Source organism: Acomys russatus, chromosome 29 (assembly GCF_903995435.1).
Source record: "Acomys russatus chromosome 29, mAcoRus1.1, whole genome shotgun sequence".
Taxonomy (NCBI): domain Eukaryota; kingdom Metazoa; phylum Chordata; class Mammalia; order Rodentia; family Muridae; genus Acomys; species Acomys russatus.
The window spans coordinates 10,373,236-10,661,593 of record NC_067165.1 but is presented as its reverse complement, the minus strand read 5'-3'; the positions used below and the strand labels follow the sequence as shown (position 1 = coordinate 10,661,593).

The window sequence follows — 288,358 nt, the reverse complement described above, 5'->3', positions numbered from 1 at the left end:
AAGGTCAGGTGTGATCATTGATAGACCTAGCGGCCCCTGCAGCACTAGCCCTTGACTTCAACAGGTAGACAGGTGACATTGTCCTGGTCCCAGAGAACCTGCCAAAGATGTCAGACACTCTACTGCCATGTTCTTCCTGGAAGCTTCCTTCCCCAACACCCAACTTTCCTTCTGCCATTACTCCTCATTGATATTCCAGTCTTGTCTCCTTCATGGCCCGAGTCCCTTTCTTTTTTGTTTTTTTTTTTTGTTTGTTTGTTTTGTTTTGTTTTGTTTTGTTTTTCGAGACAGGGTTTCTCTGTGTAGCCTTGGCCATCCTGGATTCACTTTGTAGACCAGGCTGGCCTCGAACTCACAGCGATCCGCCTGCCTCTGCCTCCCGAGTGCTGGGATTAAAGGCGTGCGCCACCACGCCCGGCCTCCAAGTCCCTTTCTAAGCAGCACCAGGAAGGTGGCTATGGCTCTTCCCACAGGCTCTCCAGCCCAGAATCAAACACTTTCTAACTGTAAGTGTTCAGTAGACTCTTGGGAGAGTGAACAGGTGAACAAAGAGGTAAGTTACTAGAGATGTCCACACAAAGTGTTGATTCTCAAATGCCTAAACAGTTCTCTTACACATTTCTTTACCCATCAAATGTTTCTGAACTACCTTCTAGAAGGTATAGTAGCAGGAGCTAGGGTCAACTGGAAAGCAAACACTAACATAACAGCTTTCCAACAGGCCCTTTGGAACCACTTAACCAGTCTTCACTCACTTTCAACCTGTAGAACTAGGTTGAGATCTCATGCCTCCTTCACTCAGCAATTTGCTTTCTTTTCTTTTTTATGTTGTAGAAGAGTTTCTTAAATGAGCATGGAGGAGAAGGAAAGGAAGGAGGGATACCCCAGAGAGAGAGAGATCAAGACAGAGACAGAGACAGGAAGAGAGAAGAAGAGAGATGAGATAGATAGATAGATAGATAGATAGATAGATAGATATGAGAGAGAGAAAGAGAGAGAGAGAGAGAGAGACCATGAGGAGGGTCTATTCTTTTATATGGCCCTGAGCAGGGTCACGCATCCATGGCAGGTAAGCAATGACATCACAGGTAGGCAGACTGAAGCATAGCCCTAACATTCCTATCTTTTCCTATAATTAAAAAATAAGGAACATTGGATTTTTTTTATATAACGTAAGTTAAAGTATGTAAACGTAGATAAGGGAGAAAAAAGATAGAAAAAAGCAATAGCAGCAAATGTCCAGATTATATGGTGAAGAGGAAGGAAAAGTTCTGCTGTGAAAGTTTAAAGTGGAGGGCAGGCTATGTCAACCATGTCCTGCAGCAGATAGGGACCAAGGAGGACTTGGGGAACCTGGAGCTGTTTGTCCCGGGTCTGGAGCACACCATTCAGCCACTCAGCAATTTTCAATGCCCCCCGCAACTGCCTACTAGAAAAAATATCACCCAGTTTTTGGAGCTGGCATTGAAGACCCTCTGATAACTAGCTGAAATCTATGCTCTCACCACCCCATGCCCCCATTTCCTGTTTCCACCACAGCCTACTTATGGTCTACCCCTTGGTTGAGACATACTAGTCAGCTTTGGGTAAAATCAGGCCAAGACTGACTGAGAGCAATAGTTATTTGTTCTCACCTATGCGTCAGTGGGGCCTGCACTCAAACAGAGCTCTAACCGGCCTGAGCTTCTCCAGGTAGGTTAGGCTCAGACCTTCTGTATTCATTCTGGGATTCGGGCTGAAGAGGCAGAAGCCAAGAAATAGGATGAGAGGGTGAGCCCGACTGAGCATGTACAGTCCATCTAAGGCTCTGTTATGTTTGGCCAAAGCAAGTCACATGGCCAAGGCCAAAGGCAAGGAACAAGGGAACACATTCTATTTACCAAAGTAATGAAACAAGTCACATGGTCAAAGCTCACATCCTTAGATGCTGGGAGTGAATATTTGTGAACAATGACATCATCTAATTCTAGTGGTTTTTCAACCTTCCTAATGCCGTGACACCTTTAATAACAGTTGCTCACGTTGTGACTCCCAACCATAAAATTATTATTTCATTGTTACTTCGTAACTGTAACTTGGCTACTTTATGAATTGTAATATAAATATCTGACATGCAACCTCAAAAGGGTTGCAACCCACAGGTTGATAACCACTGAATTCTAATACACTATTTCAGTAAAAGTAGAATAAATTTTCAGTCTTGAAAATGGAAAGGCTGGTTTGCGTCATGGCTATATATCCTAGTGGCTGAGGGGCCTGAACACAGTGTACTCTCCGAAACCTTCAGTGCATGCTCTAAGAATCTATGTGTAAAAGTACGCTAGACCCTAGGCCGGACTACTGAATAATGAGGCTGCAGTGTGTCCGTCCTCCTGGTCATACGAATAAACTCTTAATCATACAAGTGTCATTTTTTCCCAGCCCAAGTTGGAGAACCAAACAAGCAACGTGAGAAAACTCACGGGAAGGTGGCCTTGAGTTAAGTCCAGGGTCACCCTGGAAATGATCTGTCACCATTTCTAGCCCTTAAGACAATGAGTCTCCATGTAATGCAAGATGGAGACAGCCAATTAGGGGCTCTACTTTGTACCACATAGGCCTGCCCAGCCTAAACTCCCAGCTGCCTTACAGACACTGCTTTCTCAGCAGGAAAGAAGAGATGGGCGTGTGTTTTTGATGTCTCTGAAAGAACCCAACCCAGTGTCACACCAACCTAGGTGCTCTGGACCAAGACTCCAGACGTCTATCACTGTTTCCCTTACTTTCCTGGAAACAGTCTCAAATGCTGAGGTTCCCACCAAAGCCTTCCCATTCACCCAGAGAGAAAAATGCAGCTAATCAAAGCAATCTGGACTTTCCTTTCCATTCCCACTACCCCACCCACCCCCACCCCACAGCAGAAACTTCCCTAAGTAGTTAAATGTTATAATAGGGATTTAGCATATTTACCTTGTCAAAGATTGTGTTTTTGTGGTATCCTGTGGAGCACATACAGACCCAAGAGCCAACAGTGAAATGGACTATCAGGAGAGACCAGCGAGCGAAGAAAACAACAGAATCTCAAGACAAATCAACAGCCTCGAATCACACACAGACGGGCCAAGCACGCAGCTAACCAGGCCTTTCCGGCAAAAATAACACCAATTAAGTAGTTATAAAATTTTTGTTATTATTAGCAGAATCAGTATTATTATAATAAATTAACTGCTGGCTAGAGACCCAAACACTGTTCTTCAGGATCTGGTTACCACCACCAGTTCATCTCTGCACTGGTTGTATCCAGTGGTGGATCCCCTCGGCTCACGGAAACCACTGATATGGACTCTTGCATTGCAGGCCCTCCTGGCACTGGCAGAAATGTATTTTTCAATCACTCAGCTGTTCAACAACCAGTTTTCCAGCACTGTTATGGTTGGAGTATGTATGGCTTATACTTATGTATTGAGGTCCCACCTCCTGACGAGATGGCATTAGGAGGAGGGCCTTGGAGAGGGGAGTAAGTCATGAGGGTAAAACTCTTAGGAATGATTAGAATCCTTATAAAATGGCTCCAGAGAGCTAACTAGCTCTGCTCTATAACACGTAAAGGTATGAGCAGACAACAGTCTACAAGTCAGAAAGAGTCCTGACACCTTGATTGTGAACTCCCAGTCTCCAAGATTGTCATGCTGCCTAGTTTTATGTCAACTTGACACAAGCTAAAATCGTCTGAGAGGATGGAACCTCAATCAAGAAAATGCTTCCAAAAGATGGGGCTGTAGGCAAACCTGTAGGGCATTTTCTTAATTAGTGATTGATGGGGGAGGGCCCAGCCCATTGTGGGTGGTGCCATCCCTGGGCTGGTGTTCCTGGGTCCTATAAGAAAGCAGGTTGAACAAGCCAGTAAGCAGCATCCCTCCACGGCCTCTGCATCGGCTCCTGCCTCCTTATCCCTGTCTTGTTTGGCTTCTTGTCTTGATTTCCTTCCATGACGAAGAGTGATGTGGAAGTGTAAGCCAAATAAACTCTTTCCTCCCCAAGTTGCTTTTGGTCATGATATTTCGTCACAGAAATAAAGACCCTAACTAAGGCAACTGTGTAATATAAACATGTATTGCTGCTAACCCACCTGATCCCTGGTACTTTATTCTAGGAGCTCAGACGATCACAGGCTACTGGATAAGCCACCTGTTTTCATTCCCAAGATGCCTTCTCTCCAATTCCCTAAACATTCCCAAACTCTGGCCACATATTCCTAGTCCCTTTGCTACCCTTCAAGCTGACAGTTCTTTCTCATCCCATCTGGGAGCTGATCTCTGAAGAAAGACACAGGCTTCCTGTCCAGAAGCTAACTGCTCTTCTACGGCTATGCACACTTTCCCGGACACGCTGCACATGCTTTCTGTCCTTTCACATCCTTGATGTCTTATGTACCCAGCCAAAAAAGGGGCCCATGTCTAAAAAAGCACAATACTGCAGTTGGTGGTCAGTAAATATTTGATGATGGAACTTACTGGAAACATGCACCAAAACAAACCAGTATGCTTACTAAAAAGAAATCCCTGTGTGCTAGCCTTTGGGAGAGGCCAGAAATTGTCATGCCCAAGGCCAGGTCCCTGGTGCCTGGTATGCTTTTTTACCAAGATAAATGATCATCCCACATTTGCATCCCATGCTTCATTTAGGCCACCAAGAGAGAAGGCATATGAGTCAACACAGGAGCCATGCTAGTCCCTCCAGGCACGTGATATAAGTTAGAGTGCTGCAAGTGATGCCGTGTTACCCAGAAAAGGGGTTCAGGCGGACTTTCTCTAAGGAATCACACCACCAGATACAAACTTTTCTAATTTTACTCCTCTCCCACCTCCCATATTTTAGCCAGTGGCACCACTGTGGGCCTAAACACGGCAGCGCTGTACCAGTTTGTTAATCTCTCTGTAAGTGATCCACCAGGTATACTATCAGCTCCACCTCCAAAACAAAGCCAATTCCACTGACTTGCTGCCCACATCTAAGGCGCCGCCAGCCCTCGCCTAGACAACTCTAATGGCATCCATGCTGATCTTCTAGCTTCTCCACTTTGATTCCCAATGTCCCCTGCCGCAGAGTGCATTCAGTGTTTTTAAAAATAAATGATGATAATAATAATGATAGTAATAATAAGAGTAATAGTAAACACTAAGAACAAGAACAACAAAAACAACAACAATAATAATATCTTCCATGCCTCAGGCCAGTGGCTTCCACCATTGGAATAGAAGCCCAGTTCCTCTTCTGTTGCGCAGCTGGCCCAGCAAGGTCCCATGACTGTCCCCTCTACTCCACATCTTGACACTACCCTTGTGCACATGTGGTTCCACTTCTGTGCTTTTTGTTTCATAAATAAGCCTAAGGAGCTTAGCCTTCATTATTCCTGTCCGAGAGCCATTTGGACAGGCATTATTAAACCCTTACTAAAAGAAAGCTCCATAGAGAGGAAGACTCTTGCTCTGTCCCTGCATCCTTGTGCCTGGCATACAGTGAGGATTCAGATCACACTCGCTGAGGTAGTATAACTCTCCTCTCTCCTCAGGAATGGACTGCTTGCAGCAAACTCTTTCCTGAGTACATAGTGTGGAAAGATGGGGCGGGGTGGGGGCGCAACTACCTCAGGCAGGAGACCAAAGACAACATCCATTCCCTGTGTGTACCCTGCTGTTATGGTGAGAGCAGCAGTCTACCTCTGTGGCCTTCCTCCCCTAAAAACACAACGATCTCAGTCTAACTGAGAGAAGAAAAACACATAAACATGATATCAACCCCAGCTGGGGGACAAGCATCAGACCAATATTTGAGACTACCAAGGTCATTTTCATACTCTCAAAAAGAGTCCAAGAAAGTATCAGTGCCAACTAGAATTTAAGAAGATGTGACAGGGATGGCCTGTGGAACCCACAGCAAGCTGTGGAAACAAAAGAAAAAAAAAAAAAAGAAAGAAAAAAGAAATCGCAGGTGCAGTGTGGCATTTAGATAACCACAGTCCATCAATACTGGTTTATTAAATGTGACAAATGTACCCTATTAACATAAGATGCTAACGATAGGAAACGTGGATGTGAGGAACTCTCAGTGCCACCCTCATAGTAACACCGCAAATAAAAGCTGCTCTCCAGTCAAGGGGTCATTTCCAAAACACAGTTGTTCAGTAGCAATAAATGCTGCACAGACATTTTCGTGTGCTTTATGAGAATTTTTTTTTTTTTTTGAGCAAACAGTCCAGCTTCTGAAGTCTGTTAAACACTGTCTGCAGCAGATTGTTTGCATGATCTTTTTGTTAGCAACGCACTTGAACCTCAGTCAAGGCAGCCTGAGCCTACCCCCCGCACCCCCCCTTGCCCCCCCCCCCGAGCTGAACCACCAGTGGCTAAATGAGAGTTTGGGTCAACGACAAAAACAACAAAGTCTGCCTGCCCTCTTTGATGATGAGTCACTGCCTCCCCTGCTCTCTAGCCCATCCGCCACAAGCATGCTGCCAAAGCCCCACCATGCACCTGAGCCCAGGCGGGGCTCCTCAGCGAGACTCCTGGGGTCAAATGATACAGCACAGACGACAGATAGCTCAGATGCTTAGACTGAGGGAGCTGGCGCAGTCAAGGAAGTCTTTCTGTAGGAAGAACAGGCTGGGGAAAAGGACCGGTGGAGGGAGTGTGAGGACACTCCAGGAAGCCAGAGTTCAGGCTGCAGAGAGGAGTGGTCTAATTAATGCTGTGGGGTCACCCAGATGGGCAGGGGAGGAGGAAGCTGGTAAATGAGGTTCAGACCACTGGGGCTTTCAGATCTCAAAACGTGTCTTCATTCTTCCTTTCCGTATGCAGCTCATGGCCCTGTCCCCTCTTCTACTGACCAGCAAGATGCTGTCTGCCCCGTTTTACCACAGAGCTCGGTACACAGCAAGAGCTCAAAGCTAGTGGATGAAGACAAGAGGACATTTGATAAACTTAGTAAGTGCTGGGACCTTAGCCTTCACACAGCAGGGAGGCCTACCGGGCTTGCAGAAACACCGACAGTCAATCTCGCAACCTTGCCTCTGGTTCGCTTTCTTCATTTACCTTCCCAGACTCCTTACTAGTCATTTGTGTACTTGGTCCCTGTCTGTCACCTCTCGGTCACCTGGCAAACATTAGCTTATTACCTGCTATGTGCCCGGTATGTACTAGGTGCTAAGGATATGACAACAGGCACAGCAATCTCTGTATTCATGGAGTTGATAGGGAGGGAAGCCGTGTGCAGGTAAAATACACAGGCTGCCAGCAGGTGAAGGGTGCTGTCAGAAAAGGGGAGGACAGACGTACAAGAGGATGACTTGTCGTTTATCAAGGGAAGATCATCTCGGAGTACCTGTAGGAGATGGAGGTGAGCATGTTTTCATTTGTGCTCACTAACAGTTCCTGGCAACATGCAGCAGCCACAAAAGAATGGATGAAGGTGGGTGTTGGAAAGGTTAATCCATTCCCCTTTCTTCTCCTTCCTTCCTTCCTCCCTCACTTCCTCCTTCCTTCCTTTCTTCCTTCCTCACTTCCTCCTTCCTTCCTTCCTCACTTCCTCCTTCCTTCCTTCCTCTCTCACTTCCTCCCTTCTTCCTGTCTTCCTTCCTCCCTCACTTCCTCCTTCCTTCCTTTCTTCCTTCCTCACTTCCTCCTTCCTTCCTTCCTTCCTCGCTTCCTCCTTCCTTCCTTTCTTCCTTCCTCTCTCACTTCCTCCCTTCTTCCTGTCTTCCTTCCTCCCTCACTTCCTCCTTCCTTCCTTTTTCTTTCTTTTTCAGTGGTAGAGATAAAACATAGGACGTTGATATGTTGCGGGTACTTGATAGGCCCCATCACCAGCTCTAATTCATTTATTTTAATTAAAAATTTCAAGTTAAGCTAATAATAAGTTTATTTAGAGTTAGAAGAAATAATGCCCTTTATTCAATTTTTTTTCCCCAGTGGTGACACTTAACACACTGTGACACAATCTCAAAACCAGGAAGTAGACACCTTGTAATGCACTGATAAGGTTCAGGCTTCATCAGTTTTGTGGACCTTACTAAGTATTTGAATGAGTATGCCTGACCCACTCTGTTCTAGGCGGTTTTAATGGGCACTTTCTCCTCAATGTCCAAGTTAAGGGGTCATTGGAAGGGTTGAGAGATGGATACAAAGCAGGGTGAAACAAGCATGGTGGTCAGCCTGCCTGAGCATCACTTAGCCAGGCTGCTGTCTTGAGAAGGTAGCCACACTCATCTCCAGCTTACATATGTGAAAAACACACTACAAACTCTTGGGCAGTACCCACAGCTTGTGGGCAGAGCAACCCACATCCAACCTGACTTTCCTTTCTGTGAGCTTTTTTTTTTTTTTTAAGCCAAGAATGTGCAGGATGGAAAAGAAAAACTGCACAGGACTTAGCAAACAAGGAGAAAAAACAGGTTCCAGGAGACAGGATTGAGGAAAATGAGGAAGGGGAATCTAAAGATTCTTCTGGGGTTCTGAGTCAGTAGCCACAGGGAACTTAAAGAAAATTACAGGGGTCTAAAGAAGAAAAAGGGGCGCAGCCCTAGTTCAGCTGTAACTCTACACACAGTCTTGGACAAACAGTAGCCCTGACTTCATAGTTCTCATGTGAATTGTCCTCCTCATCCCACCCCCTGCTCTCATGTCAATATCTCTATGCCTTGCCCCAAAATTTGTTGTTGTTGTTGTTGGTTTTTTTTTTTTTTTTTTTTTGGTTTTTCGAGACAGGGTTTCTCTGTGTAGCCTTGGCCATCCTGGACTCACTTTGTAGACCAGGCTGGCCTTGAACTCACAGCGATCCGCCTGCCTCTGCCTCCCGAGTGCTGGGATTAAAGGCGTGCGCCACCATGCCCGGCTTCAAAATTTGTATGTTGAAATTAATCAGCAGGATCTTAGAGGGCAGAGTATGTAGGTGGGCATAGTGATGGAGTTAGGGCCCGTATGAAGGACTGAAGAGACCCGAGTTCAAGAGTTAGGGCCCGTATGAAGGACTGAAGAGACCCGAGTTCACCTTCTACCGTGTGAGCACACCTTGGAAAGCTGCCATCTCTGAACCGGGAAGCCACTCCTCAGCAGGCTCGGCAGATGCCGACACCTTGATCCTGGACTTCCCAGGCGCCAGAAGAGAAAGAAACAAGTTTCTGTTGTTTCTGAGCTATCCATCCCAGGCCATTCTGTTAAAGCAGCACAAACGGACTTAAACAAACACACAGGACTGCGCCGCACAGCAAGGAAAAGGAGGAGGGCTTTACAAAGCACAAACGCTACACCAATTGCCAAAACCAGATAGAAGGAACCCAACCCGGCGGCCCAGCCTGTCTGCAGTCTATGACTAGGATGCCTGGATGGCTTGCCTGGGATTGAAAACACAGAATTTAGGTCAGCACACATAGAGGCTCTGGTTCTGTTTATAGGAAACAGAGAGTGTGTGTTCCTATTAAACGCCTTTGAATCCCAGTGAGAGTGGGAGACCCAGGGCTGTTTACGGCTTTGGATATTTACTTTTCTCATATACAAATCAGCTCGGGTGCCGTCAGAGCTGACGCCACCTCACACTGTGGCCCTCTGACGTCCTGGCTCCTCCCAAAGCCTCACACATGGTTTGAATTTATTGGTTTTAGCAGATTTCATTTATATTGTGTGAGGATTGTGGAGTGACCAGCAAACAGAAGCTCTGATCCATGCCCTGGAAAAAAAAATCAGAAGCGTGAAGAAGGCGGCTGTCAGGGAGAGCTGGGAGGATCCCTTCCATGCAAGCAGCAGCTCCCACTTACAGGATGAGCTACTGTGGAAACAAGGTGTCAGTATGATGTCACTGTCTGCTTGGGCCCGCCTGGAGATGGTGAGAGCCTGCCAAGGGGAGAAGGCTGTCAATGGCTAGAGCCATTCAAAGCCCAAACACCTGGCGCTACAGTAGAGCATGCAGGTGACTGCTGAGTTTCTTGGATTCCAAAGCTAAATATCTGGATCATCAGTGGTGATGACGGGGGTCAAGGTGGGAAGTTGGGGGCTTTCTGCTTTTGCACCCCCATACTCAGGAGATGATATGGAGATGTGGCTGCTAATTTTACACATAACCCCTGAGTATGTATGTGCTTGCAGTCAAGTCCTGAGGGAAGCCAAGGTCATCACCTGAGGTTCCTATCCATAAAGAGCTTAAGTCCACTGGAGAAGTCAGAACATAAATACATAACCGACAAAATGCCACTCTCCAGTGGGGTCAGAGCCAACTACGGAAGTGGCTATGTAGGAGTGGGGTGGTTTTGGGTTTTCCAATCTCACTCCACTAAAGAGGTCTCAGCTAAGAGAAAGCCTGCCCTGGTACACACCATCCAATCCAATCCATAACTAGTGTGCTTGCTCTGTGTGGGTGGCAGGCCCTCCCATGTCTCATCTCTGCTCAGGCAGCACTCAAGTAACAAGGCTCGGTACACTCCTACTGCGATCACCTGACATTCCCCTCAACCTGCTATCAAATCCTGTGAAACTCGGGGATTGTGTGGCCCCTTGCACGGCCTTCCCCAAAGGCCCTGTAATGTATAAAGTTATCTGGACTCATTCAGACACCAGCCTATTGCACCATCTAAGGGCAAACTTTACAGAGAGTTCCAGAAGCTGGGATCCGCACTGTAGGACAGCAGTGGGCACATCCTGGACCCAATAGGTCAAGTGATCCTCACAGTACAGAGGCCTTCTCAGGCAAAAGGGCTTGGGAATGCACAGGCAAGCCTGGGTGAGGTGTTCCAGTCTGAGGCCCATGAATAAATGAACCGGTGAGCCAGTCATTAACCAGAGGAAGTTCTGAACTGCAGACCACAATAGTGGGGGTAGTACTCCTGCCAATGCATCCTAAGCCTAAGCCCCAAACTTCTTAGCATGATTGCCAGGGCTCCGCAATGTGGCCACGTGTGTCTTTAGATATGTCTCGCTGTGGCTTCCACCAGTGCTTTCTCCATGGTGAGTAATGACAGTCCCTCACTCCAGATTAGCATTACCACCATCGCCTCACCCCATATCTGCAGCTGTTTCTGAACTTGGAGATTGCCACTGGTCCTCCAGTGTTAAGCTTAGGTGGTCTCAGACTAAAGCTCAGCCAAGTGTTCACGAGAGGGGGGTTGCTGTTTGCTATGTTCAGTGGAGCGACTGCAACCACCAAAAAAAAAAAAAAAAAAAAAAAAAAATCTCCTAGATATCAAGGATGCAGGCCCAGCCCGTTTAGAAGCAGACATAGGACCTCTAGATGACCTAAGCTCTGGTCAAGCCCCTGCCATCTGCAGGTGGTACTTAACAGTGGTAGACAGACAGGAAGTAGCATCTGTGTAGCTACTTTGGCAGAACTCATTGGGAGTCCTTGGAGTGACGCTGCCGCAGCCCCTGACTCGTGTGCCACACAGTGCCTCAGGGCAACATCCTAGCCATACACAATGGTTGCCATGGATGCAGGCCATCCTTTGCTTGTGAGGCTCAGCTTCTGTTCTTAGTCCCAAATTCTAATCTCCTCACCCAGTTGCTGCTCTCTCCTTGTCAGAGCTGCAGCCTTCCTCAGGACAGAACTCGGGAGTCTCTCAACCCTCTGTCACTGCTTGCTTGTCACACTCTGTGCTTCAGAAGAGCCGCCCCCTACTCTCCTCTGCGGCTCATTCAGTCCTCCCATGGGGTGTAGAGAGGAGGAAGGCGCAGGCTCCACAACCTGACTTGTGAGACTTTAATTCCAGACCCTCCACTTTTTTGCTGTGTGAACCACCTCTCCGAGCCTTCTTCATGACCCATGAAGTGGGGTTAAGCCTACCTGGAACCTACTTTGAGGATGAAGTGGGGCAGTGTATATAAAGTACTCAAGATTATTCCTTGTGGCTCTATCGTCACAGCAACTCCTCCCCTCTTCACTAGCCCCACAGTCATCTTGAACCCCCAGAACCTGGAATTGAGTCTGGTATAGGGCAAATCCTCCAGAGCACTTGCCAAGCAAGAGTGAAAAAAACAAATGGATAGATGAAGCGTCTAACTAAGTATTTCCAGGGTACTTCTCTTTAGGAAAACAAACAAACTAACAAACAAACAAACAAACAAAGCTATACATGGATGAGCAGTGCTAAGAGCAGAGAGCGCTTGTTATTAAAATCCCATCAGGACTTTACCCCTGTGCTCCCAGGAACTCCAACTTGATGCTGTTTACTCACACCCACTTGCCTAAGCAATGGGGGTAAAGGGTGATTAGACAAGAAAGAGTTCCCCTCCCCCATCACCATCAGAGCCCGTGACACAACTGAGTCTCCAGCCTGAACTTCTCAAGACCTCCTTTTAGCCTGTCTCTGTCCTAAGGAGCAACTGGAGAGCAGGCAAGGCTGAGCCAGAATGGATCGGGTCAGATCTTGCATACCATAGATGATCATAGCCAGGGTGGTCAGACCACAGAGTTCCCATCACGCTGACTGAGCAAACACCGTGTGAGCATGGGAGACCAAGCGAGGCGACAGAGAACCGTCTCCAGTTTAGGGTGGGCTTCCCAACCTCAGAACACAGGCTGCCTGACAGCAGACCACTGGACCACCACAGCTAGCAGTCTCGGCTCAGAGGCATCACTGGGCCCCCACAGCAACCTCAGTGGGGATCATGCGAGCCTCGTAGTTTTCACCCAGTCAGAGCAGGGAGCTCCAGTTCAGTTTCTTGATTAAGGCATCAAAACATTTAAGCCTAGTTCTAGGTGTGTGTCCTTATTTGTATACAAGTACTTCTCAATTTTCTTAAAATTAGGGAAATAATACCTCCCAGGTCCGTTATAGGAATTTAAGGCCTAGCACATAATACAGAGTAAATCAGAGTAGCCAGCTTGAAAGCTGGAGAGAAAAGGCAAAGATAAAGCAAGGGGGTGGGGGTGGGGAAGATTTTGTGTGTCTGCTTTCTACATTTTCCCATGCTGGCACCTTCTTCCTGGACTACCCTTTCCAGCCCATTTCTAACAGCACTTCAAAGCCACTTCCACCAAGAGGCTGGCATTCTTTTCTCGCCACCCTCCCAGCAAAACTACTCTGATGGAAGCCAAGTACATAAAATTACCTCCAAAGCCAGCAGCTGGCCTCAGCGTGAGGACTCTACTGCCGGGTCAACTAAACATCCCAGTCGAGATCAAGCGCAATGAGCGAGTGTTGTGACTGGAGGTGTCCCAAAGTATATCAGTTTATGCAACCCATGACCAACCCAGAGGCCCTCGAGCTGCAAATAGAGCCCGCTGCTGTCCTACGTAACCGCCGTCTCGTGATGCCACGGCTACACGGCTGGAGATCAGGGGACACACTCCAAGTGCCACCACCCGGTCTGAGCGACTAGCAAACAAACCCGATGGCGGTATCTGAGCTCAGTGGGGGAGGCGGGGTGTGAAAGGTGAAGCAGCAAGAGTAGGGGACTGGGGCGATGTCCTATCTGTCCTAAGACAAGAGAAAAAGCTCTAGAGACTGCAAGCAACTGGAACATAGTTAGAGAAAAAAAAAAAAAAAAAAAAACATTGACAAGTAGACTTTTGTCACTTCTCAGACTTAAGGCCAATCAGCTTAAGAAAGGAACCTTATGGGAAATGAGGTTTTTTAAAAAAATGAGCCGGCATGCTGATAGACCTTTCTCCACTGTACCTGTCTTATTAAATGTGTCTTTCAGATGGGACCAAACTTCATTTACCAAGAGCTTCACAGGCCCATTAAGTCCTCGGAGATAACACACAGCAGAACACTGTAAATACCCCCGATAGAGTGGAAGGAGGGAAGGACTGGATAGGGTTGTGGGGTGCTGTCCTTTATCTTTGCACCAGGGATGTGGGGCAGGGCTGTACTCTCTCTCTCTCTCTTCCTGTGGAAAGAATCTCAGAGGTGCTTCCTGGCTCCCGGAAGGGAAGTGTTCTGCAGTCAGGAGTGAGGGGGCTGATGCAGTGCATAATGTGATCCCAAGCTTTCTGCCTTCTCTCTGCCTGGAAAAGGGGGCACTCACACACACACATACATAGGCACACATACATGTGGCTGTTCTTCATGCCCACCTCTAGCACATTATCAGGTGGATAGTATGAGCTGGAAACATGTTTGGAAAAAAAACTGTACACCGGTTGTAATTTTGTAAATGAAAACTGAAATACTATAGTACAGCTCTTTAGTCAAATTGGTCCTCAGAGCATCCATGAAGTTGACAGGTGAGGAAAGAAAAACAAAGACAGGTTGTGTAACTTGCCTGGGGTTATCTGTGGTCCTAGTATGCACCTAGAAGTCTTCCCAATAAAGGGGGTTCCTGAACTGAGTCTGTCCCGCGGTGTGTCAGTAACTCTAAGATAGGGTTCTGAAGATCAAATCTAGTGAGGCTGCTGCTGAGATGAGGGAGAACCAGGGAGCCATATGCAAAGAGCACAAGTTCCTAGGTCACAGCAAATGAAAAGGAAACTCTCACTTCTTCTTCCTGCTCTTCTTGACATGTTGGGTAGGAAAGAGAGGAGCTTAGGAACAAAAGGTGAGCAGCAAGCCTGGGGACTAGGGACACAGAGATAAACATGTGCCCTGGTGGCAGGACAGGGTATGCTGGTGAGGTGCTGGGAGGTTCCTCCCAGGACAGTAAGGAAAAACACAGCTCCGGCAACAGGTACAGAGTACACACATGCCAAGGCCGAGGCTGTCCTGCAGAGATGGCCCTGGGGCCCCGACATTTATGGGTCTCCTCTAATGACTTCCTGGCTCTCTTTAAGGGTAGCCAGGCATTCAGAGTGGAGCAGGTACATTCTATGCATCAGTCCTTTCAAAACACAGTGCTTTTCGCCAGCCACATTGTTGTACCTGAACTCAAACTACTAAACTGTCAGATCGTGTTATTCCATAACCCAGGCACCAAGGATAAGTCTTCTATGAAGTAGCATTTGCTTGAAAAGTGCAGGCTTTTTAACAAGGGTAGTCCATTCGGGTGAGAAGCAGCTAGCCAGTCAATAAAAACTGGGAAGGAGCCTTAAGTAGCAGGGAAAGGATAAGATGATGTGTAAAGCCACGTCCAAGGACTGTAGTGAAGGGAAGGGACAGAAAGCCTGTACAGCTCAGCGCCCCTGGAGCCCTGAAACAAGAGGATCATGGAAGGTCAAAATTCAATACTTGGACATGAAAAGACACTGTGGAGGGATGAGCCTGGAGATGCTCTGGCACTTCCAGCATGGAGGAGGAGGGTGTTTTGATTATAAATGGCAAATAAGAGAGAGAAAAATGACAGCATGTAATAGGAATAGAGAGTAAGGAGTCTAAGAGGGATTCATGGATGCCCGAGGCAGTGCTGAGGGCACTGGACACATTTCAGGTAGGAAGTCTAAGACACAGAGGCTAGGATAGCCTCACCTTCTAGCTAGTTAGTGTAGGCAACAACCAGCCCAGGCTACCCCCAGAGATGTGGGCTTCTGACCTGGAACATACTCAGCTCAATTTTGCAATCGCTTGTGAGTACATGTTGGACTAGGTTAGAATCAGGAAAGAAAGTCTGCCCAAGTAATAAAGTCAAATATAGAAGTGCTGAAAGAATGTCATAAAATTCCATAAAGAATTCCACAGAGGGAAACACTACATGTGGCATGGCCATAAAAGAAATCTCTGGGCCAAGTCTTCACCAGTTCAGACCTGACGGCATTCCAGGAAGGCTTCCTGGAAGAGGTACAGCTTTGAGCTGAGCCTTAAATATCGAAAAATTGGGGGGGGGGGGCACGGAGGGGTTTCAGAAGCAGAAGAGAAAAGGAGGAAATTCCTGGCGAGGGAGGGGTCCCAGCAGAAGCTTGAGGCAGGATATACTGCATAGATTTAAAAGCCTGCAGATCCTGGAGAAGCAGCCTGGCGAGACGGCTTGGCAGCCGCGAAGCAAAGCTGAAGGCTGGGCCACCGGCTGCCTGTGGATTAAGTGGGTGGACAGAGAACCAGTGATGGGAGATAAAAGGGAGCGAAGTGGGTAATACTTAGAAGCCAATTCAAGGCGGGTTGTGTGTGGGGGTGGGGGTGGGGGGGAGAACGTCAGCCTGGCAGCTGTGGCGCTTGCCAGCATTCTTCAGTTTCCTCTCTAGAAAAGCTGCTTTACCAGGCAACCTCTTCCTGGCTCCGAGAGGAGTCCAAATGGGAGCTATTAACAAAGGCACGCGCACAGCTTTATCTCCATCAGAAAGTGCTTTGGCGGTAAGGAGGGCTTTCTCTCCGCCAGCCCTGTAGAGTGGAGTGGAGGGAGAGCGGCTTGGGGAGGGGAGGAGATCAGACGACGGGCTTGCAGATGGGGCTTCTTGGAATTCTTGGGAAATGGCCCCTTCCAACTCTTAAGATTTTAGAAGTCTGTGTTGATGAGCTGAAAATGCTTCAAAGCTAAGAGGCTAGGATTTCATGACGTGAAGATTCTTCCGGTCCAAAAATGTCTCGGAGCCGAAGGTTCTAAGATTTCACCGTTCTTTGGTTCTCTGAGCCTCCGAGTTTGAGCTTCTGGGTGGAGAAGTCCAGAGCCTGCAAGTTTTACTGTGAGTTTCTGATCCAAGCTTCATCCACCTCCAGCTTTGGCGGCGGCTCATTGTCCTTTGATGGTGGTGCCTAACTGTCCTGAGTTTCCACTTCTTCGCCTGCCATCTGACTACCCGGATAGACAAGGTCACAGATACCAAACAGGCCAAGCCTGCAGTGCCATTAGGACCCTCTTTTTTGTAAATTGCCACCTGGACCCAGAAGCCATCGGTGTGTGTATGTGAATGAAGCAGCATTACCAGAGGGATGGCTTCACTGTGTGACACACTTTCCCAGGATAGTTCCTGGTCACAGGGCTGTGGGTGGGATACCTGGGAAAGGGTGGTGGGCTGAAGTGTAGCAAACCCTGTTTTCTAGAGCTACAATGAGCCATCTGGGGGCAGCCTGTGCTAAATGCACTCCCTGACCAAGTATTTCAGAGAGTAAAACGTTCACACGCTCTGAGGTCCACCCAGAAAATCCAGCTTCCATGGCTGGTTTTTGCTCCCTCCACCCTAAGGAGAAGACTCAGGTCTCACAGAGGGCCAGCTGAGGGGCCCAACAAAGTGAACTGGAGGGTTACCTGGCTCAGAAGCTCAGAGAGGGCCCCAGCCCTCAGAAATAGGCATTCTTGGGGGAATCTGGGAATTAGTGACTGGTTCTGAAAGCTTTGGACACGTGACAAGGAAGGAAGAGCGGGCTCTCATGATGAAGGGCAAAGAGGAAGGACATGGGAGCCACTAAGATTCAGATACTGTGGGGCTGAGTTTCTACTCTGTAAAACAGGACTAGTCACACCCACGTCTCAGGGTACAAAAGCAATGCATACTCTTAGGTAACGAGTTCTTATCACGCAAGCATCTATGCCGTTCACTCCCAGATCTGTGGCCCAGATCCTGCACTGCACTGCACTGCACTTCGACTGCTCTGGTTAATGAGTGAAAAAGTGAAGGAAGCAGGGGAGCCTTAATGAAGGAGGCCTGGGCAGGGCTCAAGCAGGCTATGCCACAACAGGCCAAGTGGCCATCTCTGCTCTGCAGACCAACAGGATGATCCCCCGACCCCACCCCCAGGAACCAACAAGCTTCCTGACAGGTAAGGGTCGGCCAAGGACAAAGCTGCTAAAGACAGTTAAGTCAGGCTTCATGTTGTGATGTGGGTTGGCTTAGACCCTCTAAGGTTTGGGATCAGACAAGAGAGTTATAGAAGGCAGAACAGAGTTGCTACTCGAAATATTGTCATGGAAGAAAAGAGACAGTTTGAGCTGGCTTACAGAAGGGGCTAACAGATGAATGTCATAGCTGCTGGCCGTCAGTCATCATTCATTCTGCAAATATTTATAATGCACTTCCTGTCTGTTGATGAACCAGACACAGATCCAGAAGCTCTGACCATACGTAAAGTCAGAGGAGCTTCCTATATTCAGCTGTGCAGGTTAAACCTAGATTAGGGGGCTATCTTCACAGTAGGGCGTGGGAAGCTGGAGATGAACTTCAGGGAGATGGTACCCAGAGCACATTGGAGGTACCTTAAGATTCAAATTTTAAAGCAAGAGGAAAAGAGCTTCAGTACTTTTAAATGATGTTTTTCTTTGTGTATTTTATATCTTACTTTATCAATAATGATATACCATACATATACACCTATACTTGCATACACACACACACACACACACACACACACACACACACACACACACACAAATTTACCAAATAAAGTCATGAACTATGAAAAACCAAAATCAATCCACCGTTTAGATGCCTAAAGAGCATAGGTTTTAGCTATGGGACATTCCTGAACCACTGGGCCTGTCAATGTAACTACAGCCAATGACCCAACTCTTTCAAGTGTCAACTTACTGCCTTTTCAATAAGTATGACAATAAAGCGTTTAGCATTTCCCTGAGAACTGGAGTTAATAACTTCTGAGGTCCAATGTTGCCGGCCCCTAGCCCAGAGTTCAGCAATTGATTCTGTGATTTCTAGCTCCCCTGAGGAGGAGACTGAAGACTTCTATGACTATGCTGTGCACTTTCAGCAGGCGTTCTCTATCGCTAAGGTTCTCAGACCCTGGATAGCACTGGTGCACAGTGGTAAAAGACAGCAATGGACAGAACAGCATGTTCCTTTGTTCTCTTACCAAACTTGGGAAGACCATCTAGCTCAGTGTTCTCAACCAGGCCCTCCACCATATAGTGTGAGTGGGCAGAAACGGGAGAAGACCTGAGAGGCCTGCAGTGGTTCTCAACCTTCCTAACGCTGCGACCCTTTAATACTGTTCCTCATGTTGTGGTGACTCCAACTATAAAACTACGTTTGTTGCTACTTCATAACTGTAATTTCTCTATTGTTATGAGCCATAACATAAATTTTTATTTTGAGGGCACAGGTTGGCCAAAGGGGTCACCGCCCCTTTGAGAACCACTGCCCCAGAGAGAGTAGTGGCAACCAGTATCAGTCCTTGCAAGCAACAAGCAGAGCTGATAAGGCTCTCCAGGTCCTAAGACTGTCATAAGATCTGGCCTCGAGGCTTAAACTTCCCAGGCTACCAAAAGCAGGGGCTTGCCACCATCACATTTTCTGTAGTGCTAGAGGTTGAATCTCGTGCCTAGCGCTTGATACGTAGTAAGAACCTATCACTGAGCTATACCCCTAGCTCTCTTTTGACTTTGCATTTTGAGACAGGGTCTCACCAAGTTGCCTGGGCTAGCTATGAACTCACACTGCAGCCCAAGTAGGCTTGAACCTGTGATCTCCTGCCTCTGCCTCCTAAAGAACTGCAATTATGGGATTGCGTCAACAGGCCTGGCCCTCCCCTACCCTTTTCCTAGCCCACCTTCATGTTGTTCAGCTGAGGTTGGACAATGGCTATGGTTGCTGGAAGAAGGGCAAGCCCACTTTTCATCTTGCTCTCCTTTCCCCTGCTCTGGAGCCCACTAACACTCCCTGCCAAACACAGAAACCACATATAAAAAGGTCTTCAGCCACTTAGAGGTCTGCAGAATGGCTCTGTTCCTTATTAGCCATGTGGCCTTGGGCAAGTCATTCAACCTTTTTTGGTGCCCACCTTAGTAAGCCAAAGGGTTACAAGGAGAAGTCAATGAAATGGAAACGCGCACGGAGCTTCCTGCTGGGTGCCTGGCACGTGCAATCGATTAGAATGGTCCTATGGAATGTCAGGGCTGGAAGGGGCATGAAAGATGACCTAATTCTGGTGTCTGATTTCACAGGCAGAGTGAACTGAGCCCAAGGAAAGGAACTGACTTGCCCAAGGTCACATGGTAAAATCTTGGGGATACTGAATCTAGCACCTTGAGTTTATTTTTGAAATCAAAGGTCAAAACCTGTCACCAGACCTGCTTGCTCTTCCTGCAAGAGGGGCAGTTGCCAGTTTTCCAAGCTTCCCCTGTCTGCCTGCCCCGTAAGTTTGATTTAAACTTTATTCTCTGCTTAGGAAGAAAAATGCATATTTCTACCCAGAAAAAAATTACATAAAATACTTGAAAACATCAAAATTAAAACTAAAATCTCAGGCCTTAGTATAAAAAGCAGTCTTCCTCGGTCATTGCCCACCCCTGATTTTGCAATAACAGTAATGCTTCGAGGAAAGAAAAAATAAAAATCTGATACACATAGCAGATATTTCAGTACAATAACGCATCACAGATGTTCCCATCAAACTGCACGCACGCACGCACGCACGCACGCACGCACACACTTTTACTGAGAAGGCAGCTGCCTTTCTGACTTTCAGGTTGGGGATCCCTAATGACCCCATCTGCCCAGGTTCTGCACCCTCACTCTCCTCGGCTAGCCCTCCTCGGCTGCCCAAGAGGATGAAGGAGAGGTTTCATCACCTCCTTCCAAAATGCTAGGAGGACAAATTGGTGTGTCAGGCTCTCAGGCAGGTGGTGAAGGGTGTACAGATAAGGAAAGGAGAGGGCTCCTGCTTTCTCTTGCCTGAGCCTTGTTAGCTGCAGCCCTTTCAAGGGGCTGGACCCAAGAACAATTCGAAGGAAGAGCGGGCCCAGGCTGGTGGTGGGGTGGGAGTGTTTTTGCAACAGTAACTGGAGTCTGTTTGATCTTCAAACATGGGCTTTGGAGACTGTCAGCGGGCTCCTTGCTGGCCGGAGAACGGCTCTCAGTAACTTTTCCTAAAACACAAGCTCACACACTTCGCAGCGAATGTTTTCAACCCACCAGAGCTGTCATTTGGTTGAGCGGCAGTGTTTCCAGACTCCAGAAGAAAGATAGTTTTGTTGTTTTAAGAGAGACAGATTAAAGCCAGGGACTGTTTAACCAGAGAGCTCCAATGCTCCCTTCAGCCCCTGTCAGGTTCCTCTGTGGTTGGTACAAAGAGGGTGTTGAGAGTGACAGTGGATCCCCCACCTCCCAAACCTAAAATGGATATCTCTGGAGGCCAGGCATGAAGGCTATGGGCAGAGAGGCCTCCCACAAAACTGCCTCCAAAATGAGATGGGCAGTGAGTGCTGCCCGCCCCCCCAGATAATATCAGCTCATGAGGCTGGCAAGGGGAAAGTCACTTCAGAAGCAGAGAGCCGCTCTGTTCAGAGGGGCTCGGCGCTGGGGCAGAGAATACACAGGATTTTCCCCGTGGTGATGGAGGCAGGCGTAGTCAGAACCCTGCGGGGCGTGACTAACTGCCCCAATATTCCTGCCACCGGGCCCTCTGGGTAAGGACTCCACAATTATGGGAGAGCCAGCAGGAGAACTCACAAACCCGCCTTTCATTTGGCCGGCAAATCAATCTGGCTTCTTACCTCCCTGGGGACAATATTGCATTTCCCCTGGAAAAACAAAGGCCAGAGATCTCAGAAGGGGGATCAACTTCAGCAGCAGTTTCCCTGGTGAGGTGCTTGCAACATCTCTGAAGCAATCGGGTCTGATTCCGGGGACAGAGCCTGGGGTCCAGGCATTTTTATGAGTCTATCTCCTTGATGATGAGCACCAACCCAGACCCTGGACTGGGGCCTCCTTGTACGAGCCATAAGGCAGGAGCTCCCACCATGGGTTGACAGCCCTGTTCTCGAGGCACAGATGTGAACGCATTGTTCCGGGAGCCTCAGAGTTGAGTTTGGGACCAGTGAGTTGTGAATGACCTCTGCCCATAGAGGCAGGCTTTTAGTGACATTTTGCTGGATAAGGTCTCTTGACAGCCAGAAACTTTAGCCCTCTTAAGCCCCTCCCTTCTCCCTTACTCCCTAGGTTCAGAAATCATATCTGCCCAACTTAAAAAAAAAAAAACCAACACATTTCTCTGGAATTATTACCCCCCCCCAAAAAAAAACCCTCTCCTTGTTGATTAGAATTTCCCCCAGGCTTAGGGAGACAGCCCCAGAGTTATGGAGCTTAGCAAAGGCCTGGGGGATTATGCAGAACCTCTGCGTTAACCAGCAAAGCAGTGCTGGTAGAGGCCTTGTCCGTAAAAATCTTCCCTGACAGCACAGCCTAGGCAAGATGCCCTCTACTTAGACACACCCGCAGGTGTGCATCCAAACAGCCTCAGGATAGGCTTTGTGCTCCAAAGTCTCCCGGGCCCGGGTAAGCCTGCTGCAAATGGGCAACTCCCTCTTTCTGTTTCGAATCACTCTGATGCTCCCAGGGAAATTCTTTCTGCTCAGGCAAGCACAGCAGGTGGAGAGTGGATATCCCCAACAGGGCACCACTGAAATGGAAAGAAACACCCAAACTTTGGCACGTAGTAGTTTCCCCTGACCCCAACAAAGCAGCCCAGTGCTGCTCTGGGGCCAGAGAGACGCTTTGGCTTGGGGCAGCGGGGAGGGGGAGAGGGGGGATGGGACCTGGCTCTGGCTGTCTGCTGGAACATGACAAAGATCAGAGACCAAGACCAAGACACCGTGGGGCTGCCCGGCTGGAGCAGCCGGCACGTGGGTTCCTACCTGGGAGAAGTTGAGCCCATTGAGGGGATGGCACTGCTCCTCCACCCGCTCCACAGCCCCAGTGCTCTTCTTCATCTTCTCAGCCTGCTGGGCCAGGTAGAGGTCCAGCACAGGCACGCCTCTGGAGCGCACATCTGTCTCTGTGAGCGAGTTCACCATGAGCATCACCCACACCGGCCTCTTGCGCTCCCAGTTGCCAGCGATGGCATTGAACAGGTAGTCAGCATACAACCCTTTGCCTCGCTGCGCTGGCGTCATCCAGGAGGGCATCATCAGCTTCACGTAGTCCAGGTGGCGCTTCAGGCGCCAGTAGAGCTCCCTGGGCAGCACATCCTGCAGGTTCTCCCCATGGGGCAGCAGCTGGCAGCTGGCCAGTGCCGAGATGGTGTAGGGATCTGTCAGATCCAGCTCGAAGTAGACACGGGTGCTGGCCTGGAAGGCTGCTTTGGAATTAGCAGGGATGAAGTCCCAGACCCGGGTGTAGGGAACGTGGATGGTGCCAAACAAGTACGCTGGGGGGTGGCGCCGAATAGTCCACAGGAACGAGTTCAGGTCCCTTTGCTACCGGGAGAAAGGAAAGGAGAGGTAGATCAGTGAGGCCAAAGGCAGCAGAGCACAGCCAGGGTTGGCACAGGCAGGGTGGATAGGGCCAGAAGGCAGCGCCCCACTGGCAAAGGCTTTGCAAGCTAAAAGCTCCACATTCAAATGCTGGGGCCTTGCCCTATCCTGGTTGAATAACCGGCAGTACATCATCCCCCCTCCCACGGACTCAGTTTCCTCTTCAGTAAAATGGGGGTTGAGAACGGGAGTTACTGGTAGGATTGAAATCCACAGAGCAAACGTATCTGAAGCCCTCAGAGTGGTGCCAGGCCTGGAGGAAGCGGGCAGTGAAGGGAGGTTCTCTTTATGACTAGCTTGCACTGTGAAAGCCAAGGACTGCCACACAACCTGAGAACACTCATGCTTGGCCAAGCCAAACCTTCACCAGTGATGTTTCATGTGGAGGGTGGGGAGAGGCATGGGGTGCGCGGGGGTGGGAGTGGGGGACCAAGAGTTCTCTCTGGCAAGAAGAGAGGAAGTCATATAACTTTTAAATACAGCCATTAGAAGACACATGCCAAGTGCACTCTGAAAGCAGAACACCTATTAAAAATAGCACACCTATTTCCACAGCTACTTCTCATTCATCCGGGTGGGTGAGGTTTTCCTCCTGGAGGGGCAGGTCAGGGGTGTTAGGTACTTTCCTCCACTCGCTGAGACCATAGATGAGAAAGTGTGTTTAAAAAAAAAAAAAAAAAAAAAAAAAACTTGCAAAGCCAAATCAACTCTCACTTTCTGGTTGGGAGGAGATGATTCCCTAGAATTAACCCCAAGAAATGTACATATTCTGGGTGCTTTCCAGACTTCCCCACCAAAAAAGTGTGCCTGGTTCTCTATCCCCAAGTCTATCTTTTTCTGTGACTTAGGCACACACTAGGGTTGTGTGCCTCGAGCAGAGCACAAATACCAGAGCTTTTTAAAAGTTTTTTTTCTTTCAGTACCAACTAGGATTTAGAAAGAAATAGAAGTGGGAGGCTATCATTGCTCTCAGCAAAAGCCATTTTCCATCTAGAAAAGTCCTTGGGGTAACCACTGACCACTTACAAACTTTACGTCAACTCATAACACATTCCTACTTGATTCTGGTACAAATGAAAATTATTGTGTGTGGCAGAAACAGCACCTTATTTTACCTGAAAAAAAAATGTAAATCTGAATGCACACAAGAGAGACTGAGTGTCTACCAGAGACAGTTGGTTTCTTCTGCAGGAGGCAGGCTGTACACCTAGCCTAAGGCCCACCTACGGCCTGCTAATAGGACAGCACAGGAGGAACCTGTAACAGTGTTCCGGCCTCCTGGTCTCCAGTTCAGGGTGACTGACAATGCATTAAACTATATTTAAAGAGAAGGGCACTGAGGGAAAAATCAAGAGATTCCAGGGTTGGGGAGGAAAATTGGAAGAAGCAGTAATTACTTGACCCCCTCAGGGAAATATTGGACAAGGAAGTTCATTCTGTCATTTCCGTTTCTCTCCTCTGGACTCTTAACTCCTTTTCAGGAAACAAGGGCATTTGGGACAATAGGTGCTGGGTGGGATCTGGGGTACAGAGGGAGGAGGAAGTAAAAAGCAGCCCCAGGGGTGGGAGAGCCAGCCTTAGGTCAGAAAAAAGGGCAGGGAGAGGAAAAGCTGGACTGAGGCACTGTGTGAATGAAACCGAGTTGGTTGGTAGTCAGGTTGTGGAGAAGAGCAAAGGGTATTGGGAAAAGGAGGTCAGAAGGCAGAAAGAGACCAAAGGGTAAAGACGGGATAAAGAGACAGTAAAGTCAGAAGCGGGCACGGAGAGGGGAAATGTCCAAGCAAGACCAAAAGCCTAGAGGAAACTGTCCTCCAGTGGAGAAGGAACCATCTGGACTGGGCTCAGAGTTGGAGCCCCTGAGGACAGATGCTACAGAAGGGAGCCCGGGCTGTGCCCAGAGGGCAGAGGTGGAGCGAGTGGGCTGAAGAAGGCAGGTCCCAAACCATCACCCCTCAGGCTGGAGTGCCCAGGCAGGAGGAGGGAGAGTGGCAGGGCTGGCGCTCGCTCACCGATCCGGGCTGCCGGCACTGTCCTCCGTCCGGGGGTTGCGGGCGGGCTCGGGCGGTGGCGAGGAGGGCGGCAAGCAGCGGCCCCGCCAGGGCGGCGTGCATCCTGCCCGGGCCCGCCGGGCGCGGGGGACCCTCCTGGGCAGCGCCCCCTCAGCAGGGCGGTGAGCCCCCAGCTGGGCACCGAGAATCTTCTGGAGCACAGGGCTCCAGGCGAGAGATGCTGGGAGCCCGCTGGGGCGTGGCTGGATGTCCCTGTCGGACCTGGGGGTCCCTCTGGGGCGGGGCTCCGTCTGTTGGAAGAGGGGGATCCTCTGGGGCGGGGCGGGCCCCCCCCCCTCACCAGGGCGCGCAGCCGGGTTGGCTGAGCCCCGGAATTCTGCGAGCGCGCTGGGGTCCTGGAGCGCGTGGGGGTCGCGGAGCCGCGTCAGGGTCCAGGGGTACGCGGGGTTCCTGGGACAGTCCCGAGATCCCAGGGTGCGCGGGGATTCTGGGGTTATGCTGGGCACCCGGGGCGCGCAAGGGTCCCAGGGGTGCGCAGCGCTCCAGGGGGCGCGCAGTGGACAAGTGCGGCGGAGGGCGCGGTGGGGCGGGGGTCGGCTCTGAGGTGCCGGGCTGCCCCCAGCCCGCCTCAGAGGGGCGGCGGGCGGGCGCGCGGCCGCTGCCCGGGCTCCGCCATGCTGCTCCGCGGCCGGGAGGGAGGGAGAGAGGAGGGCGGGAGAGCGGCGCGGAGCCGGGCCGGGCGGGGGGCTGGGGCCGCCGGGCGGGGGATGGGAGGACCCGGCGCGGGGGGCGGGGGGCCGGGGCCTCGGCGGGTCGGGCCGGGCCGGGCCGGGGCTGTGCCGCAAGGAGATAGAGTGAGCTCCGCGCCCGGGCGCGGCGAGGCGGGGTCTGGCGGGCATGGCAGGCGCTCGCTGGCTCGGCGCTCGCTCTCTCGCTAGTTCCCTCGCACGCGCGCGGAGGGAGGCGAAGCCCGCAGCAGCCACTTCCCAACTTTCCAAACTTCCCAGCGCAACTTTTTCCTCTCCTCCCCTGCCTGCGCCTCCTCCCTCCTCCTTCTCCTTTCCCCTCGCCAGCTCTGCGCCGGCCGTAACTCTAGAGTGCCACCGCCAGAGGGCGTCCGGCCTGATGCTCTGCTCTGTGGACCTCAGGCTAAGAGGTGGAAGCCTAATGGTCAGGCTGCGACAAATTTAGCGCCATGGGCCAGCTTCGTCAAGCACATCCGCGAGTCCTGGCAAGAATAAGCAGGCAGCAGGACAGGATTTGGGTAGGCACTTCGAGGTCTATCACTGGGGATCCAGGGAAGGTGGTATTTTGCTTACAGTGTTGTCTTTCTGGTGTGCCTAACACTGGCATATGTGTTCTTTAGGCACTCTGCAAATACTACATTTAAATAAAGCATGTCTAAAGAAATAAAATAACTATCACCCGAATTCCATGGACGCTTTTCTTTAGCCAGTCATTCTCCTGTCTGTTTCTCTAGGTCCATACAGAATCCCTGAGTGTGACTGTGGAAGGGTGAGAATTAATGTCCATTTCTAAGACTAGAAGAATCGAAAGTCTTTAACATTAAACCTCTTCTGTTTCTGGGAGACGATTAAAAAAAAAAAAAAACCTTCTGTCTCTTCACAGCAAATGGAGAAAGAGAGCCTCGGTGTGTGGACAAGAACACACCACAGTTTAAAAACAGGATTTACTAAGTACTGCATCCTGGAGCAGGTGGTTAAAAGGATGAATTAAGTGATATTATCAGAAGTCTACAGAGAACAGACGAGGTCAGATGTGCAAATAGGCAACGAAACTACACTCATGGCAGAACACCAAGGAAAGGTAGGCAGAGGAAGGGCTCCTAAGACAGCTGGGGCCAGGGCAGGCCCCTAGGAAGCGATCTTGAGGAACAAGTCAGCGGTAGCTAACAGACGGAAGTGAAGCAGATGGGACACCCGGTGCCAAGGGGTACACGTGAAAAGCGGGTGGCAGGGGCTGGAGAGATGTCTCAGAGGTTAAGAGCACTGACTGCTCTTCCAAAGGTCATGAGTTCAATTCCCAGTAACCACATGGTGGCTCACAACCATCAATATCCGGTGCTCTCTTCTGATGTGCAAGCAGAATGCTATATAGATAATAAATAAATAAATCTTTAAAAAAAAAAAAAAAAGCGGGTGGCAGGAGCCGAAGCTGCATCTTCATGCCAGGCCTGGGGCACACCTTCGCTTGTACACAGTCATGAGGAGTTACTCCAAGACTTGAAGGTGAAAGCTCTAGAGCACATCTGGACTGACAGGGTGCGTGGATCGAGGGGACAAACCGGAGGCAGGGCTGCTAGTGGGAGCCAAGGCCTCTTGACCCCCCCCCCCCCAGCTAAGGGCTCTTCTCCCCTTTCTCTCCACTCATGCCTCAGGGCACGTTGAGCTCCCGGAGAGAGGAATGCTCAAGGTTTGAGTGAGGGAGAACGGCTCACGTCTCTGAACCTAAAATGTGAGTAACTAAGAGGCAGACCAGAGGGCAGGAAGGAAGTACCAGAGTGGCCAGGTCGAATCCCACTAGTCACGTGAAATTCCCACACTGAATAGATGTTGGCAGTTACCTACAGTTCAAACGACTAGGTATCTGGAGCAACTTGTTCTGCTCGACCTCTTAGCCACGTACCTTTGAGGTGATAGATGCTGAGCAGGCCAGAGTGCCTAGAAAATAGGGTGTCGGGACATAGGATAGTAGTAGCTCTGTCTCCTTCACGTAGAGCTTTGAGATGGGCAGCTGTGACAGAAGAGAAGTCCTTGAAAGATACTGCCTGACTCAGCACCCCTCCCCACCGACTCCCTGCAAAGTCACCCATCCCTGCAAAGTCACCCATCTCTTTGGTAAGAACAGACTGAGTTGGTTAGAGTGTGAGTCTGATTCCACCAAGAAGTGGGAATGTGGTCTTTACGGGGGAACTAGAGGACGGCAGATGGGCAATGTAAAGGGACCAGTTCAAATGTAAAGTGATGGCATGTGTGGCTAGGTGTGGCTAGGTGTGGGTAGTTTTTATCATCTCTCTTCCCCCACCTCCCCCCGCTCCCTCATTATTTCAAATAAATGGCCTCTGGTATCACAGTGTTTCCCCTAAAATGATAAAGGTTTCGGCAGCCAGTTGTCGGAAGTGGCTGCTGTAACTTCCTCCTTTGAGGCCTCATGAAGGGCAGTGAGCAAGACTAGAACGCAGCCCCTCAGACTTGACCTTTCTCTGGCCCTCTTTCTGGACTCACGTATTTTCAGTGAATCAGTGTGTGTGATAAGGACTTAGGCTCTTCACCCGAATTGTACTGGTGCTGTTAATGAGGCACAAGGCAGTTTGTCGATCCAAGAGGACTGAAAACATATACCAGCATAAATCTCAGTCTAACGGAAATGTTCTTCACAATAGCCAGAAGGTGGAAACAACCCAACTAACTGTCTCTTAGCTAGAGAGTGAATGGAGAGCCAATGGTGGCATGTCAAGGCATCAGGCTACACACCTTAAAGACATACAATTCTTTTTTTAAAAAGGCATGTGCAAGATAGAATATTGCTTGACTTCAAAAGGGACTAAAGTGAGCACATGTACAGAAGCAGGAAGAGGGATGGCGATCACCCAGAACAGGGCTGAAACAAGGCTGAATGACTAAGGGACCATACCAAAGGGATGTTAGGTTTCTTTGGGAGGGTGGTAAAAACAAAATCTCAAAGGATGATGGCTGCACAACTCTAGACATAATAAGAGAAAAAGCACTTTAAATAGGCGCATGGTATGTGAATTATATTTCCTGAAGGTGTTATCCAAAACAATAAGCAAGAATGAGTTTTTTTTTAAGATACTATTTTTATTTATGTGTGAATATCTGTGTGTCTTCCACATGTGTGTGGATGCTCATGGAAGCCACAAGAGGGTGTTGGATCCCCTGGAGCTGGAGTCTCAGGTGATTAAGAACCACCTGAAGTGGATGCTAGAACTGAATTCAAGTCCTCCACAAATGGTGTCTCTTGGCCATTGAACCATGTCTCCAGCTCAGCTTCAGTAAGTTAAAGCATTTCCCCCTCCCATTTGGTTTTGTGAGATAAGCCCTGGGCTGTACTAAATTCTAAATCCGAGAGGCTAGGGCACTTAGACATTCTCTCTGGACATGACAGTGAACTGAGGTGACCCACCACCAGCATAAACAAGCTGGTGGAGTGACTGTCCTTTAAGGGCCTCTGCACCCAACACTAAAGCTTTTCCTTTAAGGCCCATTACCAGTTTAGGGCCTTTAGGTAGGGTGAGAAAGGGCTCCAGGCTCAAGAGGGGGCAGTGGCTGTAGATTCTAGACTTCTCTGCCTAGGGGCACATCCGGACCACTTTTCTTTTATTGCATCTTAATTAAGTTGTTCAATCAGATTAGTACCAGGAATCTGTAAGCTGTAACAGCAGGGGCAGGAGCAGAAGCCTTGTAGCGTAACTAAACCAACAAAGTTGGCCTCATGAGCCCTGCTCTGTTGAAGGGTGTCCCTACCAGGATGAGAGATGAGGGACTTAGCCTATGGCTCAAAGGAAGAGCATTGCTCTGGGCCATGGGCCACTGGCCACCCCAATATTCTGACTTCAACCCCTGATTCCTATAGTCAGCATGCATCCTCTGCCCCCAAATTCTGTGTTCTCTACTCTCATCCTTGCTTGGAAGTTAATCTTTGATGAAAGAACAGGGTTGCTTCTGGGAGTGCGGAGAGAGGAAGAGGACTGAAGAATTGAGCAGAGACAGGCAATGCTGAAAACAATCTAGAGTGAGAGAAAGCACTTGAAAAAATGCAGACACTGAGATGATTGGGCAAAAGGCATTCTTTTGCTCAAGTGGAAAAAGAAGCTCGTGGTCACAGAAGTGTAGTAAGAGAGCAGAGCTGCTAAGTAGGATGGCATTCATTAAAAGTAATGCTACTGTGGCACAGCCTAGTAGGGAAATCTTGGGTACAGTGGAATCAACCCCAGATTTAGCCCTCAGGGAGCTTGCCGCCCAGGAGAGAGGACAAAGCTACAAACAAATGGAGCTTGGGGAGACAAATAGAACATCACAACAGTAAAGATCTTTGACAAAAAGGTGATGTTGGGGTAAAACACCTCCCTCTCAATTCCACGTTTGTTGTTGTTGTTTTTAGACCTACTGAGTCCAACTAGTGTTGCCCATAAGGCTCACTTAAGAGTGAGTTGGTGGAAATCAATCTTTAAAGAATGAGTGAGCCAGAAGCTGGGTGTGGTGGTGCATGCCTGCAGTCTCAGCACTTTCATGGTGGAGGTAGGAGAATCGGGGACTCACAATTAGCTTCAGCCTCATGGTGAATTCAAGAGGCGCTGCTCAAGAAAGGAAGAAGGAAGGAAGGGAGGAAGGAAGGAAGGAAGGAAGGAAAGAAGGGAGGGAGGGAGGAAGGAAGGAAGAAAGGAAGGAACAGAAAAACGGGAAAAAAGCAGGAAGCTGGAATTTATAACCTCTGGAACCTCAACACTTGGAAGCAGAAGCAGGAGGATGAAGAGTTTGAGAACAGCCTAGGCCACATAGAACTGTCCCCCACCCCCAAAATTGCCATCAACAAAAGAATACACAGGAGTTGCTCAGGAAGAACGAAGAAAGAGAAGACACTGAGGGCCGTGTGAATTGCACATTGTGTTTGGGTTTGGTGCATTAGGAGAACTGCAAAGGATGATGGGAGAGAATTAGAATTAGACAGGGTCAGAATCCATGGGTGCCTGCAAGGACTACGCAGTAACTCAGACAGTCTTTTACCCTCCCACTAGAGGAGACGACCTTAGCGTGCTCAGCACTGGAGAAACTGGCTTGGCTGCCCCCAGAGGGTGGCTGACAGGCCCAGTTCCAGGTGGGAGGTGTGCTCCCACTAACTGGCTGTGTGTAGCCCTAGGGGTTAGCAATGGTTCAGTTCTCATGTACTGTCTCCATATGTTCTGTGGTATAACTGAGCTGCCCTCCGCCAGCTACTTGTGACTTTTGAACAAGAAACACCTGTAGACGTTGAGTTGAAAGACATTTCAGTGAGTGCTGTTGCAATGCACTGGAGGGTGAGATCTTTTTGAGTTGCCGATTTCATTTGTTTTGGATGTGCATTCCGAAGTGAGATTTGCTACATTGTTATAAACAAACAAAGAAACAAACAAGCCTCCAAGCTGTTTTATTTTTGTTATTGTTATTGTTGTTGCTGTTTATAATGGATTTACTGACTTAACATTTCTAGCAACAGGTGCAAGGATTGGGCAAAAGGACAAAGTTTCAGTTACAAGGTATATTCTGTCGTCAATATTATGTAGCATCTATATGTTTTAAAATCATCACTTTGAACATATACAATATTTCAAGTAAATATTTCAGGATGAATAAAAAGAAATTAAAAAAAAAGAAAAAATCATATAACTATCAGGTGATGGTGCACTGTCATAAAAATCATAATAAAGACCAGGTGGTGCACTGTCATAAAAATCCAGGCATAGTGAGAACCAGGGGCCCTAGGACACTTTTCTGGAGGAGACATTATTTGAATTGGTCTAGGAAGGAAAAACAGGTTCCGTGGAAGCAAAGACTTTTTTTTTCGTTCTAGGTAAGGGGAATAACGACAGCAATGAGACGGAGGAGAAGCAAGGAGAGAGCATTCTGGCTAGGGACAGAGAGGGAGTGCCAAATGAGGAGAGCACTGAGGGGCCAGCAGGCCCCAGAGACCTTCCTGTCTCAGAGGGGCCTCCCCAGTGCTGGGATTAGAGGGGCCTCTCCACTGTTGGGATTACAGGTTACGCTATTGTACCCAGCTTCTATGTGCATGCTGGGGGAATTGAAACTCAGGACCTCGTGCTTGTGTAGTGAATACGTTACCAACCGTGCGCCATTTCCCCAGCTGTGTTTGTCCTCGTTTTAAAGATGAGGGCGTGTCTCAGAGGAGAACCATGACACTCTCAAGCCGTCCATCTCATTGTTAGAAAATCATCTGTCTAAACCTTTGCTAAAAACCTTCACTCCCTCCAAATTCAGATGGGGGAAAGTATGCAGGTAGCAGGGCAGACGAGGGTGTGGCTTGTGAACACACTTCTGCACACACACACAGTCACTAGGGAGTGTATCCACACCACATCTGGCAGCTCTGGGCTCTGTCTGTCTTCCAACCTAATTAAGATAGAGGGTAATTGTCATTTAGGACTTGCCTGTCACTCTAGCCCAAGCTGTGCGAGGCTCCATTCCTCTGTTTAGGACCCTACTGAAGTATGGAAAGGGAAAAAGGAAATGTGATGCTTGAAACAAAATACCCCATCGAGCTGACCACTAAATGGTACTTAGACCCCAAATATACACACAGCTGCTTTATGTAATGAAGGCTGTGGACCATGTTCCTGGATATAAAATAACAAACCACATATAAAGTTTTACGTTGCTGTGTAATTAGCACGGATCTGCAAATGTGCTAGACTGTTAGGGTGAGGGCAGAGGAGCTTGGGCCACAAGTACAGAGAGGGTTGGAAAAGAGCAAAGAGCACGCCCCAGGAATGGGAAAAGTGGATTTTCAATCCTGCCATCTTCCTCATTTCTCTTGGCCTTGGGGAAGTTATTCAGATGCTGTGGACTTCCAGTTTGGTATCTGTACCAGTGGGCAATGGTACCTGCTTTCTCAATAGTGCTATTAACTTTCTTTCTGCCTAAAGGACAGTTGGCAGTTTGTAGAGACATATTTGGTTGTTGTAACTGGCGTCCTCTAGCTGGGGCGAGGATGATGCTAAGTACCTTTCAGCACATGGAACATCCTTATTTAGAAGTATCACACCACCAATGCCCATCCTGTTGGTGCCGAGAAAGCCTGCCCCTTAGAGTAGTGTGTGACACTGTGACCATTCTTAACTTTCATTGGGCACTTTCTGTGTGCTGAGTACTTCCAATCACTATGTCAATGGGATAACTCTCGTCTGCTTATAATAAGTCTGTGAGGGAACTGCTACCCTTATTCTCACCCTGCACTGCCATTATCCATCCATCCATCCATAGGTAAGGAAATTGAAATCCTGGTAGTAAACTTGCCCAAACTCACAAAGCCCCTGAGTAGTGGAGCAAAGGGGTATTTGGAAAAGGCCTGAAGCTCCAGGTGTACCACATGTGGACTTGAACTCACATTTTATTTGCCTGTAGCTTCAGTGCCTGGGACACAACAGGCAACGTGGTCTCTGTGGAGAGATCAGAGCACCCACTCATTCATGAAGGCCACATGCAAGCATCCAGTGTTTGGCAAATGGGACAGTGAGAATGCCTGTTCACACTCAGGTCTCTTTCCAGAATAAAGATAACAAACAGGCAATTAAATAAAAGTGGAGAGAGAGAGAGTTTGAGGGATAGACACTGTGTTATTAGCGGAGAGTTCTGGCAGAAGAAGGTGTGAGGGAAGGGTATCATGAGCCGAGTAAACAGCCTTGGCAAAGGGAGGCACACTCCTGTGTCCAAGAAACAGGGAAATCAGAGCTAGGCGATGAGAGATAGAATTCTTAGAAATGTAGCAGAGAGGAGGGGCCACATGACGAGTGACTGTGAGTTGAGGTAAGAAACTTGAATTCTGTCTTCACGTAGGAGTTACAGAGGTTTTTAAAGAACATTGTGACCTAATTTGCTTCATGAAAGTCCATTCAAAGCTCAGCGTAAAGGATGATGAGGTAGCAGAAGAGGGATTCAAGAGACTGGGCAGGATCCCAGCTGGGACCAGGTGGGGAACGTAGGGTCTTATTCACATGGGTGCAGTGGGGCTGGAGGAAAGGGGACAGGTCTGGTCCACAGTGGAGAGCCAGTAACTAGCATTTCATAATAGATATGATTGGTGGAGGGTTTTATTTTTGAGCAACTTCTTCATTCATTGAGACAGCTTGAGAAAAGTACAGAATTTTTTTTTTGTGAGAGTGGAGAAAAGGCAGGAAGAGTTCTATTTGAGGTCATGCTAATCATGTGCTGCCCACCAAGTGGACATCGTAGGAAGCAGCTTAGAAATATCCTGCCTTTCAGGAGAATGAGCAAGACTGTGGACACATTTAGGATTCATTACACAGATGTGGAGATATAACACTAGGCCCATTAGAGATGATGATGATGACAGAAGATAAACACACAGACAGACGGGCAGACAGACAATAGACCAGGGTCAGGTAGGTAGAGCTGAAAGCAGCCTAGGTCTAATGCCAGTAAGCACTTGCATTTCAACTTTGAAAGAGAACATTCATTAAAAGAGATAAGGGATCTGATACCCTCTTCTGGCCTCCCTGGGCACTGCATGCACCTTGTGCACAGACAGATAGACAGGCAAAACATCCATACACATAAAATATGAAACTTAAAGAGAGAGAGTTACAGGAGCCGGATAGTGTGGTGGTCCATATCTGTCATCTCAGCACTCAGAAGGCTCAGTCAGAAAGGTTACTGCGAATCCAAGGCCAGTTTGAGCCATATAGTGAGTACCAGACAATCCACATCAATACCACATAGCAAGACCTTGTGCTATCTCACAGAGGTCAAGGGAGAGGGAGAGAGGGAGGGAGAAGAGGGAGAGGAGGAGATGAAGAAAACAAAGATGACGAGGACGACGGGTGTGAGAATAAATGGAAAGTCAATGAAGTAGAAGTAGCCATTGTGAGGACTCTCTCCAGATTTGTGTCAGAGTCAAGCTGGAGCGGCTGAAGAACATGGGCCAATGGATAGACGCCGTTTGCAGTGAGCTTTCGCTTGGTGATGGCTATAGCACAAAGGGAGAAACTCTGCAGCCACTGGTCTTGGGGAGTGCATCACCTGACAGACTGGGGAGATGTCCTAGAGAAAGGAGAGAGGCAGCTTCTAGAAACTGCATGTAGCTAAGCCTTGTTAGCAGGGAAGGTAGTGGTCAGGTTGGTGGGTGAGGACGCTCCGCAGGAAATGTCCTGTTCCTCACAGAGGGGACCTGAGCCCTCACCTACACCCCTGCTGGACCTCATTGAACCTGACACTGACACAGTCTGAGCCTTACTCTTGGCCCTACCCAGAGCCCAGACCCAAAAGTTAAATTGCTCAATTCTGCTAAGCCACCTCCCTTCGTCCTGAGCAACACCCCGGGGGGGGGGGGGGGCGGGCACAGAGGGCTAGGCACAACAGGTCTCCACAGTGAGAAAGACCGTTGGAAGCAGCATGAAGCTTAGAAGTGCCCAGAGCTGGGTATTCCCTTCCTAACACCAGTGGGAAAGGGGGTCCCAGGACCTCTCAGGGTGGTGTAGAGAAAACACGTTAGTGGAGAAGAATCATAGCAGAAGAGGAACAAATGCGCGAGGCTCCCCAAAAAAGTTGATGGGTTTTTGTTTTTGTTTTGTCTTGTTTTTTGTTTTGTTTTGTTTTGTTTTTTAAGGAAAGGCCCCCAACAGAGCAGGAGTGAAAACTCACTGAGGCTAGCAATCGGTTCAGACAAATGAAACTGAGAGCAGCCTAAGTGGGCCAGGGGTGGTTTTGGTGTTTCATCTCAGTAGGAGAGCTCAGGGCCTTTCAGTTTTTGCCCCTTACTATGGATCCTCACAAGGCTAAATGCATTTGTACATTCATATGGTGATCAAAGTTTATAGGTGTTAAACAAACAAACAAATAAACAAAAAACCAACAACTCTGCTGACAATTCCTGGTCAGCATCACCTTCCGGGCATCACAACCTGGTAGCGGAAAGTGAGGACACTTAACTTCCTTTATCTGCAAAGTCACAACAATAGTAAAGTGTGGTTTGCAGGTCTATTATGGGATGGAGTAGGATGATGACTGGGTACACTCTGTGTATTATGAAGAGCTGTGGTACGGCTTTTTAGGGTACTTATTAGTGAGAAGCAGAAGCAGAAGAGGATGAAGAAGAGGAAGAGAAGGAGGAGGAAGTGTAGGAAGAAGAGGAAGAGAAGGAGGAAGTGTAGGAAGAAGAGGAAGAGAAGGATTCAGCCTCAAAGTATCTTCTGTCCTAGGAGAAACACTTGGTTGTTTCACAGGCTAGGAAGAGGACATGTGGACACCTTAGAGCTAGAAGCTTCTGTGGAGGCTCTGCATCAGAGCAGAACCCAGGCCGGCTGATTGAATTGGGCATGATGCACCTTGCCTGGGGATGCTCTGATGATTAGCTGAATGGGTGGCAAAGGCCAGAAAGCGCTGTTCCTACCAATGCTGCACAGGTGGCAGGCATGGTATCTGTGACTCTCACAATGCCCACTGGCATGCTGTCTAGCTGTTTACATTTGCTTGGCCATTGCTCACCAAGTCAGTGGTGAGGAGTCTGACGCGTCTGTGTCTGGCCTCTGTTGTTTTCACGGCAAATTTCAGTCTATACCTGCAACTTGGACTCTACTATGCAAAGCCCCATTTCACCATCCGGCTCATCACGTCCAACCAGATATACACCTTTATTTTTCTCAGTTCAGACTCTCAACTGCCTTTGTTTAGAATCACCTTTTCACCAATCTTTTCATGTAAGTATCTGGACACTGCTGAAGACACTTAGCTATGGGAAACCCGTTATCTCCTGAGGCAGCCTCTGCGACTCTTGCAGATAGATGCTCTTAGCACTGCTGACTCACGTAAACCACCGGCACCCGACCTGTAGCCTATCCTCACCAGTCCCTGCTGTTCGCCACCCTCGCAGCTGCACGGTGCAGATTCCAATTCCATTTTTTCTTCACGCCATTCATGCATAGATTTGGGTGCAGTGACCACTTACCCCTGGGACTTTTTGTTCACTCTCCTATTCCTTACTAAGAATGCTTTGTTTCTTCTCACATTTTGATGACTCTGTTTTATGGCTCCTTGTGTCTAGAAATGGTACAAGCACTCCGCAGATTTTCTCCCACCCACTGATGTACCAACTCTCCTGGCATCTCTAGGCCCGGAGATCTGAGATGGTGACTGTTGGAGTGATTTGTCCAGAGACTTCCACTTCTAAGTTTTTCTGTGACTAGATCCTTTCTGTTTCCCCATTCAACAGTCACCTTGCACAGAGCATAGACTTAGAACCTAGGTAGCATCTATGCTGACAGAAGCTTTCTAACTGCCTAACTTTTGTCCGAAAGATGTGTGTGTGTGTGTGTGTGTGTGTGTGTGTGTGTGTGTGTGTGTGTGTGAATTGTGAGAGTGCATGTGAGTGTATGTGTGAGTATATAAGTGCTTGTGTGAGCATATGAGTGTGTGTGTGTGTGTGTGTGTGTGTGTGTGTGTGTGTATGTGTGTGTTTGGCTTTCCTTTTTGTCTCTAGGCTTTTTCTTTGTCTGTCTACAATTTTCAGAATTACCATCTTTCCCCTGTTCTCAAACTAGCAGTCGCCAGTGTAATCTGTTTTATGTTCATCATATCTTCAGAGACCCTTTTCCCCAAGACTTTCTGAACATAATACAGCAAGATTGGCCACCATTTCCAGCTATAACACACAGCAATTAGCCCAGGACCAAAGGCACAAGTCTTTTAGAGGATGATTCAAAGAAGGGAGGGGAAAGAGCCTGGTTAGACAAGCTTCATGACAGTTATGGCCATTCCAGGTTTCTCCATTTCACATGGTTTATAGTTCACATTTATAATCACGGTGGCTGCTCACTGCTATGACTAATTGACAATATATTGGAGTACTTGTTATATTTCAGACATTTAACAGTATATGAGAATCCTAATTGTTTACCACCTCATAAAACCCTTGGCCTCGCCAGCTCTTTTAATTACAGCCATTAGGTTGGGTGTGAAGTGGTGTCTCATTGTGCTTTTAATTTACATTTCTCTAATGACTAATGGTGTTGAGTATCTTTTCATGTGCTTACTTGTCATGCTTCCTTAATGTAGCCCTTGTTCCAGCCTTTTGCTCGTTAACATTGTGCTGCTTGACTTTTTTTTCTGTTGAGCTGTGATTGTTCATTTTTGTTCTAAGTCCTTCATCAAGTACAGTTTTATAAACATCCCAGCATTTGGCTTATACTTTCATTTTCTTAATCGTGTCCTTCGAAGAGCAAATGTTTTAGTTTGGAGCAAATCCAATTTATCAATTTTCAAATTATGATTCATTCTTTTTATGTCTTGCTTAAGAAATCTTTACCTAACTCATGATCACTAACATGTTCTACAACAACTTCAACAACTCTTCTTCTTCCTCTTCTTCCTCTTCTTCTTCCTCTTCTTCATCCTCTTCTTCTTCCTCCTCTCCTTCTTTTCTCCTCCTCTTCCTTTTCCTTCTCCTCCTTCTTCTTCCTCTTTCTCCTCTTCCTCTCCTTCTCCTCCCCTGCTCCTTTACTCCTCCCTTTTCTTTCCCTCTCCTCCTGCTTCTTTTGTAGAGGATTTTCAGCTCTGTGTTTTATGCTTAAGGCAAGTATAAACTGCTCCAGAGTGTCTGAGATAAGAACTTTAAAAGAAGAAATGTTTCCTTACCTTTAGCTCATGGACTCATATGTCTCTGTCCGTGATCACTTCCTCCTATCACTGTGGGTGTGGGGCATGGTTGCTGGGAAGCAAAGAGGGAGTTTACTTTCACACCACAGTCTTAACCTTGATGCCCACTAAGCTACAACTCTCACAAATGGATTCATCCATTACTGAGATCAGAGCCCTCACGATCCAATCACCTCCAAACCAGCCCAGCTCTGGGGTGTTGGGAACCAAGACCTCAACTTATAAGCTTTGAGTAGACTTTACAGAGCCAAGCATAATAAGCAATGATCCTTTTTAAATTAAGTTTTGAAAGTGTTTAAGATATGCATCAAGGAATGCAAGCTTTTCTGCCTCTTCCTCTGTCCTTTCCTTATCTCCTTTCACCTTTTTCCATCTTCTCAGTCCACGCTCATCTTTTCTTTCCTCTTTCTCCTTTTTTATAAAAACAGTGTATGTTGTTCCAATAGAGGCTGCTGTCAGACGCCCTTTTCACGTAGTGCTATTCCACCAAGTTCGTCAGCAGTTAGCTGGTTGCTCCTGCGTGGGTTTATCTGGAGACTTTCTCTCATTGGCACACACCTACATGTATAAAAACATCAGTCATTATTGCTATAGCTTTGTGCTTAGTTGTGACATTAGGTGATATACGTCTTCCAATTTTGTTCTTCTGTTTCAATTTTTTTTTTTTTTTTTTTTTTTTTAGCTACCAAATCAATTGAATTTTCACTCAGAATTTAAAATCAACCCATCAGTTTTTGTAAAAATAAAAGAAAGTCACTCAGGATTTTGGTTGAAACTGCAAGCTATATCTTGAATAATGTGAAAAGAATATGCATCTTGACACCACAGTGTCTCAGAATCCATAAACGCCATTTATCCTACCAAAGAGATTCTTGAAGTGCTTGGCAGTCTTTTTGCAATGCAAATCTGCATACCTTTTACACAAAGTCTCTTGAAATAGCTCATGGTTTTGATGGTCTTAAAATAATGTTTTAAAATTATCCCTTTATTATTGTTCTCCAAAAGAATGTAAAATACAATTGATTTTTTCCAAATTGTTATTCTTTCTTGCAGACTTTACTGTCTCCACCTCAGGGGGATGTATACCCTCTTTCATCCTTTTTTTTTTTTTTTTTTTAAGTTTTTGTTTCCTGACCAGAACAGTTAGAAGTTCATCACTTTTATTGGTCTTCTCAAGTAACCAGCTTAATGACATTTTCCATAATTTCTGTTTTTTATTTTATTTTGTACATTTTTGTTTGTTTTGTTTTTGAGACAGAGTTTCTCTGTGTAGCCTTGGCTGTCCTGGACTCACTTTAATGACCCCACATGCAACTCCACCGAGCTGCACTCCGAGGCCATTGTTATAGTTTCTTAAAATGTGAAAACTTAGGGCCTTCATTTTTCTGACTTGGACATTTATTCTATATAATTTTGTTTTATCTGCATTTTACTAATTAAGCTATGTTGTGTTTTTATTTCCATTTGGTTAAAAAGTTAATAATAGTTTGCCATGTGATTCTTATAATTGGCTGACTTAGAAATACTGCTTCAATTTTGAATTATTGACTATTTCCAAGATATACTTCTGTTATCGGTGCTGCTTTAATTCTTTTCTGGCCAGAGAACATTATTTTCACAATTTCAGTTCTTTTCAATGTATTCAGATGTGTCTTATGACAGAGGATAGGATTTATCTTTAAAACTTCCATGGGGTCCTTGAGAAGGATATTTGTTGTCATCGGATGGAAGCATCTTCAAATGTGAGTTACACGAAGGAGGTCACAAAGTTATCAAACCCTCATCATCTTTGCTTCTGCTTCTACTCTATTGAAACTTTCAAGTGTAGTTTTGAAGTTGCCTGGTTCTTCTTTCATCTTGTCCCCGTTTCTATCTGTAGAAACTCTGACTTGATGATGATGTGCTGTGGTCAGATCTCCTTGGGTTATGAACCAGTTTATCATAATGGAAGACCCCTTTGTTTATGGCAGTCTTTGCTGCTCTGAAGTTTTCCTCGTGTGGTATTAACAAACCCACTCCCACTGCCTTTAGATTAGTGTTAATGTAGCTCATCTTTCCCCATGCTTTGTTTTCAACCTATTTGTGTCTTTGTTTTCAAAATGAATTTCTAGAAGGCACATAAAGTAGTAGTTGGATTTGCTTTTTTTGTTCCACTATGACTGACTCTCCTTGCCCCCTCCCCCATGTGATTATGGGTCTGATGTGTTCAAATCTACTATTTTGCTCCCTGTTTCTGTCCTATTTATCACAACCATATTTGGATTAATCTACTACTTTGTATTATTTCTTTTTTTTTTTAAATCTCATTATCAACTTTCATTTCTCCTGTTACTGTTCCTCCTCTTTTGCTTTCAAAATAATTGGTTTCTTTATGACATGTAGTTTAAGTGACAGTGTTAGTGGTAGATTATCTATCTATCTATCTATCTATCTATCTATCTATCTATCTATCTATCTATCTATCTATCTATCTATCTATCTATCTATCTATTATCTATCTATTATCTATCTATCTATCTATCTATCTATCTATCTATTATCTATCTATCTATCTATTATCTATCTATCTATCTATTATCTATCTATCTATTATCTATCTATCTATCTATCTATCTATCTATCTATTATCTATCTACAATCTGTTTATTTTCCTCACCTGTGTTTTAAGGATTGACACTAGGGCCTTGAGCATGCTAGGAAAATGCTTTGTCACTGAACCATAACCTTTGCCCTATTTTTAGTTTTTATTATGTAACAAAATCTCACTAAGTTACTCAGACTGACCTTACTTACGGTACTCTTCCTCAGCCTTCTGTGTGTCAGAGATGACAGGTGTTTGCCACCAATTCCAACCCATCTTTTCAAAATTATTTTATCCTTACACTTCATTAATTTGCCATTAATCTATAAGCAGCAGCTGCAGTATGTTCATATAAAGTGTTTGTTTCTACATATTGTTCTTTACAAGTGCATTTTTAATTTATGTAAATTATTTTCTATTGCTTATCAGGCAGAGATACTCTCAAAACCAATTTTTGTTTCTTCTGAGTTTTACAAAACACCCAGTGGTAGTATCCTACACATTTTTACTTGTTTAGTCTCTGAGTGATGGTTTTCCAGAGGGCCTGAAATTCCCTCACTCCACAAATAGTGCTGCAATGGACATCTTGTGTGTGCATTCTCATACAAACGGGGGTAAGTGTTTTTGGAGAATGCACACCCAGGAGCCCCACAGCTGAATTATAGAGTATGTACGTACGTCATTTGACTAAATGGCAAGAAATTCTCTCTATGCTCCTATCGATCACCATCCTATGTCTTTCCATATCACTACAGGTTATGCCATCACCCAGCTCTCTAGTTGGCCATACACTTCACTAAGTGACCTCTCAGTGTTGTTTAACTCATTCTCTGATTACTAATGACCTTGAGCATTTTCCTCTAGTGTTTTTCTCCTTGGAGAATTTCTCCTTCTTAAAACTGTCTGTGTATCACTCTTCTTTGTTCTTGCTGATTTGCAGGTGTTCTAGCATCTTCTAGAAATAAGAACATAAAATTAATCATAACATAAAAAAAATTGAGACACTGTGATTATGAATTTTGTCTCCTGAGTGATCCCCACTGATTATAAATCTTTTCATAATTGAATCCAATTCATCTTTTTTATCTTAATATCACACATGAGAACTTCTCCCTATCAAAGCTCTAAAGATTTTCTTCTACATCCTCCTAACTTCAACCTTTCTTAGTCTTTTGGTAACTATTAATATTTTTTCTTCCACATGTACATTTTAATCAATATTGACCTACATTTTCTTATGACAGAGTGCTAAGGGATCAAGTTTTACACTTCTATATATAATGGGCTACATAATGTAATTAGCACTCTATCAGTAATGAGTTGGTTTATCACATTGTGTTGACTGTACTTTAAGTTCTTTTATACATGTGTCTGTAAAGGAAATAGACTACAAGCCCCAATGGACTAACAGAGGGGGGTTTTATGAGGAAATGCCAGATTACAGACAGGAGTGCAGGGCACAAACTACCAACAGTAGGGAAGCTGTCAACATGGGCCCCCTGGCCTCACAGATTCTACTGTGCAAAGGCAGACACAGCACATACAAATAGATGATCACGTGATCACACATTGGCATGAGTGCTCCAAAGGAAAAATGCACCTTTGCAGCCTGGCCATGTGCCTTCTCTGGGTTACTCTTCAGGGTTCTGTGTTGCTGATCTTACAGAGGTCCCTCCCAGATGTTAGGAGACAGTGATTCTAGTCAGGCCAGTTTGTGTATGTTCAGAAAGAATGTTGAACAAGACAATCTTCTGGGGCTCTCCAGCACCACGCATCTTTCTTCACTCCCTAGTTCGGTTTCCTTTTCTCCTTCCCTACCTTCCTTTTTTGTTTTGTTTTGTTTTATTTTGTTTCCCCTTATTTCATTTCCTTCCCTTATTCTTGAGAGTAAAAGAAAAGACATTGTTCCCCAGGGAGGGAAACAGCTCTGTCTGACTAGTGACCGATGTTGGGACACACACAGCAGAGTGTGCAGCTGTGGGCCTTGGGAGAAGAATACACCCTGGAAGTGTGTGGCTGAAATATTGCTTAAGGTCAGAGTGTGAATGAGATCACTGGGAAAAGCTCTAAAATCAAATAGGGGCATTATGAATAGAACCAGAGGGACAGAGGCATTCCTGGGAAGAGAGGGAACCATCTTTTGGGGGGAGCCTGCCACTAGGCTAGAGTTATAAGGCAGTTGGTTTAAACATCCCATAAAGTTGCTTTGGGAGGACATGTAATAAATGACTCACATCCATCCTTTAGAAGTTTTTTGTTATGTTTTGTTTTAGCATCATCCTTCTTCCTACGATGACCTCCTATGACCTCAAAAGTGTAACTCTGACTATTAATACTTTAACTAATAAAATATTGGAGAAAGCCATTAGCATATCCTTGGTTACCTCAGTTTACCATCTATAAAATAGTTGTAACAATAGTGGCTGTGATGGTGACTCTAAGTTCTGGGAAATTAAGAAATGTCTGTTTTTAAACTGGTGTGTGTGTGTGTGTGTGTGTGTGTGTGTGTGTGTGTGTGTGTGTGTGCTCGTACACACATTCACATGCCACAGGTCACCTGTGAGAGACACAGAACAAGTTTGTGTAGTTTTTCCTTCAACATTTACACGAGTTCCAGGAAACAAATTCAGGTTATCAGCTTTTGTAGTGAGCATCTTTGCCTGCTGAGCCATCTCATTGTCTTGAAGGAGACATTTCTACAGAATTAGGAAATCATAGTATTATTCTTGAAAATACCAAGATTTAAATTTGTCTCTCGTCTTTGGCTTTTTTCTTCCCACTCAGTGACCAACTTTCTGTAAATGAGTGCTCATCCCAACTTAACATATCGCTTCCTTCTGTCCCAGTTTCTGTGGACTCCCCACGCCCAGCAGTTGGGAGATCAGAAAGATACCATCTGCTGACTAATAAACAGACATGATTCCTTTATAAGTTGCTTGGATCATGGTGTCTCAATGTCCTTGCTCTGGATGTTCACACATTCCATCACATACTTATTGGAGGTCACACCCCGAGGCTCTGTGACTAGGATGAATCACATCTGAGCCAGCTATCCTTTCTGGAATCCATGTGCTGAAAACACATGTGAGTTTAGCCACAGTGGACACCTACAACCTCCTCAGTTCAGGGCTTGTTCCTGGCGATTGAATCATTATGGTGTCTCTATGAGGCCACTGATGAGTGAGAGCTGGTGCCTGGGTAGGAGGTCTACTGAGGACCCTCTGCATGGTTAGCGCTAGGGTAGAGGGGTGTGTATAAGAGACTCTACATGAATCAAAAGAGTAACTGGATCCCATCTTGTCAGAAAGAAAGAGAACAGCAGTGGATGGTGGCACTTTGGGGTAAAAATGTAAAGCATTTCACAGGCAGATATTTATTTATCTAGTCCAGATTTGGCATCTAGAAGCCACGCATTCCCCAAGATGAATTAATACTTTGTCTTAAATAGCCCAAAAGCTCTTAAGCCCCGCCAAGCATATTAGCTTTGCTCGGCTCCTTCCTCACCCTGGAGTATGTTTGTTTCTCTGGGAGTTGTAGCCTCTCCTGTTCACAGAGCTTGGCATGGGCCTTGGTCTGCCCTCCCCCAAGTGGGGATGAAGAACCACACACTTAGCTGGGTTCCATGTCCCTGGATTCTTCATCCCCTTGCTGGGTGTCCAAAGAGAAATTGTTTGCTTTGTGTTTTCCCCTTTTAAAAGAGATGTTGAAGAAACAGAGCCAAGAGGAGTCAGTTTTCTCACTGCCAAGAGTTTATAAAAGCAAAAATGTCTTGTGTGGACACCCATACTGAAGGGCTTTCATGGCACTTCCATTTTCCCAAAGATACACTCAGAACCCTAAAATTGAAGTGCTTGACAAATTAGAAATCAGTGACTAGCTTGAGATGAAACCCCCTGTGCTCTTTCTCCCTATCTTAGCCTCATTTTGTCCAGCAGGGGGGTATTTAGGGGCAGACTGATAGGAGCCAGTGTGGCCTGAGCATGCTGCTAGTGAACACATGATCGGATCCTGGAGTCTGAGCTCTTCTCTTTGGCCTGCACATGACTCCCAGAGCCATAGATCCACCTTTCCTTGCTTTCTGTTTTAGTTTTTGGTCTCTTCTCCTGAACGTCTGGGCTTTGCAGAAGTGCCGGCATCAATGTAACATGGCTATGAGTCGGATAACAGTGGGGGATTGGCTTCTGTGTGTCTGGTCTCTCCAGGCCAGCTTCCGGTTACATATCCATTACTACTGGGTAGTGCCAAGATCCTGACATCTTAGAATGTGGACTTCAGGGTCAGAGAGACTGAAGCACAGGACCAAGATCCACTAAGTTTGCCTAATACTAACAGGCTTTTATTATCCATGCCATATGAAAATGGCGTATTGGAAAAACCAAAGGTCAGATAGAGGACTCACCACATCCCTGTAATGCTGATCATAAAAAGGGATAGATTAGGATGGAGGTAGCTCTCATTCCATACAGGCACTGTGTATCTTCACACAAACTCTTCCCATAAACCCAGGAAGGTCATGCTTTCCCCTTTTACAGATGAGAAAACGGAGGTCTTCCCATACCTTCTTATGTGCTTCCCAAGGCAGGGGAGGAAATCCTCCCCACTGTATAGGGAGATATAGAGATGGAGAAAAGAAGATGGACCCTTTAATGGGGTCATGTAGAAGAAGGTGGGGGTGGGGCTGGTGTCAGTCCAGATCTCTTGGCCTTCAGCTCAGAGCTCTCTGACTGCCTGAACTTGCTAGGCCCAGCCCAGCCCAGGGAGGGCATGCTGCCCTGGGGCAGTGCTCTCCTGGACCAACCTCCCCCCCTTGCCAAGGAAGCACAGTCCCTTCCTCTGCCAGGCAGCTCTGTTGCCCAATTTATGGGCAAAAGCCAACACTGGCAGCCTAGGGTGGGCATCCAAGTTGAGTTGCGCTTTCCTGGGCCGAGTTAACACACAGCATGGCTTCATCATCCAAATATGTCCTGCCAGACAGGCCTCAGCTGTTGGCCAGCGGGGCACTTGGCGGCCCAAGAGAGCTTAAAGCTAATTGGGCCCAGCCAACATAAATCATGGTTCTTGTTAAGAGGAAGTCCAGCAGTCCCCTGGCAGGCAAGGGGTGAGAGGTGGGGAAGAGGCAAGCCTTCTGTCCTTCTGTCCTTCTGAAGTGCAAAGAGGCTGACTTCAGTGATCTGACCGATGATCATTTGGGCCACACTCCAGGAGTGCCCTGTTGCTTTTGGTGCATGTGCATGTGCACAAGTGCATGCTGTGCACACGTGAGTGTGTGTGTGTGTATGTGTGTGTGAGAGAGAGAGACAGAGACAGAGAGAAAGACAGAGACAGAGAAACAGAGAGACAGAGAAAGAGAGAGACAGAGAGACAGACAGAGAGCCAGAGAAAGAAAGAGACAGAGAGAGAGAGAGAGAGAGAGAGGCTCATCAGAGACAGGCTTCGCTGTATTAGCAATGGGCTGTTGCCTGACTTGGCAGAGGTCAAAAAGAAGTGTTCCACATTACCAAGGGCTGCCGAGAAGCCTAAGAAATGGAAACCAAAAGCTTGAATTCCCTTGAGAGAACAAACCCTCAAGGAGGAAAGGGCTGATTCCTACATAGGCAGATGGGTAAGAGGAAGGCTGTCAGGGCTTACCCTGCCCTAGGAACAGATTTAAGCATGGACATTGATCAGATGAAATTGGAAAATGCTGAGTTAAGTTGCTTAAGACTGACCCCAGGCTTACAACCTCTGGCTGTAATAGGCACTCATCCACCTCACCACTCCTGTACTGACCAGGGCATTCACTCACTCACTCACTCACTCACTCACTTGTTCACTCACTCACACAGTCAGCATTATGGAAACTCAGGCTTGTGCCAAGCACTGTGGAATCAGAGTTCTGTGGCTAAGTTGTATGGAGGTAGGTGTGTGGAGTGAGGAAAACACAAGATTTGTGTCCCCTGGAACCTCATTATGTTAAAAAAAAAAAAAAAAAAGAGCTACAGGCCACTGTTACCCTTCCCCGTACCGAATACACCCATGCTGGCTCCAAATGTGACAGGAACCGTGATGTGATGCCAGGTGGTCATGGAGGAAGGTGGCCATAGGTCTAGGTAGACAGGGCAGAGAAGCAGTTTAATGATGCTAACAGACACAGCAGGAAGGACTTGTCTCTAAGGAAACAGAACAAGTGCCTGACTGACCTGGAGCTTGAACAGGTATCTGTGGGTGGGAGAGTCAATGTGAGTTTGGAGTTAGAGAGTCCTAGGTTTTAAACCTGGCTCAGTATTGACATTTAGGGCCAGTGTGAGACTCATGTCTTTACATCTTTGACTCTTTCTGATTTCAACTTCCCTATGGTTTGTGAGGGGTTAATCTGTACTCTGACTATTAACTAAGCAAATTAATGAGGTAATATGTGGTCATGTGTCTAGCAGCCCAGGGTTTGGCACACAGAATGTGCTGGAGAAGTGAGTTTCATAGCCCCCTCGGTGCAGCCTGGTCCAGTTTCCTTCCGTATACATCACCACTTCCTGCCCTTATGGAGGTCATTATGGGAAGGTGCCACATAACAGTTGCCCATGGGTCAATGTGGCCCATATCTCAGCTTTGCCTGAAGATGGTGTCATTGTTATCACTCCATTTCATGGGAGAGGACATATGGAGGGGGCAGTATGATCATGAGGGAGCCAGAGTTGCTCTGTTTTCGCTGCTTCACTATGGTGACCTTTTCACTTAGGTCAAGGCCATATAGACAGACCTCTAAGGACCCTCACATACCAGGGGCACCTGTGAGCTCTGAGTAGGTCTGTACCTGGAGAAGCTCCTCTGACAGCATCCCTGTAGAGGGGACCAGGGTAGTTGTAGTCATTTGTTTCTCTCCCTTCTGCCCTGTGAGTGTTCGCAGGATCATTACCTTTGTGCTACCGTCAGCCTTTTTTTCCACGCATGGCCTATTTGCTAATCTCAGGGAGGCTTTCTAGTCTGGTTGAGGTTGCTGGGGTATGTGGGCTCACACACAGGGTTTTCTACCAAGGAAAAACATAACCTACTTAGGTTATTTGGTTGGCTGGTAGGCTGCACGATCTTTGCTTTTTTTGCATCATTTGTTGCTTCCACAAGCCCTCCCGTCGGCCTCTGTGGCACTGTTCCCTGGGGAGAGGGGTTAGGGGTCAGGGTAGACTTAGTTCTTGTCCTGTATGTGCTCATCAGCTCTGGGAGAAAGAAATAGAGACTAGGAGAAAGGGAAGAAGCCCTGAGGGATGCTGAGATGAAGAGGAGCCCAACAGCTGCTTCTGTTTCCAGGGAGACTGAGCATGCTCATACGTTTCCTCCTCCACTGGCATGCACTTGTCCCTGCTGCCCCCTGTGGGCCCTGGGAAGCCAGGTAGCTCAGACTGATTTTACTTATTTATATTTAGAATTTCAGAGCTGGTAGTGGGGGGAGATGTCCATGGTCAACAATCAACTCTGAAAAAAATCCATGAGGAAGAGGCTGGCAGGGAACTGAATAGTAAGGTCATTGCAGAGAAGAGAAGGTTGGAGATGCAGCCTTTGAAGAAAGAACAGTTTCAGCTACACAAAGCTAACGATGAGGGCTGCCAGGGACCTGGATAGACTATGCACTTTATGTTCAAACTACCTGAGTCTTATTTCAACTACTAAACCAATTACGGACTGATTTTTCTATTTATTTTATCTCATATCATTTTAAGGGAAGGTGATACGTGCTTCATCAAACTTTTCAGGGCAAGAAACTGATGAAATAAAAAGGGGCCATTTGCAGGGCAGTCATCTTGATTTCTGATGAAGAAATTCCATCTGTGTTTATATCCACATAGTGGAGCCCAAGTTTGACCCCTTCACCTAGCCTCACTGTGCCCTCAGACAAGATTCTCTCTGTAGTAACCCTTTTCAAAGAGGGTCGCATGTGGCTGTGGGTGGTAGTGGAGGAGGGTAAGGGTAAAGAAGGAGAAGTGGTTGGTAGGCAGTCTTGCCACATGGAGGGCCACAGCAAATTGCTTTCCTCATCTTGATGTAATCTGGGCCCCAAGAAAACAGGGTCAAGAATGAGATTGAGACTTGGCCACATTAATAGCAGAATTTGATTCATTGCTCAGATGTATGCAAGTTTCTAAGTTACCTACTAAGAGCACTCTGAGAGCCTTCCTGTAAGGCCTTGGGCCCTGTGTCTGGCTCTTAGGCCATTTTGGAGAAAGGGGCCTGATGAAATAGCTCTAGTTAGACTTTGGGGACCAGAACTTCCAAGGCCTCTGAGATCTGCAGCCTCCAGGACTGCTACCCAGCATCCCTCGCCATGTCCAGTTCACACTCCCCTGAGCAGGTGAAATCAGGCTGGAAGCTGAACTACTCAAAGTCACAATAACAGGAGTAATGAAGGAATCAGCCTCAGGGCTGCTCCTGTGGGAATCGGAGCTTAGCTCCTATCCCATGACACTCCAAGGCCAGTAGCACCTCCTTGGCCACTTTAGAAAAGACCCCGGCACTCTGCTTCCAGCCCAGGGGCTCTGCCCCTTTAAGTGGCCCCTTCTCATCTTCACTCTGCCCGATTCTATCCATTACCTCTCAATGGAAATTGAAGCTTAATTTTTCTTGCTTGGAGCCATTAACACTCCTGGCCTTGACAGGAAACATGGCTCAGCTTTAATTAGCCACAGCATGCCCCCTGCATGAGCTCCAGCTCAGCCCCTGGACTTCAAAGATAAAGGCTTCTCCTTTCTCACTAATCACAGCTATTAATGAGCCAATTAAGGCCTTCTCTAGGCCAAGGCAGGCAGCTCTCTCAGTAACTTGGACACGACCCTCAGTCCTGCTCTAGGAGGCTCCTCCCCCTGCCCAGATGGACCGTCCACGGGTACAGAAGAGTTGCCACTTGGAATCCCAGCTGAGTTGGCCTCCAGCTGCGAGACTTACCTGTTGTGAGTTCTAGGACCCAGCAAATGTCCTCTCTGAGGTGTTTTCTGTAGCAAGGAATAATAACGCTATTTCTTGCAAGCAGTATTCCAGGAATACAAGCCAGTAGATCACCAACCTTCACAGGCTTCAGACTCTCCCTAACGCCTTATTAAAATTCTTAGCTGAGCTTCACTTTGAGGCTCTTACGCAGCTGCTCTGGCAAGCTAAAGTATAAGAATTTGTATTTCTACCTTGTCCTCAGGTGACGCAGACACTGCTGGCCCAGAGACTGCACTGAAAAACATTGCTCCAGACTCCACAAGGAGCAGTACACCGTGGTGAGAGCTATTGCTTGAAGATGCTGATTTTGTCACCAATCAATGTCTTATCCTGACTCTTTCCTTTTCCTGTGTCTCACAGAACAATTTTCAGGAGCTTTTCATCTGACTGTGAACAGTTGGATACACCAGCATCTGTCCCCTTGAAGAGAGTTTCTGACAGTGCCTAATAATCTATGGGTGCTCAATGCTGGGCAGAATTCAACAGGACTTTTTTTTTTTTTTTTTTTTTTTGCCTAATATTGGTGTCAGTATTTCAAGTCTGGATGTTGGCATCTTGTCTCCAGCATCTTCTATGCAAGAAGAAACAGACTTGGAGGTTCTGAAATGAAGGAGAAGAAAGCATGGAGTTGTCAGATGCCATCCTGACAGGGCCTGGAGATGTAGTCCGGTTCATCGAGTGCTTGCCTAATATGCACAAAATTACTTTTTTACTTTTTTTAAAGAGACACTGCAACCCAGAAAACTTATAAAAGAAAGTATTTAATTCAGGGGCTCATTGTTCCAGGTTTCAGAGGGTTAGAGTCCATGATCACTGTAGTTGGAAGCATGGCACCAGGCAGGTAGGCATGGCTTGGAGCAGTAGGTAAGGGCTTACATCTGATCCACAGAAATAAGATAGAGATAGAGATAGAAATAGAGAGGTAAAGAGAGAGAGAGGGGTAGAGAGTTAGAGATAGAGAGAGATGATAGATAGATAGATAGATAGATAGATAGATAGATAGAGTTAACTGGGAATGGTGTAGGCTTTTGAAATCTCAAAGCCTACAACCAATGACACACTTCCTCCAACAAGGCCACACCTCCTAATCCTTCCCAACTGTTCCACAAACTTTGGACCAAGCATTCAAAAATGAGCATATGAGGTCATTTTCGTTGAAACCACCATATCTAGTGTGCAAAAGGTCTTGGATTAGATTCTCCAACACATATTGACTGGGTGTGTGGTGGCACATGCTTGTAATTCTAGCACTTGACAAGTGGAGATCAAAGGCTCAAGGTTGTCCTTGGCTATATAGTGAATTCAAGGTCAGCAGAGGTTACATTTAAAAAAGAAAAGGAAAAGGAAGAAGAAAGAAGTCTCTTGACAAATGAGCCCATATAGCAGAGTTTGGGGACATGAAGACATTAAGGGAGTAAGAGCTGGAGACATGGCTCTGCAGGTGGAGTCCCCTATTGCTCATTGCTCATCTAGTGAACCCAAGTTCAGTTCCCTTCACCCACACCAGATGGCTTACAATGTTCTGTTCCTTCATCTTCAGGAGACCAAACATCTCCAGCCTCCTTGGGCACAGGCACTCATGTGCACATACTCCTAATCAATCAATCAATCTCTCTCTCTCTCTCTCTCTCTCTCTCTCTCTCTCTCTCTCTCTCTCTCTCCTTTTTTCTTCTCTTCTTCTTCTTCTTCTTCTTCTTCTTCTTCTTCTTCCTTTCTCTGTCTCTGTCTGTCTGTCTGTCTGTCTGTCTGTCTGTCTCTCTCTCTCTCTCTCTCTCTCTCTCTCTCTCAATTTATATTTGAAAAAAGAAGAGGTAGAGGTAGAGGTAGAGGTGGGTCCAGAAGTGGTAAGATGTTGCCTGATTAAGGGGGCCACTGGTTAGTCTTCATTGATGCCCAAGTAAATTTTAACTGAAGATTTACACTATACTCTGCCTGCTTTCCAGGCCACAGGGACACCTCCTCGTATTCATTTCAGCTACTGCATCCTGTTTGCAACTCTGAGAAGCATGACTCAGAGTCATACTTTGCTTCTGGCCACAAAGACAAGCTTCTGTGGTCAGAAGAGATGTTAACAGCTCATGTTGGGTTGCAGCTGGGGCTGTTGCCTCCTTGTTTGAGCCTTCTCATGCCGTACTCACTCCCAATCTCCCAGTCTCCTTCCCTGACCCATCACCTCACTTGCCCTTCTGGCTCTCCTTCCTAGCCACCAAATTCCTCCAGTACAGCATAGCTGAATTGTCTCAGAGCGCTAGTCCCTAAATACTGCCATTTTGGTTTTTTTGTCGTCGTCGTTGTTGTTGTTTTGTTTTGTTTTTTGGGGTTTTTGTTGTTGTTGTTTTGGTTTGGTTGGGTTTGGGTTTGGGTTTTTTGAGACAGAGTTTCTCCATGTTAGCCTTGGCTGTCCTGGACTTGCTTTGTAGACCAGGCTGGCCTTGAACTGACAGCCGATCTGCGTGCCTCTGCCTCCTGAGTGCTAGGATTAAAAGCATGTGCCACCACTGCCTGGCTACTGACATTTTGGTATCCTTTTCTTCAGAGATGGCATGTCTCAAAGTGGGTAGCTGTGGACTTTGAGGAATGCTACAAACTGCCGTGTGCTTGGATTCCAGCCAATACCCTGAGCTATGAAAAATAAGTTCAGTATCCTCTCTGCATGGCCATTCAAAGCCTTGAATACACTGCTTGGAGACACAGGAGAGATTCTTAACAGCAGACCTCCCTGAATGTACTACAGTCCTTTTCTTCTCACAGAGAAACTTGCACTAACACACAAAATTGGGGACATGAAGGACACTTGACATTAGAAAACCTCAGAGTAGCAGGCTTGGGCTTTGGCTCTAGGATTTATGGCCATTTAGCCTCTCATTGTCGATAGAGACAATACGATGCCCTTACCTTGGAGGGCAGCTGCAAGATTTACGTGAGAGGACATATAAGAAGTATTTAGCTCAGGGGGAGGTGTACAGGAGTAAGCCAACAAATGGAGAATTTACTTCTTTTGCCTTTCCTGGTAGAAACTTACAACCAAAATAATCAAACCAAAGTTGTAGAAAGTGGGCTGCTATGAGCATGAGGGCACACTCAAGGCCTGGGGGTGTTACGGCTAATAGAGCTAGCGGCATTCAAGCAGGCTGCCTGGAGGAGGCAAGTTTCGGTTGGGCCTGACTCAGAAGCTCCGTTCTCCAACCAAAGCCTGAGATGGGGGAAGGGAGGCTTTGAGGAGTGTATATTTGTATGAGCAAGCTTCAGCAAGAATCTTTGTCTTTATTTTTGTTTTCCACCCTGGAGGCCCATTTCCCCCACCAAATCCAGCCAACGCAGCACTTGCCTTCCCCTCCCACAGCCTGAACTTGGCCAACATCTCTAGTTCCCTTAGGTGTGAGGCTCTGAGTGGGGCCCTCCGGGCTTGTGGAAATTCACTGGGCTCAGCCTCTTTGGCTGCCCAAGAAAGTCTGCCATACGAATGCCCTGAGGAGACTGAGCAGACAGGCCATTGGGTACTAAATGGGATGGGGTCCTGCTTATCCTAATCCTTGCTCAGGGGTGAGAGGTGGGCAGGAAGTTTTCTAGCCCACGTTTATGTCATCTCCTCCCACCACCAAAATTAACACCCTTTGAGCATTTCAGGGGGGTGTTTTAAAACAGCCAAAAGTTGTCCCTACCTCATCTCACCTTCCCTACAACCCTAGAACTAGTTTTGTGGACCCCACATCACAGACAGAGTCCTTCCTCACCAGGAAACAGAGGCCCAGGGAGAGAGAGCCTGACAGCACACCTGGTCTGCTGCCCCAGCTGTCTGTCCTGACATCATGAAGCCACCTAGTCCCCTTTGTATTTTTCCTGAAACCACAGTGTTGGCTCCCTGGAGTCTGGAATTCTGGGAAATGACTGGATGAATGCCCTGTCACTCTGTCCCTTGTACTCTTGGGGAGGTGTGCACACATTAATCTCAATGGAGAAACGGAACATAGGAGCGTCACTTTTGAGACCACATGGCCATATATTGAATCATTTGCCTCCCTGTCACTCAGCCTCTCAGTTGTCTGCAATTCTTTGCCCCGCCCTCTTAACCACGCTGGATGCTTCTAGCATAGGGCTAGCCTAACCTCAGAGCTGACTTGACTTCCCAAAGCATCATGGGCTTATCTTTCTGCGACTCAGTTAGTTTGCCGGGTTTCAACAGGACCGCCCCCTAAATATTCCTAAGCAGAGCTCCGTGGCTGGACACCTAGGGGTTCTGTAAGATCTCACCGCGAAAGAGCTTCGCCCAGCACATGCGCATCAGACCCGGAACTTGCCGCAGCGCCTGCTGAAACTGCTTCAATGATTAGCGAAGGTGCCAGGGAAATTATGAAAACCATGTGACAGGTAAATGGCTGTTTCTGCTACTTTCTTAAGTTTCAAAGAGAGGACGGCTTGCTCCAGAGCGTGGGCTGGGAATGTGGGCTCTGCTCGCGCTTTCCAGAGCACACAGGGCAAAGCAGAGCGCAGTCGGGTTATGCTGCCCTAGTCAGAGGATTCAGAGTGGGCCTCTCTGCTTGTGGGACTGAGGCCCGGTGCAGAACCGGCTCCATCCAGACACTGCGGCTTTGTTCTCTCCACGAGGAGCAGATGTACAAGGGGTTCTGAGTGGAAACAGAGCTCTGTAAACAGGCCAGAGAGTTTCAGAGCAGGAAGACACTATAGGTCGCTAAGTCCAATCTTCTCCCCCCTCCGAGAGGGAAACTGAGTCCAGAACAAAATGTCGAACAGCTCTAATCATGGCTAGGTTGAGCATTTGAGGCTCTCTGTCAAGCCTTAGAGGAGCTGAAGTGATAGGATAGGTGTTTCGTCTTATTGGCTGGTCAGACTGGGTTAGCTCCATGTGTGGAGAAAGCTTGGTGTGGCTTGGAAAGGGAAGTAAAATGATGGCTTGCCATTCCCTAGACACCTGGCTCTGTCCCTCAGGGATCTGAATACCCAGAGAACTGATAGGCAGAAATTACCTCAGAAGAGCTCAAGCCAGAAACCAACCTGCTTTGACACAGGGAAGGAGAATCTACACTTGCCAAATATCAGGCAGTTTCTACAAAGGCCCCATGACGTGCTTTGATAGGTCTTCCACACCTCCACGCTGAGGCCCTCTGGGTAAACATCGACTTGAGGAAATGTCGCATTCTTAGTCAGTCCTCTTCCTGGTCCCTAGTCTGATGTGTCCCCAAAATATATTCCAAATTGGACTCAGTACGCACACTGCTCCATCCCAAGCCTGGCCTGTTGCCTGCTGGCTTGCTCTACTGCAGCAGGTTCTCCCATATCTCTCGGCTTCCAGCCTTTTCCACTACACTCTGTTCTTTATGCAGAAGCCGGGGGATTTGTTGTACATCATGAAACAGTCCTGTACATGGCTTCTGGTTTCCCACTGGGGTCTCTATCATGGTATCTGTCTCCTCTCCTGTCTTCTTCATGTGTTACCATCTATTCCCTCCTTGATCTCCATGTTCCAGGCACAGTGACTTTCTCTCCTCAACAAACCATATTTTTTAGGTTTGAACCTCTTCATTCGTTTATCTTCTCCCCCAAGGTCCTCCCATGGCTGGCTCTTGCCATAACTCAGGTCTTCACTCAGGCGTCACCTGGAGAGCTTCTCTTTTATCATTGCATAGACTAGACCCTGTTTGATCATTTTACGACCATCTCTATGTTAAGTAACTATGTATTTTTATTGCTTCCGTGTTCATTTTTCTTTGTCTCTGGCTATAATACAAGCATAGTGATGGTAAATATGGTAACTGATTTTTAGTGATGGAACTCCAGTGCCTACAATAGTCCTGGTGCTGAAAGAGTCCTTGATAAACGTCTATAAATAGTGCCATTAAGGAGTATCTGAGCAGACCACACCTTAGAAGAGGAGCAGGAGGGGGCAAAGAAGGAGGAGGAGGAGGAAGGGGAGGAGGGGGAGGAGGATAGGAGGGGGGGAAAGGGAGGAAAGAGAGGGGGAGGTTAACTGGTTGGCTTTTTGAATGAGGTCTAAAAAAAGACGGGTAGGATTTACTTAAGTGGGAAAAAAAATCTAAGAAGATAACCTGGAAATGGGCCTGTCCAGGAGCATAGATTGGCAGATTGTAAAGAGCGAGAAGTACAGAAGAGAGAATGGAAGCAGAGCTAAGGTCTATAAGGGTAGCTCTGTGCTTGGGTGAGAGTCTGCTCTATAGGGACCAGGGCTGGGGAGGAGCCTCTGAAGGCCAGAGAGGAGACACTTCTAACCACCATTCTTTGAAGTCTGTCTTTGCAAACACATGGTATCTTCTATTGAAGAGGGAGAAGGGAGCCACAGAAATTTAGTCACATAATATCTTCAACCAGCTCGTTCGTGGAAAGGAAGTCCATTCTTGCTGGGCCTGAACAGTGTGTCCTTGCCGATACAGAGAAGTGAGGGCAGAATTTGTCTGGACTGGTGGTGGTGGGAGGGGGATTGCAAGGAAAGGAGGTGGTGCTTGCTCGGGAGGGGTGGGGGTGGGGGATGGGGGTGAGTCTTTGCTTCCGTCTGCAGTCCAGCACAGAATCTTTAAATCACAAACTTGCAGATTGCACTGCTTCCCAGGCCCATGAAGGAGGCCACGAGGACCACCTCTTTACCTCCTCACCTCTCCCGTGTCCCTTGGCTTCCCATTCAAGAGGACATCTGCTGCCTTTTTCATTCCTCCAGTGACAGGGAGCTGTTTCTGGACAGTTCTGCCCTTCAGAATGCCAGATTTCCCTTTCTTCATTTGGAGATGGACCCACGTTCCTGGGAGTTCCCCTCTGTGCTTTTTAATCAAATTCTGGGACTGGATACTCTGTTTGGGAGATGCCCAAAAGAAATTGTCACATCCTCTAGGACCCATATTCTGAATTTTTACATCCCTTTCAGTTTTTCCTCCAGACACTTCTATAGTGGTTTGAATGAGAATTTCTGCCCCCCCCCATAAGTTCGTACGTTTGAATAACTTGGTTCCTAGTTAGCGGAACTGTTTGGGGCAAGGATTAGGAGGTGTGACGTTATTGGTGGAAGTGTGTCACTGGGGGTGAGCATTGAGGTATCAAGAGGTTTGCCATTCCCAGTATGCAATCTGCCTCCTGCTTAAGGCTTGAAAAGTAAGCTCTGGGCTCTTGCTTCTGCCATTCCTTAGCTCCTACATCATGGACTCTAACCCTCTTGAACCATGAGTCTAATTAAACACTTTCTTGTATAAGTTACCTTGGCCACGGTGTTTTATTACAGCAATAAAAACTTAAACACACTACTTCTACTCTGAACATACATTGTCCTTGATGGTCTCAGTCTACTTCATTTGGCCTCCATTCCTTTCAGGAACAGCCCCACAGGAGGATGCTAGGAGCCCCCAGAGTCCTGCTCATAGCCTTTGGCCCTGCCTTAAGACCACACCGTCAGAAGATGGCAACAACACTGCGTAGTGCAGTGCTGTGAAATGCAGGAATGATGGTGGGCACCCCAAACCTCAACCCAGAAATCCCATTTTTTTATTAGTATACATGCCACAAAATAGATACTATACACCCACATGCTTATGAAAACATGAATCACAATAGTCAAAAGATAAAAACGTTCTATGGGATGGCAGACCAAGCAAAAATGTGACATAAACATGATATACTGTTAGCCTCACAAGGGAGGAAAGTTATGACATATGGCCGGAACTTGAAAACGACAAGTTAAGTAAGTCGGAAGCACAAGTTTCTATTGATTTTACATCAACGACATACCTAGAATAAGCCGTTTATAGAATCTGAGTGTGGAATTGTGGTTACCAGGAGGCTGGGTGGCTAGGAAGGTAAATGTGGAATCATTGTTTTAAGGAGCTGGGATTCTGTTTGGGAGGAGGGGGTACTGAAGATGGACAATAGTGATGGCTGTACAACACCATGGATAGTGGTAAGTACCACTGAATCACACATCTAAAAATGGTGTGTGTGTGTGTGTGTGTGTGTGTGTGTGTGTGTGTGTGTAAAATGCCAAACATAACTATCTTCAATACCTGGCAAAATCCAATCAAGTCTCAGGCTTCTACACAGCTGAATTGAGTGCAGATACTCTCATAAACCGTGAGCCACTGAGGCTGGCAGCAGAGCGTGGCTGTTCATGACATTAGTGGTCAAGCACTAGATTCAGCCATTCTCGTAGATCCTTTATTAAGCCCACATAGCTTCTAGAATAACTGTCAACTGCTCTGATGAATGGGCCCGAGGCTAAAGAGTTTGCTTCAAATCATAAAAGGATGGGCTCAGAATTTGACTGTGAGAGTCTGATTCCAGGGTCCTTGTTCTCAATCATTGGATCCAACTACTTCATGAAATAAATATGTACAGTGTTTAAGAGCAAGGACATGTGGGTGCATTTCACAGGTGCACCTGTGCACATGCACACACACGCATGCGTGCACACACACACACACACACACACACACACACACACACACATCCTGAAGGTGGGGGCATAATGGGTGAACCAGGTGTAAAAGTTTCTCCTTAACTCCAGGCTTAGTCTTCTGTTGAGATTTATAGAGTGAATACGGGCTGAAGGGACATCAGGGCATTCTTGAGCGGTCAGGGCATCTTAGCCAGGGGCCTTCGGGGCTGCATAAAAGAGGACAGAGAATGTCTTTTGTGTTCTGTTCACAGGCCTTGCCAACTTCCAGCTTCCAGGCCCGGCTTTGGAGAATCTATGTTCCTTTGTGCTCTGCTTTCCCCCAAGATTTCTTGTGGTTGGCACCTGCAGAACTGTGGCCTGAGAGCTGGCCCATTTTTCCTTTAGGCAGGCAGTGCTACAGGGCAAGAGCCCCAGCCTACTCCTTCCTGTAAGGCCCAAGGCCCAGCAGGAGCTAGCACAGTGGGCACTTCTTGCTGAGGAGATGAAAAATAAAAGGGGGGGGGGAGGGCCAGAGAAAGCTCTGGAAGCCCTTAGCCTTGAGCAACTCCTGTTCAATTCTCCTTGTTTCCTTATAATTAGAACAAATTCCCTGTTAAGCTCAGTTTCCATTCCCGAAGGTGGGAGGAATGCAGGAAACGTCTCCCAAGATGCTGAGCGTCCTTCTCAGTCTGACTGTCTAGACATATGACCCATGGGCTCCCCTTGGCGTGATGTCGTGCCGCACTGGTGGGGGCTGCAGCTGCAGCTGGGGAGCATTACCTCTGGGGCTGGCAAGGCCTCCACTGTGGGCTGAGGATTCCTCCTACTGGAACACAACAGCCCCACTAAATGACTGTGACACACACCTGGCTGGCAGTTAGTCGCCTGTGCGGATGAAGCTGGGACTCTGCTGCACTGCCAACCCACGAGTCACATGGAAGGCACAGCAGATGGCATTTCCTGGAGCTGCGCGCAGCATGTGGACCAGGCAGAGTAAGTATGTGTATCCGGCTGTCCTTGGGGCCATTTCCCCAACTTTGTATGATCTGGATACTCTCCAGGCTTCATTGCCTGCCCATGACCTGTATGTAATTTTACTTCACTTCTCTTTTGTCAGATAGACCAGTGCAGGGTAGGTGAGAGCTCTTAAGACGTTTGCAGTTTTAACCTCATTTATAGATTGGGGGGTAAGAGATTCTACTTTTAGATTTTTTTTGGGGGGGGGGAGCGTTAAATGAGATAGTATTGGCACCATGTTTAGAATAGCGCCTAGTGCCTAATAAGTCATATGCTTTGTTCAGTGCATACATATTTGTCTCCATAAGCCACAGGTAGGTCAATCCCAGGACTTTGAAGGTGGTTAAAAAAAAAAAAAAAAAAATAACTGAAACCTGGGTCTGAGTCGTGACTTTACCACAAACATGTGATATTTAGAAAAATCTATAGCCTTTATAAACCTCATTTTCCTAGTTTTACAACTGGGGTTTATGTCAAGTCCATCCTGAGGGTCTAGTCACACCTCATACCTTAGCATCCTAGGGCTCAAAACTTGACCACTGGATCCAACCTCCATCCTCACATCTTGGACCAGCACATCCCTGGCTACCCTGTGTCTTAGGGTCCTTCGTCTAGGTGGCCTCAACCTTCTATACTGTAGAACATGGAACCGCCTCACTGCCCACCATGTAGAAAAGACCATACCAGGGAATATCAAAAGAGATTAGTTCTGGGAAATAACAGTTAGCTCAGTGTCCCAAGAGAGCATGCTTACATAGCCAGACCACTGCGGGAGGGAGGGGTGGGGGGGGCGGGGACTGGACATTCCAAGTTTGCCTAAAGTGGCCTCATGGAAGAACCTAGAGGAAAGGGGAATCTGGTACAGAGTGAGGGCGACTCTTAATCTTAGGGGATTAAGCTACTTCAGAGTGGACTCAGAAAGGAGTACAGATTGGTCTCCCAGGCTCAACAGGCTGCTCTGTGGTGGGAGAGGTTTTAAATAGCAAAGGTGACTTTGGTTTAACTTAGCCAAGCACACATTCTTCCTTTGGTTCCCAGGACTCAGGAATAGACTAGTGATAGACAGGCAAGGGGGGCAATGGCGGTGCTCTGTGGAAAAGAAGATGCTGGTCTGTTCTGGTGGCCCCTTCAGTGTAATTAGCTCCATCAAACAAATACAGGTGGGACCTCCTTGACCATCATGAAGGATTTTAGGCTTTAATATGCCTCAGAATTCTCCTGTGTCCCTTAAATAGTGAAACCAAGTCTTGGAGACAAAAAAAAAAAAAAAAAAAAAAAAAAAAAATATATATATATATATTGGCTCAAAATCACCCTAGAATAGATGGAAACCAATGGCAGTGTCAGGGCAAAGCCCTGGGTCTCCTGGCTAAAGTTAAGGTGGACCTCTACTATGTATACATAGTTGGCTGGCTCCTACTCGTTAGATATGTAGCTTCTGCAGCAGCTGGAACCAGTATAAACTGGTGTGACAAACAGTTGTACATGAGGATATATGTTCAGTGTTTTATTGCATGTAGGTTGTAGACAAGGCAGGGTGGAATTGGGAAGGCTCCAGTGAACCAAGGCAACCCCTCACCTCCATCAGCAAGGCTAAGAGCTGCCTTGCAGAGGAACTAGGGTAGGGGGTACACATTTGCCTGGGGAGGAGAAGTCACAGGTCTGGAAGTTGAAAAATTGTTCCTATTTTATGTTTTTTTATTTTCATTGGTCTTATCATCATTTTTAGCCTAAGAGAGCAGTCAAGACTCCTTCCTTGGTGTAGTGCTCACTCTCTCACATGCCCCTAGTGATTCTTTCCTATTTCTACAGGTGGATTGAGCATCCATCAGTCTCCAAATATCCAGCCTGATCTTTTTTTTATTTTTTAATTAATTTGTTCAGATTACATCTCAATTATTATCCCTTGCTTGCCTCCTCTCTTTCCTCCCTCCCTCCCTCCCTCTTTCACCCTATTCCCTCCCCCAGGTCTGTGACAGAAGGGGCCCTCCTCCCCCACCATATGGTCACAGCCTATCTAGTTTCATCTTGGTAGCCTCCCTATTTTTTTTTTTCTGAGTGCTACCAGGTCTCCCCACCAAGGGAAAGTGGTCAAATATGGGGAGTTCATTTTATAAGTCTTCCATATCTACCGTGACCTTACATTGAATTTCCAGCATCCATCATTACTTTCTTTCAGTCTCCAATATCTAGCACAGCCTCTCATCGAGTGACCATTTAGCTTGTTCTAGCTTAACTCCTGATTGGCTCAAGCTATCTCATATCTTATCTGGTATAATACTGGGCTTATCATCTCCAACCGGCAGTGCTGATTTGTCTTCTGAGTGATATTTCTATAACAAGATAATCTTTAGGAACCTAATTTTGTGGGTACCTGACATGGCCACTAATTCTTGTCAGGGCTGTTCTAGGGCAAGAGGTTCTGTGCCATCACAAAGACTGGAGCAAGGGGCATTGGGAGGATCAGAGGGAACAGGTTCTAGTTCTGAGGTTGGTGACATAATCTACATACCAGAGGGTTCAATGTTATAATGGGATGCTTGGCATGGGGAGACGGAGATAAGTAGTGATTTGCCACATCTTGGGAGGCATACAGATAGGTGCACAGGCGCCTCTGCTAACTTAAGTATAATACAGTGTGTTCAGGGGTCAAATACAGGCCTTGGATTCCAAGTCAAGCCTAAAGTCTGCAAGCATTGCATTCACACTCTATCTCCATGCTGTACTCTTGGGCAGGAGAACTGTGGGAGTTTGAAGAAGGCTGATTTTTTTTTTTTTCCAGAGACACATACTAGCTAGGGTCAATGAGTCTCTCCTACTGAAGTATGATTGGACTGTGGTAAGAAAAAGCTGCCCTCTGGCTGCCAGACTCTGAGATTCCCCTCTCCCCTACTTCAAAGACTTTGCAGATAAGCAGGGCTTTGGGGCTAGATGACAGCCTGCCCTACTCCAACCTCCTGCCACCCACCGCTTGCCAAATGTACACAAGAAAATTTAGCTTCCTTATCTGCCTGGGATTAGATTTGAAAGGCCAAGGTGGGGTGTGGGGGGAATGGCGGGATGATGGTCTATCCAAATGGTCTTAAAGGCCTCCAGCTGTGGACCACAGGACATTGTTCCTTCTGAACTTCCCGTCCCAACTCCTACCTGCCTAGAGGTGTGAGGCTCTGTTTGGCTAGGACTGGAAAAGGATGCTTGGAAAATTGGGAAGGCCGCTGGTACCACTGAAGGAGGAAGAGTTGTCTGGAAAGGATTCCAGGACAGAAAGAAGGCAAGAGACCAAATGAGGCAAAGGCTCTCAGCTCTGGAGGGAAATTCCCTTAGTGAGGAGTCCTTATGTCACACATGATGAGTGGGCCATCAGATGATTGGAGAGATGGAGGATGGGAACAAATCATAGGTTCATTTAAAGACGTATTGATGCTTCTTTAAACTCCACAATGAGTTAAACCTAGCCTGTATCCCCAGGGAGCTCATAGTAGACACATGGTGACACCACAGTTGTTGTTTGTTCACTTTGGGGCCAGGCCTCAAAAGAAGGAAAGGGTGTGACTACAGGCTGGAGGCAAAATTGAGCCGAGGTCTCAAAGAGGGTTACGGGCTTATTGCCTAGGAATCTAAGATTTTCAGGACATTTCACGGACCACTTTGAAATGAAATTCAAAATGACTTGATATGTTGGCAGAGTGTTGAATTGCTGCTTCTTAAATTGGATTTTAGTATGGTTAAGACATAGTAGGCATAAAAATTCATGAAAAGCTTATAGAAGAAAATAGATTTCAATATAATCCATGCGTGTGAATTGAAAGCTTGAAGGGGTGTGCACTCCATGCAATCTCTTATTCCACACAAGCCATGAGAGATAAATCATACACTTTTCATCTGTGCACATTTAGGCTCAAGGAGTTCAAGGTCACAGAGCCAGAGTGGCAGAGCTGAGCTTTGGTGCCAGGGCTCCAATGTGAGAGCCACCTGATCTCTATGACATCACAGGGTACAGGTCTCTCCAGGTCTTCCTTGGGGAAGGACCCCTGGGTCCTCCTGCTGGAATTCAGAGACCATGGAAGCAGAGATTAAAAGCTTTGAGCCTGAACAAAAGTGCCTAGGCAGCAGGCCCCAGGGGTGAGCAGCGTGGAGAAGTGGGTATTGTTTGTGGTGAGTAGGGAAAAGGTTTGCTCAAGGGAGGAGAGGGGGAAGAGACTGGGAAGGGAGATGGGGCCCATACAGAAACTTTGATCACTGAACCCATGGCTGATCACACTCTCTCATATTCCCGGGATAGAGTGGACACCATGAGCTATTTGTTGAAAATACTGTGAACCAAAGAAATGTACAACAAAGCTGGAGCTAAGGGAGGAACTATGTCTTGAGTTATTCCAATTTGCTATGTTCCTACAGACGAATTTTTAACAAGCACATCAGCCATGATTGAACATCTACTGACAACTTACTTTGTGGCGGGCACCTTTCAAAGTGATGCTAACTCATGCATCGGTACAATATCCCTGTGTGATTGGGATTGCTATGAGTCAGCTAATGGAGGCTGTAACTGTGCACCTTGGAGGGCTGGCATAGAATCTCTGGGTTCCAGTGTTTACATCTAACAGAGAACCAAACATGTCCCACATATGAAAGAAATGTTTGTGTAATCCTTGTCAGACGTGAATAATGAGGCGACGAGTGAAGTTCTATGACTCCAGACGTTGCTTCCTTTGCTACCCCATGCTTCCTTCCAAGGATCGTGCACATAGTAGGTGAGCATTAAATGTCTATGGAGGTGTTGATGAAATCCTGGAAGATTCCAGAATCTGGGTCACACTGGCTACATGTTGACATTTCGTTCAAAGGAGGATCGGGGTAGATTTTCCTGAGCTGGGAAGTCCCCTCCTGCCAATACACAGTGTTTCCCTGACTCACAGGGTCTGCCTTCCAAGTGGTAAGCTTTTAAGCAGCCTTTGAGGAGGGAAGGCATCTTCTGAAAAAGTTATGCTTCCCTTTATGCTAGTGTCAGCCCTTGGGCAGGGTGGATTCCTGACTTCCTGGGTGGTATGTGCAAGGCTGTGTCGGCTTGTCTGAGAGCCAAGTGCGGATGCTGAACGCGTGCGCCTCATGGTGCTGGCTGGGGGCTGGGGTTAAAGCGTGCGTGGGGGGGGGGGCAGGCCCAGGGGCAGCCACTTATGTTTGTGTTAGTGTGAACACAACGGCCTTTGCGGCTGGTTGCTGGCCTTTGTGGCTGATTGTTCTTACATGGGGATTATCTGGTCCTTCAGGAAGTGGATGCTGGAGAGTTCTGATTGTGAGTGTCAGGCTGTGGGTACCCTGCAAGTGATCTCTGCAGGCTGGCTGCGAGCACCCACTCTGGTGTTGGGAGCTTCTCTAGGACTTTTGCTAGGAACCTTACGGTTCTGGCCTTGCACTTGGGCCTGTTAGTAGGGAAAGGAGTGAGGGAGCTAGTGGTGCAGAAGGGAGACTTTGGGGCACAAAGAAAATGGAGGAAAAGATACGAAGAGGTATGGAGAAGAGGCCAATATGGTCCTCAGGCATTCTCTTCTGCCAGGGGCACTCAGAGACACTGTGCCACACTGGTAGGCCACATGCACCCTGATATTACACATTTGAGGTTTACTGCAAGACTCTTGGATTTGTTACCAGGTCAGTGCAGAGCAGACCAAGCAAGGTCTCTACCAACCTGCAGCAGAGGTGGGTGATGAACTGCTCTTTTTATTGTTAGACTGTAATCGGGACCATAACCCCTCCCTCTCCTGGCCATAGGAAGAATGTATTCTAGGCTACCTTGGGGTTGGAACTATTCTCATTAAACTCAGCTCACTTTGACCTGTCAGACCTGTTATATCCTTCTCCCTCCAACCCCCAACCCTCTGTGGAACAGCCCAGTTGGAGTCTGTTTGCACAGCTGGGCTGGGGTAGCCCAGTGGGTGTGGAGGGGCTGCCCTCTGGATCTGGAGGTTCCAGCCAAATATCCCTAGGTCAATTGGAAATAGCCCAGGAGGATGAAAGGAGCCTTGTATATCCACAAATGAAATGTGGAACCACGGATAGGAAGCACAGGGCTGGTCTCTTCCTGTCGCCTGTCTCTGTCTGGTCCTGGATCCTCTGTGAGTCCCATTTCCTCATCTGTGAAATGGAAAGAGCATTATACATCTATACAGCCTATCGCAGGGAGTTGGCGAACTAACCTGATTATCCATGTAAGCAACCTGGCGAGTGCCTGGCACAATGGGGCTCTACTTGTCAGTTCCCTTTTAATTCTTCTCTGACCAGACCATTTTTTCCCCGACTCTTTGCCATTCATTAGTTATTCCTGTATACATCCACAAGGACCATGGCAACAGGAAATAAAGATGCTTCAGTGGGTGACACAGGCCCTACCCTCACAACAGACATGGACAATCCGTATAGCAACCATATGGCTTCTGAGGAGAGGTCATGACTGATTGGAGCTGAGGTCAGCTCAGCTCACCGTGCTCATGATCCCATACCCTTCTCATAGCGTTGCCTCTTCTATGAGCTTTCCCTGACACTGACCCCTCCCCTAAGCGTCTAGTCACACCTGAAATTATAATCCTCGTCCACTGCTCAGAGGACAATGGCATTATTGCTGTGGTTTGCAAGTCTGGTCAGCCACATCAGGCTGTGATGTGCAATAGCTCTGGGCAAGGCTCAGCTCTTTTCACCAGGCTAATTTGGTTCTTCCTTATCCCTTCTTCCTTTTCTGGGTTTCTAACATCTCTCAAGAGCACTTACCACTCTGGTCCTTTATTTGCTGAGCTGTCCCCACCACCCAGAAGCTCAGTAGATTCCCCATCCTGAGTGTCCATCGGTAATGTCTCTCCACAACAGCACCACTCACTAGTTTGCAGAGCGCAAGGACTGCTGCAAGATGAATTTGCGGCAGGGGCTCTTCTGTTTGGGTTTGACCTCTACTGCATGATCACACCCCTGCTGGCTTAGGCCACTCTTTCCCTCCTTTCTGCTAAGTCTCTGTGTTCTGAGTCCAACAGGATATGCAAGGCAGGATATGTGGTGCTCATACGTGTCTAGCCAAGAGGACAGAAGCTGTTGACTCAGCCCATGATGAGTATGAGGCCAAAGGAGAAATACTGACCAGGCATCACATCCCATACAGCCAGCAACACCAGCAGGGCTTTAGCAGGAGTTTGGGGAATTTAGAGTGGAGACTCAGAGCTGCAAGAAGGGTGTAGCTTACAAAGGAAAGCAGACATGGACAATCTCTCCAATGCAAACATGTGTATCTGTCTGAGTCTGACTTCTGCCTCTAAGTGTCTGCTGCTTCTCCTTGTCAGAACAGGCTATGTGCTATCTTTTTGCCTGAGGCCCAGGAGGCTCTGAGGCCATAGGGGCCTGGGAGGTAGCTCACTCTGGAGAATGACTGACAGGTTGCTAGCAAGACAGATTTCCAGATGGGAACTTGGTCCAGGAGTGGGATCCCTGGTGATAGATGCTGAGATGTTCTCATCCACCTCTGCTCTCTCTCCCACTCACCCTATCCTCCACTCAGCTTTCTTGTCCTCTCTTTGGTTTCTGGCCGGTGATGCGGGGGTAGAAGAGCCAGCTAATCCATCAGGCAGGGGTTGCAGGGAGGTTGGGGCCATCAGTTCATGAATCAGCTTAGCTCTGGTGCTCTGTCAGATACAGAGTAGCCACATCTGGAATATGTACCCCAGGGACACTGACAGAGAAAGAAGATCCTGGCCCTTGCAGACCTGGGCTCAAATCCCTATGCCACCACCCACCAGCTTGTGACCCTGAATATACTGCTTTCTTTCTTCAAGTTTCAGTGCACTGTCAAATAGGGACCAAATAGGGGCAGAAGAAAGCACTTTGCTTAACTTGTAGGCTACTGGTGAGTGGGTGGGGAGGGAGGGAGAGAGAGAGAGAGAGAGAGAGAGAGAGAGAGAGAGAGAGAGAGAGAGGGAGGGAGGGAGAGGGAGGAAGGGAGAGGGAGAGGGAGGGAGGGAGAGGGAGGGAGGGAGAGGGAGAGGACATGGAGAAAGTTTACAGGCAGTGAAAATGACTATGACTACTGTATACTAGGGGGCTGGCTGCCAAGGCCAGTCATATCCAGGTTTTCTAACTTTTATGCCTTTGTTATATCTATGCAAAGAACACATACCGACTAGCCCTAGCTTACAGTCTGGTCGGGAGGTAGAGAGATAGACTTGATGAACTTGGATCGACTCCTCTGGGTCTATGCGTGCGAGAGAGTTGAAAACACATTCAAATCAGCTCATAGTTATTCTAGCTGCTTAAATGACTGGGCTATGAATATGGCTGACAATGATACAGTGCGCCTTTACCAAGACCACTAGAGACCCACTCAGTGTGAAAGGTGTATTGTTTATTATGGAGCAGAAGGGAGCAGGTGTTGAGGATCAAGGAAGTAGCAGAACTAAGCCCCAGTGCTCAAAGAACTTATAAAATCTTGGGAGATGGGAGATACTCATTTAAGAGATCTTAGTCCAACATGTACACAAGAATATCTAAGATGCCAAGTCTAGTCAGTTCACAATAGAAACCCCAGCACCTTGTGTATGCAGTCCACATTTAATACATTTCTGTCTCATGAAGGAATAAGGAGATGAACATTTTGCAAATCCTCCGGTACTACCCCTGTGCTCTTTGGGATTTTCATACCCTTCATAGCTTTGGTAAGACCCCTGCTGAGCCACAGACTACTCAGCTGCTCTGCAGTTGGTGGTCATGTATGTCTACTGGCCCTTCTGGTGAGGGTCTGCAGCCATCAGACTCAAACATGAACTTTCCTTTTCTCTTTTTCCCATGAAAATCTAATTATACAGAGAATATATTTCTGGGTTTTGTCACTTTACTGAATATTTGATGATGTCATCAAGGAGGGATCACAGGTCCCTATTGACTTCAAAGGTTGGACCTAGGGAAGACTCCCATTTTCTCAACTCTAAGTTCTTGATCCAGAACATTACCCACAGTCTCCAGAGAAGTCCTGTCCAGGTATTTCCCACCAGCTCTCCCTCTGTTCCAGACCATAGCTCTTTTCTTGCGGGAGGACTACAGATTTTCTTTCTGCCATCTGAAAGAATTCTAAGAGAAACAGTATTCTTTATTTTTCTTTCCTTATTAATATCCTCACAAGGATTCCAGACCTTGGGGGTCCCAGATGAATCCACAGAGGGCAGAAAGGCTTGTTCTGATTTCAGATGGAGTTCTATTCAACACTGAGACCTACCCAGACTGCCTTGTACTGCCTCTGTCCTTGGAGGTGTGCTGCTACAGGGAGACTAAGAAGAAACTCTCAGTGCATTAATGTAGGTTCTTGTCCATCCATCCATCCATCCATCCATCCATCCATCCATCCATCCATCCAAATAGATGTCTCCCATCTCCAAAGAGCATAGAAGTTCTTTGAGGACTGGAGCTCTGTGAGCCTGACCAAGTTCTCACTCATCTTTGTGCCTCAATTTTCCCATTTAAGCCAGGGTGTCAAGGGAGGTCTGAGTAGGTTCTCTCTTATGGTCTCTGATGCTCTGAGATCCTGTGATTTTTTTTGGTGTCTCAAGAACAGAAGGTTCTTTTCCATATCATAGGACCTGGGTGCCAAGTTTATACAGAATTGCGAATGAGTTACTGGCTCCTTTCACCTCTCTGGCTCCATCCAGGATGAACAGGGCCTCTGTTCAGATGTAGCAGATAGGGATGGAACTTTAGAGTGAGGAGCGCTTGTCCTAGGTCTTCCTTTGAGTAGATGAAACAGACCCTGTGTGTCCTGTGTGGAGGAGGCCATCCTTCTCAGCCTTGTAGACAGGGTAGCAGCGCAGAGTGGTGTGCTTTGTAATTGGGGGTTGAGGGGTGGGGATGAGAGTATCTCTATCATCACTGTACTGTTTGGGACCTGGAAGAAAAAGACCTGCTTTTGAGATGAGCTTGAGGTATGAATGGAGCCTTCTTCCAACAATGTAGACTTTGTAGAAAGAAATAGAGACTCAATAATCTGACACTGGGGATGATGCAAAAGTTCCAAACATTTTCCCTCTCAAGGCCTCAATATTAGTCTGTTGCATGTAGTTTAGTTCTTATACCTCTACTTCCATTCCAACCCTTAACCACCCTAACATCCCAACAAATGGTAGGAGAGAATGAAGGTTAGAGAGGAAAGGGGGCGTAGACATCTTTAGACTACTTGTTGTTTAGGGATAGAGCTCACTGGGTAAAGTGCAATCTTCATTGTCAGGATATCCAGCATTTCAGCATTCCAGCAAGCCAGCAACAATAAATGCATCAGGAGAATGAACCCGCAGCAGTAGTGGGCAGCAGCAGGGAGAGTAGCCACTGCTGTTTTTCTTTGAGAGCCACCATCTCTCTCTGGGCTCTGGCCTTTCTTCCCTCTCAGAGTCCACAGAACTAAGTTATCTGCAGCTGGAAAAGATCACACCCCTCTCAGAACATGAGACAATCATAGTTAACAGCTGTGGACAAACTAAAGCAACTTCATATCCCACACCTGGGATTGAAACAAAAACATGTTTACATAACATAACTGAGTTTTTAAAGAAACCATAACTTCTACTACATTAGTCTGTTTAGAATTACTATAAGAGAGTGCCTGAATTTTAGTGCTGTTTTTTAAAGGAAAAGATATTTGTTTGGATCACTATTCTGGTGATGGAAGGTCCAAAGAGCATGGTGCCAACATCCCAGTAAAAGCTTTTGGGCTGCACCAGAAACATGGTGGAGAATTGGGAAGGAAACAGCCAAATGCATGGGTGACTTTACAATAGTCTGCATTGTCCACACAGAATATCAGCATTTTCTGAGGGCAGTGTTCCCATGACCTAATTACCTTTCCCTAGGCTCTAGCTCTTAAAGGTCCTTCCACCCCAACATTATTTCACTGGGGACGAAGTTTCAAATACGTAAATTTGGGGGGGGTTAACACTCAAACTGTATCCAAACCACTGTGGTCTCCAAAATCTCTTTTCAAGAGTAGTAATTTGAGTGTCTAACATTGTTGCAGGTTGTGTGCTTGGCACTAAGCCACAGTAGAGAATAAGAGAGATACGATAGCCCTAAGTGGTATTTACCATAACAGGAAGTTATGTGATACCTCGATGATGTTGGGCCAGACAAGGATTCCAATGCCTAAGTAGGGATTTGCCTAATGCCAGGGACAGTAGAGCAGGGCTTGCAGTTTCAAGTGAAAGAGCTGAAGCCTGTAGCAGTAAGGGAGCAGCAGTCACTTAGAGGCCTCAGTCACTCTCTCTGGAGTGTGAACAGCCTGTGGAGAGCAGTAGGAAGGAGAGAGAAATGAGGGTGGTAGGTGGTGACTCTGAGGCTGTCAGGACGGCAAAGGCTTGATGTGAGCTGATGCACTGGCTGACACTGCCCAAGGATTTTCTTCCTTCCCAATGCTGACTTGGTGACTCAAAGGTTCTCGAGAAATAAGAGGGATCAGGGGATGAGGAAGTGAAGCTCAGACAAATAAATTTGTTTATCTGGGTCCCATGGAATGCCTTCCATTCTTGCAAATACTTCCTCAGCTCTGCCTTACTATTTGTCCTAAAAATCATTCATGCACCTTCTTTTCACTCAGCCTTTCCTTTTCATGTAGGATCTGAAGTTGGTTTGGAGTCAACAGTGTTTTTTTTATAAAAAGACTTATTTTTATTTTTTATTTTGTTATATGTATGAGTATGTGTCTATCCATGGTTATGTGCTTTTAAAAACAGGGCCCATGAAGGCCAGGAGTGGGTGTGAAACATCCAGGAGCTGGAGTCATAAGTAGTTAAGAGCCATTTGACCTGAGTACTAGGAACTGAATTCAGGCTTTCTGCAGTATGTGCTCTTAACTGCCAAGCCTTCTCTCAAGAGCTGGGATCAAAAGTGTTTCTACCTGCGGCCTAGAGTTCATGTCCTAATACTTCATCCATCCATCCATCCATCCATCCATTCATCCATCCATCCATCTGCCCATTTGTTCATTAGTTTGTTTGATAGACCATTCTCATTTCTTTCCAGTCTCTGTTGGGCGTTGAGGGCACAGGTTAAATATACTCTGATATGGTTGATGCCCTGCCTCACTGTATGTAAAGAGAGACAGCCACATATTGTTTTTTAAATTACAAGTATTATCAGTATTATCTGTAGGCCCAGCTAGCAATCAATTAAGACACAGACACTTGTTATATTTTAAGATAGCTGGGGCAGGGCAGATATCAATCCTCTAAACTACTTTCCATAGTAGGGCCTCAGGCATGGGAACCCTGTCTCAATCCCATGCCATCAGCTTCTAATAACTTCTATCAAGCTACCTCCCATCCATAATCCCAAATACTGGCTCATATTCTTCATCTGGGCTGGATTCTCCATCCACGCCGCCAGTCATGTGCTTCTCCTCCAGCTAACCCATGGCAGCCTTCCTCTCTTCACTTCAGGTCTCTCTCCTTTCCTGGTGGTGGTCCTTTCTTCTTCCCATAATTCCTCTCTCTCCTAGCCCTACCTATCTCCTTTTCACTGCCCAGGTGGGATGGCTTTTTATTAAACAAAAGGTGGGTCAGGCAGCAAGCAGTAATTAGCATCAAAATATCAGATTATCCCAACAGCCACACCCTAGGTCAACAGATAAAGAATAAAGGGGAGGCAGCAATGGTAACTTTTCAGTGGAAGTGACACCTCAGATTATACTGCAGGATCCTTAGATTCAGCTAGGCTGGAGAAAGGGAAGGGCACCCAGCAAATGAGACTCTAGAGCTAAGGAGAAGGGCCTGTTATGGATCCCAGAGTGATACAGAGTGAATGTGGAGTTAACAGGACATCAGGTTTACAGGCTGGAGGGGACCACATTATGAGGGAATTAGGAAGGCAGGATAACTTGACCTTCATCCAGAGGGCAGTGGAGAGCCATGGAGTCTTGACTACCCAACCATTGAGCAAACATGACCATCTTTGTTTTCATCTTACACTGAAGGCTCAGACTCCAGAGCCTGCTCTGCTAGCTCATGCTACAACTCTGGACCTTTCCATTGTTCCTTCCCTTCCCAACACCCTCTATCCTTCATAGGCACTCTCTCAACCTCAGTCTTAGGCTTCTGCATCTCCAAAAGAAGGTGTTTGTACTAGGTAAGCTTTTAAAGGAGCTGCTTCTATTCAAGCATAGTCTATTGGATTCATTTACAAATCTGTGCCGGGTGTTTGATGGAATGATGGGGATGCCTCTTACTGACTAGCAAGAGCTCACACTGGGTAGACAGATACGTAAATCTGTGTCCACAACACAAAGAAGAATGAGCTCAGAACTGTGGGAGCACAGCGGAGCAAGTGATTCATTCTCCCTCGGGGATCTGGAGGCGGCAGATGATCTAGGCCTTGAAGGATGTAGTGGAGGATGAAGATAGGGCCTGCTTTGTTCAGGGGTAGTGAGTCACCTGGGGCCTGGAGACCAGGGCTGGGTACCCAAGAGGCCTTTGAATACCAAGCCAAAGAGGTGTGCTCCACCCTCTGCAGCGTGTGGGGAGCAGCAGAGAGTGTTAAGAAAAAGAGGTGGGCTTTCTTGCTCTATCATTGTGGGTTTCAGTGGAGTTTGTTTCATTCACAATAGTCAAATTCATGTGGCAAAAGCGGGAAAGGGGGGATAATTTCCCAACCCCAGCTATAGGCCCGACCCAGGGCTGGGTTACTGAGTATTTGACCTTTGATGATGATGATGATGATGGTGGTGGTGGTGGTGGTGGTGATGATGCATTTATTCATTTACTTGAGTGTTTTCTCTGCATAACTCTTTGTGTACCACACACATATGTTCGTACTCCAGGAGGCCAAAAGAGCACCAAAGATATCCTGGAACTGTAGTTACAGCTGATTGCAATCCTTCATGTAGGTGCTGGGAATTGAACCCAAGTACTCTGAAAGAACAGCCAGTGCTCTCAGCTGCTGAGCCATCTCTCTAGTCCCTACTTGATCTTTCTTGTCTTTGGCCTGGCAGCAACTTCCCAAGATGGAGTTATGGTTAAGTGGGATTTAATAATAGCTTAACTGGACACAGTTAAAAGGTGGAAGAGGCAAGAAGGCACGTTGATTTTTGTCCACTCCAGAGCCGTGACAGTCCTACCGGCTTGTTGTCTTTGCTGGTCAGAGCTCTGAGCACAAGGTGGTTATTTTCCACTGGACCTGGTGCCTGTGTAGACGTGCTGCATCCAAGATGTTTCCTGCTGACAACAGTGCAGGGTGGAGAGGAGCATGTGCTAGAGAGAAGGTAGGAAGTGCCTCCTCACATTTGTCCTGTCACTGGACACCTTCCAAGATCAAGGCACCAGGCATCCCACTAGCCTGGATGGGAATAAACTATTAAACCCTCTGCAGAGATAAAAAAAGCATTATCTCTTCCTAGCCCTGAGTGTTGGTAGATGGGGCCTTTCAGGCCAACCTGGAGCTGTGAAGAAAAGCTGTCTGAGTAGAGTGGGATGAGGTTGACTCAGTCCTGTCTTTCTGTGGAGGATGCCCAACACAACCACTCACCTCTTCAGCAGGGACAATCTGGAGATGACCTGGGAGAGGGATAGGTCTGTCTACCAGCCCTGACAGTTCTATAGAATGCAATTGTGGGCAAACCATGTCTTTGAGGCTCAGTTTCTTTTACACAGTGGGCATAAGCCAGTGGATCTCATTGTAGTGTCATGACAAAGGTGGGCTGCCGACATCCATAGGCCAGCTCCATCCTCTCAAGTATTGACGTTGGGAACACTTAATTTATTTCAAAGCTTTGGCTTCCTCTGGTATAAGGTGAGGGTGGTCATGAGGATGACACTGGTTACTTCATGTGAAACACGCAGCAGGGTGAACAGTATGCTCTAAGAGCCAGGGCTTGATTACTAGCATTCATCTCCACTTCTCCCCGATTTCTCACTTGAGCGTCTTCAGCCTCTTTCTTCTGTTCCCATGCTACTGTGGGAATGCCAGTGTCTCTCCTAGTCCTTCTCTTCACCTGGCAAACTTCCTCTACACTCTTTTCTGTCTTATGTCTCTTGAGGAGGGTTGTCTTGCAATCTTTTCCCATCTGGTACGATAGGAACCCAGCCTTCCTGCCCATGCTCCGATGAGACAATTCAGGCATTCCTCTGTCTTCCTCAGAAGCTCCTGAGTTCTGTGAAAGAAACACTATTTTCCTAATCTCTCTGTCTCTCTATCTCTGTCTCTCTCTGTCTCTCTGTCTCTGTCTCTGTGTATCTGTCTCTGTCTCTGTGTCCCTGTCTCTGTCTCTCTCTCTCTCTCTCTCTCTCTCTCTCTCTCTCTCTCTCTCTCTCTCTCTCTCTCTCTCTCTCACACACACACACACACACACACACACACACACAGAGTTCCTGGCCCTCAGATGCCAGGGCCTCAGAGGGCATCTTGTTTCATAGCCTTATCTTTTGAGTCTCCACCTCAGTCAAGATTGAATTCGTTTCTCCCTCTTGGTAGGAATAGCATTCAAGGACCTTCTATCTGGGCCTCATGGCTCAGGTCTGGGGAGGGGCTGGCTTGTCCCTCCCTCCGCACACAGATCACAGCTGAGCTGGCTGGCGCTGAACCTTTGCTATTTGAAGGGATGTTTTGATAACCTCTAACCACACTGCCCTCAGCCTGCAAAGCCCCACCCAGTCACCCAACACTGGGCCCCTTCTTATCTCCTCACCCTAAGCTTCTCATCCATTACTGTCAACTGGCAACATGAGTTTTATCTGAGCCTCTGGAGAATGAAATTGATTTCTATGAATAATTGGAATAGCTGGCTGGTGACCCAGGACTGTTGCCACCAGGGTGGGCGGGGCTTCAAAGCTCATGTCCTCTGTCTCTATTCCCATGACTGTTTTCTGGTCTAGACCACCCTAACCTTCTGCTGAAATTGGAGTTATGCTTTCTGTCTCTCTGCCTGGCTTATCTATGCCAACTTCTGTCAATCACTCTTTGCCACCCATCCTCTCTGTGGTCCCAGAACTGATCTGGAGAATTTCACCTTTTCCTACCGATAGTTGTGTCTTTCCTTAGCCTCTCATTTAGGGGCCTTTCTGATTTAATTTCAACCTTCCAATCCTTCAAGTAAAAACTCTGTTTTGTGTTTCTGAGTCTCCCAAGTTTCAGGTTGCTCCCTTGGGGTGTCTTGAGACAGGGTGAGGTAGCTGGGTGTTGGCTAGAAGAGTCCAAAAGGTCTGGACTAGCCTGGGGATGATAAGGAAGTTTTCTCCGGAAGAGACACAGAGTAGATGCTGTGTAAAGGATGAGGACAATAGCCCAAATAGGCAGAGATCTTGTTAAATAGTACCGAACAGACCGCTGGAAGCTTCCTCTAAGAATTTCCTCTTCATTGTTAAAACCCACAACTTCTGTTTTCACTAAGCCCCTCCCAACTCTGCGGGTAATCCTGCCTCATTCACTTCTCATTTTAGACTAGATTCTTATCTCTTTCTTGGGGCCACTGCAATTCCAGGTGGCTCTACCTCACCTTTGTCCAGACTCCGGCATGAAAGGGGAACTTGGGACAATATGAGCGAATGCAGTGAGACCCTACTAGCCCACAGCTATTTAATCAAAGCCAGGATAGCTCCCCATAGGAAAGGGAGCAGCTCTGCCTGCACCCACTGTAGAAATTGAGGCATAAGGGAGGCAGAAAGTCTTCTCAGAAGACACTCAGTCACAGTGCTGTTGATGACCCTACTGGCTCAAAGTTCTTTCTGTTATCTCGCCTCCATTCAGTTTGCTGCACTGATCCCCACCTCTCTGAGCCTCCTCCATGGCCTCTGGGCAGCAGAGAGAAGCTGGGAGGTAGGATGACAGCATCTTCATTTCCCTGCTAATTGCAAGTGCTGGGAAGAGGGGTGCTAAATGCCAGATAATTACCCAGCAGGAGATGTGAGCCAGACTTCTGACTGCTCCTGGCCCCAGGAGTTTTACTTTAATGTTTTTTCTTTCTAGAAAATAAATACACACACACACACACACACACACACACACACACAGAGAGAGAGAGAGAGAGAGAGAGAGAGAGAGAGAGAGAGAGAGAGAGGCCTTTTTGACTTTTTACTCAGTCCTTTTCTACTCTCTCCTAATCAGCTAGAGCTCCATGGTGGGTCTAGGGAGAGTTTTTATATATGGCTTAGAGTAAGGATGTAGAACGGATAAAGAGGCACCTCATTCCTCTATATGGTTCACCACACCTTCCCACTCATGAATGAAGGCATGCGAGCGCATGCACGCCACACACACACACACACACACACACACACACACACACACACACACACACAGCTCTACTTCTGAGAATGTGAACCGAGTTCCATATGTCTCCCTTAGGACTGTAGGGCATGCCAATGCAGGGAAGGGATATCTTTGGTCTTCTTTCTGGATGCCTAGAGTGTGGGGGCGTGCGGGCGGCATGCGGGGGTGAGGAGAGAGCCATGTCACCTGGCTGCTTGGCCTTCTTTTGCTCCCTTATCCCCCACCCCATGCCCACTAGTTTCAGGCAAAGCTTGATAGGTACCCAACAGGAAGCACCAGGGCTGGTGTGCATTCTTGTGGTCATGCCTGGGTACATGGATGCTCTGTTTGTTGAAACTATTGTAATCTCCATAATAACATTTTCCTCTTCTTAAGTAAACTTGGACTCTAGCCCAAAGAATGTGCCTGCTTTTGCCCAGGGAATTCAGAATGGGAGGTGAGGGAGGAAACAAGCCTTGGGAAGGTGGCAAGAGGAAGGAGCGAGCAAGGCTGGGTTACAGAGTGAAGACCGTGTACATCCCAATACTAGTCACTAGGAGGACTCTATCACTCTCCGTGGCTTGAGTTGAGGTCAGGGTTGAGTGGGAACCTCAGGGTGATTCTAAATCAAAGTAGCTCTGGCCCACCCAGGCATCTTTACCTCCTGGAAGTTTCAGTGAAACACCACTTGCTTCACCTCACTACTTCATGCCTCAGTTCCTCATATGAAAAGTAGAGACACTCCTATTCTAACTGAGAGGTGCACAGGAGATAAACACAGGCAGAATGTACTCAACACATCTTTGAAAGGAATTCACAGGGATGACCAAGTCTCAGGAAATATGACGATTCTGAGCATCTCCAGTTCCCAAGATATAAGCCTTTTGAGCCACTGAGTTAAAATTGTCTTGAGATCATAGAGCAATAAATTCAAATAATAATTAGAATCCTGGATTCTTAGATTCACACAATTGGTTATGAAATAAAACGATAGCTATATATCCAGGCCTCAAAAGCCAGACACGTGCTGGTTGTTGAGTTCTCTCTCTCTCTCTCTCTCTCTCTCTCTCTCTCTCTCTCTCTCTCTCTCTCTCTCTCTCTCTCTGTCCCTCTTTCCCTCACTCTCTTTCATCTCCAAGCTCCCCAGTACCTTAGTTTTGATTTTATTGAGCTAAAACTCCATGACCAAAACAACACGAGGAGGGAAGTGTTTATTTGGCTTACATATCCTGGTCACTGTCCACTGAGGGAAGTCATTGCAGGAACTGAAGCTAATACCACAGAGGGATGCTGTTCACTGCCTATTACTTTCTAATATGGTCTAAGACCACCTGCCCAGGGATGCTTTCCTCTTCCACATTAATTATCAATCAGCAACCAAGAAAATGACTACAGGCCAATCTTATAGGGGCGTTTTCTCAGTTGAACCTCTTTTCAGATGATGTTAACTTGTATCAACATGACAAATGCTAACCTACGCACTCAGAGCCTACTGCCATCTAGAATGCTCCTGGGATGTTCTTGGACCCTAAGGCCAGATTGTCTGCCTTGACCAAAGTTGGCTCTACTTCTGTCTGAGACATCAGAACACATTACTTTCTTGGTGTGGCCAAGCTCTGTCTAAAATACTCCAGAGCAAAGGGCAGGCATTTATCAGGGCTTGGCTCAGTGGGAATTCTGTCATCTTTCACAACTTGGAAGTGGCCAAGACTCTATGTTCTTTCCAGAGATCCATCGCTGTATTCTCTTGTAGTGAGTACAAAGGAGTGAGTTGTAGGTCCCTGTATGTGTCTATGTGTGGGCAGAAGGCTGGAAAGGAAGCTTCGATGTTGGCTCTCAGAAGCTGAGAATATTAAGACTAAAGAGACACAGGAAAGGAAGGAGAGTAGCTGGCACACTCCTGGTGGACAGAGGCCCAGCTCTTGCTAGACACTGATGAGGGGGAGGGGCTATGCAGCTGGTGACAAGACCTACTCACATCTTTCAGTGAGCCGAATGGACACCCAGAGTCCCCTCAGTCCTGTCTCTTTGTTTTCCCACCCCAATCCATGATAGAAGAAGCAAATAGCAACCCTATTCTCCCTTAATACAAATGTGACCGTAAATTAAAGACATGTCCCTCAAAATGAGCTACCTGGGTATTTTGGCAAGGGTTAGGATGATGCTAGGAGCTGCATATGTGTATCTTGTACTAAGGTACCCAGCTATGGTGCCTGCTGGGGCAGAAATCCAGCCAGAGAACTTTGCTCACAGCCTTAAATCTGGCCTAGAGCTGTCTCAAGTCAAGGGAAGGCACCCCATTTTTTAAAAACTTTTTATTGATTCTTTGTGAGTTTCACATGATGCATCCCTGTCCTGCTCATCTCCCCATCCTCTCATATCTGCCTTTTGCCCTTACAACCTTCCCTCCCAAATAAAAAACAAACAAACAAACAAACAACAACAACAACAAAATCAAGGCATAGAAAACACTTCACCATGGAAGCCATAGTATGTCAGTGTGTCCTGCTGTATATCCATCCCACCGTCCACACATCTTCACTTGCAAATATTCATCACAATAAGTCATTGGCCTGTTTTGAGATCTGACTTCTGTGACACCATCAATGTTAGATCCTCATCAGGACTCCTCCCAGTTATCCTGCTGTTGCCCTGTGTCATGGAGATCCTTCAGCTTTGGATCAACAGGACTGGCCCTTTCACATCTCCCAACTATTCCCAGATGATATAGCTCTTGGGGTGGGCCAACTGAGAGTCTTGAATCTGGACCTGGGTAGTAGCTGAGCTGGTCAGTGTGCTGGCTCTCCCTTATCCACACGACCATGGCCAGCTCTTCTGCTCTGCCCCCTGAGGCCATCAGCTGGGAGGCAGGGTCAGCTCTCCAGTTCTCATGCTCTTGCAATCCCCACCTCCAGACCCAGCTCTGCTGTGCTGCCCAGGCAAGGTGCAGGGCCTGCTCTTTCAAGTGCTACAGCCAATGAGGAGTCATAATAAGCTCTCTTGCTCTCCTGCTCTCTGGGCCAGCTCTTTTGACTACCATGGGTGTAGAAAATGGTGAACGGAACCTACAGCATCTCATGGCAGACAAATGGTGGGGCCAGCCAGTTCTCCCAAGCTCTCACCCTTGGGCCTATCTATCTGGTTTGACTGGGGCCAGCCGTTCTGTGCTGCCCAGGCAAGGTTCAGGGCCAGGTATTCTGACTGCAACAGGGTGAGGCAGGCAAGGCATCTCACTCCTGCACCCTTGCTACCTCATGGCAGATAGTTGGCAGGACCAGCTCTCCTGTACTCTTGCCCTTGGGGCTGCCTCACCTGCACCACTTCCACCAAGGTGCTGTGCTGCCCCGGTGAGATGCAAGGGGCTCCTGTTCTTAATGCACACGATTATTCTAAGAACTAACAGCAGGCAAGGGCACATACACAGAGAAAATACAGTCCAGGCATGTAGAAAGCCAAGAGGGTGATGATTGTATCGTCTTATCCCAAAGGCTGCCCTCCTCAGGCCTTCTCGGGACTGACCTACACCAAACTCCTTCCCTGAAGGCAGGCAATGGATGTCCATGCAGACCAGGAGGAGAGAGCCAGGAGAAGGATGGGGTAGGTTCTCTAGAAGGTTTCATGGCTCTGAGATCCTCAGGTACAAGATCCAGAGGGTCAGCTGAAGTCACATGGTGATACTGCAGAATCGGCAGTGGTCCTCAGCACCCAGCACAAGTCTGAAGGTGAAAAGGCATCACGTACAGAGATGTGCAACTACAGAGGACCCTGCAGAGAGGTCATGTTGGGGAGGTGGCCAGATCATCAATGATGACAATGGTCATTCAGGTGGCAGGAAATGAGGGGTCAGGCCAGAAGCTAGAGGGTTGTCAGAGATGGTTCGCATATAGTTCAGTCCCACCATTGACATATATTTGCCATATTAATTAATAATAGTACTTTTTCATTGAACATTACTTCGCGAGGTATGAAACGTCTCATTAGTCCATGGAATCTTCATCAGAGGTAATATTATTAACTCTGGTTTACGAATGAGGAAACTGAACTGGGGTTATAAAAGTTTGTGGGAGTGTCTAGCTTGTTACATGGGTGCTGGGACCCCAACTCTGGGCCTTGTAATTGTGGAGAAAATACTCCTAGTATCACCACTGAGCCATCTGTCCAGCCTCCAAATTCAGGAATTTTTTAATGTGCAGCATTCTGACTCTAGAATTAATCAGGCCTTGGAGGAATTTCGTGACTGTCACTTGGGCACTGTGGAGAGAAGCAGGGGAGGCAATCTCTCTTGCTTAGCTAGCCCTAGAAGAGAGATGAGAGGCAGATAAGCATGTAGCAGGTCATTGAGAAGAGCCCCAAGGAGATTCCAGTATAGTTGCTATTCCCAAACATTTCTTCTTCACAGGGATCTGGGCTGAGGCTGACCTGGGGGAGGAGAAGAAGGTGGGAGAGACGCAGTGCCCTTTGGCTCTCTCTACACTGTTAGTATCTTCTTTCTTCCAGCCCAGCTTCTTGTCCTGGAACCATCTCCTTTCCTCCAGGGACCACCATCTCTCAGCTAATTGGTGGAAAATTGGTTGCTAACTGTCAGGAAATCGCCTATTTTCCATCTATTACTTGGGGTGGGGTGGGGGGGGGACCAGGCCCCATAGCTGAGGCGGACTCTGGGTGGGAAGCAGATGCTGATTAGGCCTCGGAGTTAACGATTAGGTTTGTGGACCTCCTCAGGCCGTCCTCCCAGACTGCTTATTAAGTCCTCTCGGAGACCCACTGGTAGGAGATACTGGTTACATGGCATGCAGAACTGCCCAAGTGACTATTCATTAGGCCTCGGTTGTGGCGAGGGAGGAGACCAAGGAAAAGCTGTGGCCTCTATCCAGGAATGTTAAACAGCCCCAGAAGTTGGCAGAGAACTTTATAATTGCTGCTATTAAAATATATGTATTTATATAGGTGATTTGTAGGAGGAAAGAATTTCAGTATTCGGGTGAGACCCTTGCTATGATTTCACCCAGGATTAAGTTGTTAGGGACTAGATATTAATTAAGGTTGAGGGCCACAATCCTTTCCTAATTAGCTCGTGGAGTATAATTTGCTGGGCAAATGCTACTGTTAAAATCACCCCAAATTTGTCTGGTGTTCTCCATTTTCCAGATGGACTGGGTGGGCTGAATTTCCTAGTTGCATGAGCAAGAGGGGAGGGGAGGGGAGGAGGCTGGTGGGTTGGATTCACTCCCACCCCTGCTTCTGACTGATAAGGTAAGGTTCTCTCAACTGTGATGGAAGGGTAATCAAAGGAAAGAGGCAGGCTGTGTCTGAGGAGACTTATTCAGAGAGGGCTGTTCTGAGACCTACGGCATTGATGAATAGTCTGCACTGGTCTAAAGATGGGATGCCTGGATCCTTTGTGTCCTTGGGGAGAAACCTGAAAGCCTTGCCTAAGGAAGCCAGGGAGTTCTTTAGATGTCCCAATCAGAGTTGTCACTAGGATGTTTTCTGAAGAACAGGAAATGGGGGTGAGGTAAGGAGGGAGGCCGTCAGTGTTTTTGATGGCCAGACTGAACCAAGCAATGTTTTCTTGCAGGTAGACCCTAGGAGCTCTTCTCTGTTCTCTGCACTGTCCATCCATGAATATTCTGTGTATTTGTTCATGGTCTGCCTAATTCAGAAATCCTTAGCATTCTTTTGTTTCTGTGTGTATGTCTCTCTCTCTCTCTTTCTCTCTCTCTCTCTCTCTCTCTCTCTCTGTGTGTGTGTGTGTGTGTGTGTGCTCAGTTTGACATTGTATGTCTTCCTGAATTGCTTTCTACCTTGTTTTCTGAAGCAAGGGTCTCATTAAACTTGGAGCTCACCAACTTGGCTAGGCTGGCTGCCTTGGACAAAGTCCCCTGGATCTACTCTTCCCTGCCTTTCCAGAGCTGGGGAAATAGACACTCTGCACACATGGCTTCTCTCCTGCCAGGTGCTAGAGACTAAACTCAGATTGTCACAGCTGTACATTAAACACTTCATCAAACGAGGCATCTCTCCAGCCTTGAGGACTTCCCAGCTCTTTTCAAGTGAGGGCAATCAGGACCTTACCTAAAGTTCTGCTTTCCACAAATTTTCGATTGAAGACTTTAACCAATGTCACTGTGTTTGGAGTTTGTCTATGCTTTGGCTTCATTTATCGATGAACTCCCTGAAAGCAGCGATCATACTGTCTAACTGAACCTGAGATCTGTAGAACACAGACCAGAGTACATTCTGAGTCAAGTGCACTCCCTCCATGTTTTGTGTTTGATGAAGGTTGCCTCGTCCCTTGCTTCTCATGTGAAGAGGATACTAGGCTTGGATAACAAATGGTAGCCTGGATCTTGAGCGTTCTTCAGGGCAGCAGGGCTTGGACGCTGGCCTCAGCCTTAGCTGAGATGGTTAAGGAGTTCCGCTTAGTCTCCTCCCACCCAGGTCTTCTGGGTGTGAAGGTCGTGGTTTGGGAATGGAAAGTCTATATCTTCCTTCTGCTCCTTGGGATTTCTCTCCCAGCCCAGAGAAGGAGGTGAAACTGTATTGCAAAGAGTTCAACTGGCCATGATGGACACAAAAGAGACTGGAAAATCCATTTAAATCTGAGGAGTCAGCCTGTAGAAACTTGGCCTTGGCTGGGGAACAAAAGCTAGGGAAGGTGCTGCTGACTGGGAGTATAAACAGGTCCATGAAGGGCGCTAAGGAACTCCTAAATGACAGAACCATAGCGGCTAACATGTGGTTAATAACCATGAAAGATGATGGGGATAATAGTAGTAATAATAATAATAATTAATAATATCACCTGTAAGACAGCGTTTAGACTTTTAAAAGCATTTTTCCAGCACTATCTCATCAGATGGTGTCCACCCACCTGGGGGATGCTAGGAAAAATGAGGAGACTTGACGAAGCCAAATGGCTTGCTTGGTGCAGCACTTGCAGTGGCTGCAGGACATGCCAAACTCTTTCCCCAAGATTTTCTTAGAGACTGGCCACACTATTCAAAGGGGCTATTGGATGCGAGCCTACTGTGGCCCTACCTCACCTGCCCCACTAGTCCTGCACTAGTGGCCAATCCCTTGCCTTGTTCCTATAACTCCTACCATGTGACCTTGAATGACAGGCTCTATCTTTTTCAGTTTCCCACTTGTGTAAGGTAATAGGTGGCTAGTCTGTTGTTGTTATTGCTTATTTGAGTCTCATGTATTTTAGGATGGCCTAGAACTTTCTATTAGCCCAGGGTGACGTTGAACTCTCAATCCTCTTGCCTCAGCCTCCTGAGTGCTGGACTTAGAAGATTCTACTACCATACCTTGTTTTGTAGTTCTTGAGGTCAAAAGCAAGGCTTCGTATATGCTAGACAAGCACTGTACAAATGAAGCTACATCCCCAGTCCAAGGCTGACTCCTCAATCCATTGTTTTCTCACAGCAAAGTTCGACATGAGGAACATGGGCCACAAGGGCATGACACGGTGTAGGTGACCAGCTTAGCAGTATTCAGGGCACATAGTGAGGACACAGCACATGTGAGCTGGAGGCAAAGTCTGTGAAAAGCCTCGAGGCGAGTCACTGGCGCAGAGCAGCCTGGGGTTGCGGTTTTAGAAGGTTACGTGTAGCACCTCTCTTGCTCAAGAGTTTCCAAGCGGCGACTCTGTACAGTGGTTCCTTAGAAAACCTTTGGTGATTTGTAGAACCTTGCTAGATTCTTCGAAGAGCAAGGATTCTGAAGTTTTGTGAATTCGTATTTGTTACATTTTACACATGTGAGGATGTTTGCTCTGGGGTGAGTTTATCTCATTTTTATCTCTGTACTTTACCCTCTTTGGCACTTGTTCCCAACTGAAAATCAAGGTTCCTCTTGGAGAAAGAAGGGGGACAGTGCTGCCACCTACAGACGGAGAAGTGATTAGACTGGTTTTGTGAAATGGTTCAAGATGAGGTTCAGTTCCCAATCTCAGTGTCTTCCTTAACTTTGTGTCACACATCCCCTCCTAAAAGAATCTGCTCGTTGCAATTCAGGATGCTAATGGTGCCAGTTCCATATAGGGACACCAGTATAACTCTGAGGCGGTCACACCACCTGCCAAATATACAGCTCGTGACGTTCGGTATCGGCCACTGATTGCTTCCTTCTGTATTACGTCACTTCTTCAACACTGGGTCTTGATTTGTGAAGGTTCTGTCCTCACTAAGTTATAAAGCTTTGGTTTGGCAGACCCCACGAGGATGGCATAATCCAAAGGGAGATTCCCAGAATAGCTCAGAAGGGGAACTTTTTCCTTGTGGATGAATGAACTCAGAGGACTTTGCTGAAGATTTGACTCTGGCTGGTTTCCAGAGAACAAAGCAGGCATGCTTTTAGGGTGAGCAATGCAATCTATTTAGTATGGGGAATCAAGGAGGAAAGGTCTGAGACCCTGCCCTTTATACCTCAGGGAGGAGTGGTGACTCACTGCCAACTCTACATGGGCTCAATATTGCAACAGCAACTGGACAACCTGCGGCTACAGAATGAGACAGGCAAGCATGTATATTGTCCTCAGGACGGCAAACCCAGTGAAGTGTTCTCCATTTACCTCCATAGGTAATTTACCTAGCGAGGCAATCAGAACTCTGAATGCAGAACTGCCCCAGTGTTCCCCAGGCAAGTTGAAAGCAGAGTCACAACTGGAACCCAGGCCACCCAACTCCTCACTGTAGGCTCTCTGAGAAAACTCTCACAGCCCATGACCTCCCAGAATAGGACATGGCTACCCAGGCACAGCTTCCCTTCCCTGAGGGGTATGGAGGTGAAGCTTAATCTTTAATGAATTGGCTTTTAGTTTAACTGCTCTTTTGGCAATGATTAATATCCGGTGACCTAGTCTGGCATGGGTGATCCTGACCAGGACTGACCCATGCATGGCCTGGTGGCCTGGGCCTGTGTGTAACTTGTTGAGGTTTGAGAAGGTGACAGGCAGCCTTGTACCATGACATATACTCAATCCTATATCTGTGGTTATGTCATTGGATTGTCACTCGTCAGAAGGAAAACATCCCAGATGACCCTGGTGAAAGCAGCCGGCACTGTAAGTCCTGTTGAGACTGGCCCCCTGAGCTGCTGATGTGACAGCTCTGGTGTCTAACAGTTCAAGGCATTACAGAGGTTGTGGCTTTTAACCAAAGGTCATCCACTGATGGATGGATCCACAGCACAACCAGAAAATATGTGTGCACAGGGCCAAGGCAGGGTCCAAATGGCAGGCTGTGTGGGGCTGGGGGCAGGGATTTAGATCTTAGTGCAGAGGCTAGCATTGGTAGCTGTCCGCTGTGGAGACTTAGGGAAACATCCCTGGTTAGTTTCTTAGACTCTCTGTGCTCCTCTGAGAAGGAAACGAGAATGAGTATGTAAAGTATGTGATCTTTACAGAAGAGTCAACTAGAGAGTGCTTCCCTGTATGCCGGTGCTATATCCTTCCATTCCCAATCTGGCCAGAGCAGACCCTTTGAAGGGAGGTAAGAGGAGGTCTCACAACTGCCTAATTGGCCACCACTGGAGCAGTGGGGACCCATGGCCAGGCTGGTCCTCTACCTTAGAATCATAGCATCTCTTCCTGAGTGTCAATACTGCAAACTGGCCAATGTGTTGATCTTGTCTCTCACAGTCTGCTTTGTGTCTCAGAAAAGACCTGGCAGCAGCTTCCTCCTCAGTCAATGCTTGTGTTTGTTAGCACTCTGACTTGGCATGGGGGTGACTAGCATTGCACTTCTTGTGATGTCTTGAGATACAGTGCTTGTACTCTTTATCTTAAGGTAGGTATATGACCAAAAGAAGCTATAGTGAGGTAGTGTTGTCCCTCTATGCTTCAGCTGTGCACTGTTCCCCTTCATGCCTCTGTCTTCATCTTCCTCCCCCCTTACCCAGAATGCCCTGTTCAGAAACCGTCTACAGAACAACTCATCACTCAGCTTAGAGACTGCTTCTCTAAATCTCAGGAACTGGAGACCCCTCAGTCTTGTCTCTCAGGTCTCAGCTTCATGCTCTGCATGTTGTCTCGTCACCTGCATAGCTCTTAAGTCCTTAGCCTGGGATCATTCTCTTTAGGTCACTGAGATTTAGGAGGACAGCAGTGACTTTTGTGACATCTCCTGTAAGGATAGGTTGATTTTGTGGGTCAGACAGCCTGGAGCAGGTGACCACGAACTCCCAGCGGAAGTTATGGTCGCTTCTCTGTTTTGGTTTTGCTTCTCTGTTTTGGTTTTTGCCTTTGTGGGCTTTTCATTTCAGACATTAATCTAGTTAATGCCCGCAATGTCATTTTGGCAAGCCAGCAATTTCCTTTTGCCCTTCATTAAACGAGCCCCACCCCCACACCCAATCTCTATAATAAAAGGCATGCAGGTGGGTAATTATAGAGGTGTGAAATAGGGGTGCTGGGTCACCGCCAACTGAGCATTCTGGAGCATCCGTTGGAGAGGCTTTTGGAGAATTACCCAGCCCCACTATTCAGTTCCAGTCAGGAAGTGGAATGTTAGAAAGGCTGAGGAGCTCACAAAAGCAATGCAAGTGGAAGGCAGAGCCAGACACTCGTCCAGGCTCCTAAATCTCAGCGGAGATCCTTTTCATTGTCTGGTGTCAACCTTATCCCCTTACAGGTATTCTGTTGAGTCTCACAGGAATGCCATCAGTCCTTGCGTCCTTCCTTCCTTCCTTCCTTCCATCCATCCATGAACCCATCCATCTGTCAGTCTATGTATTCACATATCTTATAGATGTGTATTGTCTACTACATACATACAAGGCACTGTGACTATAACAGTGACCAGAGCTGTGTCATCACAGAGCTACCATCTCAGACTACAGCATCACTTGCAATCTGATGGCAGCATGACACGAGGACACACGACTTCAGTGCTGAGTGTCAAATGCCGCAACCAGCATCTGCTGGGTCAAAGAGAATTCATTGAGGAAGGAATTCATCGTGATAATGAGCCTTCAAATTTTTTATTATTTTAGTGTGTGTGTGTGTGTGTGTGTGTGTGTGTGTATGTCAACCAAGTTACAGGAGTAGGTTTTTATACCCCATTGGTCCCTGGGATCAAACTCAGATTATTAGGCTTGGGGACAAGTGCCTTAACCCATGGATCATCTTGCTGGCTCTATAACGCAGTGGTTCTCAATCTTTCTAATGCTGTGACCCTTTAGTACAGTTCCTCATGTTGTGGTGACCCCAACCATAAAATTATCTTAACTGTAATTTCGCTACTGTCATGAATCATAATATAAATATCTGATAGGTGACCTCCAAAGGGGTCATGACCCACAGCTTGAGAACTGTTGTCATGATGAGTCTTGAAGAAGAGATAACAATTTTCAAAAGGCAGAGAAAACATTTAAGAGAATCTACAAGGATATTTCCCCAAAGCAGTGTTATTTCTGGGGGTTAGAGTTTATTAGACAGTTGAGAGGGAATCAGGGAGGAGAATTTTACTTCTCACTTGCTAACTTGGCTACTACTTGAGTTAGAATGTGAGTATTAGCATCTTGATAAGAAAAGACACTTGCATCTGAAAATAAATGCTGCAGGATATTTATGAGATAGTAAGTGCCTTGAGGTTGAGGTAATAAACCGAAGGGTGAGTATGAGCTGTGGAGGTCAGCTAGTGGTCATCTATGAAATGCTGGGCTGCAAGTTTGTTCTTGAAACCACTAAAGTGAGGCAAAGGTTGCATCCTCGGAGCCTAGCAATGCCAGCCCACCTTAGATGCTCAGACGCCCCCCACTTAGTTTTGAATGGAAAAGGAAGTCATATCTTCTGGAGTTAGCTAAGGTTAGCAACAGAAGGACTTTCTCCATATGTATTGGAAATAGGAGGGCATTCCACTATGGAAAAAAACTGTGATTTGGGAGAAGTTTATAAGAGAGGTTAGAATATTGTGACTTATTCTCAAATCAGAGGAAGGTGGAAGTAGTCCACATCCAGATTTGGCATCAGCTGACAACCATGGGGCACACTGCTTTTCCAATAAGAAAATCCCTAAGACAGACTTTTCCAGACCAGACAAAACTTTGGTGTCTTTTTGTGGTAAAAGTGACAAAATCAGGTCAGCACTACCTCTTGCCACCCAAATGCTGTCTGCCCCATTCTCTTTCCTCTTCAGCACAGGCTCAGCCTACACAGAGTTTCCTCAAGCAGAATTCTAACCATGTTGTTTCCTCACTTGACACCCTCAGGATAAATCCTAGCCCCTTGTTCCAACAGAGAACTGCTCTAGACTCATGTCCCATGGTATGCGTATTAGCATCCCCGACCCAGACTGTCCTCAGACTCCTGATCCTCTTGCCTATACCTACCAACTGCTGGGATTACAGTGTGGGCCAGTGTGTCTCATTTCAAATTCTGCTCTGCAGACAACTCAACAGCCCCAACCAGTTTTATGCCTTTACCCAGATGCCTCTTCCCTCCTCCTCCTCCTCCTCCTCCTCCTCCTCCTCACAGAACATGCCATCCCTGCAATCTCTATTTCCCATTGATCCAGTGAGCATCCATTTCTCCTGTTAAATTTCCAACCGGGGTTGTTAGCTTTTATCTGAAGCTTCTCCCATCTCTCCATTACTACCTGCACCCTTGGTTTTTAGTGGAATTGCTCATTCTTGCTTTGCTACTCTGTGCGCGCTATGCTCTGGTGTGTTCGATGCACCAACCTTATTGACTACTGTACCCTGACATGCTAATGAGCAGAGTTCGTGTGCCAATTTCCTCTGCTACATGACACTTTCCCTTTGCCATGACTAAATGTTCATGATGTCAGGACTATGGTTTACTATCCCTAACATCTGGGAAAGCAGCTGGAACATACTAATATGCATTCAGCATTCATTAAACATGTGTGTGAACAACAGAGCACTTCTATCATAATTTCTCTTGTAAAATACAAATCAAACCTCACCTCTTCCGTCTGTCACCCCAGGGAGGGTCTCAACACCCCTGAAAGAGGTGTGCTGCTGGGACGAGAAAAATGAGAATTCTGGAACACTCATCGTTCTCTACTTGAGCTGGCTTCTGTCCACTCTTGATATTATTTTCTTCACTTATTCAGTGAGGTTGTGAGTCCTCATGCTTTATCCCCATAAAAGCTTAATGACACTCAAAGGTGAGACTCCATTCACCAAATGTACAAAATCCAGGGGCGATCAATGTGTTGACTAGATGGGCACGGCGGTCAGCTAGGAACCCATGCATATGTCTTGGGGTTTCCACTCCTATCAGCCATCACCAGAGACAACTTCTCTCCCAGATCACTCATGCACTAGGGCTCAGGGATTGTTAATTATTAGAATGCAGCCCACCTGGGGCGCCTCAGCTGAAAGCAAACTAGGAGTATAAAGTCGAATCGATGCCCTGCGCCTGGCGTCAGGGCTTCTTCGGCTCCCTCTCCTGGAGATGGATCATTAATCCAGACACTTAGACTTGGAACACTGGGCCCAGGAAGTCCTGAAACATTCCTGACCACCCACGGCTCAGCTCATCAGCCCCAGCAGGCAGCCAGCCTTGCTGCTGAGTCGCAGGATTTTACAATCTCAAAGTGAGATGAGACTGAGCAGCTGCTCCGGACTCCCACCCAGGCCAGCAAGCCAGGCTCAGCATCTCCAGCCCATGCTGGCCCAAAGCTCAGGACCTGAACAGGCATTCCTGAGGATCAGCCCTGGGCCCAGAAGGAACAGTCACAAGACTCTTGACCCAACCTTTCTTTACCTTATCCCACTCACAGGACTGATATTCAGAAAGAAGATCAATTTAAGCTTTATGCCTGATACATATGGGCAGTTACTATTATCAAGAATAATACTGTAAGTTATAAAGTGGCCATATGAATTTCTTCATGCTTAGAGACTACATTGACTTATAAGATGTTGTTTTTCTAGCTGATTTAAAAAAAAGTGATGCCTGTGCTTTAAATATAAAACATCTTTCCTTTCCCCTAACACCCTTCAGCTTTCTTCCTGTATCATGTCAGTTTCCCCACCTACCAGCTGCTTCACAGACAAAGCAAAAAACAAAAACCAACAACAACTACAACAACAAAACCCCCCACTCTTTCACAGCCTTTTAGTTTGGGTCATCTTCTGTGGAGACCCTCTCTCCTTCCTCTGGCTTCTTCCCAGCTTCCTTCCTTCCTTCCTTCCTTCCTTCCTTTCTTTTTTGGTGGTTTTTTAAAAATTTAAATAATTTATTCAGATTACATCTTGATTGTTATCCCCTCACTTGTATCTTTCCATTCCCCCCTCCCTCCCTCTTTCAACCTATTCCCCTCCCCTAGGCCTGGGTCAGAAGAGGACCTCCTCTCCCACCATATGATCACAGCCTGTCAGGTCTCATCCTGGTAGCCTGGTTCTCCTTCCTCTGAGTGCCACTAGGCCTCCCCTCCAAGGGGAGCACAAGAGGTCTCTTCCCAGCTCTCAAGGGCCTATTTCTGCATACTCTCTCTGGGAATCGCCAGGCTTCCCTGTAAGAAACCTCAGCTGGGGTGGATTGTGCTTCTTTGAGTCCTACTCAACCATTGCAGCACACTGTTTGGGTTTTATTTATTTTTCTTCTTTTATGAATAAAGAGTTTTAACATGCAACTTCCTTGGGGGTGACTGACATTCTAATTGTGGCTAATCTTAATAATAGCCAGTAGCAGTCATTTGCTCCTTGAATTTTCCCCCCTTTTAAGCAGCTGAGTACCTGAAAAGTGACTATAGAATTAAAGTGATCTGAATATGACTTTATATTAAACCAATTCAGGGCTGTGACCTTAGAGGTTATTTTGTGTTTCTCAGTCTATTTCCTTGTTGGAACAAAAGAGAACTGAACACAGCTGACCTATCAGTGCCCTGGACAGGATTCTAGAGACAATGATATTAACTAGCGCACTGTGTTTATTATCTGGTCTCTCAGAATGTATGAGTACTGCTCTGTCTTACCCTGACTTTCTGTGTCTTTGACTTTAAAATAACAGGGCCCTATATCAGAATGTCTCAAGATGTGATCCTGGACCGTATGGCTTTACTGCAGAGCATGACTCTCAAGGTGGGGGCCTATAGTATAAACTCAGTCCTTTTAAAATTTTAAACCCTGTCTGGTTTTATGGGCTCTTTGGCTCTGCTATCCTACAATGAAATGTCACAATTCCATGAACGAGGCAGTGACTAGGAGAAAGTAATAGGGCTGGGCAGGGTGTAAGAGGCTGGAAGCAGGTCTTGTTCGGAGCTACCATGTGGGGACCTTTGGTTCCTGGGGGAGGTGGAGCTTGTCTTCTTAGCAGACTGTCTTACTGATTCCTTGCACAATAGTTAGCGTCGAATAGATGTGAGTTGTTTATTCATTGAGTGGCTCAAAGGAATGTTCTTAGAATAGTTTGTCACATGAAGTATGTTGGGATGATATCCACTATGGGGAAGGCGTGTCCATAATTTATTGAGGAAACAGTAATTGGATGCACTTATCCAGTATAGGTTACCAGATTTTTATTTCTTAATGGTTACCAAATTATACCTTTAAATGGAAACTTCCCAGAGGAGTACAGTTCTGAAGGGGTAGGAAGGCTGGGAGTGCTTCCTGCTCAGAAAAACCAGGGCTGGATGGCACGAAACATCTCTGAGAAGCTGTCAGGAATCCATGAGTTCAGAAAATGGTTGTAAGAAGCCTTTTCCTGTGTCTGTAACCCATCATTGGTACTTCAGCGACCTGCGTGGCAAGGTTGTTCGCAGGGAAGGGGGATCTGTGGAGGATAGAACTCCTTCAAGAAAGGGGTATAAAGTGACTACAGATAAGGACGGAACTCCGTGGCTGAGAAGCCTGGTGGGCAGAGAGGGAAGAAGAAGCAGAGGAAGTAGTTCAGAAATAAGACAAGCATTGTAGGCTACCTGCAGCTGCCTTATGGTGACATCTCGGGGCATAGAATAGGCCTCAGGGTGGCTTGAAGGACAAGCCACAGGGCATTTCATTGTGGCTCCATATCAAGCTTTGCTTTCTTAGGGGATACACAAATTAACATTGCTTCAACTCACCCCCACCCCCCACTTCTAGTTTACTCTTTTATTTTAAGCTCAGATCTTCTGCTCCCAGATGGAGTTCTCCCATCTGGTTACAGAAACTGAATCAGTGGAAAGAAAAATCCTAGGATGGTGGAATTCCAGGAACGTTTTCAGGATGCCAAGAAAAATAGCTCCGTGATGAACCAACGGCATCATGATGGTGGATCTGGAGAATACATTTGATTCTGTCTAAGTTGCAATCTCGTAGTATCACAAAGTTCTTGGGGTTGTTTGGCCTATGCCTTGATGGCACAAACCCAGAAACTCAGACCCTGGGAGGGCAGCCCTAGCTGGTAGCAAAGACGGGCCTTGGAACTAAGTGCTGTAGACACATACCCGGTTCTGATCAGATGCCAGAACTTTCTGCCCAGCTTTTCTCTGAGTTGTCTGACATGTAACTTTGCCTTATCAGCAGGAAGAAAGGATGACAGTGGGCAGTCTTCCTGGCCAAGCATCCATCAGGACCCACATAAATATTTTCTCAGTGTCTGTGTGGCCAGAATCTGCTGGCTGGCTTCCATGGGACAGTAAATAATTCAGATTGGTTGCTTCCTGACCACTTTCTTGGGTGTGTTTTCTGACGACTGTGTTTTTTGGAGTGGACTTTGGGGAAACCTTGATGAGGACAGTGAGCCAAGCCCTTACTGGACTCTGATGATGGCACTTTGTGGTCAGGGTGGACGTACCCATGGGTCTTGATTTCTATGCACTTGGGGCAGAAGATGGCTTTTATTTAGTCTGAAAGACCTTTCAAGTGGGGCCAAGAATGAGCTTCAGGCATTAGGGTGGGGTGAGGTTAGAGATTCTGGGACCAAAGAGTCAGAATTCAGCTCATGTGGTAAATTGGGTAAGTTTGACCAAAGGCATGCTGGGGTTTTGGCAGATAAGCCAGTGGGGAAAGGAGAGATAATACTGGAGCCAGTATGGTCTTGGATTATTGAAGTGACCACCAGCTTTTGGAGTTCTGAGTTTATGAGAGAATGGGTTCACACACCATATTTATTCTTGAGAGTTACCCAAGGCTTCCGAGGGGATGGCAGTGAGGACCTTGGGGATCTAGATGGTGTTTCTGGAAGTCGAGCTCTTGGTGTCTTGCCTGGTTTATAGTAGGACTTCAATTGACAGTGGGAAGAAATGAGAATGGAGAGCAAGAAAGTGTGGAATGTAAAGAAAAAAATGTCAAGGCCAGAGTTTTAGTGCAATTGAACCTTCCAAGGGTGGTGGGAAAACCAATCAAATGCTAGGTCTTATTTTCTGGTCGGAGGGCTTTTAATTTTCTGTCTCAGACACTGTAGTTTCTGGATTCTGCAGAGGCCTGAGTATGCAGTGGGAAATGCTTTAGAACCTGTATTAGGTTGACCTTGAAGAAAAAGCACAGGTCCTTGATAGGTGTGAGGGTGCAGAATTCTGGATGGTTCCAACCGGGAGAACCTGCACTCACCAGGTCTTGCCTGAATCTCACAATGGGAAGATTTGAGTCATGTGTCTTGTCTTGCCTTTAGCTCTATGTGTCTGCTTAGTAGAATTTAGTTACTCCATTCTTGGAGTGATTAAGGAATAAGATTAATGAGTTCAAATATTACACACACACACACACACACACACACACACACACACACACACACACACACACACGTTGTTGATGATAGGATCGAGGTCCTTTAACCTCCAGCAAGGATTTGTCACTCAGACATTTTCTCAAAATTTTTTTTTCTATTAGTTGCACAATAGAGTGAGTTTCATTATGCCATTTTGATACATGTATATGAGGCACTTTAATGGGGTGAATTTATTGTCTCATTACCCATAATTGTCCTTCCTTCTCACTGCATTGCTTCTTATTCCATAATATTCTTGCTGCTGTCACATTTTACCCTCTCATTCAACGTATGAAGGAAGTTGTGTGGTGCTTGTGTTAATTGCTTTTGTATCGCTGTGACAAAACACACAACAAGAGCACCTTTAGGATTTGTTTTGGTTCACAGCTTGAGGGTACAGCCCATGGCAACAGTCCGTGGCAACAGGGGATTGAGGTAGCTGGTCACACTGCGTCCATAATTAGAAAGTGGAGATTGATGAATGGTGGTATTCAACTGGCTTCCTTATTTTTGCTTTTTTATTCAGTCAAGAACCCCATCTCATGAGATGCTCCTGCCTGCATTTCAGGTGGGTTTTCCTCCTCCTCCTCACATAAAGTTCTCAGGAAACACCATCACAGACATACCCAGATTTGTGTCTTGTAGGTGATTTTATCTTAAGAAAAGTTCACAGTGAAGATTAACCATCACAAGTCCGCTCCACGCCATGTTGAAATTCAAACACACCAGTTTTAAATCATGATATTTCACCCCTAAGTCCCATGGCCACCTTATCAGGCAAAATGCTCCTTAGTTAATAGCTAAGAGTTCCCAAGAATCCTAACAGTTCTAACATTATTCAAAAGCCCCAAGTCAAAAGTCTTTTCTGAAACTAAAGGTAATCTAACTGCCAGAGCCTGTAAGTTAGAAAACAAGCCATGTGCTTACAATATACAAGGGCAAAAAGTCAAGATTCTTATTCTGAAAGAGAATGGGAAAGACTGAACCAAATGGTAAATCATAAAGTTTTCATCTGGCATCTGGGACTTGTGGCATCATTGGGCTCCAGTGGATTTCAGTAGCCTCACCTCTGCAGCTCTACTGGAGCTTCTCTCCTGGGATAGCTCTACTTGGTACATGTAGCTTTCCTTGGTGGATGTCCCAGCATTGCCAACATCTTGCAGTCTTCATTGTGACTTCGGCTTCACCTTTACAACTTTATGCAATGGCCTCTCTGGGCCTTCCTGCAGGAAATTCTGACTCTTCCACAGATCCTCTGAGCTGAGCAGTGTTCTAGAAGCTTGGTGCAAGCCCCCAAGACTCTACAATGCTGCATTTTGCATGCATAAAGAACCATGTGGACAGTGTTGCCCGTCTTTTGCCAGCTCAAGGTGCCACCTAGCTTCTGTCTGGCACAGCAACAGCGACTCTGTGTGCCCTGGTGACTGACTCTGGGAGTACACGTCCCTGCAGTTTGTTTTCAAGCAGGAGACCTCTCTAGCTTCATTCTTAGTTTAGGCTCTCTTTGTAAGTGAATTTGCATTTTCAAAAGCTTGAGCTTTTGTTGCTTGGTGTCTTGTCTTCAGGACATCATTTCTGTTGTCTGAGTGAAGAATTCCAGGTTTCTCTGTAATGGTGTCAGCCAATGTCTTTATAATTCTCTGTACTCACCTTGCATGTAAACTTTAAATTTGCTCACACAGCTTTTCTTACCAAATTGCATCTCCCTGTGCAATTCTGATCTCTTTCATTATAAAAAGCCTTAAGCAACAACTATGCAAAAGCCTGGACATTATGCTATCTTTAAATTTCCTCCACCAAGCGACTTAGTCCATTGCTGGTTTTGTTTTGTTTTTTAGTTCAACCTCACCCTGATTTTGGGGGGTATAGACAGAATGCAACCAGATTTTTATCAGGATGTAGTGTTAATGGACTCTAGCCCAATTCTTAATAGGACCCCTTTTCCTTCTGAAACTTCAACCCAGTCTCCTTTGTCTGCATTTCTGTCAACCTTCTGATGTTTTAAACTCCCATCAAAAGAGGCCATTATGTTCGACTTACCATGTCCCAGGGATATCTTAGACCACAGCTCCAAACTCTTCAGCACTCATCCTACAAAATAATTCAGGTGGCTTTGAAAACAACATAATCAGATCTCTCCAAACAACAACCCCACTCCAGTGTCAGTTTATAATAATAGTTTAAAAATACTTGTTTGGTTGTTTACATATTTATTTATTTGCTACTGTGAAAAAAAAAAAAAAACCTCTACAAAGCTATTCCAGCAAAGCAGGAGCTTGAGGTAGCTGGACACTTTGTATCTGCAAACAGGAAACAGTGAGAGGTGAATGTTGGATATTGGTACTCTTCTGGTTGGTTTTCTTTCCTTTTATTTCTTCTTCTTCTTCTTCTTCTTCTTCTTCTTCTTCTTCTTCTTCTTCTTCTTCTTCTTCTTCTTCTTCTTCTTCTTCTTTTTTTTATCTTTTATTCATTCTAGAACCCCAGATGGTGTGATAGTTCTGCTCATGTTCAAGCTAAGTCTTTCTTCCTCAGTTAAACCTCTTTGGATATGCCCTCACAGCCGAGTCTTGAGATGGTATATCTTCCAGATGATTCTAAGTAAAGTCAAATCGACAATAAAGGTTAAGGCTCTGAAGCCTCTCTGGGTCTAGCTTGTTTTGATCACCAAGAAAAGGGAGCTATCTGAAGATGAAACTTTTTTGGACCAGATAATAATCTAAGCCTTGTGTACCATCAAGCCACAGGAGTTCTTAAATTTCCTTTATTCTGAATTGTATTGCAACGAGTTATTTTTCCCGATTTTGGAAGGAAATGCAGACTTGTTGAAAGATTATGGGCATTAGAATGGTCTGAGTTGAACCAGTTAGGGATCCTTGATCAAATTTGCCAGCATTTCTAAATCTCATCTTCTTCTGAAAAATCGAGCATTGACCACTGAAAGGCTAAATGTGGATGGAGTTCTAAGCAGTCAAGGGGACAAAACCAGGATGCTTATTAACATAATGCTCTGTTTGAAGCCAATGTAGTGTAAACCTTAGCTCTACCAGCCAGGCTGTGTGCACTAGTTATCTCGTACAATGAGCCTCAGTTGTCTCACCAAGAATCTGGGGAAATAATATCTACTTTTCAGTGTTGTTGTGAGATGTCTTTTAGATGCTTCTAAAAATATCTGGCTTGCATTTACTTCTAGGTTTAGAGTAAACTAAATCATTGTATAAAATGTTAAAAATTTGTGAGTTCAGTCTCCACATTCTGATGGGTACAAGGCTCAGGTGATAGGCTAGACACATGCTTTACTCCTTCCTTTCTTTACTGTCCCCTAAGTCAACTAATCCTTTCTCAGGTATGAACTGTTGCACCTGCTACATCACAGATTCCTGTAGTGTTTCTTGTCCCAGCTGATTTTCTCTTCAAAGGAAAGACTTACATAAAATAGAGGGCCACAGTTCTGCTTGTCTGCTCAAATACACCTGAACACAGCATTCTACTGGTCAGGCCAGTCTCTTCGTTCTGTGTTCCAGACTCTTCCCTATAGTTCTGTAATAGAAATTTGCAGTTCATTATCTTCATTAGGGAAGATCCCTGGGGCTCAGAAACAGCTGGTATATACCTTATTCTGGCTTTCATCTGTTTGTCGGCTTGTCGTAATGGACCTTTTTCTGGAAACCAGGGATCCAGATCTGGGACATTGGAGAATGAATGAGACTGATATCCCAGGGAGTTTTATGGTTTTTAAGATGATGTCTCCTGTAAAATTCCCATTAGACTGAGTCCCCTAGGCATCAGTATTAAGAGGTGTGGCCTTTGGAAGGTGATTAAGAAATGAGGGTCTGTCTTCATGAATGGTATTAGTGTCTTTATAAGAGGACATATCTGCCTTTCTGCTTTCATGCGAGGATTCAACATGGTGCCATCTTGGAAGCAGAGAATGGCTCTCACTAGACTTCAGAGTTGGTGCCTTGACATGGAACTCTATCCTCTATAACTGCAAGGAAACAATTTCTCTTCATAATATGTTACTCAGTTTGTGGTACTTTGTTTTGAGCACTGCATATATTTAAGCCAGAGCCATTTAGCTCGGAGGCATTGTAACCATGGGTTCTTTTACTCTTCTCTTACCCCACACGCACAGAAGCACTCAGACACCCAGTGACTCGCATGCAGTCTCTAGCACATATACATATGTCTTCATACACCGGAGCATGCATTTTAACAAGCACATTCCTATGTATACATATAGATACTTCTCTAGGCACTTTCAGATCTCCGTCTTTCCACAAATACCCTTGCATATAGGCAAACTCTAGTCTTCCTTGTTCTCCAACGGAAACCCAGCACTTGGAAAGCAAAGAACATCCTCAACACCCTTCTGCAGAGTGAGGGATAAATGTGCTCCTTCCCCTTCTGTTAGTGCATACCCATCTATACAAGTCTCAGATGTACACACTCCACAGATAGGTACATGCCGACAGACATTAGACACACTCCGTACTCTCATTCCCACTGCATTTCAGATGTCCTCAGAGTCCCTTAAGGGAGCTAAGGGAAGTCCTTTGCTGAATGGCATCTTGAAGGGTCCCTTGTGGTCAGAGTTGGCCTCCAAGGATAGCCAAGGATCTTGGACCAGTTGCAGGGTTAGCTTTACAGTCTTACGTTTAGACCGCCCTTTTTCAAAGTCAACTCACCTTACCAGAGGATCTCCCACTTGAGTCTGTGATCAGTGGTTACTTTCTCTATGTTCTGCCCAGAAAGCAAAGACCTGGATAGTTTAGGCTATCTACCTGATGTCAGAAAGCCAAAGAGCCAGGAATTATCCATCCAGAACCCACAGCTCCCTTTCTGTACTCTGCTCATGATCTCTAAGTGACTGTTTTAAGAGAGTTATTTATTCCTTAGAGTTTTTTCCTCTCCCTAATTTATTTCTTTATCTTATTGTTTTTATCCCATTTCCGCCTACAAAGAGTAGGGTTTCAACAGGGAGTATGGGAGGCCAAGTTCACTGTCAGGAGGAAAATGTAAAAGTAACTTTTCCTTGTAAACCCAGGCAAGATTGCTGCCAAATGAAATGGGAACTTACCACATGTGCACACACCCACCTTCACAAAGAACCAACTGAACTAGCAAAGAGGGGCAGTTAATAAAGTTAATATCTGCTTCAGAGAGCAGAGAAAGGCCCCTCTGTCCATGTAATCTGCCACTGCTTTATGGTTCCCAAAGCGGTGTCACTTTTGGTTGATTTGGAAGGAGCTGGTTATGTTGTCTTGGCTTTGGGATGGCTGGTGAGCATGTGGGTAAGTAAAAGTCAGCTCTTTTCCACAAAACTGGTACTTTCAGAAGGTTGGGGACATCTTTAGCATTTTGAGGACACATCTGGGACCACCCCCTTTCCTTGACTCCAGCCTATGTTAGAAAGATAGTAAGTAGCATGATAAGACCATTGACTTTGGAATCAGACTGACTGTATTGAATCCCAACTCTGCCCCCAGACTATATGACTATAGGCAAGCCATTTAACCTCATGATCTCAATGTTTTCATCTCATCCTACCTTGGAAAGTTTAGTTATTGTTAGAACTATAAATAGTATATACATGGGGACTGACACATAGTGGAAGATTAAGAAATAATAGATATTTCATATTAGTTAATTTACTACTGGTTTCCTCTCTGTCTTAGTGAAGGAAGAGGCTGTGTGGGGTAAATAAAATGGGTAGGGAGAGAGAAAGAAGGGAACTTGTTTTCTGTCTGGATCATTCTCTTTCCTTTTCCTCTTTCTTCTTCCATGTCCCAACCAACACTTTTTTTTTTTTTTTTTTTTTTTTAATTTTGGAAACTCTTGCTCCTCAATAGGTCTATACTACTCACCTGGATGTATCTAAGCGGGTTTCCAGTCCTGAAGATTGTGTGGACCAAAATTTAAAACCAAGTTTATTCTTATCGCTGCCAATTGTTGGGTGCATAGGTCAAACATATTAGCTGCTCAAAGATATTTTAGCTGTTCGGCTTTGTTGACTGATGGTCATTCAGACTCAGAGAAAGAATGGAAGCTAGTTTGGTGTACTCAAGGCCAGCTGGGTGCAAAGGATGATGGCATTTCATGTAACTGTCCTTCCACCTGTTATTCTGCCCAATTGCCTTTTGCTCTCTTTCACAAAACTGGGACTTATTTCACAACCCCTCCATTTCCTCTTGGGCAACAAAGTTATCCACTCATTTTATATCATAAAAAAATTCTACTCAATATGCAGCACATTTCCTTTAGAATGCTATGATTACTGTTTGTTCTAATTTGTTTTCTTTTTTCTTTCTTTCTTTTTTTTTTAATATATATTTTAAGATAGCCTTAGTTAACCTGGGGCAAGGCAGATATCAATCTTCTAAATTGCCTCCCATGGGATCCCTGTCTCAATCCCATGCCATCTGCTTCTAATAACTTCTATCAAGCTACCTCCCATCCATAATCCCACATACTTGCTCATGTTCATCTGGGCTGGATTCTCCATCCACGCTGTGAGCCATGTGCTTCTCCTCCAGCTAACCCATGGTGGCCTTCCTCTCTTCACTTCAGGTCTCCTTCTCCTGGTGGTGATCCTTCTTCTTCCCAGAATTCCTCTCTCACCTAGCCCCACCTATCTCCTCTGCCCTGCCCAGGTGAGATGGCTTTTTATTAAGCAAAAGGTTGGTCACAGAGACAGTAAGCACTAATTAGCATCAAAATACATCAGACCATCCCCCACTATCTCCCCTTTCCTGTCTAAATTTACAGCCCTCAGCTATTGTATCTGTTTATTTTTGTGGTGCTGGGGATTGAACACCCCTGCTTATATATGCTAGGCAAGTGATCTTCCAAAGAGTTATCTCCAGATGAATCACTTTTATAATTAGTACATTCATTCATGGGGTGGAGCCCTCATGGCCTAATCATTTAATTATGATTTTTCTTTCTTCTTGAGAATTTCATACACATATACAATGAAATATGATAATATCAAAATTCATTTTCTCTTCTATCTCACCTAGCGCTTCCCTAATGTGTTTCCTCTTCAAACTTTATGTCATTTGTTTTTGATAACCCACTAGGTTCCCATATAGCTGCCCATATGAGCATTAGTGTGGGGCCATACACGTACATGCCAGAACTTTTGCTGGCTTGATCTTCTGTCTTGTGCAGGTAACCACAGCAATTGTGTGCTCATGGGTGCCATGACCCTGTAACGTTCAGAAGACACCGAGTTACAGTACTTCTCCCCATCTTTTGGCTCTCAAATGTTATCCATCTCCTCGTTCTTGATGTTCTCTGCGTTTTGGCAGGAAGTGAGCTGACCACTCTGTCTCGTATCCTCAGCACTCTGGCTAACACACATGTCTGCAATGACTGCTTTCCAACGCAGAGAGGAGCTTCTCTATTCACACTGGAGTGCAGAGTAGGCCTATGGGTACAAACGCACATATCTAGGAGGGATTTTTGACAACAAAACCCTTTAGCGAAATAACAACAGCAGGTTCTACTGTAGTACTGATGGCACCTCCAGTCATGGGCTTTGAACCAGGATTACTAGACAAGACATAACATTCTATACGATGAAGCAGGTCTCAAACTCTATTAGAGAGTGTTTAACCTGTAATAGGCATGGCACTATTGTACCAGTGGGTATGTCTTGTTTGACAGGTAGGTTTTGTGGCATTCAGGGACCATCTCTGGATAAGACTATTGATGTCTTTTCTCTCCCACTAGCTTGTATAGCACCTTCTGGAACTATGAAAACTAGATAATAATGGGATGTTTCCCAGTTGGTTTGAGATTGATGTTTATATGTCCTGCAGCCAAAAATGTGTGGTGTCTTGAGCAATAAGGTCTAACCATGTAGTTATGGTAGGTGACCAAGGTCAATGACAGCAGTCTGTGTTGTTTTGGAACCTTCGGGGCTTTTTTGATTAACCACTCAGGAACTATCCCACACATTGCCCTGTGATTTTTATTTACCAGTCCATGTTCTGGGAGCAGAATTGTCCACTCACGTAGGGAAAATTCAGGTCAAACTCTTTGAAAAGCTGTATTTTGAAAATAGCCTACCAAGAAGTGGGTTTCCACAATACTATTTTGCACATATTTAGCTTTGGTTAACCCACCTACTCTACCCTCCTGTACCTGAACTCCCTTCCCCCATTCACACTTAACCCTTTAGCCTCTAGTATTTCATCCCCTTTAACATCATGTATGTTTTACTATTCCTCCAATTATACTTTTAGTTGGAATGTGACTGCTTTCCAACGCAGAGAGAAGCTTCTCTATTCACACTGGAGTGCAGAGTAGGCCTATGGGTACAAACACACATATCTAGGAGGGATTTTTGACAACAGGACCCTTTAGCGAAATAACAATAGCAGGTTCTACTCGAGTACTGATGGCACCTCCAGTCATGGGCTTTGGACCAGGATTACTAGACAAGACATAAAATTCCATACGATGGAAGTTCTCATATAGGTTTTCAAATACCCTTCCTTTGGGTTAGCCCTATCTTATACCTCCTGATTATCCCCCAAATTACTGCACCCCTCCCCACTTAAGGTTTTTCCTGCCCAGTATTCCATTCTCTGATTTGGCTTTGATATAATCTGCTATCTGCCTCTTAACTATCCTTTAAATTTTTTCGGGGGTGGGGGGGACTTAGGCTCCATTGTGCAATGATGTTGAGGTGCAAAGGAAATGTCTAGCCTGTGTATTGAGGAGACACAATCAAATCAAATAACACTACCTTCTGCAATAATCACAATAGTAAACTCCAGAACTCATTTGGATGCAGTGGTTTTCCTTGCTACTTGCCTGCACCCAGAACTGCCACTGGTCAGTGTCCTGTGGTGAGAAGAGGGGTTAGTTTTTTCTTGTTCTCCTAGAACATCTCTTTATATATTTTTGAACCACTGTGGATTCAAAGCAAAACAAATCTTTGCATTGGCAGAGGTAGTAGGAGAAGGAAAGGGAGGTAGGTGGTCAGGAGAGCACTTATAAATCAGTGTGTACTTTGTAGAGCCAAGGTCTGTCTGTGCCTGGCAGGCATTAACTCTTACTTGTTCTTTCCTAGGGTGTTTTGCTATTTTGAAGCACTGTACCCCCAGCCCATGCAGGGCCTCTCCTGATGCGGGCAAACATCATTCTACTTGCTGAGTGTTTCAGACTCCTTTCTAGCTGCTAGGCACCTCTTAGCACCAACAGCCCTTTTCAGCCAAGGACTCTCAGCTTCTCATGGTCCTTTGTCTGGGCCTAGCAGGTCTCAGACTGTCTACCTCTCTGTGTGGTCCAGATCTAGTTTTTGAGAAAAAGCCTTCTTTAGTCTCTGCCTCGATGAACTCTGAGAGTGCAGGTTGTCCCCTTTGCAGCAACCTCCCTTTCCTCTGAAGTTAGAACATCTGGCCAGCTACCCTCTAACCTTTCATATTTACCAGTGGGAGTCAGATTCCTGCCCACCATATCTCCTGAATATAGAGAAAACATCAAGCTCTCTACAGATCCCATTACAGCCCCTTTCCTTGGGCTTGAGTTAAGGGAGGGAGAGGACAAAGATATGCAAAGTACTTGCAAATCTTTCCAGAAACCCCCTGTCTAACTCTCCACTCAGCACTGTTGGCCCCTTCCGCCTCCTTTATATGCCAGAGGTGGGTGGTCAGCAAAGAGCCACACAAGCAGTTCTCAACACCACCTTTGGCAGTCCTTGCATGGTGTCTTCCATTGTGTCTGGGGATGTGTTATGCATTATCTTGGGACCTTGCATGAATTCTAGACTAATGTGGTTTACTTTTAAAGTTATCTTTGCTTTTAAAAAATTTTTTTTCAGGAAAACAAATGTTGAGGCTGGCACTACTGTTTCTGTTTAATGGATGAAAAAACAGGTCCAGAGGCTAAGAAGAAGTTGACTCGATGAGGACAGTTAGGATTAAAATCTGGGTTAATCAGATTCTAAAACTTCAGTTTTTTTTCCTATTGTACAGACTGAGGCTTTGCCTCTGCAGTTGGTAGATAATGTTCCCAGGCTTATCAAACAGCTGAGAATGCAATCGATACTCAGTCTGTGTGTTGGCTACTTATTACAACACCTTTCTACCCAACAGTTTATTGGCTACATTGCTATCCAGATCAAGAGCCATCCTCATGACCTGTGAATTGCTTTCGAAGAACCTAGCGAATAGACATACATACTCCTTTGTGCTCGACCTCAGCATTGTCTCTACTCTCAGCTTCTTTCCAAAGTTTTTATTTATTTATTTCATGTCTTTGGTCATGCTGATTATTATATTGCATGGAGATCTTTATCATCACCAACAGCACACATTTTAAAAAGAATGTATTTGTTTTGGGCATGTGCCTTTATTATATTCATTTCTGTGCTTCCAGTGGTCCTTAGTAAATATTGTTTTGTGGTGGAGGTTAGTTGAATTGACTCATTGGCTGAGAAAAGTTAATTTGCGGGTAGGTTAGGCGCTGGGGGAGGGAATGAGAAGGGAAGTGTGTACCTATGGGAGCTGTAACGTCAGCCAACAATGGCCCATTCTCTCCAGTCCCTGGGCGATCTTGCATGAGTCACCCTCTGTCAGCTTCAATTTTCCCCTCTGGCCAATGAGGACGAGGGTCCCCATCCTGCCAGCCTCACCGGGAGTGTAAGACGAACTCCTGACAAGATCTTAGATGTGGAGAGAATTGACAAAGTATCCAACATGTGGGTTTGGCCTGGGAAAACAAAACTTGTGAGTCAGCCTTGGGTCCCTGCAGACAGTAGGCTGGGAGGACCCAGAGAGCCACCCAGCCTGTGTGAGTGGCAAACAGAGGTCTCCACTTTCTGGGATAAATTATCAACCAGGCAGAGGCGTCAGGGCTGCTGCACTCTGTCTGGCCTCTTTGGCCATCTCGCTCCATGAGACATAAATCCCCTAGACTCTCCAGTCACTTCCAGTCTTCATCAGTGTTTAGTTTTCAGCTTTGTTCCCCCCCCCCTTTCTTTCCTGCTTGCTATTTTATAGGGCTGTAGGTCACGGGGGAAGGATCCAGCTACAAATCTCACAGACTTCCCTTTCCCTGGGACGAAGGATGTGAGTTTCAGTGGTCTGAGGCAGAGAGCCCTGAGGCAGGACCAGAAGGATTACCTTGAAACACTCTTCAGAAGACAGGATCTAGAATTTGCTACCCTGGCGTGGCCAGAACTGAGAGAGACCGTGGAGGATGCTAATACCACGGAGGATGCCAATGCAAAGAGACTCTGAGTGGTATGGGACTAACTTCCATCACACTGATCTGGGTGCCAGTGACTAGGCTTGCTAATGGCAACTCATTTCACTTTTCTGTTCTTAATGAGACTGCTAAGGTCATGGTGAGGCCCAACCAGTGTGTCCCAGGCCAATGTGCCTTTCTCTCCTGTGATACATCTGCTATGTAATCTCCTCCTCTCTTCACCATCCACAATGGAAGAATCTGTCCTTTGGTCTTAGTTGCGACACTAACAGGAGGCTAAGCAGAGACTTTGGCTTCTTCACCTTGAACCCTCAGCGGCAGAATGATATTCGACCCATTGACTCACTGCTAGTGCTCAGTAAGGACAGGCTGGGGGACGAAGCCCAGCTCTTTGGTACAGAGATGTTTCTGTACCTAGTTTTTTTGGTACAGAGATTATGGAAGGTTGCTACAGAGGTATATAGATATCTGACAGGGGAAAGGGCTCCAAATTGTAGCCCAACGTTTCCTCTGTGGAGAAGATGACAAGTTTCAGGGAAGAAAAGAAATGTGGCTGGGCTCACCCTGTTTACAGCCCAAAGTGGAGGCAAACATGACCAACAGTCCGTTTCTCTGGCACTGTCGTCATGTGTGAGTGAGGTGAGGAACCAGCAGTGCAAAGCCTAGACATCTTGCTGGGCCAGAGTTCAGCACCATCAGGGCTTATGCAGCTCTATCCCTTTTCCTGGCATTTTAAAAAAGATGTCACTTTGCATTCGCTGATCTGAACAGATACACCTGCCTACTCAGATATGTGTCCTGTCCCACTCTCCCAAGTCTGAAGATAGCCCCGTTGTATTTCTGATGCAGGCCTTGTGAAAGGACTTGGGGGTAGTGATATGAGAGTGTGGCCTAGTGGAGCCTGACATCGGAGTGGAACATTCTAAGATGGTGCTTTAAGTATGAAAGAGAAGCGTGGCTCTCTCTCCTGAGTTGTCGGAGCAGGACTCCTAGTGGAGGCGGGGGGGGGGGGGGGGGGGGGGGGGGGGGGGGGGGAGGGGATTTGGGGTGTGTCCTAAGGTTGAGTGCCATTGGAAGCAGGAAAGGGTGTAGTCGCTGGGGAACAGAGTCGCAGACTGAAAGGGCTGGTGAGATGTGGGATGATGGGAGAAGGAGCCTGTGTGGGGTCTACAAAGAAAAGAGTCGGAGCATCTGAGTGTGGAAGACCTACCATCAGGAGGTAATACGTGTGACAACTAAACTGATGAGTGGTTTTATCCTGGGTAGAGTCTTCCCACAAAAGACCCTCTTGTCCCCCACGTTGGCTGCTGAATTTGGGTGGATGCCCAGCAAAACCAGATGGTTGGCTAACAGCAGACTTGCTCAAGCTTTCTCTACAACATTGAGGCCCCTTTCCGTCCAGGGCCCGGCCCTGTTGCACAGGGAACACGCTCTTCCACCTCCACTTTCTTCCAAGCTGAGATTTTGCTGCTTCTGGCTGCAGATGGAGATGCTGGCTCTGGGGTGTGTTCAGCCCAAAATTTCTGTGAGCACCCGCCCCCCATGGGCTTCTTACAAAATCCCAGATTTGGGGCCAGGCTCCAGTTTCCCAATACATGTTTTAATCGCTTCCACGGCTTTGAGGCCTATTACACCTTCCCACCTTTCACCACAGCCAGAGGAATCTGTGGCTAAGTGGGGGAAGAATTAAACATCCCAAATGCCAACCCTTGGAGATGTGAGACTTGGGCCCTGCCTATAAGGTGTGAGAGAGCTCACCCTAAGCCCAAATGTACAGCCATAACCAGCTTTAATAACTCTGGACATGAAGTCTCGGTTTTATTTTTCTATTTATAGTCACTTGAATCAAGTAACATACTTGATTGGAGGCTATTAAACTTGTTCTGACTGCTTGCCAAGGGCCCAGGAAGCCTGTAGGGTGTGGCCACTCTTCATATTCTATGAAAAAAAAAATTGTTTTCTCTCCCTTTAACCCTAGGACTACAACACTCTTGCCATGCTCACACCTGAGGCCCATCACTCCCTCCTGCAGGCTTGCTCGCAGCCGGCCTCCCTGAATCCTTTCATCCTGAGCCTCTGATAACAGTTACTTTGGCATTGTCCGTTGTCTTGGAATCACAGTGTTTCAGAATGTAAAACTTCATCAGCCTGGACTATTAATGCCTGAAATCATAAACTGTGAGAAACGTAGAATCCTCCACTGTCTGAAAGCTGGCAACGAGGAGACCTAAGATAATGAACGATAGAAATATTAAGCACTGAGGAGCTCAGCGTGCAGGAGGCCTCTGCAGTGAGGATCAGACAGGGCCTAGCATGGTCTGCTAATAGGTGTTGGGACAGAGGGTGAATGAGTGATGGATGACAGAAGCGGCAACCAGAACCCCAGCAGAAGAGTTGGAGAGAAGCACAGAGATGCTGTGTTTTAGTGGCTGTGCTTGTTCCCTAGTCACCTGCCATGTCTTCGAGTCTCTTAAGGACAGGGGCCAGCGGAAATTTGAATTGGTACTATTAATCAAGCAGACAAGTTAAATGTACAATTTTGGGCTCCCGGCTTTGGAGTTTAAGATTTTTATAACTTTAGGCTACCAGATATTTAGAGTGTCATAGATCATCAGAATGATAAAATTTGAAAACTGCAGGATATAATAACTGAAGGGACCCACGACTCTATCTAGTTGAGTTGTACCCTAGTGGAATAGGTTGAAGTTTGGGGAAAGTCTGGGTTCCAGGAAGCTCGCTGGAGGCCACTGCAACTTTTATATAGCATTGCAGTATCTGAGGTTCAAGCAGTATGTGTCAAGAGACAGGGAAGGAGAAGCCACAGAGCATCGCAACTGAATGCTTCTCAGTGCAGCTACCATAATATTAAGAGATGCCTGGCTTGGTGTTCCTACTTGTAACAGGCAAGTTTCTGGCTCTAACAGAATATCTTGATACTTTACAATGAACACAAACGTATTTAGTTTATGGTTCTGAAGGCTGAAAAGTGTAGGAACATGGCACTTATATCTGATAAAAGCATTATATTGTATTACCTCATGGAGGAGGGCAGAGGACAAGAGAGGATAAGAGATGGAGAGAGCAAGGAATCAAGATACTCAGGCGTAACAAATGCCAAATACATAACAAATTCACTGTCAGGATAAGTAGCCCACTCCTATAATAGTGAGATCAATCTGTCTATGCAGGCAAAACATTTATGATCTGGATGCCTCTTACAAGGCTTCATTTCCCAGCTCTGTTGTTCTGAGTACTAAGGTCCTAGCACATTAACTTTGAGGAACACAATGAAACCACAGCATCATGCTATGTTGAAGAATCAGAAATCTGGAGAAGGAAAGAGATTTGCACAGTTTAGAACAATCAATGCATGACAGATCAAATGTGGATCCATCCATATTGCTCAACTTCCATCCAGTCATTTCCCTTCCCCTGTTGTCATTCCTAGACTGAGGACTCTCACCTCATTGTCTCATTGTCCTGGCAGCTCTATGTGAAAGAGTTACTGTATCACTTAACTACAACTGCAAAGGACAATGAAGAAAGGAAATGGATTATGTGATGAGAGCTCTGTACAGAATTCATGGTGAGGTGTGTGTGTGTGTGTGTGTGTGTGTGTGTGTGTGTGTGTGTGTCTGTATGTGTGTGTGTGTAAACACATGTACACATGTGTGTGTGTGTGTGTGTGTGTGTGTGTGTGTGTGTGTGTATGCTTGCATGAGTGTGTATATGGTTTTTCTCTAACCCAGTTCTATTTTTCTGTCACAAGCCATAGTCGACATGTTCTTCACAGGCTGGGCACAAAGAACCTTTGCACAAAGCAAGGCTTCACGGGAGCAGCAGACTAACTCTTGACTTTGTGCAATGACTGAGTTTTGGTTTCAATAACAAAATAAGTTAAAACAATGAATTACTGAGAGGACAACAACGAGTATGTTTTGTACCAAGTAGACTATAGGCCATTTTTTCTTTTTCTTTTTTTCTTTTCAACTGAGCTAAACTTTGTGGTGTGAGAAAAGGACAGTAGGTGCTGGTGTCTCCCACAGCAGAGAATCCTGGTTTCCTGAGGAGTGAGTATGTGAGACAAAATTGCTTTTAAGAGTTCTCTGCCACAGTAGATGAGAAGTGACTTAAGTGACTGATAACTTTAGATATAATTTTGGGGCACATCAAGCGCATTCTTCTCTTTTCTTTATCTTAAAGACTATCTCCTCACGGGAAACCCCAAAGCCACTTTTCTTCTGTGACTCTTTGGCAAAGGTGGCCTCTGTTCCAAATCCTCTCTGCCTGGCTGGATAAATGTTTACTTATGGGGATAATAGTCACACTATATCAGTCAGCATAGGCTAACATTTGAACAAACAGCTCACAAATTGCAGTAAAGTTAATTTCTTCCTTATGCCACTGACAAACGTGGAATGTTCTCCCTTCTGCATGGTCATTCAAGACCTAAGTCCCTTCCATTTTGTGGCTCCTACAGCAACAGTTTTCACGCAGGATGATTGTTTTCTCTGTGCCTGTAAGCAGCCTTCCTCCATGGCTTCTGCGTCTGTTCCTGCCTCTAGGTTCCTCTCTTGACTCCCTGCACTGACTTCCCTGGATGATGGACTTCCAGTCATATACGATGACCCTTTTCCTCCACAAGTTGCTTTGGTCATGGTGTTTTGTCATAGCAATAGAAATCCTTACTAAGACAGGATTTTATGGGTCTTCACAGAAAGTGGAGTGCAGCTCTCCTACCTTCCCCTGAAGTAAGATAGGCTGGGCAATGCATTGTAGTTTGTGATGAGAGGAAGCTGACTTGCTGAAGACCTCTGCTGTAAGGCTACATGTCTCTAACTCTCATCTATAAAGGCACTATTTTTGCCCTGCCTCTGTATTCTCTTTCATTTCTCAGATAGTTCACTTTTGATTATCTATGGACTCTGGCACTGAATAAGCCAAGCTGACTTAGCTCTTTGTTTCTCCATGTGCTATCCTGTAGAAAGAGTTAATAAACTTGACCTCACAAGGGTCACTATGAGGGCTCCTTTTGCTTTGAAATCTACATTCTGAGTCCTAGAATAAGGTTCTCAAGTACCCCATTCCAGAAAAGAAAAATCTCTTACTCATTATAGAACTCAGTTCTCCACAGAGAGGAAGAGAAAGTATTTGCAAGGAATTTTTAATGCCTGGATTGGCACAAGTAGGATTTTGAGAACTCTTTGGTTACTTAGCAATTCCTCAGGGCCATGAAAGTGGCTTCAGAAAAGGAGCTTTGATTAAGAGGAGAGGCCCTCAACTTCAGGTTTGGGGCCTGCTTCTCAATGGCTATGTGCATCTTGGACGCAATCCCTACCAGGATTTTAGGGTCCTTGTTACAAAGTGGGCAAGGGGACTTTCCTGTTAACTCTGAGTTGATAGAGTCTTGCCTGCTTCTTCTCTTTCTCTCTCTATCCTTCTACACCTTTGAGTTCGCTCTCAGTTTTTGGCATCAGAATTCCTGTAAAGAATGGAGTCTTATTTGCCAGGGACGGGCACAGTGGAGGTGGTTGGTTTAATGACCATCCCCTCTCCTGGGGAGCACAGTTGGCAGAGGGAAGCACTCAGGAGTTTGTCATAAATAAGTAGATCCTTGTTCTCACTCTGTCAGGAAGAAGCCTGGGCCTTGATTGATGTGGCCCATTTGGGCAGCAATGGGAGCCCGGAAGAATGTTCACTGGCAGATGTGCTTGTAAAGATTCACATAAACTCCAGCTTGGCTGGGAGCCAGGGTCCTGGTCATCCTTGCAAGGCTTGCTCAGGGGTCTCTAAGAGGAGAGAGGTTTTTTTTTTTTTCCAGGTGAGAAGTGAGAGGCCAGTCTGCAGGGATGCAAAGTGAAGAAAAGGATCTGGGTAACAGGGCAGAGAGAGAGAAAGAGAGAGAGAGAGAGAGAGAGAGAGAGAGAGAGAGAGAGAGAGAGAGAGAGAGAGAGAGACAGAGAGAGAGACAGAGAGAGACAGAGAGAGAGAGAGACAGAGAGAGAAACTACCAGAATTTTCCATGGAATTCTTACAAGGCTCACTTTCTCTTTGCTCCTTCTTTGTCAGAAGAAGAGTCCAGAATTGGACTCAGCCTACTGGAGGCATTGTGAGAATCTGCATGAACTGGCATGAACCACACAGGAGTTGAATATTTAACTTGTTTTTGGTCAAAGCTAAACAATTGTGTATTAAAAATTATGTTCACCCTGGAAAAACATTACACATGAGAGAACTGTCTGTATCTCTATGGTCAGCAACAGTGGATGTTGAAAGGAAGAAGGAAAAAAAAGGGAGGAAGGATGTGGGGGAAGAGCCCAAGACAAAACTCTGCTGACTTCAAGATCTGGCTGACCCAACTCTTAATTCCCTCAAGGGAGAAGTCATTAAAGATTTGTTAACTTAGCTCAAGATACAGCTTGAAGCTTTTTGGGACTATGGCCACTTCTACCCACTCTCCACTTGTGGAGCCATCTCAGAGCCTGAGTTTATCAGCAAGTCCCCTCTCCTCTGCCACCCTTTTTGTCTAGTTCAGCTGGAGTTGCCCTTCAAATGTCAGCATGTGGGACCTGAAACTTCCTGATGAGGGAAGTAAATATTGCAGCCACACCTAAGCTTCCCCACAGCATGTGAGGACCCTACCTCAGAATCTGCACAAGCAGACAAGTCAGGAGAGGAGAGCTAGGGAAATATGGCATAGTCTTTGTGGGAACTACAGACGTTCCAGGAGAGAATGACTCTCTCTCAGGATCTTTCTTGACTTGATCTCTGAGAAACAGGAGGAAGGGGGAAGGGGAGGGAGAGAGAGAGAGGGACAGGGAAAGAGGCTAAGAGAACCCAGAGGAAGGAGGCACTTAGAAGAAGGGGGCCAGAGAGAGGTTCACTCCAGGGTCAGAAGCTTCTGAAATGCAACCTGCATGGCCATCCTAGACCTGGGATCACAGCATCATGGAATTCAGCGGACTTCTAGAAGGGGGCTCGCCATCTGTAGGTGAACTTGAGACTGGCAGTTGCTGCAGCTTATTTAAAAAGAAATCAACTTTATGGAGTAGAATTGATTTATTACACACAGTGAAAACATCTAGTGCTAACACTGTCTGCAGTCATGAAGCTGTTGCCTCTGTGGAGATTCTTTCGTGAAATTTTTTTTAATTAAACTTTTTTATTTTAGTGATACTTCCATACATGAGAACTGTATTTATGTCATCCCCACCTCACCATCTCCCCCTCCAACTCCTCCTGTGTCTCCTTTTGTAAATATTGCCCATGACTCATTCCTCTACATATGTCATTAAAACATATTTTTTATCCAGCTTCTTTCATCCAGCAGGAACGTTCAGAGATTCAGTCATGCTGCTTCTGTATTGCTAACTTATTTTGTTTTTTTCTGGAATAGGGTTTTATGATACATTTATACAAGAATTTATCTGCTCACCCATTGGTGGTCCTTAGGGTTATATCTGGATTGAAATGATTACAAATGAAGTTGGGTATGACCATTCACACCTAAGCCATAGTAGGGACATTTCTATATCCTCAGTGGACTAGTTGCCAAACTGTTCTTTGAAGTGGTTCCACTATTTCATGCTCCTTTCAGTAGTATATAGGAATCCAGTTTCTCCACATCCTTGCTAATAATATTTTTAACTATAGCCATTTTAATATATCTGTAATGTTTTCCTGTCACAGTTTAAAAATCACTAATCCCATTCATGATGTGAGTTTTCCTGGCTTGATATTGTGGAGATCTTATGGATGTAGTCATAAGTACTGTAGTTCGTGTGTGCAATGACATTGTTATATATGACAAATACTATTTTCTGTAGATGCCCACTACCTCTGGCTCTCACAATAGTTTTACCCCCTTTTCCAAAATGATCCATGGATAATAGGGAGAGGAATTTGCTATAGACACCCCATTTAGAGCTGAGCTCTCCACAGCCTTACTCTCTGCACATTGACCAGTGAGTCTTCCTGTTAATCACCGTCTACTACTACAAAAAAACCCGATTCTCTAGTAAAGGTTGTGAGACGCACTAATTTATAATTATAAAGATAAAAACTCAGAGGAAGTGTAATACTGTGTCTGTTTAGTATAACCATAGTATAAGATTCTTTCGCAGAACCCATGACCTAGGCAGCAACAGGTTTTTGGCCCAGTAGATGGTATGGGACATGAGTTCCAAATACAATCATAAAGAGGTTGTTAATTTTCATAACATTTGTGCCACTATTACACCAGTGGACATATCTTATCAGGCATATTGTTATTGTCGTTCAAAGGGTTCACATCTGGGTAAAACTGTTGATTACTTTCCCCCCTCTGACAATGGTGTATAGAACCTTCTAGCACCATGAAGGTTTGCCAAAGGATGTAGCTTCCATGTTGATACCAGATTCATTTTGCCATATCCTGCTACTCAAGTATGTGGTATCTTCCGCAACAGTGCCTTCCAACAAATCCTGAAGGGTAATCAAGATTATTGGCAGTAGGCAAGAGAAGGAAATTAAAGAAATAAAATAGGGAAATAAGACTCAAACTATTGCTATTTTCAGTCTGAACAATTTTAGTGTACTGCTCAATAGTTTTAAAGTATATTCACATTGCCAAGCAGCAGATCTCTTCAGCGTGCATCGAAAGTTGAATGTTATACTTATTTTGCATTCTTTGGAAAATCTCCACTTGGCCTGATACACTATACTCTTAATATATTGGATTTTATTTGTTAAAATTTAATATGAATTTGATTTGCTAAAATTCTGATTTTGCATCTGTTTTTGGAAGACACTAGTTTGTAGTTTTCTGGTAATGTCATTATTGGGTTTTAGCATCAGGGAAATGCTGGCCTCAGACAATGAGTTGGGAGGCATTTCTCCTTCAACTTTCTGTGTAGGAGTATTAGTGCTTCTTTCTTTGATGCATGATAGAATTCAGCAGCGAAGAAAATTGTGTTTTCTCTGTGGAAAAATTTAAGCTATAAATACTATGTCACCAATAGATACAGAGATATTAAAGTTATCTTTATCTTAAAATGAGTTTTAGTAGTTTTTCTCTTTTAAGGAACTGGTCCATTTTATGTACCCAACTAATAGAATATTTTTTAGTATTTCAAGCATCTATGGTAATATCACTTGTCTTACTCCACAATTTATGATATTTATCTTTCTGTCTTCTCTCAATTAACCTGGCTGGAGGTTGGTAATACTCAGACTCTTTAGACATCACAAATTGTTCCTGTTGTATAAGCTTCTGTTTTATTAATTTATGTGCTGAACTTTATTGTTTTATTTCCACTTACATTTATTTTGTTATTTTTATTGCCATATCTTTCAGCAAAATACCTTTTCTTCTGCCCTTATTGTTGTATCCTATATTGTATTTTTTTCAATTCTAGTTTCTATTTGAGTCTTTTGAGGTTCCCCATGTATCTCCTGAATTTAAAAAATATTTATTTTATTTTTGTGATTATAAGATAATTATATAGTTCCCATTCCTTTTACTCCATCAAAAATCCTTTCATATATTCATCCTCACCCCTTTTCAAATTCATGGCCTCTTATTCATTAATTGTTGTTACATGCATATCTATCTATCTATCTATCTATCTATCTATCTATCTATCTATCAAATATAGCTTGTTCAGTTCATGTAATGTTGGTTGTATGTATGTTTTCAGAGCTGACCATTTGGCATTAGGTAATCAATTGATTGCTTTTCCCTGGAGAAGACCACCTCTCCTGTTCCCAGATTCCTTCAGTTGCCTTTAGTTCTCTGTGAAGGGCTGAGACTTATCGGGATTTTTCTGTTTCACTTTGTCACGTCCATTGGCGTCATCCCTGTTTAGCTCACATTTGGGCAGTCGCGCTGGTGATTATTTATGGGTGTAGCTTCTCATATTACTAAGAGACACAACCCCACAGCAAACTCCTGGATCTGATTCTTAGAATCTTTCTGCCCTCTCTTCTGCAATGTTCCCTGGGCCTTCCATGTGGAAGTGTTTTGTAGACGTATCCCTTGGGACTGGCCTCCACAGCTCTGCATTTTGATTGGGGCCTGAGGACCACACTTATCTGTGAGCATGAGGACAAATATTTAGAGTATAGTTAGGCATTGTGCTCATTTAAGAACGTGATGGTCGTAGGTTCTCCTTTAAGACCCATAACTTCAGTAGCACTGGGTACTTAACTTTTGAACAAATAGAGTATAGTCAATTATTTTGACAGTCTAATTTGCTAATTATAAAGCTGCCTCATTTCTTGAAGTGTTTCCTGTCATTGTTCTCTCCCCGTTCTTGCTTTTTTGCCTACCTGGTAATCTTTGATTAGATGCCAGAAACTGTATCCTTGTTGGGTGGTAGATTTTTTTTTTTTTTTTTTTAATTCCTATAAATCTCTCTTAGCTTTGTTCTGGGATATATTAAACTACTTAGAAGCAGTTTGATCTTTTTTTGTGTCTTGCTTTTATGATTTGTTTGGCATGTCTGAGCGGTCTATGGGGAATTATTCCCCACCACTGAACAAGACTTTTCAGTACTGTGCCAATGAATTATAAGTCTTTTGCATTTACTGGGCAGGGCGGGGTGGGGGGGGGCGGAGATGCAGTATTTCTATCCAGTGTGAAAATCAATGTTCCCTAATCTTCTCAGATCCCCCCTGTACTCTACTGTGGCCTCACATGTATGTTCTATTTAGTGCTTCAATCTGGGGGTGCCGTGCATATCTTCCAACTTGGATGTCTTTAATACTAGAGCTGCCAGTGCTAGCCTGCTTGAATTCCCCAACTCTTAGCTTGCTCTTCCCAATTTGAGAGCCTCTTGGATCCACCCACATGTCCTTGTGCTGCCATGGGCCTAACAGCTCCCTTGAGACAGCACGCTGGATGGTTCTAGTGTGTGCTTGATTTGTGGATTCCCTCTGCAGGGTTACTAATCTTTGTTTTCTGGTGGCCAGTATTTGGAAAACTGATGTTTCTGATACCTTGTCTGTTTGTTGCTTTTTTTTTTTTTTTTTTTTTGGGTAGGAAGGTAAATCCTACACTGTCATTTCAGACAAAGTGCAAAAATGTCCTAATGTCACTTGTTTCTACAGATTTTTGCAGCCTAGGAGAGTGGCGGCACAACCCACTAATGAAAATGACAGTAGGAACTCCAGTGAAGTTGTTTAGGAAAGAAGAAAATGTCCTTATTTGGATCTACTTCACCAACTTCCCTTCAACCTCTGGTGAATAGAAGATGTTAATGAGTGTCGAGGCTCCATTGCCCAAAAGCAGAAATCTAATAAGCAGGTGGATTCTTGGATTGCTGTGGACCATATAAAGTAACCTCTAGCCAGAGAAGAAGCCCATCGTAGACCTCTGATGGGACAAAGAAAGGCAAGGCTGTTTATCCCTATGGAGTCTTCAATAACAGAGGTGGGTAACATAATATTAAGCATCTGTGTCCAATCACACATAACTCTATATGTCACATTATCTAATAGAATTCTATATTACGTATGGAAGATAACAGCAGAAGAGGGCTGAAAGGAAAGCAGAGAGGGAGCAGGGCTCTTCCTCCCATCACAAGCACCCTCTTGTGTAAGGAACCACTTGGCCTCTTATTTTCTCTACTGTCTCTACCTGAAAGGCACTGGGCCTAGAAAAGAGAAAGGCAAGACACACCCCTTCCCACTAAGACCACACCCCTTTCCATTAAGACCACACCCCTCTCATTTAGTCTACACCCCTTTCTCATTCTTTCCACTTGAGTTTCTGGTTGGGCAAATAGGAGAGGAAATGCTGGGGAAATTAGGTATGAGAGTGTAACTGTGAACTGAGCTGGAGTGAACTTTTGGTAACTGACAAGGAAGCCAACGGGCCTGTCTGGAGGTATTAGAAGAGGAGGTTGAGGGATCAGACAGGTCATGGTATTGCAGAAGCCTGGGGGTGGGGGGTGGGGCGGAATTAAGCTGTTTGTCTTTAGACTCCAATGAATTAAGGCTTCCTAATATGCTATTCTCATCTGATCTGCTACCCACAGCTGCTGAGCACATCATTCCCCTCACTACTCTAAAGACTGATGCTGTCATTAACTACTGCTTATTATTATGAATGAAAAAAAGCCTCAGTGAATCAAAACATGTTTGCTCCCTCCACTGAATCTTTACTGCCACTCATTCATTATGTCCCCATTTATCACCTCAAGAAGCATATCTTTGCATAACAAGAACCGCTTTTCCCATTCAGAAGAGAAAGAACGGAAGGTTTTGTGTTGTTTTCTTTCTCATCTGGGAGAAAGTCCACACTTGACACAGACATCTATCCAGCTCTTCAAAACATATCTCTAGATCCATTGCTGGAGGGTGTTAGAGTGAAGATTTAAGCTCATCCTAGTCTGAGAGCAAGTTCTGCAGAGGAGATACCAACAACCACTTTCTCTTTTCTCCTGGAGCTGGGAACCTTTAATACACCCTGCAGTACTTTTTGTGTGCACCAGGGGGCAGGTGCTGAGTCTGAAATGGGAGAGGCAGCTTCACAACTGGTACTACACATGGCTCTTGGCTCTGGAACCAGCTCACCTGCTCAGGCCCTGTCCCGAGATTCAGACTCCATCAGTCAAGCGTGGGGCCCAGGCACATGCATTTTAAAAACGCAGGTTAAATATGAGTAAGCGTGTCTCAGGCACTTGTATCCTTGCTTGAACGTTCTGGAGAACAGCAGTCTTCTGCAAGTGTAAAGCCTAAAACTGCAGTCTACCTCACCATATTGTTTTCCTGGAACTCAAGGCGTGCTGGGGAGAGGCAGCATTTTGTAGTATGTTGAGCTCCTGAACAAGCACGAACTGTGTGGAACTTGCTCTTGTTTGGGTCAGGATTCACAGCCAGGCAGCCTGTCTCCAGAGGCCACACTTCAACGGTCCTGTAATGGCGCCTTCTTGTTGTCATATCATCTGGGTGCTTCCCTTGAAATTCCAGCTCTGAGGCATTTCCGTGCCCTCTGCTACTCTCTGTCACAGTCCTCGGGCGAATCGAAATCTCTTGATTCTGCTAAACCCATGAGAGGTCAAAGAAAACCAGAGTTAAACAGAAGTCAAAATGGTGAAGACGTTTTACTGCAAAAGTGAAGGAAGATCCCAGTGTAGAGTTAGGCTTCATTCTGAATGTATCGGGGATAAGTGAGGATGCAGGACCAATGAACAGGGCATAGGTGTATAGAAAGCGTTAAGTCTCTCTCTCTCTCTCTCTCTCTCTCTCTCTCTCTCTCTCTCCAATTCTTCCATCTCTCTCTCTCCATCTCTTCCATATCTATCTCTCCCTCCCTCCCTCCCTCCCTCCCTCCCTCCCTCCCTTCCTCTCTCTCTCTGTCTCTCCCCCCCTCCATCTCTCTCTCTAGTTCTCTGGGTGGTATTGGATTCTGGCTGAACCAAGCTGCCGGGATTCTTCAGAAGAATCGTTTGAGATGATCACATATACAAACTTGGGGGAGGAGTGAGAATTTTAACATACATTGACGGTGTTTAGAGAATAAACGTGGAATATTCTTACTAAACTGCCTTGGCATTGTTATGCATTCCATTTTGGTTTTACAAGGCAGTTCACACATGGGCCTAGTAGAAGGTTCAGACATCTGACTAAAGTTTAGCCAAGCAGAGGAAGTCAGCTAGCTAAGGCAAGGATATCAAGAGTACATGTACAGCACTTCTGTGTGAAGTGGAAAGGATCCTGCATCTTTTCTTTGTGTCTTCTTTCTTCACACTACTTTTACAGAGGCTGCTAACTCCAAAAACCTTAAAGCTTAAACACCTACTTTCAGAGAATGGTGAAGTGGGCTCGGTGTTTGCCACAGAGAGTCACTGGGAAAGGCATGTCTTCTGGTTGCCTGACTTCTGGTCTCTGCATTTCTGTCCACATCACACCCACACAGTGTGAGCCTCTCCCATGAAACCTCTTTCTGGTATCTTTCTAAACAGCTCTGGCTGCTAGCTGCCTGTCTCCTCTTCTCCTCCTCTCCTTGCATCAGCATTGGGTATCACTGGTCTTGCAATGGGATGTTGCTAAGTTTCTGTTGGAGAACTCTACCAATAGTTAATGCCATGGTAGTTTACACAATCACACTTATTCACATGTCTAGCAACAAACAATTACTTTGTGCTAAACCATTTCAATGAGTCTGTAAGGAAACCAAGAGAAGTGACATGACCCACAATGCCCCCAAGAAGTTGACAGAGTTTGGGTAGGAGGGCAGGAGGGTGGGGAGAGTATGCATATGCATCCCCTGCCAGACAGGCAGGCAGGCAGACAAGCAGGCCGACACACAGACACACAGACACACACACAGACACACACACAGACACACACACTCACACACACACACTGGTGGATAACCACACTGGAGCGCAGTTTGCAGCACTGATCTGTGCACTGCAGTGGCAGGAGGCTGGTTTGGATGCAGTCAGACCTCCAGACCTCGGCTTCTGATCTGGGTTTTCTGCCAGCTTTCATGACTGTTTTTTTCCAGTTTAATCCCTTGATTCTGCTTTGGATTCCTATTGTGAGAGATCTCTCAGGCCTCTATCTCAGACCTGCTCTTTTCACCCTGTGTGATAATTTTCCTGCTTCTGTGATTATTGCCTTTTTGGTGGCGTTTAGGCTTGTATTTCAGAGGGACGGACTGTAGACTTGGGTGCCCGTGTGTCTAGTCTCCTTCTGAATGTCTAAACTGCATAGTTCTCACAGTTTTTTTGTTTCAAACCAAGGTTCTCTCCAATCTGCTTCTTCTCCTTGAGTTCAGTTGCTTAGAGGGGAACAGGAAGCCCCATTCTCTCCTTCTTGTTCCTCCAACATCCCAGTAATCACTATGCTTTTTGAACTGTAGAATCTTGAAACTGTAAATGTTTTTTTTAAAACTGAGGATTCCATTTTCCCCAACTCACCTTTTCTACTGTCAGACGTGAGATGTGATGAAGACTCACCTGTATTACCACAACTTTTCACCTAATTTTTATACTGTGGCTCCCGCCAGCCTCCCTATTAGACCCTCATATTAGATTGGATCACAGCCACTGCACCATGTACAGCCTTCATTGTGTTCCCTCTGTTCACAGAATGAGCCCCATGCTTCTGAAGGTGGCCTCTAGAAGCCATGTCATGGAGTGAATCAGATCCCCCCAAAGGCACGCTGAAGCTCTGAAAACAGATTTACTAAGGAACGGGGCTACTGAAAAGGGACTAGTTAGGATGAGGCTACTCCGGCTTGGGATCCTCTGTGACTGGCATAAGAGGTCGATTGGACACAGTCAAGGAATAAAGGGAGGATAACCTTGTATAATAGGGGTAGACTGAGACACACTGGCACAAGTCAAGGTGTGCCTGGGCCTCCTATAGGACCTGGAACAGGAAAGAAAGGGTCATGCATAGAGGCTTTGGAGGGGGCGTGGCTCTGACAATACTTTGATTTTGGATATTAGCATCTAGAAGCCAAAGCATTGCATTTTTGTGGAATTGGTTATGGGGCCCTGTGGTGATCTGCATGGTAGGCTTAGTCATGTGATCTGGTATGGTACTTATCTGTTATTAAATGCCTCGGTTTCCTCTCAGACTAATTGTCCTGCATTCAGTAGAACTCTGAGCGCACCTCTACCTACCCAGCTCTGTGCCCACTGGCTCCTCCACTCCTTCTATATCTTCCATGGATTTCTTCCTCCTATTACTATAGAGCCTTCAGGTGAACAATTTGGCCATGGCCTGCTTCTCTTCTCAACCTCCAGCATTTAGCACTGAAGCTGACCTATACGGCTGGAAGAACTTGAGTTTGCTCCTGTGTTCTTCCATAGTTCAGGCTGGTGAGTGATGAGATTTAAAATGCTTCCTCCTGCCTCCTCATTATGGTGCCAGAGAGAATGCTGACCTAAAGTCATCAACTACAGGGCATGGTTTTCCTCAGGAATCACCTCCAAACTTCTAGATGCATCTCATGGCTTGCCAAGGCTGCTCAGCAGGTCTGAGGGAGGGTGACCCACAAAAAGAGGTTTCCCATGCTTCATTGGAGCCAGCATCTAATAGCTGTTCATCTTCAAATGAAAAATGGGGGAAAACACTACCTAACTGTTGTTTAGTGACCCTGGCCCCCACCCCTTTGAAATAAACACTCTTTCAATTAGGGGTATTTGTCACTAGGGACAGTAATTCTGTGTCCTACCAAAACAAACACAGTTGTAATTAGTTTTATCCAGGAAGAAAATTAACTCTGTTTATCTTGGCATAATTAATCATTGACCTCTTTCTGTCCAGGCAGCTTGGGGGAGGGCAGGGAGTTGGGGTTGTGATCTATAGTGTGGGGGCATTCCAGGACCCGTCTATTCTATTTCTTCTTGTAGTCACACAGCTGTCCGCATGAATTATTTGACATAATATGCTTAGCCAAGAGTAGTGGAGCAACCCTGAGCTGGGGTGGGAGGGACACAGAATAAAGCTGTGGTTTTATGGGTTCTGTCTAGAGAGGGTCGGATGAGAATGAATCAGATTGGCTTGCAAGCCTGTGGATCCCAAGTTGTGCTTGGGTTTTTTATGTCTTTCCCCTTGACTTTCAGGAGTGCTGTGCATGGGGAGAGAAGCCCCAGGGAGGAAGGACATTTTTTTGTTGTTGTTGTTGTTATGGAGGAAGTTATTGCTTTGGGATTAAGGATATGTGATTCTGACATCCTCTGGTTTTGTGACCATTGGGTAAGACAATCTGAAACAGTCACCTTGCAAGTTTAAAAACAAATGAACAAAACCCAGCCAAACCAAAACTAAACCAAACAAAAAAACAAAAACAACAGCAGAACAACAACAACACCACCACCAACAACACCCAAAAAACAAAAAACAATGGTTCAGGATCAGGGTTAGTGCATTCCATCACTGCAGGGATGAAATAGGCTTTAGAAGTGAGGTGTGCTGTATCCCTAGTGCAGGGCCCTTCACCGACTGGTTACTCCATTAATGCCGGCAATTGTGACTTGTGTATGGTCTGACTGAGGGTCCAGGGGCAGGAGCCTGTTCTCTTTGTTTCCTTAGACCCACAATTCTCAGAGGCTCTACTATGTGTCAAGCTTCTGTGTGCTCTGGAAGTACACAGAGACATTGATAATCCATGAGCCTTGCCCTCACAGAGCACATGCCTAAAGGCGGGGGGGCGATAAAGAAAAGAAGGAAAACAAGGAAAGGTTGAGATAGGTAGGTGGCAGGTAGGTAGATAGATCTAGATATTCTCAGTGTGTTACAGAGCACTGGGAGCTGGTGGGAGACCCCGCTGGTAGAGGTGCAATTTTAGAGACTGCAGGGAGTCTGATTAGCCGAGCTCAGGACTTTTCAGTGGATACTTCAGTAATACTTAATCCTCACGATAACTCTAAAAATAGGCATGAAGGAGGGGGACCAGGAACAGAGTAACTGAAGTTCACCGATGGTAAGTCATTAGACCTCAACGGCATGGCTAAAAGATGGTGCGTCTGGGATGGGAGCAGGGTTCCAGAGATGGATGTGGAAGTCTGTGCTTTTTCAGCTTCACCTCAGAAGTGCTGGATGAGGTTTAATGGCTGGTATACTGCCCCAAGATCTTGAGTCAGAGAACATTTCAGCTGTACAGTCCCCAGGGCCAGAATTAGGAGTTGCCAGAGTTCACGGTGGCTCTTCCGAATCAAGACCTCTTGCAGAGGGATAATTTTAAGCAACTAGTCAGGCTGATTCTTCTCCATCTGTCAGAGTCATAAAAGGCTGCCTTTGCTGTGGTGCTGTGGCAACTCCTTGAAGACAAGAGCTGTGGTGGGGAAGGAACTTGTCCTCTGGATCAGGGAAACCAAGGAGGCCACATCTGGAGCTGAGATTCTTTGGAAGTCGCCTAAAGAGCTTGCACTGAACAGAAGGGCAGGCTGGCAAGGCAGAGTGAGGGGCCAGGTTTGAGAGCAGGGTTCTCCTGTCCTTGGGTCAGAAGCAATGACCCTCTGCAGCAGTGGGCAGTAGGGCCACTCCTCGAGATAGGAGAGAGATCCAGGCTATAGGCAGCATCTCCTGCCCACTGGAAACAAAGAACAAAATGGCTTTGCTGCCACTGGCAGGGTGTTGGCCTTCTCCTTCCCCATAACCAGGCAGGGAACTGGCAGGTAGGAGAGTTGGACCTCAGTGGTGCAAATACCTCTGAAAAGGAAGACAAACACAGATTCTGAGGATGCCAAAATCGGTTTGTCCTGGCCACTGTGTCAGAGTTGTAAGAATGGGCACTCAGGTGGTGCTGGATACCACGGGTTCTGAGATGCAATGAAAGTGAATGCGTCAGACAAACTCGTGTCCCATGTCCCAAATTTACAAAACTGGACAAACTTCCTCTCAAATACCTCAGTGTCCTCCTCTGTAAGATGGAGCAGCAATATCTAGCTAGAGGGGCTTTAGGGAAGTTCGATAATTGCATTTAACATTCATAGAAACCTTTGAAAGAAGGATCCTGTTATCCTCAAATTGATGGCTAAGTGAGAGTGAGGGTTTTAGGTGACTTGCCAGGATAACCTCCTTTCCTTCCTGACAGGACCCAGAAAGAAGCCCTGGTCAGTGTAACAATGGAGCCTCTGTTTGACTGGAGCACCTCTGTCCTAGGAATGAAAGAAAATGCCCACGTATAGGTACGCAGGCTCCTGGGAGCTTCTGGTACCTTGATGACCTCCTACGGAACTGCCTTAGCTCCCAGCTGCTCTGCCCCTTTCACTTGCTGGGCTGTGCCTCCTCCTGCTTGGGCCTCTTTTTTGTTATACTGCTGGAAATGCTATACCACAGCAGTTTCTAGCATGATCCCTGGAGCCAGGTATACCTGGGTTCCAGAACTGCCCAGGGAGACTGATAACAGGGTTCCTGGCTTATAAAAATTCTTATCAAGAGCTAAGGAAAGTGCCAGAAAGCTAAGGAAGACCAGCCCACCCCATGAAACTATAGCCCAGAGAGAAGTAGCTATGGCACTGTGTTCTAGATGCAATCTAGCTCTTGTGGGAAAGAAAGAAGAGAGATGCAGAGATATTGGCACAGAGTAAAGTCTTCCTGTTAGAACTTTATATGCAGGATTAAAACAGCAGGAAATCCAGACAGGACTCATTTTTCCCATTTCTGCTCAAAGCAACTGCTTGAGATAGCTCCCCTGTGGCTTAGATCAGTTCAGCAAACATTTATTGAACACACATACTGGGTAGTAGGCATTTGGCTTCAGACTCATTGTTTGTACCCAGGGGAATTGCTAGCTGTCTGATAGAGGGCATGTGTCCATGTGTGCCTTTGGATCTCTCTCTCTCTCTCTCTCTCTCTCTCTCTCTCTCTCTCTCTCTCTCCCTCCCTTCCTCCCTCAATGTGTATTTTACTTGTTTTGTGGATGAGTGTGTGTCTTCCTGTGTTTGTGTGTATATGTCTGTGTTTACACATATGTGTTTTCATGTGTGTCTGAGTATGTGTCTGTGTGAATGTCTTCACTTCTGGATGTGTTGGGAAGGACACTGGGAGGGCAGCCTGGATACATCAGCAGGAAAGGCTTCCAATTCTCACTCTCAGCTTTGAGAGGAATCACCTCCTGCTATGGTCCATGGCAACTCTGGAGGAGAGGAGCTGAGAATGGGGTCTTGTTCACTTTGCCCTTCCTTGGAGAAACTGGAGGAGTTGGAGTCTAAACAGTTTTGTGAGGAAGAAATTTGAACTTTAGGATAAACAACAGAGACACCCCAACCTGTGTGTGGGGGTTGGTACGGGGAAAAGGAAAAGAGAAGTGAGGAAGGGTTGCTGTAGGTGGTCTGGCTTTGGGCCCAAGGCAACATCAAATATCTAGTCCTGGGGAGTTCAATGCTTTCTCTATTCACAAGATACCAATCAGGTAACCTGAGGTAGCACCAGTGGCAGACAGCAAAGAGCAGGCTGACTGTGTGAGAGCACAGGGATGCAGACAATGGCATCTGTGCATCCCCTTGCTTCAACTCTGGATGCCACATTGAACTGGTCTTACTCAGGAGTGAGGACCAGGAACTGAGGCTGTCTTGCCAGGCTAGGGGAGGGACTGATTGTTAAGGTCAAAAGTAGAGAAATGTACTGTCTGATAAACCGAGGGTGGAAGGATCATGGAGGCCGATATTACCTTCAGATGTGGACAGGGTTCTTGACAGAAGGCGCTCCTGTAAGACGGTGAATTTCAGACTTGGGAGTATTGACCAGAGGCTGAGGTGGCTCAATCGTGAGGCTGGACCGTCAGTCTGAGTTTCTGAAAGGCCTGGTGATGGACTATTTTGTGGGACGGGTATCCTGTCTCAACTCTTTGACTGTATAGAGGGCGGCTTGCAATGATCGTCTTATAACTGGAGCATGCCACTTTAAGAGTTTAAAGCTTATGGAATGGTTTCTGTGTGGAAGGCTACCTGTGTGCCTTGCTACCTTCCTTAGAGGTGTTTGGAGGGGGGAAGTCTGGGCTCAGGCTTTCCCTGTATTAAGCCACTTGTTGGGCAAAAGAAAGGATGAACATGCAAGAAAGTGATGAGAGAAGGGAAGGTGGGAACTTTGCAGATGAACTCACTGGGCTATGCTCTCGCTATTTCAGGCACAGTGTGTATTTGGATGCCCTCAATCCTTATACTATCTTCTCAGGATTAACTGATGGTGGTTGATGTTAAACTCAGTTTAGGAAGGCCCAGGTATGCCTGCCTGCAGTGCCTGCTCTGCTTGAAGATCATTATGACCTTCTTCAGGGTGACTAGCCACATCTCAGGAAAGAAAGGTGACTCAGGGGCCATGTCTAATGATCCCCACTAAGCTAGCAGGCTGGCCTCCTCCCTGCTCCCTGCTTGATTTTTCCAACCTGTGAGTTTATTAAAAAAGAGGGAGGTGTTTAGCTCCCTCTGGTGGCCAGAGGGGGAAAAACCCCAAAATTGAAAAGTTTAAGGAGTAATTGTACATATTTATGACTGTAGTGTGATGTTGTGACACATGCACACATATTTCATGACCATATCTAGCTGTTTTGGAATGTGCAACTTATCACCAGTAAATTCTGTAGCCTTTTGTGCACTTTTCTAGTAAATAACAATTATTTATCTAGTTGGTTTGCAATGACTTTCAGTAATGGAAAAAAAAATCACTACATGGGAAAGGAGGTGTAGATGGCTGTTTTAGGAATGGGGTTTCTGGAATGCTGTAGGTGCTCCTCATAACTCTGATGACTCAGTGGACAAAGTGGAGATATGGAAGCTAGATGGAACGAAAAGGATAGGTGTGAGCTAGACCTAGGACCCCTCAACACATCTGAGATTATGCACAAGTCACTGTCAGCTGAGGGGCCTCAAAGCCTCTGTCTGTGTAGTCATAGTGTTGTGCTATACTGACTGTGCTCATCCTGGTTGCATTTATCCATCATCTGGGAGGTTAAAGAGTACCAGCAACTGGATTCTGATCAAGGGACTCTGTCTTAACATGTCTGAAGTGGGGTGTGTACTTTTTTTTTTTTTTTTTTTTTTCTTTCAAAACTTAGAGCCTATGGGCGAGATGGCTCAGCTGGTTAGGGTTTCAGATGCCAAGTTTGATTACATGACTTCCATCCTGAGGATGCACAAGGTAGGAAGAGAGAACTGACTCCTGTGAATCGCCCTTTGACTTTCACAGGAGCGCCATGATATGTGCAACCCCTTCCCTAACGCATGCTTATATAAAGTAAATAGATAAGTTAAAATGAAACAACATTTTCTTTTAAAAAGATCCTTAGGCAATTGAAGGGTAGCTTAAAAACACTTGACCTATTTTATGGGAGACCCATCTGGCTGTTATCACGTCTAATTCAGAGATTGTTGTTGAGGAATTTCACCAGTAAGCTGTGTTCTATAGCAGATGATACTGTTCACCATCTGGACAACGGGCTGACATTTGTCATCCATAAACCCAGACATAGAGGTGGATGCTTGCATCCATAAAGAGATCTCAGCAACAGGCCCAAGGGATCTGATGTGTTCTCCATGCCTCTAATGGAAGCTGCACTCTGGACAGACAGAGTAGCAGTGGCACTTTTCTCTCAACCTGCCATTTTGCTTAGGTTGCCATGGTAGCGTCTCAGCAATTCATGATGATGAAGCAAACATGGGCTAACTGGAGAGAGAGGCACCTTCAGGAGATGTTTCCAAGCCTCTGGACTTTTGTCACTTCCTCAAGCACTATTACTGCATCTCCTTTGCTATTTCTTCTCCCTGTGTCCTTGCATGAAATTTAACTCTGATGGAGAAAAGACAAAGAAGCTATGAGGTGGGCAGCTATTTTTGAAATAAGCAGAATTTTTTTTTAGAGTGAGCTGTTCCTATTAGCATGGTTCAGAGGGTAGGTGTGGTTCTGAGGTGCTTAGGGAAAAACCATGTGCAGAAAGAGGAAACACGTGAAGCATATTTTAGCCTTCTGCCCTGAGTCCTCTCGCACCCTCTCAGGTCATTGAGTAAGCATTCACCAGAGATGGCTAACTGGGCCCAGATGGAGCTCCGTCCAGATGACATGAGCCTGGATCAAATTAACAAGAAACCACATGGAACAATGTCAGCAGTAAGAACCACCCCTGATTGAGTGCTACCCAGCACCAGATGCCATGCTGCAGACACCTGGACATGAAAACAGGTTGCATGACTCTTTCTTTTTATTGCTCAATGACTACCTGCCTGTAATAGCTCCCTTTCCTTACTTCTCCAAGAATATGCGTTGGCAGGAAGAGTTTCCAGTGACCCCAAACGAACTCAGTCTGTCAGGGTCTGATCTTGATTATTGTCAGTGAGTAGAAGACGGGTTGGATCCCACACCGACTTAGCTTCTCTGGAGTAGGACACTGTGCAAGAGACACTCTTTGTTGGCCTCAAAGAATCATGCTACAGTCGTTTTACCTCTTAGTGTGCACCCTTTGGTTGTTTTTAGTAACTGAAGGACACAGCCAAAGTGTTAGGAACAAATGACAGGACTGGATCAAGACAACAGATTATCTGACAGCCTTCAGATTGAAGCCAAAGAGAGTTCCTCTGGATGAAAAAAATGTTAACTTCTGTCTCACCTTACAGCTTACCGTACATGTGTACATAGGCTTAATATTTTGAAATAGAGGTGAAATATTCTCACAGTTGGGATTGTTGTTGTCAAATAGGATAAGCTGGCATTTTCTTAGTACTTTGCTTGAGGAATTATGCTAGGATCTATGTAAGTCATAAACACTATTGCTAAATCTTACCATGTGACCATGAGGTAGGTTTTCTTATTCCATTTAACAAACTGGGAAATCTGATCCCAGAGTGGTTAAATAATCTGCCTAAGTGTCAGTAGTTTGTATATTTTGCAAGTGTCAGAGCTTGGATGTCAGCAGCATGTCCTGCTGCCTTCCCTTGATTTCCACCACACAAAGGTACAAGCAGGCAAATGTTGAAGAGTCCCCAGCAATGGGAGAATGTGATCTCCCAGAAGTGGGAATCAGGTTCTGAGCACATTTTAGAGATGTCCAGGGTGTGCGTCTCTTGGGAAGGAGAGGGAGACTGATGACTCTTCCAGTCCAGGAAGTGCCCTGTGAATCTGAATTGGCCAAGTCAAAACTGATAACCACAGACTAAGAATACCCCAATAGTACCTGTTGAAGAAAGAAGTTGCTCTGCATTGGCACCGATAGGTTCTAAAGGAAATACACCAGGGTCTGTTAGAGAGTGGGAAGTCAGTGTATTCTGTGGTGATCAAGGAAATTGAGTTAGATTTTTTTTACTCTGGCTGTGCAAAACTTGCTTTCTGCTAACCATTGGCCATGAGCAGGAAGCATCATGCTGTGTTGATAATCTTCCAGGAGAATCCATTTATCTATTGGTAGCCTTTATAAATCCTGCTGTATTAGTTTGACCTCTAGAGGGCACTCAGACACTCTTTTAGCCTGCAGCTGCTGATCAAAGGAACACAGCATATGGTTCTATCCAACCTTGCCCATATCTTCATTATGTGTCTCTAAGTTGGGGTATCTACTTACCGTTACAAAAAATGGTGGAGAAAAACGCATTTTATGTTTTTATCATTCATTCCTTTATTTGTGCGTGCATCCATCCATCCATCCATCCATCCATCCATCCATCCATCCATCCATGCATTCACTCATGTATACCTCCTCTCAGCCTAAATGACTTTTAAATATACCCTACCAACCTGACATTCTAAATTAAAGACATTTGAAATAGGCAGCAAAGTTACCCTTGAGACATTCAAAGTCCAAACAGTTCCCTTCCTTTTCGAACCCTTGCACAGAAGGTCAGGCTTTGGACTAAACAACTTCTTGGCATAGTCCTCCTTGGGGTAAAGCATTAATTTTGTATTCTAAAGTAGAGGAAATTTGTTTTCTTCCTCTACACATTTGTTACTCTTGCTTCTTATTTTAGTCTTCTGAAACCCAGAATGCAAGCAGACATGATTTTTCAAAAGGTTAGTGTGATGACCAAAATCATAATCACTGAGTTTGTGAAGGTCATGGAAAACAGTAAGCCTGAGATGTACCCTAGAGATGTGATAATCGACAAGTGAGTGGCATAGGAACTACAGATGGGAAAAGGCTAGAGAACCAGCAATAACATCACTCTAGGTTTTCTAGCCTTGGAAAAGGATGAATGAAATTGAGGTGAATTAGGATAAACTCTGAGGATGAGGATGAGCCTGTGAGAGTTGTGCTTTGAGCAGGATGTGACGCTTCTTTGGTCTCCAGATGCCATGAGCTTCTCTTTACTCACCACACGTTTGAGCACCTCTGGAATTAATATGCCTTGCTTGGTAAAAGCAATGAACACAGCATTATGAATATAACAAACAAAATTCCTGCTCCGAAGCTTCTATGTTGGGGGAGAAAATAAGTAACCCAAAAACAAAATCATTCCAGACAATGCTAAACATGACGAGGATGAGCACACAGGAAACTTCGTCAGGGAGTGATCATGATGTGGTTTATTTAGGTAGGATGGACATTCACACATTTTCTGGGATTGTATTGGATTTGAAACCAGAACAAGAAGCAACAGAGTGTTTCTTAGCATTCTTCATTCTGAGAAGCAGCAATCAACAGCCCTGGTAAATTCTTAGAAGGATTTGAGACTCTATATATAATAAACTGTGAGAATTAGAAGTGGGAGGGGAAAGAGGGAGATGAAGTGAATCTTTATACAGGCAATAGTTGACTGGCAATGTCTACCTTATGCAATGAGTGGCCTTTAGCCAGTATTTACTTTGTCAAGAGGCAACCAACAAAACAGCTTACAAACAAATAATAGAAGTTTCTTTTACAATTGTACTATTTCTCTCCCTCCCTCCCTCCGTCCCTCCCTCTCCCTCTCCCTTCCACCCCCTCCCTCCCTCCCTCTCTCTCTCTCTCTCTCTCTCTCTGTGCTGTATCCATTGTTTGGTTTGATACCTTCAACTTTAAGAGCTGAGAGAGTGGGGAGGGTTGGGAAATTCTCTGTGCAGTATCAGCCCAGTCTTTAAAAAAAGGCTGAGGTGTATGTTCATACTTTCTTTAGGTCCCTGGAGTTCTTTGGGAGCCACGGGGGTGGGTGGTTACACACAACCTGAAAAGGAGAGAAGGCACCTCAACTGGGCTTGGTCTGTTCAGGCTCTGTGCGTGCTGCCACAGTCTCTGTTGAGTCCATATGTGTGTCAGTCTTTTCGTATCTAGAAGGCCTTGTTTCCTTGGTGTCTTCTATTCCTACTGGCTCTTGCAATCTTTCTGCCTCCTCTTCTGCAGAGTTTCTGAGCCCTAAGGGTAGGGATTTGATGGAGACCTCCTACTTAGGACTGAGTGTTCCTACTCTCCGCATATTATCCAGTTATGTATCTCTATATTTGTTCCCATCTACTGCAGGAGGAAGCTTCTCTGATGATCGCTGGGCAAAACTCTGGTCTGTAGGTATAACAGAATGCCATTAGCAGCCATTGTATTGCTATGTTCCTTCGGCATAATAGTAGTGTTTGGTTCTCCCCTAGGATCATGGTCTATGTAGTCTCAGGCTCTTGGCCATATAAACAACATCAGACACAGGTCCCACCTCATGGAATGAGCCTTAAGTCCAATCAGATAGTGGTTGGTTTCTTCCACAATTTTTTTGTGCCACCATTGCACTAATGTATCATGCAGGCAAGTCACCATTGTAGATCACAGAGTTTATAGCTGGGTTGGCGTTTACCTCTTTTCTTTGGTAGTATACAGAGTACCTCTGAGAACCATGAATACTAGTCAGTATGGATGAAGGCTCTAGGTAGGCACTGGCTCTACTTGTCCAAAATCAATGAGTTACATAGTTGTTGTTTTCAACAATAGGGCCCTATCACCATTCTGTGGAGAGCAACCAATAGCTGGAGCAATAACCTGGGTGGTGTGGGCGATTTCCACAGGGGCCCGTGGCCAACAACTCAATTAGTTGCAACTCATTCCTGCATTAGTTAGTGTCATTTTAAAAGTCCTATTTATTTTTCAGTGAGGCTTGAAGATTGTGGGTGGTACCACATATGCGAATTCCAAATTAATCCTCTGTGTAGGTAGGAAAAGCTTCTATCCAGCCTGAAAGGTGCACGCCATAACCAGCTAGTCTCAGTGCCCTGTCAGCAGAAGTCATCCTTTCAGCAGAGCTGCATGCTAGTAAATTCCACTTCTATGTGCTCAGATGTGTAAGGCTCCTGTTTTTGTGTCTATGTGGGGCCTTGAGTCCCTGCTAGAGATTGGTCCAACACATTGTACACAGGCTTCGATAGCTTGTTGGGTCAGTATTGGCAGCCTTAGCACAAGAAAATATTTTTGCAACAATTCTTGTAGGGCAGATTTCTCCAGGTGGGTTGCTTCCTGAGCTTTCCAGACTATGCTGAGAGATGTTGACTCTGGAATTATTTATTTATTTTATTAATTTTTTATATTTTACATATACATTTATATTATTACATATATATAAAATAAACTATGTGCAGCAAAAAAAACCATAGAACAATCAAGAGTTACACTCATGGTGTTTTGGCTGTTTGCATTTGACTACCTTGAAGAAAACATTTTCCTGTCTTGGTGAGCCAAAAATTCTGAATGTAACTCATTATCTATCGTATCTCATCTCTATCAACTTAAAACATGTATATAGATCTAAAGACATCTTAATCCCTAAACAACTGGGCTTAATTGTGGAATTCAACAATTTGGTCTTCAACCCCATCAGAAACTTGAGAAGGAGTAAAATTAATTACCTGAGTAAACAGGAAGGGAAGATTAGCAGCTACCAAATTAAAAAAAAATGACAGACAGTTTGCTGCCTGAACAGTCACCCATAGCTCTCTAATACGTTGGAGCATCATCTTCAGCCTTCTGGCCCAGTATATCTGACAGACATATTTGTGAGGTGGGAACTATTGAGGATTTGCTTACCCTGTCTTGGCAGAGTTTGGCCATCAACTCTACCTGCATGCAAGCTTGCCAAGTTTTAGGCAGGATTCTGTCAGTTGTCAAAATGAGGGCATTTTCCCCCGTGGCTGGTTTGCCATATATGAAGCCATCTCCATGAGGAGGTTCATTGATGCTCATCATCATCTTTGAGGTAGGCTGGGTGTTGCCAGGAGTTAACTTGTCTTGTTGTCAAAGAATCATTAAAACAATTTAAAGATGTTTATTTATTTTTATCTGAGGTAAACAGCCAGTCAGTCTGGTGTCCTGGGTCCCATGTCTGGCTGGCTGGTCCAGGCGCTACTCAGGGTGAGGCCTGAGGCCCAGGGCTCTAGGCCAGGTCCCCAGCCTCTCTGGGTAAGGTGGAAAATGAGTTTTCCATGGGGTGTCACAGCTTAGCTCTTTTTAGATGAGACTGTGGGTCTCAGATGGCAGTGGAGGCTCAGAAGCTCAAGCCCATTAGAAACCAAGTGTCACAGCTACTTGTTTGAGTTGCTGTGCCAAGCACAGTAGTGGCAGCAGGAGGATGTCTGAAATTCTCTGGCAGGAAGGTCTGGTGAGACACAGGCCTGACAGGTGCTTCACTGGGTGTCAGCACCAAGCTAGCAGCAACGGTGGAGCAGGCCCCAGTGGCTGCAAAGGCAGTTCCACCAGTGCTGCCTGACCACCAGACATTAGCAGCGGTCTCCCCCACCCCCAATAAATGGAGTCTCAGAGGGTCATAGTGGAGGAATGGCGAGCAAGAGAGCCAGCAAGCTCAAACACAAGTACCCCCAGTTAGCCAGCCAGCCTTTATTTATAAACTTTAGGCAGCGGGGAGGGGTTTTGAGGGTTAATGTGTCTGATTCATTTGGGCTATGGGTGCCAAGGATACATGTGTGTATGTGTGTGTGTGTGTGTGTGTGTGTGTGTGTGTGTGTGTGTGTGTGTGTGTGTGTGTGGTGTCCCATCACAGGAAGGAGAAAGCAGTATTTAATTATCCTATCTGTGAGGGGATGATTTCTAGGCACAATTAAAGGTCATTTTCAGGAGGCTAGGATCTGCTCAGCATAGGATGGGGTACTTTCAGGAATTCCTTGTGCTCGCTGGTCATGTTCCTCATCAGGAAAGGGCCAGGCTTGTAATCCCTGAGGGCTATGTGTCTGTGAGGCTCCTTATAAGATCTAATGCTACCAGATCAGGTGGAGTGAGAACCCAGCTAAGGAAAAGGAGTCCGCCTTCATAGATTGAGTGTGAAACGGCTATTTGAAGAAGTCTGACTTCAACCTTATCCAGAACAGACCCTCGTACCTGATTTTCAATAACTTCTTCATCAGTTGTTCTTTTTCTTTCTTCAGGCTTATATGCGGCGGTGAACTCAGAAAGCATGGAGAGTGTACCTTTCTGGGGGATAATGGGAGTGACTGTGAGGCTTAATCTTGGGCTCTGTGTGAGCCTGACACTGCCCCACTGTCACAGCCCTGGGGCCCCAACAGCTTCTAGGAGCTGTCGGATTTGGGCTCTGTCTTTAATTTCTTGTGCAGGCAAGCAGTTTTTTTTTTTTTCAATATATTTTAGTTTTGAGACTTTTCATGTGAAGGGCTATTTCTTCTGTTGTAGGATCTGGCATCTATCAGTAAAAGGTTCCATATCTAAATTGAGGAGTGGCTCATCCTTTGGGTCTGGCTAGGAGGAGAAAAAAATCTCTTTTGTAATTTTTAGACAATCATGGAGGGGCCTCCCACTGCCCATTGGGTAAGTATGTGGCCAGATAAATAGCTGCCATCTTCTTGGGGGAGGGGAGGGCTTGCCATGTCCCTTAGTGGATACATTTGAACAAGCTGGGCCCTGGAATGCACCCAACCATAGTCTAACAGAGCTGGCCATGAGCATTGCATAGGCAGATGCCCTTGGCTGAACAGAGTCAGGTAGTCTTGTGACTGCCTCCTTCTGGCAGTTAGAGGTGCTAGGAAAGCAGCATTATAGACACAATTTTATCTTCTGGGGAAGCCAATTGGGGAGCAGGGTGTTTCCTTGGTGTCTTCAGCCCTAACAGTTTTTGCAGGACTGTGTGGGTCTCACATTGGGACTATGCAGACCCTCCATGATGAGATCAAGACCCAGGAAGAAATCAATCATACAACGAGTTGGTTCTGTTGTGCCCAGATCATCAGACCCCCAAGGACCACCAGGAATCCAAAGTCGAATACAAAAGCAAAGAGCCTTTATTCCAGCATGCTAGAGTCTACTACTCAAACAAAATGGCAAGGACCCTGAGGGAAATATGAGGGGAGTTTCTACTGTGGCTACATGACCTCAATTGAGGCTGGCCAGTAACTAAGGAGACTACATGACTCTAGTCAGGAATTAGGGGATCTTCAAAATGGTATCTAAGCAACCTTATCTTCTCCAGGCCAGGTGTCCTGGCCGTCTCTGATTGGCTGTCCATTTCCTGTGGTATTTCCAGTAACCACTGAGCTCATTTCTGAGGAATGGAGGCTCAGGCCTGGTCCAAGATAACAAGAAACTGAAGCTTGTCATGGAGTTGGCTAGACATATTTAACCAGACTTCTTCAGTTCTTGGAAAGTTAAACTATCCAAGTAAAAGAGAGAGAAGACCTACCCAAATTAATAAAATTATAGATTAAAAAAGAGAGGTTACAACAGATTTCAATGAAACACAGCAGATCATTGATTTTCACCTTCTTTTTTTTTTCTTTTCCAACTTTTCTTTTTAAAAACATATTCACTTTATATTCCTATTGTAGCCAATCCCTTCTCTCCTCCTAGGCCCACCTCACATTACCCATGCTCCATTCCCTCTTCTCCTTCTTCTCAGAGAAGGGGAAGCCCCCAAAGGGTATCAACCCATCCTTGCACCCCAAGTCACATCAGGAAGAAGTGTATCCTCCTCCACTGAGTCTAGACAAGGCAGCCCAGCTAGGGGAAAGAAATCCAGTGGCAGGCTACAGAGTCAGAGACAGCCCATGCTCTCCCATTGTTAGGAGGCCCACATGTTGACTAGGCTGCACATCTGCTACATATGTGTAGTGGATCCAGGTCCAGTCCATGCATACTGTTTGGTTGGTGGTTCAGTTTCTGTGTGCCCCATATGCTCAGATTAGTTGACTATGTAGGTCTTCCTGTTGTGTCTTTGACCACTCTGACTCCCTCAATCCTTCCTTCTACTCTTCCACAAAACTTCCCCGGGCCCAGCCTATTGATTGGCTGTGGGGCTCTAGATCTGTTTCCATCAGATGCTGGACGAAACCTCTCATAAGACAGTTATGCTAGACTTCTGTCTGAAAGCATAGCAGAGTATCATTAATAGTGTCAGGGATTGGCTCTCTCATAGAGTGGGTCTCAAGTTAGGCCAGCCACTGGTTTGCCATTTCCTTAGTTTCTGCTCAATCTTTACCCCTACACTGGCTTGAAGGTTTTATGGTGGGTTGGTGTCCTCCTCCCTCTACTGGAAGTCCCACCTGGCTACAGGACGTGGTGACTTCAGGCTCTTTAACCCCTACTGCCAGGGTCATGTCTTTTATAGTGTTTGTTTGTTTCAAGTTCTCTCATAAGATTGTAAATGAGTCCTTACATCTCCCCTTCTTCCATACCACTCAGCATTCCACCCAGAGTCCAACAGCAAGTCTAAGCATCTGTCTTGATCCTTCTTCTGGGTGGAGTCTCTCAGAGGACTTCTATGCTCGGCTAATATCCATTTCGAAGTAAGTTTATACCGTGCATGTCTTTCTGTGTGTTGCTTCTAGTTCTATCCGTTTGCCTGCAAATTTCAAGTTCATGATCTCCACAAGGAAACCATCAAGACAAGAGGGTCTGGACCCTGGGGGCCTGCACAAACTGTTGCACCAACCAAGGAGAGTGCATGCAGTAAACCCAGAACCCTGTTCAGATGTAGCCAAAGGACAGCTCATTCTTCATGGTTGTGTCAAGAGCGGGGACTGCCTCTGACATGAGCTCTGATGTCCCCAATTTGATCACTTCATGGTGGGGTGGCCTAAAGGGCATAGAGAGGAAGGGGAATCAGGCTATTTGGATGAGGCCTGATAGGCTGTGGTCATGTGGTGTGGGAGGAGGTTCCCTTCTGTCAGAGGCCTAGTGGGAGGGGGATAGGGTGGAAGAGGGAGGGAGGGTAAGAACAGGAAGATACAAGTGAGGGGATAGCAATCTGGATGTAATCTGAATAGATTATAATAAATTACAGAAAGAATGTAATCAAGGTAATCTAGGATGAAAAATCTCATCAACACGTTTGATAGAGTGTATTTGCTTCCAAAATCACTTTTCATAATTATTGACAGGATGCAACTATGTTTCTCCTTGTTGGGCTAACACTGTCTGTCCCAACTGTTGGCTGGAACCCCCATTCAATTACTTATATAACTTTTGTTAGACTTGCTATTGTTGTGACCAAAATATCTAACATAAACAATGTAAATAATGGATTACTTATTTTGTGGTTTCCAAATGCCAGTCCATTATGTCAGTCGGGGCATGAGCAACATAGCAGTTCACATTATGGTGGACAGACAGAGAGATGGAGGAAGGGTTCAAGATAAAACGTAGCCCCCAAGGACACTCTTCTACCTGCTCCCTTTCACCACCTCTAAATAAAACCATCATGTTGTGGACATATTGAGAGAATTTCGGTTACCCAGGCAGAGTCCTCATGAACTGGAGATGTCATCATTTCCAGATGTGTAATTCTCAACACAGTCAAGGGTTTCTGTCACACCTTTCCAACATGATCACTTGTTTCATGAATATCAACAAGACAGAGAGTGCATGTGTAAGCAAGAGGGAAGGGAACCTATTTCATAATTCACTACAGAAGAGAATAGCTGATTAAAAGGAAGTTGAGAGTTCAAGAAACTCAAGGGACAGGTATTACACAAGAGTACATGCTAAGGAAGGGGCTTATGTTACCACACTGAAAAAGACATCTTACATTTCTGAAATTATTTTTCGTACCATGAAAAAGCTTTTATCTTCTTGATTACACTTTTGGGTATACTAATGCTCTTTTGTCATGGAATTTCAGGTATAAAATGCTTAAAACACTGTGAAATTAGTTAAGATATAGATCTGTATACTTTATAAAACTGCCTGTGTGGGGCCAGACCAATCTATGACTTTCTCAGAGGTCCTGATTAAAGAACAAAGGGAACTTTAGTTATGTGTCCTTGTCCAGGAGTAGATTTAAAAGGGCTGGAGTCAGTGACTCCAAAAAAGTTAGTGTTGGAGCTTTTGGATACCTGACTCTTGCCCTTGGGCTGTGGTTGTCAGACCTTAGGCACCTGTGTCTGAGATAGCTTGTGTGTTTTTTTTTTTTTCCAACATTGTCTATTTAGCTTTCTGTTGACCTTGGCCATTTACTCTTTGCTAATAATGTATAAGTTGCTGTACTTATTAACAATTTTGCTTGGCATGAGTAATCAGCTTATGCAAGATCTCTTGGTCCCACCTACTGCTTTTGTCTTCTTTATTTCTTGTCCCTAGTTCTCCGTTTAACACCTTGCTTTCTGTTGCTTTGGGTCAGACCCCTGTCTCATCTATGTGTCATTTTGCAGCAGTAAATCCATGTTCTTGGTGAAGGAAAAAAATAAACCTGATTAGCAGCTCCAAGGTTATCTGCTGATCATTTGGAGCTGATCTGTGGTGGAAGTGGCAGGGTACACGTGAACCTGTTCAGTGTATTGAGACCTTCAGGGCAACCATCAGACCTCACTGCCAATTGGCCACTGCCTGAGGACTTCACATCAGTGTTTGACAAGAAAAGATCAATTTAGGGAGTATAACTTCTTGTCAAGTCTGTATACCATGGAGTAAATATTACTGTGTCCATCTAAAGTCTAGCTACTGCATATCAGTTAGGAGGTTGTACTAAAAAGACTCCGCGCATTGAACCATCCAAAAAGAGATGCCTGTACTATTTTTGCCCATTGAGAGAGGGCGTTTTTCTGATAATCAACCTGACTCAGAATTAGATTTTGAGCTATTGCATTGGAATTTTATTGCGTTTCTTGCTTTCCCAAAGATTAAATCAGTATTCTAAACCTCTTATAAAGTGATTTTAATCTTTTTTGGTTACAGAGAGACACCCAAAAGCCCGAGAGCATAAATCAAGGTGAAGACAGAAGAGGCAGCTATTTGGTATCAACCTATGCAAGGTGTCAAAAAGAAAATACTAGAATAACTTCAAAACTTTGTGCACTTGATTAATAACTGCTTCACTTCATATCTGCTGAAATGTAAATTTCTATTGCTCCATTTAAAGCTGTCAGTGTGCAGTAATATGCATCACACTCCCTACTAGTAATAACAGATATGAGCCACTTTTGAGTAGTGGCAGACCTGGTTCTGCCAAGCTGATGAGCTCTGAAACACAAACCTGGATACCTGCCCACAGATGCAAACCTGAAGCTGGCGTACTTCATCATAGGCAAATCTGAAGTTAGAATTTATGTAATGTGTTCTTATTGAAAGTGAATGATTGTTCATTATCTAAGCCTGGAGATCTTACTGTGTTTGCCAGGAATTCAAGAAATCCAGGAATTTTGCCTAAGGAAATTTTTTGCTGTGGGCAGAATTATGTGTGTGCATTTTTCATAACAGCATTGCTTATAAACCCTAAAATGGAAACAGCAAAGCTGTCCTATTAAAACAATTTAGTTGACTAAGTTAGGGTATATCATATATAGTTAAAAGCTCTTTTCTTTTAACACCTAGTATTTTTCAAGGCCCTTTCAGTTCACATTCTGTGTTTAGTATATAAGCCCATTATTGTTAATTTCTTGTCACTCCAGTCTCTGGCTATGTTCCTAACATTTAATGACTGTCCATCATGTATCATGTGCACTGTCTTATATCAATTTTTTTCTCCATTCCTCAGTTGGAATGATTTTTTTTCTACCTGTCTTCTTTCTGCATCTACTTCCCCAGGTTTAGAAACAAGCAGGCCAACCTCTTCCCTATGACTTCCCTAAGGCTGGTTAAAAGCAAGTTAAAAATCTCACGTATATGAGACATACTCTCATTGTAATCTACAAATTTAGTAAGAAGTCAAACGATGGCTGAGTATAGTCCCTGGAGCACATGGATATGCATCCGTGGGATCTTACCACCCAGGCAGCCAAAGTAGGAACATCACCAGTTTAAGACTAGCTCGAGCTGCATAGTGAGATCTTATCTCAAAAAAGTAAACATTGGGGGTGTAGCAGAATGATATAGAATTTATCTAGGATGCAAAATGCTTGTGATTTGATCCTAACACTACACGTACAGACATAGACATAGTCATAGACACAGACTCAGACACAGACACAAACACACACAAAGTACATGTAGACACAGATATACACACGGACACATACACACTGACACTGACACACACACACACACACACACACACACATGCACAGACACACACTATAGACATGAGAAAACTAACACTTTAATTTTAATATCAGACAAAATAGATTGTAAGACAAAAGCATTAGTACGCATGAAAGACTTCATGGTGACACAACATGATAAGAATATATATTGATCATAGAGACCTCACATTTATAGCACATACAGGCATATACAGCAGGACCACAGCCTAGATCAAATTCTATCTACATTTCTTATTCTTCTTTCATGAGGCAAGCTTTCTCAAGGTTTTGGGGAGTCCCTTGCTTGGCTTTTGCACCCTCCCTATGCTTGTTATGAACTGTCTGGAGCTGACTGCTTTTGTGCCTTTAATTTCCCATTATTGTCACTACAATGATGTAAACACCTTCCTAAGTAGACATTTTAGGTAGAGAGAAGGGTCTTGGAGGCTTTTTCTTCCAGAAATAATTTTGAATGTCACTGTCATATATTTTGGAGATTCAGATATACTTGGGAAAGCTTGTGTGATTCATTGTCTCTGTTAAAATTGACTTTTCACCCAGGAATTGGCTCTCTTTATCAAATTACAGGATTTTTGCATGAGTCAATATAGTACAATTCAGCTCAAATTGTGTATAGATTATATGGTACACTCCTAGAAAAGAATAATTAATATTTTTCTCTTTTGCTGGTTGTGAACAAGTGCATCGTCCTGTCTTAGATGATATTATTGGAAACTACTTTTCTGAATGATCTAGAGAAAGTCAAGTACAGAAGAGGTGTAATTTCAGTATCAATCAGTGTCAAGAGTTCTGAGAAAGGTGGGAAAAATACAATGTTTTTTGTTGTATAGGACAGAGTTGGAAAAGAAGAAGAGAAAAGAGCTGATTACATTTGATTTTCTTCCTAGATATTGCCCCTAAGAGTTTGTCCACTCTCCACCAGATGGCCCTATACTCACACACATACAGGCCGCATTAAGATAACTCAGTGTGCATTTAAAATAAGAGCACATGAAGTTGGAAGAAAGAGTGGTTTTGGGGGATTAGGACAGGAGTTGCAGGAGAGGGAATGGAGCAGATTTGACTTAAATACACTATATGCCAGTATGAACATTTCAAATAAAAGTTGTATCATTTTGTGTCTTAGAGCTACTTGACTTTTCTTTATGGATAGGCTTTTACGCTGTAACCCTGCGGCCTTGAATTCATGATCCTCCTTCCTCAGGCTCCCCTGAGTGCTGGAATTATAGGCATGTGCCATCATGCTTGGATCATGTGACTTTCTCGATGCACCTCAAGTCTTTAGTAAAGCACTCAGAGTGCTTAGTATGTTTAATTTCTTATGGAAAACTTATTATCCCTGTGGTATGCTTTTGAGTTGATGTGGAAACTAAACAGTTGGAATGCGCATATGTAGGTCTGAAGTCGGGAGTGACCTGGGTACTTTTTAAAATTGAAAATAGGTTCTTCTTTCATACAATACATTCTAGCTACAGTTTCTCCTCCCTCCACTCTTCCCAACCTCTCCTCATCTTCCCTCTCCCCCATATTTGCTGTCCTCCATGTCCCTTCAGAAAAAAGCAGGCCTCCAGGAGACAACCACCAAACATGACAAAACAAGATACAAAAGGACAATTGGGAAGCCCTCCTATTGAGGCTGGACAAGGTAACCCAAAAGGAGGAAAAGAGACCCAGCAGAAGGCAAAAGAGTCGGAGATACTCCTGCTCTGACTGCTAGGAGCCCAGCAAAAGCACCAACCTACTAGCCGTAAGATATATGTAGAGAACTTGGTGTGTATCCACGCAGACTCCACGCTTGCTCTTCAGCCTCTGTGAGCCCATATGAGTCCTGCTTCTTCAGTCTCTGTGAGCCATATGAACCTTCATTAGTTGGCTCCATTGGCAATGTTTTGGTGTCTTCCATCCTTTCTGACTACATTTTTTTTCCTTCCCTTCTTCTGTGGGGGTTCCTGGAGCTCCAAGGAGAGGAAGTTAGATTCTCTCTGTCTCTGTCTCTGTCTCTCTCTGTCTCTGTCTCTGTCTCTGTCTCTCTCTCTCTCTCTCTCTCTCTCTCTCTCTCTCTCTCTCTCTCCTTCTCTCTCTTTCATGTCTAGTGTTGATGATCTTGCACCCATTGCCATCTGTGCTGGTAGAGGCTCACTGATGATAATTAGACAAGGTGCTGATCTATGGGCATAGTAGAATATCATTAGGAACTACTACTGCTATGTACTAGCACTACTACTTTTTTGGCAAGGAGTGTTTGGTTCTACCCTAGATCTCTAGGCTATTCAGTTTCTGGTTCCTGATTTCCAGGTAGTGTAAGTACTGATTGGGCTTCCTCATGTGGCATGGAGATTAAGTTAAATCAGACAATGTTTGGTCACTCGCATAAGTGCTGCACCACCACTGCCCCAGTGCATCTTGCAGGCAGGACTGATTGTAGGGACAGAATGTAGGCCAAGAGTTTGGTGGTTGGGTCGGCGTCCAGGTTTCTCTTCCTGTACCTTGCAGAGATTTGAAGGTTTTTATACATCTCCTAATACAGAACCAGTTAGGGTTCAGAACACTTCATGAAGGACACTGAGGAAGACGAAATGTCTAAAGCACAGATAGGCATTTCAATATTCAGTAGTTTCATGTATCATCCTGTAATATTTAGCTGTCATATCTGAAGCTGTTGTAAATATTATGTTTATTTTATGTTCCAAGATTCTAATTTATAATCTTTCAAGAATTCTCAAACTACCAGTGCTCCATAACCTAAGATTAGCCTGGAATATGGCTATTTGCATTCTGCTTTGTGCTCAGCAGTAAACCACATTCTCCCTGATTCCTGGGGAAAAGATTAGCTTCAAACTTATTATTATGAAAGTTTGGATTTTAACTCCAAGTATGAACTTTCCTAATCATACCCAATATCTCTTTAACTTAATTAAAAACTATCTTTTTTCTTCTTCTTCTTCTTTTTTTTTTTTTTGGTATGTGTGGACACTAAAGCCCCTGGGAGCTGGTGTTAGAAGTGGTTGTGAACTGGGGTGCTGGGACTTGAACTTCCAGTCTCTCCCAGAGCAGCTAGTTCAGGTAACTACTGACCCATCACTCCAGCCCCCATTCCTGCTATCCTTGAGATCTTGATTTTGGCTCATGACATTGCTGCCATGTGAAGGGGATCAGAGAACAGAGGAGGCAGAGGTCAGATAGTTCCTAGTGCTTCAAGAGAGTTTGCAGTCTGTCCTCCTACTCCACAGCCCCAAGGTGACATCAAATCGTGCAAATGCCACAGTGTTTAGGTGTGACTTGCGAAACTTTACCATGTCACTTTGCATGTCATTACTCCCTCTTAGAGCTTATTTCCCCCAAGTTTAAGATTAATTCATGATTAATTCATTTAAGATTAATTTTTATGAGTTCTATGATTTTAGGATGATTCTACGGCCAAAAAATGATGAAATGGTTTCTAATGATAGTCTTCTATATTCACAGATCAGCACCTTCCCCAGTCGTCATCAGAGAGTCTTCCTCTGGGAGCAGATGGGAGTGGGTGCAGCTAGACATTGTTAACTAGTTCTATGATTTTAGGCTACTTCAATAGAGGGAAAGGTTGGCAATGCCATCAATTTTTCTATATATATATATATTTTTATTTTTCTAAAAGTCATTTATTTCTTAGTTCTAAAATTTTTAAATAATGATTTATTTGATTATTTATTTGTGTGAGCATGTGTGTGTGTGTGTGTGTGTGTGTGTGTGTGTGTGTGTGTGTGTACGTACATATGTGGCCATGCATGTGGAGGCATGAGGATGACCTGCAGAAGTTTGTTCTCTTCTTCTAAACTGCAGGACCCTGGGAGTGAACTCAGGTTTTCAGGTTTGATGGCAAGCACCTTTATTTATGGAGCCGGGTTGATGTCCAGATGTCATTAGTTCTAATGCTTTCTGTGACCATGCTTAGAATTCTGCATGCCTGTTATTGGTTCTGACTATAATTCTTGTTCTGAAATTATCCTCTGTCTGGCCTCGCAGTTGATGTCTGGATGTCTATTCTACTATAATTGGTTCCAAGTTCCAAAGTCTTTGTAAGCTAGGATGCTAAGTAGAAACCTACAGAATGGAAATTTGCTTCCTTTCTATCAACAATACTGCCCATCTGTATTGTTACGTCTTACAGGGGAATCACCTGTCCAAGTGATCTATGACCACTTTCTCCTTTCTCTTTGGATAACCTTTCTCTTATGCAATACTCAAGTATTGTCTTTCTTTAAATCAAAAGATAATTTTTTTTTTCTGTTTATGTTGGGATTGTTGCAGTTTTTAAAAATCGATGAATCCTTGTTTCAGCTGTATTATGTAAAACACCCCTCCAGACCCTTGCATTGGAATTACTTAGTTCTCAGCTGGTAGCAGCTGAGTTGGGAGGAGGTGAGCTTGCTAGGTAAGGCTGCTTTATAACCCACCATATCTCTGCTTCCTCCTCTAAGATGTGTGAAGGTGAGGAGACTAAGACACCTGTGCACTCCCACTGCCACGTCTTCCCACCGCGGCGGGCTGTATCTAACCAGGAGCTAAATTAAAATCCTTCCTTCGAATAGCAAAGTAGAAGGATCCAGAGGGTCCTAGAAACCTACAAGTAGAACATTATGATAGGCAGATTTGGGCCCAGGGGTCCCACTCAAACTAAGGCACCAGGCAAGGACAATACAGGCGGTAAATTTTAAACCCCTACCCAGATCTAGCCAATGGACAGAACATTCTCCACAGTTGAGTGGAGAGTGGAATATAACTTTCTCACGTACTCTGATGCCTCACATTTGACCATGTCCCCTAGAGGGGGAGACCTGTGGCACTCAGAGCAAGGACAACAGGTTACCAAGAAGAGACTTGATACCCTATGAGCATATACAGGGGGAGGTAATCCCCCTCAGGAACAGTCATAGGGGAGGGGAATAAGGGGAAAATGGGAGGGAGGGAAGAATGGGAGGAAACAAGGGATGGGATAAATATTGAGATGTAACAAGAATAAATTAATAAAAAAATTAAAAAAATCCTTCCTTCTTTTAGTTGCCTTTTGTAAGATTTTCACTACAGCAATAGGACAAGTATTCAACACACAGTCTGCCCATCACTTTGTGAAATGGAATCATGACAAGATCAGTCGGTCTGCCCGTCAGTGAGGTCTCAGAAACTCTGGCTGCTTCTATAAAGCATCTCCGGGATTAAGGGACTCTCTGAAATTTTTGTGCCGTAGCTCTACCTATTCATTAACTCATCATGTGTCTATCCACAGGCGTTATTGTTATCATAATGATCCTATTCAGTACAATTACTGTATAATTATATGAGACTTAAATGGCCGGAGGACACACCCAAGCCCTGAAACTTTCATGTGAGTGGCCTCTTTGGCTGTCCATTGCTACAGCACTAGTTTCCAACTTGTTATTTTAAGAGTGGTGCATGCTTCTCAAAACATTACTTACCACCAAACCACTTTGTATATTTCAGGTAGAGAGATGGCTTATGTATGAAAAACTCTGCTATTGCCAGGAGAAGAAAAATTCCCCCAATACTAGTGGACTATTGATATACTACTGTGTTTTTTCTGTCTTTCCTAGTCTATCTCCTGTAGCTATAGCAGAATACATGAGTGAATCTGCGTATTTAACAAAGGAGTTTATTTAATTTGCAGTTTTGGAGGCTGGGAATTATAAGTCAGCAACCTGCATCCCTATCTGTTCTACCCTGGAATGGAGTGTTCTGCTCTGGCACAGGTTCCATGATGCATGTCATTGCCATGAAAGAAAGAATTGTGAGCGTGCAAGTGGTGAGACTGGGATGAGGCCAGCTTGCTTTTCATAACAATTCGCTTCCATGGGAATTAAACCTTTCTGTGGGTGGCACTCTGAATGACCTAATTATCTTGTACCATGCTCCAACTCATACGATTCTATTGCCTCATCAACCTCCGGCACACAGACTTTTATGGGCTACACTTATACTGTAGCCAAACCATAGCACCATCCAAAAGGGAAACGGCATTGTGCTGTGTGATACCATTGGGTGTATTTCTCAGAGTATATGGGAATGATTTATCAAAAGCCAACTGTTATGGAGATTCAGTCCCTGCTCAAATTACTGAGAATTTGTTTAAAATTCCAGGTGATGAGCATGTTTGTTCTAACAGAAATTGACTTTGAGATGGTCACAGGATGATTAGTCAAGTAAGATGAATGAGAAAAAAGAGTGAAGAATTCCATCTGGCTCTCACCAATCAATCACCATTTATATGCACATCAAAGCAAACTGCTGACAAGCTATAACTTAGCCCCAGTTGTCATCAGTAGAAACTGTGATAGTAATCTGAAATCTTTTTTTTTTTTTGAGAAGGCAAAATCAATTTTATTTTCCATCATTATGTTATACAAAACTCTACAAATAATAGATTTGTATAGGAAGAAAAACCCCAAATGAATAGCAAATGGAAGTGTAACAGCAATAAACTGTTAAGCTTGCTTTGTTCCTCCCGTGATATTAGGATGGCAGCCATTTCAAAGCATAATTCTCATGTCTAGGTAGCTTTTGTTCACTGGCCAAAGCCTGCCATTTGAACTCAGGCCTCCTGTCTCTGACGGTTCTATTTGGCTCTTGACAAAGCGTTTGAGGTCCTCAAGGAAAGTGATGTATTCCTGGTGGTCTATGGCTGTGCTGAGCTCTACCAACTCACCTGCAAAAGTGTTGTCCACCCTACGGTCCGCAAGAAAATCCACTAGGTGGTCACACAAGGCCCAGTCCAGGGAATCCGTGTTGAGTGTGTAGTTAGTGTCCCTCCATTCAGAGTCACCAAGGCTCTGGAAGCTAAGTTCCTTGATATAGAAAATGTCACTCTTGGCTTCTTCTTCCTGTCCGATCTCATCCTCAGGATAATGACAGTCCAGCACCAGGGTCTTCTTGCCATCACTCTTGGACACTTCAACCACAAAATTGGAAGTTGATGTCAGTTCCGGCTCCTGTTCTTCAGCCCTCTGCCCTTGTGAGGGCTCCTCCTCGCCATAAAACGTTGGAGGGATGCTGTTGTTAATGCTGAAAGTGACAGCGATCTTTTCTCCACCAACTTTGGGCAATAATTTAGCCTCTGTCCCATTCACTTCCAGCTCCCAGTCTCCAGACATCTTGGGAATGGACTTATGCTTCTGGATTTTCTTCCCTTCCTTAATTTCATCAGTCAAAAGCTCTACAAAGGCTTTGTTTCCTTCGGTGTGCAGAGAGCCACAGCCGCACGTGCAGGTCACCGGGAGCTGCAGGAGGCCAGAGCGCTGCACTGAGCCAGTTGAGTAGACCGAGGCATGGTCTGGGCACTGGCTGTAGTAGCTGCCGAAGCGGTGGGCCTAGATGGCAGCTCGAAAGCCCTTGGCGACGCATGCCCAGGGCGTGGAGCATGCAGCGCAGCTGAGGTAGCATAGCGGGGCGGACGCGTGTGGAGGGAAGGACGACCCGGCCAAGACACCTTGATCTGAAATCTTAAACAAAATATCAATCTTTGATCATAATGTTGTACTTGAAAGTTTTACTATGTAGTTTCTTGTAAAGCTATTCTGTTTCAGAAGACATTAAAAACTTAACTATTCTTGTGCTTTTTAAAATAATAACAAAGCTGAATTGGCCTCAGTCCCTCCAGGGTTCTGGTCATTTCGGGCTGGGGCTTAGAGTTTGAAGATGTGTGTATTAGAAGTCTCTGAAATAATTACTGCTTAGAGGTTCTTGAGGAGCATGAGCAAGATATTTGTCCACACCGCAAATGGGCAAATAAATAAGTCCTCAGTTTGGGTATGCCTGCATTGTGAGCTGAGATAATATCTAAGTGTGAGTCTTGTGAGTGCCTGCTGGTAAGGTAAGCTACCCATCCTCAATGCTGATAAGAAGTTACATCCTCATCCTGGAAATTGCTAATTTCTCCACTCTTTTTACTATAATGGATGGGGAGTCAGAGTTTGCCCCTTCTCTGAGTATATCCTTCTCTTTACCTGTGATCTAAGAACTGTTTTAACCCCATAAATAAATGTACCTCTTTAAACCTGTGGGTTCTGCAGGTGTGCATCTGTAGGTGTGCACAGCATTTAGCTAAAAGTTATTATGAAGCTGTTGTGCCTGCACTGACTATGTACTAATCTTGTTTTCTTGTCTGTAGAAGACAAAAGGTGGCAGCACAGGTTAGAATGGGACCATTCTTTTCTTTTCTTTTCTTTTTTTTGTGACAATCTATTTTTTGAGGAAGGTAACACGAGGACTACATTAATGCTCACAATAGTGTATAGCAACTGTTTTATAAATTTACATTTTATTGGATATCACAACTAATCTAAGGATAAATTAAAGCACTGGAAAGATTTCAATAGGTTAGATGCAAGCAGTGTATTTCTTTTGTAAAAGAAATTTGGGTTGTCTGTGAGTAGACGTGAGGGTCGTAGGACCAATACCATATGGAAACTAAAGGATGAATGTATTTCAGGAAACAGTGATGACTGGGCCTACGAACCTCCTATCCCCAAGGCAATCTTTCCTTTTTGTGTGAGAGACAAAGCAAAACAATAACTTTGCATATGACATTCATGATAAATTCCTTGTGTAATTTTTCCACTCATTAATAAATGCCTGAATTTTGTCAAATACTTATTTCTGAATCTATTAAAATAATGACTTAGTTTTAATTTTTTTTATCCTGAGAAGAAGTATATCCCACCTCTTGCCTTTAATTATCCCTGGCTACATTTTATTGCTATTAACAAAGTACTTAATTGAGTAGATTAATGAAGAAAATTTTATTTTAGCTTATAGTTTCTGAGAAGTCAGGCAGTGGTTTCCAGTCTCTGTTTCTGGGCCATTGTAAAACTGAACATCATGGCGACAGCCTGTGGTGAAGGACCTTTTTTATTTCCCCTTGACTGGGAAGCAGTGGGACAGGAAGGAGTCACGGATAAGAAGCTCCAGTATACATTTCCTTCAGGGCCTAAAGTTTCTAGAGGTTTCCAAAATAGAGCCATCACTTTGTCATCATGTGTTCAATACATGAATCTGTGAGGAACATTTCATATCCACACCATAACACTCACCCCTGGCCACCAAAGACTCAGGACCATCCCATAGTTCCATATGTAGAATCTAGTGTATCTGACGTGATGTGAGCACCATACATAGAAAGACAAATCTCACACAAGCAAAGTAAAATGCTCAAATATATAAACATTATAGAGTAGAAAAGTGTTTGTCATGTTTTCAATGAACTAGGAAAAGGAAGAAGTGAGGTAATAACTAATCAACATTTTGGCTGTGCATGATAAGTAAGTTTTATAGATGTAATATACCAGGTAGCTACAGTTTACATGCTGTCTTAAGTGTGCCTAGTAGGTACTTCTCATGAGGACTTATCACAAAAAAGGTCATATGTGAGATAATCATATGCAAATAAACCTGATTGTGGCAATTCAGGATTTATATGTCAAAAAAACTAATTTGCATGCCTTAAATAGACAGTTTTTGTTTACCAATTATAATTCAATAAAGCTGAAAGAAAAATCAAATTGGTTTTCTGCAATCTTAAGTGAGGGGATTTCCTTCCTTCAGGACTCAAGCTGCTAGAGACTGCCTCTCATAAAAGCTCTCTGCGTCTAGTGCTGACTTGCCCTGGCTTGGCTCCAGTTTGCTAATCTGAACTGTGCACTGTGAATGAGCTGGCTGTTAACTTAGTTCTGCCCTTCTTTCTTGTCACACAGCAACTTTGGCTTCTATGGTAGCATTTCTGAGCACACGGAGGGAGCAAGGACTTGCTGACAATTTGCATTGATTAAATCACATTTGGGTGAGTAATCTAACACTTTTCCTATGGTGTGCTGGTGGCTAGTCATAGGGTCTAGTCTGTAAAATGTGTATAATCCTAATTTTCCTACTACATTGGCTCCTAATGTATACTGTTCAACAAGAGAAGTTTGCTAATGGCCAGTCTTGGGAAAGTTCACAAAGATCACTACTTTGGATTTCGCAGTTAGTTCCTAGGCAAACGGATGCTGACAAAGGCAGTTTTAGAACAATGGTTGCCTTACCTTCTTTACGTTGTTACAGCACTAATGAAAAGGACCCACGGATGCTTGTTCTTCTTCAGGACAATGATTTGTCCTTATTTCCTCATGTGGTCCAAATTGTTTAAAGCCAGAGTCACTCAGGTTCAATGTGCTATCTTGTTAGAAACCTAAGATGCTGGGTGTTGGTGGTGGACCAATGTGATGATTACAGAAAGGATACATTCAAACCCTACCTATAAATGTACATCAGTATTATAAACAGGAGCATCATTCTTGGAACAGCATGCTGTTTTACCAGATGTGATAGGTTTAAGTACAAATTTTTAATCTAGCATCCCAAGAAGAGACGATGGGGATAATGCCTTGTAATATGTCTCAACAAGATATGATTTTGTGTCAATCATCTAACTCAGTGAAGATGAATTGCTCTTCTCTGTGTGGAAGAATTGATCCAACATAATACGTAATTGCGGGAAGTCTGTGATGGTTAGTCCTTACTAAGGGCAGCTGTGCAATCAGCGGCTTCAGTAGAAAGAGAAGAAGCGGGGCGGGCGGGGGGAGAATCCACTTTATTTTGAGATTATAAACCTTCACTTCTTCATCATGGCTGGCTCATTGAATGGACACTAGAGTTTTTCTGAATAAAGTCAGATTGACATCCATAGGATGAAGCGCTTAGTTCACCTGATTGTTGAGGCTTCCTTTCCAGTAGCAAACCTTGGACAACCATGCTAGTAATACATGACTTTGCTGCCATCCCCTGTACTATCCACTACGTACTGGAAGCCCAGCATAGACAACTCAGACTCAGGAGGACATAGGCGCCTTGCCCGTTTCTTAAAGGCGGGAAATACAGAGCAGCCAAAGCATTAGGAGGCAGGGAGCTACGCAGAAGAGATATTCTGGGCTCTAATTGCCTCTCCCCCAGGAGTCACTGAGAAACAGCTTTGAGTGCTATAACTCAGCCTCAGTTAGAAGAACACGGTGAGAGTGGGGTCCGGCTGATCTGAAGATTACTGATGCCACAAGGGTATCATCTGAAAGATGGGCAGAGGACCACAGAAAGGAGCCATATAGTCTTCCTCTCAGAGCAGCCTTGGCAGGATAGCAGGATCCTTCTTCCTCTTCCTCCTCCTCTTCTTCTTGGACCAGTTGGAAACATGACTGCCCTGATTCTAGGAGGGCACATGATTCTTCTTGGGATTTGGGAAGAACACAGGGATGAATATGAAATTCACGGTTCCTTGTTTTATCAACTCTATTTTCATCATTCCATGAATATACTTAGTATGTAAGCCATGCTCATCTTCCTCCAGCTGTGACTCAGTGCCTTCTTCAACCTGTTTGCACTTGGGACTGATTGCTGTGATTATCACTACTGTCTTATTTCAAGGCTGTCCTCCACATTTTTAACAATATTAGCACCTCAGATTCTATCCTTATATATATGTTGGTTGTAGCTTGGAAGACATTGACTAACAAGAAGTTCACAAATTTCACCATCTCCATGGCTGTGTCCATAGAAAAAGTGGTAAAGACTTTCTGTAATTTCTCTGTAAAACTGTTAGCTTTTAGAGTCCCTTGAGTTAGGAGGTTCCTAGGTGGCTGCAAGGGGGTCTAGGAACAGCAGCTGCATATGGAGCCTGTAGACCCTGTGGTCTCAACTCTGCAAGATGTACTGAGCACTCCTCAGGAGCTCCACCTCTGTCAGGTGTTGAGCAACAGAGCTGGTCTCCTGGGAGCACTGGGAAAGAAAAGTCTCTGTGCAGGCCTCTTTTTTTTTGTCTTGGGGGCTGGGGTAATTCAGGATGAACCTCTGCACAGGATGAGTGCCACTCACCCTTGCTCCCAGAAGGCTGTTCCCAGGCACAGCAGGCTGGATGACTTGCTGGTAGACTGCTCAAGGGCAGTCATGGCCATATTGCATTTGGTTATACCAATTTGGCATATTCCAAATGCCAAGACTATGATACTGATAGTTCCATAGAGCCTGAGAGGGAAGGATTGGGATGCAGCTTCTGTGAATACACTGTATCCATCAGAGATCCAGGGAGTTCCTGTAGGTAACATGCAGAGGCTAGGGGCAGTGGCCCTTCTGGTTGCCTGATGTTCAGGACATCTTGGGGCTGGGAATCAGACCAGGTGCCTATCTATCATGGGCAGATCTGGGGCTGCTCTGTTCCTGTCTGGCTATGATCATGGCACAGTCTCTAGGTCACTCAGAGAAGTATGTCAAAGCATTAGGCAAACTAGAGTCTGATTTGTCTAAGTCATGGAGTTGTGGTTCCTTTTTTAAATGCCTACAAACTCTTACAGGATCACTGCCACTTTCATGCTGCATATCAAAGTATTTCTGCTACAAAGGACTATACTGAACAGTTATGACACCAAACAAAATTCTTTACTGTACAGATTAGCATATGCATCATTACAGTTCTGTAAATTCACCAAAATATCACAATTTTTGGTATTTATCAGAGAAAGCTGCTTGGACGTAGGTTTAAGCCTATAGAAAGTTTTTATTAGCCAGCCTCTTACTACACTGCGTGTTTAGGATTCCAGTGTGGCACCGAGGCTTTCTCAGGGTGAGCTTTTAAGCACAGAAACTATGTTCTGGGTTGACATAGTTCAGTTAACAAGAACGTTTAGCCAGAAGTGGAGCTACAAAAGACAAAAAAACAACGTTAGTACATTATAAGACTTCCTCAGAACTATAGATTTGATGGATTAGGCCTTTGTTTTAGCTTTGGCAGGTGGCACAGTCTTTGCGAAGGGTTTTAAAGGCTTAATGTTACTTCCATCATGGAAACAGTTGTGCTAAGGTTTGGGGGCCCTGGTACAATATATATCACCAACACACATTTTTAATGATTTAGTAGTCTCTGATACTAGATGTTTGTTTGAGCAAAGGAGCTCAAAGTCATGCTTGGGAACGTAGAAGGACCATGCCTCATGAAAATAAAAAAGTAAATGAATAAATAAATATTAAATACTTGAGAAAATGAATATTTATGGATAATCAATATCCTGAGCTTTTCTACAAAATTATATATGCACTATACCAACTTCCTTAAAATCCTATTTAGATTTTAGGATTAAATTTAACTTATAGGTGAAAATTAACAGTACATTTACAAACAATACTTTGTCGATCTATGAACTTGTTACAGGTTTGCATTCATATCATCTTTAATTCTCTAAATGATATTTTATAGTTTTCGTTGTGTAAATCCTATTCTTATTTTATTAGAGTTTTCTTCTATATTTAAAATTTTTTATGTTATATTTACAAATAATATTTTGATCTAATATTTAACTATTATATTTAAAATTTTAATGTTCTAAATAAGTATAGTACCCAATACTGTTTGTTTGTTTATTTATTTATTTATTTATGTGTGTGTGTGTGTGTGTGTGTGTGTGTGTGTGTGTGTTTGAGTGTGATCAGAGATCAACATTAGGTATTTATCTCAATAATTTTCTACTTTAATTTGGGGACAGAGTTTCTCACTGAACCTCACGTTCACTCGTTTGGCTAGATGGGCTGGGCAGCAAGCCTCTGGGATCCTCCTATTTACACTCCCACACCGAACACTGGCATTGCAGGTTTGTGTCCCCACCCTCTGCCTTTCATTTGCATTCTAGGCATGTGCACAGACCACTCTGTGGCGAAGGCTCCTCTATTAGATTATCCCAGCCTACATATGATGGTTAATCTTTTTGTTCTCATTTTTTTTTTTTTATGATAGCTTTCTTCTCCTCCCGTGATTTAATCAGAAGGGAAAACAGCTGTGGGACTTTCCTCATTAAAAAAAAAAAAATCAAACCAAAAAAACTAATTAAAAAAATGCCCTCACTTTTAAAGAATCCAGTTCATTAGTTTTTTGTGTCTTTAGTTCTTTCGTGGATCTTGCCAGTCCACACTCTTCTGGTTGACCACATCCTCAGTTTTGGTGTGGGAACAACTGTCAGAAGTTGAACTTTGAAATAATATTCAAACATTAGTCACTGCTTCGAGTATCAATGAAAAACCACCTCATCTCAGAGAATAACAGATAATTTATTTTGCAGCCAAATATAAATGGTCATGTCTCATGAATACAAATTTAGGTGAAACTGTTGGTAACAGTTTCATGAGACAACAGGACAAAGAAAATCATAAGGTGTCTACCACATTTCTCCATTATAAAGTTACCCCTCCTCTACTTTTATTATTAACTATTTTGTGGGGCACTCCATTGTTACTACATAAAATCTCATTTTTCTTTTTTGTTGTATCTACTAGTTTTTGTGTCTAATTGTGTTTTTAGCTAAATCAATTATTAGCATTCTAGGAGGAAATAGAGATTTCTAATTATAGAAAAATAATTCGATGATATTTGTTAAACCATGTTGGGGAAGACTTTACTCAGTACCCTCATGATTAAAAAGAAGACAAGTGCAATTTGATTTTTGAGAGAGATGAGATTATAATTAATTGAATACAACATGAAAACATGGGAGTTTATAGCCAAGTACAGACTGGTGCTGGTTGATGGAGAATTTCTAAAAGTGAACAAGGGAGGAGGAGAGTTTCTGGCTAAACTGTACTAACAGAATTGATTCTTGCTGTCAGACAGCATGGTGGGAGGCCTAAGAGGGACCAGAGCACATATTAAGGTATCAAAGAGGGAAATCCCTATTAAACTGGATTGGAAGATTTCTTTTTCTAAACTTCTTATAGGAAAGTGAGCATAAAGTTTTAGGAAGTTTAGAAACCTGAGTGGATTTCAGCTAAGCAGACGATCCTGCTCATTCATGTCAATATTTTTATTCATTTACAGGTTCACGTTCTACTTTGATCCTTTTCTCATTTGTTTCTTGTATTTAAATCTATGTGAATTTTAACTCATGGCTATTTTATTTGGCAGATATAATTCAATGTGTTGACATTTATTTCAAAATTCAAGTTGTCCCTAATTTAGCCATAGTGAGTCTCCAATCCCATTTATTTCTCTTATTCTTATTCCAGGATCAACTTTTCGTTTTTTATATTCTGTTCTTGATGTTGGTTAGTTGTCCAAAGACCCATAGGCCATTGAGAGCAATGGTATTTAGAAAGCCTGTTGTGTGCTATGTGCCCTCAGTGATACTGAAATGTTGTTGCTCCTAGGTTCTCTCAACAGACACATCTATGTATCTATGTATCTATCATCTACTTATCTATTTATAATCTATCTATCTATCTATCTATCTATCTATCTATCTATCTATCATCTGTCATCTATTTATCATCTATCTGTATATCTACTGTTTACTATTCACATGTTAATTCTCTCTATATTTATATATTTAAATCAATGGTTTCATATCAATTACTTTAATTATAATTCAATGACAGAATTTATCTTTCTGTTGTGTTTGTAGCTTCTGTATCAAATTATAAGGAAGACTGGATCCTTTTTATTCCTCCAAATGTCTGTTAGTTCTTATGTATATAACCAAAATTCTGATATCCAAACCATTGACTGTCATGTCCTCTAATCACCAGATCACCAAGTGATTATTTTTTGATTGCTATTCTTTCTTTGACCCTACCATCCTTGTCAAATGCATATTACTGATACACTGTTGCCTTTCTGAATTGCTCTATTGTTGTTAACTACCTAACAGTCCTCATCCAGTTATAGTGTATCACAACTATTAGAAATAATTGAAAATTAACTTTTATTCTCACCATCTGCAATGTTTGATATTGTCTGTCATTTCAAGATTAGCTGTTCAAACTCTTGTACCTAAGACTGAGGGAACATTACAGAAGAGAGGGCAGAAAGCCTGTAAGAGTCAGAGGATCAGGGAGTTTACTGTGAGCCTGTGTCTCCTAGTAATGTTCGAAGATACATTCACAAAGTTTCACCAAAGTGACTGCCTAAGCACAAAATGAACCAGGACAACAGTTGACATGCCAAAGTGGATGGGGGAAGACAATGAGGCCTTAGCTCTACATAAATAACTAGGAGGGAGGAAAGAGAAAAGATAAATGATCTAATTATATTACAATTTCAAAATAAAATAAGAAAATCAATATAAAAAGGTCATCTCATTTAGTGTATGAAGAAAATACATTTTGTAGTTTCCCTTTGTGTTTCCATGGTGACCAACAGTCATGTTTATATGTCCCATTTTCACTGATAAATCTTCATTTACAAAGTTTACATTAAAATTCACTAGTGATTAATATTTTGTCTTTCTATTATTAAATTGTTAACTACACACACACCTATAAAAATTAATGGCCCTACATATATTGCTAATATTCTTTTCTACTTCTTTATTCATTTTAAAACCTTGAATAGAATCTATTCCTTAAATTCACGTAGAAAATCATAGGAATTTATCATGACATTCATTTCCTTCTGTTTGTTTGTTTGTTTCACTGTGTAACTCTGGCTGGTCTGATACTGACACTGTAGATCAGGCTGGCCTTGAACTTACAGAAATCCCCCTGCCTCTGCCTACCCTCCCAAGTGCTGGATTAATGGCACGAATCACTACCACCCAGGTCCTCAACCATCATTTTCAATGATAATGTTTTATTATTTTTCTCTGTGTTATTGTCTTTTATTTTCTAATTGCCTTCTTTAAGATTACATAGCATGCGTAGTATGTTTTACACTTATAAGGCGTATATAGTTAGTGTTAATTCTATATGATCAAGACAAAAGTTCATTTTCCATTTTATTTTCTAGTATTTATAATACTTTGAATGTTTATTTCTGAGAAATAATTACATATAGTACTTTAAATTCTTTTTTTTTTTTTTTCTTTGCTGTTTGTGCTTGGCTGGCTTTCTTTATTCTTTTTTTTTTTTTTTTTTGCATTTTTTTTATTAATTTATTCTTGTTACATCTCAATGTTTATCCCATCCCTTGTATCCTTCCATTCCCCCCCCCCCCATTTTCCCATTATTCCCCTCCCCTATGACTGTTCCTGAGGGGGATTACGTCCCCCTATATATTCTCATAGGGTATCAAGTCTCTTCTTGGCTACTTGCTGTCCTTCCTCTGAGTGCCACCAGGTCTCCCCCTCCAGGGGACATGGTCAAATAAAAAATTAATTTATTGTCTTCATGAATCAATAGAAGAGGAACACTATAATTTGCAACTATACTTGTGATTTGGTCTATTTGTAGTTTGGGTAGTTTCTAATGGTTTGAATCTCTGAGTAGGAGCAGACTTATTTACGTTTTATTTTAAATTGAGCTGAGTTTTGATCATTGTTCAGTGTTGCTCTATTTCAGTTGATATTGTTTGTATTGAAGTCTTCATTTACAGCAGCATAATAATAAAGCAGCACATCTTTTGTTCACATAATTTTTTTCCAGTTTTTCTTATATCTTTTGTACCTACAATTAATGTGTTTAATTCTTCTATCACTTAATTTGACTTATTTATGTTTAAAGTGTCATTGTGTGAATACATTGTACACGGTGCTATATCACATGAGGCCATCTTCACAAAAGTCTATGTTGTGCGTTGAACATTTCCCCCACTTGCTACTTCTTCCTTTTTCTCATTCCCCTGTACCATTAGTCTGCTTCACTCCCCTAGGCACTCTTACTTATAATTTTATGCCATGCACACATACACAATTTTATGTATCTATATGGAATTTAGGAAAGACATATGAAAAGCATTTGATGTTTGTCTTCTTGAGACTAGTATAATTTGCTCAATAAGATTATCTCCAGTTGCATCCATTTTTTTCCCCTGAAAACGATATGGCTTTATTCTTCTTTGTGGCTGAAATATCCTATTCTCTATACACAACAGGTTTTCTTTAACAAATCCTCTGTAGCTGACATCATAGGCCGTTTCCAATACTTAGGTATTGTGAATTGCAATAAATGTTAATGTTAATAATGTTGAGATGGAGTCATATCAGAAAATACTTATGAGTGGTATAACTGGATCATATGAGAGAACTACTTTTAGGTTTATGAGAAACTTTGATATTATTCCACAGTGGCCAGAGCATTTCATAGCCCCACCAGCAGTGGACAGATTATTTTTACCCCCGTGTCCTTGCCAATATACTATCATATCCTCTGTGAATAGTGGTATTTTGACTTCTTCCTTTCCTATCTGGATCCCCTTGATATCCTTTTGTTGTCTTATTGCTCTAGCTAGAACTTCAAGTGCTGTATTGAAGAGATATGGAGAGAGAGGGAGGGCAGCCTTGTCTAATCCCATATTTTAGTGGAAATGCTTTAAGTTTCTTTCCATTTAATTTTGATGTTGGCTATTGGCTTGCTGTATATTGCCTTTATTATATTTAGGTATATGCCTTGTTTCCTCGATCTCACCAAGACTTTAAATATGAATGGGTGTTGGATTTTGTCAGGTGCTTTTATTGGCATTTAAGGAGATGATCATGTGTTTTCTTTTCCTTCAGTTTGTTTATATGATGGATTACACTGACCAATTTCCATATGTTGTAGTATCCCTCCATGCCTGGGATGAAGTCTACTTGGTCACCGTGAATGATATTTTTGATGTAGGTTCAGTTTGCAAATATTTTACTGAGTAATTTTGCATCCAATTTCATAAGAGAAATTGGTCTGAAGTTCTCCTTTTCTGTTGGTTTTTTGTGGTTTATGCATCAAGGTGACTGTGGCCCCATAGAATGAGTTTGGTAATGTTCATTCCATTTTTATTTTGTGGAGTGGTTTAAAGAGTATTAGTATTAGCTCTTCTTTGAAAGTCTGGTAGAATTATATGCTGAAACCATCTGTCTCTGGTTTTGGTTGGGAGACTTTTGATAACTGCTTCTATTTCTACAGGACCTTTTTTTTTCCTAATACAGGTTTTCTCTGTGTAGCTTTGGCTGTCCTGGACTTGCTTTGTAGACCAGGTTGACCTCAAATTCAGAGATCTACCTGTCTTTGCCTCCCAAGTGTTGGGATTAAAGGCATGTGCCACCATGCTAGGTGAGATTTAGGACTATTTAATTTGTTTATATGATCTTGATTCAACTTTGGAAAGTGGGATCTATCAAGGAAATTGTCTATTTCACTTAGCTTTTCAAATTTTGTGGCATGTAGGCTTTTGAAGTAACACCTAATAGTTCTTTGAATTTCATCAGTGTCTGTTGTTATGTTTCCCTTTTCATTCATGATTTTGTTGATTTGGATACTGTCTCTCTTCCTTTTAGTTAGTATGGCTAAGGGTTTGTCTATCTTGTCGATTTTCTCAAAGAACCAGCTCTTGGTTTTGTTGATTCTTTGAATTGTTTTCTTTGTTTCTGGGTACAGTAATCTGGATTGGCTTCTGTGGCTTCTGAGAGTTTGCAAGACCCTCTGGCTTTTTTTGTCTCTGCTGAAAAGTCAGGTGTGATTCTGATAGGTTTGCCATTGTATATTACTTAACTTTTTTCTCTTGACACTTTTAATATTTTTCTTTATTCTGTACATTTTGCATTTTGATTATTATGTGGTGGAGGGTTTTCTTTTCTTGTCTACTCTATTTGATGTTCTGTAGGCCTTTTATATGTTTACAGGCATCTTTTTCTTACATTGGGGACATTTTCTTCTATGATTTTGCTGAAAATATTTTATGGGTCTTGGAGCTGGGCATCTTCTCTTTCCTCATTTCTAATATTCTTAGGTTTCACCTCTTCATGATGTCTTTGATTTCTTGGATGTTTTGTGTCAGGAATGTATTTTTTGATGGTTGCATCAAATTCTTCTACTGTATCGTCAATGCCTGAGATTCTTTCCTTCATCTCTTATATTTTTTGGAGATGCTTACCTCTGTAGTTTGTATTTTTCTCTCTGGGTTCTCTCTTTGCAGGATTTCCTCAATTTGTGATTTTATTACTTTTCCATTTTCATATTCAGATCTTGAACCATTTTGTTGATTTCCTTCACCCTTTTGTTTGTACTTCACTGAATTTCATTCAGTGATTTATTCATTTCCTCTTTATAGGCCTCTCTAAGGGCCTCAATTTGTTTGACTGTGTCTTCTTGTGTTTATGTATTATTTTGCGTCCTCAATTTTCATCTTCAGAAGGTAAGATTTGAGGTCATTTTCTGCTGTTTCAGTTGTGTTAGAGTGTCCAGGGATGACTGCTTTGGGATAACTGGGTTCTATAGATGCCATATTATTTTGGTGTTTGTTGTCTGTGTTTTTACACCGGCCTTTAGGTGTCTGGCTATCTCTGGCACTGGGTGGTAGTTTCTGGTGTCCTCCACGGGCAGTTGGTCAGTTTGTAGGTGAGTGGCTATTGGTTGAAACCCCTCACCTGTGGAGATCAGGGAATGCTTAAGTGTATTAGCCAAGTGACCTGAGGCAAGATCTATCCCTTTTCCATGCTGTGGTGTCTCCTCTAGGCAGAGAGACTCAGACACTGTTGTTTTGTGGCCCACAGTTCAATCTGAGACATAGAGAACAGGGCCTGAGTGCATGCAGGAATGTGGCTAGGCTTTGGAGATGGTGCCCACACTTGAGTAGACCTGGTAATTTTCTGTGTATTGGTAGGTGACCTGAGGTCAGATAGACTTTTGAGGTTGAGCACCTGACTTCACGGATGCAGGGAATTTTCTGTGGATTAGCTGGGTGGCTTGAGGTTAGACCCACCTGTGTTCTACACTGTGTGGTCTACTCTTACCTGAAACATACTAGCACTGATGTTTTGGGGCTCTCAGTTTGGTCCTTTGGTCATTGTGCGGTCACTGATGTCCTGCTCATCAGACACAGTGAGTATGTGATCAGCATTGCCATCTTGGATCCCAACTCCTTTTTTTGTAATTTATAACTTAAAAATATTGAAATGTTTTACCTGATATATTTTAACAGAAACGGAGATGCACAAAGGCAGGAGACATGAGCCCTATTGAGAAGAATAATAACAAAATTAAAGACAGCGAGTTGTCATCTTTAGCTGCAGAAGAGACAACTTGGTTCCTTGAACACGTGTTATAAAAATTTTAGCAATAATGGCTCATAAGTACACAGACACAATTGCCAATGTCAAATTCTGATGTAGAGAGAACTATAGCTTTAAGATCAACAAAGCATTTGAAATCCTGATTGGGGCCCTCATCCTAGACAAAACGTCTTATGCTAAATTTTCTGAACCTTCTTATTCCTCATCTGAAAGACGGGGTTACTATTGCTATAACTATGAGAAGAGGGGTGAAGTAGAGATGCAGGAAGTATGTTTTGGAGCTCTAGCCATTAAAATGGATTTTATGACTTCGAAACACATTTGACTGTGTATTTGACTATCTCACCATCTTCTCTAGAAGAATCTGGGTTTAGAAAGTTACTATAGCTCATCTATAAAATATGCTGCTTATTTGTTCTCAGGTGAAATATTTTGAAAAGACTACTGAGGTCTTAAGTGAAATCAATAGGGAAAATAATGCTGTGGCTTATAATTTTTCTGATAGAAATAATCTGGATTTGTAAAATTCATTAGTTGCCCGAGGATCCTGATTTTAATACTATGAATGTCATAAAATAAACATACAAATAAAAAGTTACTCATTGTTAATCAACAAAAAATATCGAAATGTAAAACTCCTGACATATAAGTATATGTTATATTACTGTATATCTATGTAATGTTTTGTAAACCACTCTGAATTATTTGTATGAATTTTTCAGTGTTGCTTGGTTCAAGTAAAGCTTCATTGTGAAGGAGACATATGGCATTGTTCCACTCTAACTCAATACCTATGTCACCTTTTAATGCTACAACTTAAAGTGTTTCAAAGTGATTATTTGGTTGAATTCCACAGCCTCCCTCTGGCACACAACCTTTCTTCCTGGAAAATATGCCAAAATTTTATCTGTGTTGTATGTGCCAAGATTTACTTTCTTTTCTTTTAAATAATTTCAAGGCTAAGCTACTCTGTTGCTCTTAATATTAAGACAGCATTGAAATGTAGAGATCGCTCAGTGGTTAAGAGCACTTGCTGCTTTTCCAGAGGACCCAGACTCTCTTCCCAGCACCAATATCATTGCTTACAAATTGTTGCTCTAGTCTCAGTGGCTCTACCACCCTCTTCTGGCCCTTGAAGGCAATCATGTGGTGCATGGGCGTAAGTGCAGGTAAAACACTCACACACATAAAATAAAAATAAAGTCTAAATACTTTGATATTATTATGTAAGAATTTTATTGAATGTATAATTTGATATAAAGATACTTTGTATCTGTAAATTGAATCATTTATATCATACTATCTGTAAATATTATGTATTTGCTCAGTGACTCAAATGTAATATATTTTTAATCTCTGAAAAGATCTCATGTATTTCTAATCTTATTGAAGCTGGAAGAATATTACTTTATACCCATTTATATTAAGCAGTTTTCTTATTTCTATGTACACTATCATATTAATTATACATATTTAATTTCATTTCTTTTGATATATTTATGTGCTACTGATACTTTTGTTGTCTCATGGTACTAGATAAAATATTTAGTTCCTTGGAATTAAAAAGAAAGAGTTTCAATATTTATTCCTATTAAAAATGATGTTTATAAGAATTTTTTTAATACAAGTTTAAAAAAACTATTAAGATAACAAATTTTTTTAGTGTCCACCATCAAAGACTCAGAACATAGCCCACATTTCCCTATGTCATATCATTATGACACCTAACGGAGATTTGTCCATCATCACCACTTTAAATGGCTCAGATCATATAGTACATAACAAGATTATTTCACGTTTTATTCTTCAGGGAGTGTCAAGTCAACCTAAAACTCATGCTTGCTTGAGCATTACTGGTAGAACCCTAGTGTTAAGGATAAGTTTGAACAAACAATCCTACACATGGGTGGAGGGCTGCCCTCAGGTTTCTTTTGAAACTAGATGTACATGTCAGAGTGGAAACACAAGCATCGATTCCCCAGAGTTCTTACAGAATGTCCTACTCACTGTGATATGTCTGCACCACATCTGATAGTGATTGTCATAATAATGGGGAAACAGCGGATTGACGTTCAGATTCCCAATGTACTCGGGTGATGTTCTTTCTACATTGGCTGTCTCCTTCATTCATTCGTCCTCTACTTTCTTTGGAGAAGGATAAAGGGAACATTTTCTTAACTGATTAATTAATTAATTAGTTCCTGATCATAGCCCCTTCCTCCTCTCCCTCCATTCCCATCCTTCCTCAAACTTCCCTCTTTCTCCCCTTCACTACTCTTCAGACAAGGAGAACTTCCCCTCTACCAACTCAGACCAGTACATCAAGTCACATCAAGACTTAGCCCTTCTTCTTCCCATGTGGCCTGGTAAGGCAGGTCCGTCAAGGGGAAGTGATTAAAAAGCAGGCAACAGAGTCCATCTCAGAGACAGTCACCTCTTCCCTTTCTAGGGGATCCACATGTTGGTCAGTTTACATTGTGTAAGGGGCCTAGGTTGAGTCCATGTGTCCTTGGTTGGTGTTCTGTAACTCCCCTGGGCCAAGCTTAGTTGATTTTGTTGGTCTTCTTGTGTAGCTCCTGTCACCTCTGGACCCTTCTATTCTTGCCCCATTCTTCCACAAGACTCACTGAGCTCTGCCAAATGTTTGACTGTGAGTCTCAGCATCTGTTTTGATCTGCTGTTGGGTGGATCCTCTCAGAGGACAAGTATGCTAGTGTCCTATCTGCAAGCATAGCAGAGTATTGTTAATAGTGTCAGGGGTAGAGAATTTCAAAGCATTGTTTTGAAGTGGCCCAGTGTGGTCACTGCTCATTTGCTTGGCCATATGCTCTGCACAGTATGCTAGCTACTCTTTATTCTTACTTTAGGGTCATTTTATTCTGTCAGGTTTTTTTGTTTTGTTTTTACTACCCTTTCCTTTATTTGATATTTTAAAATACTTAAGGAAAGAAATATACATTGTAGATCTTTATTACTTCAGACAGTAAGTAAAATGTACTGAGGAGCACCATGACAAATAAACAGCATTCATCATTTTGAGCAACAGATAATAATGAGGAATATGATTATTTGATTTTAATGCACAGCTAAAGAATAAGCTAATTACTCTATTTTACAGAATAAGTAGAAGCCAAGACTGTCCTTAGTAATAGAGATGATTTAAAAGATCATGACTATAATCCATCACATATAATTTCACTGATTCTAAATACATGGATGTGTGTGTTTGAAAAAAAAAATCAAGAGATTATATAATCCAGAGAAAGCGAAATCAATGTATTGAAGAGACACCTGCATTCCATGCTTATGTATCACTGTTTACAAATTGATAAGAAGTGGAAACCACCCAATACATCCTTTGATGCTTGAAAAATGAGGAAATAGAGAAAATGAGGAATACAATAAATGAAAAATATAAGTAACGTATATATATGAATATGTATATGTAATGTATATGTATATGTATGCTATCGTAGTTCAGACTTTAAAAAAGGCAGTCCCATCATTTGGGATGACACCCATCAGCCTGGGTGACATTATGCTTAGTGAAGTAATCTAGATACAGAACAACAAACATAATCTTCCTTCTGTACATAATGTATAAAATTTGAACTCACATAGGCAGAATGTAGAATAGTGTTTACTAGGTGTTAGATGCTTGGGCTGGGCAATACTGGGAAAATTACAGGAACAAAGTTTTAGTTAGACAGGATGAGTAAGTTCTGCTTAGCAGGGTGCCTATACTTAATGATAGGGTATAGAGTATTTGGAAATTTCTAAGGCAGTAGGTTTTTAAATGGTCTTATCACCCCTACAAAGGTAACTATTTTAGTTGATATGTATCTTAATGATTTGGCTATACAACTCATTTCACAATATCAGGATGTATCAAATATTTTATTGAATACCATTAATATGAATATTTTTGTCAGTAACACCTCAATAAAGAAAAACAAACAAACAAAAAAAGAAACATTAATAGAGTTGTCCCAAACATTTTGTTTTGGTATTTTATTCATAGTCTAATACATTTTTTCATGTCCAAAGTTTACTAAATGTATCATTAGAAAGCAATATAAAATGTCTATATCATCCACATTCATATTGATTTACATGGGTTATATTTAAGTATGGTATGAAGTGATGACTCTGTCTATGATTTTCTGAAAGAATTATTTAGTTTGACCTTGTTCTGAAGTAATTGCAGCAGTCATTAAGACTTTTCCTTGCAAGGGGAATTTTTCAAAGGATAGATTTCCAGATTGGTCTCTTGTTGCTTTTCTGTATATTGTCATGGTTCTTCTGCCCCAATTTTGACATCATGTCTACAATTTGAATTTCCAGGTGTGATGGAGCCACCAGCTTCCTGTTTATCTGGATTCTTCAAGGTCTTTCTCTTTTTCCAGATCATAGTACACACTCAAGGTAGAGACATCCTCTTATTTTTATTGATTACATTTGTTCTTTGACAATTTCATACCTGATTACAAGGCGTTCTGTTTACTCTTCTTTCACCATTGTTATCTCCTCTCCTCTGGACATGTCCTCTTCTCACATTCATACTTTTTGCTTTGTTTTGTAACCCATTGATTTTTAACCAGGACGGTCTGTGTGGCCACAAGTTTGGGACTATTTGTTGAGACATGAGGAACTCACAAAACAGAAGACAATGGGTTTTTTTCCTAACATCCACCAGTAGCCAATGGATCAGCATGGAGGGAGTGGGGTACCAGGAGTAATTCCCTGAATGATAATGATAGGGTTAGTCTTATGCAAACTCAGTGCAGGTTATTGCAGCTTCTGTGAGCTTGTGACGTCAGCTAAGCCTGTGTAATTATGAAGATAACCCTTTGCAACAATTTTACCTATCTTTTGGGCTTATATCTTATAAACTTCCTCTTCCCCAATGTTCCTTGACCTTGAGCTATCTTTTACTCTAAGCATCTTGAACACCCATGAGTCTCTGCCATTCACCACCCAGGAGCACAGGACATAAGGCCAACAACAGGCAAATGGGTTAAATGTACACAAAGGAAATTGTCAATCAAGTGAGGAGGTCACCTTTAATTCTAACATTTGGGAGGTCGAGACAGGTGGATCTCCATGAGTTAAAAGCCTGTCTGGTGTATGTCAGGAGTTCTAGGACAATCAGGGCTATATAATGCGACTCTGTTTCAGAAACAAAACAACCAACTAAAGCAAAAACAACAAAAAGAGTATACTTTTAACAAAAATGGGAAAAAAGGCCATGATTTTTAGAGAGAGCAAAGTAGTGCATGGGAGGAGTTGGAGGGAGGAAAGGAAAAAAGAGAAATGACATAATTATAATTCCAAAAATAAGAAATTTATCTGTAATACATTTTTAGTTGAAATAGAATTATATCACTTTCTCTCCTCCAGCTCCTCCTAAACACCCTGCCTCCAGTTCCTCTTATGTCCTCCCCCAACTTCAAGTTGATAGCTTCTTCTTCTTTAACTATTACTGTCATGTACAAACATATATATGCATGCAGAAATACATAAATATAATCTATTAAGCCTATTTGTGTTGTTTGTATGTATATGGTCTCAGGGATGACCACTCTGTATTTGAAACTAATAATGGAGCTCCTTATCTTGTATTTCTTTGTCTAGTGTGGGATCCTGCAAAAGGTTCCTCCTTCCATGTTCATATGTGTGTTGATGTTGCCATTGCTCCAGTCCTATTTATGGTGCAATTTCTAGGAGAGACTGTCTCAGTGCAGACCTCTTGCATTATGGCTCTTAAATTCTTCTCACCCCTTCTTCTGCTATATCCCCTGAGCCACAGAAGCAGAAGTTGTAATGTTGATGTACTTAGTGGCTTGGGTTCCCCACAATCTTCTGATTTCTGCATTGTGTCTAGTTATAGTTTCTGGCATGGTCTCCATTTGCTGGAAAAAGATCTTTCTTTGGTGAAGGAGTGGTAGCTTCACTTCCATCTGAGGATATAAATAAAAAATAATAATCCAAGGGATCATTGTGAAATGCATCCATACCATATATGAAATAATGAATTAATCTACCAAATAAAATTAATATAATTTGCTTTTTATATATCAATGCCTGAATTACATGCATAGAAAAACATACATACATGTATATATAAAGCATAAAACATGCATGTATATACATGTGTGTATATGTACAGAAATACATGTACACATGTATGTCTGAAAGTACCTATGTATCTATGTATTCTTTTGGATCAATTCAAATGTACTACATGTTTTGCAAATTGCTCTTAAAGTATGAATTTTAAATAATTTTATATGCATATTTTACTATTATTTTTATGATTGTGGAGAAATACATCATGTGATCATTCATAAACACTTTACACGTGCTCTATTATGTAGATATACTGAACAATTATTCTGTGCTATTATAGACTAATGAAAGATATGTTAAAATATACCATTGAAGTAAGAATGAAGGATTTATTATTATTTCAAACTATTATATACAAATTCAATGCTAGTGATTTAAATCACCACATATGAAACTTCACATGTGTATAATTGTATATATAAAATTTTTAGTACTGATCTAGCCGGTCACATACACCTCTACAAAATCCCTTGAAATTTAATTACACTTTATTGAATTGATTGAGATTTCTAGGGAGTACAGGCGCTTTTGTCTGTACTGAGAATAGTTCCTTCCACTTTGGTGTGGCTTTCACAGGAGCACAATTCACAGCACCACTTTCTGTAGTGAGGTTTCTGCACTGGCAGGTGCTAAACTCCCTTAGTGAAGAGCTCCCCTGGATCTTACAGGCCTCCAAACTGCTCATTAGTTTATTTTCTCTGTTCTTATATTTACCTGAATATGAGATAGGGTTGATCCAACATCATCTTCACCCCTTTGGGCTGAGAATTCTAATCACCAGTCATTACCTTAAATTCTTTATAGGAAACAAAATAATTAGCTCCTTCCCCCATATGTAAGTGTTACAGAAGCCAATACACTGAGGCATCTCTCTGCACCTAATTGCTTCCCTGTTTTGATCCTCCAGTGGCTGCTATCTTGTTTGTTTTTAAAATTAATCTTGGAAGTGGTTTTACAGTTTATCCACTTTTTGACTTTGCTTTAGCAGTGAAGTTGTTTCAGTTTTCACATAATTCCTCATTACTGCATCACTGAGTATCAATATATTAATTTAAAAATCTCTTTATAAAAACTATATTTATTTGCTACTTGCATACTAGTCTAACCTTCAAAAGAACTTGATTCTTTTGTTCAAATGCCAAAATAGACAGTACCAAAGTGGGAATACCTAGCTGAATTTGGTTCTGTCTTTGATTTATCATTTTTCTTTTTTTTATTGAGATATATGTTACACACAGTATAGTACATTAAGTGTACAGCTCAATGAATTTTTGCTTCACAAATTCATTCCACAGCTCTAGATACTGAATATTTTCCAGCATCCCAATATGTTGTTTCCACCTTTCTTAGTCAATATTATGCATTTCTTGCCAAAGTGACTAGCTTTCTAACTTCCATTGCCATACATTAACCACAAACATTACTGTATTATTCCATTTATGACAATCTCTACAATGGCCAAAATAATTCACCACCATTCATTTATGATATGACAGGAGTTTGTTTATTCTTTTGAATTTGTTTTCATTATTAGTATTTGGATTTGTTTGTATTGTTTTTATTACTTTGAGTTTGGGAAGCTATTATGGATTAACGCTGTAATTACTATTTTTAAAATATGTAAACATCTACTAAACATTTCTGGGTTGTAAACATAGGTATGTTTATAACTTTAGTAGATACTGACACTTTTCCATATTTAGGGAATCCTCTGTCTTCCAATCTGTGGCAATGTCAGTCAGTCTTTGTCCTGTTTTCCAGCATTGTAACGGAGTCAAATATTTGCATTTCCCTGACTGCTGATGATGTTGACCATCCTTGCAGAGTCTTATAAACCATTAGGATATCTCTTTAAATTAAATATGTCTCATACTGTTTACCCATTTTAGAAAACTTGATTTATAGCGCCTGTCATCTAGTTGAACACAGTTCCTTTCCCAGATATAGTGTGGATATCTTCTTATCTGTGATATTCTTTTTTTTTTTTTGCCTATATTCTCATGTACAAAAATTACTAGATTTTATGAAGTCTGATTTATCAGTTTTTCTGAAATTCTGTTTTTGTGTCTTACTAGCTTGTGGACTATTGCTTCTTCCCTAATTGTGGGTACCCACATACACAGCATAGGTCGCAGACCATTGAAAATGAGCACCGCCACAAACTTCTCAACTATTGATTCCACGCTACTAATCATAATACTATCTTTCCCCTCTTCCTAGCTACAAGCTCAGACATACAGATTAACATTCAGGTTCCAGATACAGAAGGGGTGCTGGTGGAGTGCGCTTCAGGAGGTTTGGCCGCACCTGATGAGATGATATGGAGAGACAGCGAGGGGAATATAATTCCACCCTTATCAATATCTGACTCTCAGGATAGAACTGGATTATTGTATTTGAAGGGCAGTATCCTTCTGAGGAACAGAACACACGGTCCTATTAGCTGCTCCATTTACAACAAAACTACTAAGCAGGAGAAGAAGAAAAGTATTGTCCTACCGGGTAAGTTTTTATGACTTGGTTCCATCAACGATCAATTGGGTTCATTAAGGAGTCAAATTAAGAAGAGAATTGAATCACAGTTGAGTGGAGAGTGTGATATGACTTTCTCACGTACTCTGGTGCCTCACATTTGACCATGTCCCCTGGAGGGGGAGACCTGGTGGCACTCAGAGGAAGGACAGCAGGTAGCCAAGAATAGACTTGATACCCTATGAGAATATACAGGGGGAGGTAATCCCCCTCAGGAACAGTCATAGGGGAGGGGAATAATGGGAAAATGGGGGGGGGGAGGAATGGGAGGATACAAGGGATGGGATAAACATTGAGATGTAACAATAAATTAATAAAAAAAAAAAAAAAAAAAAAAAAAAAGAAGAGAATTGAATGAAATAATTAATGGGAAGCTATGTTACATGTCATAGACAGCTGTAGAGCTGCACTGTTTGAGTTCCTGGACATCAGGAAACCACTGGATGCTATGGAGAATACTTTAAAGAATGGTATTGGAGCTGAGATAAGGCTCAGAAGTTAAGATCACTTGTTATTCTGTTTGAAGACCAGTTTGCTTCCTAGCACCCATACTGGATGACTCACAACCATCCATAACTCCAGCTCTAGGTGGTCCAATGTCCTCTTCTAGATTGCACATGCTCCTGCATACATTCGCTCTTACACGCTCACAGACATCCGCCCACATGTGCACATTCAAAAATACATTTTAAAGCAAGTATTGAAATAATTGGGCAGTGAGCTCTCAGTCTGTGTTGTATGTTAAGCTTTCAAAAGTTATGTGACTTCCACATGTATTATATCTAGATTTGAGCCCTTGAATATTATTTCTCCTTTAAAACTGTTGTTTTGTTTCATCTAGAAAATAGCACGTGTAACTTCTGGTGTAAAAAGAGTATTAAAATATTTCTGTATGTGCCTTTGTGTATAAGAGGAGTCAAGAAAACAAGGGAAATATATTCTAAATATAAAAATAGAGGAAAGCATCAGGAAGTATGAAAGTGATGACAGGGGAGCTTAAAGGCATAGAAACAGGAAGATTACACACAGAGAAGCAGAAAACAGCTGCCAGTCCCATCCCAGATAATGGAAGAAGTAAAAACAAAGTCTCAACCAGAAAGAAGCCTGGAGGCCTTCAGACAGACTGGTGTTTCTTGTCATAGGATATGCCTATAGTTCTCATGAGCCTTAAGTTCAGTGGGGGACTCAGGCGATATTTGATCTGATAGTGACTCCTTTTGGCCTATATTGAAGAAGGAATCTACTTGGTTGTTCTCTGTGTCTCAGATCAAATATACTCTTAGTTAGCAGTTCTTTGTATCCTGTATTACCATCCACAGTGTTTGCCTAGTCAGTGGCCGAGAAACAATGGAGCAAGGCAGCCTTGGAATAAACTGTCTGAAATCATGAGACAAAATAAGACATTCCTCTTTTAAACATTTTTGATTAATTAATTTATTTATTTTATATCCCAACCATTCATTTCTCTCTCTCTCTCTCTCTCTCTCTCTCTCTCTCTCTCTCTCTCTCTCTCTCTCTCTCTCTCTCTCTCTCTCTCTCTTTCTCTCCTAGAAAAAGAGAAACTTCCCATAGCAAATCAAGTTGCAGTAAGATTAGGTTTATCTTCTGCTATTGAGGCCAGAAAAGGCAGCCTAATAAGGAAAAAGGGTTCCAATGGCAGGCAACAGATTTACAGACAACCACTGCTCCTGATGTTAAGAGTTACATATGGAGACCAAGATACACAACTGTTATTTTTGTACAAAGGGCCTAGGTCAGTCCCATGCATGCTTCTTGGTTGGTGGTTCAGTCTCTATTGGCTCTTGTGGGCTCAGTTTCATTGATTCCATAGGGTTTCTTGTTGTGTCCTTGACCCCTCTGGCACCTACAACCATCCTTCCTCTGCCTCTTCCACAGGATTCCCCAAGCTCTGCCTAATGTTTGGACGTGGGTCACTGCATCTGTTTCTATCACTTGTTGGGTGAAGCATCTCTAATGATGGCTGTGCTAGGCTCCTGTTTGCAAATATAGAATATAATTAACAGTGTCAGGGATGGGATAACAAGTCCGTTTTTGGTTGGCTATTTCCTCAAATTCTGCTCTGTCTTTCCTTCTGAAAATCTTGTATGCAGGACAAAATGTAGGTTGAAGGTTTTGTGACTGGGATGATGTCCCAATCTTTCCAATGGAATTCTTGCCTGATTACAGAAGATGGCTGATTCATGCTATCTCCCATTGCTATGAGTCTTAGCTAGGGTCACCCTCATAAATTCCTGGGAATTTCCATTGCCATGGGTTTCTTGCTGAGCCCAGAAATGCCTTTCCTAAAAATTACAGTTGTTTCTCCAAATACTCTCTCCCACTATCCTCCCCCTACCTGCTCTTTGCTGTTCCCATCCCCACCCTACCTCAACCACTGCACTCCTCAATTTACCCAGGATATCTATTCTATTTCCCCTTTTCAGTGAGATTCATGTGCTTCCTCCCTGAGCCTTCCTTGTTACCTAGCATCTTTGGGTCTGTAGATTGTAGCACAATCATCCTTTACTTTATGGCTAATATTGACTTATAAGTGAATACAACTATGTTTGTATTTCTGGGTCTTGGTTGCCTTACTCAAGATGATCTCTTCCAGTTCTATCCATTTGCCTCTGTTGGCCCCTTTGGGCCCAGATTAGTTGATTCTATAAGTTTTCTTTGGAGATTCTTGATTCCTCTGGTCCCTACAATCCTTCCTCTGCCTCTTCCACAAGATTCTTCAAGCTCACCTAATGTTTGGACTTGAGTATCTGTATCTGTTTCCATCAGTTGCTGGGCGAAGCAACTGGTGATGGTTGTGTGTACCACTTGGGTTCCTTATGCCTTTAGCTCCATTTTCCACTCAATACCTTCTAACACCCCAACACTAGGTAGAGAAGAAAAATTAGAGGGGAAAGGAGCAGACTATGTCTCTTTTCTACATCCTACTAATTAGGGATGTATTTCTTTGGGCAAGCCCAATCTTCTTTTCTGGATTTCTACAACTTCTTTCCATTAAACTGCATAAACAGCAATCAGGAGCATCAGGAGGGGTGAGCAGCAGCTTTCTCCTTCTTTCTCAGAGCCCTTCCATTCTGGCTTTCTCCAAGATCTGGTATTTATACCCTCTGAGTCCTCAGAATTAAACTATCTGCACTGGCAAAGATCATGTTCCTGTAAGGGCAGGAGATAATCACAGTTAACAGCTGTGGACAAACTAAAGCAGCTCCATACACCTGGGATTAAAACAAAAACACTTCTACTACAGTTGTGCTAGGCTCCTGTATGTAAGTATAGCAGAATATAATTAATAGTGTCAGGGGTGGGATGACCAGTCATTGATTGGCTTTTCCCTTAAATTCTGCTCCATCTTTACTCTTGAAATTCTTATAGGCATGACAAAGTGTAGGTTGAAGGTTTTGTGCCTGGGATGGTTTCCCAATATCCCCATTGGAAGTCTTGCCTGATTATAGGAGCTAGCCAGTTCAGGTTCCATTGCTAGGAGTCACCCTCACAGATTCCTGGGAATTTTGATTGATGTAGGTTTCTAGCAGGTCTCAGAGATGATCCTCTTCCCAAAATTCCAGTAGTCTCTCCCACTGTTCTCTCCACACTTGATCCCTGCTATTCCCATCCCACTCCCATTCCATCCAGTTCCCTCCTTCAATTCACTCAGCATATTTATTCTATTTCCTCTTCTCAGTGAGATTCATGTGTCCCAACCTTGAGCCTTGTTTTTTAACCTAGCATCTTGTGTCTGTGGACTGTAACATAAACATCTTTTAATTAATGCCTAATATCCACTTATAAGTGGACATATACCATGTTTCTCTTTCTGGGTATGGGTTGTCTTACTCAGTATAATCTTTTCCAGTTTGATCCATTTGCCTACAATTTTTTTTTATGTCATTGTTTTAACAGGTGAGCAACACTAATTGTGCAAATGTACCACATTTTCTTTATCCATTATTTCATTGAGGTTTGTAGGCTTTGAACTTTCTCAAACCTACTTTATTTGTGGTTCTTTAATGTTTATACCTCCACTCCAAGTTTTCTGCCATAAATAGGAGAGAAAAGAGGTTAATGGGGATAGGAGAAGTAGACCTTTTTAGATTCAATTCCTTGGAGTGACTCCATTCTTCAGCATCAAGATTCCAGCACACCCATTACACAGAAAACCAGAAAGTCAGAAAAGGTGACTACAATCACAGCAGCAAGAACCTGGAACCTTGAAGTGTTATCTAAAGTGTTTTTTCCTAGGACATCTCAAGTGGAACAATGAACAGCCAAACTATAGGAGATGATGCCAAAAGCAAAAAAAACAAAGCTTCCTGTTTTGGGTTCATCTCTCTCTCTCTCTCTCTCTCTCTCTCTCTCTCTCTCTCTCTGTCTCTCTGTCTGTCTCTCTCTCTCTCTGTCTGTCTATCTCCTATCTATCTCCTCTCAGAGTTCATACTAGGATGTTATCAGTTGACAAAGACTATGCCACTGCAAAGGCAGTTACTCTTTTAGTGGATAAACATCTGTTTCCAGTGGACCAATACCACACACCCTCACACAAGTCTGCTTCACATCCCACACATAGGATCAAAACAAAAACATTCATGATACATCCCCCTTTCTATGAAAAAAAAATAAGCCATATATAATAAGAATAATTATGAGAAATATCAGGAAATAAGTATATTTACAAGGTCCAGTCCATTTGTATTTGACAATCCTGGAGAAAGTATCCCACTATTTATCTTATCCTAGCGAGAACTGTTCTAGTGTCCAAAGTTTTCCTGTATCATTTTTTAAATCATAATTTATATTTTTCAATCTAAAAACATGTCTTAAGCTCTTAATAAAACTAAAGCTTGATTATATTATATGGTTACTTGGTTATATTATACGATTACTATCTAGTCTTTAGCCTCAAAGTATAGGAATGACAGAGACAGTTGACTGCCTGAACAGTCACCAAAAGTCTTTCTGTATCATTGGGACATCTAGTCTTCAGCCTACTGGCTCAGGATATCTGATAGTGTTTTCTGTGAAGCAGGAATTTTGAAGGACGGGCCCACCAAGACTCTGCAAAGTAGGCCAGTCAGTTTCCCAGTGTCATGCTTGTTCACAGTTTGGACAGTCAGCCTGCTGTCAGCAACAGAGATAAGAACAGATTTTTTTTTTTGTTCAATGGCTATTTTGCTATATTTGTTTCTTTGATGCCCATCGTCTTCATTGAAGTAGATTGGAGGTGCTGCCAGGAGCAGATATGTCTCTGTCAGAAAATCCCTTTATTATTAAATGCTGTATTATGTAGATATCTGGAGTGTTTGAAGACCATCTATCTATTTACTATCATGCATAATTATCTATTATCTATTATCTATCTATCTATCTATCTATCTACTATCATGCATAATTATCTATTATCTATCTATCTATCTATCATCTATCTATCTATCTATCTATCATTTGTCTATCATCTATCTATCTATCTATCTATCTCTCTATCTGCTATCTATCATCTATCTATCTCTGTATATCTAAATAGACAAACGTTGCTCGTTTCTAGCTATGTACTATCTGCTTAAACTAAAAAACATATACAAGAGACTAAATAAGGCTTATTTCTGTAATTAACTAAACTAGTATATAACAAGATGACAGGTAATAGTTATAGGTGACTAACTACTAGTTTGCATCTCCAATCATCCTGAATAGTTTGTAATAGTTAGCTTTTATACAACTAGAACTTTACATCACATTTTCAAATGAGTGGCATATGTACAATACATTAAGAAAACATTGAAAAATAATCTTAGTTTTCTATCAATATATACAATACCAACTGTAAAATATTTGAGGCTAATCGATTCAATAATCTACCTTTTATCCTATAATTCTATATCCCCTTTTCATCATTCCCTATTCTCTTCTTTCTCCTACAGGATAGACAAATAAGAGAGAAAGAAGGAAAGGAGAAATAAATAAATAAATCCCTAAATCTAACCTTTACTCTGTCTTGAAAAACAAACAAACAAAAAATTCAATTGTCCATAGGTGTAGAGATTTACCTCTGGAATTTAAATTCCATTCCATTGGTCAACCTTTCTGTTTTTATTCTAATATTCTGTAGTTTTTAAAATTAATATTGCTCTTCAGTACAGATTGAAATCAGGGATGGTTATGTCTCTAGAAGTTCTTTTATTGTACAGAATTGTTTTAGCTTCCTGGGTGTTTGTTTTTCCATATGAAGTTGAGTATTGTTTTTTTCAAGATTGTAAAGAATTGTACTGATCTGCAAACATGAAGATCTTTTCATCTTCTGCTGTCTTCTGTAATTTCCTTCTTAAAAGACTTGAAATTCTCCTTTTCCTGCCTTTCTTTTGCTTGGTTAGAATTACACTACGGTATTTTCTATTACTTGTGGCTATTTGTGAATTGTGTTGCTTCCCTAATTTTCTCAGCCAATTTATCATTTGTCTATAGGAAAGCTACTAATTTTTTGAGTAAATTTGTATTCACCTATTTTGCTGAAGGTGTTTATCAGATATAGGAATTTCCTGGTAGAATTGTTGAGTTACTTATGTATATTATATGTCATTTGCAAATACTGATTCATTGATTTCTTCCACCCATTTTGTATCCTCTTCATATCATTTAGTTATCTTACTGCTCTAAAAAAAATTGAAAGTAATATGGAGCCTAGGAGTTGGGCCGCAGCTTATGGCCATTGGGTATATTTTAGAGGAAGTTTGTGGGCATAGGACATAAAGCACAATTTTACCTGGATCTTTCACATTGTGTTGTCTCTGGCTTAGCAGAGTTGTCTCCCTTAAGGATTTTTATGAAGACTTTTGTCACATTGACATAATATAGCCCATAAATAAAGAATTATGACTATAAAGCTCAATTATCCATGCAAGATTGCTGGTGAAGAAATAAAATGTGTACTTAAGAACCTCACTTAACTTATCCTTTGTAGTATATGTGTAGATGAGGGCTCTTAGTTAATGAAACTGGACTTAGAAGAAAAACAAATTTAGAGGTTATTAGTCACAGAATAAGACAGAATTGGATGAAGGAATAGTTATGGTATTTTACTTATTTATAAGGGCTGGCAAGATGGCTCAGCAGTTAGAAAGCCTTTCTACCTTAGTTCAAGCCTTGGCCCTTAAAGGAGAAAACCTGATACTAAAGTTTAGGGTTATAGTCTGTGCTTATAACAGCTAAGTTAGTAGAGAAAAGTAGAAAGGGGAGGTTTACTCCATGTGGCTACTCTAGGAAGAGAGACAATAAGACCCAGTCACTCCCCTAAGGAACATGAAGCAAGATTAAAATTTAAGTATACAGCTAAGGATATGTACATAAAAAAATCCTGATCAAGGTGTGGCACCCCACTACCACAATTGGCCCATCATTGTCCTGGCTTCAGTTTCATCCTGCAAGGCACTCTGACAAGTTGCTAGATCTGTGTGAAATATATATTTTGGGGAAATAAGTTTCCCCTTGGACTGCAATCTTTTTCTTCTCTGAGTATGTAAATCTTAGGAAAATCCTCATTTTTTGGGGGTACATTGTTCCAATAGTCTGATAGTCAGATTAAGCAACATAAATGTCTTTAGAATATCAGGCTATTTAGTAGAAAAAAATGATTGACTGTCTTACCTCCTCCTTTACATCTTCCTCAGTGGCCATATTCCTGAGACTGTGGCAAGAATCCCTAGACTCCTTTAGTGTTTAGTCTCCATTCATTTCACGTACTTAAATAATCTCAGTTTCAAATAATGACCAAATATTAAGATGTCCAGGAAAGAACAACAGGGGTAGGGGCAAGATATCCTTCAAAAACATATCCCCAGTTATCTACTTTATCCAACCAGCTTCATTTTCTATCATTTTCCACTTTCCAAAAATGCCACCAATTTATGATTCCACCAGTAGATTTAATCCAGTAACAAAGACAGAACCTTGTGTTCCATGTACTTCTCAGTGATTGAATCTGCCAACTAGGGTGTACTGTGAATCTTTTATTTGCAAATGTATATACAATTCATAACACCAGGTTCTTTTGTTCTCTTTTTCAGATGTCCTGTTCAAACCAGAGTATATATCATTGATGTCAAATAGACTTTCATGTCCTGTAATATATTTGATCATTGTAGTTCTTTTTAATATTCTCAGAGGAATATTTGTTTTTTGTTGTCTTGGAGAAAAGTATGTTCCCCCTTTTCTAGGACGATGTACTAAATGCAAGAAAGGTAAAAAGTTCTGAAACAATTTCTTTTTGAAACACAATATTCAGATGTTATGTATAAAAAACTGTGTAACTTTGAACTTTAGTGCATCCCAATATTTCCTGTCAAAAGAGATCTCAAAACCTTCAGAGACTCTCAGGTTAAGCTGCCACCCTTCCTTCTTTTGTGGTTCTTAGGGCTATAGATACAGCTAGGGTACACTACTCCCCTCAAGGTTTCAGAATTCCTTCAGAGTCATTGTTATTGGATGAATGAATGTCATAACCGCTAAAGTCTTGGTTTCCAAGGCAGCTTCTTCTTCTTTTAGCTAGCACAGAGTTCCACAGAAACTGCACTTGGTGGATCCCACCCCTTTAGGCACTTAATCATGTAGACAAGGCTAGAATGAACAGGATCCCACATCCTTCAAATCATATTTTCAGAGTGACTACATGCTGAATAGTCATGATAAAAGTTAGAAGATATTTAGTATTTGATTTTATTTTTAAGTTTCTTTCCATCTTCAGCCTAAATGGCCATAAATCATAACTTCAAACAACCCTAAGTTCTATCTTCACTAAAAATCCCTAACCTTAACCCTAGCCCTAACTCTAACCCTAAAAATCTTGCTTATGAGGCCTTAGCCTTGACATAAGCTAAGTAAACAAATGGATATAGCCCCAAGACCTTCAAGACACTGAATATATTAGGCATTTCTCTTGTTGTTCCAATGCATTCCCAAAGTCTTACCTTCCTAAACATCTTACTGACACTTTTTTTCAGATTGTAAGACTGAAAGGAGACTTGGCTGTGAGCTTATCTGGGAATGCCTACTGTTAGTTTTGTATATTGCCTTTCTCCCTCTCTACCTGAAGTTCAGAAGCAGAGGTGAGTGGAATGAGATTGGGATCTGCTATTTCACTTTCCCTCTGCCCAGTGCCTTCTCATCTTGGAACTATTTAGATAAAGTTGAGTAGCCTTTGTCACAGCAGTAGCAGCCATTTTTTTCAGGAGCATCCCCGTGGCATCGAATGCTGTGCTTGGAACTATATGTTTTCTAAGGTTGTAGGCTTCTATCATGACTGTTGTATTTTCATATTCATAGTTACATTTGCTTATATAATAATGAAGAGGTTTATTTTTCCAGGTTTGGCCTCCATTTAATCTTTCATAGATAGACATTCATTTAGGAAGCACATTTTGTGATGTCACCTATCATTTACACTAAGACAATAATACATAAACATTAAAGATATTTTTTTTTGTTTTAGATATCCCTTCTGATAATTAATGAAAAAAGGAAGTACAATTTTTTTTCTTATTTCATTTTCATTTTCTAGGGCTTCTGAAAGCTGATATTTGGTTCTCTCATGTATGTACTGTATTTCCAAACTATTTGAATGTATGGTCATACTACAATACGTGCTAGGTGGGAAGTAGTGTCTGAGAATTTAGAAACATCTTTCATTTCATTGTGGATATTAGGAAGTATTTTATTTAAAAGGCTACCATAAAAGTAACCCAAAAGATCTAGTTGTTATTTATAAGGAATTTGCATTCGTTCATAAGACAAAATTATGTCAGATATTAGATACAGATATGTCCTTTACCAATTTAACACATATTTCAGAATGTCTGCCAATAAAACTCCATTTCACTGAAAATAATAAAAACAAAGCTCAAATCCTTTATAATGAACTCAAAGGAAACTTCTCCAAGATCCAATGCAAAATAGCAATACCGTATAAAGATATGGAACATATAATTAACTTTTAGTACAATGGAATACACTAACTAACCCCAAACAAGTATTTATGATTTCAATACATCTTTCTATCTATCTAACACTTATAAATCTATGTGATTTCTAAAGTTTATTTTGGCCACCAAGAAAGCAAGAATAATGTTTCCAGTAATAGAAAATATAAATATATGTGAATCTTTTATTTCCCATCTGCTTTCCTTCTGATTTTATGTTTTTGTAGGGATCCTGATACTCTGATTTTAAAGTACATATCAGGATTAAGTAGGAACATACTACTTCTTAAAACCCACTTAAGAAGGAGTCAAACAAAAATTTCACATTCATCTGAGGGGACCAAAGTAATGAACTATGAAATAGTCTGTAAAAATTTTATTTATTTTAGTAAGTAAAACAGTTCATCTCACGGAATTCTATGAAGAATAGAATTTAGGGACTGGAGACGGCTCAGTAGTTAAAAGCACTTGCTGCTCTTGCAGAAGATCTGGATTCTGTTCCAGCATCTATGTGACAGTCCAGAACTGACTATAACTACAGTTTCAGGGGTTCCAAAGAGGTATTCTGGCCTCTATTACTCATGCATCTGTTTTATTTATTTTTAAAATATGCTTAACATTTCTTCCTTCTTCCCCCCAGCTTCTATGGTGGACGATGTGTACCCACTGTATATTAGTTGGATGTGGGATGTATGCATAATCTTGGTTGTGATGATGACATTTTTCACTGTGCTCATTTTGCTTCTACTTTGGATCCTAAACCGTAAGTTAAGCAGTTGGGTTGGGAACTCCAAGGATGAGTCTCCTGTTTTTCTACCCAAATCCCTATGCATCTAATCTTCACTTGGTGAAACTGGAGCAAAAGAGAGGCTTAGTTTATTGATATCTTTTTTTAACTTTCATAAGCAGAATGGGGGGCATTTTAGCATTCGTATAAGCCTTGCTAAGTGTTCATTAGGGTAGCATGTAGGTGTGCCTGTTGGGAACTATCTTTATTTGGTTAGTTGAAATGGGAAACCCATCTTGACTAAAAGCCTCCTATGGCATTCACTGCTGGTTTTCCTCTAAGGAGTTTTTGTGGTGCTAACCTCAGTGATGGAAAGCTCTACCAGCCTCTTCCTCCACAGTACTAGGTTACCAATGTTCAGCTTTGTAACTTGAGAAAGTCTTATTCTCACTGAGTGCTGTTTTAGGGATGTGCCTTCTTTAGCTTACCAGGACTAAGGTAGGCAAAGTTAAACTGCAAATCTTGACATCTGCTGGCATGAGGAGATGGAGAAGAGAAAGCAAGCAAGTGTGTCTTTTGCCATGGGGACTGGCAAGCCCTCACCCCTGAAGGAAAGATTTGTTTCACATTATGAATGAGAAAGTCCAATGTCTGTGAAACCATGCTTAGACACTTGGCTAGTATGCAAAACAAAAAAGATGGAAGAAAAAGGGAAAATTACAAGCATCTAAAATACTTTAAAATTACTTTTCTTTATTTAAAACAATATTGATTTGGAGTCATAAGGTAAAATTTTCACATTTTATAATTGGCTACACAGATTTTTTTTCAAAAACATATTCTAAAAATACACAATGTATATTTGAGATCCTTTTACTTATTGATTGCTATGGATTTATTTTTCAGAAATTTTTTGTCTTAATGTAATTCCATAACATGATTTATTTTGCTGTTTGTTTTCCATTAACCAAAGAACAGAAAGAACAGCATCATTCAGAGCTGGGACACCCAATCCTATTCTTACACCGTCTTTTCTTGTTTTCTCCATCCCTTTTTATTGGAAATAGATTTTTCTTTTCTCATACAATACATCCTGATTTCTGTTTGCCCTGTATCTATTTTCCCCCATTTCTTTCCATATTCCCTCCCATCTTGATGCACTCCCTTTCTAAGGGATAATAATAAAATATAACAAAATAAAATAAACAAAACTAATAACCAATGGATAAGTTTAAGATATTCATATCTGATTCTTACAAAGAAATAGATATGCATTGTTTGTCAAATACATTTATATGAAATTCCACTTTACACAGGAAACACAATAAACAGTAGCATCTGAAAGCTATGTGAACTGACTTGTTTTGAAATTTAAGAAGGAATATACTGTTAAGTCTTCACAAAGGATGAATGACATTTCTCATGCTTACAGGTGACTAAAATTTTAAAATATTGATACTCAAAAAACATAGACTATCTTTGGTTAGACAAACAGCATGCAAATTTAAAAGATTAATTTTGGAATTGTTTTATAAATAGAGATACTTCAATGTTAAATTTTAATTACTGTTGAATATAATTAGCCTTAATATGTATGTTCAGAAATGACATATACAACATAATGTGGCTGAAGTATTAGCAACAATAAAATAATAAATTTTATTAAATAATTTCTTATGGAGTTCAGGTATGTTTTAATAAATATTCAAAAATTACATGTATAAATGTCTTTCATAATTTGCCTAGAATATGGAAATAAATTTGAGGGTTATCCAAATAAATATTATAAAAATTTTACATATAATTAATTTGACAATAATCAGAGTTATTTGTATAGGATTTATTAAATCTTTAAAGTTCAAAAACAATTAGAAGTCTTGAACACACTAGGGTACTTTCAACATAATTTTAATAGGTAAAACTTGAGTGGAGAGTGTGATACAACTTTCTCACGTACTCTGGTGCCTCACATTTGACCATGTCCCCTGGAGGGTGAGACCTGGTGGCACTCAGAGGAAGGACAGCAAGTAGCCAAGAAGAGACTTGATACCCTATGAGAATATATAGGGGGACGTAATCCCCCTCAGGAACAGTCATAGGGGAGGGGAATAATGGGAAAATGGGGGGGGGGAGGAATGGGAGGATACAAGGGATGGGATAAACATTGAGATGTAACAAGAATAAATTAATAAAAAAAATAATTTTACACATTATATATTCTGTTACTTTTGTTAGGCACTAAACAAAATTAGATATATAAATTTCTGATTGAGTTAAAAATCACTTGGTAGCTCTAGTGAAATAGAGCTATTACATAAGTGAAATACACATGTATACCTGGTAAGAAGATTGTTTGATATTATTTTCAAAATTGTATAGAAGATATATCTATATATTAATTATCTACATTAAAACATTAATATAGCAATATAAAACCAGAGCTCTTATTCTGTGTATAAAAAAGACTTTCTTAAAAGTAATGTGCTCTTAGAAACATTTGCCAAAATGTCTTAAAGAAGATGTTTCATTATGATACATTTTATTATGTTTATGACATATTTTCTGTTACTTTTGTCGCTTTCACTGCTTAAGAAACTGTGTTTTCAGCCAGGTATGGTGGTGCACGCCTCTAATCCCAGCACTCGGGAAGCAAAGGCAGACAGATATCTGTGAGTTCGAGGCCAGCCTGGTCTATGAAGTGAGTCTAGGACAGCCAAGGCTACACAGAGAGACCCTGTCTCGAAAAACCAAAAATAAATAAATAAATAAATACTGTGTTTTCACAAAGTCAAGGTGTGATATCCTTGATCATTTTCTCAGTTCTAGATATGTGAAATTGTGTGAATAAGTCCTTCTGACTTGGAAGAATGATTTGGCGTTCAGAACATGCTTGCTTCAGTGTACAGCTTTGCTCTTTTGAGTTGACTCTGGCCATGGAACTATCAGGCTAGAGCCCCAGGGTTGGGACAATGATACCACCAGTTATTTTCAGTTTTCCTTAAGTAACTTATGTGATTATCTACAAAAGCAAAAAAGTAACTCAATGGAAAGGGGCAGACACTAAATGAAAGCAGGTACACTAGACTTTTAATGCTGCCATTAGTGAGTCCAAGTGAGAAGCAAATGCTTAAAAAAACATTTTTTATTGATTCTTTGTGAATTTCACACTATGCATTCCAATCTCACTTACTTCTGTATCCCTCCATATCTGCCTTCTGTCCTTGGAACATCCCACCCAAAAGGAAAAAAAAAAAGATCTCCCCACTATTTTGCTGAAACAGTCTTCTTTGCAAATATTTATTGCAATGAGTCATTGGTCTGGTTCAAGGCCTCTGGCTTCTGATACACTGTCAATACTGGATCCTCACTGGGACTCCTCTCAGATATCCTGTCACTGCTCTGTGTCATGGAGATTCTGCAGTTTTGGTTCTCAAGGTCAGGCCCCTTCAAGTGTTTCAAAAGTTAATAGATGGGGTAGATATTGGGGTAGGCCATCTCAAAGCCCTGGTTCTGGGCCTGCCAGCTCTCCATCACTGCCCCAGCAATGGTGAGGGCCAGCTCACTGGAGTGTCACAGCAGGCAAGAGGAGGGGCCATCTCTCTCACAGCCATGCCACCAGGGCCATGTCTACTATGCTGCCGTGGTAAGGAGTGGGATCATCTCCTCTAAGTGCAGCAGCTAGTGAGAGGCAGGGCCAGCTCTGAACAGCCTTTGGATATCAACATGGTCCCAGGTGGTAGCCCAGACCCAGGATATTCACATGGCCTTTAGTGGTAATGTGGGCCATGGACATTGACATAGACCCCTACTGCTGTAGGGCCATGGACACAGACATGCCCCTATGTAACAGCATGGGCCAGCATATCATCTGAGGTGGCAGCACAGGGTACCCAATCAGGCTGCTCCTCGCTGTGCTCAGGCCTTCAGTTCTGCTTCTTCTCATAGTGCGCAAACAGTTCTACTTCTCTTTCTCTCTCACTTCTCCAATATATACTTTCTCATCACAGTGGTGACCACCCACTGGACCCTGTAAGGCTTCTTGCTGTCTTCCCAAAGCAAGTGCTTTATAATGGAAGTGATTTCCAATTTACTATCACAAATGGCCTAAGTCTCTAACAAATTGATTAATTAAACCTATATTTCAGATAAAGATGCTCTAGTTTTCATTGAATATTAAGCTGTTTAAAAATTATTTTTTCAGAACTAGTTTAAAAAGAGAGGCCTCAAGTGAAGAGAAGAGATATAGAAAGATAGACATGAGATACATATTTTAGTTTAAAAAGGGTCAAATCAAAGAAAATGTTTTTAGATTAAAGAGTATTTTAGATCATAGTTTTGCCCTAAAACACTGTTCCAAAATGGAAAAAAAAATGTGCGAACAAATTTTAAAAGTTTAGGCAGGATGTTGGAATAAAAAAATAAAGATAAAGCTTTGAAAAAGATGGTATCTTTTATTTACATGTATAATTAACCTTATTATTGAATAATAATAAAAAATAATTGGCAAATAGCACAAAGTACTTCTTTCACTGACTAATCTGCAGACATTAAGAGAATAATACAAAAGTAAACAATGTAACCCTGGATGCCCAAAGTTAACTTTTAAGTTAGTTTTAAAAATATTCAACAACAAAATACAGTCCCAAAGAACCAGAGTAAGTGATTATGGACAGAGGAACAAGCTCAGGTGACAATCTTAGTCTTGACAATAGTACACATAACTTGTGGATATGGCTAACTAATGACTATTCTAATTTGAGGCCCATGTCAGGAGAGGGAGCCCATGCCTGTCACTGCATGAATAACCAAGAACTGCAGGTTGGATAGCCCAGAGACCTAGAATGGAAAATAATCAACAAAGTGATTCTTACTGCTAATCTACTGTACTTATAGATCAGAGTCTGGCCTGATTGTCATCAGGGAGTGTTCCTCTGACAGCTGATGGAAGCAGATATAAAGATCTACAGCCATTAGGTAGAGAGAAAGCCCAAATTGGAGATCTCCTTCAGCTCTCCCATCTTGGGACTTGGGAAACCCTGCAGAGTGTAACTAGGGAGATGTTGCAGGAGCAAAAGGGCCAAAGACACCACAAGAACATAGCCCACAAAATCAACTAAATGGCCTCATAGGGGCTCACAGAGACTGAAGTGGCAATCATTGAGCCTGCAAGGGTCTGCACTAGGTCCTCTGCATATGTTATGGCTGTTAGCTTTGTGTTTTTGTGGGACTCCTAACAACGGAAGGGGGAGCGTTTCTGGCTCTTTCACCTGCTCTTGGGTCCCCTTTTCTTCGACTTGATTGCCTTGTCAAGCCTTTATATGAGGGTATGTGTCTAGTCACGCTGTATCTTTTTATGCTGTGTTTCATTGATATCCATGGGAGGCTTGCTTATTCTGAAAGGAAATGGAGGAGTTGATCTGGAGGAGAGAGGAGGTGGTGAGGGGAACTGTGAGTAGTGGAGGGAGGGGAGACTAAGTCAGAATGTATTGTATGAGAGAAGAATGAATAAAAAAGACTTCATAGCTCATGCTTCTTTGGAGAAATGAACTGTAATAGTCACTTTTGTCATAAATAAATTATGAGGATGTCAGTTCTAGAGGTCTCATTTTTAACTAAAGAGTTAACATGGTGAGGACAGCCATGGTAAGAGACCCAAGAGCCCTTGATAATTTTGCAACAGCAGAGGGATCTGTGACTTTATTAAAATAGAGTTTTGCATATACACCCAACAACTATGACAAAGTATCTTCATCTGCCAATATTTACATACCCCAAACTTGTTTTCTTCCAGGTAATAGTCAGAAAACCCCAGAAACTTCCAGGACCAAAGAATGAAATGACTGTGAATCTACTGGCTTTGTAAGTCCAGGAAATGTGAGCATGCCTTCTTTCCATGAAGAAGAGGAAAATACCAGTGAAGAGGATGCCTTTTCCTGCAAAGGAAGTTGTGAAGAGGAAGATAATGGACCTTCCTCAGACTTTGAGATTGAATTGTAATTTGAAGTAGGGAACTTGGGCAGTTAAAAAAAAAAAGTCAGAAATTGATATTGTTTTGAAGCATAAAATGTATATCTTTAAAACATGCATTCAAGGAATTCTTTTGTTCAAATTTTATTCTGTCTAAGAAGTGTTGATTTTTAAAATATGTTTTATTAAAATACAATTACATTGTTTCCCCCTTCCTCTCCCCAGCTCCTTCCCAGTACCCTCCTTCCAGCCCTTCCCATGATCCCCCTAAACTGATAGCCTCTTTTCTTTGGTTATTGTTTTTAAATACACACAAATGTATACATATATGTAAATGTATATGCATATGTACATACATATGTTTATGTGTATATGTATTCACAAATATATAAATACAACCTTCTGAGAGACTGTTTTTACATATATAGTTTCAGAGAAAAATATGAATTTTGAAATTTGTCATTGTATAGATGCCAATGGGTGGCCCTCCCATTGAATGTGATGCATACTGTCCTCTACATCTTAAACTTAGGAAGGACTGAATCGCTGTGGATTTGTTAAAAATGATTTCTAACAAATTTTCTTCAAATGTGAACGTAAGAATTCCTTTTGAAGAAAAGATGATTGAAGGCAATAAAATCAACAATACAGAATTTGAGGGAAATATTTTGGAAAAAAAATACTCTTTTCTATAAAGCCAATGTATAGAAGCAAAATAAAACATTTTCCATGCTATTGATATATTCTAAAAACATATTACCTATATGTCATCTTTACAATTTTCATAAAATACTATCAAAATAAATATATAGTATCAGAAATAATAACTATATTTATAGAAATATAATTAGTAAACATAAATGAATCACAAATGCAAACATTTCCTGAAAGAATTAAAATAGATAAGTGAAAAGGGCTGGAGAGATGGCTCAGTGATTAAGAATATTTGTTGCTATACCAGAGAACTAGAGGTTGGCTCCTAGTATTCATGTTAGATAGCTCATAGCATCATGTAACTCCAGTTCCAGGGGATCACAATTCTTTTCCAAGCTATTTTCTGTATATGTACTCCCAGGTACATATCTATACATAGACACAAACAAACATACTCATAATTCAAAAATGAATAAAAATCCTTAAAACACATCAAATAAAAAACATAAATGGACTGAAATATCTGGTTTTCAAGATGCTAAAACTAAATGAGATTTAAAAAAAATAGGCATTTCAATTTTTTAGGGTATATGTTTAAACAGCTGGGGGAAACAGTTGTAGAAGGAATCTCTTGTGTATGTATGAAAGCATTACCTGTCAATAAAAAGCTAATGGCCTATAGCTGAGGCAGAAAAGAGGAGTTGGACATCCATCAGGCAGAAACTTCAATCAAAGGAAATGTTAAAACTAAAAATTTCGGTGGATCAAAGATGGTGGCGATGAAGACAGATCTTCAGGGAAGAATCCACAGATGCTGTTGGGAGCCATGGACTGTGGGTGCTGGGGATAACTGGATGAGAGATATCCATACAGTGTGGTCCATGGGTGAGTCAGACCTTTGGTCATCCAGCAGCCCAGAAAGGATGGCAGACCTGTCCCAAGTGCCTTGTCAGGACCCTGCCTGCAAGCTGTGAGCTGTGAGTGGCAGCCCTTCCTTGGCAGCACAAACTCAGTATTTGGGACTGAAATCGTGGCAGGAGAGCATCAGACCTCCTGGCCTACTGAAACCTCAAGGAAACGGGTGAATTGATCATCAGATTCCCCCCCATTTGCCCCACACCAGTCCACAGAAAGCCCAGGTCCCACATGCAAGCCCAGATGGTGGTGGGTGGGCACATTCCCCAGCCCCTGTGTGGTCTGAGAAGGAGACTCTACCAACAGCAATCCAGTCCCCAATGCCTGGACAGGACCCTGCCTGCAAGCTGCAAGCTGTGAGCAGTGGCCTTTCTTGGCAGCACAAACTCAGTATTAGGGACTGAAATTGTGGCAGGGGAGCATCAAGCCTCCTGGCCTATGGAAATCTCAGGGAAATGGGTGGATTGTGCCTCAGACCCCACCCACACTTGCTCCAAGCCAGTCCACAGAAAGCCCACGTCCCACATGGGGTCCAGACAGTTCTCGGCACATTGCCCAGGCACAGCAGCAGGCTCTGAGACTCGGGACACATAACCCCAGCTGCATGATCTGAGACCAGAGATAGTGCCAGGAGTCAAGGACCACATCAACTGTCTGAGCAGGGTTGGGCAGAAGCCAAATGGCTGGCCCCAAAGGACTATCCTGGCACAACTGGTCACAATGGACCCAGCCTACCCAGGCTCCACAGCCTAGCAGGAATCCTCACACTCTTGGGAGAGGCTGGGCAGGTCAGAGGAGATAAAGCAAAGACCTAGCCAATGAACAGCAATCCAAAGGCAGTAGCTGCTCTCTTCCTGGCAAGTAGAACCTAGGCCTCACTTCTGGTTGGAGCAGGAAGAAACATAAACAACTTCTAGAAACCAGCAGGGGTTCAGGCACTCTTTGGTGATCTGAGCCTAGGGCCCAAAGCCACAGAGCCCAAGGGCAGGATATCCAAAGTCCAGCCAAAAACAGGAACACCAGCTTTACATACACTACCTCAAACCAATATTGGAGCTACATAGCACAAGCAGCAAACTACCAAAATTGAATCAAGATCAGGTAAGTGAATTGAATAGTCCTATCACACCAAAGAAAATAGAGGTAGTCATCAAGAGTCTCCCCCCTGACCAAAAATAAAACAAAACAAAACAAAAAAACCCTCCCATGACTAGACGGATTCAGTGCAGAATTATACCACACCTTCAGAGAAGAGCTAATACCAATCCTCTTCAAACTACCCCATAAAATATAAACAGAAGGAACATTATGAAACTCATTCTATGAGGCCACAGTCACCTTGATACCTAAACTACAAAAGACCCAACAAAGAAAGAGAATTTCAGACCAATTTCTCCTATGAACATTGATGCAACAAAAATACTCAATAAAATACTTGCAAACCTTATTCAAGAACACATCAAAACTATCATTCACCGTGACCAAGCCGAATTCATCACAGACATGCAGGGGTGGTTCAATATATGATAATCTATCCATGTAATTCATCATATCAACAAACTGAAAGAAAAAAACCCACATGACCACCTCCTTAGATGCTAACAAAGCATTCCACAAAATCCAACACCCATTCATGCTAAAAGTCCTGGAGAAAGCAGGGATAGAAGGCACATACCTAAATATAATAAAGGCAATATACAGCAAGTCTATAGCCAACATCAAACAAAATGTAGAGAAACTGAAATCAATTCCACTGAAATCAGATACAAGACAAGGCTGTTCACTATCTCCATATCTCTTCAATATAGTACTCAAAGTCCTACCTAGAGCAATAAGACAACTAATGGAGATCAAGGGGATACAAGTAGGAAAGGAAAAAGTCAAACTATCACTATTTTCAGATGACATCATAGTATATATAAGAGACACTGAAAATTCTATCAAGGAACTCTTGATAAAAATATAGAAGAAGGATAGAACCTAACTGATATCTACAGAACATTTCACCCAAACACAAAAGAATACACCATCTTTTCATTATCTTGTGGAATCTTCTTCAAAATTGACCACATACTTGGCCACAAAACAATCCTGAACAGATACAATAAAATCAAAATAATCCTGTGCATCTTACTAGACCATCATGGGTTAAAGCTAGAACTCAACAACAAAAGAAACAATTGAAAGCCTACAAACTCATGGAAACTGAACAACTCTCCCCGCAATGACAGCTGGGCAAGGGACAAAATAAAAACAGAAATTAAAAACTTCTTAGAATTCATTGAAACTGGAGGTACAACATACCCAAACCTATGGGACACAATGAAAGCTGTGCTAAGAGGAAAGTTCTTAGCACTAAGTGCCTTTATTTAAAAAAAAAAAAAAAAACTGGAGAGATTCCATACTAGCAACTTAACAGCACACCTGAAAGTTCTAGAACAAAAAGAGCAGAAATACCAAAGAGGAATAGAAAGCTGGAATTCACCAAACTCAGGGCTGATATTAATAAATTGGGAAGAAAAAAATCAATGACACCAAGAGCTGTTTTTTTTTTTTTTTTGAGAAAATCAATAAGATTGACAAACCTCTAGCCAAATTAGCTAAAATCAACAAAATCAAAAATGAAAAGGGAGACATAATGACAGACACTGAGGAAATCCAAAGGACCATCAGGTCTTACTTCAAAAGCCTATATGACACAAAAATCGAAAACCTAAATGAAATGGATAATTTTTTTTTGATAACTACCAACTACCAAATTGAATCAAGATCAAGTAAACAAATTGAATAATTTGCTTAATTAGAGTCCTGTGTGAAACAGTCTGAAGTACTGGACCAATCAGGATTGAAAGCTTTCTTTGAAAGTGTCCTGGGAGCAGTCTTTTTCTGATGAGGAACAGCAATTGATGCACTTGGTGCTAGCACATTAAGGATACAGGTTGTCAGTGTCTAGCATGCTGAGGGAACACATCCTATCAGGTCTGATCCGAAGTCAGTGTCTGATTCTTTTCTTTGGAGAACACATAATTTCTCACAAGCATTATATAGTCCTAAAATTATAAGTGTATAAACTGCGCATGATGCACAGAACAATTAAGGCTGGTTTTCTGCTCTTTGTAGAAGCAGAAAAAGACATCTGTAAATCTTCATTCACACCATATAAAGAATGGCATCTAATAGTAATTCACGGGGTCCTGTAGTCAACAATAAGCATTTTCTATGCCTAGACATTTCTCAGCCAGTCTCAGAGCTATTTCCATATATTGGGATTAGCAGTAAAAGTTACCTGCTTGTTCTGCAGTTTAAATTCTTCATATCCTGATTATAGCCTGTTCCTTCATTCCATTCTGATCTCCCTCCCTCCCTCCCCCTTCTCCCCCCTTCCTTAGTACTAAGAAAGAGAAGCCCTCTTCTCCTAACATCTGACCTCCGCCTATCAAGTTTAACCTGTACTACCTGTAACTGCTTCCTCTGTAGCCTGGCAAGGTCATCTTGCCAGGGGGAAGTGATCTAAGTTCAGTGGCTACAGTGCATGTCCAAAGTAGTCCCTACTCTCCACATTTTGGGATCCACAAGGAGACTGTGGTACTACATCTGAGCAGAGAGTCTATGTCCAAATCGTACTTGGTCTTCGGTTGGTGTTTACAGTCTCTGTGTTGTAGTGTACTTATCCTGTATTATGTGACTAATATCCACTTATGAATGAGTATATGCCATGCATGTTTTTCTGGGTCTCAATTACCAAACTCAGGATGATCTTTTCCAGTTCCATCCATATGCCAGCAAATTTCAAGATTTCCTTGTTTTTAGTAGCTGAATAATATTCCATTGTGTAAATGTATCACAGTTTCTTTATCCATTCTTTGGTTGAGGGACATCTAGATTGTTTCCAGATTCTGGCTATTATGAATAAATCTGCTATGAACATAGTTGAGCAAATGTCCTTGTTGTATGCTGGAGCATCTTTTGGGTATATTCACAGGAGTGGTATGGCTGGGTCCTGAGATAGGGTTATTCCCAATTTCCCGAGAAAGCACCATATTGATTTCCAAAGTGGTTGTACAAGTTTGCACTCCCACCTGCAATGGAGGAGTGTTCTAGTGAAAGGATTGCTTAGACTGGCTGGCCTGCAAGCCTCTGGCATCCTATTTGCACTCCTACACTTAACACTGGGATTACAGGTTTGTGCATAGACTCTATTGTGAATTGTCCTCTATTAGATTATTGCAGCCCACATATTACTGTCAGCATTTCTGTTTATGAAATCTTTCTTCTCCTCCCATGATCTCGCCAGAAGTAACAAAAGCTATGGAACTTTCCTCAGGAAAAAAAAAAAGCCATCACTTTTCAGAATTCAGTTCATTAGTGTTTTGTGTCTTTAGTTCTTTCATTGGTATTGCCAGTCCATACTCTTCTGGTTTACCACATTCTCAGTTTTAGTATGGGAGCAACTGTCTCTCAGAAGTTGAACTTTGAAATAACATTCAGACATTCATCACTTCTTCAAGTATAAATGCAAAACCACCTCATCTGAGAGAGAAGAGATAATTTATGTTGTAGCCAAATATAAATGTTCATGGCACAAGAATACAAGTGTAGGCGAAACTGCTGGCAACAGTTTCATGAGGAAACATGACAAAGAAAATCTTAAGTCAAGACACTTTAAAAATATTAGTGGGGAGGGGGCAGGAATCCAAGATGATGGTGCTGAGCACACATCGTGTCTGATCAGCAGGACTGAATGTAGGGACCAGGCTGGGAGCTACAGACCACAAGACCTGGAGAGCCCTAGGTGAGAGGGGTACACACAATGCAAAGCACAGGTGGGTCTGGCCACAGGCCCACAGAGGACAGGTGCCCTGTCCCCAGAGACTGCATACTTAGTAGGAAGCTGCATCTGTGCTCTCTATCTCAGACCCCATAGCTGGGACTGAACTGTGGACAGAGAAGCACCAGCATCTGGAATTGCTAGCCCAAGGGAGAAACCAGAAGAATGGGTGGATCTGACCTCAGACCACCCCACTAGTCCACAGAAAGCTTCACGGTCCTATAGCCCAGGCAGGGTCTCCAAAGCCGAGTGCAGCCTATCGCGCTGCACCTACACTCTCTCTCTGGCTGAAATGTGGATTATCAAAGCCACCATCAGTGTTTCCTGGCCCAGGGGGTAGCCCAGAGTGTCAATCTGGGATATATCTAACTTCAGATCTCCCTACCAGTCCATGGACCCAGAGCCCATACAGGTGGGCAAGGCAGCTTTGGACATGTTCTTTGGCACAGCAACACACTCTGTGGTAGACTGAATCAAGGCCCCATGGGCCCAGTGGCTGAGGGCAGGGTCTCCAAGTCCAGCCAAAGGCAGAATAATGGACGTTAGCTACACTCTCTTGGACTGAACCTTGGGCTGCAGAGCACCAGCACCAGCTTCTGCTGGACCAGTGGGGAGCACAGGGTGTGGAGTAGAGTGCCCTGGAGCTGAACCCAGGTCACCTGCCTAGTCCAGGGAAGGGTTCCCTTATACTCACATCAGACTCCAGGGCCCAGAAACTATTCTCAACAAAATCATAGAAGAAAATTTCCCCAATCTAAAGAAAGAGATGCCTATAAACATACAAGAGGCCTACAGAACACCAAATAGAATTGACCAGAAAAGAAAAACTGCCCATCACATAATAATCAAAACAGAAAACATACAGAACAAATAAAACATATTAAAAGCTGCAAGGGAAAAGGGCTAAATAACATTTAATGGCAAACCTATCAGAATTACACCCAACTTCTCAGCAGAGACCATAATAGCCAGAAGGGCCTGGACAGAGATCCTGCAAACTCTAAGAGACCACAGATGCCAGGCCAGACTACTTTACCCAGCAAAGCTATCAATAACCATCGATGCAGAAAACAAAATATTCCATGACAAAAAAAAATTCAAACAGTACCTATCCACAAATCCAGCTTTAAAGAAGGTACTAGAAGGAAAACTCCATCCCAAATGGTCAAGCTACAACCAAAACTACTCAGGAAATAGATAACTATACCATGGCAAAAACACAACTACACAAACGCTCGACTGGAAACAACATCAAAATTAAGACTCTTAACAGTCACTGGTCATTAATATCTCTCAACATCAATGGTCTCAATTCTCCAATAAAAAGACACAGACTAACTGAATGGGTGCATAAACAAGATTCAACATTCTTCTGCATTCAAGAAACACATTTCACCCATAATGATAGGCATTACCTCAAGGTAAAAGGTTGGAAAAAAAAATCCAAGCAAATGGTCACAAGAAGCAAGCAGGCATAGCCATTTTAGTATCAAACAAAATAGACTTTCAACCAAAATTAATCAAAAGGGATGAGGAAGGACACTTCATACTCATCCAATGTAAAGTCAACCAAGATGACATCACAATTCTGAACATCTATGCTCCCAATACAAGGGCACCCACATTTGTAAAAGATCTGCTAAAAAAGCTTAAACCACACATTGATCCCCACACAATAATAGTGGGAGACTTCAACACCCCACTCTCACTGAATGATAAGTCATTGAAACAGAAACTAAACCAAGAAATAACATCATTAACCAATGCCATGGGACAAATGGATCCAACAGATATCTATAGAACCTTTCACCCAAACAAGAAAGAATATACCTTCTTCTCTGCATGCCATGGAACCTTCTCCAAAATTGATCACATCGTAGGTCACAAAGCAAGCCTCAATAGATACAAGAGGATTGAAATAATACCTTGTATCCTATCAGATCACCATGCTCATAGGCTGCAATTCAACAACAACAGAAATAACAAAAAGCCTACACTCACGTGGAAACTAAACAACTCTCTGCTAAATGACACCTAGGTCAGGGAAGAAATAAAGAAAGAAATCAAGGATTTTCTGAAATTCAATGAAAATGAAGGAACAACATACCCAAATTTGTGGGATACATTGAAAGCGGTGCTAAGAGGAAAATTCATAGCACTAAGTGCCTTTAAAAAGAAATTGGAAACATTGCACATAAGCATCTTAACGACACAACTGGAAGCCCTAGGGGGGGAAAAAAGAAGCAAAAACTCCCAAGAGGAGTAGACGTCTGGAAATAATCAAACTCAGGGCTAAAATTAACAAATTAGAAACTAAGAAAACAGTCCAAAGAATCAACAAAACCAAGAGCTGGTTCTTTGAGAAAATCAATAAGATAGACAGACCGTTAGCCAAACTAACTAAAAGGCAGAGAGACAGTATTGAAATCAACAAAATCAGAAATGAAAAGGGAGACATAAGAACAGACACTGAAGAAATACAAAGAATCATAAGATCCTACTTTGAAGGCATATATGCCACAAAATTTGAAAACTACAGGAAATGGATGATTTTCTTGATCAAGTTCACTTGCCAAAGTTGAGTGAAGAACAGATAAACAAGCTAAATAGTCCCATTTTCCCTACAGAAATAGAAGCAATCATCAATAGTCTCCCAAACAAAAAAATCCCAGGGCCAGATGGTTTCAGTGCAGAATTCTACCAGACCTTCATAGGCGAGCTAATACCGTTACTATTCAAGCTACTCCAAAACATAGAAATGGATGGAAAATTACCAAATTTATTCTATGAGGCCATAGTCTCATTGATACCTGAACCTCACAAAGACTCAACAAAGAAAGAGAATTTCAGACCAATTTCTCTTATGAACATCGATGCAAAAATACTAAATAAAATACTTGCAAAACGAATACAAGAACACATCAAAGATATCATTCATCATGACCAAGTAGGTTTCATTCCAGGCATGCAGGGATGGTTTAATATATGGAAATCAATCAATGTAATCCACCATATAAAAAAACTGAAAATAAAAACCACATGACCATCTCTTTGGATGCAGAGAAAACATTTGATGAAAATCCAACATCCATTCATGTTTAAAGTTTTAGAGAGTTCGGGGATACAAGGCACTTTCCTCAACATAATAAAGGCTATATACAGCAAGCCAATAGCCAAAATCAAAGTAAATGGTGAGATACTAAAGGAAATTCCTCTAAAATCGGGAACAAGGCAAGGCTGCCCACTCTCTCCATATCTCTTCAATATAGTACTCGAAGTTCTAGCCAGAGCAATAAGACAACAAAAGGAGATCAAGGGTATTCGAATGGGAAAGGAGGAAGTCAAATTATCTCTATTTGCAGATGATATGATAGTGTACATAAGTGACCTTCAAAATTCCACCAGAGAACTCCTACATCTGATAAATACCTTCAGCAAATTGGCTGGATACAAAATTAACTCAAAAAAGTCTTTAGCCTTCCTATACACAAATGACAAGCTTGCAGAGGAAGAAACCACACCCTTCACATTAGCCACAAGCAATATAAAATATCTAGGAGTTACTCTAACTAAGCACGTGAAGGACTTGTTTGAAAAAAATTTCAAAACTCTGAAGAAAGAGATTGAAGATGACCTGAGAAGATGGAATGATCTTCCTTGCTCATGGATTGGGAGAATTAACATAGTAAAAATGGCCATTCTACAAAAAGCAATCTACAGATTCAATGCAATCCCTATCAAAATACCTACACAATTTTTTAAAGACATTGAAAGTTCAATTCTGAACTTCATATGGAAAAACAAAAAAACCAGAATAGCTAAAACAATCTTGTACAATAAAAGGTGCTCCGGAGAAATCTCCATACCTTTGTCATCAGGGAAATGCAAATCAAAACAATTCTGAGATTCCATCTTACACCCATCAGAATGGCTAAGATCAAAAATTCAGGTGACACCAGATGCTGGTGACAAAGGAGGTTGAGCATTTCTTTAAGTGTTTCTCAGCCATTTGATACTCCTCTGTTGAGAATTCTCTGTTTAGTTCCAAGCCCCATTTCTCAATTGGGTTATTTGGTTTGGTGGTGTTTAATTTCTTGAGTTCTTTATATATTTGGGATATTAGACCTTTGTCAGATTTAGGGTTGGTGAAGATCTTTCCCAGTCTTTAGGCTGTTGCTTTGTTCTCTTGACAGAGTCTCTTGCCTTACAGAAGCTTTCACCCTCATGAGGTCCCATTTATTAATGGTTGACATTACAGCCTGGGCCATTGGTGTTCTGTTCAGGAAGTTGTCTCCTGTGCCAATATGTTCCAGGCTCTTCCCCACTTTTTCCTCTAAGTGACTTAGTGTCTCTGGTTTTATGTTGAGGTCTTTAATCCACTTGGATTTGAGTTTAGTGCAAGGTGACAAATATGGGTCCAGTTTTATTTTTTTACACATAGACCTCCAGTTAGACCAGCACCATTTGTTGAAGATGCTGTCCTTTTTCCATTGAATGGATTTGGCTTCTTTGTCAAAAATCAAGTGACCATATATATGTATGTGGATTCATATCTGGGTCTTCCATTCAATTCCACTGATCAACCAGCTTGTGGGGAAACTGCAGTCAGGATATAGTGTATGGAGAATAAATAAAACAAAATTTGCTTCATATCTCATATTTCCTTAGAAAAACAAACTGTTCTAATCACTGTTGCCTCAACAAGCTATAAAGATGACAACTCTGGAGTTCTCATTCCAAAACTCAAAAATTAAGTTGGTACGGTCAGCCATCTCAAGAGATTTGAGAGCTCTTGTATATTATCACAACAAAGCAAAGGTTCCTGTGCTTTTTTTTTTTTTTTTTTTTTTTTTAGAAAAGAAGCAGTGAGTTTAAAATATTTATTATTATTGAAAGGAATTTCAGAGACTTCAGATATGTCTTTGTTTCAATGATGGCAAGTGTGCCCAGCACACAGCCCTGGTAACATCCTTGTCTCAAGACAGGGTTTCTCTGTGTAGCCTTGGCTGTCGTGGACTCACAGAGATCTGCCTGCTTCTACCTCCCTCCTGAGTTCTGGGATTACAGGCGTGTTGCCATGGTGCCCGGCTTGAGATTTAAATAATTTTCTAAGTTACATAGGCTGTGCAATATTGCAGCTCATCTACTCAAGAAGGTTCCTGTTCCTTTTTAAAAATAGAGTCCTGTGTGTATACAGCCAACAATTGAGACCAAATATTTTTATATGCCAAGATTTACATGTCAGATAATGTCTTAAGTCTAATAATTTCCTAACACTGTAATTCTTGAATAACTCATTGTAGAAAAGGGCCTTGCTTTTAATAAGGAGATTTTAAAGAAAAAGTCACTATATGATTATACATGTTTGTGTATGTGTACATGTGTGTACGTTTGTGTGTTTATGTTTCAGATAATAAAATGCTTTCTTCTAAGTTATTGTTGGATGACCCCATCATCTACAAGTATAGATCCTCCTACATTCCGCTCAAAGCAAAATATCTCTGTATTTGCTGAGTTCAAAGAAAATGGCAGTGCGGTCTTTGCACATTCACTAGAAATTTGTGAAGAGGAGACATTTGTTCAGCTCCAAGAAAGTTGTAGAGAGGAGTGCTTCAATGCTTTTCAGCCCTTAAGATTGGATTGCAGTTTCAGCTAGGAAACAAGGCAATAAAGAAAGAGAAAAAGATACTGATTTGAAATATAAAATTTATGTCTATAAAGTATACAATCAAGGGGGTCTTTTGATCAAGTTTTGCCCTGTCTAAAAAGTGTAGATCTTTGAAAACACATTTTTAATAAAATAGAACATTGCTTCCTGCCTCTTTTTTTCTCTTCAGTTCTTTCCATGGACCCTCTTTTAACCCTTCCGATGCCCTTTCCTTCAAAATGATAATCTCTTTTATGATTGTTATTGTGAAACACACACATGGATAGTTTCTGGGGAAAAATATAGTTTTGATGTCAATGAGTGCCCATATGGGCTGTGAAGTATACTTTCCTCTACACGCTAAAATCATCAAAGATTTAATCAATGTGCATTGTTAAAAATTATTGACAAATTTTCTTCAAATGTGAACAGAGGATTTTTATTTTGAAGGATGATTTAAGGCAATAAAAGCAACAATACAAAACTTTAGGGGAAAGCATTTTAAAACAAAATAATACATTTTTCTATAAATCCAATGCTTCAAATAAAATATTTTACTAGCTATTGAAAATTTCTAAAATTATATTACTTATGTATTATCTTTGACAATTTCATAAAATAGTATTAAATATATATAATAATATCATAATAATAACTACCAGATATGAGGATATCTGCATCTATAAAAAGATAATTAGTAAACATAAAATGAATCACAAGTCTAAATTTTTCCTGAAAGAATTAAAATATATCAGTAAAAGGGGCTGGAGAATTTGCTTGATGATTAACAATATTTGCTGCTCTTTCAGAGGACCAGAGTTTGACTCCCAGGACCCATGTTGGATCACTCATAACCACCTGTAATTCCAGTTTCTGAGGAGTAAAATCCCTTTCCAAGTTTATTCTTTCATGTGCATTCACATGTACAATCATACCCACACACAGATAAACATAACATAATTATAAATGAAAAAATAGCTCCTATCTCCTTACCTACAAAAGAAAGACAAAGGAAAAGCAACATGTTCCTGAGTCCAACCTAGTTTTCTCTCTGTATAAGACCAACAATAACTTATAACAAACTCCCTATGAAAATAAGCATCTGAGACTTTTGAAGCCCTTATCTAACTATTTTACCTTATATATCTATAGAATCATATTTATATTTTAGATCTAGAATATATATTCTTGTGAAAAAATTAGACTGTATTTGACATGACCATGATTTGCATCAATACAAAATTCAATACCATTGAATTAAAAAATAACCTTATTTGTGAGTAACAATTAAGGCCTTGAGATGAGGAGTAGATTCAATAATCTAACTTTTGTTCTATCCTCCCTCTATATTTATATATCCCCTTTCTCTTTTCAGCTCCTATCTCCTTACCTACAAGAGAAAGATAAAAGAAAAGAGAGATGTCCTTGTGTCAAACCTAGTTTCATCTCTGTTAGAGACCAATAACTTATAACCAACTTCAACAATGAAAATAAGCATCTGTAGACCAAGAGAATAAACAGAAACCTGTACATCCCCTCTTAGAGGAAATGGGACGTTGTTCTCTTAAGTTTTCTTAAGGCTGATTTAGGGCAAATAATACCTTGGAACGCCCCCCCCCCAAATTGGGGGAAATAGTTAAGTAAGCCAGGGATAGCGCTCCCACCATCAATGGAGGAATGGTCCTCTTTCTCTGCATCCTCTTCAGCATGTGCCATCTCTCGAAGTTTTGATCTTAGCCAGTTGGATGGGTATAAGATGAAATCTCAAAGCCATTTTGATTTGCATTTCCCTGGTTACTAGGGATATTAAGCATTTTTAAAAGCATTTCTTTAAGTGTTTCTCAGCCATTCAATATTCCTTTGTTGAGAATGCTCTCACAAATTTAGACCCAACAAGATATGAAATATATTTACTTCAAGTTTGCTGAATACGAATAACCAAATCACTATGAATGTAGCATGACTCCTGATTGTCTTGTGGTTCTTCCTGCTGTTTGCAGTTTATTTTATTCATGTGTAATAATATAGATGTATATGTTAAAAAGAAGCATAATAAAAATAAAAAAGAAAAAATACTTATGATACACTAATCAGAAATATAAATGGTCTGGCATCTTTATTTCTCAGGATGATGCTAAAACTAAATGAAATAAAATAATAGGTGTTTGGACTTTTAGGAAATATGCTTAAATAATGACAAAAATAACTTCAGTGTAAATAAACAGAAAAGGAAATCACTAAATGTGAATCTTAGTGTTTAATGAGTGAGCCATCTCTCCAGCTCTGTTCTGAAAATTTCATTATATTAGCTAGCTTTCTTAATTCTCAAAGGTACTATGTATGCTACCAGAGGAGAAAAGCAATCATCAATTTTACCCAGATATGAACCCTACAAGCCTGATGCTGTAATAGTGGCACAGACCTCAAAGGATTATCCAACCGCTATTTCATTGGATTTAAGTTCCAGACCACAAGATGAATTCCGTACTTGGCTCCATTATCAGGCAAAGAACATACAGCTAAACATGTCAAATAGGCTTCTGAGGGAAAAACCTACTACCATTATCCTTATAAATGTACATAGCATTAAACCAATAACTAGTGACTTGTCATTATACCTACAGATCAATGTATCTGTTAATATTCATCTGAGAAACTTATGTTTACAGTAGACAATGATTAACAGCCTCACCACTGACCAATGTGCAGGCAAAAGACAACTATAGAATCTTCAGCATTAAAGGGATATGTGTACAGCAACTTCCGTTCAGGGCTCAAGGATCATCGTAAGAAGCAGGTAAGGGTCAGATGTAGATAATAACTACAAGGAAATAGTTTATTCTGATACAACAGGGAAGGTACATACATTAAATCAGTGTAGTTGTAACAGCATGAAAAAGACATGAGCAAGCCTAAACCAGATCAAATCCTAGCAAGGAATAGGGACTGGACATAAAATTTCATCTCTAGCTTTGGAGTTATTGGCAATTGTTAGCTTTTGGGAGAGGATGAGAAAGTTTTCTAAAATTATGACCTCTTGAAATTTCCTATGCCAAAGAATTGAATTCATTACTTTTAAGTTTAGCTTCACGTAAATTAAGATGGTGCAGACAGAGAGCAGCTGTATGTACTTCGCCAAAATACTTGTGAATGGCCTTTAGCTCAATTGTTTACAGGGACATTAAATCCCATGGAAGCTCTTGAGCTGGGCCTCCTTAGTCCACACTATTGTCAACACTGTCTTCCTAATAAAATGGCCGGCCAAGTTCTGTGTAAAGTATTTAATGGCTTTTCTAGTCCAAAGTCCAAAGTCCAAAGTCTCCTCCCTCTAGCAGGGAAAGATTCTTCATTGTAATGTCCCAGTCTTTGGTAATCAATGCCTTTATTAGTTACTTTTGGTTGCTGTGATTAAACACCACAATCTAAGGTGACTTATGGAAGAAAGTTTATCTTTAATTATGGCTCCAGGGGCCAGTGAAGTCCCTACTTGCTAGAAAGGTGCGACAGCAGATGACTGGGCTAGGAAACTGAGAGGTCCTTCAGCACAGTAAAGAGGTAGCAAAATGTGTAATAGTAATGATGTTGACATTCACTAGTAGAAGGAAGGAGGGGAGAGTCCAAGGCTTATCATCTGATATTGTAGGCATGACTCCCTCCTTTCTACAATACTCTTGCTGCAAATAATCTTGGTAGATTCTAGAATATATAAGCATAGGAAGGTTAAATAACAGGGGCTACTTGATGTAGCCCTCATAAGTAGTCATTAATGATGGGAAGACTTTGCCATGATGAAGATGTTTAAGGACCACTCCTGTTCCACTTGTGCTGCTCAAGTAAGTCCAATAAACTCAATGGCTCACCAAGTGGGATTTTGGTGAAATTGTTGTTTTTTGGCCTGTTCATGGTGTTCAATGTAGACTGTGTAAATGTTAATATGTCTTCAGGAAAACTTAATGTAATAGTTTCTCCAAACCATTCATCATCACATGTATAACAGCAGATAGTGTTGCCAGCTGAAATGATAAGTAGATCTTCTTGGACCATGACTGCAATAGTCTCTGTGTACCTGGACCACAGAATGTAAGAAAAATTTTGTTCCTATGATCCTGTGTTCACAGGGTATCCTGAAGGCATCTTTTTAAATCTTCCAAGAGTTAATACCATCAGCTTGTGTTGTGTGGTGTCTGGCCAATTCTTGAGATGCATTCAAGGTAATATCCCATTGTCTAATGGTTCCAATATCTTTAAGGCCATGGTTTCCTGGCCAAAACTTTATGCTTCTTCTTCTTCTTCTTCTTCTTCTTCTTCTTCTTCTTCTTCTTCTTCTTCTTCTTCTTCTTCTTCTTCTTTTTCTTCTTCTGCAGAGGAGAGGATAGGTTAAATTGCTTTGCACAGAGGATCTTTATAAATGAAATAGTGGATTGTTATTGAAATAAAAGACCATTTTTTGTTGTGAGTCTAGTGTTTCGTTTCATGGTTGAGTCATCCCTCCAGCCCCAAAAGACCGTTTTTTGATCTCTGGATAAATGGTAGATTTTAGGATATCTATGAGTGACCTCATAAATAAGAAATACTAAGATATTACTCTGAAGAAAAAAGAGAGGAAAAAGAGAAATTGAGACTTAGTTCTTCCTTCAGAGGAACAAGATTAAGCATAAGAAGTTGTTCAAAGCCATCAGAGCAAAGGTGAGGTATAGTGTGTTATAAGCCTGAGAGGCACTGGGTGCCACTGAAGTATCACCATCATGTTATATTAAGCATCTTGCATCCCCAAAGCAAAATCATCAAGCTCTACTGGCTGTCAAAATGGACAACCAGGCAGAACCCTGAGGATTTCTCCCAAAATGACAACCCCGTGCTACCTGAAACTTTGGAAGCCTTGGGAAGGCTCATACACTCTTCTGGCTACCAAAGCAGAGATGTTATGTCACAGAACTTCTGACTCCTCAGTATTAGCTTTTTCTGTTAAATGATTTTCAACTTGCTTGTTAGGGGAGGGGGATTGTTATATTTTTTTATGCCTATCAGTGGTAGATAATATTAAAGCTTGCTATTCATAGAAACTAAACAAATAAAAGTTATTTGGCCAATAATAAACAGAGTTTTAGATAGGCTTTAAGGTTTGTGGGAACTGTTGGATATTGGTAAAGTACAGTAATCAGGCATTAAATTTCCCCATCCTAGGTTACTACTCCATAGTCCCTTCATTTGAAAAAACTATTATTTATTCAGTATGCATCCCAATCATAGCCCCCTCCCTTCTCTCCTCCCAGTCCCTCCCTCTCTCTTCACCCATCTTCCTCCCCTATTCCTCAGAAAAAGAGAGCCCTTCCTACCCCCCCAAATTCAACATAACTCATCAAACTGCATCAGGACTGAACACATATTCTACCTCTGTGGCCTGGCAAGGCAGCCATGCCAGAAGGAGGGATCAAAGGCAGGCAGCAGAGTACAGGCACACCAGAGGGAAGTGATGAAAAAGCAGGCAACAGAGTCCATGTCAGAGACAACCTTTGCTACCATTACTAGAGGACAAGCAAGAAGCCTGAGCTGCCCATCAGCTACATCTGTGTATGGGGCTTAGGTCCTTGAGTGATGCTTCAGTACCCACAAGCCCCTCTAGGCCCTGCTGGCCTTTTTGTGAGGCTCCTGTCACCCCCATGTCCTTTATCCTTTCTTCCACTTTCCCACAGGACTCCCTACACTTTGCCCGGTGTTTGGCTATGAGTTTTCGCATCTGTTTCAATCCGCTGGTGTATGGAGCCTTTCAGAAGACAGCTATGCTAGGCTCCTGTCTTCAAGCATAGCAGAGTAGTTATAGTATCAGGAATTTTCTCTTTTCCATGGAGTGGGTCTCAGGTTGGGCCAGACATTGGTTGGACATTCTCTAAGTTTCTGCTTTATCTTTATGTCTGCACATTTTGTAGGCAGGGTAAATTTTGGGTCGAAGTTTTTGTGGGTAGATTCCACTAGGAGTCTTGTCTAGTTAGAAGGTGTTCTTTTTACTCTCCATAACCACTGATACCAGAAGTCTCAACTAGAGTCACTCTCATATCCCTCCAGAAGTCTACTCTATGTTTTGTCTCCAGCTTGTCACAGAGATGGTCCCACCCACAGTTTCTGTTCTCTCTACAAGCCTTTTGTCCTCCTGCCTCTACTATCCACCCTTATTTCTCTCTGCACTTCCTCTCCTACCTTATTCCTGCTCTTCAACTACTACAGTTGTCTATTTTATTTCCCTTTCTTAGTGATATTTAAGCACCCTGCCTTCGGTCCTCCTTATTACTTTTCTGTTTTGGGTCTGTGAATTGTAGTATACTTATCCTGAACTAAATGGTGAAAGTCCACTTATAAGTGAGTGCATACTATGTGTGTCTTTCTGGGTCTGGGTTACCTCACTCAGGATGATCTTTTCTAGTTCCATCCATTTGCCTGCATATTTCATGACTTCCTTGCTTTTCATGGTGAATAGTACTCAATTGTGTAAATGTACCTTAGTTTATCCATTCTTCAGTTAAGGGCTCTCTAACTTGCTTCCAGATTCTGGCTATTACAACTAAAGCTGCAATGAACATAGTTGAGCAAATGTACTTATTGTGTGGAGGAGCACACAAGACTGGGTCTTAAGATAGCGTGATTTCCCAATTTTCTGAGAAAGCACCAGATTGATTTCCAAAAAGGTTGTACAAGTTTCCACTCTCATCAGCAATGGGGACTGTTTCCCTTTCTGCACATCCTTGCCAACATGTGCTGTCACTTGAATTTTTTATTTTCACCATTCTGAATGGTGCAAGATGGAATCTGTATTGTTTTGATTTGCATTTTCCTGATAACTAAGAATGTTGAGCATTTCTTTAAGTGCTCCTTGGCCATTGGAGATTCCTTTCTTGAAATTTGTGTTGAGCTCTGTGACCTCTTTTTAATTGGGTTAACTTATTTGTTGGTGTTTACTTTTTGGAGTTCTTCATATATTTTGGATATTAGCCCTTTCATGGATGTAGGGTTGGTAAAGGTATTTTTCTAATTTGTAGACTCTTATTTAGTTCTATTGACTGTCCTTTGCATTACAGAGGCTTTTCAGTTTAAGAGGTCCCATTTATTAATTGTTGATCTTAGAGCCTGAGCTATTGGTGTTCCATGCAGAAAATTGTCTCCTATGCCAATGAGTTCAATGCTCTTCCCCACTATTTCTTCTCATAGATTTAGTGTATCTGGTGTTATGTTGAGGTCTTTGACCCACTTGTACTTCAGTTTTGTGCAGGGAGAGAAATATAGTTTTATTTGCATTTTCTGCATTTAGATACTCAGTTAGATCGCACCATTTGTTGAAGATACTTTCTTTTTTTCATTGTATGGTTTTTGCTTCATTGTCAACAATCAAGTGTCTGCAAGTGTGTGGGTTTAGTTCTGGGTCTTTGATTCAATTTCATTGATAAACTAGTCTATTTCTGTGCCAGTACTATGCAGTTTTCATTACTGTTGCTCAGTAGGATAGCTTGAAATCAGGGATGGAGATACCTCCAGAAATTCTTTTATTGTAAAGAGTTGTATTAGCTATTCTGGGTTTTTTGTTTTTCTATTTGAAATTTAGAATTATCCCTTCAATGTCTGTAAAGATTTGTGTTGGCATTTTAATGGAAATTTCATTGAATTTGTAGTTTGCTTTTGGTAAGATGGCCATTTTCACTATGTTAATGCTACTAGACCATGATCATGGGACATCTTTCCATCTTCTGTTCTCTTCTTCAATTTCTTTTGTAGAGAGCTAAAGTTTTTGTCATACAGGCCTTTCACTTGCTTGATTAGAATTACTCTAAGATATTTTATACTATTTGTGGCTATTGTCAAGTGTGTAGTTTCCATAATTTATTTCTCAGCTCATTTGTCCTTAGTATAGAAGTGATCTAATTTTTTAAAATTACTTTTCTATATAGCCATTTTGCTCAAGGTGATTATGAACAGTAAGAATTCTTTGGTGGAATTTTGGGATCACCATGTATACTATCATATCTTCTGTGAATAGCAATTCTTAGACATAAGTTTAGGTATGTTGTGCCTTTATTTCATTAAATTTTAAGAAGTCTTTCACTTCTTTCTTTATTTATTCCCTCACCCATTGGTAATTGAGTAGGTAGTTGTTCTAGGCTTTTTGTTATTTCTGTTGTTGTTCATGATCAGCTTTAATTAATAGTGATATAATTAATTTCAATGGCTTAATTCACTTTTCTTGTATTGGTTGAGGTTTGCTTCGTGTATGACTATATGTTTGATTTTGGAGAAGGTTCCGCACAGTGCTGAGAAAAAGGTATACTCTTTTGTGTTTGGATCAAAAGTTCTGTAGCTATATATTAGGTCCATTTAATTGATGGCATATTTTAGTATCATTATTTGTCTATTTGGTTTCTGTCTTGAATATCTGGCCATTTATGAGAGTGAGGCGTTGAAATCTTCCACTAATAAGGTGTGGGGATCAATGTGTGATTTAAATTTTAATGATGTTTCTTTAAAAATGTGGGTGCCCTCGTATTTGAGGCATAGATGTTAGGGTTGAGTTGTACTCTTGATGTATTTTTCCTTTGATGAGTATGGAGTGTCCTTCCTTATCTCTTTTGATTAATTTTGCTTAAAAGTATATTTTATTAGATACTAGAATGGCTATATAACCTGATTTCTTGGGTCTGTTTGCTTGGAAAACCTTTTTTTAGCCTTTTACTCTGAGGTAATGCCTATCTTTCTTGCTGAGGTGAATTTCTTGTATGCAGAAAATGCTGGGTTGTTTGTACATCCATTCTGTTAGCCTATGTCTTTTATTGGGGAATTAAGTATGTTAATGTTAAGAGATATCAACCCGTGTAATAAGATTTGATAACTTCATAATGGAAAGAACCAGATGTTTTATTATGGAGTGGATGAGGATATTCCTGTATTTTCCCAACAGATGCTGAAGTATCAGGCTGGATCCCAGATTGCCTCATCCCACCAGTGAGAGAACTCAATGCTTTTATTGAAAAAGAGAAGAAAAACAAATAGTAGAAAAACACTACCACACTCCACAGCTAACATGGTTTCATCCTCCTCATTGGAACAGTTTGCAGATCATGCACTGGCTGTGTCATTTGCTCAGTTAAAGTTGGAAGAACATAAATACACTCCAGTTGCATCAGCCATATGTGATAATCTGATTCCTACATGGGGTCAGCTCAAGGCCTTGACTAATGGAACCCAGGCCCTGGTTTCTACTAGTAACTTCCCTGCATCCACACAGAATTTGTTTTTAGGCATGTTTGCTGTTTTGGCAGTAGAGGTATGTTTTCTGCTTTCCTATGTCCAATGCGCAGGAATTTGGAAATTCTTTGCCTTATTGGGCTTATGTACCTGATCCTCCCTACTTCATGTGGCTACATTGGATACTGATCCAATTAAAGTCAGTACTGACAATGTTGACCTGCTGGGTAGAGAGAGTAACAAGTATTTAACTCAGAAAATAACTTTACTTTGAGGGCTTTGCTTCCTCATGGTCTATTTGTTTTACAGTTGGAGAAGTAACTAAAGATTGTTTTCTGCTCAAAACATAGTTTAGTAGCTGATTCTCCTTCTCCTTATTGTCTAGATTGTTATTATAATATTCTGAAAGATGTGTGGTTCCTTAAATTACATTTACATAGATTTATAATGAAACTTATTTGGAATGGGTTCCAACACCTTTGCCTAGGACATTAGTTGACCTGAGTCTATTAGTATAAATAATGTTTGGTTTTAGTACCTGAGGAAAGTTACTCAAAATTATTTTCATATGGTTTTCCCCCAATGCTGTGATATAAACTCCCTTTCATAATTCTGATTGACAGCTCTGGGATTGGTCAGTTTCAAGTCCATATCTTGACCAAGACCATGCATTTTAGTGACTTTCTCTTATCTCTTCCTGGAGCTGTTCTGTGGGAATTCATTTTTCATTATGTTATGTACTGCTTTTTACAAGAACACTGTGTATTTGGAGGGAAAGATTAATATCTGTACTATAAATTGTTCCTAAAGCATAAATACGTACTTAAACTTTTGTAGGATCAAACTTAAGGTTGGTTGCATTCATTGATATACAATGTCATTTAATGCATGATGGTACCCAGCCAACTAAAATTTCAGGGATAATTATTTCCAGTTTTGTTTTGAATTTTGTACTTAAAGCATTGTGCACACAGAAACTTGCATACCGAGGTAGTTATCTGAGCTGATGAGCCCCAGACATGTTTCCTTCGCTGTGATGATATGACCTGTACCCATCACCACAAATAAATTCATGAAGATTGGCATTCCCACCAGGAAAAAAAAAGAGATATCAACCCATCCATTAAAACACAAGGAACAGAAAGTCAGCTTTCTGGACATAGACAACCACCATTTGTGATACCACCTTACCCATACTATTTACCTCTCAATATGAAGTAAATAAAGGAAATGAACATGACAAGGATCACCATTAGCATGCTCAGGATCATACTTGTGTCGTCCAACCACATACTATCCAAGTCAAGTTGGGCTTCTGAAACAAAGACTGGGTAGAGATACAAGAATTAGGAAGTTCAATGCTTAGAAATGAAGGCTGTTTTGCATATTTCTGACAGATTTATTTTTCTGGTTCCTATTATTCCATACTTCTAGCTATATGAGACTGGGGAAGGAAGAGTTTGGGTCATATGGTAGATTTAAAAATGAACATGTTTGGGTTAAGCCTGAAAGAAGCTGCCAGAAAGCAGATGTTCATTGTATTATTCAAAGAAGCATGACACATGCTCAGGTTGGCTAGAGTCTAAAGACTCATGTATGTATCCTACCTTTATCTGCTTCATCAATTGGCGAGAAGCCATAAAATATTCAGGGCCTCATAAAGGGAATGTTGAAATAGAGTGCTCATTGCATGAGTAGACTCTCTGAAGTTGATATGTTACAAGTTTCCAAAGTGGTATGCTTGTATGTAGCATAAACATCCATTAAAAGTATATTTTCTAGGTGGTTCTGAAGGGAAAAACTATCAGATTGTCAAGTTCATTACTACTCTCCATGATGCTAACACTGATGTATGCAATTAAGGATTCTTATTTCATTATTACATAATTATGTTGATTAGAAATGACTTTCTTAAATTAATGGTAGTTATTAAGCCACCTAATGATATAATACTTACTCAGAAAATAGAAAGTGTATATGTGAAAAGACACAAAATTTACATTTTGACATATTCATTGAAGAATTAAAAGCAGGATCTAGAAGATATATTTGCATGTCTATGTTCATAGCAGCCTCATACATAATACCTAGAATATTTAGGTATCAAAAGTGCCCATCAATAGATGAAGAGATAAGCAAAATGTCTAAACTAATACAATGTTTTCCCAAACTTAAGAAAGAAAGAAATTCTGCAAGATATTCCATGAATAAACTTTGAAACTATTATGACAAATGAAATAAGCCAGTTCCAAAACCAAATATTGCAAGATTCCATCTATATAAAGCATTTAGTATAATTAACAGCATATAGGCAGAAAATAGAATGGTAGTTTCTAGGAACTTCAGGTGGTGACAGGCAATGTCAGGGAGTTACTAAAGGTTTGGAAAGACAGAAGTATTTTTGGAAATAGATGGTGATGATGCCTACATAGAAATGAACATATGCCTACATAGAAATGAACATATTCTTAATGTCATGGAAATATAACATTATACTTATTAAAATGATAAATTGTATGTTATGTACATATAACTTGAATAAAATTTTTTTCTTTCCAAGACTTATTGTCATAAAAATTAAACAATTTATGAAGAGTGGATGTTGTAAAATATATGTTGACAAATGAATTGATTCTGTCCTATAAAAATCAAGACTGTGTGCTCAGACTACACCTTATCATAGATGTGCAATAAATAGACACATGGACTTCCGTTAAGAAAAAGTACTCTCCCTCTTACAATCACCTCCCATTGAAGTATTAGCTGCAGACTGAGGCTGCTATGCTTTTTGTCTCTATGCATAACATAAAAATGTGTGACACTAACATGAAGACAACTATAGGGGCCAGCTCAATGGCTCAGAGAGTTTATACTTCACAGAATAAATAAAAATCATTTTTGCTGAGGGTATCACTACATTTCAGTGGATAACGACCAGTCTTTCCAAGAAGCAGTGCAGGATAATAGGATATCTATACATGTGCACACATCGCAGAGTGTCCATAGTATTCTGATTATTATAACACTTGAAGGTAAACATAGGGCAAAAGCTTTACGTTTACTTTGACATTGATTTCATGGACACAGCATCAAAGGCACAGACAGCAAACAAAATAGAAGAAAAATTGGAGTGCATGTGTTTAAATTGCACGTCTAAACACATATAGACTAAACAAAAAGGCAATTTAGGTAAGGTGTAACAAAGATTAACAGCAATTGATAAAACATAAAAATTTTTGACACTCAGCACTCAAAACAAACAGCACTACCTAAATATGAAAAAAAAAATGACTGATAGACTTTCTTCGAAAAAGATGTATGAATGGGCAATATGCATACAAAAAAGGCTCAATATCACTAAGAAAAACACTGTAATGTGTTATTGCCCAGTTGGAAATCTGACATGTTAAAAAAAAAAAAAGAAATAATCAGTGATGGCAGGGATATAAGATTCTGGAAATCTTAGATATTATTGGTGGGAATGTAAAATGAATGTTGTGGAAAATGGAACAACAATTTATTAAATGTGTTCATATAGAAATATCATAAGATACTGAAGCCCCTCTTCTCAGTATACACCTCTGAAGAATTAAATTAGGGCCTAGAAGAAACATTTGTATACTCATGTCCATGGTGGCATTACCCGTAATGTTAGTATGCAATATGCAAATCGACCACTTAGGGCCATGTTTCATCAATGTAAATTCTTTTATAAAAATAGTAGAAAAGATAATAGATGCTTAATCTTAGCTTTTGTGTAAGAATTGAGAGAAATGTTCTACATTCAAATTATTTGTTAATATTTGTTCTAAAATTCTTTTCCAGCAGTCAGTGACTTCTTTTAATTTTTAAAATGAGATTAACACTAAATTTATTTGTTATTATGGTAATATGGAAATACATACATTTTACTATGCTAGCCATTTTAACTTCTCCGTTTGAATAGTGAATGTGTTTACATTTTCATATAACCACTGGTACTATTTCCAGAATTTAAAAAAAATATCCTAAGTGTAAACTGTGTATCTGTCAAACAATTTGTCCTACTCCTACTTGCAACTCCACCAACCACAACTTTATTTTATATCTGCATGGTGTGGACTACCAGAAGTGCTTGATATAAGTGGAATGGTAGAATATTTATCTTTTTATGACTAACTTGTTTATCATGATGTCTTAAAGGTTTACATACTTGTTTTTTAATTTTTATTTATTACTTATTATTTTATTTTTTTGTTTTTTTGGCATGTTATTTTTATTAATCTATTCATATTACATCTCAATGGTTATCCCATCCTTTGTATCCTCCCATTCTTCCCTTCATCCCATTTTCCCCTTACTCTCCTCCCCTATGACTGTGACTGAGAGGGACTTCCTCCCCCTGTATACGCTCATAGGGTATCAAGTCTCTTCCTGGTAGCCAGCTAATGTTTACATATTTGTTGGTATAACAGATCACAGTGTATGTTAATTGCAAATTTTTCTTTTTCAACTTAATTTTATTTAGGCTATTTGTGCCTTCAATCCATAAAAGAAAATCAATTAAAAAATCTCCTCTAAAATAATAAAAACACGAGTGCTGGCATTAAAGGTGTGCACCACCATTGCCCAGCTATCCTAAATCTCTTTTAAGACAGGGTCTCCCTACTGAGCCATGACTGGCCTGAAACTCCATATGTAGACCAGGTTATGTCAGAACTCACAGAGATCCCCTGTCTCTTCCTTCCTAGTGCGGAGGCTAAAGATTAGCACTACCATACCAGACATAATGCTTCTAATCCATAAAGCAGGTTTTTTTCTGTTTTTTGAGTTTTGTTTCTTACTTTTCTGTTTCTCCCTCTCTTTTTTTTTGAGATAGGTTTTCTATGTGTAGCTTGGATGTCCTGTAACTCATTCTCTAAACCAGGCTGGCTTTGAATTCCAAAATACACCTGCCTCTACTTCTGCCTCCTGAGTGATGGGATTAAAGTATCCACCACCACTACCACCACCGCCGCCTGTTTTTAAATTTTTATGTGTATGTATCTATCTATCTATCTATCTATCTATCTATGTATATATATACATATATATATATATATAAATTGTTTGACAGATACAAAGTTTACACTTAGATTTTTAAAAATTCTGTATGTGTACATGTACATACATACATATGTATGCATGCACCTGTGTGTCTGTTATTTTAAAGACTCATTGACAGTGAGACAGGTTAACTCCTGGCAACATCCAGCCTACCTCAAAGAGGATGATGAGCATCCAAGAACCTCCTTATGGAGATGGCTTCAAATGTGGCAAACAAACACTGGGAAAAATTCTGCCTAAAAAGGAATTAAGTAGAGTCTGACTGGAAGCAGTCAGAGTTGAAGGCCAAACTCTGCTAAGACAGTTCCTGCCTCACAAATATGTATGTCAGATATATTGGTCCAGTAGGGTGAAGATGATGCTCCAAAGTTATAGAGAGCTTTGGATGACTGCTCAGGTAGCAAATTATCTCTGTCCTCTTCTCACTTGGGAAGCTGCTAACCTGTGTCCCCTGTACACTCAGGTAATTAATTTTATTCCTTCTAAAGTCTCTGATGGGGTTGAAGACCAGATTGTTTAGTTTTACAATTATCCTTAGTTGTTTAGGGGTTAAGATGTTTTTAGGTCTAGATAGACGTTTTAAGCTGATAATGATGAGATGTGATAGATATTGATTTGCGTTCAGAATTTCAGACACACCAAGATATGAAAGACAGATACAAATAGACAAAACACTAAGAGTGTAACATTTACATAATTCCTGATTGTTTCACTGTTCTTTTTGCTGTAGGTAGTTTGTTGTATATATGTGTAATAATATAAGTGTATATGTAAAAAATAAAATAATATTTCATAAAAAATGTGAAATTAATAAAAGAGGAAAAGATAGGTGCTGAGGATAGGCAGAGAGAAGGCAAAGGGACTTGTATAGCATGAAAGGGACAAAGATGTTGGAAATGTTACAAAGAAGCAAAAGGGTGGGGGAGGTGAGGAAGAGAAATCTACTAAAACACACTTTGTTGAAAAATGCCATGATTACATTTAATATAATATATGCGAACTTAACATAAATTAGTAAATAAACAAAAAATCTCTAATTTCAGACATCTGAATTGTGGCCTTAATATATAGTTGTATTCATTTTTATTTGATTACTTTATTTTGCTAATTAAAGGTAGAGTAGAGGAAACATTTGAAATATGTTACATTTGTTAGCCACAAACTTTCACATTTACAGTTTCAATTTCCTTCTCAAAGAGAACCGAAGGGAAGAAGAATTTACTCTGGGTGTTTATGTCCATCATTAAATTGAGAAATTCTGTGTAGAAGTGGATAATTTTGAAGGCCATCACTTGTTTTTTTGGCACCAATTATAAAAAGAGATTCCTGACCTAAGACATTTAAGGTCTATAAATTATTATCTCCTTTAGCCTAAAGATATGGAGTGATTGAATTAATTTATTAAGTAATGTGATGAGTGTTCCAAGGGACTGGGCATTTGGAAAAGGAGAGATTCATAGAAAGATTTCATCTTTTAAAATCACATACCTCTCTCTTTTATAGACAAACAGAAGGTGAGTATTATGAATACAGCAATTGAAGGAATTATTAGCAACATGGCTGCCACCCAAGGAGCACTGCATTTGCAGGCACAACCTAAAGAAATAGAGTGTAAAAATTACTTGTTATTGGTTGGTAGGAACTTTGAAGTAAGAAAAAAAAGGCAATGTCTACATTTGAATATCATCTCTGTGCGCATTTCAACCGTGCTGAGACTAAGAGGTAAAAGATCACAGAACTGTTGGTTATAGGAACAAAAATGCAGGTATCTTTAGGTCTCAGATTGAGGACAAGCATATTTAGGAAAGACAAATCAAGTTTGTCTTTCTCTCACCCATCCATTAGTAAGTTAATTAGGCAGAAGAATATGTCTGAGTCTGAAATATGCTGGAACTAGGATAATTCTAAATAGCTTTGAATTGCCAGAGACTCAATGATCTTTGGATATTAAAATGCCGTCAAGAGAATATGAAATGGTGGATGTCATTCAGGCACAGTCAGCCAGGCTCTCCAGGAAGTAAACTAGGAAAAATATTAAAAAGTGAGCTGAAGGGTGATGTATACTCTCAACAGCTGGACAATAAGGCCATACCTAGGTAGACAACAGTAAAACATTCTCTACTTCACACAGGAATCTTGCCAATAGTGATCAATAAATAAGAAAGTACACAACCATTTCCAAAAGACCTTTGTTTATCATAGTGGTTTAAGTAGCTCAAGACCCTAGGTAAACTAGGCTAAATGAGACAGAACTATACACTGAAATAAGTAAACAAAATATTGTTAAATCATAAAAAGAATCCCTGAATTAGGTCTGAGTAGTATTTTTTTGATTTGAAGATCTGGTGAAAGGAATCTTTACAGAGATTCAAATAATATTCAGGACATTGGCAGGAGCTGCATAAAGATAAGGCTAATATTCTCAACTGAATTCAAAAGGGATTTGCACAGATATGATCAGTTCTGAGATTCCATCAGTGAAACCACTTAACATAGTTTTAGGAAAGCATCAGTAATCTTAACAACCAAAGAACGACCTGACAATAGAACAGGACTGCCTTACAGAGGAACTCCCAGCAACGGAGAAACAATATGAGTCAGAATGAGAGCCAAAATCAGGTTAGTCACTTTTCAGATCTGATTTGTCTTAAAAAACAAAACAAAACAAAACAAAACCAACCAACCAACCAGCCAAAAACACAAACAAAGAACCATATCAGGTTCTTGGAGCAGGGCACCTACCTCAGCTCTGTCCTGCTCTCCTCTTGTCCTATATTACATTAAAAAAAGCAAAAAATATCTTTCCTCCCTTTAGTCCTCCATGTTTATTATTTGCTTTTGGCTCTTTCTTCTAAAATCACAATATGGCATGATTTACAAGGTCCTTGTTCCCCAGCGTCTTGAAATGTAAGGTTATCTTACATGATCTGGTACTGGTCTTAACTCTGTCTCTTAAGTATGTTGGCTACTCAGGATATAATCAATCACCAAATGGACCTAGGAAATTAAAACTCTCCAATCTGTACAGCAAAGCAAGCTTTTAATCAAGTGAAGTGGTATCCTAGAGAATGGAAGAAAATCTCCCCCAGCTATGAACTCGACAGATGATTAATATTTGGAATTTGCAAACAACAACCAGAACCACAAAAATCACAAACATCAAAAAACCTAACAATCTAATAAAAATGAATTATGGTGGCCCAGAGAGATGACCAAGTTGTTAAATACACTTGTTGCTTTTACAGAGGACCAGGATTGGTTCCTAGAACTCACATGATCACTTGCAACCATCTGTTATTATAGTTCTGATTTATCTGATGTTCTCTTCTGACCTCCATCGGCACCAGGTATGCCCATGATGTATATTCATATATGCAAGCAAAACAATCATATACATAATATAAATATCTAAAATTTTGAAAGGTGGATTATAGCACTGAATAGGCAGTTATCAAAAGAAGTATACAAATGGATGCTAAATATTTTTAAGCTATTCATCTTTTTTAGTCACCAGGGATATATTACAGTAGGTCCTTGATACTACAGATGCCAACAGTGTCAATAGTGTTTTGGAAATTGAATTTAAGATCATATCAATGTAGCATCACTCCAGAGATTCAAGGATGATTCATTTCACTAAATAATTAAATTAAAACAGTGCTGAGACCCCACATCTCCTCAGCAAGTATGACTATTATTAAGAGAATTGACAACAAATGATGACATTGATGCTGAGAAACAGTGACCCTTAATTTACTGCTGGCCAGAATGTAAACAGGTGTCTAGCCACTATGAAATTTAGTGTGAAGTTGTCTCAGAAAACTAAAAGAATTACCATATGACTCTGCTCTACAATTCATGGGTGTAGACCCAAAAGACTATATTCTACTACAGAAATACTTGTAAGTACATGTTTGCTGATTCTCTAGTCATAATGCCTAAGACATAGATCAGCCTAGATAATTATGGATAATTAAAATGTGGCACATACACACTATGGACTTTTCCTCAACTGCAAAAATATGAGATTTGTAGGATATGGATGTCACTGGAAAAAATATTGAACAAGGTAACAAAGGAGCAGAAAGACAAATGCCATATTTTCTCTCTCATACAACTATTCTAGCTTGAAAAGTTGTTTTAAGTGTGTGTGTGTGTGTGTGTGTGTGTGTGTGTGTGTGTGTGTGAGATGGAGACAAGAGCTTTAGAGAGAAGGAATAGTTTAACACATATAATCTGTAAGTAGTAGTGAGGGAGACTGTAGGTTGATACATATAAGCTGGTATGCTGATTGGAGGATGGTGGAAATGAAGTATCATATATAAGATACCTCCCTACATGTTACTTTTCAGAGAGGCTGCAGAGCCTCTCAAAGCTATACACACTATAGCCATTGCTCTTGATTCCTCACCAAAACAGGATAGTGTGACACTATTATGGAAGAGGCCACACACTTTCATTGCAAGACATAGAGGAAAAATGAGTTGAAATTAAACTGGAATCTTAAACATTGGGTAGCTTTCCTATTGTGGGAAATTGCTTTTCAGGCTGCTGTGAGATAAAAGCCATTGATCATCTTACTTATCTGAGAAATGTATGGGCTACAATGCCAACCTTCCAGGTAACATGTGGCCACTGGAAAAGTAGTGGTGAAGGTGGTAACCAATTTCTTTTTGATTGGATTCTGGTATGTCCACAAGATGAAACTCACGCTTGGTACTGTAAACCTGCCAAAACCTCAGGGATTAGGAGGCCACAGGGGTAAGGTGAGAATCACACAACTGTAATTTTCTAAGTGGGGATGGTTGTGAAAGTAACTTCTAAATATTTGTGCTTAAACTAATATGTCAGTGCTGATCTCATTTTTGGTCAGAGAAAGAAAAATTTGTTGTCAGTGAGTGATTGATATAGAGACTCATAGCTGGTCAGAATATGGATAATAAGTGGTTGTTGGGTGTTAGGCCTAAATAGAACACCTATATAACCACGTCCAATATTCAAGGAACATTGCTGAAACGCGATTGTTGATGGAAAGGATTTAAAAAGAAGAGAATCTGGAATAGTGACTGAAATGCTGACTTCTAGATACAATATGGATTTTATGCTCATGTAATCATTGTAGCTATGCTTTCACTGTGCAAGATGGGCCTGTTACTATTCTATCACCAATGTATAAGGGACTTATGAGACCTCATCTCTCCCCTAGGAGCTACTGGATGTTAGTGGTTGTTGCAGAAAGGTGAATCATCTTCTTCAGTGATGGAAGCCACTGCCACGTTCCCCATGCTTCGTTAAATAACTTCACATACAATCAAAGTCAGTGGTTCTCCTAACCCAGCAAAACAAAAACAAACAAACAAAAATAACATGAAAGAAGCTAGGATATTTCCCATGAAGAAGATTCTCAGTGGTATTACGACAGTTGTCAAAGGGGCTAATGGAAGAGTGACAATGTCCAAAAAGGAAAATTCTAAATAAAGAAAGACTTTATTAACGAAAGAGCTTTTAAAATATTTCAGTAGATGTCAGTAGATGTCACTTCTCCATGGAAGTGTTCCACAATGTGTTTGTCACCCTAGGTGGTGTCTGTTCCTCTGCCAAGGAGTTATAGACATGGCGTAGCTTAATAGGCAGAGTATAAGCTATGAGTATTTGTGTGACTCACATTAAGTCATTTCTTCTGCTATTAGTGTCTGTATGATTTAGATTTAATAGTTAATTTTGATGATCATAGTTGTAATATATAATTCTTTAGTAATAATATTTAATTAAGTATATACAACACGGATTATGAACCTTATTACTTATAAGGATTTTTGAATAAGGTTTCTCAGAACCAAAACCTTAGGAACTACTAGAATCTTATGACGATATGATAATTCCTACTATTAAATCAAATCTGCCTCTTTTAGAATAATCTAGAAGCACTTTGTAGATATGATGAGTAATGTTACCTGCTCAAGGTGGACCAAAGATAAAGACTTACTAATTGAAAGAGATCTGCAATGGGAAAAATCTGCTTATAAAAGCCTCTGACTACAACTCTTTTAAGAGGAAGCTGAGATTCTGAAGAAGGAAATGCATTCAACGATGAAGAGAAAAAAAAAAGAAACAACAAAAAACCCATTTCTGCAAAAAAGTATGTATTATCAAGAAGTTGACATGCTAAATATGTGTTTATTTTTGCCAGAGACCAGTAAACAAGAGTAAATGTAGTGAGTCTGTGACTTTATGCTGTGTGGGTCAGACTCAGTTTTGGAAAATAGGATCAGTTTTTACCACAGACAATAGAAGTCAGGGCAGAAGAGCATGTGAAAATGAAAGGGGAAGTAAAGAAGTAGAAAAGAAACATAGAAAAGATGACACCCAAACCTTCCATAATGGCTAACATACATATGGGAAAAATTTAAGGGGGCTTCAATATAACCCCTAAAATGATTATGACTGTAGAGTTCTAGGCCTAAATAGAACACCTAAATAACCCCACTCCAGGTTCAAGGAACATTTCAGAAGGGGGAGTTATTGGTGGTGAAAAGAGAATTGGGAATTTTTTAATAATAGTCACTGGAGAGATAAATGTATATGAAGTAATCTGTCTTTCAAAGTTAGCACACCTTTAAAACCTAAACAGCTGTATATTTGTGGTTTAAGTTTTCTTGTTATCCTTCAAGTCTACCTCCTCTTAGTATAGCACTGTTGAAAAGGAATGACATTTTCCCCATAGGGAAATAAACCATCTGATAGTCCAACTGGTATACCCCTCCCTATAGGTTCAGTTTTCCAGGTATTGCACTGAATGAACACTTTGGAGCCATTTCTGTAATACACAGTTTATGACTTTATTTTATGCCTTCAATGATCCCACTAGAATTCTGAAAAGCCTGGAGAGAAGGCTGTAGAAATATTGATGGATATTAAGCATTAAAAAGTTTTGTTTTTTTTTTTTTTTGCATCTATCACCACTGGTAAGGGAAGTTTCATCTTGAATAAGGCAAATGAAGCACAGACTTTCACAAAGAGCACTGTCATCAGCTCTATCAGCAACAGAAAGTCTTCTAGAATGAGATATGGATAAAGATATGTCTCATTTATGACCCATGAGTTTATATTTGCATATAAGCTTCTGAATATAGTGTCGTACAGCATTAGCTACCACTCCCTCTCCTACTTTGCATCTTTTCATTTTGAAAGCCTACTTACCTTCTAGGATTTGAAGTTTAATACAGGGAATTATGATGAAGAGTGTCATCATAGCCAGAACTACACCCACAACCATCTTCCAAATATAATTCCAAGAAAACATTTCATCTGAAATAGAAAAATCACAAATTTTACTACCTAGGAAATTCAGACTGTTTGGACCAACCTATTAAGGGACGACACAATCCAAACCTTCTCGAATCCCATCACCTTAGAATGGTAAGTTTAGTCCAGTTTGGAAATGCAGATGTGAACTTTGTGAAAAGTAGCATAGATATAAATTAGTATGAACTCCCTGACTGAAAGAGAAAAGGCAAAGACAAGTTGCCCTTTCTCCTTCTCAAAGCTCAGACACAGAGTTCCTAAGGGAGTAATATAAAGTCAGATTCAAATCACAGCTTCAGCTCTCAGGTCAGATGCATCATAATGCTTTCATTGAATGATGACAAAAGTATGGGTCCATACAGTCAATAAAAAGTTATGTGTGCCAGTTCATTTCTGTGTCTACTTGACACAAAATATAGTGATCTGGGAAGGAAGAATATCATCGGGGGAAGTGCTTTCATCAGATTAGAATGTAGCCTTATCTGTGGGACATTTTTTTTGAGTAATAATTGATGTGGGAAAACCTCAACTGGTGGGCAATGCCAATTCTGGGCAGTTGGTCCTGAGTTGAATAAGAAAACAAAGTAATCAAGCCATGGAAAGCAACCTAGTGATCAGTTTTTCTTTATGGTTCCTGTTTCTACTTCTATTTGAGTTCTTACCCTGACTTCCCTTAATGATGGACTCTGACCTGTAAATGTAAGCCAATTCAATCTTTTTATCCCAATTTCATGTTTATCACAGCCATAGGAAGCAAACTAGGGCAGCAGGAATGCTTATACTTGACAAGATAGGTTCAAGAAAAATTTAGAAGCATTTCTCTATTTCTATTAAAATATATCATATATTGATAACGGGAACAGTTAATCAAGAAAATATAATTATTACAGATGTATTTGCACTACATATTGATGCAGTTAATTTCTTTTTAAAACTGCCATATACTTATGGCATTTAGATTCAGTTTAAAATTTCTGATATTTCCATAATTACATGCTCTATAGTACCCTTATTCTTCACTCATCATTCCTTTCAATAGTCTTAGTCTTTCCCTTCCCCATTCTCTCTTCTTTATTCTTGTGTGTGTGTGACAGCAAATATGTGATCTTGTCCTTCTGAATCTGTCTTATTTCACTTTATGTAATCAATAACTGTAATGTTTTCCAGCAAATAATGCAATTTCATTCTTTTTTATGGTTAGATAAAATTACATACCACATTTCCTTGCCCACTTCTTTGGTGTTCACAACTTAACTATTATAAGTGAGTAAGTAAATACAGGTATATAAGAAGTTCTAGAGGAGAGATCCAAGATGGTGATTCCAAATACACACGGTATCTGATCTGCAAGATGGAGACTAGGAACCCACCTTGGGTCTACAGACTGCAAGACCTAGAGAGTCCTAGGTGACAGGGGCCTGCACAGTACAGAGCACAGGTGGGTCTGACCTACGGCCATCCAACTGATCCACAGAGGATGGATGCTCAGTCCCCAGTGTCTGGACCCCCTACCTGCCTGTAGGCTGCAGCTGTGCTCCATATCAAGGACTCAGTATCTGGGAATGAACAGTGGGCAGTGAAGCATCAGAGTCTGGAGCTACTGGCTCAGGGAAAATTTGGGAAAAAGGATGGGTCTGACCTCAGACAGCACTCCACCCACCAGTCCATATAAAGTCCCAGGGGCCAGTGACCATGAGGACAAAATATCCAAAGCCCAGCACAGTCTAAGCATGCTGTGCCATGATTGTGCTCTTTCTCCCAATCTGACTGATCTGTAGGCCACAAGAAATAGTGTCAGTGTCTGCTGGCCCAGCAGGAGCTGAGGGTGTATATCAGGGAAACAAAGCACATACCTAAACATAGTAAAGGCTATATATAACAAGCCAATAGCCAAAATCAAATTAAATGGAGAGAAACCCAAGGAAATTCCTCTAAAATCAGGGATCAGACAAGGCTGCCCACTTTCTCCATATCTCTTCAATATAATTCTTGAAGTTCTAGTTAGAGCAATAAGACAACAAAAAGAGATCAAGGGGAACCAAACAGGAAAGGAGGATGTCAAATTATCTCCATTTGCAGATGAAACGATAGTGTACATAAGTGGCCCCCAAAATTCCACCAGAGAACTCCTACAACTGAAAAACATCTTCAGCAAAGTAGCTGGATACAAAATTAACTCAAAAAGTCAGTAGCCTTCCTGTATACAAATGACAATCCTCATGAGGAAGAAATTAGGGAAACTATAGCCTTCACAATAGTCACAAGCAATATAAAGTATCCAAGAGTAACTCTAACCAAGCAAGTGAAAGATTTGTTTGAAAAAATTCAAATATCTGAAGAAGGAGATTGGAGATGACATCAGAAGATGAAAAGGTCTCCCTTGTTCACGGATAGGGAGAATTAACATTGTAAAAATGGCCATCTTAGCCATGGAGTTGGGTGTCTTCTTTTTCCTCAATGCCTATTATTCTCAGGTTTCTTCTTTTCATTGTGTCCTTGATTTCTTGGATGTTCTGAGTCGGAATGGTGAGTTAACCCAGAAGCAGAAAGACTCATGGCATACACTCACTTATACCTGGACACTAGCACAAGGGGCATGTCCCATGAAAGTCTTCACTTATCAGGAAAGTGGGACAGAGTGGAGGTCATCCTATTGGGACTTTAAGTGAGAGAAGCAAGGGAGAATGGGGAAATAGAAGGATCCAGAAGGTCCTAGAAACCTACAAGAAGAACATTATGGCAGATAGATTTGGGCCTAGGGGTCCTGCTTAAACTACGGCACCAGCCAAGGACTATACATGCAGTAAACATCAAACCCTGACCCAGATATAGCCAATGGACAGGACATTCTCCACAGTTGAGTGGAAAGTGGATACTGACTTTCACACAAACTCTGGTGCCCCATATTTGACCATGTCCCCTGGATGGGGAGGCTTGATGGCACTCAGAAGAAGGATAGCAGGCTACCAAGAAGAGACTTGATACCCTATGAGCATATACAGGGAGAGGAGGTCTCCCTCAGTCACAGTCATAGGGGAGGGGAGTAGGGGGAAAGTGGGAGGGAGGGAGGAATGGGAAGATAAAGGGGATGGGATAACAACTGAGATGTAATATGAATGAATTAATAAAAAGGAAAAAATGAAAAAACCAAATAAAATTCCTACAGTATAAAAAAAATGGCCATCTTACCAAAAGCAATTTACAGATTCAATGCAATCTCTATCAAAATACCTACATAATTTTTAAAAGACTTTGAAAGATCAATTCTCAACTTCATATGGGGAACAAAAAACCTAGAATAGCTAAAACAATCCTGTATGAGAAAAGATCTTCCAGAGGAATCTCCAAACCTGATCTCAACTATAGAGCAACAGTAATTAAAACAGCACAGTACTGTTATAACAGTAGGCTGATTGACTAATAGAATCAAACTGAAGACCAAGAAATAAACCCGCACACATATGGGCACTTGAATTTTGACAAAGAAGCCCAATCTATTCAATGACACACACACACACACACACACACACACACACACACACACAAAAAAAAAGATAGCATCTTCAACAATTGGTGCTGGTCTAACTGGATGTCTAAATGTAGAAAAATGTAAGTAGGTCCATGTTTATCACCATGCACAAAACTCAAGTCTAAGTGGATTAAAGACATCAACATAAAACCAGAGACACTAAATATGATAGAAGAAAAAGTGGGGAAGAGCCTAGAACTCATTGGCATAGGAGACAACTTCCTGAACAGAACTCCAAGATCCCAGGCCTTAAGGTCAACAATTAATAAATGGGACCTCATGAGGCTGAGAAGCTTCTGTAAGGCAGAAGATACTGTAAACAGAACAAAATGACAACCTATGGACTGGGAAACTATCTTCACCAACCCTACATCTGACAATTGACTAATATCCAAAATATATAAAGACCTCAATAAATTGAACACCACCAAACCAAATAACCTAATTAAGAAATAGGACTCAGAACTAAACAGGGAATTCTTAACAGAGGAATGTTGAATGGTTAAGAAACACTTAAAGAAATGCTCATCATCCTTAGTCATCAGAGAAATGCAACTTGAAATGACTCTGAGATTCTATCTTACACCCATCAAAATGGCTAAGATAAAAAACTCAATTGGCAGCACATACTAGCGAGGATGGGGAGAAAGGGGAACACTCCTTTATTGCTGGTGGGAATGCAAACTTGTACAACTACTTTGGAAACCAATCTGGCACTTTCTCAGAAAACTGGGAATAGGGCTATCTTAAGATCCAGCTATTCCACTCCTTGGAATATACCCAAAAGTTGCTCCACCACACAGCAAGGACACATGCTCAAACATCTTCAGAGCAGCCTTATTCATGATAGCCAGAACCTGGAAACAACTTAGATGTCTCTCAGTTGAAGAATGGATAAAGAAACTGTGGTACATTTACACTGTGGAATACTACTCAGCTATTAAAAAGGAGGAAATCCTGAAATTTTTAGGCAAATGGATGGAAGTAGAAATGATCACCCTGAGTGAGTTAACCCAGACCCAGAAAGATACGCATGGTATGTACTCATTCTTCACTAGCCCAACAGTGATGCCCCTGGAATGTCTTTGCAGGATATTGGGATAGATACTGGGACTTCCTATTAGGGCTCCGGGTGAGAGTGGTAAAGGAGAATGAGGAAATAGAAGGATCTGGAGGGTTCCAGAAACCTACAAGGAGACAATTAAGGCTGGAGCATCTGGACTTAGGGAGTCTACTTAAACTACTGTACCAACCAAGGACAATGCATGCAGTAAACCTAGAACCCTTATCCAGATCTAGCCAATGGACAACACATTCTTCACAGTTGTGTGGAGAGCAGGGATTGACTTTGACATGAACTCTGATGGCCCCTATTTGACCACTTCTCCTTGGTGGGGAGACCTGGTGGCACTCGGACGAAGAGCAAGCAGGCTACCAGGAGGAGACCTCATAGGCTGTGATCATGTGGTGGGGAGGAGATCACCTTCTGTCATAGATCTAGGGGAAGGGAATAGAATAAAAGAGAGAGGGGGGAATGGGAAGATACAAGTGAGGGGATAACAATTGAGATGTACTCTTAATAAATTACTTAAATAAAAAATAAAAATGCAGTTCTAGAGTCTTTTTTTGTAGATGTATAAGTGATATATTTGTATTATAACTCATATGTGATATTTCCATTTGCAGAGGAACACTCCTTCATTGCTGGTGGGAATGCAAACTAGTACAGCCACTTTGGAAATCTATCTGGTGCTATCTCAGAAAAATGGGAATAGGGCTTCCTCAAGACCCAGCTATTCCACTCCTTGGAATATACCCAGAAGATGCTCCAGCACACAACAAGAAAATTTGCTCAACCATGTTCATAGCAGCCTTATTCATAATAGCCAGAACATGGAAACAGCCTAAGTGTCCCTCAGTAGAAGAATGGATAAAGAAACTGTGGTACATTTACACTATGGAATACTACTCAGCTATTAAAAACAAGGAATTCCCGAATTTTGTGGATAAATGGATTGAGCTAGAAATGATCATAATGAGTGAGTTAACCCAGAAGCAGAAAGAATCAAATGGTATATACTCACTTATATCTGCATACTAGCCCAAGGGGCATGTCCCAGGAAAGCCTTCACTTACCAGGAAACTGGGACAGAGGGGAAGGCATCCTATTGGGACTCTAAATGAGAGACGCATGGGAGAACAGCAAAATAAAAGGATACAGAGGGTCCTAGAAATCTACAAGTAGAACAATATGATAGGCAGATTTGGGCCCAGGGGTCCCGCTCAAACTAAGGCACCAGCCAAGGACAATACAGGAGGTAAACTTTAAACCCCTTCCCAGATCTAGCCAATGGTCAGAATATTCTCCACAGTTGAGTGGAGAGTGTGATACGACTTTCTCACGTACTCTGGTGCCTCACATTTGACCATGTCCCCTGGAGGGGGAGACCTGGTGGCACTCAGAGGAAGGACAGCAAGTAGCCAAGAAGAGACTTGATACCCTATGAGAATATATAGGGGGACGTAATCCCCCTCAGGAACAGTCATAGGGGAGGGGAATAATGGGAAAATGGAGGGGGGGGGAGGAATGGGAGGACACAAGGGATGGGATAAACATTGAGATGTAACAAGAATAAATTAATAAATTAATGGCTGAGGAACACTTAAGAAACTATTCAACAACTTTGGTTATTGAGCAAAGATTAAAACATCTTTGAGGGAGACCTGGTGGCACTCAGAGGAAGGACAGCAAGTAGCCAAGAAGAGACTTGATACCCTATGAGAATATATAGGGGGAGGTAATCCCCCTCAGGAACAGTCATAGGGGAGGGGAATAATGGGAAAATGGGGGGGGGGAGGAATGGGAGGATACAAGGGATGGGATAAACATTGAGATGTAACAAGAATAAATTAATAAAAAATAAAAAATAAAAAAAAATAAAACATCTTTGACATCTCATAGCAGCCAGAATGGCTAAGGCAAAAAGCAAACAAACAAACAAACAACAAAATGAAAAATGCTAGCATGGATACGGGATGAGGGGAATGGTTAATTATTGGTGGTAGAAATGCAAACTAGTAGATCCACTATAGAAGTCAGTGTGAAGATTACTCACAAAGCTAAAACCAGGTCTTATCACATTATCTTTTACAATGGATAATGTTAATAAAACATTTTAAAAAAGGAGTATCAATGTAGGCAAACATCGAACACCTTATCTTAGGACAAAGCAAAACAGAATTTTATATACTAAAACCTCCAATATTAGGAAAATGGTGAAAGAAATTAATATATCAAAGTGAAATCAGACAACAGATGAGATAATAAATAAAATAAAGCAAAAGTAATGGCCTGAAACCTAGTGAAGAAAGCACATGAGATTTGTTTCCATTCTAAATCATTTGAAATTATTTTTATTTCAAGAATGAATTCATGAATTTTACCTGGTAGAACAATGGTTGTGCTTTCCTGTTGGCCTGTTACAGGGTTCCAAAGGCAACAAGTGACATTCCTGAAGGAGCTGTCTCTAAGTAGAAGGGTTATCTCCATATTGAACAATTTGTCTCCATCCTGTGAAGTGGTTTTTGATGCAGCTGGAATTACCTCTCCTCTGCTGTCTCTCCATTCCATGAGAGGCCTTGGGAACCAGCGTCCAGAGTGACACTCCACTGTCACACCTTTTGTAGTAGGAGGATGAACAAGAATCTGAACCTGGGAGCTCCCAGCTGGTTATAAACAAAGAGGAACCAATGATATGTAGTAAATGGAATATAATAAATGGAATAAGAAAAATAACACAAAAAGAAAACCACTCCTCATCCACGTTATTCCCATTGTCTGTAGATATGATATTGAAAAGTGTATGTGGCTCCCAATGACAAAATTAATCAATTAAGGGAGAAGGCACCAGATGGAAAAATGACCAGAGGTCATAATACAATTAGTAACTTGATCTAAATAATCCCGGTGAGAAAAGACCTCTTTATCTAATTTAACTTTTCTTTTAGCAAAATATTTGCTATTTAATAAATCTAAACAACTGAGGTAAGCTTTTAGATTATTAAATTCAGCAAACACATCTAAGATTCCATTCCTTGTAGAATTTATGACTGGGCATTTTTTTCTTATATGTAAATCACTGTGTGAATATAGATTTTACTCTCAGAAGAATCTAAGATTACCTGTGACCTTGACCTCTGTGATGTGCTCTTCGTAGAACTGGCCATCCTTGAAGATGCAGTGATAATGCCCATCATCATCAGGATTGACATTAAAGATCCTGAGAGTCACTTTTCCTTCTTCAATGCTGTCCTTCAAGAGTTCTGTTCTCTCCACATATTTGGGGATAATTTCTCCAAATAGATCTTTGCCATCATTGTATAGATAAATAGGCTGTGTATAGCAGGACCTGAACCAGCGGATCTCCATGTGATGGGCATTTTGTGGAGGAGACAGCTGACAGCTGAGGTCAAGTGCTGTACCAAGTGGAGCCAAGATTGGTCCCTCTAATCCAGTCACTATGAATCCTTCTGGGAAGAGAAACAAAAAACAAAACATGAGATCTCTAATTAAGGCAGTCCTCTAAATTGCCTCCTTTTAGTTATTATTTTTCCAGCATACCTGAAAAAATTATAAATTTATACTTCAGTAGTGGCTCATCAAACTCTTCCCCTTAATAAGTGTGTATAATTCCTATTGCTGCTAAATGACTTGCCAAGATAATTGCTATCAGCTTAATAGTTGACTCTTCTCTCATTTTATTTCATTCTTTCTCTGAATGATTTTAGGATTATTATTCTTTAAATGGAGTGAGCTTTGTATATGATTTTATAATCTTCACAGACTTTCATGAAATATTATTAACTTTCATTTAGAAAAATTCATATCCATTGAATATTTAAATTCTTTCTTAATAGCTTATGACTGAGCCAGGTGTGGTGGCACACATCTTTAATGCCAGCACTCAGGAGGCAGAGACAGATGGTGAGATTGAGGCCAACCTGACCTACAAAGTGAGTCCCAGGACAGCCAGAATATTACATAGAGACACCCTGTTTCAACAGAACAAAGCAAAACAGCAAACAAACCTCTCAAAACAAAACAAAAAAATAGAAAACTAAAAAACCACAAACAAACAAAAACCAACCAAACCAAAGCAAAGAACAAAACAAACAAACAAACGAAACAAAACAAACAAAAAACAACAGCAACAAAAAAAGAGAAAACCTACTACTGCTATTTTCCAAACTAGTATAACTTCTAACTGCATTCTAAGATATATTTTCATATCTACAGCTAAGTGTAGTTCTCATCTATTATCAAAAAATACTTTTTAAGGTATGTAAAAACCACTATAGAAATTCAGAAAAATACAGAAAATACCTAACTGTGGGGTGCACAGCTCCAATTAATATGTTTACAAAATAATCCCTTAACCCACGGCCTATGGAACATCACAGAATATGGGTGATAAAATTGTAAGAGCCAGAGGACCAGGAAAACAACTTTTTTTCCTTTGACAGTGTAGCTGCACCCATAAAACCTCAAAATATGGTCCCCTAATCAGTACAAGCATTATGACATCACAGGGTGACATGGTAATGTGGAAGGGGGAAATCTCACAAGGTTAGACCTTAGATAAAGAGCTGCAAGTAATTAATGGCTGCTAGGTAAGACGAGAATCAGTATCTTCATGAACTAATCCCCTCATAGCTTATTAATTTTCAAGTGGTCAGTATTACACACCTAAACATATGAGCAACACTAAATGGAATATGAAAGGTGTGTTTGTGTGTGTGTGTGTGTGTGTGTGTGTGTGTGTGTGTGTGTGTGTAATAGAATAAAACATAGATTTGAGAAGAATTGGGGTCATGGGAGGAGCTGGACATGGAAAAGATGAAAAAGTGGTAGAAATAATGTAAACATAGTATTTTTTTATACAAAAAATTAAATTTTTGTTTCCCTTATTTTCACTTTTTAAATTGTGGAATTATGTATGTATATATATGTATGCATACATTTATGTAGTATAATTATGTAATATATGTATAATTTTGTCACATAGACAGAAAAAAGTGTTGAAACCCATTCTTTCAAATGTCCCCATACTAATTTTTTTGTTTTTACTTGTCTTTGGATATAACTAGACCACAGATTTGCAAGTGTCCCTGGCAGAAGCCCAGGTATTTGTTGAGACAAGCATCCCGAGTCCTGGGTGTACAGAGCCTGGTTATTGGCCTACTTCTGCTTTTCCTCCTTCCTTGCTCTATAATCACTCACGCATTCTTATTAAGTCCACCTCCAGGGCAAGGCCGTTCTTACCCTCTGAACATCTCAGTAACTGAGAAACCTGATGTGAGCCCATCGGGAAATGAACCAATGGTGGTCGTGGATGAAGTAGTTCCGCAGAAAGCTGAACGTCTCATATTAAACAGTACCAGAAACATGACTGTAAATGAAACTACACCTTGGGGGTGAAGGTGTTTGTGCAATTGATACAGAAAAAAAATGTGACTGTACAAGAGACACTTGACAAATGGTAACAGCTGGAATATAGGCTAAAGAATTCTAGGAAGAGAAGGCATATCCAGGAATGTGAGGATAGCGAGGAGAATGAAGCAGTCCCGGAGTTCCCAGTAAAACAGAAAATGGGACAACTTAGGACTGGATTGAAGGGAAATGGTGGCAGAGACCCAAATACAGAGGACCATAGCTCTAAGAACCACTCCCTACCCTCCATTACCATATATAGGACTGCATGATGAGGATTTAACACGGTGGGTTGCTAAGGATGGTAAAAAAGATAAGATATTAGGACCTGAGTCCCTGGGAAAGAATCTTGAGGGCCAGACCTCCATGGTGCACTTTAACTGCAGCAGAGAAAAATGACATAATTATACAACTCACCAAGATGGTAGTAAAGTATGGGATTGTTTTGGTTTACAATGTATAGGACTATCAGAAATATTAAGATTTGTAAAGGAATATAACAACTTTATCTAAGTATGGGCTACAGATGTGCAGACTTGTACTTCTTTCATGGGTAAAAACTGTTAATAATAACATGCCTGAAAAAAGAGCCAGCTTCACCTAGCTGACTGCAAATTCTAAGAAAAGCTCATGCCACCTTCTGAGGTGATTAACCACAGTCTGTCTCTGGCCCTTGTGCATAGCCAGAGGACCTTGTTGTACTTTTAGTTTCTGATTATTGCTGTAATTTGCACTTTGCAACCTGATCTGTATCTCTTAAACTGTGGTTTGTAGCTAGCAGAAGTTCCTGTCATGACTGTATAAACCACTGAGCTCAAGTAAAGATTTTGGCATTAGCATTGAACCTCCCTTGTGCTCATGTCTGTCTGTTGTGCCGAATCCATCCCCACCTGATATCCTAGGACCCTTACTCTCCATGGCTAGAAGCTCCCTCGGTGGTCTGGGGCAAGTGAGTTAACTCAGAAGCAGAAAGACTGACACGGTATATACTCACTTATATCTGGACACTAGCCTAAGGGGCATGTCCCATGAAAGTCTTCACTTATCAGGAAAGTGGGACAGAGGGGAAGACTTCCTATTGGGACTCTAGGTGAGAGAAGCAAGGGAGAATGGGGAAATAGAAGGATCCAGAAGGTCCTAGAAACCTACAAGTAGAACATTATGATGGGCTGATCTGGGCCCAGGAGTCCTGCTTAAACTATTGCACCAGCCAAGGACAATACATGCAGTATACTTCGAACCCCTATTCAGATCTAGCCAATGGACAGGACATTCTCCACAGTTGAGTAGAGAGTGGGGGCAGACTTTCACATGAATTTTGGTGCCCAATATTTGACCATGTTCCCTGGATGGGGATGTCTGGTGGCACTCAGAGGAAGGATAGTAGGCTACCAAGAAGAGACTTGATACCCTATGAGCATATACAGGTGGACAGGGTGCTCCTCAGTCACATACATAAGGGAGGGAAGTAAGGGAGAAATGTGAGGGAGGGAGGAATGGGAGGATGCAAGGAATGGGCTAACAATTGAGATGTAATATGAATAAATTAATGAAATATATTAAAAAAATTTTAGGGTCTGAACACTGGAACAAAGTAAAAACCATCAGGTGGCAATGGCACAAAACAAATTACTGGCACTTGCAAAATAGGAAACCCTAAGATTTGCAGAGGCACAGAGGATCATCATCCAAAAATGGATTAAGTATGAGCAAGAAACCACCAAGATTGACAACCCTCTAATTGGAACCACTCCAAAGCAAATTAGGGAATCCAGGGCCTTATAGTAGAAAAATACATAAGTGACTCAGTTTATTTTTTAATTTAATTTTAATTTTATTAATTTATTCATAGTACAACTCAATTGCTATCCCATTCCTCCCTCTCTCTTGGTTTCACCTTATTCCCCTCCTTTAGGTCTATGACCTCCTCCCCCACTATATGGTCATAGGCTATCAAGTCTCATCTTGGTAGCTTGCTTATTCTTTCTTTGAGTGCCATCAGACCTCCTCACCATAGGGAAGTAGGTAAATATGGAGCACCAGAGTTCATGTCAAAGTCAGTGCCCACTCTTCTCAGCTATTAAAAAAAAAAAGGAAATCCTGAAATTTGTGGACAAATGGATGGGACTAGAAATCATCATAACGAGTGAGTTAACCCAAAAGCAGACTCACATGGTATATACTCACTTATAATTGGGCACTAGCCCAAAAGGCACATCCCACGAAAGTCTTCACTCACCAGGAGATTGGGATAGATCTGAGGACAACCTACTAAAACTCTAGGTAAGAGAAATATAAGATATGGGGAAATAGAAGGACCCAGAGGGTCCTAGAAACCTACAAGAAGAACATTGTGATGGATGGATTGGGTCCCGGGGGAGGGGTCTGCTCAAACTATTGTACTAACCAAGGACAATACAATACTAAACATCAAACCCCTACTCTGATCTACCCAGTGACTCAGTTTAAAACTTACTGTAGTGTGGTTTCATTTTTGTAGTTTTTATCCATGTATATCCATTGTATTTAAGTAGTGGTATCTTAGGGAAATTCTCCTACAACCATATAATGTACTTTCTTTTTTTTTTTTTTTTTTTTTTTTTTATAATGTACTTTCATTAAGTCCACTTGCCTATAAGCCATTAATACTTTTATCTCCCTTTTTTTCTGTTGTTTTCTTTCTTCCCTTGTTTGACTTCTACTTTCTTACCACGTATTCAAACATGCCTTTCTATTTCTATCTACAATAGAGGACTCACAAATTAAAGAAGACATACACTACTAAAATTTTCAGACCATAAGACATACTTTTTCTCTTCCAAAGTGGGGGAAAATTAGGTTGTGCCTTATGGTCTGATTGCTGTCCATCAGGTATCAATAAAGAGGCCAATTCCCAATGGTTCAGAATATTTTTTCTTGTTTTACTGCTCTAAAAACCGGGTGCTCTCATGGTCAGGTGTATCGTATGGTCCAAAAACTATGTATTTGTCTTTCATTGTCTGAACAAATTTGCTTAATGTATTAGTCTCCATTAATGTATTGAATCCATTTTTCTTCTAATGACATTTTGCTCTACTATATGTTGAATATTATTTTATTAATGTATTTCTCTATTGACGGACACAAAGGTGAACTCCATAGCTGCTATGGATAGTGCTGCAATAAATATGGATGTACAAGTAACAGTGTGATATGTTGGCTCAGAATCCATCAAGATATAGCTGGACAATATGGTTGGTAAACTTTAGGGTCTTGAAATCTTATATATTGATATCAATGGCGGCTAATCTAATTTAGATTCTGACCAGTAGTGTATAACACACTTTTTCAGCATTCATTTATTTTCTTAATGATTGTCATTCTAACCATGACAGATGAAATAATAATGTAGTTTTAATTTGCTTTTCTCTTATAAATAATCATGTTGAATTTTTAAATATGTTTATTAGCAATTTATACTTTGTCTTTAAGAAGTCTCTATTTCATTAGCTGGTTTATTGAATGGAATGTTCGATATTTTGGTATTTAGTTTTGTGACTTCTTTCTGTATTCTATATATTAGTCTTCTCTCAGATGTAGAGTTAGCATAGATTTTTATTTTATAGTGTTTGTCATTCATTCAAATAATTGTTTTTTTTCTTGTACAGTATAGAGAAATTTTAATCAGGCAATATGGCTACTCTGGCAAGGGATCACATCTGGTCTGTGTGATCAGTGGGAATATGGAAACAAGCTTAATCTCAGGAGACACAGGAAAGCAGATCTCTGAATTCAATGATAACCTGGTATAGAGCAAGTTACAGATAAAGAAAAACCTATGTTCTTTAATTCCAGAGTTCAGGAGACTGAGACATGCAGATCTGTGAGTTTTATTTAGTTAGTACAGTTGAGTAAGGTGGAAGTCATTTCAGAGGTGTGGGGTGTGGAATGAGGGCAATTCAGTTGAGTTTGGTTGAGTTGAGTTCAGAGGCAGTTTTGCAGACAGGCTAGACACAGTTGAAGCCAGAGAATAAGGAGCCAGAACATAAGAACAGTATGCAGAGTTAGTTTGAGGCCAAGCTGAGAAATTCAATGGGAAACAGGGAGAAGATGATTTTTGAATCAGTCACCTTGGAGAGGAGCATTGGCCAAAACAGCTCAGTTGAATCAGCTAGACAGAGTTCAGAAAAAGCTAGAAGGGATGAGCTTATTCACCAGTAAGCCTCTGAGATGACAATTGTTTCAGGTGAATAAAAGTGATTTTCATAGTACAGACCATTTTAATTTCATGCAATCCCATTTGTCTATTTTGAGCATTGTTTCCTGAATGTTTGACATTCTATTTACAAAGTCCTTGCCTATGCTTGTATCTCAAAATGTAGTCCATATTCTCCCTCTGTTTCTGGGTGTCAAGTCTTAAATTAAAATATTTTCTATATTTTTATACAAGACAATAAATGGGCTATAGTTTTAACATTTTACACTTGTATATTTGTTTCCTGGGCACCAATTTTTGAAAAGCTCTATTTTCTCCATCTTTGTAAAACGTCACATGTCTTTAGTTGTGAGATTCTATCTTTATATTCTATTCCATTGATCCACATGCTGGCTTTTACATTGTATCCACAACCAGGAAGCAGAGAGAAATGAGTGCTTATGCTCAGCTCACTTTCTTCTTTTCATACAGTCCAGAATCTAATCTTAGGAAATTGTGCCAAGCACAGTAGATGGGTCTTCTCACCTCAGGTCACCCTATTTCTGATGATCTCCTATGTGCGTGCCTAGAGGCTTGTCTCCCAGGTAAGTCTAGATTTCATCAAGTTGGCAAAAGAGCCTATAACACTTTCAGTTTTGGCAAACTTAAGAGTGATAATGCTCATGAGTGGAAGTGAGAGATTTATACCTGCCCTCAGTGTTACCATATGAAGAAGGCAGGTGACAACAAAGAGTCTGTAAACAAGTAGTCTTGAAGTATCCATTATACCTGCAATAAGACAACAAATTCATAATCAGTGAAAACATAAATATGAAGTTGCAGAAATCATATAATCTACATTTCTCTAAAACAACTGTCTTCTGTTAACGTTGCCATCATCTTTTCATTCAAGGCAAATAAAAAATTGAAAATTTTATTGGCAAATCTGGCTTTTATGATAAGAATGCTCAATAAATGAGTATATCTTTACAGTAATGTATTTATTTGTACAGTATTGTCTTATTCAAGGTTTGGCTCAATATTACCTTTTGATTTTGCAAATTTTATTAGGCTACTTTCTTCTCCAAAGTTGTTGGAAATGGAGAGCAGCTCCAGATTTTGGAAACCTTCATTAGTGGATTTATTTGACATGTTTATTAATAGCCACATAGAAAAAATTAAAGACATGTATCCTCTTTATATGGTAGAGATTAAATAACCACTTTATATGAGGAAATAATTTTCTTCCATGGCACTGTAAGAATTCCACTGAATTTTCTGTTAATTTAGAACTTCTAATTAGAGACCTGTTTATGGTCCTTACTCTTCAGTCAAGGGGAAGATGAAACTACATTTCTCAGTTAAATATAAAGGACTTCAATAAATTCTATTTCATATGTATCCCTGGAAAGAGATAAAGTAGTTGTCTGTTTCTAGTCTCTAGAAGTAGTTACCAGGTACTGATATTACATAAAAACAAAAAGATAAATAGTGACAGCAATATAAAAATAAGATAGTACCTTGCTTACAAGGGTAGATTTAGTAGTAATCCTGGACTGATTTAGATTCTCGCATTACTAAAATGTTATACCTATACTTTGAGCAATGAGCTGGCAGTCATATAAATCATAAAGGCAGTGAGGACGCACATCTCATGCCATACGCAGAATTCTCTTGAGCAATGTGAAGTTGAGAAAAATATAGTAAAACTGAAAAGTGAAGTAGAGGAAATTTATAAAGCTGTTATTTATCTGAATAGACACAGGCAAGCTACTAGAACTCTATCGCTCCAGGTTTTCACCTGTAGGGTGATAGTTTCTTCATTGTTGCATTTGTTATTAGAATTAGTGGTATCGTAATGACTAGAGTGGTTGGAATAGTGTGGATGAGTACTGTTAGGTATACACACTACAAAACCCTCAAGAATTACAAAGTATTTGTTTTCAAGGCAAGTTTGTATGTTCATTTAGTAGCAGTTAAACGAAATGGTATGTGTTGGGGTGTCACTGTGACCAGGTTTCCACTGAAGTTCTATTGTTTACTACTGTGTGAATTTTGCTTATTTATAGAACTTTTGTGCCTCAGTTTACTTCTCTGCAAAAGTAATAGGATGTATATTTTGTAGGACTAGGTTAACTAAATGAAAGTGATTAGATAAAAGAGTGATGAATTTCAGGTGCCTAAAACTGCTATCTGTGGATACTGATGAAAGATATCTGCTGTGTGCCACTGTATGTCCACATCTATATATTTAAAGTAGAAATATGACTTTAAATGAAATGGAAAGGACAGAGATAGGAATGGAGCATGGCAAGCTAAAACAAACATAACATAAAGCTTCATCACTCACTGGTTTGATTCCTGGAATATAAAAATCCAAGGTAAAGTCAGAATTATAGATAATCATGTCACAGGTAAGTTTCTAGGATAAGTAATTGGGTAAATAAATTGTGCTTTTAATCATGACAAGAATTGTTGAGATTTCTAGGTAAGATATTTTTTAAATTTTTTATTTTTTATTAATTTATTCTTGTTTACATTTCAATGTTTATCCTATCCCTTGTATCCTCCCATTCTCCCCCCCCCCATTTTCTCATTATTCCCCTCCCCTATGACTGTTCTTGAGGGGGATTACCTCCCCCTGTATATGCTCATAGGGTATCAAGTCTCTTCTTGGCAACCTGCTGTCCTTCCTCTGAGTGCCACCAGGTCTCCCCCTCCAGGGGACATGGTCAAATGTGAGGCACCAGAGTATGTGAGAAAATCATATCACACTCTCCACTCAACTGTGGAGAATGTTCTGACCGTTGGCTAGATCTGGGTAGGGGTTTAAAGTTTACCACCTGTATTGTCCTTGGCTGGTGCCTTAGTTTGAGCGGGACGCCTGGGCCCAAATCTGCCTATCATAATGTTCTACTTGTAGGTTTCTAGGACCCTCTGGATCCTTCTACTTTGCTATTCTCCCATGCTTCTCTCATCTAGAGTCCCAGTAGGATGTCCTCCCCTCTGTCCCAGTTTCCTGGTAAGTGAAATTTTCGTGGGACATGCCCCTTGGGCTAGTATGCAGATGTGAGTGAGTATATACCATTTAAGTCTTTCTGCTTCTGGGTTAAGTTGAGACCTCAGAGAAGGTAAGGGCAATCTTAAATAGAGAAGGGAGAGACTGGTCAATAAAGAAAAGTGGGAAAGGAAATATAAATAACATTAAAAATGTTTGAAAAAACTCAAGGAATCATACTATTTTATGTTTTTCTAAATTTAAAAATAATATACTTGCACACACACACACACACACACACACACACACACACACACCTTAAAAAAAGATATGCCACATGAGTTACCAATGCTTTCCCAAAGAGCCATAGGGATTCTGACAAAACCCCAGCACCAGGTATGAGAAACCTCATTTTGAGTTGTTGTTAGTCAGGAAAATCTAAAAGACGCCCAAAGCAGTATAGGGTGTTGCTGTTTTCCTTGGTTGTCGTCGTCCAGGAGTTGAAGGTAAGTCCCTATTGCTGGAGATATCATGTACTTTGAATACATGATTCAGAAGACTTGAGCTGATCTAACTTGAATGCTTCCTCCCTATGGACTAACCTTGGGAGTTGCCAGAAGATGCTATGCAAGCTGCCAAAGGAGAAAACAACCAATACTTCTCTCCAGCCATACTATTAATAAACTATAATCATGACTGTCATGGAAAATATTTCAAAATGGACAATAGTGGCACTCGTATCTTGGCAGTAATCAACAGCTCACTAATTAGATTTAAGCACACTACCCAAGAGGAAAGTCATACCTGGTACTGGAAATAGAGCCAACTGCCCAGGGCTAGTGAGGTCATGGGTCTTAGAGAATAACCTACTACTCCAAGTTTACCAAACCAGCATAATTTTTAACTGTATTATAAATATGTATTCCTATACCTATAGATAAGGTAGTTCTGACTATTCATTAAAGAAGGGTTTCTTTGATATAGTGATACACCATTAAGGAAAACCACAACCAAACAAATAGAACAACTGATCATGGGGTGCCCAGCCCCAATAGATACATTTAGCACATAGCCTCTCTATATAAGGCTCAGAGAACGTTGTAGAAGAGGGAGTGGAAATATTATAAGAGGCAGAGGATCTGCTGTAAAATTGTGGCTCCCAGAAAAGACAGAGAAGCTGTGCCATTGATATCATAAAAATATGGTTGTCTAAACAAAAGCAGAACAATAATAACACCAAGAGACATGCTGCTGCAGAAGAGGGAATCTCACACGGACCCAGCTCTAGACAGAGAACTACAGGCAACTAATGACTACTGAGAAAGAAGAATTCATCTTCTTTGGAATGAGCTTCCAAGTTGGCTCTGCAATATCAAGTGGTCAGCCCTCAAATTACATATATGCGAGCAACACTAAATGGACATCACATATTATATTTTTAGATCTATGCATATATATACATATATACATAATAATAAAAAAGAGGTCATTGATTGAGAGGGAGTAAGAGTGGGACATAGGAAGGATTAGAAGGAGGAAAGGGGAATGAGAAAATTATGTGATTATGTTTTATTAAAAAACATTTGCCATAGCTCAGACTCCATCCCAAATATCTGAAGCCACCTGGGACAGACAAGTGCGACCTCTACATACCAGCTGGGTGACTCTGGACAAGATCACCCACCCCGATGCTGGGTGACTCTGGACAAAGTCAACATCAGTGAGCTATGTCCTCCCTCCCTGCCTACTTCATGTCCCAGATCACAGACTTACCTGCATTTCCTGAGGCCTGGGGCCATCAGGGATCACCAGGCAAGATTTGCCTCCCTAGCTCCTGCCTACCAGTCCCCATAAAACACTCCCAATGGAAGTAAACTGCACCTTCTTATGAATACTCCATTTTCTGGCCTACAAATCAGCTTGCATTACCTGAGGTCTGCAGCCTCTATGATACCACGTATGCCAACCTAGAGTACTATATATAGCAAAACTCTCACTCACCACAGAAGAAAAACTCCAACCCAAGGAAGGTAAATGCATCCAAGAAAACACAGGAAATAAATAATTCCACAGCAACAAAAGGCAAAGGGAAACACACACACACACACACACACACACACACACACACACACACACACACACACACACACCACCACCACCAACATCAAAATAATAGGAATTAACAATCATGGGTCATTAATATCTCAATATCAATGGATTCAATTTCCCAATTAAAAGACACTGGCTAATGGAATGATTGTAAAAACAAAATCCATCATTATGCTGCATGTAAGAAATAGACTCTGAGTTGGGCATGGTGGTGCACGCCTTTAATCCCAGCACTCGGGAGGCAGAGGCAGGCAGATTGCTGTGAGTTCGAGGCCAGCCTGGTCTATAAATTGAGTCCAGGATGGCCAAGGCTACACAGAGAAACCCTGTCTCGAAAAACCAAAAAAAAAAAAAAAAAAAAAAAAAAAAAAAAAAAAAAAAAAAAAAAAAAAAAAAAAAAAAAAAAAAAAAAAAAAAAAAAAAAAAGAAATAGACTGGAAAAAGATAGTCGTTAACTCAGAGTAAAAGGCTGGAAATGAGGTTTTCCAAGCAAACAGACCCAAGAAGAGCAAGCTGGAGTAGCGGATCTAATATCTAATTAAATAGACTTTCAAGTAACATTAGTCAAAAGAGATAGGAAAAGACACTTCACAGTCATCAAAGGAAATATCCAACAAGATGATTTCCCAATTCTGAACATATATGTCCCAAATGTAAGAGTACCCACATTTGTAATGGAACCATTACTAAAACTTAAATCACAAATTGAAGAAACCCACACATTAATAGTAGAAGACCTCAACACCCCTCTGTCACTGGTGAACAAGTCATTGAGACAGAAACTAAACAGAAATAATGAAAATAATCAATGTTATGAATCAAATGGACCGAACCGTATATCTAGAGCACATTCCAGCCAAACGTAAAAGAATATACCTTCTTCTCAGCCTCTCATAGAATCTTTTCCAAAATTAACCACATAGTCACAAACAAGCCTCAACAGATATTAGAAATTTGAAATAACATATTGTATTTTTAATTTCTGTTTTAAAATTTTTTTATTAATTTATTCTTGTTACATCTCAATGGTTATCCCATCAATATCACATATTAAGACTGGACGTAAGAACAACAGAAACAGCAGAAAACCTAAAAACTCATGGAAACATAATAACTCTATATTCAATGCTCACAGGGTCAAGGAGGAAATAAAGAACTGCAGAAGATTGTGAATTCAGAACAGGGTGTTCTGGCTAGAGATCATATCCAAAGACCTTCTGGTCTATGTGATCTGGCTGGACAGAAATCATATCCAGAGATCTTCTAGGAGTGTTTTATGAGAGATGCAGCCGGAATACAAACATGCCTTTAATCCAAGAGTCAGAGGAAAATATCTGAATTCAACTCCAGCCTGGTACAGAGCAAGTACCCAGTAGAGAAAAGCTTTGATCCAGGCATGGTGATAAATGCCTCTAATCCAAAACAAAGGTAAATTTAATTTGTAGAAGGAGGCACCCATGTTTGAAAGTGATGTCCAATTGAGTGGCAGAAAAAGTGACAAATCAGAAATTTGTCAGAATAGGATACAGCCAAGTCTCATGAGAAAAGAGTAGAAAGGGAAGTTACTTAAGAGGCAGTTCTTCAGAAACAGGAGGCAGTTTTACCAGGACAGTAATAGAGAGATGGATGGCAGAGAAAGTCCTCAGGTAAAGATGGAATGAGGCAGAAAATGAGGAGAAACCAGAAGATTAGAGCAGATTGCTGTGTTAATTTGAGGCCAAGCAGAGTAATTCTGGGACAAGACAGAGGCCAGATTAAAGAAGTCATCTTGGAGAAGAATTTGAGCCAGAACAGCTGAGTCAAAGGAGACAGCCCAGAGCTCAGTAGGAGCAAGTATGGGTGAGCTTATTAAGCAGTTAGTCTTGCTAGACTCAGATCTCTAGAGTCTATTCCTGGAACCCGATGAGAGACAGAGTCCAGAGTTGATGCAAAAGCAAAAAATTTTTTTTCTTTTTTTTTTTATTAATTTATTCTTGTTACATCTCAATGTTTATCCCATCCCTTGTATCCTCCCATTCCTCCCCCCCATTTTCCCATTATTCCCCTCCCCTATGACTGTTCCTGAGGGGGATCACCTCCCCCTATATATTCTCATAGGGTATCAAGTCTCTTCTTGGCTACCTGCTGTCCTTCCCTGAGTGCCACCAGGTCTCCCCCTCCAGGGGACATGGTCAAATGTGAGGCACCATAGTACGTGGCCAACCAAGCTCCGAGGAGATGGTAGGCCCTGTTCTGCAAGAGTTGGGGAATAATATACCATATACAGAAGCCGAACTTAGCAACAATGGTTAGTTAACAAGTGATAGGCTATCAATAGCAGACCTTTTCAGTGAATGGGGGTCTGAGGTAGTAAATTCCAAGTAAGGTGAGATGGGGGAAGTAAATTCTGGGGGAAGGGTTGAGATGGAGGCTAGTGGAGAATTTTTAACTTGTTCTTTTCAGTTTACGGTTGCTAGGTTTGCCCTTGTTATTGGCCTGCACTTCTTAACTTGCTTTGCTCAGCTAACAACACTATTGTTATGATGGCTAGGCCCAAGCCACCTGGAATCTTACATTGCTTAGCTAACAATGTTACTGTTATGATGGTTGAGCTCAGGCCACCTGGAATCTTACAGTCTCAGAGGCTGAAAACATTCTAGGCCTACGTTAGATTATACAGGAGCAAGAAGTTTCCAGGACTAAGACAAGACTAACAGAAGGAGGCATTAAACCTCCCAGACAACAATTACGCCAGGAGAATAAAAGATACTTTTACAGAGATATAACTAAAGACTTTCCAGAATTCATTGAAAATAAAGGCACAACATACCCAAGGTTAGGAAACACAATGCAATCAGTGGTAAGAGGAAAGATTAAAGCACTAAGCGCCTTCATAAAGAAATTGGAGAGATCCCATACTAGCAACTTAACAAAACACCTGAAAGCTAGAACAAAAAGAAGGAACTACAACAAAGAGGTGTAGGTGACAGGAAATCACCAAACTAAGGGTTGAAATTAGTAAATTAGAAACAAAGAACCAATTCAAAGAATCAAGGAAACCAAGAGCTGGTTCTTGAGAAAATCAAGAAGATAGACAAGCCCTTAGCAAAAAGTCAGAGGGGGAGTATTCAAATCAATATCAAATCAGAAATGAAAAGGGAGACATAAAGACAGACAGTGAAGAAATCCAAAGAATCATTAGGTCAGACTTCAAAAGCCTATATGCCAAAAAATTGAAAACATAAATGAAATGGACAATTTTCTTGATAGATACAACAAATTAATAAAAAAATTAATAGTCCTAAATATCCTACAGAAGTACACACAGTCATCAAAAGTTTGCCAATCTGAAAAAGCCCAGGGCCAGGTGGATTCAGCACAGAATTGTACCAGACCTTCTGGCGGGAATGTAAACTGTGCCTCAGTTCGTGGCTAAAGATGAGTAGAAGCCCCACTTTCTGCTGTGGTCTTCTAGCTGTCAGCCCCTTCTGTCTACATATTGTATTATTTGAGTTGCTAATGTTTGTGTTGGTAAAGAAACAAAAGAGCTCTGGCATAGAGCTGTTCCAGGGGATTGCATTCTTTTCAGCCTGCCCAAGGGCCTGGGAGGGATGGAGTCCATGCAGGTGTCTGTGTGTCTTTGCTATATAACCCACACTTCCTTGAAATAAAGCCAGCCTTGATCAGATAGATTCCTTTGACTTGGCTCTATATCCCTCATATATCTGTCTCTTCATCCTCATCCCCTTTTGCAGATGGACCCTGTTCAATTTGTCCCATGGGATGGGACAACCTTCAAAGAAGAGCCAATACCAATACTCTTCAAAATATCAGCTACAAAGATATTACCTGAACGTAGAGGGCTGGAAGGAGGATTTCCAAGCCAATGGACACAGGAACCAAGATGGAGTAGCCATTCTAATATCTAATAAGATAGACTTTTAGCCAGAATTCATTAAAAAGGGTGAGGAAGAACACTTCATATTCCCCAAGGGAAAATATACCTAGAGGACATTGCAATCCTGAACAGCTATGTCTCAAATAAAAAGGCACCCACATTTGTAAAAGAAACATTAATGAAGCTTAAACCACACATCGATCCTCATACATTAATAGTGGGAATCTTCAACACCCACTTCTCACTCAAGGATAGGTCAATGAAACTGAAGCTAACCTGAGAAATGATGACACTAACAGATGTCATGAATCAAAGGGAGCTAACAGATATCTACAGAACTTTTCACTGAAACACAAGAGAGTATACTTTCTTCTCAGTATGTCATAGAACCTTTTCCACAATTGACCATATTGCAGGTCACAAAGCAAGCTTCAACAGATACAAGAAGATTGAAATACCTTTTATCCAATCAGACCACATGTACTAAAACTGGACCTCAACAACAACAGAAATAACAAAAAGCCCATACACACTTGGAAACTGAACAAATCTCTCCGTAATGATAACTGTGTCAGAGAAGAAATAAAGAAAGAAATTAGAGTGTTTATAAAATTCAATGACAATGAGAGAACAACATGCCCAATTTTATGGGCTGTAAGATCAACAATAATTGAGACCTCATGAAACTGAAACTACTCCATAAGGCAAAGGACACTATCAACAGAAAAAATGACATTCTACAGAGTGGGAGAAGGTCTTCACCAACCCTCCACCTGACAAAGGTCTAATATCCAAAATATATAAAGAACTCAGAAAATTGAACACCACCAAACCAAATGATTCAACTAAAAATGGAGTGCACAGCTAAACAGAGAAGTCTCAACAGAAGAACATTGCATGGCAGAAAACCTCTTAAATAAATGCTCAATGTCCTTATTTATCAGGGAAATGCAAATCAAAACAACTCTGAGATTCCCGCTTACCCCAACAAGAATGGCTAAGATAAAAAATTCAAATGATAGCACATGCTGAGAAGGGTATAGAAAAAAGGGGAACAGTCCTCCATTCCTGGTGGGAGTGCAAAGTTGTACGAACACTTTGGAAATCAGTCTGGTGCTTTCTCAGAGAATGGGGAATACTGCTAGCACAAGACCCAGCTATACTACTCCTCGGCATATACCCGAAAAACGCTCCACCATACAACAAAGACATTTCCCTAACTATATTCATAGCAGCTTTATTCATAATAGTCAGAATGTGGAAACAATTTAGATATCCCTCAAGCAAGGAATGGATAAAGAAACTGTGGTACATTTAAACAATGGAATACTACTCAGCTATTAAAAACAAAGAAAGCTTGAAATTTGTGAGCAAATGGATGGAACTAGAAAAGATCATCCTGAGTGAGGCAATCCAAACTTAGAAAAGTACATATGGTATATACTTACTTATAAGCTGATATTAGCCATACAACACAGAATAAACACACTTCAATGCACAGACCTGAAGATGCTAAATAACAAGGAAAACCCTAGGATGGATGCTTAATTCTCATTCAGAAGGACAAATCAAATAAACACTGGAAGTGGTTGAGGAGAAGAAGCAGCATAAGAGCCTACCAAAGAAGTCCTCTGAAAGATTCCACCCAGTGGGGGAATCAAAGCAGACACTGAGACACGCAGCCACAATTAGGGGTGGACTACAGGGAGTCTTATGAAGAGTTGGGGGATAGAAGGACCTGGAAAAGACAGGAGCTCCACAAGGAGACTAGTGGAGCCAACAAATATGAGCTGGTGTGTGTGCGGGGGTGTGTGCAGAGATGAAGCACCAACCAAGGAATTTGCATGGTGAGGACCAAAAGCCCGTGCTCCGATGTAGTTGATAGGCAGCCCAATCTCCTTGTGAGTTCCATAATATGTGGAGTAGGGGCCACCTCTGTCATTGACTCTGGTGCCCACTTATTGATCACTTCCTCCTGGCAGAACAAGATACAGGCAGTCCAGATGACACTTGATAGGCTTGGGTCAGATGATAGGGAAGGGGGGGGGCTCCTCCTTTCTGAGGGATAAGGGCGAGTGAGGAGGATGGGAGGGAGGGAGCTACAATCAGATGTAAAGTGAATAAATTAAAAATAAAAAAGAGAAATGCTTAATATCCCAAGTTGTCAGGGAGATGTTAAGAAAAACCATTCTGAGATTCTATCTTATAATCTTCAGTATGGCCAAGACAAAAAAACAAACAAAACAAAACAAAACAAAAACCCTCAAGAAACAGCATGTGCTGGCATGGATGTGGAGCAAGGGGAACACTCTTCCACTTCTGGTGGGAGTGCAAAGTTGTACACCTCTTTGGAAATCCATCTGGAGATTTATCAGAAAATTGGGGATATATCTACCTCAAGACCCAGCTGTATCAGTTGAGGGCATATTCCTAAAAGATGTTTTACTATACCACAAGGACACCCAATAAATTATGTTTATAAATTAATAAAATATATTTAAAACAGCATTTCTCATTTACTCTCTGCTTCTCTTTGTCATATTGTCTACAATAAAGAAGATGTACTGAATACAAAGAAAATTATGGGGATAAGACCAGTGTTATGACTGTGTGACTGAGAAACTAGCAAAAGAATAAATATACTTTTTCTTCTTATTTGAACTTACATTGTAGAAATTGAAGTACTATTTGCCAAGTCTTTGTACAACAGAAAAAGTGTATAAGGAAAATATGAGGGAAAAAATCCCAGAGATTTAAAAAACTCATCCTCTGAACTTCTAGATCTCAATAGTTTTCAAGCACAGGTCTGGAGCCTCCCCAGAACTGCAAGGACAAAAATTTTCCCAGAAACTCAAACAGCACAAAATGATAGAAGAGGCCTTTCATGAATAGACTAATAGGTACAGAATCTCAATAGATCCTGACACTTACTTGATCCAGATGGTTGCAAGTCAACTCTCCACTGTTCTGATAGGAAATCCCAGTTGGGTCACCTGGATTTCTGATAATCTTCAGATGTCTTTGTTGTATTCAGGGAAAGATGTGCCAGACAGAGACCAGGTAAACCTATACATCAAACCCTCTTCCGTCCTGAAATTCTGGATGTATGTTTCTGATAGCCTGATAATTTGCTCTGTTTCGTAGAGAAATTCTTATATGACTGGCTGCATCAAGTGACATGTGAAACCTTTGTTCAGCTTGCACCTTGTATTGCTTAATTACAAAAGCTTCTGTTACCCATGAAAGAAGCAAAACAGAATCTGACTCATATGTTTCATCCTCTGAGTGCTTGCCAAGAAAAGATATGATTATTTTATTTGGCATGGAAGAAGACTTGATTTATGAAAGCACAAGCAGAAGACTTTCAAACCAACTTTCAGAGATCAGACAACTGCTAAAAAGATCCTTGGAACACAATAAACAGTTAGCTCCATGAAGCAAAGGAGCCAAGAACTTTCCAGAATGACAGAATAATCTGAGTTTGAAGACATAACGAAATGCGAAGGATTTTGACATGAACTACAGGGTTTATATACTTAATTTTGTTTGTATGACTTGTCTACTCATGGGAATGAGGTATTGAAGTCATATATAATTAGAACTAACAATGTTTTTTTTTTTTTATGAAATTGGATGATTCCATGTTTGGTACATAAATGGTTACAATTAATGTATCATCTTTGTGGACTTTTCTTTTAATGAGTATGTAGTGTCTTCCCTTATTTCCTTTGACTATCTTGAATTTAAATTTTAGTTTGTCCAACATTAGAATAGCTATGGCTTTTTGTTTCCTTTGTCTCCTTTGCTTGGTATACCTTTTTTTTTTCCATTATTTTACCCTAAAGTTGTGGTTTTCCTTGATAGTGAGGTGTGTTTCTTGGAAGTAGCAGAACAATAAATCCTGTTTTCTAATCCAACATGTTAGTATGTGTCTTTTTATTTGTGACATTGAGACAATCAATAGTGAGAGTCATTACTGAATAGTATTTATTAATTCCTGTCAATTTTCTGTAATTATTAAAGAAATTGTCCCAATTAGAATTAAAGAAAAGCACATACTTTGCTCTAAGACAGGAAAGATATATTAAGGATAAAACATCATTCATCAAAGGCTACAGCTTATAAAAATGCAAGTTAATTTGATAGAAGAGAGACTAAACGATAGTGCTTATAAAGGAGGCCATTCTCTGAAACAACACTTGCAGATTTTTTTTCATCAGTTTTGACACCACAGAGGCCACAGAGGCAACTCCTGTGGTAGAAGGCCACTAAATCTTGAGCAGGAAGTATAATTTGGAAATGTCATCCACATCATTTGGTATATTGGTAGAAGACTATAGTAAACAAGAAGACAAGATCCATGTTGTCATCTCTACAAAGAAACTATTTTATAAGAGGCAAATTTATGAGGCTATGAATGTGAAGCACAAGTTGCAGAAAAGATTTTCATCTCTGGATATTAGAGATGCTAGGACTGTGAAATATCCAAGTGGAAAGGTGTATACATGGAAAGACATTAGTCCAAAGAGGAGGCTCATGTGCTCCATGTGGAAGTATTGGCAGGGATTGGCTTCCAAAGTTAGTAAAGCAATGAATGATACTGTCATGACACCCAGATGCTAACACGGAGCTACAGGATTTAGAGTTTTCCCTGATGGGCTCTAGTCTTGCTCTGGTATAGTCTTCCTTTACTGTGCTTCAGTTTCTCACATTTTGAATGAGAATATTTCTTTTGTGCCATTGTGCATTAATTTTATAGAGTCTCAGAGTTAAAAGTTTTCTTTGAGTCTCTGATGAGTCTTTTTACTTTAGGATTTTAAACATTATTAGAATTATTAAGATTTGAAAGACTTGCATTAAAGACATTTTGCATTTTGAGATTTCCATGAGTCTTTGAGGTCCAGGGGAGGAAATGACTTAAAAATAATGTTTTAGGGTATCAAATTGACAATTAGTGAATATATGATAGTTAATCTTAGCTATAAACCTTACAGAATTTAAAATAGGAGACAAACCTCAGTGTTTGCCTTGTTAAAGTTCTGAAAAGGCATAACTAAGTAGAGATAATTACCTGGAATATGGGCAGAACCCTACCATGGGCTATGCTCCTGGAATGAATAAAAAAGAAAAAGATCATCAGTTTGCACCTTTCTGCTTTCTGACCCTGAACACAAAAATATACGCTGTTGCCAAAATGGTGCCCAAATAGCTAAATCTGATAGTGTTTCCTGGTCCTGAAACAAGTGTCATTCTCTTCATCAGAAACTTCTAGTAAGGTTCTGTCAACCCTGGAGTCTGAAATGTCTTAAAACTGTTCCCCAAACTAGAGAGCTAAGCAGGATGGGTGGAGAAGCAAATTCCAAAGATTTGGAAAGACTGTGAAACACAGTCACTAGTTTTGTTCCATTTTTAATTACTAAAATGTATTTATAATAAAATTTCTTAAGACAATCTGAACATTTCTCTGCTCTTCAAGGGATTTTAAATTGTCATAATTCATAAGGTAATGTTCATCTAACTTAAAAAAAATTCCCAGGAATGATGGTACATGTTTGTAATTCCAGTGCTATTGAGTCAAAATCAGGAAAATTGCAAGTTAGAGATCAATCTACATATGAGCAATGGCGCAGAGAAACTACTAAACAAGTCTGTTTCATGAATAGAAAGAAAGCTTTACTGGAAAATAACACTCCAAGGCAATCTCATTGGGTGAGGATGGGGGGTGGTATTCAGAAAGAAGAAGAAATGGTGGAAAAACAAGCAGATTTTATATTACAGTCATCAGGGTGAATATCTTAGCTATCAGTATTGACCAGGGATTAGGTGCCCTTGACTACTGTAGTTGAATTTTGTGGGAAGGTTAGGGGAACCTTCCTTATTAGATGTGCTTTCTGGCTAACAGAAGCTGACTTTAGGCTTTTTAAAAACCTAATAACAATCCTGTTTACCCCTCAAAAGTCTTTCTGTTTAGGACATTGTCACCAGCATGGCCATTTGAGGTGGGGACTTTGAACCTACCACTGGACTCTGCTAGAAGTCTTTGTCTCTAAGAAAACACCAAGAATGTTTTTAAAACGATTAAGATTGCTTGTTTTATGAAGTGTTTGTGTCTCATATTGCTAACCTCACCTGTTAATCTTGTTCTTTTGGCATGGTTGGTTGTACATCTTACTGTATTAGTCACCCTCCTCTATTAAAATTCATCTGGGAAACTTGAGAACTACATTGGCACAGGGCATGCTAATCTAATCACCTAGGGCTCTGTATTGTACAACTTACATTGAAAGTGACCCATCTATAGATAATATACATTTAGTACCTTGAAAATGTTTCAGATTTGTAGCAGGAGGAATAATAAAATATGCATAATAAGGATATCTTTACTAATTTGGATGTTAGGAATAAATTCCAAATCTAATACCTCTAATGTTACACGATTTTTTATTCTATATTTACATGTGTGAGACTTCTATTTGGTGAAAAACTACCCTAATCTTGCAAACAAGAGGTAGCTTCATGCCTTGTTATCCCTTCTTGTTTACTAGAGTAATGATAATATTTTGAGTTAGCCTCTAACTACTCTGCTTGATAGCCAGTTAGACTATAATTAGAATATAATAAAAATCCTGCTCTAATTAGAGTATGAATATTCATATGAGTGTGGAATGTTTGTACACCCATTAAAAATAATCTTAATTGATTTTTGAAAGATAGAATCTTAATCAAACTTAAAGTATCTACCCATTCTAAGACAATGTTAAAGATTATTGATTTTTTTTCAGGAAGTCTGAAGTGACATATAAAAGTTAAGTACAATTAAAACCTGGATATTTAACAATATTATAGTTTTAAAAAATTTCTTGTACCTTTTTAGGGAAACAGCTTCAAGATTCCACTTAGTTGAGCTAAAGCATGGAGTTCCTGTGGACAGAGGATTCAAAGGAGAAGAGACACCACACAAACTTGCATGAAAACCTCAGCTAAGGTTTGTGTTCATGTATGTATGTATACTGGTATTTGGCCTGCATACACATCTATGGACCACATGTACACAGTGCACTCAGATGGCAGAAGAGTGTAACAAATCCCACGGGACTGGAATTACAGATGTTTGTGAGTTAGATGTGCGTGCTAGGAATAGAACCCCAGTCCTCTGGAAGATCAGCGATTGCTCTTATATTCTAAGTATTCTCTCTAGCCCCATTCAGCTGGATAAAACTAAGTCTGTGTTATCATAGTGAATAAATCTCTAGAAGATACAGACACAAAACAGCTTACAGTCAGTTTTAGAAATTTTATTGTGAATCACATTAGGTATTCATGAAAATGAGTAAAGGCAGGGTGAGAAACTTCAAAGAAATGTCATTGTTATGTATCTATGGGAGTGGGCAGATGCCTCTTTTGCAGAAAAGACAAAACAAGTAGATATTTCCCTTACAAGACAAGTATCACTATAATGGCAAAAAGAAGTAGAAGATATTACTTCAGTAACCAAGGGAAGAATTACTGTTAGATACAAAGGAAGTAAGAATTCTTCTTAAAGCACAACAACAAGAAACCAAATTGTGTTTAGAGTGTTAGAGACATCATTCAAAGCATAAAACCAATATGACTGAGAAACTCTCACACTTGAGACTTAGGTACATAGTACTAAATGTGAGCTTAACACAGAACACAAGAAACATTCCTGATCCTGACAGCAGATTAACAAAAATTCATAAAATTCAGTGCCAGCTTATTTCCTGTTAATGGGTATGGAAGAACACAAATAAAGATTATCCCTAATAAATCAGCTCCCAGAGATATATTATAGCTATGGTTGGAAAAATATTGAGGACTATACTCTGGTTTTGATTTGGCCAAACTAGTAGCTAGAGGCATACCAGAAGGCAATGGGTGGGGAGATCATAAAAGCTAGTCCTCCAAACAGTCTGGAAATGGGGTGATTGGCATTCCAAAGAATGAAGCACTGAATGCTAGGGTTATTGTGAGAACCAAAGTTATGTTTTAAGTTTACTATGGCAAAGATATTCACAAAACAAAAATGCTTCTAACCTGTAAGACCCTGGCCCAAGGACAGATACTTCCTAAAACCCTGGAGTATAACAAACTGTGTGTTTTTCCTCCCCTAAACAAATTTGTTTGACTCAAGTGCATTGGATGTGCTTTTGTACATGTAGATGGGAAACATGTGGGCAGGAAACACATCAGGATATATGCTTGTCCCTGATTAGACATGGTGGGAAATATGTGGCCTTAAGGGTGTGCCTTAATAAGCCCCTTCAAAATGTGATTTCTAAACATTTTCTGGGACCCTTGGAATAGACCTGTCCAGAGTCCATTGCTCTAGCCAGTATTTAATTAAGGTTTCCTTTAAATTTGGCTTCAGTTGCGGTAGTAGTTTATTCTCAGATGGTGGCATTAACATTTCCTGGAGGTCTCAGTGAAATTCAGACAGTGTGAAGGTCTAACAGGCTAAAGCATGGCAAACATGGTGGTGACAGGTGTTGCCTTCTACTCTTCTACTCCTCCCAAGAAACAGCAGATTTCACTATGTTGTTCCCAGATCACAAGACCCCCAAATAGACCACCAGGACTTGATACCAATGCAAACACAAGAGGAACATTAAGTTTTGACTTGAGCAGGGCTCTGATGATCACTAACTAACTCAGTGGTATCTGCAAAGAGCACTTAACTCTGAGCTTAGGGTAAATGCATAGGTTCCTGTCCCTCCCAGTGTGCCCAAAGCAGGGGAGTTCCAGCCTGGCAAGTGCCTCTTGGCTGAGATATGAAAGGAGTACTGTGCTTTAAATGATTGGTTGTGAGAGAGCACCGAAATCACAAATGGTTCTTGTTTTCTTTGAGCTCTCTCTGTCTCTGCCTCTCTGTCTCTGTCTCTGTCTCTGTCTCTGTCTCTCTCTCTTTCTCTGGGCCAGTTTCTTAGCAACCTTATCTCCTTTTGGGGAAAGAAATGCAATAACACTGGTTGCTGGTTCTTCCCTGCAGCTGGCCAGATTTTCTCCAGTAGGTCTGTTTCTTAACCTTTGCTCCATGACCCTGAAATCCAATTTTAGTTTTTCTGGTATCTTAATAACTAAATCTAGCCCCCCAAAGTCTAGTCCCTTATTTGGCCACTGACTCATGTTGAGACAAAATACCAAAGTCCAACAATCAAAATTAATTATTAGGCTAATATGTTCAATCAGGATTCACCAACTCACCAGAGTATGGACTCACCCCTTTTTTCCTTAAAAGCTCATTCCTGCAAAGTACACTTGTTATTGTTGTTTCTTGCTGTCTGCATTTGAATTCTCCCCCAGTCCCCACCTCTTCACCCCCACTGCTTGCTTCTCTAGGGTAATAAATTGCCATTGTGATGAGAATTTGGAGTCTGAGTATGTCTTGTACTAACTCCAAGGAGGCTGTCCTCCCTTACATTGCTACAATGAGTCAGATCAATACTTGGACAGATCTACATGCCTGCCTCCAATCCAGTTCTCAGGCTTCCCAGACAAGCTGTTGCCTGGTCACTTCATCCAAGCACAGGTGACTGGTGAGTTTTCCCTTACTACCTCTCCTGACCATTCTCCAAGATGTCAGGTGATGACAGTTGGGTGTCTGGCATCTCTGTTTTGTCTTTTGAGTGTGGGGAAAACATGCCACACGATGCACTTCAGTAGCCACAGTGTGGCAGGCTCCCTTGTAAAGCTGTTAGCCACATTTTGTTCAGTTTGGTTTGGTTGGCAGGTTATTTGTTTGTTTGTTTGTTTATTGGTTGGCTTTTGTTGTTGTTTGTTTTTGTTTTGTTTTTTACTTCTGCTGTTCTTTTGCTATCCAAAAATCCTTTCTGGAGGTCCTGGATTTCTCCTCAAACCCACTGTGTCCTACTTTTGTTGTTGGAGATTGGGTGATCCCTCCCTCACAGAGTTCTCCTTAGGTACTTAAAAGCCAAGGGATGACTTCAGCTTTTGGCATTGGTTCCTGGCCACCATTAGCAAAGGGAATCTATCCAATCCACACCAACAAAAACTTTAACACAAGTTCCACATTACTGATGCATCCCAATACTAAAAAATTGGCAGGGTGTGAGGGCATATGTCTTTACTTCAAGCACTTGGAAGGCAGAGGAAAACAGATCTATGTGATTTTGAGATCATCCTGGTCTACAGAGCAAGTTTGAGGACAGCCAGGACAGCCAGGATTACACAGAGAAGCCCTACTTTGAAAAGTCAAAGAAAAAAAACTTATACTCCCACCAAAAACAAACAAAATGCCAATCTTTACAATTTTATAGGCACAAGAATCCTCTTTCCCCTCTCCACCTGTCCCTGACTGCTTCTCTGCCTACTTCTATTCTAATCACTGATCCACACTTTTTGCTTGCATTCTCATATCTCTTTTCTCTTCTTAGGAGCTTCAGTATATTTTATGACTCTATGATCTGCCCTCTCCTTCCTCATTAGCAACTTTCTCAACTTAACACTTTCCTGTCCTGAAATTATAGGCTCACCTACAGAGTACATTATCTTTCTTTTGACTGCAGTCTCACAGTTTATAAACTCCTCATACAGCTAACACAAGCAAAGAATGCCAAAATCTGTTATATATTACTCTGTTCTACATTTCCAAAAGTCTCTCTCTTTTGTGAGATAATTCTCTTTTTTAATTATTTGATTTTTTATTTTTAATTGGTTCATTTTGTATCCAGATTGTAAACCTCTTCCTCCCCACCTCCCAGTGCCATGCCTGCTCCCTCCTCCCCCTTTCCCTCCTCCCCTAGTCCTCCCCTACCATCTGACCTCAGCCTATCGAGTCCCATCTGGACTTCTTGTATCCTCTTCCTCTGTGGCCTGCCCAGGCCACCCCGCCAGGGGGAAGTGATCAACAGATGGTCACCACCATCCATGTCAGAAGCAGCCCTGATTCCCCATATCATGGGAGCCACAAAGAGACTGTGCTGCCTGTCTACTACATCTGATCAGGTGTCTACGTCCTTACCATGCAGGGTCCTGGGTTGCTTCATCAGACTCTGCAGCACGGCCTAGCCCTTGCCTGGATTTTTTTGGCTCCATTGGTCTCCTTATGGAGCTTCTCTCCCCTCCATGATCATTTTTCAGTAGGATCAACATAGTTAAACTAGCAATCTTACCAAAAGCAACATACAGATTTAATGCAATTCCTATCAAAAATTCCAACACAATTCGTAGAGACCTTGAAAGAACAATTTTAACTACATATTGGGAAAAACAAAACAAAAGAAAGAAACAAACAAAAAAACAGAATAACAAAGACAATCCTATATGGTAAAATATCTTCTTGAAGTATCTCTATCCATGACCTCAAGCCATACAATAGAGCAACAGTAATAAAAACTGCATGGTACAGGCATAAAAATAGACATGTAGATCAATGAAATTGAATCAAAGACCCAGAAAGAAAACGCCCACACATATGGACACTTGATTCTTTACAAAGAAGCCAAAACCATACAATGGGGGAAAAAGATAGCAACTTCAACAAATGGTGCTGGTCTAACTGGATGTCTATGTGTAAAAAAATGCATATAGGTACTTATTTATCTCCCAGCACAAAAATAAAGTCCAAGTGGATTAAATACCTCAACATAAAACCAGATACTCTAAATCTGTTAGAAGGAAAAGTGGGAAAGAGCCTTGAGCTCATTGACATAGGAGACAACTTCCTGAATAGAATGCCAATAGCTGAGGTTCTAAGTTCAATAATTAATAAATAGTACCTCATGAAGCTGAAAGTCTTCTGTAAAACCAAGGACACTGTCTACAGAACAAATCCATGAGTGGGGAGCCTATTCTTTACACTGCCTGGATGGCCCAGAGACCTAGGGTAGAACCAAGCACAACTGGCTAAAAAATAAATCAATGAAATAATTTCTAGTGCTTTTATACTATACTCATGGATCTGTGGCTTGTCTAGCCATCATCACAGAGGCTTCTACTTGCAACCGATGGGAGCAGGTGTATGCAGAGACCCACAGCCAGACATTTGGCACTGGGAGTCTAAATTGGAGGTCTCCAATTCAGAAATCTAGGAATCCTACCAAAGATGGGGAGGAAAGACTGTATGTAGTAGTCAAAGTGGATGAAAGGCACCATAAGAACATGGCCCACTGAATACACTAAGCAGGGCTCAAATGAACTCACAGAGTCTGAAGTAGTAAGCATGGGGCCTACTTGGGTCTGTACAAGGTCCACTATGCATAGATTACATAAGCTTGGTGTTTTTGTGGGACTCCTAACAGTGGGATCAGGTGTGTCTCTCACTCTTTTGCCTGCTCTTAGGACTCTTTTCCTTCTATTGGGTTGTCTTGTCCAGCCTCAACATGAGAGCTTCTGCCTTGTCTTATAATATCTTGTTTTACTGTGTTTGGCTGTTGTATCTTGGAGTCCTGCTTTTTTTTTTTTTGAAGAGGAAACAGAGTCGAAGTAGATGTGGGGGAAAGCAGGATGGAGAGAACTGGGAGGAGTAGAGAGAGGGCAACTTGTGGTCTGAATGTTTTATGTTTCAATAAAAACACACACACAAAGAGAACAATAATAACTTTATATCCTACTTTTGCTTTTCAATACAATTTCAGACAAAATATTTTTAATTTATGTGTAGGAGTGTTTGCCTTAATATATGTATGTATCACATCTGTGTGTGATCAATGCCCACAGAGGCTGGAAGAAGAATTACAGTCAAGACTCAAAAACTGTAGTTATAGATGGTTATGGACTACCATGTTGGTGCTAGAAACTAAACAACCCACATCCTCTTAAAGAGCAAGAGGCTGTAAATGGAGAGTAAATTGGAGAAATGAGAGGGAAAAGGAGAAATTTGAGGGAGAAGAAGGATGGAAGGAAATTGTTTTGGGTCTGTGCAATCACCAGTTTCAGCAGAATGTCAATATGGATGAGGTAAGACACTCTGCTTCAACAATATTCACTAGTCAATGTTGGTCCAAACTTTGAGAGTCTGACATTGGGTAGCTTATTTCTGGCATGTGAAATACAACACAATTTGAAAAAAAAAGTTTTCTAGTGATTATTAACTCAATATCATGTGCATAATAAAGCTTAAGACATTATTACATCAAAACTATTGTAAAGTCCAAGTGACATCTTCCATAAAGATATGTTCTAGAGGGAAGAATGGGAGGATACAAGGGATGGGATAAACATTGAGATGCAACAAGAATAAATTAATAAAAAAAAGATATGTTCTATACATTAACTAAGGACTAGATTCAAGGTAAACAAAGGTCATACTAAAGCTATGGGGAAGGACAGTGTTATATATTGACTGAGATAAACAGGCTCAGGATAAGAGTCTGGTGAAGCTTGTGTACCCTGAACATACAGATAGCACAGAGGTCACCAGGCTATTAATCATCTCCTTTCCTGGCTTTCTAGGTGGAAAGAAGGTAATATATATCTTCATGTGAAGAGATAATCCTATGTATTTAATATTCCTGGTTTCTCTAGTGCTTATCTGTGAACACAAGTATCAACATGTCTCCTGCATCCCTACCATTTTAATTTTCCAAAGAGAAAATAATAGATGTAATAGGCGCCAATGTTGAATGATCACCTTCATCCTTAGTCTAAAGAACACAGGCATGCAATAGAGAATTATAAGAATAGTTAGTAGAGGAGCAAGGAAAGGGGAAAACTATCTTATTGTGTCCTCATTGTTCCCCCAAGATCTTGGCTTGAACAGTGAAAGTCTTGATGTCTCTTCGATGCATTGGCTTCATCTTCCTGAAAGATCTCTAGATGAGTTTGTTATCTACATTCAGATGCTTCTTCATTTGTCTGCTGGTCTCTGGGATGATTTTCTGGTTGGATGCATTGAAACAGACACCTTTTACGACTTTGTTCATTTTCTGCAAGAACACAAGCATAACCTTACTCTGATGTTACATGAACTTCAGGCTCTTTCCATTGATTGGTTTTTAGATCATTTTATGTGAAATATTCTTTAGGGTGTGCTTCCTTTAGGGCAAAGAGTTTTGGACAGCAGAAAAAGTATTATCCTATAAAGTTAAAAAAAAAAAAAACCACCTAAATTTACCACAGCTGAATTGTAGCATAGTATGCAAGGATTTAGGTGGCTGTATATACCCCCTTTTCATTTTTAAAATTTGTTATTTTTGAAGGTGTTGTTCCACAATTGCTTGATCCTATGGAAAATAAAAGGTTCCAGTAACAGGATCAGTATTTTGTAAATTGTAAAATGTTTTAAAGCATCCTCTTGAACAAGCAGGGCTGTTATGAGCATTTAGTTGTAATGGAAGTCCAGAAAAGAAATGTATGAAGAGCTATTTGACAAAGCCAAGTTTCACACAACTCACAATGATATTTTCCTGGAGCCCACAGTGCCCCATTTTATGCCTGGGGTAATGCTCTGCAGCTGACCAGTTAGGGAGTGAGTGCACTGCCTTTGGTGCACTCCAAGCACAGGTCTCTACACATCTGACAGTAGAGAAGTGCCCAAACATAGACAGCCCTAGTTTCAGCTACTATGTGAGAACCCCCCACTAACTATGCACTAGACGCATGGAATCCTGTGAAAAATATGCATTCAATAGAGGATAGGCTCTCTTGAGCCTCTGCTAGCTTCTTCCCTCGCCAGAGTCTGATTGTTCATGTCAGATCAAGGGAAAGCAAAAAACTAAGAAATAAACAAAACCTGCTTAATTAACACTGGTCACTGACTTCTAAACATCTAATTCTAAGGCTTTTATACAATATTTAGGATTTTTTTTTTAATTTAGGGAAATTTTACTTTTAAACTCAAGACGTCTCTCTTACTAGGTAAAAGGATATTCAGAAGTACCTGAGGAATAATCACAGAAAATCCTGAAGGAGACAACAAAGTATGCATCCAGCTGATATGGTAAATCAGAGCTTTTCAATCCTCATAATGCATGCATCATTTAATAAGCTAATGACCTCTGTGGCTTTTAGTGGAGTTTTTGTTTTTTTGTTCTGTTACAGGTTATCTGGGAGTCTCCTAAAAGCAACTTAAAGTGGAACCAAATGCTCTGTAGTGATAGGCAGATAAGGGTGTGTGTAATTGACATTGATCAAAACTTTTGTAAATAATTGAGGGTACATTGCTTGGGATGTTTTAAGCTCAGGGGATGATAGAGAATTTATCGTTGAGTAATAACATTTCCTATATAATTATAAGGCGATTGCTTTTGTATCTTATCTAGAGCTATGTTTAAATTTTGTTCTTTTAGTTTATTTACCATGAAAGTTAAGCACTTATTTAAGAATTGATCAGACAACCAGGAGAGGAGATGTCATCCACATAATGAATGACCAATACCTCAGGGAATTCAATCAGCCCTGGCTTAAATTCTTTATGTATATAATATTGACATATAGTGTGGCTATCTTCCTTCCTGTGTAGTAAAACTTCCCACTGATATCAGGTCACTGTCTGTTGATTAAGTGGGAACAGAGAGGGCAAAATTTTCCTTATCATCAGGATGTAAAGAAATAGAGGAAAAGCAGTCTTTAAGTCAAGTATAACAATGTAATGTCCTTGAGGAGTCACATTAGGTACATGGACCCTGGCTGGAGGGTGCTCAATGTTTTCATAGTAGTATTAATGTCCCTGATATCACGTAACAGGCAAAACTTATTCTTTACCTTTTTATAAATTATAAAAGTACGGGAATTCCAAGAACTAACTGCAGGTTTTATATGCCTTAGTTGCAATGATTTTTATATGAGAATTTGGGCCTGTTTTGACTTTTTCCCATGTAAAAGCTGTTGATCAATCTATACTGCAGCATTCCTGCTGTGAGGGAGAAAAAAAAAGATAAACATTGGAACAGCTGAGCCTAGGAGCTCAAGTGGGGATCACAGAGCCCTACCCAGCACTCCATGGAACTCAGGTGTTGCAGCAGATGCTGATGTGGCCGGATCTGAGCAGTGGAAAGGACTGCCTTGCCAAGACTTGCCAAGGTGATATCCACAAGTGAATTCTCTCTCTCTCTCTCTCTCTCTCTCTCTCTCTCTCTCTCTCTCTCTCTCTCTCTCTCTCTCTCTCTCTCTCTCCCTGAGAGGGTCTAACTTCAGCTTGCAAAATAATAAAAATGGATTATATCTCACCTTTCCTGCTCTCTTCACATTAGCTCGCCTGTGTTTCCAATTATCAATGTCAATGGTTTCTTTTGATTAAGAAACCAAGGATTGAATTTTACTGTCACTTGTACAAAGTTGCAGAACTGTTGCTCTGATTATTTTGATGTTCTAAATCTTAACAAATATTTGAATAACTGTATAAAATGCTTGTCTCAACGGACTGAGAAGAAATCATGTTTATTTTTCTCTTTCGCTTGTAGTTATGATCTCTTGGGTGAGAGGAACAAATTTGGACCCTCTTCCTCTATTTAATGAAAAATTTCTAACATCCTCTGAGAGTTGAGTCCCTTATGTTGGGCATCACTTGTAGGAAGGTCTCCCTCAAAGCTAGCAGAGTGTTGATTTGTGTGAGATAATAAGGCAGTGTGGTTCAACTTGACTCAGTAGTCAGGGATGGTTCAGACTTTAAGAGTCTGACACCAGGTAGCTTATTTCAGGCATGTGTAAGGACAGCACAATTGGAAACAAGTTTCTTGGAGACAATTAATCCCATGTGCACAGCAAAGCTTAAGGAATGACTACATCAAAACTATTATAAAGTCCAGGAGACATCTTACCTAAAGATAGCAGGTTTAAGGTAAACAAAAGTCAGGACAAAGGTCTGGTGGAGAATAGTGCTACAGATGGACTAAGAGAACGTGGCTCTAGAAAAGAATCTGAGGGAGATTGTGTGGCCTCACCATCCAGATAGCACAGAAGTCATCAGGCAATTAATCACCTGAGCTCCCAACCTTTTAGGCAGAAAACAGATAAGACATATCTTCCTTTCAAGGGGCAACACTGTGTGCTTAACATTCCTGGTTTCCCCAGTGCTTACCATTGTGCACATGTACCTATAATCCTCCTATGGGAAATTGCATTAATATTTTACTCATATATAAACTTCTCAAAACAAATAATTTTAAAAAGAGCAGCAAGTGCTCTTAACTAGTTAACCATCACTCCAGGCCCATGCATGTGTATTTTTACTGAAACATTTTAGAGTTATATGTTATGGATAAATCATAAGAATTTATTATTGAAGTTTTTCTTTTGGGCTGTCGGTTTTATACTCTAGTCAATTTCCATGTGGAAAGTATGTTTTTACAATAAAGACATGGATTTTTAGCTTTAGAAATGAGTTAAAGGAAGTCTGAAAGATGAACACATAAACTTCATGAACACAAGTTTATAAAGGTTACTGGTCTGGCCCTTAAAAGATATTTATATGATTTTAAAAGAGAAAACTACTAAATTTTAAATGGATGTTTGTTTCCTTTAAAATTTCAGTCTAATCTGTCATAGATCAAGTTTAAAAAATAATACAGTGCTTTCTGGGATATATGGATGAAATAATTGACTACCTGCCTGTACTTGGGAGTGTTGTGATAATTGCACAGTAAGAGCTGGGACAGTCATTAGCCTGAGAGACACTGACACTGTTACCATTGATAGCCCCAGTATTTCTATAAAAGAGGCTATAATCTATCAGCCTTTATACAACAAACAGTTCTTCATTTGGCTTTTCTTATAGTTACTAAGATGAAAAGACCAGAAGTGTCACTGCAAAAGTATTGTCTGGTGTTTTGTGTTTGATTATTTAACTATGTTGCTCCCCAAGGTCTGTCTTTTAAAGTACCCCAAGTATCGTTATATAACCTTGCATGCCTGTATGACCAATAGAATGCCAATACCTGGGCAGGGCGGGAGGAAGGTAGGTATGGCCAAGGTTCCTGGGCTTTGGGATAGAAGGGTCTTGAGAGAGAGAAATAGAAAGGTACTGGAGCAGGAAGAGGATTACTATGCGATAGAAGAGAGCCCCATGGGCCAAGGGGAGGAACTTGAAGCTCTACATGGAAAGAAGTTGCCCAAAGGAACAACATTAACAAGTATTTTGGGATTATGAATGGGAGGTATTCCAGATATAAATGATTAAGGCAAATGCCATGGAATAGATAATGGGAGATAATGGAAGGTAGTTTAGAGGATTAATATCTGCTATGCTCCAGGTGAAATAAAGCTATTCTAAAATATGTCATGTGTTTGTCTTTATTGATTGTGAAAGTGAGTTAGGTAATACTTCCATAATAATTACAAGCCTAATAATTAACATTATTAGGGTATACTATTAAAATAACAATAACAGATCAACTTCTAGACATCTGGACATTGGTTACATGAAACACATGTTTTGCATTGCTACCATTCCCATCATATTTACCTTCCATTATGAACTTAAAATATGAAGTGAGCTTGATGATGAACACTATCAGCACACACAGGATCACACTAATATCTTCCAACCACAAAGTGTCCAACTCAAAAAGTGGATCTGAAACTGGAACTAGGAAGAGAGGAAGGAATCAGGACAGTTGCAGCCAGCAGAGGAAACCACATTACACATTGAAGGTAGGCTTGCTTTTCGGGTTCCTCTTGCTCCATGCCTTCCACATGGCTGACTTGGTTTTGGAGGTGAGCATAGTTGTGTCAGGCCTAGAATAGTCTATGAGGAGACATGTATCCATTTTCCTCAAGCAGCATGGCTCTTATTCTTGCCACTCTGTCTGAAGATTAAATGGATATATTATGTTTTTATCTGTTTTATTTAGTTCCCAGGCTCCTCAGGAGCTCTGCCCATGTAGAGAATAATGAAACAGAACATTCTTATATTATCAGGATCTCTGAAATGGAAGGTCTTACAATTCTCAAGCATCATATTCCCTGGAAGCAGCCTTTATCCATCCTCATCCTCCTCTCTGCTTTTACATTCCAGCTTCTACACAGCTACCCTGACATCCCCATCTATATTATCCCCTCTCTCAGCAAGGGTGTGTGCTCAAGACTTTCTGATAAGGAATGTTTGATATTTCTACATCCACCCACAGACGCTCCCTGCAAGGTAGGGCACAGAGATTCATTAAATGCATTCTTCTGAAAAATTTCAGATGAGGAATAGTTTCCTTGTCCCTCCTCAGGTTTGTGGCTATCTCTGAAATAAAAATGAAAGAGACAGATTCATAGGAGAAAAGAATCACATATATTTCACCAATGCTCTCTATGATAAAACATTCTTTATAACAAAAGACCCATGGCTCTAATTTTATGCTTCTGTTTAATGAATCATGGGCCTCAATGCTTAAATGTGATTGGTCTGGAAGATAGACATAGCAGGGCCTTTCAGTATGGTTTGTTTGGCACTTCTGTTTTGTCCTCTGTGATGTAGGACATATATCTTCTCAGATGAAGCACTAATGACCTACTATCAAAGGCAAGAAAAATTTCTGCCTGGTTAGCTCTTAAAATCAAAGGTCTGGAAGTTAGATCAGGGCCTGCAGGTTTGGGAAGTAAAAGGAACTAGGTTCCTGATCCAGTTTTGGAAAGAGGATTTCTAGATTTTGTCCTGACTCAGGAGGAAATGTGAGGAGAGGGGAGGACAGAGGGAAGGTAGAGAGAAATACCACTAATGCCCCTATGGTCTCCTTTAGTTACAAATGCCCAAAGTTTTGAGGTGACATATTTTGTATTTTCATGCTCAGAATCTCAGCAATATACACTAAGCACCAGGCACTACTGCAGGCAGCACTGGAGTGATCAGTAAGCTGAATACATGGAATTCCTTTAGAGTAAGGCTCCTCACAAAGCCGCCAGTGTGGTGGGGGAGGGAAGCAGAAAGAAAAAAGTGATGTGTTTTCAAGTACATGAAAAAAAAGGATATTCTAGTATAATCTGGTGGGAATGTCAAGTAATGAGGACATAGTATGTTATTTCCTCAAGAAAAAAATATAAATTACCATGTGATCCAGAAACTCCATTTTTTGGACATATACCCACAAGAATGGAAAGCACTCTCTAGAAGAGGTATTTGTATGCCTGTGTTCACAGAACCATCATGGCCAGTAGTGAGTAGATGGATAATCCACACTTTTATTCTTCTGGTCTAAACCATTAGAATGGACAGTTCTACACACAGGATTCAAAATAACATGAAAAGGAAGGGATGCTCCCAGCTGTCTTGTGAGGGAAGAATTAATATATCAGATTTTGTTCATTTGTCAGTGTGTTTATAAATCTTTTCTTCCAGCCAGACTTCTCAATTTTCATGTATTTTAACAGGCCCTCTTGAAAAGCAGAAGGACATTATTTTTTATTATGTTTTCTTTTTATTATGGAAAAGCTACCTGTTAATAAATTTTCTACAATATCCATTTTTTTTACATTATTGTTTTGTGACAGTGAACACATTGTACAACTCTCATCACCATTCATCTCTGTAAATGTTTTTATCTCCCCAAATTAAATTCTGAATCAATCAAACAATAATTCCAACTTTCTCCTACCTCTAACTCCTGTAAGCCTCCACTTTACTTTCTATATATAAAGTCTGGATTCCTTTAAGGACCTTATATAAGTGGAACCACATAGTGTCTTTTCGTGGCTGGATTGTTCTACTGAGGATAAGGCCCTAAAACTCATTTATGCAGATAACATATTGCCCAATTTACACTTTACTCTTACTTGTTCTAAGGCTGCTGTTGTATCTTTTTCACGGGAGAAAATGAATGAAAAACTCCTCTAAGAAGCGTTCAATCCAGCCTTGTGATTCCACATTATGACTTTTGCCTTTAGATCTGCATTGCTATAATGCAGTAGTTCTCTATTTGTGGGTCACAACTATGAGAAAACACTTATTTAAAATGGTTGAAGAACCCCTAACCATACATTTTTTTTTGTTGTTACTTCATAACTGTAATTTTGCCACTGAGTGGTGTCTCAGTTCTTAAGACCACGGAAAATACCTGTTTTCAGTCATTGTGACCCACAGGCTGAGAACCATTGCGTTATATAGGATCACCTTATCTCATGCTTCCATGCGTTTGCCCGTTATTTCTGTAAGCGTCATAATCGTAAAATCTTGCTTTTGTGAATATACATTATTTTGAATTTATTCTTTGTTCATTTTTTTAAAATTAAAAACATGTGTTTTACATTTTATTTATTTTTTAAATTTAAAATTTTTAAATTCATTCAGATTACAATTCCACTGTTATCCCATTACTAGTTCCTTCCATTCCTCCCTCCCGCTTTCACCCTATTCCCCTCCCCTACGTCTGTGACCGAGGGGGACCTCCTCCCCCACTATATGGTCATAGGCTATCAAGTCTCATCTTGGTAGCCTGCTTATTCTTTCTTTGAGTGCCATCAGGCCTCCCCACCAAGGGGAGGTTATCAAATATGGGGCACCAGAGTTCATGTCAGAATAAGTCCCTGCTCTCCACATAACTGTGGAGAATGTCCTGTTCATTGGGTAGATCAGAGTAGGGGTTTGATGTTTATTATTTGTATTGTCCTTGGTTAGTGCAATCGTTTGAGCAGACCCCCCTGGACCCCGATCAACTCGTCAAGATGTTCTTTTTGTAGATTTCTAGGGCCCTCTGGGTCCTCAATATCTTTAGTCATCAGAGAAATGCAAATCAAAATGCATCTGAGATTCCTTCTTACACCCATCAGAATGGCTAAGAACAAAGATTCAAGTGACACCACATGCTGGTGAGGATGTGGAGAAAGGAACACTCTTTCATTGTTGGTGGGAATGCAAATTTGTACAACCACTTTGGGAATCTATCTGGTGCTTTCTCAGGAAACTGAGAACAGGACTTCCTCAAGACCCAGTTATTTCTCTCCTTGGAATATACCCAGAAAATGCTCCACCACACAACAAGGACATATGCTCAACTATATTCAAAGCAGCTTTATTCATAATAGCCAGAACCTGGAAGCAGCTTAAAAACTTGTTTTACAATACACCGTAATTATGGTTTTCCTTTCCCCCAATTGGTCTCAGCTTTTTCTCACCTCCCAAGACAGTGAACTCTAAAGCCTCCTATTATTCTCTGGCTTTATAAAAGTTCATATTTGATACAATGTATGTTGATAATATTCACTCCCCACTCTCTCATTCCAACATCCTCTGAGCTCTCCAACACATCTCCCTCTCTCCTCCCTAAGAAGCTCCTGCTTTTTTAATGGTGGAATTTTTTAACAGTTTGATTTGGGCCATAAAAGTTTAAGTTACTGGAGCTAGAAAGATGACCCAGCTGTTAAGAGCACTGACTGCTCTTTTCCAGGACCCAGCACCCACATGGTGGCTAATAACCACCTGGGGGAAATCTAACACTGCCTTTTGGCTTCACAGGAACTACACTTGAAGGCAAAAGACCTATACACATATATAATATTTAAAAGACAAGAAGTTTAACATACTGAATTATTACTTCCATTAGATTAAAAGTATAAAGAATTCAGAGAAAGTTATTAGGTAATTATGATGGCTGAATTTCTGGGGGAAACCCCACTATGAATTTGAGAGAAATTCTTTCTCTTGGAGAAGAATAATCAACTGCATCTACTATTAAGCCTATAAAATTTAGGGCTCTGTAATCTAGACATTGTTACTGTGCTCTAATGTTCCATTGACCCTGCAGTTCCACCAACAATCATTTCTCTTTTGCTAAATGTCTTGCAGGGCAGTTGAGAGAAGACTTTTACTGGATGGCACCAGCCTCTTGCTTACACACCTCTTTGTTTTAGATGCAAAAAGAGCAAGGATACTGTAATTGCACACCCTGAAATCATGAGTACTCTTGTGTCCTTTAGGCATTGATAAATTCTCTCATAGTAGATACCTAAAGAAAAGAAAAATAATGTTATAAGCACTTGATATTTCTAATGGGAGTACTCTACATTGGAAAACATCATCAATAGATTAAGAGCTATTTGCGTGTGTGTGTGAGTGTGTGTGTGTGTGTGTGTGTGTGTGTGTGTGTTTGCGCGTGTGCATGTGCCCATGTATGTGTGTATTTCTGTGTCTGTATAGAGTGAAATATCAGGGGACACATGTAAGGACTATTTCTTTATGCTTTCTGCTTGTATTCATAGATGAAGAAATGATTTAGGCTTAGAATGTAAGAGGACAGTATAAAAAGAATAGCTATTTTTAAGATGGGACAGGCTTGGGGTTAAGACAAAGCAGGCCCAAAGAAGAAAAGCTAATCTGTCCATTATTCCATTTCACTTGTCATCGTAGACATTATTAAGAGCAAAAGACAGGGTTATGCATTTCTTACTATTATTATTCTGGGTTTTAAGGAGGATGAAAGGAGGATAGCTCTGAAGGCCACTAAACAGTGTAATAGATCAAAATTTTCATAATTGGAGAACTTACTACCATAGGTATCTTCCATTCCACTGTTAGATAATTTTAGTCACTGTGGTTGTTTGAAAGAAACAACTCTAGGCTCATATATATTAGCTTTTGATTGAATTTTTGGAGAAGAATTAAAAGGCATGGTTTTATGGGAGGAGGTATGTCACTGGGGGAGGGCTTTGAGGTTTTAAAATATTTTCTCCATCCCCCCTTCTTTTATTTGCAAATAAAAATGTAAACATCTGGGATCAATAAGAAGAAAACTTTTAGAAAGTTTATATCTACATGGTATTATCTGGCATGGAGAAAGTTGTGAATGTGTGGCTTTCAAGTGAGTGGATCCAATGTATGCCCCACAAAAGTATAGTTGGCAAATCACATGCAGTTTCAGTCAGACGGTAGTGTTCAGAAAAGGCAGCTAGTAATGTAAACAAGAAAACTTCAGAGAATTGCAGAAACACTCATTCCCAAATCCTTAGGTGACAAACATACTACATCCATTGGAGTAGACCTAGAGGGTCTGAATATGTCATAGACAAATAGAGAAATAGAACTTATGGCAAAAATAAAATATATGTGTTGGAATTTTAATTTTTATTGCCACATATTCATCACATATACTGATGAATTTCTTTACGATATTTTCATTCAGATGTATGTTAATCATTTATCATATTGCCACTCCCACAAAATCTTTTGTCTCTCTCTCTCTCACTTAATAATCCCTTTGCATCCCAGAAAATGTTGCTTTAAAATTAACATCACACATATTTTAAAAGTTTATTGCATCAATATAAACTCTATGACTCACAATTGAAGAAAGTCATGATATCTGCATTTCTGAGTTAAAACAGTTAAAATATTAATTTCCTTGTACGTTCACTTATACCCTACAAACAACTGATAACTCTATTCTTTATAGCTGACTAAAACATCACCATAAATGTATATCTTATTATTATGTATTTTTATCTATTACTCTGTTCACAGACATCAAAACTGATCTCATACGTAGTTGGCTATTTTGAATAGTGCCCCAAGAAATTGGGAAGCACAATTTTTCAGTTGTATGGTGACTTGGAGTCTTTGGGTGTATAGACCCAGTGGCAGTAACACTAGAACATATCAAAATTCTAAGTTTAAGTTTTTGAGAGGCTTTGCTGAGTTATTTGCTACTTTCTCTTCTCCCACTTTTGATCCCCACCCCTCAGAACTACTTACCACACATTAAATGAACACATAAAGCCATGCAATAGTCTATCATCGTGAGCGCCATTAAACTCAGAATCTTTATCCAAACAGTTTTCCATGAAAACAGTTCACCTGGAACAGTAAGTCACAAATATTACCAGTAAGAAAACTTGGCTTAGCCATACCTAGTTAGGAATGATGATTCATTTGAAGCATATTACAATTCAAGAGCCTACCATCTCGAATATTTGTCCCAGGCAAGTATAGAACGACAGTTTTGATGGGTTGGGTAAAGAGCAGGACAGGACCAGAGTAAAAGTAAGCAAGGCAGGGTTTCCAGTGAGGCTGATACAAAGGTATGAAAAGGTCACCTCCCTCATTTCTTGTTCATCCTATCTCATAACACTCCTGGGTGAACAAGAAGAGGTTTTCCCACCTCGTTTAGAGCTTCTTACGATCTAAATCTTCCCCAATGCTCAGGTGTAGGCTTTCAAGGATTACTATGAAATCAGTCCAATAGTCCTGCAGCACTCATGTCTAATTTGTGCACTGCTCAATTTAATGTACTTATTGAAACTGGGGCTACTGATCCTGATTATATCTAGAGACCTAAGTTGGTGTATATTTTCCTTTCCTTTTCTTCATATGATTTTTCATATCTTTCTTCCCAGAAAAAAAAAACTACGCTATCTAATACATGCCATAATGTTCACCAAGAGGCTGTTTTAAAGACCACCAAGAATTCTCCTGCATCATTTTTGGACATCTGTTTGTTGTGGAATAAACTCATGTAGAAGGAATAGCTTTCATATTGAATGGATGTAGTACTTGTCATTTATAAATATGGCGGCCTATAACTTAGGCAGGAAATAGGAGGTGAGATATCTGGTATCCAGAAAGGATGTTGGATGAGCCAGGCATGTGAGATTCTGCCAGCAAGATGTGAAGAGGAAAGGTACCAGAGCAGAGGTAACTAGCCACATGGCAGAATGTATATTGGTAGAAATGGGTTACTTTAAGTTATGATCTAGTTGGAGAAGAGCCAATCTATACAGCATAGGTATTTGTAAAGTAATATTTTGAGTCTCATGAATCATTATTGGGCACAGGAGGCTTCCCTTTGCTCCACTTCCCACCATATTGGCATACCACACTGGGAACATAGAATTGAAACTAACCTGAGAAAAGTCATAGATAGATGCACAAAGCCTCCCATAAAACAAAATATCTTCTATGTACTATCTGTTTAAGTAAAGAGGCCTGGTGTCTTTTTAAAAAGGAAAAAAAGCATACAAGGCAGGCACACCCCGAAGGCAAAAAGCTTTTCAGAACAGAGGCCTGAAATGAGAAAGCCCCTGCATATATATATATGTGTGTGTGTGTGTGTGTGTGTGTGTGTGTGTGTGTGTGTGTGTGTATGTATGTATGTATGTATGTATGTATGTATGTATGTATGTATGTATAAAAGCTGCAGCTAGAGATGTGAACAGCTGGCTCAGTGGTTGGGGTCTGGAACTGCAATGAAGTCCCTAGGGCAGGTCCAAGCACTTGAGTACCCTCAGTTTTCTGGGCCAGCCACTGAAACAGCAGCTAGTGGATGCCACTGAGAAGCTGACAAGTGGCTCACAACATGGCAGGACCACCCCTTTCTGTATTACCATACAGGGAGGAGGCTTAACTTTTTAAAGCTTGAACTGTGTGGCAGAGAAGGAAGAGAGCATGGCTGGGCAAAGTACAGCTTGGAAATCAGAAGCCAAGCACAAACACAAAAAGATAAAAAAAATCTCCAAACTCCTTAAAGAAGAAATTAAGTCAACGGAAAGAATCAAGCATAGAAAGGTGCTAACTCAAAAGTGGAAGAAAGTCAGTATTTTGCACTGGGAAAATTTTACATTTGTCCTAATAGGAAAAGATACTGTGCCTTCCATATAAATTATTAGAAATTGGCCATGACAGAGGGAGATTCCCCTCAAGATCTTGACCTATGCACAAGGAGAAACAAGTTAAGACCCAGGCAGGTAATGTATATGCTGGTCCTTCTATGGGAGTATCTCTAAGACTGGCTGAGACATAAATGTCTATGCATAGTGAATAAATCTTGGCTACAAAATTCTCAGGACTTATTATGCCATTCTTTTAAAGTGGCATAGATAAAGGTTGGTATTACAGTTTGGTATACAATCGAGACTGACTTAAAGAAAGACAGGTCTTTCACCTGCTCATACAAAGAACAGAAAATTATCTTTAATTGCTATGTACAGCTTGCAGATCCCATGCATATTATAATTGCAGAACTGTATGTTACCTGTGAAAGATTACATATTTACAGAAAAAAGGACCATACTCCAAAAGAATGGAGATGACCTTGACAAGACTCTTCCTCAAGGATGCTGAGCAGCTGACCCATTTATTCCAGCATCTTGCATGATCGTACCTCAGAGTGCTTCAGTTGCTGTTTTATCAAGGTTTGTTTCCAAGACAACTCAAATCAGCTAGTTCAATTTGTCAAACCTTTCTTACTGTTCTGATAAGGATGTCATTTAAGCCTGCATTTTCTCAGCATTTAGAGACTAAACAACAAATGTTACTGCTAACTTGCTTAACCATTTTTCCAAATTTCCTTTGGGTCTCTCCAAAGGTACCCTATACCCCAAATCATCAGGAAGTAATCTCAAGAAGAATGACATCCCATTCCTTTAGGTTGGGGTGGATTGGTTTTGCTTGTTTTATTGGGTGATGATGCTTTTATAAAAAGCTGTTGGCTATGCCAGGCAGTGGTGGTGCATACTTTTAATCCCAGAACTCAGGAGGCAATGGCAGGTGGATCTCTATAAGTTCAAAGTCATCCTAGTCTACAGAGTGACTTCCAGGACAGCCAGAGATACACAGAGAAATCTTGTCTTAAAAATAAACAAACTAAGAAAAAAAAGGGGGGGGGGATGTTGTGAAAGTTTTATTTTATATGTAAACATGTTTTTGTTTTAATCCCAGGTATGGGATATGGAGGCTGCTCCACTTTGTCCACAGCTGAAAGCCAGACAGGCTAAAAGGATTTGGAGGCAGGTGCATCACCAAAAGGATACTCTAGAGCTACACAGACACTATCAGATTTTTCAGTCTTTGTGCAACATATCCCTGCTAATGTTGGTGGTGAGGGTCAGGATGAGCTGGCATGACATCCACTAGATAATGTTAGATTTTAAAGAGCCTATTGTGTGGTATGTAATGCACACATCTTTCGTTAAACAAATGTTAAATAACTGGGCTATTTAGCATAGACTTATTCCCCAAGATTGGAGGGGATTGATGCCAGCTGTGTTAGAAGCTGCTCAATAGTTACAGCGGTAATCATGGTGGAGAAACAAAGCCATATGTACAGAACAACAAAATCTAACAAAGTGGGTAAATGTTGTTAAACGGTCATGGGCATTATGCTGACTTACTAGAACAAGCCAATAGTATAGGACAAGCTGTAGCTAGAGGTCTCAAATGTTAAAACATGGTCATTTATAAAGAAATTGTTAAGATTAAAGTCTCCAGACCTCAAAATAACAGGCACATTAATACTGGAGAAAATGGTGCTTGTAGGAGAAAACAAGGAGATGGTAATGGTATGCCAAGACTTCCAGGGTATTGTAGCAACTGTGGGAAGGGAGAAATATTGGTCTAGGGATTGCCAATGTAGTCTCTTGCCACGCGGAAAAGAAAGGCACGCAAGGCCCCGCAGCAAACAACATAAGCTATCTTTCTTTGGTCAGCTAAGAGCTAACAGGCTTGCAGGAAGACAGAAACTAGTTATTGATGACTTAATGCATGCTACTGAATGCAGGTTTGGATATGTCCTCAGATAAACCTCTACAGTAACTCCACAGGTTGCAGGTAGAGGTTGAGTTGCTTGGAAAGCAAAAAGCACCATTGGTAAAGGTGGTAACTGAGAGCCAATGTTCCCCACAATTGCCACCCTGCCCTGTTATGTGCACTTTCAGTGTTAAGTTCTCACAGTCCCTGGGAGGGCTGGGAAAGCAGAAAGAGCCGATGGTCATACAGGGTAAATTTGTTAAAGAGAAAGAACCTGTTTCAAGAGATAAGGTTAATCTTGAACTGAGGAGCAGCCTCGGGTTAAGAGATTACCACTATTAACTTTCCCAGTAACTGCTGAAAGCCTCAGAGCTCAAAATGGCCGGTGCATTAAGTCTGAGAAATATGAGACGTTCCACCAGAGAAACAAAGGAGCCATTTCTAGCAATACTGGATTATCGGCAAGTTATAAAAATAAAAATAAGTAAAAGAAAAACCATTTTTAAAAACAGAAAGGGTGAAATGGTGCAGAAGTTGATATATATATATCCATCCCAGGTGTGGGATATGGGGGCTGATCTAGTTTGCCCACAGCTGATAACGTCCTCATGAGATGACACATGATGTTTGTCAGCTGTGAACTACCTGGTGCAAGGGTGTTGTCTTTGTCAGTGGGGATAAAAGCCAGACCCAAAGGGAGACTGTGGGCTCAGAGAAAGAGGAAGGCTGCTGGTGATTCTGCCCTGCTTCTCCTGTGTGCTGTTGATGCTGTGTAAAGAGAAGAATTGGGAGATATCCTGAAACATGGATTGGACTTGTCCCAAGAAACCCAACAACCCTGAAAACTATGCGCCCTCTCCCCACTAACCTTCTTTCTCCCCTACCAGGTGTTGGGGTGTTGGAACACTCTGGGGTGTCCAGAGTGAAATTACATTGCCTTTTCTAGTTTTATCATTAGGTTTTATGCCTATTTGCTTTTTAAAATATGTGACTAAATCTGAGTCATCACTACCACCAGAGTCTGGGAACCAGAGTCACACATCTATTTTGAAACTCCAGTAACAATGAGACTCTGAATTTATTTTAAAGGTAGACTTAGCATTATTTCTCAGTATATGTGAATGTGATAGAAAATTGAAATCAAGGCTGACTTTAATGATTTGGTTCTGAGCAACTGAAAATATGAAATTCTACTACAAAGCAGTAAATTAATCAAGCTTAGGAGTATCCATGGGTTTAGTTCTTGATATGCTTATATTATGGTATTTATTAGACTTTTGGGTTGACTTATGTGTTTTCAGATGAGAGCAGTAGAGTTAAGAGATATAACTTCAGGAACTTTTAAAGTGCTGGTGGTACTTAAAGCCAGGAGATAAAAAGAAATCAGAAGATGGTAAGACCTTGAATGCTATGCCTTGGAACCTTTAATTTCAATAAACCAGTTGGTTTTATTGACTTGACATGAACTAGTGTCATTTAGGAAGAGGAAACCATAACTGAGCAGTTGCCTTCATCAGATTGGCCTGTGTCTATGTATAGGGAGCATTTTCTTGATTGATGATTGATGTGGTAAGGCCCATGCCACTGGAGTACGTGATGCTAGCCTTAGGCAGGTGTTCCTGACTTATTTAATAAATCAAGCTGGGAAGGCCAGGAATAGAAAGCCAGTGGACAATGTTCCTCTGTCGTCTATACCCCAATTTCAGCCTCTAAGTTCCTACTGGGAGCTTCTGTTCTTCCTACCCTTCATGATGAGCAGTGTAATCCAAATAGACTCTTGTCCAAGCCCAACTTGTTTGTATTCTTAATGTTTTATCACAATGACAGAAATGCAAACTAAAATAGCCAAGGACACAGAGTGAGAAAAGAAATACATCGAAGAAAGAAAGAGACAACAAACTAAGTGATGTGTAAAGTGAAAAGGAAATAAGGCCTCAGGAACTAAGTCAAGGAAAAAGGAAATAATAAGTATGTATGACAAAGGCTGATACTGAAGAACACATGTTTTACCTGATAAAACAATACTTAAGCTTTCTTCTTGCTGAGTTAGAAGGTTTTGAAGGTAGCAAGTGACATTCTGATGGGAAGTGCCTTCAATAAGAAGGGCCATTGTCACATGGAACAATTTGTTTTCATCCTGTGAATGAGATTTTGACACAGCTGGAATGACTTCTCCTTTGCTGTCTCTCCATTCCATACAAGGCTCCGGGAACCAACCTCCTGAATGACACTCCAACATCACACCTTTGATATTAGGTGGATGCATACGAATCTGTATGTCTGAGCTTATGGCTGGTTGAAAAGAAAAGAAAACAATGTTGCTAGATACAAATAGAAAATAAAACAACAGAAAAATAAAAGCTCTTTTTAGTTTTAATCCCAGTTTAAAAGATACATTAATAGTCAAAAGTCTACAAGACTCCCTCTACCATAAGAAGCTCATAAAAATGAGAATCATCAGATTGGAAGGTAGTAAGACATAGTCAAAAGTATGTCCAAACTAAGTCAGCTGAGGAAATGCTTTCATATGTTTATTCATTTATTTAAAGTGTTTTTGGGGTTATTTACTTAGTCTAAAAAATTAAGCTAGGTCTTCAGATTATGGCGAACAGAAATAAATATTTGACCCTCATAGAATTTATAACTTACATTTTTATTTTATCACTTTACTAGGTACATTTTAGCCTCTGTAAGTAGATTATAAAAATAAATTTTATTGTAAACAGTATTAAAGAAAACTTTTAGGTTAATTTGTGTGACATAAAACTTGGATAATGTGTAGGCAAAAATGAATACATGGAGATTTAACATACTTTATCAAAAGTGATCTGTCTAGTAAAATGTCCTTGGAATAACAAAAATATATATCTGTGGTAACATAGTAGCTGTTTGCCATTTTTAGTAGTTGTATGGAGCAATGTTCTATGTTGTGTGGCTCAGCTACAGACTACAGTCTTGAGTGTCATATTGCATCTAATAAAGATTGGTCATCTGGGTCTAGAGACACACATGTATATGTACACATGCATGGATTTGTTCAGTTCCCTTTAAAATCTTTACATTCAATCCACCTATTTCTCATTTAGAACAATTCAGAGTAAGTAAAGTAGCATAAACATCATATAATTGTCTATGCTTCATATATATTATTACATCTGAGTACAGTGATGATTGTAGTTAAAATCTCTTCTAAAAGTTATTGGAAAATCATTGGGCAACAAATAGTAATTGATTTAGACTGAAATGGAAATAAGTATTACCAGTAAAAAGAATGATTTTCTTTTTTTTAATTAAAAATATACGATATATTTTGATTATTTTTTCATACCCATTTCCTGTGATATCTTCCACACCTCTCTCCACACCAAACTTTATAGTACAAAGCACATTTTAAAAATGCAGTTCATTTGAAAAATTACTAAAGTGTTGTCAATAATATTTGAAAGGATACTAAAATAATCTGATTGTATATTAAAAACCTAACAATGCATGTAGATATGACACAGAAATATTTACTAATAGAACCAATTTCTGCACTGTAGTAATTAAATAAAAACAAATACATAAAGTTCAGCTTGCTAATCACAATGCAACAAGAGTTACACTCTAAGAATTTTCTGACCACTCATCCCTTGATAGGCTTTGGGTACACAGTAGTCTTAAAAGCTCCATGATTACCTGTGACCTTGGCCTCTATGATGTGCTCTTCATAGAATTCACCATCTTTGAAGAGGCAGTGGTATGACCCATCATCATCAGCAGTTACTTTAAAGATCCTGAGGGTCACTTTCCCTTTTCCAATGGCATCCTTCAGAAGTTCTGTCCGCTCCACATACTTGGAGATGGTGTCTCCATGCAGGTCTTTACCGTTCCTGTAGAGGTGCACAGGCTGTGTATAGTGGCTTCGGAACCAGCGAATCTCCATGTGCTGTGCTTGTTGTGGTGGAGACAAGTGACAACTGAGCTCTAGCATACCACCCAATGGAGCCAAGACTGGCCTCTGTAAGCCAGTCACTGTGAACCGTTCTGTGAAGAATTACAATAAAAAGGCAAGAGTACGAATTAGTAAACATGTCCACACCCTTTGTTGAAATCACTCTGTCTACTCACTCTTTCAAACACACACACATATGTCACTGTTGCTGATGTAAACATGTTTTTGTTTTGATCCCAAGTGCGCGATGTCAAACAGACTTCTGTAAGAGTGTGTACTGTTTGTCTGCTAGAAATAGACTTTTGAGAGAAGACTAGAAAAGGAACTGCCTCTTGCAGGATGTCTTTGCCAACTGGTAAACATGCTAGTATGGATGGTGAGAGTCCCAAAACGAGAGGGCTGGATTTTTAGGTTTGGTATTTCTTCCCATCCTTTGGCTGTTCATTGCTCCATTTCAAGACACTGCTAGAGAGAAACACTCCAGAGAATGCTTCAAAGTTCCAGGTTCTGCCTGTTGCTCTGAATTCTGACTACTGTGGTTGCAATCGCCTTTACTGAAATTTGTGGTTTGTTGTTTAACAGGTCTGTTAAAATCCTTATTACAAAGAATAGAATCACTCCAAGGAACTGAGCCTAAAAAGGTCTACTTTTCCTATTCCTATTAACCTCTATTCTCTCCTATCTACGGTAGGTGTGTTGACAGAGAGCTATAAGCATTAAAGAACCCCAAATAAAGCAAGTTTTTTTTAAAAAAGTTCAAAACCTACACTTTACTTAGGATCACTTTGTTTATTCTGAGGGCATTTCAGTTACTAATTATTTAATTGATAGAGAAACATAAACTATTATTACAAATGGTTGGAGAAGATTTTTAAGGAATTATTGGAGGTCCTGAGCCACTTGAAGACAGGTTGGATTCAAGATAAATTAAGACAATGTGCAAAACTTGGTCATGGAAAATGGCAATATAAATAGGCAATGTCATGTCACAGAGATTTTGATAAACTGAGGCTTCAGGTACATGCACAATGTTTATAGATGAGAGTGTGGCTGTCACTACTCTCACTTTGCATTAAATACTCTACTCTTTATGTGGTATAGATGACAGTGCTGGTCTGATGTGTTTAATAATAGGCCTGTGGTTTATGATATATTCTTTTTTTTTCAAGATTTATTTATATAGTATTCTGCCTGCATGTTTGTTAGCAGGCCAGAAGAGGGCACCAGATCTCATGATAGATGGTTATGCGCCACTGGGTGGTTGTTGGGAATTGAACTCAAGGATTTCGGAAGAGCAGCCAGTGCTCTTAACCCTTGAACCATCTCTCCAGGCCCATTATGATATATTCTTCATATGGCCATGTATCTAGGTATTCCTCCTCTACCCTGATAACTTCATAGGTGTTATTTTCTTTACTTACATGATTAAGTTATTTGTAATTTTGTTCCTCATGCTCATACTGGTTGGTGAAGGTGGTTACTTGCACAAATGTATACAGTCATTTCAATTCCACATGTACACTCAAAATGTAGAAAACTGTTGCACTGTAAAACGGAATCACTCAGCGCAATACTCAGTTTGAAAGCTATTGTTTCACAAGATGTAGAAAAAAGTAGAGCAGGGCACAGCCTAAATTCTACAGTAAATACATATTTAAAATTAGCTCAATATTGTGGTATCGTGAATCAAAACAAGCTATCTACTTATTATTAGAATAGCCAAAATTCAAAACATTTGCGACATGAAATAGTAACAAAAGATGAAAACATTACAACTATTATTTATTGCAGGTAGTAATTCACCATGATTCAAATACTAGGGAAGACAGTTGGGCACATTCTAAAAGTGGTAGATATAAGCTTACCATAGTTTTTTCCCATAGACACGACTCTAGATGTAGTCCAAAATTAATTGAAAAGTACATCTATATTGAAATTTGTGCACAATTATTAACATTTTTATTGAGAGTCCAAAAATTGGAAGCTATCAAAATGTTCTTCAGTTGAGGAGGGAAAAACTCAACTCTCCTAATTTATACAGTGAAATATTAAGTGATAAAAGAACTAGTACAATAGTGACACAAATACTTATGTAGTAACCAATCAATTTTCATGTGATTTAATGATGAATCCATGAGACAGAAACAATTCTTGCCACTCCAGAAATCACTACCTTGAGATTTAAAATCTCATCCTGAGAATGGAAGATATGGAACAAAGCTCTCTCTTTCTGAGCTGCTGTGTGCCTTCTTCAGGAACACATGACATATCTCCAAGGTTAAAGGTGGTCATTCAAGGTTACAGGTGGTTAGTTACATGAGCTTGTCACCTGTTATCTTTCCCCATGCAAATAGAGCATTGCCAGCATCCTAGTCCCAGCAAATAACGTGTTCACACTCAGAACTCTGCATACTACTCAAGGTTTTTAAGTCCCTGTTTTACATTAAAGTGTGGAGCATCCTTTACTTAGAGTGGCTCTTTATTGTGAGCTGTAACATTGTGGCAAAGAAAGGCTCCTGTTCTCCCCAAATAGTTCATTCCTGGCTTGCCAGACTTGAATGTTAACCAGACAGTTGCCACAGAACCACCTTGGTCACATTTGGAGCTTGCCTGGCAACCATGATCTCCCGCTATTCATCAGTGAGCCGATGTAAATTTCTGTATGTCCGAATTCTAAGTCAAGAAAAATGAATCTATCTGTGCAATAGTGATATGGTTATTTATGGGGATAACCAATCAATTTCTTATTGGATTTGGAGGCTATACCACAGGAGAGAATAGAATGTCTGGTATGGTAAACTTGGTCAAAAGGTCATGGTTGGGGAGGTCAAAGTTCCTTTCAGTCTTGTTTGGAGTCATTGTTGCTTAAGTTCATTGATATATTTCCTGCCTGGTGGCTTTCATAGAAATTTCTGTAACGGTGGAAGCTATTCAGCTGGGAGAAAGTTTCCAGGTCAGTTCCAGTTTGATTTCTCTTTGTTTTTCAACCAAAGTGTTTTAAGTCTCTAATTAGATTTACTTAGCCTCCTGTATGTGTTTTAGGCAGCAGAGATATATTTTAGATAGATAGATGGTCTTCAAGCACTTCAGAGATCTACAGAAAATGGTGTTTAAGATGTTTTAACAATAAAAGGCTTTTCATGACAGTGAAACACATCAGCTCCCAGTAGTACCACATTCTACTTCAAAGAAGATGATAGACACCAAAAGACCTCAACATAGAGCTTGCTTTACATGTGGCAAAGCTAACCACTGGGGAAAAACTTGCCTCTTGTCTGAGCTGCTGACACCATGATGTCCAAACTGTGGACAAGCGGGGCACTGGGAAATCAACTGCTCAACTTTGCTGAGACAATGTAGACCAGTCCTTCAAATTTGCTGCTTCAAAGAAAAGTCTGTTAGATATTCTGGGCCTGTAGGTCAAAGATGGATGTCCTGATGATACAGAGGGACCTTGGGTGATAAAATCAGGTATTTACTCACTTATAAGTGAATATTAAGCCATCATTGATGTCCTCTGAGAGACACCCAGTGGGGGATATGTACAGATACTGGGACTCACTGCTGGACTCTGGATGGAATGCTTACAGTGGTATGGAAGAGTGAGGGGATGGAAGGTCCCAGAGTGTCCAGGAACCCCATAAGGAGTCCATCATGGCCAGTGGATCTGGACCCAGGGGACGCCACACAAACTGTCATACCAACTAAGGGACAATGCATGCAGTAACCTAGACCCCCTGTCCAGATGTAGCCAATGAATAGTTCATTCTCCACAGTTGTGGGGGAAGTGGGAAAAGCCTCTGACATGAACTCTGTCTGGTAAATACAATTCCTACCTGATAGCAGTTTATAAATTTCTTATTATATACAGTTTACTGAGAGAAAAAATCATTTATTGGACTAAAAGCCCCAGGGACATGGTGGGGTAACTTTTTTATGAACTACGTGAAAGTTATTTCTGTATATTCAGTTGTTGATTGCTATATTAGCAGAAAGCTGGGTAATGGCCAGATTTTGGTATTGTGTTCTTATGGCTCATTATGGCATAATATTTTGTAATCATATGTCTTACTCACTCATTGATTGCCTTAATAAAGAGCTGAGAGCTAATATTTAGGCAGAAAGAGGAAGGCAAGACTTCTGGGCTAGAAGAGGGTATCTGTGAGAAGATGCAGATGCAGAATATTTGCCAGCAGGCCATTGGGGTAGATGGATGGGACGATCAGCAGAGAGGTAAAGCTGACCATGTGGCAGGATGTAGGACCAGGATTAGAGTAGGTGAGAGTCTGCTCAGCTAAAGGCCTAAGCTTCAATAAATATTAATAAGCCTATGTATCATTATTTAACCACTGTCATGTCTAAAAAATCCTGCTGTAGGACAAAAGACCAGAAGACCAAAGAGGAAATAGAAAACTAGGAACAAAATATCCAGCCAGCAAAAACAAAATAAGAAATCAGCACCTAGACCTATAATTATCCGAAACCAAGATGCCTAAGTGCCAATGTAAGAACATAATCAAAAGCAACTAGGGCAAGATGGCACCAACACAAATAGCTATTCTATAAGAACAAGACCTGAATATTCCAAAACAACTAAAAAAACAATAAAATGATATTAAAACAACTTTTAAAAGATGATAGAGATCCTTAAAGAGAAAAAAAAAAGCCTCTTAAAGAAATCAAGGAAAATACAAACAAAAATGTTTGGAAATCAATAAATCTTTTAAAGAATGTCAATAACAAACAAACACACATACAAACAGGTGAAGGAAACTGTTCAAGACCTGAAAACGAAATAGAAACAATAAAGAAATCACAAACTGAATGAAAAGTGGAAATGGAAAAACTAGGCAAGCAAAGGGAAACAAAAGACATAAGTATAACCAACAGAATACAAGAGATGGAAGACAAAATCTCAGACATTGAAGATACAATGGAAGAAATAGATACATTTGTCTAAGAAAATGTTAAATTGAAAACATTCTTAACAAAAAACATATGGGACATTTGGGACACTATGAAAAGACAAAAATCAAAGAATAATAGAAATAGAAGAAGGAGAATCAGAGATCAAAACCTAGAAAATATATTTAACAAAAATCATAAAAGACAACTTTCCTAGCCTAAAGTACATTCCTGTGAAGGTGCAAAAACCATATAGAACACCAAGTAGAGTGGACCAGAACGGAAAATCTCTACATCATGTAACAACCAAAATACTAAACATACATAACAGAGAAAGAATATTAAAAGATGCAAGAGAAAAATACTAAGTAACTTACAAAGGCAGATCTATTGGAATTATACTTATCTTCTCAAAAGAGACTGTAAAAGCCAGACGGGCCTGGAAAGATGTCTGGCAGGTTCTAAGACTGTCAGTCAAGAAAACTATACTTAGCAAAATTTTCAATTATCACAGGTGGAGAAAATAAGATATTCTAAAATGACATCAAATTTAAACAATAACTCTTCACAAATCCAGTTTTATGGATAGTACTAGAAGGGAAACTCCAACCCAAGAAACCTAACTACACCCATTAATGCACAGGCAATAAATACTTTCAAACCAGAAAAACACAAAGAAGCAACACACACACACACACACACACACACACACACACACACACACACACACTACCACCATCACCATGATCAAAACTTACACATTAATAGTGGGAAACTTCAGTACACAACTCTCATCAAGGGACAGATCATTCACACAAAAACTTAACAGAGAAATCATGGAACTAACAGATGTTATGAATCAACTAACCTAACAGATATCTACAGAACTTTTCACTCAAATACAAAAGAACATTCCTTCTTCTCAGCATCTCAAGGAACCTTCTCAAAAATTGAGCACATACTCAGTCACAAAGCAAATCTCAACAGATACAAGGACATTAAAATACCCCCTGTATCTTTTCAGACCCCCACAGATTAAATCTGGATTTCAACAACAACAGAAACTTGAATCCTAAAAAGGACTACTGGGTCAAGCCAGAAATAAACAAATAAATAAAAGACTTTTTAGAATTCAATGAAAATGAATGCACAATGTACCTAAACTAATGGGACACAATGAAAGTGATGCTAAGTCAGAAGTTCATAGCACCAATTGCTTTTATGAAGAAATGGAGAGATCTCATACTATGACCTTAACACTATAGATGAAATCTCTAGAACAAAGAGATGCAAACACATCAAAGAGAAGGCAGGAAATAATCTGGTGGTTGAAGTCAATAAAATAGAAAAAAGAGGGCAATTGAATGAACCAAGGAAACAAAAAGTTAGTTCCTTGAAAAAAATTAACAAGATAGATAAACCCTTATCCATACTAACTAAAAGACAGAGAAAGAATATCCATATTAACAAAACCAGAAATAAAAATGTGGTAATAACAACAGACACCGAAGATATCCAAAGAATCACTAGGTCATACTTTAAAAATCTGTACACAACAATATTGGAAAACTTGAAAGAAATGGACAATTTTCTTGATAGACACAATTTACCAATGTTAAATCAAAATCAGATAAACAATTTAAGTAGACCTGTAACCCACAAGAAAAATAGAAGCAGTCATTAAAATCTTCTAACCCCAAACACCCCAGGACCAGACACTTTCCCCAAAGAATTCTACCAAACTTTCAAAGACAAGCTAATGCCAATACTCTGCAAATTCTTCTAAAAACAGAAACGTAAGGAGCATCACCAAATTCATTTTATGAGACCATAGACACTTTGATGCTCAAACCACACAAAAATTCAACAAAGAAGAAGAATTACAGATCATTTCCCATCATGATAATTGATACACAAATACTCAATAAAATATTGCAAACTGAATTCAAGAACATATCAAATTGATCACCCACTAAAATCAAGTAGGTTTCATCCTAGAAATGCATGGATTGTTTAGCATGTAAAACTCTGTAAGCGTAATCTTCTGTATAAATAAACTGAAAGGAAAAAAAAAACCACATGATCATCTCAGATGCTGAAACTGTCTTTGACAATATCTAACACCTCTTGTTGGTAAAAGTCTTGGAGAGATAGGGCATAGAGTGGATTTTTCTAAATATGATAAAGGAAATTTACAGCAAGCCTTTAGTCAACATCAAATTAAGTGGAGAGAATTCAAATAAATTATCCTACAATGAGGAACAAGACCATATCTACTAATATATTACTTTAAGTTTTATCTAGGGCAATAAGACAACTAAGGGAGGCCAGGGGAATTCAAACTGGAAAGGAACTGCAATCACCCTACCCAGATGTCTACATATCAGCATAAAAACACAATCATCACCAGTCAAGACAATATGTATCCACTAGAGCCCAGCAACCCTACTATATAGGATTTAAGAAGTGCAGTATAGCTGATGCACAAACAAGGATTTCAAAATATCTATTACAAACAAGTATAAGCTCTTTAGAGAAGAAACAAAGAAATCTATTAATGAAACCTACAAAAACATAAGCAGTGGAGTGAAATGAAGAAAACAGTTCAAGACATGAAAACGAAAATAGACTCAAATGCCTAAGCTGAGAGAATACTGGAAATAAAATATTTAGGAACTTGAACAAGAAGATAAAGGGTAAGTCTACAAGAGGTAAAAATACAAGAGATAAAAGAGAGATTCTCAAGCATTGAAGAGAAGTTAAAAGAAATGGATTCTGTGGTCAAAAAAAGTGTTGATTATAATAACATTCAGGCTCAAAACATCCAAGAATGGTTGAATATTATGAAAAATGAAAATATACAAATAATAGGAGCAGCAGCAGAAGAAAATTAGGTCAAAAGAACAGAAAATATTTCCCAGAAAATCATAGAAGAAAATTTCCTTAACCTAAAGGGCACAAGAAGCACACAGAACATCAAGTAGACTAGTCCAGATAAGAAATTCCCCACAGTGCACATTAATCAAAACACAAAATGGATAGAGCAAATATACAAATTCAAAGGGAATAAATGAAAGTACTTCTTTGCAGATAATATGATAGTATGCATAAGTTACCCTAAGAATAAAACTAGAAAATCTCTAAATCTGATAAACACTTTCAGTAAAATGACTAGATACAAAATTAACTCACCATAATTAGCAGTCCCTATACATACAAATAACAAATGAACTGAGAACTAAATCAATGAAGCAACATTTTTCCTAGTAGCCTCACATAATAAAAAAATATCGTATGGTAACTCTAACCAAGCAAGTGAAAGACTTGTATCATAAGAACTTTAAGACATTGAAGAAAGACACTGAAGAGGAAATAAGGTGGAAAGATCTGTGCCAATGGGTTAGTAAGACTAACATAGAAAAAAATGACCATCACACCAAAAGCAAGCCACAGATTCAATGCAATACCCAACAAAACGTCAAAACCCTTCAGCACAGATCTTGAAAGGACAATTTGCAGTTACGTATGGAAACACAAAAATTCAGGATAGCTACAATACTCTTGAATAGTCAAAGAACTGCTGAAGGCATCGTCACTCTCCATGGTTGCATGGTATTGGAACAAAGCCAGAGACATGTATCATTGCAATTCCACTGAAGACTGAGACATAGTAGTTCATACACTTATGGACACTTGGTCTTTTTTAAAATAAAGAAGCCAAAAATATACACTGGAAAAAAGATAGCATCTTTAGCAAAGTAGATGGCTACATGTAGAGGAATGCAAGTAGATCCATATTTACTACTCATCACAAAACTTAACTCCAAATGGATAAAGGACACTAATAACATTGACACTGATAGAGAAGGAAGGGCTACTGATCTAAACAGAATTCTCAAGTGGCTGTGAAACACTTAAATAAATGTTCAACATCTATAGCCAGAAGATACAAATCAAGACTGAATTGATATGTCATCTTACACCCATCAATTACAATTAAAGAAATTAAAGCTTATGCTTGTGAGGATGTGAAGTAAGAGGCACAAACATCCAATGTTGGTGGGAGTTCAGACTTGTAAATCACTGTAGAAATTATTGTGGCCATTTCTCAGGAAGCTGAGAATAGATCAAGCTCAGGATCTAGCTATACTACTCCTGAGCACATGCCCAAAGAATGCTTTATCCCAATACAGAGGCACTTACTTTATCATGTTAATTTTACCACTATTCATAATATTCAGAAATTAGAAACAGTGTAGCTATTTTAATGGAAGAATGAGCAAAGAAAATAATGTATATCTGTGGTATGGAATATTATTACTCAGCCATCTAAAAATATGAAATCATGAAATTCACAGGTAAATGTAAAAGAACTAAGAAAAAAACTATTCATTGTAATGTAACCAAGACCCAGAAAGACAAGTATGGTATGTGTTGAATTCTATGTGGGTTTTAACTTTTAAATCTTCAATGAGAATACTTTAATCTATATAACCCCAAAGATTATGTGTAGAATAAGTAGTTAGTGGGAAGGGATGGACCTCTCTAGAAAGAAAGAGTAAAATATGTCGCTATGGATGGACTGGTGATGTAATGGGAGGGCCAAGAGTGGAAAAGGAGTGAAGGGCCAAGGAAGGAAATACAGGGATGGCTAAAAATAAGTCCCCTTTCTGGTGTCATATGGAAACCTAATACAGTGGAAGATTGGTAAAATTGCTTCATATATATCTGAAGGCAATCCAAATGAAATCACCAAGTAATGAGATGAAGCCCCATCTCTTCATCTTTCATCAGTAACAGGAATGAGTTTAATATATTTAGAATTTATGTAAATGTTCATCAGTGATACTTTATCATTGAAAAAACCAGCATTTACTATAATAGTCTATATCTGTTATGTCACTTGTTGGCCAAGTCCTTTTTAAAAAGTAAATCTGTATTTATGTATGCTTTGCATAGATGTCTTTACAAAGTCAAAATCGCATTCTCTTAGCCTGTTTCATCTCCCCTCCTTTGCCTACTGTACCCATTTCTTTTGAGGGGTTGAGGGTTTCCAACAGGCTTTCTCTGTGTACCCCTGGATATTCTGGACTCACTTTGTAAACCAGGATGGCGTCAAACTCACAGAGATCCACCTGCCTCTGTCTCCTCAAGCGCTGCGATTACAGGTGTGCGACACCATGCCTGGCTCCTTCACTGTATTCTTAACTCGGATGGGTACTAACCTGTGTCAATAGACATTACAATATTTATCTGTACCAATTACTCAGTATAAGAGTGTTACTTAATTCCTGTGCACTCAGTACAAATATTGAGTCCTCAAAGCAGTTTTTGGCTTCTTTCACTGTACTTTCTTCTTGGAAACTGAAATGAACCCAAGGAAAAAATATTTGCTGGTTAGACTTGATTACTTGTTCCTCTAAGCTGGATACCCCTGTTACTGTCTGTACTTCATTGCTACATTCAAACTTTAGGAACAGAGGTCAAATATCCTGTCCATTATATCATATCTTGATTTTCATGATGTACTTGACATTGCTAAGGCACATAAAGGCAAATGAGAGATTCATACCTGAACTCACTGCTACCATCTGAAGGAGGCACAAGACAACACAGCGTACAGCAGGAAATATTCCCATAACTCCCATTACACCTGCAATGAGACACAAGTTAATGACTTGTGAAAACAAAAGCAAAAGTTTCAGAAATCAAATACTTCCACATTTTTCTACAACAACTGGCTTCCAAACAGAGTCACATACCACTAAGCTTCAATTTTAGACACAGAATAACTTTACTATAGTAATTTACCTCATGATATGTATCATTGTGAAATTTGGGTTTGCTAAATCTTGTAGTCCTAGTTGTAGGAATGTCCCATGCAATGTCTACATTCATCCAGATGTTTCTTCCCTTTGAGAGGGTCACATCCTCCCAGGCTTGATACAGTCTTCTGGTTTTGGAAACTTTATCAGGTTGCCTGTCTCTTTAGATAAGGTTATGGAACTTCCAAATAGATTCAAGTCAGAAAGGTCCAGTAATGGTCTGTCACATTCAACTATATTTAATTACATAAAATTTGAAACATATTTACTTTTATAATTATTAGAGTAATCATGTTGGTTTTTAGAAGGGTACATGACTTTCTTTCTTTTACACATTATTCTGAATTTTATTTTTCTGTGGAACCCATAATTAGAGACATATTTGTGGTAATTTATGCATAGTAAAGTGTTAAGGTTAAAAAAGAGATTGCCATAATCAAATGTGAAGGCCTCGTGTCAATTACTTAATATTTTGGCCTTTGGTCCAGCAGTCAAATGTGATAGTTTTTTATTTCTGTCACACACATATCAGGCTATGTACTAGGGTTATAGAGAAATGGGAAATTGAATGAGAAGTTCAAACAAATCTAATGTATACTTACATCTGCTATGTTCTCTATCTTATGAAAAACCAAATGTCTATGACTTAGCATTCTTGAATTTTGCATGAAGTAAAATATTTTCATATATGTCAAATGTCATAATTCTTTAAAAAAATTATCCCACTAATCTTTCTCTCTCCAACTACTTTACTTTATGCTTTCATGTCTTTTTAACTTCTGATAACACTTTGAATTTGATTAGAACATTTTACAAGACCATGGTAAAGTTTTGTTCCCAATAACATGGCTTACCTGTAGCTACACCACTGAAAAGCATCTCTTCCCCACCTGGCAGTTATTATCTTCATATAAAAACTCAGAGTGGGATGAGGTCTTGTGAGTTTCTTTGACTTCCACAATGACAATGGTGGAACTAATCCTGGGCATGTCTTGTGCAGATCATCACAGTTGTGAGTTAAAGTGTTTCCAAGGAGAATTTAATGTCCTATTCAAAAGGTCTAATTTTAATTTCCTTTAACAGTCTGTTAATTGAAATGTGGTAAGTGTAGATTTTATGTGCAACAGTGTGGTATTTCAGTATGTAAACTTTACAAATTAGAACCTATTGCTAATCTCTTCCAGTTCTGTTTAAAAAAAAATGCAATAAATAGTTGTAAACCAGAGTTGCATTGCCAGAACTATTTCTCCCAGATCATTCTATTTTAGTAAATTGTTAGAAATTTAATTAACTCTCCTGTCACTATCTCTTTCCCTTTCCTAGATTCTTGTGGTGATTCTGTTGTATACTATGAAATCAACTAAAAATGATTTAATTGAAGTAGAATTTACATTACTTTTCCTCTGTCCTTCTTTCCTTCAGCTTCTCTCACACCACCCCACTCTCGAACCAACAGCTTTCTTTTCTTTATTATTGTTACACAATCTGTATGTTTACATGTCAATACATATACATACGTGTGTGAATGTGCGTGTATATATAGTGCACAAATATATAGAAACACAGCCTGCTGAGTTTTTTTTTCCTTGTTTATGTATACATATTTTCAAGGCTGACCCCTCTATATTGGAAAACTAATAAGGCAGATTTGGGCCCAGGGGTCCCGCTCAAACTAAGGCACCAGCCAAGGACAATACAGGAGGTAAACTTTAAACCCCTACCCAGATCTAGCCAATGGTCAGAATATTCTCTACAGTTGAGTGGAGAGTGTGATACGACTTTCTCACGTACTCTGGTGCCTCACATTTGACCATGTCCCCTGGAGGGGGAGACCTGGTGGCACTCAGAGGAAGGACAGCA

At 41.6% G+C, this 288,358-nt stretch overlaps 5 protein-coding genes, 1 long non-coding RNA gene and 1 pseudogene across 7 annotated transcripts in view; 1 reads left to right on the top strand and 6 right to left on the bottom strand.

The window, feature by feature from the left end:
- Nucleotides 1-25,353, bottom strand: part of Trabd2b (TraB domain containing 2B) — a 199,368-nt gene extending 174,015 nt beyond the window's left edge. For both annotated transcript variants that reach the window (XM_051171130.1, XM_051171132.1), the window contains exons 1-2: nucleotides 25,037-25,353; nucleotides 22,410-22,970 (exon numbers count right to left, since the gene is read on the bottom strand). In XM_051171130.1, the coding sequence (XP_051027087.1) occupies nucleotides 22,410-22,970; nucleotides 25,037-25,138 (663 nt within the window). In that variant the 5' untranslated portion in view covers nucleotides 25,139-25,353. The remainder of the gene's footprint in view (nucleotides 1-22,409; nucleotides 22,971-25,036) is intronic.
- Nucleotides 25,354-85,515: 60,162 nt separating this feature from the next.
- LOC127211316 (selection and upkeep of intraepithelial T-cells protein 10-like) lies at nucleotides 85,516-186,551 on the top strand. Its single transcript, XM_051171136.1, has 8 exons — nucleotides 85,516-85,713; nucleotides 150,081-150,166; nucleotides 165,657-165,737; nucleotides 169,662-169,943; nucleotides 178,046-178,219; nucleotides 178,979-179,083; nucleotides 180,594-180,716; nucleotides 186,472-186,551. Exons 3-8 carry the CDS (start codon nucleotides 165,662-165,664, stop codon nucleotides 186,513-186,515), a joined length of 804 nt encoding a protein of 267 aa, XP_051027093.1. The 5' UTR covers nucleotides 85,516-85,713; nucleotides 150,081-150,166; nucleotides 165,657-165,661; the 3' UTR covers nucleotides 186,516-186,551.
- Nucleotides 146,862-147,771, bottom strand: LOC127211935 (complement component 1 Q subcomponent-binding protein, mitochondrial-like). The gene is given in 2 exon segments (XM_051172031.1): nucleotides 146,862-147,639; nucleotides 147,641-147,771. Coding segments are annotated over 2 exon segments (909 nt in total).
- LOC127211934 (E3 ubiquitin ligase TRAF3IP2-like) lies at nucleotides 151,400-163,439 on the bottom strand (annotated as a pseudogene).
- A 22,319-nt stretch (nucleotides 186,552-208,870) lies between the features above and the next one.
- Nucleotides 208,871-228,430, bottom strand: LOC127211933 (putative selection and upkeep of intraepithelial T-cells protein 1 homolog). The gene is made up of 5 exons (XM_051172030.1): nucleotides 228,018-228,430; nucleotides 227,280-227,561; nucleotides 220,202-220,309; nucleotides 209,121-209,243; nucleotides 208,871-208,962 (listed from the first exon to the last, which is right to left on the bottom strand). The coding sequence occupies exons 1-5, from the start codon at nucleotides 228,391-228,393 to the stop codon at nucleotides 208,871-208,873; spliced, it is 981 nt and encodes a 326-aa protein (XP_051027987.1). The 5' UTR covers nucleotides 228,394-228,430.
- A 39,589-nt stretch (nucleotides 228,431-268,019) lies between these two features.
- On the bottom strand, nucleotides 268,020-277,335 carry LOC127211317 (selection and upkeep of intraepithelial T-cells protein 2-like). The gene is made up of 4 exons (XM_051171137.1): nucleotides 277,190-277,335; nucleotides 275,513-275,860; nucleotides 273,845-274,126; nucleotides 268,020-268,168 (listed from the first exon to the last, which is right to left on the bottom strand). The coding sequence occupies exons 2-4, from the start codon at nucleotides 275,805-275,807 to the stop codon at nucleotides 268,059-268,061; spliced, it is 687 nt and encodes a 228-aa protein (XP_051027094.1). The 5' UTR covers nucleotides 275,808-275,860; nucleotides 277,190-277,335; the 3' UTR covers nucleotides 268,020-268,058.
- Nucleotides 277,336-286,261: 8,926 nt separating this feature from the next.
- Nucleotides 286,262-288,358, bottom strand: part of LOC127211322 (uncharacterized) — a 3,269-nt gene continuing 1,172 nt past the window's right edge. The window contains exons 2-3 of the long non-coding RNA XR_007833421.1: nucleotides 287,353-287,545; nucleotides 286,262-286,326 (exon numbers count right to left, since the gene is read on the bottom strand). This is a non-coding gene — a long non-coding RNA (uncharacterized LOC127211322). The remainder of the gene's footprint in view (nucleotides 286,327-287,352; nucleotides 287,546-288,358) is intronic.

Coding starts and splice junctions, on each gene's coding strand:
- LOC127211316 (XM_051171136.1), top strand. CDS start 165,662: ATGGAGCCACCAGCTTCCTGTTTATCTGGATTCTTCAAGGTCTTTCTC. Junction 165,738..169,661: donor GATCATAGTACACACTCAAG/GTAGAGACATCC, acceptor CCCTCTTCCTAG/CTACAAGCTCAGACATACAG. Junction 180,717..186,471: donor TCTACTTTGGATCCTAAACC/GTAAGTTAAGCA, acceptor GTTTTCTTCCAG/GTAATAGTCAGAAAACCCCA.
- LOC127211933 (XM_051172030.1), bottom strand. CDS start 228,393: ATGTTTTGTTTTTTGTTTCTCTTCCCAGAAGGATTCATAGTGACTGGA. Junction 220,310..227,279: donor CACAACCATTGTTCTACCAG/GTAAAATTCATG, acceptor TTTCTATTTCAG/ATGAAATGTTTTCTTGGAAT. Junction 209,244..220,201: donor TAAACTTCAAATCCTAGAAG/GTAAGTAGGCTT, acceptor ATCTCTACCCAG/TCTTTGTTTCAGAAGCCCAA.
- LOC127211317 (XM_051171137.1), bottom strand. CDS start 275,807: ATGCTAGAGCTCAGTTGTCACTTGTCTCCACCACAACAAGCACAGCAC. Junction 274,127..275,512: donor CATAGAGGCCAAGGTCACAG/GTAATCATGGAG, acceptor CTTTTCAACCAG/CCATAAGCTCAGACATACAG. Junction 268,169..273,844: donor CTTAAGTATTGTTTTATCAG/GTAAAACATGTG, acceptor TTACTGTTCCAG/GTGAACTGTTTTCATGGAAA.